General features: G+C 48.8%; 10 protein-coding genes across 16 annotated transcripts; 1 reads left to right on the top strand and 9 right to left on the bottom strand.

The window, feature by feature from the left end:
• Positions 1 to 36,131: 36,131 nt before the first annotated feature.
• Positions 36,132 to 45,029, bottom strand: asb8 (ankyrin repeat and SOCS box containing 8). Of its 3 annotated transcripts, none has more exons than XM_088918035.1 (5): positions 44,668 to 45,029; positions 44,288 to 44,453; positions 40,776 to 41,053; positions 39,588 to 39,692; positions 36,132 to 39,282 (listed from the first exon to the last, which is right to left on the bottom strand). In XM_088918035.1, exons 3-5 carry the CDS (start codon positions 40,902 to 40,904, stop codon positions 38,650 to 38,652), a joined length of 867 nt encoding a protein of 288 aa, XP_088774161.1. In that variant the 5' UTR covers positions 40,905 to 41,053; positions 44,288 to 44,453; positions 44,668 to 45,029; the 3' UTR covers positions 36,132 to 38,649. The 3 variants fall into 3 exon arrangements, with proteins under 3 accessions (XP_088774161.1, XP_088774160.1, XP_088774162.1); XM_088918034.1 differs by having other exon boundaries at positions 44,592 to 45,005; XM_088918036.1 differs by lacking the exon at positions 39,588 to 39,692 and having other exon boundaries at positions 44,668 to 45,005.
• A 12,072-nt stretch (positions 45,030 to 57,101) lies between these two features.
• On the bottom strand, positions 57,102 to 83,329 carry LOC148841397 (la-related protein 4-like). Of its 3 annotated transcripts, none has more exons than XM_088913112.1 (17): positions 82,877 to 83,329; positions 72,348 to 72,498; positions 71,992 to 72,153; positions 71,364 to 71,451; positions 69,972 to 70,108; positions 69,351 to 69,454; positions 68,813 to 68,923; positions 68,080 to 68,133; positions 65,360 to 65,572; positions 64,456 to 64,550; positions 63,454 to 63,495; positions 60,779 to 61,000; positions 59,932 to 59,983; positions 59,431 to 59,586; positions 58,995 to 59,131; positions 58,167 to 58,347; positions 57,102 to 57,596 (listed from the first exon to the last, which is right to left on the bottom strand). In XM_088913112.1, exons 1-17 carry the CDS (start codon positions 82,991 to 82,993, stop codon positions 57,222 to 57,224), a joined length of 2,397 nt encoding a protein of 798 aa, XP_088769238.1. In that variant the 5' UTR covers positions 82,994 to 83,329; the 3' UTR covers positions 57,102 to 57,221. The 3 variants fall into 3 exon arrangements, with proteins under 3 accessions (XP_088769238.1, XP_088769251.1, XP_088769243.1); XM_088913125.1 differs by lacking the exon at positions 82,877 to 83,329 and adding an exon at positions 74,960 to 75,053; XM_088913117.1 differs by lacking the exon at positions 63,454 to 63,495.
• Positions 83,330 to 86,189: 2,860 nt separating this feature from the next.
• Positions 86,190 to 94,897, bottom strand: pfdn5 (prefoldin 5). Its single transcript, XM_088913102.1, has 6 exons — positions 94,786 to 94,897; positions 89,591 to 89,693; positions 89,062 to 89,093; positions 88,343 to 88,417; positions 88,051 to 88,156; positions 86,190 to 86,914 (listed from the first exon to the last, which is right to left on the bottom strand). The coding sequence occupies exons 1-6, from the start codon at positions 94,849 to 94,851 to the stop codon at positions 86,835 to 86,837; spliced, it is 462 nt and encodes a 153-aa protein (XP_088769228.1). The 5' UTR covers positions 94,852 to 94,897; the 3' UTR covers positions 86,190 to 86,834.
• On the bottom strand, positions 90,532 to 92,705 carry LOC148841396 (E3 SUMO-protein ligase ZBED1-like). The gene has a single exon (XM_088913086.1). It carries the CDS (start codon positions 92,642 to 92,644, stop codon positions 90,764 to 90,766), a length of 1,881 nt encoding a protein of 626 aa, XP_088769212.1. The 5' UTR covers positions 92,645 to 92,705; the 3' UTR covers positions 90,532 to 90,763.
• A 957-nt stretch (positions 94,898 to 95,854) lies between the features above and the next one.
• Positions 95,855 to 119,926, bottom strand: espl1 (extra spindle pole bodies like 1, separase). Its single transcript, XM_088910565.1, has 32 exons — positions 119,877 to 119,926; positions 119,204 to 119,305; positions 118,102 to 118,401; positions 116,744 to 117,523; positions 116,137 to 116,244; positions 115,786 to 115,906; positions 115,145 to 115,272; positions 113,606 to 113,799; positions 112,828 to 113,070; positions 112,075 to 112,219; positions 111,276 to 111,432; positions 110,488 to 110,627; positions 110,209 to 110,343; positions 109,708 to 109,827; positions 107,818 to 107,989; positions 107,182 to 107,310; positions 106,736 to 106,892; positions 106,379 to 106,488; positions 105,014 to 106,188; positions 104,117 to 104,573; positions 103,554 to 103,700; positions 102,599 to 102,833; positions 102,276 to 102,472; positions 101,790 to 101,917; positions 101,121 to 101,243; positions 100,825 to 100,977; positions 100,316 to 100,489; positions 99,841 to 99,945; positions 99,076 to 99,191; positions 98,095 to 98,178; positions 97,471 to 97,635; positions 95,855 to 96,722 (listed from the first exon to the last, which is right to left on the bottom strand). The coding sequence occupies exons 2-32, from the start codon at positions 119,282 to 119,284 to the stop codon at positions 96,521 to 96,523; spliced, it is 6,681 nt and encodes a 2,226-aa protein (XP_088766691.1). The 5' UTR covers positions 119,285 to 119,305; positions 119,877 to 119,926; the 3' UTR covers positions 95,855 to 96,520.
• Positions 119,927 to 121,710: 1,784 nt separating this feature from the next.
• itgb7 (integrin, beta 7) lies at positions 121,711 to 151,362 on the bottom strand. Of its 2 annotated transcripts, XM_088913038.1 has the most exons (17): positions 151,278 to 151,362; positions 140,419 to 140,497; positions 139,933 to 140,012; positions 138,338 to 138,539; positions 137,518 to 137,688; positions 133,633 to 133,874; positions 132,547 to 132,705; positions 131,912 to 132,007; positions 130,838 to 130,927; positions 128,697 to 128,837; positions 126,596 to 126,789; positions 125,913 to 126,142; positions 125,586 to 125,805; positions 125,021 to 125,202; positions 124,020 to 124,180; positions 123,501 to 123,590; positions 121,711 to 123,146 (listed from the first exon to the last, which is right to left on the bottom strand). In XM_088913038.1, exons 2-16 carry the CDS (start codon positions 140,492 to 140,494, stop codon positions 123,525 to 123,527), a joined length of 2,310 nt encoding a protein of 769 aa, XP_088769164.1. In that variant the 5' UTR covers positions 140,495 to 140,497; positions 151,278 to 151,362; the 3' UTR covers positions 121,711 to 123,146; positions 123,501 to 123,524. The 2 variants fall into 2 exon arrangements, with proteins under 2 accessions (XP_088769164.1, XP_088769173.1); XM_088913047.1 differs by lacking the exon at positions 130,838 to 130,927 and having other exon boundaries at positions 151,278 to 151,348.
• Positions 151,363 to 156,577: 5,215 nt separating this feature from the next.
• Positions 156,578 to 165,666, bottom strand: gpr84 (G protein-coupled receptor 84). The gene is made up of 2 exons (XM_088915842.1): positions 165,533 to 165,666; positions 156,578 to 159,624 (listed from the first exon to the last, which is right to left on the bottom strand). The coding sequence occupies exon 2, from the start codon at positions 159,621 to 159,623 to the stop codon at positions 158,361 to 158,363; it is 1,263 nt and encodes a 420-aa protein (XP_088771968.1). The 5' UTR covers position 159,624; positions 165,533 to 165,666; the 3' UTR covers positions 156,578 to 158,360.
• A 680-nt stretch (positions 165,667 to 166,346) lies between these two features.
• Positions 166,347 to 253,448, bottom strand: znf385a (zinc finger protein 385A). 2 transcript variants are annotated; one of them, XM_088913022.1, is made up of 8 exons: positions 253,311 to 253,448; positions 205,801 to 205,946; positions 193,687 to 193,797; positions 188,957 to 189,131; positions 178,922 to 179,284; positions 173,586 to 173,770; positions 172,847 to 172,939; positions 166,347 to 171,447 (listed from the first exon to the last, which is right to left on the bottom strand). In XM_088913022.1, the coding sequence occupies exons 1-8, from the start codon at positions 253,321 to 253,323 to the stop codon at positions 171,193 to 171,195; spliced, it is 1,341 nt and encodes a 446-aa protein (XP_088769148.1). In that variant the 5' UTR covers positions 253,324 to 253,448; the 3' UTR covers positions 166,347 to 171,192. The 2 variants fall into 2 exon arrangements, with proteins under 2 accessions (XP_088769148.1, XP_088769154.1); XM_088913028.1 differs by lacking the exons at positions 205,801 to 205,946; positions 253,311 to 253,448 and adding an exon at positions 198,122 to 198,434.
• Positions 253,449 to 256,625: 3,177 nt separating this feature from the next.
• birc5b (baculoviral IAP repeat containing 5b) lies at positions 256,626 to 258,147 on the top strand. The gene is made up of 5 exons (XM_088923068.1): positions 256,626 to 256,675; positions 256,777 to 256,907; positions 257,358 to 257,467; positions 257,628 to 257,745; positions 258,025 to 258,147. Exons 2-5 carry the CDS (start codon positions 256,779 to 256,781, stop codon positions 258,145 to 258,147), a joined length of 480 nt encoding a protein of 159 aa, XP_088779194.1. The 5' UTR covers positions 256,626 to 256,675; positions 256,777 to 256,778.
• An 18,729-nt stretch (positions 258,148 to 276,876) lies between these two features.
• neurod4 (neuronal differentiation 4) lies at positions 276,877 to 278,010 on the bottom strand. Its single transcript, XM_088912959.1, has one exon. It carries the CDS (start codon positions 278,008 to 278,010, stop codon positions 276,877 to 276,879), a length of 1,134 nt encoding a protein of 377 aa, XP_088769085.1.
• Between the last annotated feature and the right edge of the window lie 7,032 nt (positions 278,011 to 285,042).

The following is a 285,042-nucleotide window of genomic DNA, read 5'->3' as shown; positions in this document are numbered from 1 at the left end:
CCACGCGGCACTTGTATTCCAAAATTGAGTCTATCGGATCACACGAGTAACCAAGCATGATTGAAACTCAATCAATTGCAAGTGCATCTATCCGTGGTATTGACAGTTTCCCACTCATTCCTTTTCGTTTGGGGAACATGTCAAAATCCTATGCCCAGAGAACTTCAGACAGAGTTCGCGGAAATACTCAGTGGACACCCCAGCTAGGGTAAGGATCAGCAGTAACAGACTACTTACAGAATTTTTATTTTCAGGGTTGGATTTTTGGACCAAATCAAGTTTAAGAAAAGTGGTTTCGTGATCCTAGCGGAAAATTTTTTTTCTGAAACTCCGGGAGGCCTAGATATCTGGTTGAACTGTGCGGCAGTTGTATTCCAAAACTGAGTCAGTCGGATAACACGAGTAACCAAGCATGATTGAAACTTAATCAATTGCAAGTGCATCTATCCGTGGTATTCATAGTCTCCCTCTCATTCCTTTTGGTTTGGGGAACATGTCAAAATCCTATGCCCAGAGAACTTCAGACAGAGTTCGCGGAAATACCCAGTGGACACCCCAGGTAGGGTAAGGATCAGCAGTTACACACTACTTACAGAATTTTTATTTTCAGGGTTGGATTTTTGGCCCAAAACAAGTTTAAGAAAAGTGGTTTCGTGATCCGAGCTGAAAATTTTTTTTCTGAAACTCCGCGAGGCCTGGATGTCTTGTTGCACCGCGCGGCACTTATATTCCAAAATTGAGTCTGTCGGATCACACGAGTAACCAAGCATGATTGAAACTCAATCAATTGCAAGTGCATCTATCCGTGGTATTGATAGTTTCCCACTCATTCCTTTAGTTTGAGGAACGTGTCAAAATCCTATGCCCAGAGAACTTCAGACAGAGTTCGCAGAAATGCTCAGTGGAGACCCCAGGTAGGGTAAGTATCAGCAGTTACACACTACATACAGAATTTTTATTTTCAGGGTTGGATTTTTGGCCCAAATCAAGTTTAAGAAAAGTGGTTTCGTGATCCTAGCTGAAATTTTTTTTTCTGAAAGTCCGGGAGGCCTCGATGTCTTGTTGCAACACAAGTCAGCTGTATTCAAAAAGTGATTCAGTCGGATCACACGAGTAACTGAGCATGAATGAAACTCAATCAACTGCAAGTTCTTCTGTCAGTGGTCTTGATTGTTTCCCACTCATTCCTTTTGGTTTGGGGCACATGTCAAAATCCTATGCCCAGAGAACTTCAGATAGAGTTCGCGGAAATGTTCAGTGGACACTCCAGGTAGGGTAAGGATCAGCAGTTACACGCTACTTACAGAATTTTTATTTTTTTAGGGATGGATTTTTGACCCAAATCAAGTTTAAGAAAAGTGGTTTCGTGATCGTAGCTGAAAATTTTTTTTCTAAACTCCGTGAGGCCTGGATGTCTTGTTGTACCGCGCGGCAGTTGTATTCCAAAAGTGAGTCAGTCGGATCACACAAGTGACCAAGCACGATTGAAACTCAATCAATTGCAAGTGCATCAATCCGTGGTATTGATAGTTTCCCACTCATTCCTTTTGGTTTGGGGCACATGTCAAAATCCTATGCTCAGAGAACTTCAGACAGAGTTCGCGGAAATGCTCAGTGGACACCCCAGGTAGGCTAAGGATCAGCAGTTACACACTACTTAGAAAATGTTGATTTTCAGGGTTGGATTTTTGGCCCAAATCAAGTTTAAGAAAAGTGGTTTCGTGATCCTAGCTGAAATTTTTTTTTCTGAAACTCTGTGAGGCCTGGATGTCTTTTTGCACTGCGCGGCAGTTGTATTCAAAAAGTGAGTCATTCGGATCACACGAATAACCAAGCATGATTGAAACTCAAACAAATGCAAGTGCTTCAATCCGTGGTCTTGATTGTTTCCCACTCATTCTTTTTGGTTTAGGGAAAATGTCAAAATCCTATGTCCAGAGAACTTCAGATAGAGTTCGTGGAAATGGTCAGTGGACACCTCATATAGGGTAAGGATCAGCAGTTACACAGTACTTATAGAATTTTTATTTTCAGGGTTGGATTTTTAGCCCAAATCAAGTTTAAGAAAAGTGGTTTCGTGATCCTAGCTGAAAATGTTTTTCTAAAACTCCGGGAGGCCTGGATATCTTGTTGCACTACGCGGCAGTTGTATTCCAAAACTAAGTCAGTCGGATCACACGAGTAACCAAGCATGATTAAAACTCAATCAACTGCAAGTTCTTCTATCAGTGGTCTTGATTGTTTCCCACTCATTCCTTTTGGTTTGGGGCACATGTCAAAATCCTATGCCCAGAGAACTTCAGATAGAGTTCGTGGAAATGTTCAGTGGACACCCCAGGTAGGGTAAGGATCAGCAGTTACACACTACTTACAGAATTCTTATTTTCAGGGTTGGATTTTTGGCCCAAATCAAGTTTAAGAAAAGTGGTTTCGTGATCCTAGCTGAAAATTTTTTTTCTGAAACTCCGGGAGGCCTGGATGTCTTCTTGCACCGCGCGGCACTTGTATTCCAAAACTGAGTCAGTCGGATCACACAAGTAACCTAGCATGATTGAAACTCAATCAATTGCAAGTGCATCTATCCATGGTATTGATAGTCTCCCACTCATTCCTTTTGGTTTGGAGAACATGTCAAAATCCTATGCCCAGAGAACTTCAGACAGAGTTCGCGGAAATGCTCAGTGGAGACCCCAGGTAGGGTAAGGATCAGCAGTTACACACTACTTACAGAATTTTTATTTTCAGGGTTGGATTTCTAGCCCAAATCAAGTTTAAGAAAAGTGGTTTCGTGATCCTAGCTGAAATTTTTTTTTCTGAAACTCTGTGAGGCCTGGATGTCTTGTTGCACTGCGCGGCAGTTGTATTCAAAAAGTGAGTCATTCGGATCACACGAATAACCAAGCATGATTGAAACTCAAACAAATGCAAGTGCTTCAATCCGTGGTCTTGATTGTTTCCCACTCATTCTTTTTGGTTTAGGGAAAATGTCAAAATCCTATGTCCAGAGAACTTCAGATAGAGTTCGTGGAAATGGTCAGTGGACACCTCATATAGGGTAAGGATCAGCAGTTACACAGTACTTATAGAATTTTTATTTTCAGGGTTGGATTTTTAGCCCAAATCAAGTTTAAGAAAAGTGGTTTCGTGATCCTAGCTGAAAATGTTTTTCTAAAACTCCGGGAGGCCTGGATATCTTGTTGCACTACGCGGCAGTTGTATTCCAAAACTAAGTCAGTCGGATCACACGAGTAACCAAGCATGATTGAAACTCAATCAACTGCAAGTTCTTCTATCAGTGGTCTTGATTGTTTCCCACTCATTCCTTTTGGTTTGGGGCACATGTCAAAATCCTATGCCCAGAGAACTTCAGATAGAGTTCGTGGAAATGTTCAGTGGACACCCCAGGTAGGGTAAGGATCAGCAGTTACACACTACTTACAGAATTCTTATTTTCAGGGTTGGATTTTTGGCCCAAATCAAGTTTAAGAAAAGTGGTTTCGTGATCCTAGCTGAAAATTTTTTTTCTGAAACTCCGGGAGGCCTGGATGTCTTCTTGCACCGCGCGGCACTTGTATTCCAAAACTGAGTCAGTCGGATCACACAAGTAACCTAGCATGATTGAAACTCAATCAATTGCAAGTGCATCTATCCATGGTATTGATAGTCTCCCACTCATTCCTTTTGGTTTGGAGAACATGTCAAAATCCTATGCCCAGAGAACTTCAGACAGAGTTCGCGGAAATGCTCAGTGGAGACCCCAGGTAGGGTAAGGATCAGCAGTTACACACTACTTACAGAATTTTTATTTTCAGGGTTGGATTTCTAGCCCAAATCAAGTTTAAGAAAAGTGGTTTCGTGATCCTAGCTGAAAATTTTTTTTCTGAAACTCCGGGAGGCCTGGATGTCTTGTTGCACCGCGCGGCACTTGTATTCCAAAATTGAGTCTGTAGGATCACATTAGTAACCAAGCATGATTGAAACTCAATCAATTGCAAGTGCATCTATCCATGGTATTGATAGTTTCCCACTCATTTGTTTTTGTTTGGGGAATATGTCAAAATCCTATGGCCAGAGAACTTCAGACAGAGTTCGCGGAAATGCTCAGTGGACACCCCAGGTAGGGTAAGGATCAGCAGTTACACACTACTTACAGAAATTTTATTTTAAGGGTTGGATTTTTTGCCAAAATCAAGTTTAAGAAAAGTGGTTTCGTGATCTTAGCTGAAAATTCTTTTTCTGAAACTCCGGGAGCCCTGGATGTCTTGTTGCACCGCGCGGCAGTTGTATTCCAAAACTGAGTCAGTCGGATCACACGAGTAACTGAGCATGAATGAAACTCAATCAACTGCAAGTTCTTCTGTCAGTGGTCTTGATTGTTTCCCACTCATTCCTTTTGATTAGGGGCACATGTCAAAATCCTATGCCCAGAGAACTTCAGATAGAGTTCGCGGAAATGTTCAGTGGACACCCCAGTGTAGCGGCGAGGCTTAATAATAAGGCAGAATTAAGTGTTTCTGAGCTTCCCAAATGAGGCCCCATTTCTCTGTTCATCTCTGTGGTGCAGCCACAGAGAGACCATTAGTGCAGGGTGATTTAAGGTTTCCTAGGACAGCTCCCAAAGGGGGATGCACTTAGCTAAGTCTGGCTATCATGATCAATGGTCATCCACTGGCGCCTATCAGTCTAGGGAGTGCCGGATGGACATCTGGACTGCATTACTAAGTGTCAGGACTAAGTGACTCATATCTCACCTTGATCAACCAATCAGGGACTGGTAGGGCTGAGTAACCCACGTGGGACTCTGATGCCCATGGAACTTTCAGCCAATCAACGAGCTGAAGTTCCTCCAGGTAAAAACAGGCAACACAGGCCTGGAGATTCAGATTCGGGAGATTCAGTAAGATTCTGGAGAGGATTCTGTGGACTGTTCTAAAGGGAATTCAAAGGAGAATTCCAGGGCAGGACGGCCCAGGAGCAGAAGGCTCCCAAGGGCAGGACATTCTCGCAGCGTGCCTCCTGACCATCCTGAGACTCAGCCCGGACAACCACGGAACGGCCAGTGTGTCCGAGTGCCAGAACTTTCCTTTGTTCTAAGAGTCTAGAGTGGAGGTTGCCAGAGAGTAACCAGCAGCAGGCCTCGTGAACAGGTCGGAACTGTGGACAGCTGAATCACTATTCAGAACTAGCGCTTCATCAGGAACGAACCGGTCCTCTTCCTGATTTGCTGGGACCCACAGTCATCTTTTCTCCTGTGCACAAACTTTGCTAGTTAAAGCCAACACTAACTAGCCGGTCAGTGAGCATCAGCAGCGCACCGTCGCAAGCCGCACAGCACAACCTGGCACCGAGCCAGAGAGCGCGGATTGAACAGCAACAGCCTGCAACTGATTCTTTGTGCCCGCAGGAGATCTGAATCCCCAGAAATTGGATGAGTATTCAACTTCAATGCATTACAGCTCGAGAATTCAATTGTTATCCAAACCAGTTGATATCAATTTAATTCCTAAGAGTTATGTACTTGTTTTGAGTATCTAATGTAGAAGTTATAACCAAGTTCATTTACGAAACGGTCTAAATGAATGATATACTGAACGTATGTCCTCTTGATATGTGTAACACTTCGTAACTGATTGAATATATATCTTTTGTATTCTGATAACCCTCTCGATAAGATCTGTTAGGTTTAAGGCATACTCTATGTATTAATAAATGTATCCTCGTGTATTAGTACCTGTGTGTGTGCGTTGTTTGAGTTATATCGCATGGTTGGATTCTAAAGCCATCAAAAGAATCAACTTTGTGATTTACTACTACAATTAATAATTGTCTCAGTAAATGCCCAAACCCTACAGAACTGGTGCCTTCAGAGAGCCACTATGATTACATATTTGGCGTCCCTGAACGGCTATGAAACATTACACCAGGTAGGGTAAGGATCAGCAGTTACACACTACTTACAGAATTTTGATTTTCAGGGTTGGATTTTTGGTCCAAATCAAGTTAAAGAAAAGTGGTTTTGTGATCCTATCTGAAAATTTTTTTTCTGAAACACCCGGAGGCCTGGATGTCTTGTTATACCGCGCGGCACTTGTATTCCAAAACTGAGTCAGTCGGATCACACGAGTAACCTAGCATGATTGAAATTCAATCAATTGCAAGTGCATCTATCTGTGGTATTGATAGTCTCCCACTCATTCCTTTTGGTTTGGGGAACATGTCAAAATCCTATGCCCAGAGAACTTCAGACAGTTCGCGGAAATGTTCAGTGGACACTCCAGGTAGGGTAAGGATCACCAGTTACACACTACTTACAGAATTTTTATTTTCAGGGTTGGATTTCTAGCCCAAATCAAGTTTAAGAAAAGTGGTTTCGTGATCCTAGCTGAAAATTTTTTTTCTGAAACTCCGGGAGGCCTGGAATTCTTGTTGCACTGCGCGGCAGTTGTATTCCAAAACTGAGTCAGTCGGATCACACGAGTAACCAAGCATGATAGAAACTCAATCAATTGCAAGTGCATCAATCCGGGGTATTGATAGTTTCCCACTCATTCCTTTTGGTTTGGGGAACATGTCAAACTCCTATGCCCAGAGAACTTCAGACAGAGTTCGCGGAAATGCTCAGTGGAGACCCCAGGTAGGGTAAGGATCAGCAGTTACCCACTACTTACAGAATTTTTATTTTCAGGGTTGGATTTTTGGCCAAAATCAAGTTTAGGAAAAGTGGATTCGTGATCCTAGCTGAAAATTCTTTTTCTGAAACTCCGGGAGGGCTGGATATCTTGTTGCACTGCGCGGAAATTGTATTCCAGAACTGAGTCAGTCGTATCACACGAGTAACCAAGCATGATTGAAACTCAAACGAATGCAAGTTCTTCTATCAGTGGTCTTGATTATTTCCCACTCATTCCTTTTGGTTTGGGGAACATGTCAAACTCCTATGCCCAGAGAACTTCAGACAGAGTTCGCGGAAATGCTCAGTGGACACCCCAGGTAGGGTAAGGATCAGCAGTTACACACTACTTACAGAATTTTTATTTTCAGGGTTGGATTTTTGACCCAAATGAAGTTTAAGAAAACTGGTTTCGTGATCCTAGCTGAAATTTTTTTTGCTACAACTCCGGGAGGCCTGGATGTCTTGTTACACCGCGCGACAATTGTATTCCAAAACTGAGTCAGTCGGATCACACGAGTAACCAAGCATGATTGAAACTCAAACAAATGCAAGTTCTTCTATCAGTGGTCTTGATTGTTTCCCACTCATTCCTTTTGGTTTGGGGAAGATGTCAAAATCCTATGCCCAGGGAACTTCAGAAAGATTTTGCGGAAATGCTCAATGGACACCTCAGGTAGGGTAAGGATCAGCAGTTACACAGTACTTACTGAATTTTTATTTTCAGGGTTGGATTTTTGGCCCAAATCAAGTTTAAGAAAAGTGGTTTTGTGATCTTAGCTGAAAATTTTTTTTCTGAAACTCCGGGAGGCCTGGATGTCTTGTTGCACCGCGCGGCACTTTTATTCCAAAGTTGAGTCTGTAGGATCACATTAGTAACCAAGCATGATTGAAACTCAATCAATTGCAACTGCATCTATCCATAGTATTGACAGTTTCCCACTCATTCGTTTTGGTTTGTGGAACATGTCAAAATCCTATGCCCAGAGAACTTCAGACAGAGTTCGCGGAAATGCTCAGTGGAGACCCCAGATAGGGTAAGGATCAGCAGTTACACACTACTTACAGAATTTTTATTTTCAGGGTTGGATTCTTGGCTCAAATCAAGTTTAAGAAAAGTGGTTTCGTGATCCTAGCTGAAAATTTTTTTCTGAAACTCCGGGAGGCCTGGATATCTTGTTGCACTGCGCGGCAGTTGTATTCCAAAACTAAGTCAGTCGGATCACACGAGTAACCAAGCATGATTGAAACTCAATCAACTGCAAGTTCTTCTATCAGTGGTCTTGATTGTTTCCCACTCATTCCTTTTGGTTTGGGGCACATGTCAAAATCCTATGCCCAGAGAACTTCAGATAGAGTTCGTGGAAATGTTCAGTGGACACCTCAGGTAGGGTAAGGATCAGCAGTTACACACTACTTACAGAATTTTTATTTTCAGGGTTGGATTTCTAGCCCAAATCAAGTTTAAGAAAAGTGGTTTCGTGATCCTAGCTGAAATTTTTTTTTCTGAAACTCCGGGAGGCCTGGATGTCTTGTTGTACCGCGCGGCAGTAGAATTCCAAACCTGAGTCAGTCGGATCACACGAGTAGCCAAGCATGATTGAAACTCAAACAAATGTGAGTTCTTCTATCAGTGGTCTTGAATGTTTCCCACTCATTCCTTTTGGTTTGGGGCACATGTCAAAATCCTATGCCCAGAGAACTTCAGATAGAGTTCGCGGAAATGCTCAGTGGACACCCCAGGTAGGATAAGGATCAGCAGTTAAACACTACTTACAGAATTTTAATTTTCAGGGTTGGATCTTTGGCCCAAATCAAGTTTAAGAAAAGTGGTTTCGTGATCCTAGCTGAAATTTTTTTTTCTGAAACTCCGGGAGGCCTAGATATCTGGTTGAACTGTGCGGCAGTTGTATTCCAAAACTGAGTCAGTCGGATAACACGAGTAACCAAGCATGATTGAAACTTAATCAATTGCAAGTGCATCTATCCGTGGTATTGATAGTCTCCCTCTCATTCCTTTTGGTTTGGGGAACATGTCAAAATCCTATGCCCAGAGAACTTCAGACAGAGTTCGCGGAAATACCCAGTGGACACCCCAGGTAGGGTAAGGATCAGCAGTTACACACTACTTACAGAATTTTTATTTTCAGGGTTGGATTTTTGGCCCAAAACAAGTTTAAGAAAAGTGGTTTCGTGATCCGAGCTGAAAATTTTTTTTCTGAAACTCCGGGAGGCCTGGATGTCTTGTTGCACCACGCGGCACTTATATTCCAAAATTGAGTCTGTCGGATCACACGAGAAACCAAGCATGATTGAAACTCAATCAATTGCAAGTGCATCTATCCGTGGTATTGATAGTTTCCCACTCATTCCTTTAGTTTGAGGAACGTGTCAAAATCCTATGCCCAGAGAACTTCAGACAGAGTTCGCAGAAATACCCAGTGGACACCCCAGGTAGGGTAAGTATCAGCAGTTACACACTACTTACAGAATTTTTATTTTCAGGGTTGGATTTTTGGCCCAAATCAAGTTTAAGAAAAGTGGTTTCGTGATCCTAGCTGAAATTTTTTTTTCTGAAAGTCCGGGAGGCCTGGATGTCTTGTTGCAACACAAGGCAGCTGTATTCAAAAAGTGATTCAGTCGGATCACACGAGTAACTGAGCATGAATGAAACTCAATCAACTGCAAGTTCTTCTATCAGTGGTCTTGATTGTTTCCCATTCGTTCCTTTTGGTTTGGGGCACATGTCAAAATCCTATGCCCAGAGAACTTGAGATAGAGTTCGCGGAAATGCTCAGTGGAGACCCCAGGTAGGGTAAGGATCAGCAGTTACACACTACTTACAGAATTTTTATTTTAAGGGTTGGATTTTTGGCCCAAATCAAGTTTAAGAAAAGTGGTTTCGTGATCTTAGCTGAAAATTCTTTTTCTGAAACTCCGGGAGGCCTGGATGTCTTGTTGCACCGCGCGGCAGTTGTATTCCAAAACTGAGTCATTCGGATCACACGAGTAACTGAGCATGAATGAAACTCAATCAACTGCAAGTTCTTCTGTCAGTGGTCTTGATTGTTTCCCACTCATTCCTTTTGGTTTGGGGCACATGTCAAAATCCTATGCCCAGAGAACTTCAGATAGAGTTCGCGGAAATGTTCAGTGGACACTCCAGGTAGGCAAAGGATCAGCAGTTACACACTACTTAGAAAATTTTTATTTTCAGGGTTGGATTTTTGGCCCAAATCAAGTTTAAGAAAAGTGGTTTCGTGATCCTAGCTGAAATTTTTATTTCTGAAACTCTGTGAGGCCTGGATGTCTTGTTGCACTGCGCGGCAGTTGTATTCCAAAACTGAGTCAGTCGGATCACACGAGTAACCAAGCATGATTGAAACTCAATCAAATGCAAGTTCTTCTATCAGTGTTCTTGATTGTTTCCCTCTCATTCCTTTTGGTTTGGGGCACATGTCAAAATCCTATGCCCAGAAAACTTCAGATAGAGTTCGTGGAAATCGTAAGTGGACACCTCATGTAGGGTAAGGATCAGCAGTTACACACTACTTATAGAATTTTTATTTTCAGGGTTTGATTTCTAGCCCAAATCAAGTTTACGAAAAGTGGTTTCGTGATCCTAGCTGAAAATTTTTTTCTGAAACTCCGGGAGGCCTGGATGTCTTGTTGTACCGCGCGGCAGTTGTATTCCAAAACTTATTCAGTCGGATAATACGAGTAACTAAGCATGATTGAAACTCAAACAAATGCAAGTTCTTCTATCAGTGGTCTTGATTGTTTCCCACTCATTCCTTTCGGTTTGGGGCACATGTCAAAATCCTATGCCCAGAGAACTTCAGATAGAGTTCGTGGAAATGTTCAGTGGACACTCCAGGTAGGGTAAGGATCAGCAGTTACACACTACTTACAGAATTTTAATTTTCAGGGTTGGATTTTTGGCCCAAATCAAGTTTAAGAAAAGTGGTTTCGTGATCCTAGCTGAAAATTTTTTTTCTGAAACTCCGGGAGGCCTGGATGTCTTGTTGCACCGCGCGGCAGCTGTATTCAAAAAGTGAGTCATTCGGATCACACGAATAACCAAGCATGATTGAATCTCAAACAAATGCAAGTGCTTCAATCCGTGGTCTTGATTGTTTCCCACTCAATCTTTTTGGTTTAGGGAAAATGTCAAAATCCTATGTCCAGAGAACTTCAGATAGAGTTCGTGCAAATGGTCAGTGGACACCTCATATAGGGTAAGGATCAGCAGTTACACAGTACTTATAGAATTTTTATTTTCAGGGTTGGATTTCTAGCCCAAATCAAGTTTAAGAAAAGTGGTTTCGTGATCCTAGCTGAAAATTTTTTTCTAAAACTCCGGGAGGCCTGGATATCTTGTTGCACTACGCGGCAGTTGTATTCCAAAACTAAGTCAGTCGGATCACACGAGTAACCAAGCATGATTGAAACTCAATCAACTGCAAGTTCTTCAATCAGTGGTCTTGATTGTTTCCCACTCATTCCTTTTGGTTTGGGGCACATGTCAAAATCCTATGCCCAGAGAACTTCAGATAGAGTTCGTGGAAATGTTCAGTGGACACCCCAGGTAGGGTAAGGATCAGCAGTTACACACTACTTACAGAATTCTTATTTTCAGGGTTGGATTTTTGGCCCAAATCAAGTTTAAGAAAAGTGGTTTCGTGAACCTAGCTGAAAATTTTTTTTCTGAAACTCCGGGAGGCCTGGATGTCTTGTTGCACCTCGAGGCACTTGTATTCCAAAACTGAGTCTGTCGGATCACACGAGTAACCAAGCATGATTGAAACTCAATCAATTGCAAGTGCATCTATCCGTGGTATTGATAGTTTCCCACTCATTCCTTTAGTTTGAGGAACTTGTCAAAATCCTATGCCCAGAGAACTTCAGACAGAGTTCGCAGAAATGCTCAGTGGAGACCCCAGGTAGGGTAAGTATCAGCAGTTACACACTACTTACAGAATTTTTATTTTCAGGGTTGGATTTTTGGCCCAAATCAAGTTTAAGAAAAGTGGTTTCGTGATCCTAGCTGAAATTTTTTTTAATGTAAGTCCGGGAGGCCTGGATGTCTTGTTGCAACACAAGGCAGCTGTATTCAAAAAGTGATTCAGTCGGATCACACGAGTAACCAAGCATGATTGAAACTCAATCAAATGCAAGTGCTTCAATCCGTGGTCTTGATTGTTTCCCACTCATTCTTTTTGATTTAGGGAAAATGTCAAAATCCTATGTCCAGAGAACTTCAGATAGAGTTCGTGGAAATGTTCAGTGGACACCCCAGGTAGGGTAAGGATCAGCAGTTACACACTACTTACAGAATTTTTATTTTCAGGGTTGGATTTTTAGCCCAAATCAAGTTTAAGAAAAGTGGTTTCGTGATCCTAGCTGAAAATTTTTTTTCTGAAACTCCGGGAGGCCTGGATATCTTGTTGCACTGCGCGGCAGTTGTATTACAAAACTGAGTCAGTCGGATCACACGAGTAACCAAGCATGATTGAAACTCAATCAACTGCAAGTTCTTCTGTCAGTGGTCTTGATTGTTTCCCACTCATTCCTTTTGGTTTGGGGCACATGTCAAAATCCTATGCCCAGAGAACTTCAGACAGAGTTCGCGGAAATGCTCAGTGGAGACCCCAGGTAGGGTAAGGATCAGCAGTTACACACTACTTACAGAATTCTTATTTTCAGGGTTGGATTTTTGGCCCAAATCAAGTTATGAAAAAGTGGTTTCGTGATCCTAGCTGAAATTTTTTTTTCTGAAACTCCGGGAGGCCTGGATGTCTTGTTGTACCGCGCGGCAGTTGTATTCCAAAACTGAGTTAGTAGGATCACACGAGTAGCCAAGCATGATTGAAACTAAATCAAATGCAAGTTCTTCTGTCAGTGGTCTTGATTGTTTCCAACTCATTCCTTTTGGTTTGGGGCACATGTCAAAATCCTATGCCCAGAGAACTTCAGATAGAGTTCGCGGAAATGCTCAGTGGACACCCCAGGTAGGGTAAGGATCAGCAGTTACACACTACTTACAGAAATTTTATTTTAAGGGTTGGATTTTTGGCCCAAATCAAGTTTAAGAAAAGTGGTTTCGTGATCTTAGCTGAAAATTCTTTTTCTGAAACTCCGGGAGGCCTGGATGTCTTGTTTGCACCGCGCGGCAGTTGTATTCCAAAACTGAGTCAGTCGGATCACACGAGTAACCTAACATGATTGAAATTCAATCAATTGCAAGTGCATCTATCCGTGGTATTGATAGTCTCCCACTCATTCCTTTTGGTTTGGGGAACATGTCAAAATCCTATGCCCAGAGAACATCAGACAGAGTTCGTGGAAATGCTCAGTGGACACCCCAGGTAGGGTAAGGATCAGCAGTTACACACTACTTACAGAATTTTTATTTTCAGTGTTGGATTTTTGGCCCAAAACAAGTTTAAGAAAAGTGGTTTCGTGATCCGAGCTGAAATTTTTTTTTCTGAAACTCCCAGAGGCCTAGATGTCTTGTTGCACCACGCGGCACTTGTATTCCAAAATTGAGTCTGTCGGATCACACGAGTAACCAAGCATGATTGAAACTCAAACAAATGCAAGTGCTTCAATCCGTGGTATTGATAGTTTCCCACTCATTCCTTTTGGTTTGGTGAACATGTCAAAATCCTATGCCCAGAGAACTTCAGACAGAGTTCGCGGAAATGCTCAGTGGAGACCCCAGGTAGGGTAAGGATCAGCAGTTACACACTACTTACAGAATTCTTATTTTCAGGGTTGGATTTTTGGCCCAAATCAAGTTATGAAAAAGTGGTTTCGTGATCCTAGCTGAAATTTTTTTTTCTGAAACTCAAGGAGGCCTAGATATCTTGTTGCACTGTGCGGCAATTGTATTCCAAAACTGAGTCAGTCGGATGACACGAGTAACCAAGCATGATTGAAACTAAATCAAATGCAATTTCTTCTGTCAGTGGTCTTGATTGTTTCCAACTCATTCCTTTTGGTTTGGGGCACATGTCAAAATCCTATGCCCAGAGAACTTCAGATAGAGTTCGCGGAAATGTTCAGTGGACACCCCAGGTAGGGTAATGATCAGCAGTTACACACTACTTACAGAATTTTTATTTTCAGGGTTGGAGTTTTGACCCAAATCAAGTTTAAGAAAAGTGGTTTCGTGATCCTAGCTGAAAAATTTTTTTCTGAAACTCCGGGATTGCCTGGATGTCTTGTTGCACCGCGCGGCACTTGTATTCCAAAATTGAGTCTGTAGGATCACATTAGTAACGAAGCATGATTGAAACTCAATCAATTGCAAGTGCATCTATCCATGGTATTGATAGTTTCCCACTCATTTGTTTTTGTTTGGGGAATATGTCAAAATCCTATGGCCAGAGAACTTCAGACAGAGTTCACGGAAATGCTCAGTGGAGACCCCAGGTAGGATAAGGATCAGCAGTTACACACTACTTACAGAATTTTTATTTTCAGGGTTGGATTTTTGGCTCAATTCAAGTTTAAGAAAAGTGGTTTCGTGATCCTAGCTGAAAATTTTTTTTCTGAATCTCCGGGAGGTCTGGATGTCTTGTTGCACCGCGCGGCAGTTGTATTCCAAAACTGAGTCAGTCGGATCACACGAGTAACTGAGCATGAATGAAACTCAGTCAACTGCAAGTTCTTCTATCAGTGGTCTTGATTGTTTCCCACTCATTCCATTTGGTTTGGGGCACATGTAAAAATCCTATGCCCAGAGAACTTGAGATAGAGTTCGCGGAAATGCTCAGTGGACACTCCAGGTAGGCAAAGGATCAGCAGTTACACACTACTTAGAAAATTTTTATTTTCAGGGTTGGATTTTTGGCCCAAATCAAGTTTAAGAAAAGTGGTTTCGTGATCCTAGCTGAAATTTTTATTTCTGAAACTCTGTGAGGCCTGGATGTCTTGTTGCACTGCGCGGCAGTTGTATTCCAAAACTGAGTCAGTCGGATCACACGAGTAACCAAGCATGATTGAAACTCAATCAAATGCAAGTTCTTCTATCAGTGTTCTTGATTGTTTCCCTCTCATTCCTTTTGGTTTGGGGCACATGTCAAAATCCTATGCCCAGAAAACTTCAGATAGAGTTCTTGGAAATGGTAAGTGGACACCTCATGTAGGGTAAGGATCAGCAGTTACACACTACTTATAGAATTTTTATTTTCAAGGTTTGATTTCTAGCCCAAATCAAGTTTACGAAAAGTGGTTTCGTGATCCTAGCTGAAAATTTTTTTCTGAAACTCCGGGAGGCCTGGATGTCTTGTTGTACCGCGCGGCAGTTGTATTCCAAAATTTAGTCAGTCGGATAATACGAGTAACCAAGCATGATTGAAACTCAAACAAATGCAAGTTCTTCTATCAGTGGTCTTGCTTGTTTCCCACTCATTCCTTTCGGTTTGGGGCACATGTCAAAATCCTATGCCCAGAGAACTTCAGATAGAGTTCGTGGAAATGTTCAGTGGACACTCCAGGTAGGGTAAGGATCAGCAGTTACACACTACTTACAGAATTTTAATTTTCAGGGTTGGATTTTTGGCCCAAATCAAGTTTAAGAAAAGTGGTTTCGTGATCCTAGCTGAAAATTTTTTTTCTGAAACTCCGGGAGGCCTGGGTGTCTTGTTGCACCGCGCGGCAGCTGTATTCAAAAAGTGAGTCATTCGGATCACACGAATAACCAAGCATGATTGAATCTCAAACAAATGCAAGTGCTTCAATCCGTGGTCTTGATTGTTTCCCACTCAATCTTTTTGGTTTAGGGAAAATGTCAAAATCCTATGTCCAGAGAACTTCAGATAGAGTTCGTGGAAATGGTCAGTGGACACCTCATATAGGGTAAGGATCAGCAGTTACACAGTACTTATAGAATTTTTATTTTCAGGGTTGGATTTTTAGCCCAAATCAAGTTTAAGAAAAGTGGTTTCGTGATCCTAGCTGAAAATTTTTTTCTAAAACTCCGGGAGGCCTGGATATCTTGTTGCACTGCGCGGCAGTTGTATTCCAAAACTAAGTCAGTCGGATCACACGAGTAACCAAGCATGATTGAAACTCAATCAACTGCAAGTTCTTCTATCAGTGGTCTTGATTGTTTCCCACTCATTCCTTTTGGTTTGGGGCACATGTCAAAATCCTATGCCCAGAGAACTTCAGATAGAGTTCGTGGAAATGTTCAGTGGACACCCCAGGTAGGGTAAGGATCAGCAGTTACACACTACTTACAGAATTCTTATTTTCAGGGTTGGATTTTTGGCCCAAATCAAGTTTAAGAAAAGTGGTTTCGTGAACCTAGCTGAAAATTTTTTTTCTGAAACTCCGGGAGGCCTGGATGTCTTCTTGCACCGCGCGGCACTTGTATTCCAAAACTGAGTCTGTCGGATCACACGAGTAACCAAGCATGATTGAAACTCAATCAATTGCAAGTGCATCTATCCGTGGTATTGATAGTTTCCCACTCATTCCTTTAGTTTGAGGAACTTGTCAAAATCCTATGCCCAGAGAACTTCAGACAGAGTTCGCAGAAATGCTCAGTGGAGACCCCAGGTAGGGTAAGTATCAGCAGTTACACACTACTTACAGAATTTTTATTTTCAGGGTTGGATTTTTGGCCCAAATCAAGTTTAAGAAAAGTGGTTTCGTGATCCTAGCTGAAATTTTTTTTAATGTAAGTCCGGGAGGCCTGGATGTCTTGTTGCAACACAAGGCAGCTGTATTCAAAAAGTGATTCAGTCGGATCACACGAGTAACCAAGCATGATTGAAACTCAATCAAATGCAAGTGCTTCAATCCGTGGTCTTGATTGTTTCCCACTCATTCTTTTTGATTTAGGGAAAATGTCAAAATCCTATGTCCAGAGAACTTCAGATAGAGTTCGTGGAAATGTTCAGTGGACACCCCAGGTAGGGTAAGGATCAGCAGTTACACACTACTTACAGAATTTTTATTTTCAGGGTTGGATTTTTAGCCCAAATCAAGTTTAAGAAAAGTGGTTTCGTGATCCTAGCTGAAAATTTTTTTTCTGAAACTCCGGGAGGCCTGGATATCTTGTTGCACTGCGCGGCAGTTGTATTACAAAACTGAGTCAGTCGGATCACACGAGTAACCAAGCATGATTGAAACTCAATCAACTGCAAGTTCTTCTGTCAGTGGTCTTGATTGTTTCCCACTCATTCCTTTTGGTTTGGGGCACATGTCAAAATCCTATGCCCAGAGAACTTCAGACAGAGTTCGCGGAAATGCTCAGTGGAGACCCCAGGTAGGGTAAGGATCAGCAGTTACACACTACTTACAGAATTCTTATTTTCAGGGTTGGATTTTTGGCCCAAATCAAGTTATGAAAAAGTGGTTTCGTGATCCTAGCTGAAATTTTTTTTTCTGAAACTCCGGGAGGCCTGGATGTCTTGTTGTACCGCGCGGCAGTTGTATTCCAAAACTGAGTTAGTAGGATCACACGAGTAGCCAAGCATGATTGAAACTAAATCAAATGCAAGTTCTTCTGTCAGTGGTCTTGATTGTTTCCAACTCATTCCTTTTGGTTTGGGGCACATGTCAAAATCCTATGCCCAGAGAACTTCAGATAGAGTTCGCGGAAATGCTCAGTGGACACCCCAGGTAGGGTAAGGATCAGCAGTTACACACTACTTACAGAAATTTTATTTTAAGGGTTGGATTTTTGGCCCAAATCAAGTTTAAGAAAAGTGGTTTCGTGATCTTAGCTGAAAATTCTTTTTCTGAAACTCCGGGAGGCCTGGATGTCTTGTTTGCACCGCGCGGCAGTTGTATTCCAAAACTGAGTCAGTCGGATCACACGAGTAACCTAACATGATTGAAATTCAATCAATTGCAAGTGCATCTATCCGTGGTATTGATAGTCTCCCACTCATTCCTTTTGGTTTGGGGAACATGTCAAAATCCTATGCCCAGAGAACATCAGACAGAGTTCGTGGAAATGCTCAGTGGAAACCCCAGGTAGGGTAAGGATCAGCAGTTACACACTACTTACAGAATTTTTATTTTCAGTGTTGGATTTTTGGCCCAAAACAAGTTTAAGAAAAGTGGTTTCGTGATCCGAGCTGAAATTTTTTTTTCTGAAACTCCCAGAGGCCTAGATGTCTTGTTGCACCACGCGGCACTTGTATTCCAAAATTGAGTCTGTCGGATCACACGAGTAACCAAGCATGATTGAAACTCAAACAAATGCAAGTGCTTCAATCCGTGGTATTGATAGTTTCCCACTCATTCCTTTTGGTTTGGTGAACATGTCAAAATCCTATGCCCAGAGAACTTCAGACAGAGTTCGCGGAAATGCTCAGTGGAGACCCCAGGTAGGGTAAGGATCAGCAGTTACACACTACTTACAGAATTCTTATTTTCAGGGTTGGATTTTTGGCCCAAATCAAGTTATGAAAAAGTGGTTTCGTGATCCTAGCTGAAATTTTTTTTTCTGAAACTCAAGGAGGCCTAGATATCTTGTTGCACTGTGCGGCAATTGTATTCCAAAACTGAGTCAGTCGGATGACACGAGTAACCAAGCATGATTGAAACTAAATCAAATGCAATTTCTTCTGTCAGTGGTCTTGATTGTTTCCAACTCATTCCTTTTGGTTTGGGGCACATGTCAAAATCCTATGCCCAGAGAACTTCAGATAGAGTTCGCGGAAATGTTCAGTGGACACCCCAGGTAGGGTAATGATCAGCAGTTACACACTACTTACAGAATTTTTATTTTCAGGGTTGGAGTTTTGACCCAAATCAAGTTTAAGAAAAGTGGTTTCGTGATCCTAGCTGAAAAATTTTTTTCTGAAACTCCGGGATTGCCTGGATGTCTTGTTGCACCGCGCGGCACTTGTATTCCAAAATTGAGTCTGTAGGATCACATTAGTAACGAAGCATGATTGAAACTCAATCAATTGCAAGTGCATCTATCCATGGTATTGATAGTTTCCCACTCATTTGTTTTTGTTTGGGGAATATGTCAAAATCCTATGGCCAGAGAACTTCAGACAGAGTTCACGGAAATGCTCAGTGGAGACCCCAGGTAGGATAAGGATCAGCAGTTACACACTACTTACAGAATTTTTATTTTCAGGGTTGGATTTTTGGCTCAATTCAAGTTTAAGAAAAGTGGTTTCGTGATCCTAGCTGAAAATTTTTTTTCTGAATCTCCGGGAGGTCTGGATGTCTTGTTGCACCGCGCGGCAGTTGTATTCCAAAACTGAGTCAGTCGGATCACACGAGTAACTGAGCATGAATGAAACTCAGTCAACTGCAAGTTCTTCTATCAGTGGTCTTGATTGTTTCCCACTCATTCCATTTGGTTTGGGGCACATGTAAAAATCCTATGCCCAGAGAACTTGAGATAGAGTTCGCGGAAATGCTCAGTGGACACTCCAGGTAGGCAAAGGATCAGCAGTTACACACTACTTAGAAAATTTTTATTTTCAGGGTTGGATTTTTGGCCCAAATCAAGTTTAAGAAAAGTGGTTTCGTGATCCTAGCTGAAATTTTTATTTCTGAAACTCTGTGAGGCCTGGATGTCTTGTTGCACTGCGCGGCAGTTGTATTCCAAAACTGAGTCAGTCGGATCACACGAGTAACCAAGCATGATTGAAACTCAATCAAATGCAAGTTCTTCTATCAGTGTTCTTGATTGTTTCCCTCTCATTCCTTTTGGTTTGGGGCACATGTCAAAATCCTATGCCCAGAAAACTTCAGATAGAGTTCTTGGAAATGGTAAGTGGACACCTCATGTAGGGTAAGGATCAGCAGTTACACACTACTTATAGAATTTTTATTTTCAAGGTTTGATTTCTAGCCCAAATCAAGTTTACGAAAAGTGGTTTCGTGATCCTAGCTGAAAATTTTTTTCTGAAACTCCGGGAGGCCTGGATGTCTTGTTGTACCGCGCGGCAGTTGTATTCCAAAATTTAGTCAGTCGGATAATACGAGTAACCAAGCATGATTGAAACTCAAACAAATGCAAGTTCTTCTATCAGTGGTCTTGCTTGTTTCCCACTCATTCCTTTCGGTTTGGGGCACATGTCAAAATCCTATGCCCAGAGAACTTCAGATAGAGTTCGTGGAAATGTTCAGTGGACACTCCAGGTAGGGTAAGGATCAGCAGTTACACACTACTTACAGAATTTTAATTTTCAGGGTTGGATTTTTGGCCCAAATCAAGTTTAAGAAAAGTGGTTTCGTGATCCTAGCTGAAAATTTTTTTTCTGAAACTCCGGGAGGCCTGGGTGTCTTGTTGCACCGCGCGGCAGCTGTATTCAAAAAGTGAGTCATTCGGATCACACGAATAACCAAGCATGATTGAATCTCAAACAAATGCAAGTGCTTCAATCCGTGGTCTTGATTGTTTCCCACTCAATCTTTTTGGTTTAGGGAAAATGTCAAAATCCTATGTCCAGAGAACTTCAGATAGAGTTCGTGGAAATGGTCAGTGGACACCTCATATAGGGTAAGGATCAGCAGTTACACAGTACTTATAGAATTTTTATTTTCAGGGTTGGATTTTTAGCCCAAATCAAGTTTAAGAAAAGTGGTTTCGTGATCCTAGCTGAAAATTTTTTTCTAAAACTCCGGGAGGCCTGGATATCTTGTTGCACTGCGCGGCAGTTGTATTCCAAAACTAAGTCAGTCGGATCACACGAGTAACCAAGCATGATTGAAACTCAATCAACTGCAAGTTCTTCTATCAGTGGTCTTGATTGTTTCCCACTCATTCCTTTTGGTTTGGGGCACATGTCAAAATCCTATGCCCAGAGAACTTCAGATAGAGTTCGTGGAAATGTTCAGTGGACACCCCAGGTAGGGTAAGGATCAGCAGTTACACACTACTTACAGAATTCTTATTTTCAGGGTTGGATTTTTGGCCCAAATCAAGTTTAAGAAAAGTGGTTTCGTGAACCTAGCTGAAAATTTTTTTTCTGAAACTCCGGGAGGCCTGGATGTCTTCTTGCACCGCGCGGCACTTGTATTCCAAAACTGAGTCTGTCGGATCACACGAGTAACCAAGCATGATTGAAACTCAATCAATTGCAAGTGCATCTATCCGTGGTATTGATAGTTTCCCACTCATTCCTTTAGTTTGAGGAACTTGTCAAAATCCTATGCCCAGAGAACTTCAGACAGAGTTCGCAGAAATGCTCAGTGGAGACCCCAGGTAGGGTAAGTATCAGCAGTTACACACTACTTACAGAATTTTTATTTTCAGGGTTGGATTTTTGGCCCAAATCAAGTTTAAGAAAAGTGGTTTCGTGATCCTAGCTGAAATTTTTTTTAATGTAAGTCCGGGAGGCCTGGATGTCTTGTTGCAACACAAGGCAGCTGTATTCAAAAAGTGATTCAGTCGGATCACACGAGTAACCAAGCATGATTGAAACTCAATCAAATGCAAGTGCTTCAATCCGTGGTCTTGATTGTTTCCCACTCATTCTTTTTGATTTAGGGAAAATGTCAAAATCCTATGTCCAGAGAACTTCAGATAGAGTTCGTGGAAATGTTCAGTGGACACCCCAGGTAGGGTAAGGATCAGCAGTTACACACTACTTACAGAATTTTTATTTTCAGGGTTGGATTTTTAGCCCAAATCAAGTTTAAGAAAAGTGGTTTCGTGATCCTAGCTGAAAATTTTTTTTCTGAAACTCCGGGAGGCCTGGATATCTTGTTGCACTGCGCGGCAGTTGTATTACAAAACTGAGTCAGTCGGATCACACGAGTAACCAAGCATGATTGAAACTCAATCAACTGCAAGTTCTTCTGTCAGTGGTCTTGATTGTTTCCCACTCATTCCTTTTGGTTTGGGGCACATGTCAAAATCCTATGCCCAGAGAACTTCAGACAGAGTTCGCGGAAATGCTCAGTGGAGACCCCAGGTAGGGTAAGGATCAGCAGTTACACACTACTTACAGAATTCTTATTTTCAGGGTTGGATTTTTGGCCCAAATCAAGTTATGAAAAAGTGGTTTCGTGATCCTAGCTGAAATTTTTTTTTCTGAAACTCCGGGAGGCCTGGATGTCTTGTTGTACCGCGCGGCAGTTGTATTCCAAAACTGAGTTAGTAGGATCACACGAGTAGCCAAGCATGATTGAAACTAAATCAAATGCAAGTTCTTCTGTCAGTGGTCTTGATTGTTTCCAACTCATTCCTTTTGGTTTGGGGCACATGTCAAAATCCTATGCCCAGAGAACTTCAGATAGAGTTCGCGGAAATGCTCAGTGGACACCCCAGGTAGGGTAAGGATCAGCAGTTACACACTACTTACAGAAATTTTATTTTAAGGGTTGGATTTTTGGCCCAAATCAAGTTTAAGAAAAGTGGTTTCGTGATCTTAGCTGAAAATTCTTTTTCTGAAACTCCGGGAGGCCTGGATGTCTTGTTTGCACCGCGCGGCAGTTGTATTCCAAAACTGAGTCAGTCGGATCACACGAGTAACCTAACATGATTGAAATTCAATCAATTGCAAGTGCATCTATCCGTGGTATTGATAGTCTCCCACTCATTCCTTTTGGTTTGGGGAACATGTCAAAATCCTATGCCCAGAGAACATCAGACAGAGTTCGTGGAAATGCTCAGTGGAAACCCCAGGTAGGGTAAGGATCAGCAGTTACACACTACTTACAGAATTTTTATTTTCAGTGTTGGATTTTTGGCCCAAAACAAGTTTAAGAAAAGTGGTTTCGTGATCCGAGCTGAAATTTTTTTTTCTGAAACTCCCAGAGGCCTAGATGTCTTGTTGCACCACGCGGCACTTGTATTCCAAAATTGAGTCTGTCGGATCACACGAGTAACCAAGCATGATTGAAACTCAAACAAATGCAAGTGCTTCAATCCGTGGTATTGATAGTTTCCCACTCATTCCTTTTGGTTTGGTGAACATGTCAAAATCCTATGCCCAGAGAACTTCAGACAGAGTTCGCGGAAATGCTCAGTGGAGACCCCAGGTAGGGTAAGGATCAGCAGTTACACACTACTTACAGAATTCTTATTTTCAGGGTTGGATTTTTGGCCCAAATCAAGTTATGAAAAAGTGGTTTCGTGATCCTAGCTGAAATTTTTTTTTCTGAAACTCAAGGAGGCCTAGATATCTTGTTGCACTGTGCGGCAATTGTATTCCAAAACTGAGTCAGTCGGATGACACGAGTAACCAAGCATGATTGAAACTATATCAAATGCAATTTCTTCTGTCAGTGGTCTTGATTGTTTCCAACTCATTCCTTTTGGTTTGGGGCACATGTCAAAATCCTATGCCCAGAGAACTTCAGATAGAGTTCGCGGAAATGTTCAGTGGACACCCCAGGTAGGGTAATGATCAGCAGTTACACACTACTTACAGAATTTTTATTTTCAGGGTTGGAGTTTTGACCCAAATCAAGTTTAAGAAAAGTGGTTTCGTGATCCTAGCTGAAAAATTTTTTTCTGAAACTCCGGGATTGCCTGGATGTCTTGTTGCACCGCGCGGCACTTGTATTCCAAAATTGAGTCTGTAGGATCACATTAGTAACGAAGCATGATTGAAACTCAATCAATTGCAAGTGCATCTATCCATGGTATTGATAGTTTCCCACTCATTTGTTTTTGTTTGGGGAATATGTCAAAATCCTATGGCCAGAGAACTTCAGACAGAGTTCACGGAAATGCTCAGTGGAGACCCCAGGTAGGATAAGGATCAGCAGTTACACACTACTTACAGAATTTTTATTTTCAGGGTTGGATTTTTGGCTCAATTCAAGTTTAAGAAAAGTGGTTTCGTGATCCTAGCTGAAAATTTTTTTTCTGAATCTCCGGGAGGTCTGGATGTCTTGTTGCACCGCGCGGCAGTTGTATTCCAAAACTGAGTCAGTCGGATCACACGAGTAACTGAGCATGAATGAAACTCAGTCAACTGCAAGTTCTTCTATCAGTGGTCTTGATTGTTTCCCACTCATTCCATTTGGTTTGGGGCACATGTAAAAATCCTATGCCCAGAGAACTTGAGATAGAGTTCGCGGAAATGCTCAGTGGACACTCCAGGTAGGCAAAGGATCAGCAGTTACACACTACTTAGAAAATTTTTATTTTCAGGGTTGGATTTTTGGCCCAAATCAAGTTTAAGAAAAGTGGTTTCGTGATCCTAGCTGAAATTTTTATTTCTGAAACTCTGTGAGGCCTGGATGTCTTGTTGCACTGCGCGGCAGTTGTATTCCAAAACTGAGTCAGTCGGATCACACGAGTAACCAAGCATGATTGAAACTCAATCAAATGCAAGTTCTTCTATCAGTGTTCTTGATTGTTTCCCTCTCATTCCTTTTGGTTTGGGGCACATGTCAAAATCCTATGCCCAGAAAACTTCAGATAGAGTTCTTGGAAATGGTAAGTGGACACCTCATGTAGGGTAAGGATCAGCAGTTACACACTACTTATAGAATTTTTATTTTCAAGGTTTGATTTCTAGCCCAAATCAAGTTTACGAAAAGTGGTTTCGTGATCCTAGCTGAAAATTTTTTTCTGAAACTCCGGGAGGCCTGGATGTCTTGTTGTACCGCGCGGCAGTTGTATTCCAAAATTTAGTCAGTCGGATAATACGAGTAACCAAGCATGATTGAAACTCAAACAAATGCAAGTTCTTCTATCAGTGGTCTTGCTTGTTTCCCACTCATTCCTTTCGGTTTGGGGCACATGTCAAAATCCTATGCCCAGAGAACTTCAGATAGAGTTCGTGGAAATGTTCAGTGGACACTCCAGGTAGGGTAAGGATCAGCAGTTACACACTACTTACAGAATTTTAATTTTCAGGGTTGGATTTTTGGCCCAAATCAAGTTTAAGAAAAGTGGTTTCGTGATCCTAGCTGAAAATTTTTTTTCTGAAACTCCGGGAGGCCTGGGTGTCTTGTTGCACCGCGCGGCAGCTGTATTCAAAAAGTGAGTCATTCGGATCACACGAATAACCAAGCATGATTGAATCTCAAACAAATGCAAGTGCTTCAATCCGTGGTCTTGATTGTTTCCCACTCAATCTTTTTGGTTTAGGGAAAATGTCAAAATCCTATGTCCAGAGAACTTCAGATAGAGTTCGTGGAAATGGTCAGTGGACACCTCATATAGGGTAAGGATCAGCAGTTACACAGTACTTATAGAATTTTTATTTTCAGGGTTGGATTTTTAGCCCAAATCAAGTTTAAGAAAAGTGGTTTCGTGATCCTAGCTGAAAATTTTTTTCTAAAACTCCGGGAGGCCTGGATATCTTGTTGCACTGCGCGGCAGTTGTATTCCAAAACTAAGTCAGTCGGATCACACGAGTAACCAAGCATGATTGAAACTCAATCAACTGCAAGTTCTTCTATCAGTGGTCTTGATTGTTTCCCACTCATTCCTTTTGGTTTGGGGCACATGTCAAAATCCTATGCCCAGAGAACTTCAGATAGAGTTCGTGGAAATGTTCAGTGGACACCCCAGGTAGGGTAAGGATCAGCAGTTACACACTACTTACAGAATTCTTATTTTCAGGGTTGGATTTTTGGCCCAAATCAAGTTTAAGAAAAGTGGTTTCGTGAACCTAGCTGAAAATTTTTTTTCTGAAACTCCGGGAGGCCTGGATGTCTTCTTGCACCGCGCGGCACTTGTATTCCAAAACTGAGTCTGTCGGATCACACGAGTAACCAAGCATGATTGAAACTCAATCAATTGCAAGTGCATCTATCCGTGGTATTGATAGTTTCCCACTCATTCCTTTAGTTTGAGGAACTTGTCAAAATCCTATGCCCAGAGAACTTCAGACAGAGTTCGCAGAAATGCTCAGTGGAGACCCCAGGTAGGGTAAGTATCAGCAGTTACACACTACTTACAGAATTTTTATTTTCAGGGTTGGATTTTTGGCCCAAATCAAGTTTAAGAAAAGTGGTTTCGTGATCCTAGCTGAAATTTTTTTTAATGTAAGTCCGGGAGGCCTGGATGTCTTGTTGCAACACAAGGCAGCTGTATTCAAAAAGTGATTCAGTCGGATCACACGAGTAACCAAGCATGATTGAAACTCAATCAAATGCAAGTGCTTCAATCCGTGGTCTTGATTGTTTCCCACTCATTCTTTTTGATTTAGGGAAAATGTCAAAATCCTATGTCCAGAGAACTTCAGATAGAGTTCGTGGAAATGTTCAGTGGACACCCCAGGTAGGGTAAGGATCAGCAGTTACACACTACTTACAGAATTTTTATTTTCAGGGTTGGATTTTTAGCCCAAATCAAGTTTAAGAAAAGTGGTTTCGTGATCCTAGCTGAAAATTTTTTTTCTGAAACTCCGGGAGGCCTGGATATCTTGTTGCACTGCGCGGTAGTTGTATTACAAAACTGAGTCAGTCGGATCACACGAGTAACCAAGCATGATTGAAACTCAATCAACTGCAAGTTCTTCTGTCAGTGGTCTTGATTGTTTCCCACTCATTCCTTTTGGTTTGGGGCACATGTCAAAATCCTATGCCCAGAGAACTTCAGACAGAGTTCGCGGAAATGCTCAGTGGAGACCCCAGGTAGGGTAAGGATCAGCAGTTACACACTACTTACAGAATTCTTATTTTCAGGGTTGGATTTTTGGCCCAAATCAAGTTATGAAAAAGTGGTTTCGTGATCCTACCTGAAATTTTTTTTTCTGAAACTCCGGGAGGCCTGGATGTCTTGTTGTACCGCGCGGCAGTTGTATTCCAAAACTGAGTTAGTAGGATCACACGAGTAGCCAAGCATGATTGAAACTAAATCAAATGCAAGTTCTTCTGTCAGTGGTCTTGATTGTTTCCAACTCATTCCTTTTGGTTTGGGGCACATGTCAAAATCCTATGCCCAGAGAACTTCAGATAGAGTTCGCGGAAATGCTCAGTGGACACCCCAGGTAGGGTAAGGATCAGCAGTTACACACTACTTACAGAAATTTTATTTTAAGGGTTGGATTTTTGGCCCAAATCAAGTTTAAGAAAAGTGGTTTCGTGATCTTAGCTGAAAATTCTTTTTCTGAAACTCCGGGAGGCCTGGATGTCTTGTTTGCACCGCGCGGCAGTTGTATTCCAAAAGTGAGTCAGTCGGATCACACAAGTAACCAAGCACGATTGAAACTCAATCAATTGCAAGTGCATCAATCCGTGGTATTGATAGTTTCCCACTCATTCCTTTTGGTTTGGGGCACATGTCAAAATCCTATGCTAAGAGAACTTCAGACAGAGTTCGCGGAAATGCTCAGTGGACACCCCAGGTAGGCTAAGGATCAGCAGTTACACACTACTTAGAAAATTGTTATTTTCAGTGTTGGATTTTTGGCCCTAATCAAGTTTAAGAAAAGTGGTTTCGTGATCCTAGCTGAAATTTTTTTTTCTAAAACTCTGTGAGGCCTGGATGTCTTGTTGCACTGCGCGGCAGTTGTTTTCCAAAACTGAGTCAGTCAGATCACACGAGTAACCAAGCATGATTGAAACTCAATCAAATGCAAGTTCTTCTATCAGTGTTCTTGATTGTCTCCCTCTCATTCCTTTTGGTTTGGGGCACATGTCAAAATCCTATGTCCAGAAAACTTCAGATAGAGTTCGTGGAAATGGTCAGTGGACACCTCATGTAGGGTAAGGATCAGCAGTTACACACTACTTATAGAATTTTTATTTTCAGGGTTGGATTTTTAGCCCAAATCAAGTTTAAGAAAAGTGGTTTCGTGATCCTAGCTGAAAATTTTTTTTCTGAAACACCGGGAGGCCTGGATATCTTGTTGCACTGCGCGGCAGTTGTATTCCAAAACTGAGTCAGTCGGATCACACGAGTAACCAAGCATGATTGAAACTCAATCAACTGCAAGTTCTTCTGTCAGTGGTCTTGATTGTTTCCCACTCATTCCTTTCGGTTTGGGGCACATGTCAAAATCCTATGCCCAGAGAACTTCAGATAGAGTTCGTGGAAATGTTCAGTGGACACTCCAGGTAGGGTAAGGATCAGCAGTTACACACTACTTACAGAATTTTTATTTTCAGGGTTGGATTTTTGGCCCAAATCAAGTTTAAGAAAAGTGGTTTCGTGATCCTAGCTGAAATTTTTTTTTCTGAAACTCCGGGAGGCCTGGATGTCTTGTTGCACCGCGCGGCAGCTGTATTCAAAAAGTGAGTCATTCGGATCACACGAGTAACCAAGCATGATTGAAACTCAAACAAATGCAAGTGCTTCAATCCGTGGTCTTGATTGTTTCCCACTCATTCTTTTTGGTTTATGGAAAATGTCAAAATCCTATGTCCAGAGAACTTCAGATAGAGTTCGTGGAAATGGTCAGTGGACACCTCATATAGGGTAAGGATCAGCAGTTACACACTACTTATAGAATTATTATTTTCAGGGTTGGATTTTTGGCCCAAATCAAGTTTAAGAAAAGTGGTTTCGTGATCCTAGCTGAAAATTTTTTTCTGAAACTCCGGGAGGCCTGGATATCTTGTTACACTGCGCGGCAGTTGTATTCCAAAACTAAGTCAGTCGGATCACACGAGTAACCAATCATGATTGAAACTCAATCAACTGCAAGTTCTTCTGTCAGTGGTCTTGATTGTTTCCCACTCATTCCTTTTGGTTTTGGGCACATGTCAAAATCCTATGCCCAGAGAACTTCAGATAGAGTTCGCGGAAATGTTCAGTGGACACTCCAGGTAAGGTAAGGATCAGCAGTTACACACAACTTACAGAATTTTTATTTTCAGGGTTTGATTTCTAGCCCAAATCAAGTTTAAGAAAAGTGGTTTCGTGATCCTAGCTGAAATTTTTTTTTCTGAAACTCCGGGAGGCCTGGATGTCTTGTTGTACCGCGCGGCAGTTGTATTCCAAAACTGAGTCAGTCGGATCACACAAGTAACCAAGCATGATTTAAACTCAATCAATTGCAAGTGCATCAATCCGGGGTATTGATAGTTTCCCACTCATTCCTTTTGGTTTGGGGAACATGTCAAACTCCTATGCCCAGAGAACTTCAGACAGAGTTCGCGGAAATGCTCAGTGGAGACCCCAGGTAGGGTAAGGATCAGCAGTTACCCACTACTTACAGAATTTTTATTTTCAGGGTTGGATTTTTGGCCAAAATCAAGTTTAGGAAAAGTGGATTCGTGATCCTAGCTGTAAATGTTTTTTTTTTAAACTCCGGGAGGCCTGGATGTCTTTTTACACCGCGCGACAATTGTATTCCAAAACTGAGTCAGTCGGATCACACGAGTAACCAAGCATGATTGAAACTCAAACAAATGCAAGTTCTTCTATCAGTGCTCTTGATTGTTTCCCACTCATTCCTTTTGGTTTGGGGAAGATGTCAAAATCCTATGCCCAGGGAACTTCAGAAAGATTTTGCGGAAATGCTCAATGGACACCTCAGGTAGGGTAAGGATCAGCAGTTACACAGTACTTTCTGAATTTTTATTTTCAGGGTTGGATTTTTGGCCCAAATCAAGTTTAAGAAAAGTGGTTTTGTGATCTTAGCTGAAAATTTTTTTTCTGAAACTCCGGGAGGCCTGGATGTCTTGTTGCACCGCGCGGCACTTGTATTCCAATGTTGAGTCTGTAGGATCACATTAGTAACCAAGCATGTTTGAAACTCAATCAATTGCAAGTGCATCTATCCATAGTATTCATAGTTTCCCACTCATTCGTTTTGGTTTGTGGAACATGTCAAAATCCTATGCCCAGAGAACTTCAGACAGAGTTCGCGGAAATGCTCAGTGGAGACCCCAGATAGGGTAAGGATCAGCAGTTACACACTACTTACAGAATTTTTATTTTCAGTGTTGGATTCTTGGCTCAAATCAAGTTTAAGTAAAGTGGTTTCGTGATCCTAGCTGAAAATTTTTTTTCTGAAACTCCGGGAGGTCTGGATGTCTTGTTGCACCGCGCGGAAGCTGTATTCAAAAAGTGAGTCAGTCGGATCACACGAGTACCAAGCATGATTGAAACTCTAACAAATGCAAGTGCTTCAATCCGTGGTCTTGATTGTTTCCCACTCATTCTTTTTGGTTTAGGGAAAATGTCAAAATCCTATGTCCAGAGAACTTCAGACAGAGTTCGCGGAAATGCTCAGTGGACACCCCAGGTAGGGTAAGGATCAGCAGTTACACACTACTTACAGAATTTTTATTTTCAGGGTTGGATTTTTAGTCCAAATCAAGTTTAAGAAAAGTGGTTTCGTGATCTTAGCTGAAATTTTTTTTTCTGAAACTCCGGGAGGCCTGGATATCTTGTTGCACTGCGCGGCAGATGTATTCCAAAACTGAGTCAGTCGGATCACACGAGTAACTGAGCATGATTGAAACTCAATCAACTGCAAGTTCTTCTGTCAGTGGTCTTGATTGTTTCCCACTCATTCCTTTTGGTTTGGGGCACATGTCAAAATCCTATGCCCAGAGAACATCAGACAGAGTTCGCGGAAATGCTCAGTGGACACCTCAAGTAGGGTAAGGATCAGCAGATACACACTACTTACAGAATTTTTATTTTCAGGGTTGGATTTTTGACCCAAATGAAGTTTAAGAAAACTGGTTTTGTGATCCTAGCTGAAATTTTTTTTGCTGAAACTCCGGGAGGCCTGGATGTCTTGTTACACCGCGCGACAATTGTATTCCAAAACTGAGTCAGTCGGATCACACGAGTAACCAAGCATGATTGAAACTCAATCAAATGCAAGTTCTTCTATCAGTGGTCTTGATTGTTTCCCACTCATTCCTTTTGGTTTGGGGAAGATGTCAAAATCCTATGCCCAGGGAACTTCAGAAAGATTTTGCGGAAATGCTCAATGGACACCTCAGGTAGGGTAAGGATCAGCAGTTACACACTACTTACAGAATTTTTATTTTCAGGGTTGGATTTTTGGCTCAAATCAAGTTTAAGAAAAGTGGTTTCGTGATCCTAGCTGAAAATTTTTTTTCTGAAACTCCGTGAGGTCTGGATGTCTTGTTGCACCGCGCGGCAGCTGTATTCAAAAAGTGAGTCAGTCGGATCACACGAGTAACCAAGCATGATTGAAACTCAAACAAATGCAAGTGCTTCAATCCGTGGTCTTGATTGTTTCCCACTCATTCTTTTTGGTTTAGGGAAAATGTCAAAATCCTATGTCCAGAGAACTTCAGACAGAGTTTGTGGAAATGCTCAGAGGACACCCCAGGTAGGGTAAGGATCAGCAGTTACACACTACTAACAGAATTTTTATTTTCAGGGTTGGATTTCTAGCCCAAATCAATTTTAAGAAAAGTGGTTTTGTGATCCTAGCTGAAATTTTTTTTTCTGAAAGTCCGGGAGGCCTGGATTTCTTGTTGCACTGCGCGGCAGTTGTATTCCAAAACTGAGTCAGTCAGATCACACGAGTAACCAAGCATGATTGAAACTCTAACAAATGCACGTTCTTCCATCAGTGGTCTTGGTTGTTTCCCACTCATTCTTTTTGGTTTAGGGAAAATGTCAAAATCCTATGCCCAGAGAACTTCAGATAGAGTTCGTGGAAATGGTCAGTAGACACCCCAGGTAGGGTAAGGATCAGCAGTTACACACTACTTACAGAATTTTTTATTTTCAGGGTTGGATTTTTGGCCCAAATCAAGTTTAAGAAAAGTGGTTTCGTGATCCAAGCTGAAATTTTTTTTTCTGAAACTCCGGGAGGCCTGGATGTCCTGTTGCACCACGCAGCAGTTGTATTCCAAAACTGAGTCAGTTGGACTTCGGGCAAAATTCTCTGGTTTTTCTAACCCTAGCGAGGCATTAAAAGCATGTTGGGGAGGAACAAGTAATAGGTTTATTCCATGCTGAAAAAAAGAAGAAGACAAGAAGAAAAGGTGACACCTGAAGAAGGCTCCACGACCGAAACGTTGTGTTCGCTTTCTTCTTTTTTTCAGCATGGAATAAACCTATTACTTGTTCCTTTGCAGCCTACGCATGCTGACGCAGCTACCCACCTGAACTGCTACATTAAAAGCATGTTGTTGTGTCTACCATTTGACAGCATTTTTCACCTCAGAGAAAATTTGCCTAAAGAAGACAGATTATTAAAGAAGATACATTTCCAAGAGGTTTTGAAAACTGTTTGGATTGTTTGAGACTCATATTTTTTGGTTTGAGTTTAAAATTCAAATCGGATGATTGGAGGGCTTCTGACACACCCTGCAGGAATGTGCACTTTTAAACCCTAGCTAGGGTTAGGGTTAGCGATCCCACACTACGTAGAAGTTTTTTACTCTCAGTCCTGCATTCCGGGCCCCCAGTTAACTTTACGATGAGTGTTAATTTGCTCCTATCTGCACTTTTATAACGTGTCATACCGCGGTACGTGATTGGCTGGCCAAAATGACCGACATGGGCACTCGAGGTGCGTTGGTCGGTTGTGGAAAGAATTAATAATTTAATGTCCTTACTGTGCACGTTTTAATCCGCTTAGTATTGAATATCTATATGGAATTTTACAGCTAAAGGCTAAATTTTAAAAGCTGAGCATAAAATGAAGAGGAGCATAATGCATCTGAAGGTCATAAACAATATTAATTTAGGAACATAAACATATTATGTAAACTGTATATTGCTGGTATTGGTATTTTAAAGAAAATATACACACTAGTATTCCATTTCTCCCTAAACATTTTTTGCATGAAAGTCTTACATATGGTTATTTCGGAAACGTTTTTACATGCTCCTTTGACCATATTACTGTACGTTTATAAACTTTGTGAAAAGTGATTGTGTTAACCGTCTCTGCGATTATGCTCGTTATTGGAGGAAACAAAGCATACTTTAAGAATTTGATTAATAGGGAATATAATATGGAATCGCATATCTAAAGAAATTAATAACAATATAATTATATAAATGCACTGTAACACAAACAGTAGTATATGTGTACTGTGACTGTGTCAGTGGCATGATGGTTTAAGTGACTGACTTACAGTATAAGCAAGAGGTTGGGTGTGTAAATCCAGCTATCGCCATGAGTTTTCTTTTAACAAACATTTCTTTGAAAAACTTAAATAGCAATAGCAAAATAGCAATATTATGGACACTCTTTTGACTTTTTTTATGTTTCTAAATATCACAACATGTTCGAATCTAAGTCATTTATTAATAACAACAGATAGTTTGAAACTGCTACTGATATCATTATCAATATGTGAAAAAAGTGAATCCTGTTTTTTATGGTCTGTAGCTCAAATCCTGCTTGACTAAAAATTAGACACAAGAAGAGTATTAAATGCTGTGAGGCTAAAGAAATCAATAACAATATTAATTCAAAGATCTAAATATATTTAACGCATACGCCTGACATTAGAGGGTGTCTGCTCTTTGTGTATATTCTAATTGCAGTGGGGGCAGGGTGTGTGGGGACAGGTACCGGGGTAAAGTTAGCTTGAAGTTCAAAAACGATTTTGGCACACCTGTAGCATTTTCATGAAACCTCCTATAGTTGTGAGAACATTTCCTTTGTGTATAAAGTACATTGTGAATGTTTTCACAGCCTTCACTTAGTCGTTTTTATGCCATTTTTTTACCACGCACAAATATTCTTATGTCCATATCTACGCAAGGGAATCAGTGCGAATGTTAATGCTAATTAAATGACCGTGGGCACTTTCCATCCCCTCTACTCTTCTCTAGCAGTAGAACAGGCTAACCTTCGGTGGATGTTTTGGGTTTAACTTGTTCACATATCTCCCCTTTTTATAAAATGACATGGTTGAAAACTGTTCCAGAGCCAATGTTGATTCATCAGTGAAAAGTACATCATGAAATGCCTCTCCCTGTTCAATCCACTGGAAAAAAGAAAAGGAGCATAAAGCGTCTGATGGTCATAAACGATATTAATTTAGGAACAGCATCAGAGATATTTTTTTAACTGCACTGCATCGGAGAGAATACCATTTTTTTTTAACTCCCTAGCGTGTTTTTTTTTACTCCATTTGATTTCTGAAACCCTTTCTTTATGTCCTGTTTTCCATTCAGGTAAGGGTCAACTATATACACGATACTGCTGACAGCAGGAAAATTCCTATTCTTTACTCAACAGCGTCCTAAAACAGCACCCATGGTGTTCAAACCGATTTTTTTTTTACACCAAAGACTGACACAGCGTCGCGTTGTGAATCTGTTTTCTAAGAAAACGTGTCCGTGGGGGAAGGTGGTGTGTGTGTCTTTCATTGGAAGACTTGCCCTGTTCTACTTTGAAAATACCCGTGAAACCGGTTTGTTTACAAGCAATGTAGACAGACTCAGACAGTGGAGTGAAATTCAGCACACCAGGGAGGGAGAGAGAGATGCGAAAACCACGCAGCGCCAGGCGAATTCACAATATTAATGCAGGGCTTTCGGGCTCATGTGGATTTGCGCCCTACACCCTGTGGTACTGCTGTGTACATACAGTATGAACATGTTGTGATATTTAGAAATATAAAAAATGTCAATATAATGACAATAATATTTGCTATTTTAGTTTTTCAAAGAAATGTTTATTTGTTAAAAGAAAACTGGGTTTGAACACCCGACCTCAGGGTTATAAATCAGTCACTTAAGCTGTCACACCACCAAGGCAAGCTATGTGACAACCACACACATAGCAATGGAAAGTCTCATACTACTGTTTGTGCAACAGTACATGGATATAGTTATACCGTTATTAATTTATTTAGATACACGAATCCATATTATATTTCCTACTAATCAAATTCTAAAAGTATGCTTTTGTTTACTCCGATAACGAGCATATTCGCAGAAAAGATTAAAATGATCACTTTTCACAAAGTACATAAAGGTACGATAATATGGTCAGAAGGAGCACGTAAAAACGTTTCCGAAATAACCACATGTAAGACTTTGATGCTTAAAATGTTTAGGGAGAAATGGAATACTGGTGTGTATTTTTTCTTTAAACTACCAAGAGCAGCCATATACAGTACAGTTTACATACAGTAATATGTTTATGTTCCTAAATTAATATCTTTTATGAGCATGTGAAAGGCATACTTTGTATGATTGGAAACGAATGCGTGATCGGATCAACGAACTGCTGTGGTGTTACTTTTTGTCAGTGAAAAAATAAAGTCTTTTCATTTACAAAGACGGTTACAAAGAATGTGGACCAGGGTAGTACTTTGAGTTTACAGCTTATCAAAGGTCATTCATTATTAATACTATTAGTAATATCTTCGGTAAAGACTTTGATGCATAAGATATTTCTGCATAATTAAAATATTTATGATAAAGGTGGTAGGTTGTGTACTTTTGTCCAACCGAGCAATCTTGCTTTCATAAAATATACCAACTTTTTAATGTATAATGATTAACATGCTGTAATACACAATTTAAATTTAAAAGTCTAAAGAGTATACAACTTAAATTCTTAATTGAATAAAGATTGTCCCTCAGCAGTGATCAGGATTCGAAAACCGGATGCTTTCTGGCGACAGCTCAAATGCTGTACATGAAAGGTAAAGCTTTATTAGCTCCACCTGGCGGTAATTCCAGATACTATTATCTTATTGCGGTATTATACGGAATGACGCGATATGACATGCTATAATGCGACAAGCCCACTGCATTTTACCGCAGCGTACCCCACTCGTTTTGAATGGCTGCATCCGTACCTGAGCCTCTCTGGGCATCGGATTTTGACATGTTCCATTAAACTAAAGGTATGAGTTGGACACAATCGAGAACAGTGGTGTTAGCTCTTGCAATTAAATGATATTCTATAATGCGTGTTGACAACTTTTGATCCAACCGACTCAGTTTCGGCATAAAATTACAGCGCTATTCACGGTTTTTAAAACCTCTTGGAAATGTATCTTCTTTAATACTGTCTTATTTAGGCAAATTTTTATTGAGGTGAAAAATGCTGTCAAATGGTAGATACATCGGCATGCTTTTAATGCCTGGCTAGGGTAAGGGTTACAAGAACCATAGAATTTTGCCCGAAGTTACACTTCTAGCTGCACTTTAAATGACAAAATGAAGAGAGTTTACCCATTAGAACAGGTATTCTTCACACTTTTCATCTGGCTCACTTTTGGGATGCTGTTATTTTTGGCCCAAGCCAGGTTTAGAATGGGTGGTTTTGTAGAGTTATCTGAATTTTTTTTTTTCAGAAACTCTCTAGGTCCTGGATGGCGCGGTGTATAGCGCTGTAGTTGTACCCAAAACTGAGTTGGTGGGATCTGGAGTTGTCACCAAGCATTATTGAATCTCATTTAATTGCAAGAGCTTTGATCAACGGTCTTGATTGTTTCCCACTCTTACCTTTAGGTTTAAACAAAGGTATGACATCCTGATCTGTAGGAAGGTATAGAGGACTGTGATAAAACTACAGGAAAGGGATCTTACCATTATTGATTAGATAATCAACTTAAACCAGTGAAGTGCTCAACTGATAAACAGAGGGCAAAAAACCAAAGTGATGAGGATGACGGGTTAAATAACGTGTTTTGATTCTAGTTTTGTGCAGCTTTTATTAATGCGAAAGTGTCACACACCATAGCCCCTATCTTAAAGAAATTAGAGACAAATAAAAAATGTGAAATGAAATTCCTTGGCATCCGTAGTACTTATCTACTATTTATCCATTTATCCGTTTAATCTCATGAGACAATTAAAAAGAACTAGACCATCAACAGGTGTTCCTGTTTTTTTTCTTATAGACAAAAGACAGCAGTTTCTGATTTAAGTACAGTTTCATATTAAAAGCACCAGCAGGCTGGTTTAACAGGAGTTCATGTAAAAAGTGGCTTCAGCTGTGTTATTTCTATGAGCAGCCACACACGTACACACGTTTTAAAACACACAAGCTTGTCTTATGTACATAGCCTGGCATACCCAAATACACAAAAAAATGCCAAGGAAGCCTGCTAGACTAGTTGAAAGTTTCTAAAATAGGTAGTGCCATTTTCCAAGAAATAAAAAACAGCATAAAGTCAGCTACACGTTCCATAATTTATAATCACATGAGATGCCAGTTGATTATCTGACATGCAAGAGCTAAGCCAGTAGGCCTGGGTTTCCCATCACTGCCTTCTGGTCTCCATTCCAACAGATCTTAACTGCTTCATTTTTCATCCACCCATCCACTTTCTTCTGCTTTAACCAATTCAGGGTCTCAGGGGAGCTAGAGCCTATCCCAGCAAGCACTGGGCCAGAAGCAGGGTACACCCTGGACAGGGCAGCAGTCCATCACAGGGCACACAGACACACTTTGGCCTGTGGGAGGAATTCAGAGCAGCCAGAGGAAACCCATATGGACCTGAGGAGACCATTCAGGCGCCACACAGACAGCACCCCCCAGGAACTGAAGCCAGGGCCCAGCACTGCGAGGCAGCAATGCTGACCACTGCACCACTTCGCCACCCCATACTGCTTACATTTCTTCAATTTCACTTTTCAGGTCTTTAAAAATGGGCATTTTCTTCTTCTCTTCTATCTGCAGGCCAAATTAGCCCAACTCTTGCCGTGCTGAAAACGTTGAAAACAAGCCCAGCCCCTGTGGGGCAAACTGCCGTATTAGGGCAGTAAGATTTCAGAAAGCTCCAGTGGAACGAAATGCAGAAGACACAGGAATCCCTTCAGACCAGGACTGGGATATCCTGGCTTCCCTAAAGATGTCTCATCCTGTTCTCCAGGCACAGGGACCTGCTGGAGAGCCAGGAAGGTTTTCTATAGTTCAGTGGGGCTGGGCCATGCCTGACAGGGACAGGGATCACATAATTTATATGGGTATTTTCTAAATTTAAGATAACGTGCAGAAGCAATACAAAATGCTTAGATATCACGTGCAGAATTGAAATGGATACATGGTGTGTTAAAATTGGACAATGCACTAGAAAGACCACACATTGAACACTGTGTAAAATAGGAAAGTCCTACTATGGCAGACTCGCAGAACTGAATTACTTTCATCTCAAACAGAGAAGACTGATACAAGTATTCAAAATCTTCATAAGGACAGCAACCCATTGGAGTTCTTCAGAATCCATGATGAAACCGGAACCCGGAACCACAGGGGGTCACAAGTGAAATATGTGTGCAAGCACGTTTGTGCAGGTACTTCTTTACACAAAGAGGTTGTGGGAGTATGGACCATGCCATCACAGCTATGGTGTTGAAGCCAATTCCCTGAATTCTTTCAAGAAACGCCTGCAAGAGATCCTCAGATCAATTCGCTAAATGGCTCCTCTGTTTGCCCCTCTCTGTAAACCTCCTTACAGCTCCCTACGCTATGAACCAGGAAGGGATATCCCAGGGTGCTCTGGCTTTCATTAGAACACAGGAACACAAGAAAAGGTGACAAACACCAGTGGGCCAACTGGACTTTTTTGGTCTCTCGTAGCCGACTGATCCGAGAATCTCGTCCAGCCATTTCCTGGAAGGATTGTGGGGAATCGGCTCCAACATCGTGACACTTAACGGCTTAACTGCGCAGCAGAACCAAAAGTTCAAGTAGTAAAATAAGCTGTGCCGTCAGGCCATTATCAGTTCTGTAAGAACCTGATCTCCAGGGGAAACACAGGCACATCGAGAAAAAGGAATCAAAGCCAGTTTCTCAGAGGGACTATGCTCTAAGCTTGGGGTCCCCAGCTCTTTTTCAGCATCCCAGCTCTAAGCACTGAAAAGAGTCTACAGGAACTGCATTTACAAATTAAAGTGTTTCACATCAGATACAACGCTCATCATCACTCACTCCAATGCTAACAACGCAGTTTAACTTTCGTGTAATAAAACTGCTTTCCATTTAAATGATCTCCTCGACGACGTGCACTGAGGCTGCTGTCCAATGGCTCAGCTCCCGAGTCGTCATGTTAAGACCTGGCAGACGCGGAACGTTTGCATTTGTTTGCGTTTGCTTGTGTAGCCCCCAGCCCCCGCTGCCCGCCCCGGTCCGGCTTCGCCCGCAGTCCCGCGAGCAGCCCGCAGGCTCCTGCCTCCCGCTGGGCGCGCCCGGGCGCGGCGCCTGCCCCTCTCAGTCTCTCAGCAGCAGGTACTGCTGCACGGACTCGGGCAGGGGCAGCTCCTTGACGGCAGCGGGCAGGTACCTCTCGCCCAGGCTGAGCCGCACGGCGCAGCGGGCCAGGGTGCACAGGCTGGGCGGCTCGGCGCACAGGGCGTTCAGCCGGGCGCAGAGCTGCGGGTCGCGGGCGACCTCCCGGGGGAAGGCCCCGTCCCGGCGCGGCTCGAAGCGCCCTGCCGCCCGCCGCAGCAGCTCCAGGCACGCCTCCTCCTGCTCCGTGCCCAGGCCGCGCGCCAGCAGGGCCAGCAGCCGCGAGATGGGCGTCTGGCCCTTCAGGTTGGTGACGTCAACGCGGGCGCCGTGGTCCAGCAGGGCCCGCACGCTCTCCAGGTTGCCCTTCATGGCGGCCCAGCTCAGGGGCGTGTCCTCGTTGTAGTCGCGCGCGTTGGCGCGGGCCCCGCTCTCCAGCAGCGCGCGCACGCAGTCCGCGTTGTCCTTGAAGGCCGCCCAGTGCAGAGGCGTGTCCTTGTTGCCGTCCAGAGCGTCCGGGTCGGCACCGTACTCCAGCAGCACCTCCACGCAGCCGTCATCCTTCTCCGCGGCGTAGTGCAGCGCCGTGCGGTTGTACCCGTCCAGGGCGTTCACCTGCACCAACGGAGCCGGGGGAGATGGATGAAGAAAGAGGGACAGAAGGTGGAGGACAGGAATAAACAACAGTGGGGACCTGGGGATTTATAGCAAAGAGGAGGTAGTGCAGGCAGACTGAGAACGGTACAATGGGGCTCACTGGGCTACACAGGATGTGTGGGGTACACAGCAGGGCTACACTGGGTACAGGGGTCTGAGTGCAGTACACTGGGCTACACGATGTACAGGGGCCTGAGTGGAGTACAGTAGGCTACACTATGTACAGGGGCCTGAGTGGGGTACAGTGGCATACAGAGGGGTACCTCGGCTCCTTTCTCCAGCAGCAGCTCCACGCAGTCGGCATCGGCCACCATACAGGCACAGTGCAGTGGCTTCAGGGTCCCATGCATCCCGTTAATATCAGCTCCCTGGGAGAGAGGAGCAGGAGAGCGTCTCGTTAATATCTGCTCTCTGGGAGAGAGGAGCAGGAGAGCGTCCCGTTAATATCAGCTCCCTGGGAGAGAGGAGCAGGAGAGCGTCCCGTTAATATCTGCTCTCTGGGAGAGAGGAGCAGGAGAGCGTCCCGTTAATATCAGCTCCCTGGGAGAGAGGAGCAGGAGAGCGTCCCGTTAATATCTGCTCTCTGGGAGAGAGGAGCAGGAGCAGGAGAGCTCATGTTAAGACCTGGCAATATCTGCTCTCTTGGAGAGAGGAGCAGGAGCAGGAGAGCGTCCTGTTAATATCTGCTCCCTTGGAGAGAGGAGCAGGAGAGCGTCCCGTTAATATCAGCTCCCTGGGAGAGAGGAGCAGGAGCAGGAGAGCGTCCCGTTAATATCAGCTCCCTGGGAGAGAGGAGCAGGAGCAGGAGAGCGTCCCGTTAATATCAGCTCTCTGGGAGAGAGGAGCAGGAGCAGGAGAGCGTCCCGTTAATATCAGCTCCCTGGGAGAGAGGAGCAGGAGCAGGAGAGCGTCCCGTTAATATCAGCTCTCGTGGAGAGAGGAGCAGAAGAGCGTCCCGTTAATATCAGCTCCCTGGGAGAGAGGAGCGGGAGAGTGTTTAAACATGCTCACCTAATTAGCATCACTAGTTAATTACATGATCGCTTTACAAAACAATAATCACCGTGATGAAAATAACAGCAACCATGACGTTGACTGGAACCTACAGTACAACCACAATCTCTGGTATTAACACAGTGTGAGCCCAACAGGCATTTTTACACAATTCAGTCTTTAACACAGGGGTCTCAGCCTCAGCTCCTGGAGCTGATCTCATTCATTACAGAACTATACAGCAGTAATAGCTCTAACAACTCACCTGGCTCTCAGAGGTGCTCTTACCATAATGCAGTCTGAGTAATCAGCTGTAAGAAATACCCTAGACGTGTCCAAGACAATAATTTGGTTAATGGTTTAATTGACAGGCCAAGTGAAAGTGAACGGCCAAGGGCTTGGCGATGTGTTCCAGGGTCCCCTGCCGAAGCCAGAGTGGGGGCGGAGATCCTGCTTACCCTGCGGATGAGGTCCTCCACGTTGTCGTGCGGGAAGGACCGGATGGCGGCGATGGTGCGGATCAGCCTCTCCGACAGCGAGTACTTGCTCTGGACGCTCTGCATGATGTACCACATGGTAGAGCTCATGAGGGCCGAGGGACCATGGCCCCCAGTTGGGGGGGGGGGCAGGAGGCAGGCAGGGCACAGGGCTCGATCCGAGGACGATCCCCACCGGGTATCCCTGACCCACGGCACCCAAAACCTCCAGGCTTTCCCAGGATCAAACGGAATGGGTTCTAGTAGAGGGCGGCAGGTTTGAGCAAACATCATCATCAGCTCTTCAGTATGTTGCAGGTCACGTTTTATCTACTGCATTTCATATGTATACTTACTTTTGAGTAGAAAAAAAAGGAAATATTCAAATAATCATCAGAAATAACACTGCATGAAAGACACCAACCCATACGTAGTCATCACACACCACTCCTACAGGAGTCCACACACATTACCTGAATCTGCAAGCTCACTTCCTCACAAGAGAAAGAAGTCAATATCGCGCTAAACTCGCCAGCATTTTTATTTTCGCTTTCGCAAAACATCATTTCTCGTGAGTCTCCCATCTTTGATTCCTGACAGCCTAACCACCGCGTATATTTTTGTCTCCTCCTCAGATCGATGCATTAAAAATGCATCTCATATTTTAAAGCAACCTCAGCCCCTGTAACTGCACAACACTCCTTCATTCCTGAACACAACCACTCACTGCACTAAGGCTGCTTCTGGAAGAGGTGTTAGTGGGACCAGCAGGGGGCGCTCACCCTGCAGTCTGTGTGGGTCCTAATGCCCCAGTATAGTGACAAGGACACTATACTGTAAAATAAAAGACACCGTCCTTCAGATGAGATGTAAAACCGAGGTCCTGACTCTCTGTGGGTCATTAAAAAAATTTTCTTGAAAAGAGTAGGGGTGTAACCCTGGTGTCCTGGCCAAATATCCCATTGGCCCTTACCAATCACGGCCTCCTAATAATCCCCATCTATAAATTGGCTTCATCACTCCGTTCTCCTCCCCACCGATAGCTGGTGTGTGGTGAGTGTTCTGGCGCACTATGGCTGCCGTCGCATCATCCAGGTGGGGCTGCACATTGGTGGTGGTGGAGGGGAGTCCCCATTACCTGTAAAGCGCTTTGAGTGGAGTATCCATAAAAGCGCTATATAAGTGTAAGCAATTATTATTAATTGTAAGCCAATACTCCTTTACTGTGAACTCATCTATTGAATAATCTGACTGAATGGGGAATAAATTAATGACTCAATTTGTTACGTTTGCATTGAGGGGCTCAAACGGCAGCTTAAAGGCATGGGTTGGTATTCTTCACACAGAACACGGAGGGATCAGAGGAGATACCAACAGCTGGACTCCACATACTCTTACTGTAAGCCATTGGAAAGTAGCTGCCCCACTAACCCAGAACACATCCTCGGGGGTCCGGACATCTTAGCTTTCTGTTGCACAGAAAGATGGCTATATCAGGAGGTTATTCCAAAGGGTTCTGCACCACAGAACTGGAAAACATGGACCGAACCTGACCACTGGCACCAAAAACCCAAGAAAGGAAATTCTCTACTAATTCCCTATTACAAATAAAGTCAACGTGTGCACAATTTCTTCCTAGTATTTCAAATCAAACTGTTCTTGTAATACCATGCAACCAAACTACACGCACTGTTCTGCTGAGAGAGCAAGGTGATTTGCGAGCAAAGGGGGGAAAATAAAAAAAAGAATTGAACTTTTAAAAGTGGAAGCTTTCAACAGTGGGTTTGGATATGGAAGCAGCACTACACCACCCAGAGAACTAAAACACAAGATTGAACTTCAGCAGCTGTATCCTGCGGAAAAACCAGCACACTGAAAGTACTGCACTGTGTCCCTGTGACAACTTCAAGTGCTCCGCTTCCCAGTACTTGTTGCATTTTGTAGCTTTATTCTTTCTCCACACTGTTATGCATTGCAGCTTTTGTGTGTTTTGGGCAAAGGAACACTTCCCATTCATCCATCCATCTTCAACAACTGCTTCAATCCTCAGTCTCGGTGAGCCCCAGGAGCACAGAGGCAGGGGTACAGAACTCGCTATCTACTAAAGCACTCGTTGTTTCCACAGCATCACACTGAAGCCTCTGGCCCCTATAAGCAACTGCAAAAAAAAATCCCCTATGTTTCCTTTTTTAAGCTTTCCATCCATTAGCAGTAAGCTGGTTATTAAAAACTGGAGGCTGACCCCAGGAGCCCAGGGTGAGACTACACTCCAGATGGGATGCCAGTCTGTCGCAGGACGCCCTTTCCCCAGGGAAGCAGTGTGGAGTAATGGGACACAGAGTCCAGCCGACCACTCCCATACTGAGCAGTATACAGTTCTCTCCGTAAGGGTCTGGACAGTGAAGTCAAAATAGCTACTCTTGCTGTATATTCAAGCATAGCATAAGCATTTCATTGCACTTCATTGACAAATAAACTGAACTGAAGCAATTCAGAATTGAGGCACACAAGATTAATACAAGGCAACAGTACAGCATGAAACACAAAAAGTGCTATTATTCTAAAATGTTTGGGCCTGTATGTGCAGAAATACCCAGAAATTAAAGGTGGCATGCTGTACTTTTGTCCCATTGTCATCTTTTCATCTCAAATCCAAAATGCTTGAACAAAAACACAGCAAAAATAACAATTTGACCCCACTGCCTCAATCCTTATACGGGGCACTGTATTGCGGTTCTAGGGTTGTTGCTGTGTCAATAATAATAATCACCATCAGCATCATCATAAAAGCTGAGTTAAAAGCCGGCAAACCGTTGTCAGTGTTGAAACTGCTGTGGGTCTACTACACCGGTGGAGTGCAGTGCCCGAAGGCCCGGGAACACTTGGCTCTTGACCGTGAACGCCGTTAGGAAAGACCGGGGATTAGCCTTAGAAGCCACGAGCGGCCTTGCGCTCCACTCAACAACTCATAAACACAAATATTTCCCCCAAAACCAAGCGAGACTTTCTCAAAACCCCGGACCTGTAACAGACATTTAGGTGTGCTGAACAAGTGTTGGGCTCGGATACATTACTGCCAAGCAAACCGAAATTATTTCCTTATTTGTCAGCCACCAACAACCCTCCCAGCCCCGCCGCAAAACAAAAAACGATATTACCCCCTGGGGCAGCGGGGTAATTGCATCCGAGGGGGAAAATACCACTCTGGTTCACGGCGAAACCGTTTTAGCTACAAACGTCAAGTTCAAACCGCAGCCTGTTGCTGAGTTTGTCAACAAAAGAAGTCAATATCGCGCTAAACTCGCCGGCATTTTTATTTTCGCTTTCGCAAAACATCATTTCTCGTGAGTCTCCCATCTTTGATTCCTGACAGCCTAACCACCGCGTATATTTTTGTCTCCTCCTCAGATCGATGCATTAAAAATGCATCTCATATTTTAATGGGGACTGTGCGTATATATGCACATATGTGGTGAATGGGTTTGGTAACCTACCTCCGGATCCTAAGAAAACGACACCGGCGAATAGTTCCTCGATACGAGGAATCGTCACAGCCTGTAAGATCACAGTCCGTCACCGCAACACCTCCCGGGAACACAGCAGCAAGTCCTGCTCCTAAGAAATAACCCAGCTTTCGCTTCAGCTGGGTGTCCGAAACCGCTTGAGGAAAGGAGACAGGAAGCGGAGATTAAAGAGAAGCGAACAAGTGAACTTGTGAGGGAGGAAGGGGGCGGATTATTATTTTTTTAAGAAAAAAGGTTGTTAAATGGTTGTTTTACAATTCGCCATGGTGCTTACCGACAGAGAGGGAGATCAAAAGACGACTGTGTCCGGGTGCAGAGAAAGGAAATACGCGTTTAGATGTTCTTCTTACCTTCGCGCAAGGGACAAGACGTGAGACGAGTTGGAAGACTTTCAGCGAAAACGAAAACAGCGGGTGAAGAATGCAATCCCCCTTTCGGTGGTTTTGGATCGAGATGATCAAATCAAATTAGATGGTTTACAGGTAGCAAAGAATTGGTGTAGCAGTTCCGGTGCTGCCCTCCTTCTCCTTGCAGGACGATGTACTACAGCGCCCGCCGGAGCGGTGGGTGTGCGGCTCTGTGCCCCGCTCCGGGCGCATACCGGAGAGCCGTCTTTACCCAAATATAGTCCTGTTCCTTGGCGCTCCTGCGCCGCAGCGCTGCCGGGACACACAGAGGGGCTGGAGGGGCCGGGGATAGACCTCGCCTGGGTGACGGTTGTTTCTGTCAGTCCAGAAACATGACACCGTCACGGAGGAACCCGAAGGCGCCGGATTTGAAAACTTTTCATACTGTATTTAGGATGGGATGGGGGGGGGGGGGTCGACGACGACAAAACATTCACTATGGCAGCGATAAAGAATGTCCTTCCGGTTTGTCAGGTTTGTTTTTCCCCTTAAAATGTTAACCATATAAACAGTTCGAAAGCAATACATGTATAATATATATACACCAGGTGTACAATTTGTATACACCAGATACAGTCTCTACAGTATATATATGCCAGGTGTACAATGTGAACGGTATATACGCACCAGATGTAGTGTACAATATACATACACCAGCTATACAGTATATATACACACCAGTTGTACACTCTACATAAAAATATACACCCAGAGGAAACCTACATAAACCCTGTCTGTACAAACCCCACACAGACAGCACCTCAGAACTGACCCCACGGCCCCAGGGCTACAAGGCAGCAATGCTAACCACTGTGCCACAGTGCTGCCCCCCTTGAACTCTTGCCATTTATAATCATAGGCACCCAAGCATTTTTACACAAGACCCTAATCATGGGGTTACCTAACCGGAGCCACACCTGTAGAAGCAGCTGTTTCCACTGTGCACTACCCATACATCAGGCATGCAGTGTGTAGTGTACTACAGGGGCACAGAGCATACAGTTCATATACACCAGGTGTGGAGAATTGTGTACAGTGTATATATACACACATTTCCTACAATAACAGAGGCACAGAGACTAGAAACTACATGGCAAAAAAAAAACAGTACATTTGCAGTTTTGTTTTATTATTTTTTTATTTTTTTTTAATTGTTCTTGAATATCCCATAGCACCTTGGCAATGACATTGACAGAATCAATAGGACAGATCCAACATCTCCTCCCATTCTGCATCGAAAGCAAAGCCTTGGTCAATCACCCAACCCCCCCACTCTGGACATCAGGGTACGAAGGCAGGGTGTAGCCAAGTGGGACAGACAGGTGGACTGGTCCCAACCAGAGAATTGTCTCATCTCACTCCGTCACGGGGCTGCTGTCCCAGTGGAGAGAACAGTACACCCCTCGAGCGAGCCAGGCAACGATTGCAAACAGTGAGAGGACATTTTTGGGAAAAAAAAAATCCAAACAAGTTTTTACAGTGGTTTTCCAACTAACAGTCCAACCCAAAAAAGGAATTTTCCAAAATTAAAAAGTTTTACTTTTTAGAATGCTTTCTTTCCCCCCCAGTTTCACATACCCGATATCTCCCCCCACCCCTCGCCACCACTCTGATCACTTAACTTTGGTTTTGAGAGATTTACACACAAGCGGGATTCCCGAATAGAACTCCGGAAATCCAGATCCGAACATCCCAGACACGGAGGACACCTGGAAAGGCAGCACACAGAAGCAGGCTGAGGTACTAGCAAGGTCCCCGAGACGCAGGAATTGGGGTACCCCGCAGCCTTAAGGGGTTCGTTCGCCAGAAAGCTTGCTGCAATGGACTGCTGTGTTTGAGGAATCGCTGACAAGATAGCACAGGTCAATAAAGCATATTTATCACTAGCGATCTGCAATGCGTCTGGATGCGGATCCACTGTGACAACACTGAGGCCCAGCAACAGCTAATAAGTATCCCAGTGGTTGTGAATGAGACCCCTCCAATCCCAGACTGCAAGAATTCCCAATTTTCCAACCCGATTTCATCTCCAGCAGCATGCATCCACATCATAATCAGACGCGCATCTCAAGCCTTTAAATGGCCGAGAAGCTCAGTCCCGGGGCCGGTGGCGTTGGAGGGGAGTGATGATTAACAGCTGCTGCTGCAGTCGGTGCCGACAGGACAGCTGACCGACGTCTCCTCGGAGGGACGGAGCCACAGAAGAGGGCTCGGCAGCCCCCTAGCAATTGGCGGCAAAGCCAAGAGCTCGAACCCGGAGCCTCCCGAACCCGATTCTGGAGACCTGGGAGCCGAAGAACTGAGAGACACCTTCAGGAAGCATGAAGCCAAACGAGCCAACAGGGATGTTGAAGCTGGCTCCCTTCTTGTGCTCTGTATTTTGCGGCAGTTGCTCGTCGTCATCAAATCAAGTTCAGATGTTTCAACACAGCGTGCGCACGTAACATCAACAAAGAGAGCTGTCAATCTGGTACAGAAATTCTGAAATTCAACCTATAGGCGTTTTTTTTTTTTAACAGAGAAACAGTTTTGAGATCCATTTCAGTTTTTACTAATTTCACATGATCGTGCCCAAATTTACACAACAGCAAAACGGACATGGCTACAGCCAGTCAACACACAGGATCAAACCTCCCCCGGGCTCTCTGTGCCAAAACACTGATATGACGACAGTTAAAAAAAAAAAAAAACAGCCCCAATCAAAACACAGCTTTCTATGTACACACACAACTGACCCACAAAATAAGAAATTGTTTGGAAATGCAAAAGCACAGATATTTTACTCCATTTTGCAACAGAAAGCCCTTTGATAATGGATTAAAAAAAAGAGACAAGACAAGACCACAACGCACATCCGCCTGGATTGACAGACCGGCGTCAGTGCCCTCCTCATCCTCTCCCGCCTGTGTGCATCGTCCCCAGTTAAGGAGGTGCGGTGACTCAGCCTGCTGGGGTTCTAATGGCGTTTTGTCACTCAAATGAAAAGGTGGTGAACAAGGGTTTCAACCACAACCAGCCAACAAGCCCTAACTTGAGCTAGTTTCCCCAAATCAGCGCGCGGCTCTAGAGCCACACTGGCAAGGAAGGAGAGGAAACCGCCTCCAGCCGAGCTCGCACTTTCACCACAGGGATACGAGAAGCCCTCGTAGCGAGGAGCGAAGAGGACCGTCGTTGGGAACTCTCTCCAGCCGAGAGAGCTTACTCCCTGAGCAGAGACGTTCACTGCGGGGGCTGGTTTAGAATATACACATGCAGAAATGTACGAGGATGACTATCCCCCGACTTTACCTCTGATGGGCGTGGAGCCAATACAGGAGGGTGTCTTTTGATTTGTAAAGTGATCTCTATTCCTATTCACAGTAATGAAACCACCACCAGACTCGGAGCACAGAGGAAACGCGAGAGTCTGGTTAACAACAATAATGTGAGGTTAAGTACACTGCCAGATGTTTGTCTGACACCTTGCTTAAAACAACAACAACCATGTTCACAGCCTCAGTCTGCTCAAAATCCTTTTTTTTGCAATCTCTGCAAATTTACTATTTAACATATGTACAGTAGATAAATTTAAGAACTCTTAACCCCCCCCCCCCCCACCCAAAAAAAAAAAGTCTAGGAGCACAGCTTTTGCAATCAACAGAAATATTATACACTTGCCTTTTTTTTTTACAATCTTTAAAAATAAAGATTTTGAAGTTTATCATTAGGATGAATCAAGTACTATGTACTGAGCTTTTTTAATTTTCACACACTGTGTAACATTAACACAAAATTATTAACCATAAAAAAAGTCAAAAACCACACAATCCCCACGTTCTGCACAGAGGGCTGTGCTCGAGCTGGCCGACTGTGCTGTCCTCGGTCTGCTACACACACACCCACCACTAGAGGGCAAAACTCACCGCTCAGAGGCAATTACGGTCATTCTGAATGCCATGCTGCTAAATTTATAAATTGACAAGAAACAATCACCCAGCCAGCACAGTTTACAGGCCAACCTCACACGCAGTCCGTTCTGACTTTCTTCCAACAGGCACATAAAGGTGCCGTTATTGATCCTGGTGATTAAATAATTACGAAGTAGATGGTGGCAACATCCTGCAGCAGAGAAGGGCCGGGTCATGAGAACCCATGCTCTGCCTTTCATTCCAGCACTGTCAAAACCACTGTCCAGATTCAACCTCGACAAGGGGATTGCATACACAAAAAAAACAGACAAACTTCTATTTTATATATAAAAAAATCTTTAAAGGGCAATCGTTTCGCTCCTGTGAAACAACAGGGCGTGGCAGTAAATAATCGCGCGTGGTAAAGACTTCCAGCTCTCCCTCCTGTCCCTGGAGGCCCAGGGAAGAGTTAGGAATGGGGCTCTGTTGACTGACAGACAAGCTTCTTCACTAGAGACCTAATGGAGACACACTGGCCTCATTAATTGCCCCGGCTGCCGTGCTTGGGTGGAGAGAGATGAGATGGTGGAGTCTTTGGGTTTTTTTTTACTTCCAAAACCCCCGACACAATGCCGACCCCCTGTGATGGAAAGGGAGGGAACTCTCTCCTCTTAAGTAACAACTTGAACCACATCGCTCATAGCAATATTAAAAATCATAAAAACGCTAAATGAAATATAACTAAAACCCCACTTCGAAGCTCTTGGCACACGCCCCTGATCCAAGTACTAAAAAATGAGCTTGTTTGCATTACTACTAATCATGAGGGACAGACAGCCCCGGTCCTGTAGGGCCCGGTTCTAGCCGAGTTTGAATTAGCACCTGATCTCAACCTGGCTAAACAGCAAGTTTCTCTGATATGCCTAATTGATTCAATTAAGTCATTAAGGTTGGGAAACGGAACGAAAACCAGAAACGGGCATGATAATCCAGGATCTGAATTGCCTGTCCCTGCCAGCAGACACTGATAACAGCCTCTCCACTGCATGGCGAGTCAAATCCAGTTCAGGTTTTACAAACTGAAGGCTCCTGTGCATGTCTCTGTGCCACTGGAGTAGTATGTGCGTGTCAGCCAGGGGTCCCCGATTCTGGTGTTTTTCCACAACAGCTCGACTCTCAATGAACTAATCCAGTCATGATCTGATTTAACTGGGACCAATTAAACGTCTCTCCACTGTTCAGATACTTGACCTGGGATCCCTGCAGAAACACCTGCCCTGTGGGACCAAGACTGGTGACCCCCCCCCCCCCCCACTATTTTTTTTTGGACAGCACACATCTATGAAAATGCTGAAAAAAAGTGAGCATGTACTATGCATCTTGATGGCTTGCACAAGAACCTGCACCTGCAGATATTGGGCTGAAACAGCTATTCCATAGCAGTCTAACTCCACCTGCAGGAGAGAAGCATGGTGAAATTCTTTGCAGCGTCTCGCGGGCCAAGCACCAGGGCATTTCACCAGGCCATGAAACTCAGAAGCCCGGGGGGCTCATGAAACTCATCAGGCGGTCTCAGCAGGAACATGCTGAAGTCTCCCTGGCTTCTGAGGAGGAGTGAGAGGTATAAGGGGAGCAGTAAAGAGAACAAGGCAATGTTGTTCTACAGATTCAGGCACAGAGGTTCCCCATTTTCTATTTAGCACTGAGCTACTATACACCGCTGTACCGTCACACTAAGCTGGTGCACAAACAGCATTCAATTAGATACTAACAGCAGATGCACTAACACCTGCGGTACTGAACAGAGCCAGGATCAAGTAAAACACAGGTCAAATAAAACAAGCACATGGGGAAAACTGCTTTCATTAAAGCATCTGGTTTATTAAGATTTCTAGAAGACAGCGGCTCCAACTCCCGCGGCCCACTGTAAACGTACCCCCCTCCCCCCACCCTCAAATCCCTGTACAGACAATTCCTCAAATTAAAAAAAAATCCTACCACTGTGAATTCAGCAAGCCTGTCATCTTATAACACTTGCAGGACTAAAAATTACATTGATTCTATTTTTTAACAAGTTAGTGCATTTCAAATCGATTACCCAAGGTCACTAGCTACTTATAAAAAAAAATAAAACAGCCCCAGTGTTTTCTTTTTTTGTATATGGACCTATGCACTGCAACACCCACACAATCCACTGACTGAATACTAGCTACTGCACAGCCCTGGTCTTGGACCATGTGTTTTCAGACTGAAACAGACCCCACTCAACAGCTGTTTGATTTGATTCACATTTGATTGGCTCCAGGATACCTGCAGCAGACTCCACCAAACAGGATATCAAGCCAGGAGACTTGAAAAGGCTCCTTCCCAGGTCTAGGTCAACTTTCTCAAAACAAGGCATCCAGATCCGAAAGAATCCAGCACCTTTCCTTACACCCAAGTGTCCGGCAGCAGGTAAAGGCCGGCCGGATCCAGGAACTGTTCAGTGGGAGTCTAGTCCACAACACCCAGGGATGTTCGCAGAAGTCATCGCCAATTACATATCCGCAGGGATCTGGGGAAAATCGCCAGCACAAACCAGGCCGACGGCGTTCCAGAAAACCTGCACTGAACGTCCTTGATTAAAATAAATAAATTAACAAAAACAACATGAATAATATGCAATACAAGGAATCAAACTGCAGTAAGCCTTGCAAAAGCCTGACCTCTTCAGTCTCGTTATCTCCTTCAAAGCAGATGGGGGGTGGGACTGGGAGAGAGGGGTAAAACCCTCACCCACACCTTATATCACCACATTTGGTAGCACAGGGCAGAGCACCACCTAGTAAAGTACAGAATGGCACCCCTTCTCTCATTTCATTGTGTGGCTAGTCATCGGAAATGCTGGGGTTCCAACCCCACTGCTCTAACTTCCCACTGCTGAACCAGCTGCTGCCAGAACACAAATGAACGAGGAAGTTTCCGATTTCACAGCCTCACGCGAGTTTCTCAGTTCTGCCCTCAGTCGCCTCTCGGGGGCAGACACACCAGCTCACACCTGTGATCCGCTGGAGGGAGCTCCAGTTCGGTCACGCTGGATCACGCGGACAGGCAGCACCGGCTGGGGAGTCAAAACCTCCCAGCTCTCTTGTCATTTCACCATAAATCTTCCAAAAAGCTTTACTAATTACTTGGCTCAGTCTCCTCCCCACTCAACCACCAAGTCGTTTACAAATGCACTTGATTCAAGTATAGTACCTACCAAAACTACTTGGAACACGAACTACAAAAGAAACTGCTGGTCCTCCTGAAAACGGATCTTAATCCACTGGGATCAGACAGGCCAGATCTTTGCCATGTGTGTGCATTGAAGCCTGGAAGATGCTTCAAAATGCTTCCACCCTAGCTATCTCCTCTTCATCCCAGAGAGGAGTATTCCTACAGTGACTGCCGCCACTCTGACGTAAAGGTGGTGTTTACACTAACTTTAAGGTGCCAAGTGTCCAATAGTGGGAAAACTGGAAGATGGTGGACTCACGCCTATGAATGTCAACATCAGGGCAGAGTGACATGCTGGGAGGGGATGACAAACACCACCCAGGCGCACAGAAATCTCTGTAGCAGCAGGAGTTCCCCTGATCACCTACATCATTGCTTTTCAGTATAAAAATAAAGCAGCACTCTGGACTGGCCCGGTCTTGAATGCAAGTTCAATCCTATACAAGCTCTGAGACTGAAGACATGCCACTAGCTGACTGACTGGGATTCTCTAAGTGCTGTCAGGAATAGGGATGAGATCAGTCAGCCAGCCCTGATCAAAGACCATCTTTTGGTGAAAGAGGCAATGACAACCAAACCAAGCTCTTGCCCCCCAGGCAGAGTGGAGGCTGCAGTGTGTCCAGATGTGTCAGAGGAGCACGCCTGCTTGCTCTCAGTCCCCCCGAAAGCAATGTCCTGATGTCACAAGAGCACCAAAAAGAACCTTGCATGCTTGAAATGACCAGTCTTCCCCCCTCACCACATTCCCCACAATGCCTGCTGCTACAAATTTGCACCAGCACGTTTCTGGTGCCTTTCTGGAAATTCTCCTGCCAATTCGCCAGAGCAAAATGAATTTGAAAATCTTTGCTAAAAGTGATTTGCAATCTCCCGTCCTGACAGCTGGGGAGGCTCGTGCCCACGGTTATGGTTATCGGTATCGTGACAACTCTTATCCTCACAGGAACAGGGGACCGGTGGCTGTCTAGTGAGAGGTTCTGCTACAGCAGAGTTGTCAGTGGTCTCCGCTGGACAGAAGGTCAGCACTGACCGACCACTGTTGCTGCCCAACTGTAGGGACTACGAGATGCGATCCCAGCCAGCTGCACTGAGTTCATTAACAACATGCTGAAACAGCTCGACATCATACAGATCAGGCACTACATAATCTCACTATACCCCACCCCAGAAAAACAACCCTCCCTCCCTGGTGTTCAACCATACGCTCAACTGTAAATGCAACTGCATAAAACACTTAAAGTCCTCTACAGGCCTATCAACAAGGATTCTGCTTGATGCAGCCCCGCTGGTCTTTAAGATGCCACTCCCACACGATGAGTTCCCTCCTGCTCAGTTACTCAACAACCAGTTTGGATTTTATCTGTGCCAAGATTCCCAGGAAACCATACAAGGAAAAGAGGCAACCGGGCCTTTGTACAGGAATGTCTTGCTTGGGCAGAAGACAGCAGGAGTGACCGATTTTCTACCCTTCGGCACCAACCCCACCCCCCCCCGAAGTCAATCAACACCCCTAAATGCAAAGGCTGCTGTTATACAGGACCAAAATTTAAATCGAAATGACCTCAGCAAGGTCACCATTCTGAGGTCAAACAAGCAAGTGCAGCAAAAGATTCTTTCCGATAAATAAATAATCCATGACAACGCCCTCAGGCGAGGATCAAGGGTTTTGTTAAGTCTCAAACCTCAAGTGCTATTTCTCCACCTATTTCAGACCATGTGTAAAGACTGCCCAAGGCCCTTCTCTCTCCGCACATTCCGAGATCCTCGGTCTGCAGTGAGTAGGAATCACCCTCACCCCCAACCCATTAAGCCAATGAACTGTAAGCAGGCTTGGAAACGTGCAGAGTGCAGCCCCTTTCCAGCGCCAGGGCTGCACAGCCCTGGGGCGGACAGATGCGCTGTCAAAAGGTCGGCTCTGCTCAGCACTAGCGCAGGGAGAGAAAGGAGTTACCCCTGCTTGAGGAAGCCACGAGGATGGATCTAGAAACCAATGTGGAAGACCTTTCCCAAGGAAGTCTTCAAGGTCTTTAAGAAGTGAGTAAGAAAGAAGAAACGCAAAAGATGGAAAAGAGGGCGTCTTGTTCTTGCACGAATACTCCCTGGAGCTCGTTCGGTGCAAGCCCCAGCGAGGGTGACCCCTGCGCCCCATGTGATCCTTCGAGACCTGCCAGGACCCCCCAAGCCAGCCCCGTGCGGCCGTCCATGCCTGCCTCCGCAGAGCAGTCAGGGGCAATCGCGGGCAGAGGACAGCGCCTCGGGCATGGAGGCTTGCAGGAACAGGGCCCTGCTGGAGGGGCCACCCAGCGTGGAGCTTGCACTGGCAAAGAATCCCATGATTATCCGGAAAAAAAAAACAAGTTTTGCCGCAGCAAAAGGGCTGCAGGATGAAGGACCCTGTAGCTGACAGCACAGCCGGCGCTCGGTGTCGGTGCCGGTCGAGGGGCTTGAATGTCACCAGCAGTGCCGGAAATCGGACCGCAGGGAGCTGCACAGAAGACTGAAAGAACAGGAGGGAAGAAAAAGGATAGTTTCTTTAGAAAAGACATTCCTCCCTGAACCTGGGTGACATTGAGGGGCAGATTCCTCCATGTTTCAGGATTAGTGTCTCACAGAGAAAGAGTCTTACTTATGCGGAGCTCTGCCATGGAACAAGCCACAGAAATAAAAAGACAAGATACAAACTACAGAACAGATCAGGAGTCCCAATACTCAGCAATCATATGTATTTCTCGAGAATGCTACCAAAGCCCAAAGCTCTACACTGCTCAACCCAACTAAATCCAGGGAGCTCTAACCCTTATGGCTAAAAACAAAACCTGTCTAGCTCAATCAACTAACAGAGAGCTGAGTGCATGAAATCAGAAGACCCTGCAGCTCTGCAGCACTGGGGCTGGACACTGGCCAACCCATCCTAATGCACTCTGTTCTGGGAGCTTGAACCCAATTTTGGATTTTCCTATGGCATAGATACATTCAAAACTATGGGGCAGAAACAGACCAGCTGCAATGACAACAACCCCACCCCAACATCCTGGGCCTATTTGTTTTGGGGTATCCGGACCTGAAGAATAAACACACGCATTGCTATGCTCGTACCAAACGCACTGCACTAGATCACCCTCTCTCTCTCACACACACACACACGCAAAAACAAAATGAAACTAAATTCACATTTCGGCTTTGGCCATCCTCACTTCTGGCCCGGGAGAGGCACAGGGGTCGAGCAGTTTAATTAGTGGAGGTGGTTTGAGACTTTGTGGGTTTAAATTACCACTGTTCCCAGGATACTCAACCAATGGCGATGTGAAGTCGTCGCCTCTTCAGGACCAGGAGAGAGGGGTATGGTAAACAGAATTCCACCTGTTGGGAGTCAACGCAGTGCCTGCCAGACTGTGCCAAAATGTCTGCGATTCCACATCAGACCAAGTCAGGTGCCCGGAGGAGGGACACAGACTCTTCTGAACATTGGGATTCATGAAGAAATGATGGCATCTGGCTGCCTCTTAAACCAAGAGGAAAAAGACCTTTGAAGGCATAACTGGGCAAAACTCAGGCCCTGCCAGTTCTGCAACTTCAATAAGGACACTGCAAACTGTCTCAGACTCCCGCAGCACATAGAGGCAATCCATCCGAGATGCAGACAACTGCAGAGTACAGATAAAAACTGCCCTCAGTGAGTAGAGAGGTCACTGAGGGGGCTCATCAAGGCAAATTTAACCAAAGGAAAGGGACCAGAATGCATCACACTCACCTGGTGTTAGCCTCACTTAACAGAGCTCTCAAAGCCTGGGATGGATCAGAAAGCTAAGCAACTTTTTTTTTAGCCGGGGGAGCTGGGAGCATTTATTAAACAAGAAAATTAATTCTTAAATGGATTGATTCTCACAATCTGTCCCTCAGGGCCATCTAAGTGGGGTGAGAGGAGTAAGTGAACAAGTAGGGGAGGGGGCGCTCAAAGAAACTATTCCAAGACCCACTCCCAAATTTTCTCAGTCAAAAGGGGCGAGTGGGAGATGGGGCAGCACAGGAATGTTTATAACTACTTGGAGAAAGTGAATTAGTCTCAATGAATCTCACTCAAGCCAAAACATTGTAAACCAACCCCACACTGATGCAACACAGACTGCACTACATTCTTAAACAAGCTTGGTCAGTGCATCCAGAGGAGCAAGGGAGGAGGAAGGATTCTGGGTCAGGCTGTGGACCTCGGGTCTAGTTCCGTCCCAACCCACATCTAAGCTTCAGAACTTCCCCTCTTCCACAAGTAGTGCATTGCAAAACTGCTCTGCTCAGGAGCTGTCATAAGTGGGTTACAGTTGTTCGGTAACACCATCCTTTTTAAGTTTTCCTAAGGTCCACCCCTTGTCAACCAAAAGTACTTTTGAATTAATTTGAATCCATCGATTTTGGAACCAGTCACTTAAATGAGGACTGGACTGGCAATTCAAAAGTCTGGAAGAGCTGCCAGAACAAGCTGATCAGTCGGTTTTCCTGAAATGAAAGAACAGACGAGCATGCAGACGAATATGATGGCAGGCTGGATGTTGAGAGCATCTCAAAACAGGGTCTCCTGAGCGGCAAAGCTAAAATAGGGATGCCCGCACCCCTACTCCTCTCTTCCTCTCTCCCCGACTCACCCTTCCCCAGAAATTACTTTCAGCAGCTTTCCCTGTTCCAGAAAGACACTATTTCCCAGTAATCATGGTGTCCACCCCCCACCCTGCCAGTTAACACAAGGGGCTCCCGAATGAACACTACACAAAACCAACGCTACAGAAAACTCTTCCAAAGCAAAAGCTTCTTCCACGTTTCTAACTCTTCCCGTTTTAAAACACCCAGATTGCAACAGCATTGAACTTAAATAATGCAGCATCTGCCCCACCCCCCTTCCCGAATTGAAAATACTTCAACCATAAAGGCGATATAAATGCATCTGAATTAATACGCACTTTGCTAGTGCATATGATCTCTTAATAGACCCCATCCCCAAAAACACATCCTTTCCTCTCCATTCTACCAGGATATATAGCGCAACACCCTCTGCAAAACAAAACAAAAAAATCAACTCAAGAATCATCGCATGAGCCAGCGAGGAAAAAGAAAAAAAAAACACAAAATCAGCTGAGATTCTGATGAGATTCATCATCAAGTAAATTTCTAATCAATTTCCTGTCTTTCGTTTCCGCTTGCAGTTACTTCGACAGTGAAGTCCGGCAGAGCTTGTGTCTAGCGCCGCTCCTTGCCGCTTCAAGTTTGCAGTTTTTAAATTCATTAATATATATTTATCTATATATATATTTATAGGTTTGGATTTTTTTTAAAAGTTTTTCTTTCCGTTTCCCTCCGTTGTCTTTACTTTGGCGAGCGCGGAGGGATGTTCTGCTCCTTGCCGATGCGCCGGGGGGCGCCCTGGGGCGAGTGCCGGCGGGCCAGAGGCGGGCGGCGCTGCTGTTCGCGCAGTTTGTGGCCTGCGGTGCCACCCGCCCGGGGAGGTCCATTGTTACGGTAGGGGCCCAGGGAATCTCGGTGCGGGCGCCCTTCCGTGGTTTTGCCCTCCGCGGGCTTTTCCGAGGCGGAGGCCTGCCTGTCAGCGTTGGCATTGGTGGTAGCAGTGGGATCGTCGGCCTTGTTGACTCGCAGCTCTCTCAGGGGCTGTGCTGGCACAGGGGGAGGGGGGTCCTTGGGGGGTCTTTGACACACTTCAGCATAGCTCAGCTTTCGGGGCTCCTGGGAAAACATGTCAAAAGATTTCTGGTCAGACCTTTCTTATCTCTCTGCATCGGATACTTAGGACAATAAAGTAGAGCTGTTAACAGATGAACCTCACGGACTCTTCATAGCTTGGCTCCTGATAAAACTCAATCCACCCCCTATATCCATACTCTATGTTGTACTGAGAAGTACAAGCTAGACGATCACTCCCCAGATCAGATGGAAGTCAATCCGCAATTTCAAACACTACGTTAAAAACATTAAGTTGTAGCTTTTAATCCTGTTCAAAGTACAGTATAGTGCCCATCTCTTTACTTTATATGACAAAATCCACTTTTTTAAAACATTCATTCAAGAACTTTAGAATTGGGTTTAGTGGGTGAGCAATCTGAGATACTGAATTGGCTTTAACGAGTTTGACCAGGGACACTGAGCAAGACAAGGAACTGCTGCATTGGGATTCCATGCTTCGGACATTTCACTCCTGCTGAAGGGGAGTTCTCCGTGTTTTAATTTGGGCCGGCGTATCAGAAGGATTAGCCAAGAACTCTAATGAGAGCCAGGTGTATTTAGCCGGGTCCTCACCGATACCGATGCAGTGGCAGTGGCTGGGGCGGGACTGGTGGCGAGGGGTCCGGCTGCGGCTCGTGGGGGCTTCGTGGTTGGGATGGACTGCGGCACCGGAGAGGGTAGTGGGGCAGGCGCGGGGGTCTCTTTCAGGGCCGGAGTTTCGGTCTTTTCCAGCTTCACCTCTTGCTGAACGGCACTGCAGAGAACATGAAAATGCCAAAGGAGTCAGACAGGAGGAGCCGCGGATGGGCCTTACCTTGGTTTGGCAGCTAAATAACCCCTGAGTTTCATCCATGCACATCTGGAGAGCCAGCTCCAAGCTGGGAAAGATGTCCCACAGCTCTGCACGAGACAAATTTCCTCCTCCTTCCAGTCTAAAATGTTAAACTTTCTATTCCTTCACTTGCGATACTGTGATTGCTTCGCTGTTGATCTCGAAGCAAAGACCTGCACCTTGGATTGCGGCGAAGCACAAAGCTTCCAAGATTCAGTACCATCCACTCCTCTCTCAGAACTGAGTTAAACCCAGGTCACACAAGTAGACAGATCTCAATATCTTTCACAGCTCTGAACAGGTGGGCCTCTCTGCCCTCAAATCTTCTCAAATGATCAAGACCATCACCCCTACTGTGAGTGAGTCATATGACCAAGGAATGTCACATGATTATCAATTTAACCCCTTGTAATGGCTGTGTGGACCAATGCACAGATCTGAAGTTTTGTGGAAGGAACACAGAATATCCACATCATTGGTGTTTTGTGAAAGCAAGCAAAGCACAGATTTTCTTTCCAGATTTTTTAGAGAATCCAAAAGGGAAGCCAGATGATTAGACCAGGGCTTACCTCGGGGTTTGGGGCTCACTGGAAGGCAGGGTGCAGCTGGCAGGTTTGCACGCAGGCTGAGTGGCACTGGTTACCAATGCTGCCTCCTCCTGGACAGACACAGAACTGGCAGGGGAATCTTTGCTGACATCCTGTTGCTAAGGGAGTGGAAACACAACAACAAAATAAAATCAGCATACTCCCAAGAGCCCAACAAGATAGGCAAATGAAAACCAAAGCTCACGATTTAGAGGGAAAGCCCGGATTTCCATAGTCTCTCCAAGGATATGAGAAACACACATGAAAAACAAGTCTTTGCAGATAAGGGTTATCTAAATAAATGCACTACAAACTAACACAGAATTGAACCTGAGCAACAAGAGCAATTAGACAATATAAATGGACCTGCTGCACATTCAGCTACATAACACATGGCTAACCCCAGCGTATCGCTCACCTTGTCCCTGTTGAGCCCTCGGACCACGTCGGACATCCTGTTCTCCAGCAGTGGCTCACCCTGCGTACTCACCACGCAGCCTGGCAGCGGGGGGAAGTTGTTTGCAGCCAGGTCAAATTTAGGGGTGGGGACCTTCTCAATGGAGGTGGGCGGCCTCTGAGAACACAAGGAGGTGAAGAAGCCACGGTGAACACTCCCCCGTAGCAATGCAGGGAAGGTCCTCTGGGGGGGGGGACTGTAACGGGCGGTTCTAGACAAGTGCCCATCATTGGGAATGGCACCGATGCAATGCAAGAACTCCCTGGGACGCGTCCACCTGTCACAGTGGGCCCGCTAAAACCCGTGACTCCGCAAGAGCCCAACCCCAGGCCCAGCCAGAAACTCCCCTGACCAGCCATTCGGTAAGACCCTTTTTTAGACTTTGCAGAACAAACGTGCTCCTCAAATATTTTTGTTTTTGAAGCCAGTCTCTCTTTGCCTGCTTTCTGCTAGGAAACTCACCATGGTCCGGTCGTCCTCTCTCCTCCGCCTTGTCCCTCTGTAAGTGCTTCTCCTGCAATGCAGCAGTCAGGGGTGCATTAGGAGGGTCTTTTCAAAATCACAAAACAGATAAAATATAAAAATGCCCCTTATACCAGTGTCTCCTGATTAATACAGATAGGGGCCAGACTAAACACTAGGCTTGCTTTTGATTTATCAAAGGCTATTCTGATCTTAAAAGCTGAAAAACCAGGAGTAAAAGCATCGGAAAACTGCAGCACTGAAGGTGCCACCAAACTGAAATTAAAATAAGAGACACGTTTCAGACCCTCAGATCTCATAATCTTGGTGCTCATTGGGCCAGGCCACGCAATGGGGCTCACAGCTCTGAGGAGGAGAAGAAGGGGGAGAAAAGAGACATGAGGTAACAAAAGAGGAAAAAGAGAAGGAACGAGGGAAACAAAAGACAAGGTGAAGACACCCCAAAGCTGTTCACCCCAAAGCCCTGCATCCCTCTATGCGCAATAGTGTCTCATCATCGGGTCTGACCTTCCTGTGACCCCCACAGCATGCAGGGCACAGTAGAACGAACACTACAGAGGTGGACTCAGCGAGGCACAAACACACCAAGGACGCAGAAGCTCCCCAGGCTCTTCCTCCTCAAATTCAGGAGCAACTCGGAAGTTGCTTCTGGTTTAGCGATGCGTTCATCTGGTCCAGCTCCCCTTTGGGAAGTTTGCTACCCAAAAAGAAGCACTCCCCCTTACTGCCCCCCAGCCCTCACCGGGTCTCGGTCCCAAATGCATGCCCTCTTGAATTCTGTGTGCAGCCGAGAGTGCCTGCTGCTGGGCCTCTCCCTGCTCCCCACCTGCCACGGCCCGCCATGCTGGCATCCCCGTTCTGCTCCGTGGACATCAAGTGGGCGTCTTTCAGGGAGAAGGAAGGGCTCAGCTCAGGAGGGGCCAGCACGGGGGCCCCAGTCCGGGGGGGCTGGGGGCTGCGGGGCCCAGAGAGCCCATCTACCAGGGGCACGGGCCCCACTATGGGGGGAGATCCATCCGAGGCCCTTGGATGCGGCTTCACAGGGTTCCTGTGGGAGGGAGGGGAGCAGGAGGGGAGATGAAACAAGTTAAATATGCAAACAGGCTAATCGATGTCTCCTACTGGATGAGCAGCCCACACAAGAGAAGAAAACCTTACGCCTAAGCCAGCTCTTTGATTAAAGATACAGCTTCAGATCTCAACCTGCTAAGACTGGGAGGCTGCTGTTTCGAGTTAAGAGGGTTCTGCCCGCAGTGAACCACACCAAGACATGGGGAGGGAAGAGTAAAAACAATGTAGAATAAAAAGAATCTTACAAATTCAATTACATCTTGTACTTTTTAAAGCATTATTTGCAATTGAACGTTTTAGCCATTTGATTTTTCAATTTCGGACTTCACGTGGTGAAATCAGGGTCGCTGGCCCCCAGGCCCAAGGGACATGGTACACTCCAGATCTTCCTAGCCACGAGTCATGTTCCGCAAGTCTTCGGTCAGTCAGTCCCACAGGGAAGTACTGAGGACGTGTGCACAGCCTCTGCAGCACAGAGCCCTCATGTCTTCTCACCTGCCACCATACAAGTTCAGTCTTGACGGCAGCGTTCCCACTTTGCATCTTGATCGTCAGATCTCGTACGCCAAGTGAGACTGGGTCTGGTCAGCACTAGGATCGGAGCCTTCACAAGCGTGCTGATGTAAGAGTTGTCAGTAGACCAGCAGGGGGCACCTTTCCATCAGGACTATAACTTCCTAAACATTACTCCCTGTATGGTGACCAGGGACAACGTATTGTAGGAAGTATGAGACGTTAAAGCCAAGGTCTTGACTACTTGGCTATAAAATTATATCAAATAAGCTTTGCGATGTACGGGGGCTGCAGAACGGCTGCACTGGGATCACCAGGAACGAAAGGCAGAACACTAGTGAAACCCACATTATTCTACCAGTTCAGTTCGGAAACTCCCCCAGGTCTGCACACAGCACATTCACACCCTGCTTCAAGACTCCCTTTCCAGAGAGTCTCTACCTATCCAGGCAGTGCAGAAACAAACCGGATCAGCTTGTAAGATGAAACTCCAAGCACTTTTCTGACCATGAGGACGGATCTCTGCATGTAAGATTTTTGCACTAATTTTTTTTTGCTTGTAAATTCTAAAAACAACAAAGGTGGAGCAAGGGTTTCCCTCTCAAGCACAAAACTTTAACACCCCACCCCTTCGCCAAACACAAACCAGGACTGCGCATGCTGGCAGACCGCTTACTAAGCCCAACCATGCTGGGGAGTGAGGGAGCAGAGATGAAAGTGGGGGAAACACTGCAGTTTATAGGGTTGCAAGCAACGCTTCATAAATGTGTAGCCTAACGCCAAATGACACAGGAGAAGAGCACTTAAATAGAGGAAAGTGGCCTACCTTTGGGTAACTTTCAATTACTCATGAATGAATAGAACGCTCTTATTAATCTTACATACTGGTGTTAAAAGAAGATACCAAAAACTGAACTGCAACCTGTGTCTGCAGTGTTGCCCAGCTGAGGAATAGTTTGAAGACAAATGGCACGGATGGAATCAAGATCTTCTCTTCTGCAGGCTCTATCTTTAATAAACTGTCTTGTTTAATCAAATGTAAAAGGCCTTAAGATATATGCATCCTATAGACACATAAAAAAAAAATAATTCGGCTCTGGAAGTCATAATTGTACGCAGAATTTAGTGCTGGGCTTTGTTTGTGTGGCCACCACAAAGAATGAGACTCGAAGTTCGAGGTTCTGCGGAATGTCATAGAGACACGGAAGGGCAGGCCTAGTGGTCTCTTCTTTACTCTTCTGGGGAAGGAGGAAGAGATCCTTCTCAGTAAGAGAATAAGACCAGTGAGAGAGAGAAAGTCTCTCACGGTAAGAGAATGCTGTGCTCTCGACCTAGCAAGGCTGTCAAGACTCAGGATAGGGTGGATCGCCAACGAGAGCAACTACTTTAAATCAGGCTGCAACACAACCCCCTGGCCGAATGAGTTTCTGGCATCTTGAAAGACTGGCGGCAGCGCTGATCGCCTAGACTGGTGACTGGCTGACCAGGACACTTGGCACCAGGCGGAATGAATGGATCAAACAGACTGACCATGGGAAAGACAGGCATGACTAAATGACCAACGGACTGGGCAGCTACAGATGGGGAACAACAGGGAAGCGAGCTCACCCGACAGCAAGATTAAACTGTTGGACACCGCCAATCAACACACCCACAAGCGGGATGGATGGGGGGGGGTCTGCCCCCCCCCCTTCCTTTTTGTTACCGTGTTCTGACATTCTGAACGTGTAAGGACCAATTGATTAAACAGACAAAGCACAGAAGAAATCATGCAAAGCCGCAGAATATTAGCAACTTAAAAGAAAAAGGGAAGGATGTAAGAAACGAAAAGGATGAGAATAGCCGATGTCAGCCCAAGAGTGAAGTTGGAGACAAAGCAGAAAAGTAGTCAGTGAGGCCACAAGTATGGTCATGTACCTGAAAGCATTTATTACATTCTTTCTTGAGTAGAGTGGGACACTGTTGGGACAGTAACAGAGAGAGAAAGAGAAGAGCTACTGTTACAGGAGAGCAAGGAGGCACCTATCATCACCTTTCAGAACACGTCACAATACCTGGACCTTCTTCCCAGGCCACTCCAGCTGTTCCAGCTGCAGAGTTTTACAGTCTTTACAGCGATTGGCTCCAGGAGGAGTAATCAGTCCAGGCTGGAACATATTTCTGGCAAAGCCCCAGCTGCAAAGAGTCACCGCACTCTCGGTTCTGGAAAGCCACAGGGCTTGATGGGAGGGGCGGGGTCGTGCCCTCTAGTCCTGGGAGGGCTGGCGTCCTCTGGTTTTCATTCAAACCCCGTTCTCAGTAGCAGAGTTGGACCAATTATTTAATTAATTGCTTAATTAAATTAACCCACACCTGAAGAAGGCCCCACGGCCGAAACTTCGTGTTTTCTTTCTTCTCTTTTCAGCATGGAATAAACCTATTATTTGTCCCTTTGCAGCCTATGCATGCCGACGCAGCTACCCACCTGAACTACTCCAATTACATAATTAGCTGCACACCTATAAAACTTCTATCCTGGCTCCGAGTCATTTATAGGTAACTGGAGCTTTAATGAAGCATCTCGGTAAAAAGAAATTCAAGTAGGTGGCTGCATCAGCATGAGTAGGCTGCAAAGGAACAAGTGAAGGTTTATTCCACACTGAAACACGACATTTCTGTCCTTCTCTTTTCAGCATGGAATAAATCTTGACTTGTTCCTTTGCATCTCAGTAAAATACCGTAAGAAAAATCCTATTGACGCCTTATTCCCGAAATAATTATAATGTTTAACTGACTGCACAAGCTGAAACTAAATCCAGAAAGCCCAAGGCTAGAGGCCCCTGGTTTGGAGACAGGCTGTCCTACCTCCCGAATGTTAAATGACCAACCGGTTTCTGGACTTCACATAGTTGAACAGTAAAGGAAAAAGAGTCTGCTTACCGGTTTCTGTGGAAGGGGCGACCGATACTGGAGCTGGTCTTGTACGTTCCTGGGGAGTTGAACCCGTTCACAAACCCGCTGTTGGGGAACGGAGCCTGAAAGGGGTTAAAAAAACAGATCTGAGTCTTCAACCCTCTCTTCCATCTCAACAGCACTTGGCTGCTTCAAGCCTGCTGCAAGGAGGACAACACAGACTACACTGACTCCAGCTGCACAGCAGTCTGATCCACTCCAGGTTTAGCCAGTTACAGGGCTCCTGTTACTCAAGCCAAAACCAGGTGCTGGAGATTTCACACCTGCCACCTTAGTAAAGGCTTTGTATACACACACAAAACTCTGGAGATAATAAAAAACCTGAAAAAGACCAAAATGCTATGCAGCAGGAGCCTTTATTGGCTTCCTGGAGTTTTCCTGGTTTTATTTTCACTTCAAGCTTTTCGCTACACGATTCAAACTAAAAAAAGCAAAAAACCCTTTTCTCCAAGGTTACAGCAAATAATGATTTAAGGAGTCCTATAAAACCCTGCTTATTTTTCTTCAACAACCCTTGTATGGTGGGAGAGGCATACACTTCTAATCTGCATGCAGGTAAGAGTTAAAGCAACTTCAGTCCTCGAGGGGCAGACTCCAGCAGACTATTCAGGTCCATTTTTAATCAACAACAGATTAACAAGAAAAACACTTCAGAAATTGCATTACACAGTGGAATGAAAAGAGCCCAGTGTAGCCCTCAAGGAGTAGACAGAGGGTCTTCGCCACTTTCAGTCAGCTGGGAGCCCCAGATAAAAGTGACTGTTGCTGGACACCAGGAGGGCTGAACTGCCTCTGTATGCGTTAATCCTGACTCTGCAGTGCCGCAGGAGTCCAGCCTACTTCCCTCAGGGCAGGTGAAAGGGGGCCTCACCAGGGGGGTTTCGAAGTACGGTGTGGGAGAGGGGGACCAGGTGGGGGGCACCAGGCCGTACACAGGGTACTGCTGCTGGGGGCTGTAGACGTGCTGCATGAAGAGAGGCGAGCTGAACTGGGACTGGCTCTGGGTCTGCTGGGAGTACATGTTGGAGTCCAGGCTGCGGTAACCATTCTTTGCAAAAAACGTGTTGATGGCCTTTATCCGCGCCTGCAGGAGGTGCAACAGGGCCAAGAGAGGGAGGGAGGGAGAGAGAGAGAAGAGAAAAGTGTTAGATAAATAAAACTGCCCTAACCACAAAAATGTACCTTGCACCTCATAATCGAGAGCATCAAACCCAGCTGCTGCCTCCTGCACTCCACATCAATGGGCGATAAACACAAGAAAAGTGCCTTCTGAAGGAATGACACCTTCGTCAATCCCAGGCAAGCTGGTAGCAACTGCTGCATGATATTTTCAAACTCCCCCAGAACTGGAAGAACTGAGTTCTCATCACCCTGCAACCTGGAGGACGTGACATGAAACAGGCCACCGCAATTCATTTCATCCCTTAACAGAATCAGCTGGGAACTCAACATAGCCGTGTGGAAGAAAACACAAAAAACACTCCTCCTGTACAAATCAACACTTCTGCTCTTTCACACTAGGGACATACTGCTATTAATGGATTATCAAACAAAATTAAAAAGACATGCGCTTACTTGACTGAACATTTGCACTAGACTAGCTCAACTTAAACAGAAAAGGCCTTGTTTAGAAAATGCAGGTTTAACAAATGTTGCTTTTGTCTGAAACTTCCCAGCACCACAAGATCTGGCTGCAGGTTTGTGATCATTTCAGTTAGTGGAAGATCCCAGTTCACCTGCTTTAGAGCAGGTGCTTGCATTGTTTTAGCAGCAGCAGTAGTAAGCATGCTGCCAGCCAACCCAGAAACCTCACTGGCCAGAGCACATTATAACATTATATCCTTCCATTTTCTAAATGCTTCTTCCAGTACAAGGTCGTTGGGGAGGAGGGGGCGCAAGGCGGGGTACACAATGGACGGGCAGCCCATTCTACACAGAGCACCAGAAACTGGAGCACAGCAGGAAATCCACACAAACGCAAGGAGAAAATACAAACTCCATGCAGACAGCACCCCAGGCATCTTTTGATGTCTGTCAAACCTCAAAAATCGAACCCTTTCATCCAAAACGTCAGCCTAACACTGAGCTTCCAACACTAAAGCCTAACACTTTTGTCCAACAGCACTCTGCTTACTGCACGAAGCTATATTAACAGTATTTCATTTCCTTTTTTCTCATATGTGACTTGCAGCACACAAGTTAAGAAACACTGGAGAGCAGTGGTTCTGAACCTGGGGGGGGGGGGGATTATGGAGAAAGAGAAGTTTCTCCATTGGAAGGTAAAATAAATTCCTTCTACGGTTTGTGATCAGGGGTGAAGGCAGCAGTAATGGTTAAGAACCACACTGCTTCTGTAGAGTCTCTCATGACCACTAGAGGGAGACAGGCATAGGCTACATACAGGGCTAACAAAGCTGAATTAAATTAAGTTCAAGGGGTCTTGTTACCTGCAAAGGACTATTAAAACTTAACTGAGCTTCAGGTCACAGGACCATAAAGTACCAGGATCTTGTCTTTGCATTCCAGATCAAGACCTTTCCTCCCTGTTTCACTACAGCAAACCAACTGCTAGACGCTACCATTGACATCCGATTCCAAATCGGATCACAACATAACGCCAAGCTGCTTTTGGAAAAACGAAAGTGCGGGTGCACTTTCAGTATCTGAGACACCAATGGAAAGCATGACAAACAGCAAGACAATTATTATTGTACTTCACAGGAACAAGTCCATCTGCATGTTTTTCCACATTTGTTCACGCTTGAGAAAATCTGTATTTTGTTGATCCTCCTTTGGCTTTGGCGAAAGAGATGCTATTTTCCTCAACACATACATACTCTGTGAACAGGTTTAGTTGTATGGTAAGCTTCTTTTTCAGTTACGCTCAAGACATTCAGTAATTTTCATTCACCAAAGTTGTAAATACTGAGATTCACTCTATTTTTTCTAAATTAGTGCTGAGAGATAGTTTAGCGAATACATTGGGAGGCATCTTTCCCACACCACCCCCTCCCCCAAGATATTAGCTACCCCCCCCAGAGAAGAGGAACTGCTTTACACAAAGGATTGTGGGAGTCTGGAACAAGCAACCCACACGTTAAGCTGATACCCCTCAGATCTCATAATCTTGGCATTCATCAGGGCAGGATACACTGGGCTGCGAGGCAGGAAAATGGAGGGAGGGAGGGAGGGAGAGAAGAGTGGGTGAGAGAGGGAGCAAGAGAGAGAGGAGAGGCCAGAGAAAGCACAAAGGTGCACAGACAGAGGGAGGAACAGAGAGCACTCACAGCTGCAGTCACCCGTCTCCTTCGAAGCGCGATACTGATCATCATTGGGGGAGGGAGGGGCCACAACATCGGTTACAGCGCTGCCTCCCAGGGGAGTCCAAATTCCCGCTCCCAATTCCCGTGCTGTCCCTCCCATCTCAAAGGACACCACAGTTTGCTTTTACCCTGATCCTCCCAACTCTCCACACCCCCCACCAATTCACTCAGCACAAGCACGCGCCACCATGCTTCTCCCAAACAAACACACGAGTCCAGGACTCTCCGCAGAAAGAAGTCATTGCACCTCCGACTGCCATCTACTCACCATGATGGGCTTTCCCTGAAAGGTCTTCACTTCTTCCCTTAGATACCTGTAGGCCTGAACAAGAGGAGGATTACATTAGAAGGTTATTCAAATTATTATATCAGCTAATGCTGCTTTTGCCACATGGCATCTGTTTTAAATTGTTTATCATCATCGCGTCCTGAAGAACAGCAAATGGGTTCTTGTGGTTACAGTTATCAGATTGGCAATGCACTTATTAACAGCTCACAGTATACAACAAGTCAGAAAGGCAGTAAGTTCTAAATAAACGAAAGTACAACAGTAAACTTCCTAATTACTTTGTGAAGATGTTTCTAGGAACTTTAGTGTGCAAACTCCCAGTCTCTATCCTTCCTTGTGGCTATTTCTGAGACTTGGTAAGAAATAGTTATTCTTTTGGAGAAGCTCATGTAAGAACACAATTCTAAGTTTTTTTTTATTTTAAATCCTCGTTGTCTCCCCTGGTTCTCATTCCAATATCCAGGTACAGGATACTCAATCCTTTCTATGCTATGTTTATATTTCTATAGGGGTGTTCCTGGATTTAGCACAAAAGTTGAACTGTGTTCTAGTTCTAAGTTTAAAAGTTGAACTAGAGGAGCAAATAACAGTTTATACCTAAGCCATCCAGCCTATAAACCCTGAAACAGATACCAAATGAAGCACAGCTCCAGACTTGAAAAAGGCTGATCAAGCCAGCTGGTGCTGGAGTTGAGTATAATCCAAAACCTACCTGCTGCGCGTCTGTGTCTGACTGGAACGTGATGTACCAGTTGTTATTGTGGGCAAACTCCACGCTGATCACCTTTGGACAGTTGTCGTTCTTGAACAGGGCCTCCACCTCCTGGCAGGTGAGAGAGAGAGGAGGGAGGTGTGGGGGGACCGAGGGCAATGGAAATAAAGAAAGGGTGAGATCAAGGACATGCAATTGCTGAAAATGGTCCCAAATTAAGATGTCGTCAAAACAAATAACATGCCAAGTCAAACTAAAATCTGAAACTGGAGATCTTGAGAGAGAAAAAAAATACATTTACATCACAAAAGATCACACAGCTATCTGTTATGCCCTGGCCTCACACTATCACACAGAGTCAATGATAGTCATGAAAAACAAAGATCGATATTTATACCACCCAAAGGACTGTGGGAAATCTGGACTCTTCCATCATAGGGTTTGTTGCAGGGGCCAGTGTACACAAGAGGGAGCAGCTCAGTTTAACACATGGAGTCAGCAGTAAGCACAGTTCACTGCTGTCCTCATCCTGCCTTACCTCCACTGGCGTGGTCTCTGGCACCTCCCTCAGGATGATGATGCAGCGCTTGTGGTTCGGCCTCACCTTCTCCCCCTTCTCGTCCACCTGGACCATCGGGGAGGCTGTACAGGCGGCACAGGACGACGCACACAGTCAGCAATACACAGCGACGGGGACTGGGCTACCCCTGCCTAAGCACACAAGCCACCCTACACTGGCAACAGGCAGCACGAAACCACACACTAACGAGCACTCTCCCTATACCCCTGCTATTCAACCAACCGAGTGAATGAAATGACAATTGGTCAATTCAAAATGCAAGTTAAAAGGTTCCTATATTGGTCCAAAGCGTGGCATTATCCGTGAGCAGTGAAAAGTGGACTCTGTGCTGGCACACTTTCCATAAAACTTCAGAACCACTGGGAATTACAATGTGTATTTACACTATAGAGCACTGCTGCTACCAAGTTCAGAAAACATTGGGAATGTCCCAGACTAAAACTATTTCACAGAACTGTTCTGATAAGAGAAAAAGGTTCAACACTCATCAGTCACTAGACAAGATGTAAATATTCCTTTGGGAATGTTCTTTCTTGGGCAGGATGGACACGGGTAGACAAAATACAGCACAACACTCACATCTCAGCACGTCCAGAATGAGATCCATGTCTGTGGTCAGGATTTTGATCCCCTCCATGCTGGCGATTGTCCAGATGGGAACAAACTGGTCGCTGTCCATCTGGGACATCAGATACAGGTCTTTGGAGAGGTTCTCCCTGGGTACGACAGAGTAGGGGGAATACATTTGTCTGATGATTATGTACATTAAACCTTTAGGGTCTGAATTTACTGAAAGAAAGTTTGAATTAAGAAAATACTTCTATTGTTCTTGTCCCTCTTCCAATGGAATGTGCTATTCTCCCTCTCTACAATCACAAAAGATTATATCTTCCCTTGTTTTTGAGCGCAACCTCAAAAAACCTGAAACCTGCAAACATTTGTAAAACATACAGAGACAACAGACAGGAAATAGACCATAGTCTATGTATAATAATTATGTGCAACACCCTACTCTGCAAATGTGGTCTATGTGGGTTAAAAGCACAGCAGGCCCTGCAGCCAATCAACAGATGCCTCTGTGACCATCAAGTCCCCCACCAAACAATACTGAACCTGCAGGCCAGCAGCTCAGTTTCTGCCACCGGACTAGAAAAGACAACCAGGAAAAACAGTTTTGAAAAAACACTTCAAAACTGGACAAAGTAAAGTGCTCTTAGTAAAAGTTATAAAAAATATTTCTCCTCAGAAATATGATCAGAGAGGACTCAGACACTCCAGGGATCATAGGAATATCTTGCACTGACACAGGCTGATGGAAAACAACCTCTTGTCTTGAACAGAGAGGACTACAAGGAAACCTGATCCCAAAATCACCCAAGGCACCTACAATGTCTGCCCAAAAATATTTTTCAGAACGAACAGTGAGAAACAAATCAGAGGACACAAGTGAACACTAAGACAAAAGGGCATTTTAAACTCAGAAGAGGAGAAACTGCTTTACACAAAGGATTGTAGGAGTCAGGAACAACCAACCCACACATGTTAAGCTGATACTCTGTATTCTTTCATGAAATGGCTGGAAGAAATCCTTGGATCAATTAACTACTTATTACCTAACAACCCAGATAGGCCAAACAGTCTCCTCTCATTTAAAAATTCCATGCTCTTATGCTTTATAGAGTTCACAGTGTACGGGGTCTCGATTTAAAACTGAACAGAAACTATGGGAAGAAACCAGACTGGCTGTTTCTCCTCTTGCACGAAAGGAATAATTCATAAAGACAAAAGGTCCACTTCCTGGACTTAGATGCTATTTAAGACACATGATTGTACAGGTTTAAACAACATAAATAATGCATAAACAACACAAAAATGCCCTACAATTAAGAACTAGTGAACCAAACGAACACGTTGCACTAAGGTAACCTTGGTGTCACATGTGTGCAGTATGGGGACCATCTCCCTTCTCACCTGGAAAAGCAAAACTCCAACTGTTTCTTCAGGGATTCCCGTAGGTTCTCTGCAGAGATTGGCTGCTCCTCGGGTAGTTCGCCCTCACCTATAAGGAAAAAAAACAAGCTTTAAAGACCTGAACTCCTGTCTGGCTGTTCCCAACCAGGACCTGTTACCTGCACAACACTGGGATGCTAAACCTATACTTTCCTGTCTGGCTTTTATATAATAAAATGGGCTGTACAGAGTGACAGACTGACAGTCGTGGTAGAAAGGTATAGCAAAAGAACAGAGTAGTAGCTAAAGTATTGTCAAAATGCCAAAACAGGGAAAAAAAACAATCCTGAACCAAATAAGACAGACTAGCGTTTCAATGCAATAAGCTCACGTGCCACATAAAAACTAATTAGTTTATCGATACATGCTCATTTGCTAGGATAGGTCAGGCCAGCCAATCGGCTTTGACCACATTTGCTGCAACAGGTCTAATCAGCCAATCACAAATAATCTCTTGTGGTACAATGAGTCTAATCAAGCCGGTGAGTAGCAAGGTCATCAGCTGCAACCAGTCAGAACAATCTCAGGCTATGGGCAGTGGCAAGGCACGATCCCTGGTTCCAGGGGTCAGAGTGGGTGCTGCACTGACCGATGCTTCCCGTGGGTGCCTCGTAGAGGGGGAAACCAAGATCGGGGGGGTCCATGCCGTTGACACTCTGCTCCAGGGTGGCACCGGGGCTGCTGCTGCTTGGCGGGCTGGGGAACATCACGCTGTACGGTTTACAGCCATCGGGGGGCACAACGGAGTACCCTGCGGAGGAGAGCACACCAGCCATGAGCAGGCAGTCAAGGGACTGACTGGAGGACGAGGAAGGCAGGGGGGCAAGGGAGCCAGGAAAGGAATGACAAAACATAGGAAAGACTAAAGAAGCGTGAGACAAGAGCGAGAGTGTGCCTGCACCAAGCCAGCAAGAGTGTGGGAGGAAGGGGGACGAGCGGGCTCACCCTCAGTGATGTCGGCGGGCGAAGGCGTGCCCTGCGGCCACGGTGACCCCTCGCTGCCGTTGGGGGCGGCCAGAGACCCCTCGCTGCCTCCAGCTGGGATCTCCTGCCACACCTTGGCGTTGGGGTTCAGGCCTGCACCTTTCGAGGTGACCTGGGCAGGGGAACACACCAGCAATCATCTCACCGGGAGCAGTTCAGAACTACAGCAAAATCATAAAACCCTGAAATCTCCAGTCAGTAGGTCCGACTCCTCTTAATGCTCTTCCTTATTTTATTCACAAGATCACAGAATCCTGGGATGGAAATGAGACTCAGACTCTGCCAGGTCCTGGCTGTTACACCCACTTACCATCATCAACTACTTTATCCAATTCAGCGCTGTGGAGGAGCCAGAGCCTATCCCAGCAAGCAATGGGCACAAGGCAGGGTCCACCCTGGACAGGACTCCACTCTGTCTCAGGGCTCACACACAGACACACACACTCACACAGCAGGCCCAATTTTCCCCAAATTCAGTGAACATACCAGCATGTCCCTGGACTGCCTGAGGAAACTGGAGCACCCAGAGGAAACCCCCATGAAGAAGGAGAAACAGACTCCATACAGATAGCCCCCAGGAATTGAACCCAGGGCCCCAGAGCTGTGAGACAGCAATGCTAACCAATGCGCCATCTTACAACCCTGAAAATGTTACATGTCCTCATTCTGAATCCATCCATAAAGAGAGAAGTTTAAATTTAAATTAACATAGCAAATTTCCTGCTTTGGCTGGGTAATCTGAATACACACCTGCAGGTGACAAAACATGAACCAGGTCAAGCTGCAAAACAATCCAGGACTCTGCAGGAATCCGTATTCATTTTTTTCCTATTTATCCCAGTGTTGAATTAAGGTAAGTAAAGAGAATGTTCCCTTTAAAACCTCAATGATCTCTCTCAAACACTGACAACAAACAGGGCTTGTCACAGCCTTAAAATACCCAGCTAGCCTGCCTCCCTGTCCGTACGCAGACAAATGGGACTGCAGGTTTAAAATAGGCCTGGTTTGCGCCAGGGCTAATCTGATTACACACACACGGTGTCTCTCTCTCTCACGTACCAACGCACACAAACACAGGAGTGTTTATCAATACACAGCTCAGCCCAAGCGCCTTCATGTGGGGTTCCGCCCCGCCCCCCCCCCATTGACAAAGAAAAACAACAGGCTTAGCAACGGACGCAGAAGAACAGAGTCCTGGCTCTTCGGAAGAGATAAGAGCCCCGTGACAAAATGACTTTCACAACTGCTCTCGGACTGCGTGCAAGCACAGCTCGACATTCTGCTGAGGGAAGCGCATTTCAGCCGAGGACAGGAGGTGCTGCTGTGCGCAAAGGGAAGTGGGAGTGTGGAACAAGCCTCTAGCTCCTGGCTTCTTTTAGAATCTGGATAAAATCCTCAAAACGCGCACATATAAACAACTATACGAAGCTAAATGGGCAGAAAATTACAAAACTTACAAACTAGAGGAAACATCTTTACTCTAATTCCGTGCTGACTCAAATAAGTTACCAGTTAACTGGTGCCTTAGAGAGCAGACTATCTTATTTTACCTTACGCAACACAAATGCAAATAACACTCAGGAAACAGTGACAAAACCTGTTATCCACCTACAAGCACGCCAGTCACTGAAATAGCTCATTCTGCCTGTTCTCAAACATATCACAACGCCATACATCACATGAAGGGGCATTCGGAATCGGGCACACCACTGCCCACAGCGCAGTTCAGTCAGGAAAACTGCACGCTGGCATCCCACGGAACCGCAGCGGCGACGTCATCGCCACAGAGCGGGGCTTCCCGGGGGGGGAGGGGGGTTGGGGCAGCAATTAGTCAAGACCAGGCGACCCGGCCGTGAGTTTAAAGAGTCATTTGTCCCCATTAAAGCAAAGACCTCTCACTGCACTGTGCATTAGGCTACAGAAACTGCAGAGACGAGAACCGCTAAGATCCGGTCTGATCAAAGGGTTAATTGACAATATGAACTGCATATGTGTATGTCTGCAACCAGGCACACCTCGATTACGGTACTGTGTTACCGATATCCTAAAAAGGATCCGGCTAGATAAGAGAAATTGCGACATGCTTTGGTTGCACCACGCGTAACGCTAACATTCGCCCCGTATCAAGGACCAAAAGGAACGAGAAGGCGGACTGGAGGCGATGCGCTCTGCCGGGACAGGACACTTCTCCTGAAAGGAGAGCCGGGGAGAGGGCGGACTGGGGGCCACAGTGCCCGCACCGCATGACGTCACTCCGGCGACACACGAAACTTCCCCGCTGGAGAGACCCGGCCGGCGCGGCGCGGCGCGGCAGCGTGCTGGCGGGGCTCGGCGACGCGACGAGCGAGCGGGATCGGATTGTTTCAGTTTTAATCAACAGAAATGTTTTTTTTTTTTAAACAAAACACACAGGCGTCTGAAATTTTTCTTTCAGCAGGTATCAAGGGAGACAAGACCGCGGCCTGTGCAGAGGTATCAATATTGGTCACACGGCGCTCTGAACTGCCTGTCCCCTCCATTCAGCCGGAGTCCTTTCCCCGCACTTCAAACTCCCACGTGAAACAGAGCCTTACCTCCACGAACAACAGCATTCTCGTCGGCGCCACGAAGTCGTCTTTCAGAATACCAACCCGCCTTTCGCGATTCAAAATGTAATCTTCTGATCAATTAAAACGATATTCCCCCCCAGCCCGCAACACGAGGCGCGCCACTTAAGAGCAAGCTGGAAAAATAATGGTTCCACCAGCCTTCACAAACTCCCCCTTCCCTCCCTCTCTCTACCACACTTGATATCCATCGCTCACTCTCACACAACCCCCGTAAAGTCCAAAATCACATCTCGGCCTCGCCATTGGCGGAAAGAGCTGTCAGTCAAAGGTCCACTGCCGGTCAATGGCCAACCCCTTCCGCTCGAGATGCCGCCGTTTCTTATTCCGGTTTCCTCCCCCACCCCCTTCCGCAAGAGCAGCATGGCTGACAGCGGCACGAGCACATGGGCTGGTTCGCACACAGCTGCCGCACGGCGTGCACACGCATTACCTTCTCCGAAAATACGGGTTCCGCTTCAAACGTGGAAACTCAGGACGAGAGGTCTCTTGCCCCGCGATCCCTAGTGATCACGTAAAAACGTGTTTTAATCCGATACAAACGACCTGAATTGAGGTACGCAGCAGATTTTCAGATTCCCGGACGAAGGTCAAATCGTGTTAGCAGTAACTCACTCAGGCTATTTTAGATTAGGTGTAGACTTCAAGTTTAAGTTACGAAAAGGGGGGAAACATAACATTAGGAATGGATCAAAGTACTCGGCGGAAGCGTTTTATGTCCGAGTCAACACTGATAAATTTCACTACGTAAGCAGTATGGAAGTACTGTAAAAACACCGTCTTCCACCGTGTCGATCCCCATGACGTCAGGGCACACCGCATCCACATGTACGCTGGCCAACAGAGATGAAACTTTCGTGCTACAGACTCGTGCAATTTATAATCAATCAGAAGCCGTCTGCTTTTCACAGATCTTTCGCCCACAGCACACACAATAACACAGTCGGAGCCCTCGCTCAACGAGTAACGTCGGATTACGCCGTACAAAAGAAGGCATTGTCCCCTGCTCAGCAATGGCTTCTACATTAAGTGCTCTTCAGAAAACAGGTTCATTGTGGTCGGATTGTGTCAGTTTTATCGACGGCGGATCAAAAGAAGAGGTATTTAAGGGAGCCATAGCTTACTTTAGGACCTTCATTTGCTTTGCAGACATGTAGAAGAGGTATTTGCAAGAACTAGCTGAAGGGCACTACAGCTGTGAACTGCAGTCTTATCAGAGGGAGAGCCAGTCACCCCTCTCTGATGCTAAGAGTGTTGCTTGTAAGGTGAAAGGGTGTTTCTCTATTCAGGTTTGTTGAAACATTTTCTTCTTCAGAAGAGCAGGATTAGAAAGTGAAAGTGTGCATATTAACACATACAGTGCCACTAAATTATTTCCACAATGTCATAACTAGAGTTCACAAGAAAGCCAGGATTCAATTACATTCTACTTTAAAGCTTAGAAAAAAAACATGAGAAATATCACTGTAGTCACCCATACTGGCAGGTCTTTTCTCCCATACTCTAAGAGGAACACCCTAATTACATGTAAAATTAACTGAACCCCCCCATCACAATATGACTGTTCTACCGGACTGTGACTGTAGCCCCTTAGCATAACAGTTCATATACTACACAACTAATCAGACCGCAACATGACCTCTGGACCCTATCATAAGATTGTACCGGAACTCCATTCTACAGATCTGTTTTCTTGCTGCTGGTTTTGCCAGAATGGATCAAACCGCTGTTCCAACAGGAACACGAATACCCCCAGCATTCCCCGTCTGCAGGAACCCGAATACCCCCGGCATTCCCAGTCTGCAGCTGTGCAGTGTAATGGAATACCGAGTGCACAGAGCTCCGCCACTAATCCAGTCTGACCAGTACCCTACCTGATTAGGACAAGAAGCAGTCAATAGAAATATTAAGACTGCAGAGCCACTGCAAATGATACTGCAGCAGCAGAAAAGCTGACCTTTAAATAGAAACCAGAGTCTCTTGAGTGGCTCATCCGAACACAGGTCAAGAGCTGTGATTGCGGGTTTGAATCTGGGTCATGTCACTAGACCACCGCAACTTAGATTCTCCAAGAGGCAACACATTTGGCTAAGTGCAGCCAAGTGCAGGGTATGCAGACGGCCAGTGCTCTTGGTTCTTAGTGCCCGTTGGGTGCTTGTGGGCACACTGTTCTGAAGGCCACACCTTCCCTTCAATCTGAAATGAACCCCCGGTAGGGGACTGTGCAGTCTGTGAGGGACACACCTCCCCTTCAATCTGAACTGAACCCCCGGTAGGGGACTGTGCAGTCTGTGAGGGACACACCTCCCCTTCAATCTGAAATGAACCCCCGGTAGGGGACTGTGCAGTATGTGAAGAACAAGCCTCCTCTCCGATCAGGACTGAACCCCCTGTAGGGGGCAGTGCTATATTGGAGGACAAGTGACTCGAAGGTCTGAGAGTCTGACAAGACTCCCTGGTGTTCCCACTGGGATGTCACACCATGTGCATGCCTGTACTGCTCGTTCAGCACCGGAGTGGGCATGCCACAATCTTGGAGAGAACATAAGCTGTTCTGCAACTTGCCCATTCACCTCGTGAGCTTATTTGGTAGCTTACAGACAGCGGGGGTCCTATCTATCCCTTGACACAAGGGGTTGCAGCTGGGTGGATTCAAGGAGATTCTCCTAAATCCCTTGAGAAAAGGCTTCATGTGATTTCAGAATTTACCAGCACCAGGAGAAAATCAAATGACGGGGAAGTGATGAAATGCCACCCCACATGCAGAGACTTTTCTAAACGGTTCTTATTGCAGAGGTCTTATCCAATTACCCATAGAAGGGTGGTTCAACTCTAGTCTTGGAGAGCCAGTGTATCTGCAGGCTGTTATTCCAACTCAGTCCTTAACGACCTCCATCACCATGTTAATTGGACTGATTTGCCAGCTCCTCCCAGTTCTCCAGGTGCTGGAGCTCTATATGTCAGAGGTTCCCAGTCCTGGTCCTGGAGCCCCACACACCTGTCAGCTTCCATTCTGTCAGAACTTAATTAACAAATCAAAGCCTACACTGAAGAAACAAGTAGCCTGACGAACCTTTGCAAGCATTTTTTTTTTCCCCACTGAAAAGTCTGGGAATTGCAGTAAGCAAATGCAAGAGCTGGATACTAACATCCAGCATGTTTTTAAGAGCTGAAGACAAAGTTCAAATTTACCCCCCAATATTAACTGAGTTACGGGTTCCACTGTGTAAGTGCGTTTGGCTGGAGCTGAAACCTGCAGGTGTGTGGGCCTCCTGGAGAGGATTGGGAACCCCTGACCTAGACCAGTCCTGGAACAGAGCTGGACTGTCCCGAAGGAACACAATGAAAATGTCAACTCACATGAGAGTAAAAGCCTAGGCATAGGCAAGTCAAACCAGGAAATATCCTGTTAGCATGACTGTGCGCTAGGGTGTGAGCAAGTAACTCTTGGAAGAGGTGTTAGTGGGGCCAGCAGGGGGCGCTCACCCTGCGGTCCATGTGGGTCCTAATGCCTCAGTATAGTGACAGGGACGCTATACTGTAAGCAGGCGCCGTCCTTCAGATGAGACGTAAAATCAAGGTCCTGACTCTCTGTGGTCATTAAAAATCCCATTGCGTTTCTCGAAAAGAGTAGGGGTGTAACCCCAGAGTCCTGGCCAAATCTCCCATTGGCCCTTACCAATCATGGCCTCCTAATAATCCCCATCTATGAGCTGGCTTCATTACTCTGCTCTCCTCCCCACTGAGAGCTGGTGTGTGGTGAGTTTACTGGTGCACTATGGCTGCCGTCGCATCATCCAGGTGGGGCTGCACATTAGTGGTGGTGGAGGGAAGTCCCCATTACCTGTAAAGCGCTTTGAGTGGAGTGTATAGAAAAGGGCTATATAAGTGTCAGCAATTATTATTATAATTAACTCTTCCATTTTCTCACTCCAAGGCGCCGAGTGGTGCAAATTCCCACAACAGGTCTGAACTGCTACGTCATCACAAACGGCTACATGCTGGGGCTTTCCAGAAAACATTCCTCGCTCTTCTAATCTGCCTGTGTAGAAAAATAATACTGGCAGTGTTTTCAAAAAGAGAGAGGGCCTTTATCAGTTTTCACGGCAGACAGGACTGACCATCATGGTTCAGCGATCAGGACTGTAGTAGAAGTGTAAATCAGGCCTTGCTTCCTCGTACCCAGTTCTTTTCCATAAAATGCAGCATCCTTAACGGGCATCAGAAGTAGGAAATGCTGCAATCCCCAGCCACCTGCTACAAGGCGATGCCTCACTGCCTATCTCTTCCCCCATTTCCCACTGCACCTGTTCCATTTCCTGTTATGTGCCTTAATTCTACAATAGCTTCCGTGTTGACATAACTCACAGAATAAGAAGGCATCTGAAAGGAAGGGGATGAGATGTGCAGGGAAGTGCATTGAACTTACATAGGTGTCAGTTTTGCTGGCTGTGGGCTTTAGAGCACAGTGCAGCAACACTCTCTCTGCCCCCCCCCCCATAATTTTCTTTGACCTTCATCAGAGAATCAAACAGGTCAAAGCAAATTGAAGCTTGTTTACATTTTTTACAGGGATGGGAACAGGGCTGTAGGCCAGATGTGTTGGTGAAGTATCACACTGAAATTTTGGGCTCCGTCATTCATTCAGTGGTGTGTATCATTACAGCAACAGGAAAACCTGAATGAGGCCAGTAAGTCATTAGGATTAGTTCATGCCACTTTAAAAGCTCAAGCATTTGCAGAAAATGGTAACAGCATAGTTGTGAGGCCACGCTGCCACAGGTATTAATAATAATAATAATAATTGCTTACACTTATATAGCGCTTTTCTGGACACTCCACTCAAAGCGCTTTACAGGTAATGGGGACTCCCCTCCACCACCACCAACGTGCAGCCCCACCTGGATGATGCAACGGCAGCCATAGTGCGCCAGAACACTCCCCACACATCAGCTATCAGTGGGGAGGAGAACAGAGTAATGAAGCCAATTCATATTATTAGGATTATTAGGGAATATTAGGAGGCCATGACTGGTAAGGGCCAATGGGAAATTTGACAAGGACGCCGGGGTTACACCCCTGCTCTATGTGAGAAACGCCCTGGGATTTTAAAGGACCACAGATAATCAGGACCTCCTGGTACGTCTCATCGGAAGGACGGCGCCTTTATACAGTTTAGTGTCCCCGTCACTAAACTAGGACATTAGGACCCACATAGACCACAGGGTGAGCGCCCCCTGCTGGCCCCATTAAGACCTCTTCCTGCAGCAACCTTAGTTTTTCCCAGGAGGTCTTTAATGACCAGGCTCACACCTCCCGAGCTTCAGTGGGCTGCCAGTTGTGAGCTGCTGGGTGTTATGGCTGCTAGCAGGTAAAGGCAGCCAGCACTCTCTGGTTCAATCCTGATACAGCAGATCAAAGCTGAATGTAAAGATGGGCCTGTCTTTCTCTTAAGTTTCATGAAAGCCCAGTCAGAAGGCCTGTTTTATTTACAGAGCACAGATATAAATGGAGAGAGATGTGTGAGAAGCAGAGACCCCAGAATTGCCAGGAATAGGGGAGCAGGGTAAGAACACTGCCTGGAAAGGACAGGCGTGCCTTCAGTCTGCATTAGAACACGGAGTCGGGAATCTTCAAAGTGGGAGAGCAGAAAGGCTTAATCAAGGCCATTTACATGATTCTAACTGTGTTCTGCACTCTTATGTTTGCGTCAGAAGTCTTCTTCCTTGTGCACATTACTTCAAACACGTGTACCAGATACAATCCCTGTTTCAATCTGGTTTTAAATAGTCACTCTCCGAGTTTCCTACAACTTCTAACTGGTAAGAACTGGCTGACGTACAGCCAGGGGTCCCCACCACTTCTCTTGGACATGCCGCAGTCCAGTTAGTCTTACAGGTCACCCAAAATCGCCTGTGTTTTTTAAAAATAAGTGCTTGGAAGTTACTTAGCAATGACGCCAAGCAATTTATTCAAGAGAGCTCATCATCCAAGATTGAGGCGTATTCAGATTTGTATTTCAAGTTATCTTCAATACTTAGTTGAACAAATCGCCCATTGAACAGATAACAATACAAACTGTTCCTTGTCTTTACAGACTGATCAATTAACAATGAGCTATATAACCTGCTGCACTGGCAATGTACAGCAGCAGACGGGAATAATACTGCATCAAACACAATATACCTGACCAGACTCGATGGTTTAGTCAAACTGCACCTGGTCATTTTAAACAACTACAGATGAGAGGAGGGACAGTAGACAGAAGACGAGCGAGAGTAATCGAATGTAAGAGCCCTTAAGAAAACTTCTATCTCATTTAGAAAATAATTATTTAATTGCTGAATTGACTAGTCAGGTTGGAACAAAACCCAGGAGACGAAGCACAGCAGGAACGGAGTCTGAGACCCTTGTGCTAGTGACAGTCTGCCTGCTGTAGGAGCCTTTTACCATCAATCGCCCCAGTGATCACCACTCACACCTAAACCTGCTCTACGGGCCCATCCTTCCACGGGTTCCCTAGCACTGAGTCACTTCACAGCTGGCAAACAGGACTGTTCAGTCAGCACGTTATTTCTTTAAATGGAGGATTCCACCTAAGCAACTGCTGTCAGTATTCAGTAATAATTCAAATACCTCATCCATGTATGTAAATTGCGGTACATTACAGTCGTTTAAGAAAAGAGAACTTCCCGTTTTAAAAGCACAGCCCGATTATTTTGACCTACAGATAGAGGCCTAGGCAAGGGGCAGGCCTGACGCAGGTCAGTTTAGTCCTCAGACGTGTTTGACCCTAATGAATGGGGAGGTGGCTTAACTAAGGCCAGAACTGTCCCTCTCACGAGCTGTGCCACAGCTGCCCTGTCGCTTTTATCGGCACACTCCTGAGCGACTCAGACAGCCCGGCAACGCTGCTAGAGGAACTAATTTTATCACCCCCCCCACTCCTCCCCCTGCCCCGGTCTGCAATCACGCCGTCCCCGCACACATACGGCTCCTTCGCTCCTGCCCGAAACGAGTTAACAGAAGCAAAATTCGACAAAACGACCGTTTGAGTCCCCTCAGGTCTCCACATGCAGGCATTTTGGCCTCCGTTTCACGCGTGCGGGCAGCACGGGAGGGTGTTTTCCTGTTTCGTCTTATTGGGAGCGATGCGGACGAATGCGGCGTGTGCGAGGGCTAAGATGGGCCGAGGCTTCCTCCGAGCCAGCTAGGCCCCGCCTGCGGCGCCATATGGACACCGCCGGGACGGACGAGAACCTTTATTTTTAAAACCTAAGAATTGAAAACAACACTAAAAGGATAGTATGCTAACTGTAAACCACGAGGAAAATAACGAGAGTTTGTCAGAGCAGCAATATCCTTAAAGTAAATACCTAAAATAGTTGCGAAGCTAGTCGCTAGCAAGCATGCTGTCACTCGACACTGCCGGTGTCATCCATTCACATGCGCAGGGGGTTAAATATTGCAGAAGCCCCTTCGACTGGGGCTTTTTTTTATATAAATATACGCAACACATATATAAATTCTCCTGTCTGATCGACGATTGTAAATAAACGACACCATCATGCCCTATCGCGGATCAGATCTACACGCAACTGCAGCACATCATTCAAAAGACCGGAATTCATTGCCGAGCATAAGTCAAAGACATCAAGAACAAGGACAATAGAAATAAAGCCTTGCTCTGCCGGATAAGGGAAAAACCGAACAAGAAAAACAGTATTTGCTACTAACACGGTTAATTGGCTTCTATCTTTAGAAACTGCGGTTCTGAAAAATCGCGGATCACACCGGGTTTTACGGCGCTGTGGCATGGAGGAGGAGTGGGGGGGGGGCGGTGGAGGTTGTGCTAAGTCAGCCAGCCACAGGCCCCAAACTCACCATGCCGCCTCCGTCTCCGCCGGCCTCGGGTCTGCTCTCTCTCTCCCCTCGGCGGGTCTCCGGTCCCGGCTCGGCCTCCTGCTGCTTCTGCGGGTCTCCGCCCTGCTCCGAACTCATGGGCCGCTCCTGGCGCTCCGCTAACCCCGCCGCTCGCTCTCCTTCTCCCCCCTCTCTCCTCCTCCTCCTCCTCACCTCTCACCGGGTGATGAAAAAGCAACAAGCGCTTTCTCTTTCTAGATCAGCGATGCGTTTTGTACAACCCCTTTCGCTTTACGATTAAAAAATAAGATAAAATAGATACCGCAACCAGCTACGATGCTTTTACGATTATCTGTAGCTTTGCGATGAGTATCTTTTTTATTTACTAGCGATCAGCGAGCCGGAGAGCGCATTCCTAGCCGGACAACCGAAGCGGGCACTGGGGACACGCACCTCTCCGGAGCGCCACTGTCTGACAGCACACCGCCAACGTCCCGGCAAGCAGCGCGACCTCTCACCCTCTCTTCCCTCCCTTTCCCTTCCCCATCGCAGCTCCTAGCAACGACGCAACATTCATTGCGCCGCATAGCAACCATCTCAACTCCTTTCCGCATAGCAACAGCGCATGGCAACAGAGGAGCGCTGACATAAGCCAAACATAAGACCACTGATTTTCGCTTATTCTTCTGCAGGTCCGCCATTTCTCCCGGTTTTTTTTCTTCCCTGACTCTTAATGACTGGATTTTAATAATTTGTTCCCTTTACTAATCTGTATCAAGCCTGTTTCCAGGTTTTTACTCATTGAGTAAGCTATGCGTTTCTCATTAAACCTCATGGACTACAGCCCTCTAGAACCAGGACTGAACATCACTGTTACGCTCACATCAAATTTAATTCCAAAACTGACCACTTTTTCCTGGCCTTCACAATAAAATAGGAAAGTGTAAGTTGCAGTAAAAATTAATTATAAAATACTTTAAACAAAACTACTGTTACATAATCCTTAAACCAGGAAAGCATAGCTCCAGTCCCAGAGGACTTTGGTTGTCCTGCCACCCGAGTCCTTAATTATTAAATTTAACTTATTAAGTGATTAATTGGACAAGTTGAAGAATGTTCTTGTTATTGAGAAGGTGGGGATTTAAAGAGACCTCCAGGTGCTCTGGTTTCCTCCCACAGTCCAAAGACATGCTAGTAGGCTAATTGGCTTCTGGGAAAACTGGCCCTGGTGTGAGTGTATGTGTCTGTGTGGCATCCTGTCCAGGGTGTACCCTGCCTTGCGCCCATTGCTTGCTGGTATAGGCTCCAGCTCCCCCCTGACCCTAAACTGGATGACGTGGCTCGAAAATGAGGGCTGGATTACTTTCCCCAGCACTTTCCCAAACACTGCTCAAGCCAGGGAGTCACTAGGCTTTATCTGAGTATCATACAAATAGGCCAGGTTTTTGAGTTGTGATCCTGGGCTGAAGTTCCCACAACCCCCCTGTCCTCAGGGATAAAAGTATGAGGGGAGCCCCTACCCCCAAGACACGAGGGAAGAAAGGTGTTGTAAATTATTTTTGTCTGGGCATTCACTGTGGGGAAACATGACAAGCTTAAGAGACATGCTGTTATTTTCATGAACTCTAGAGACATTCAACTGTTCATGTAAGTCATGACTGACTACCAGCCATTTCCACCATCCAGAGGAAACCCACAAGAAACCAGGGAGAACATACAAACTGAGAACTGAACCCAGGGCCCCAGCTGTGTGAGGCAACAATGCTAACCACTGCTCCACCTTCCCACGGAAAAGTAATACAACTACAAGATACAACTTCCCACTTCCTCCTCTCTCCTGGCCTTTGTTCTCCCATGCTATATTATCTTTGCTGACTGGCCTATCTTTCTTACACCCGAAGAAGGCTCCTGCAGCTCACACACCCTCAGCCAGCAGAGGTCCAGATGGTTCCAGTCCAGCCACCTGAAGATGCACAGGACCAATACCACTTACAGATACCACTTCAAATTATTAAGAGTTGAAAGCAAATTTTAAATAGAAAACTGAAATTAAGCACTCGGCCAGAGCAAAACCCAGAGGAGACTGTGATCTCCCAGGATCGGGGCTTGATGAAGGGTAAAATAGTGGTATCCAGAGGGAGGACTCAAACCCATAACCTCACAGTTTATCCAGAGCCCCAGCCACAAATCTAAACTGTTCCAGGTGTTGCGCTAAGAATTGGAAATCAAACATCTTAGAAAATGCCTAAACACTGAACCAGTGATTCCACTTATTTACTCAAACATGAAGGGATTTCAGGAAATCATTAGATGGACATTAAGAACAGGACTCCATAATCCACGTCCTGCTGACCCCACCTTCTGCTTGTTTTAAGGTCTTCATTTATCACAGGACTGGATTTACTAGACATGTTCTCAACTCAGTAACTGCCAGAGCTTTTAATTTTACCTAGAGTTGGAAATAACTTAAAAAAGTTCTTTTCAGAAGCAGAAGTCAATCTCAGTATTCTCTCAGTGAAAGAAGTATTAAACAACTGAGAGCCTGACTGGAATGAAACCCAGCAGAGAGTGGGGTACCAGGCCAGGGACTGGGGAGCCCCAGGATAAATACATCATGCTGACACGGTCTTACTGTAACATGTACATGCACAAGGTTAGCTGGCCCGTTCAAACACCTGTGTCGACCCACTGGAGAGGATGTGGAATAAAATCTAGCACAAGTGCAGTTATGGAATCATGGAAGAAAACATTCCCATAGACACAAAGCTCATTGAGGCTTTATTTCAGCATTAGCTGCAAGATAGAAAAGTAATAATTTAATAAAAGGATTATTCTTTATCCTCAGAAAACAGACACACAAGGGAATGAAGACCTGCATGCTCGTGTCACTCTGTGTTCTTAATTGCCTAATTAAGATCCCATTACAGCATCTTTCCAGGCTGTGGCTGTTGAGATGGATTTAAGTTGGATAGACAATAAGAGAAGAATGAGATAGAACAAGGGCAGCATGATGATGCAGTGGTTAGCATTACTGCCTTGCAGCACTAGGCTTTGTGTTCAATTCTGGACCTGGAGTGCTATCTGTGAGGAGTTTACATGTTTTCCCAATGTTTGCATGGGTTTCTTCCCACAGTCCAGACATACTGTTAGGCTTGTGGGAAACTGGCCCTGGTGTGCGTGTCTGTGTGTGCCCTCAGATGGACTGGTGTCTCATCCAGAGCGTGTCCTGCCTTGCACCAGTTGCTTGCCAAGATAGGCCCCTGCTCCCCAATGACCCTGAACCGGAAGTTGTTAGAAAATGGATGGATGAGATAAAACAATATTGCAAAGGTATCATCAGAGCCTTCTTTATTGTTTCAAGGGGCAGCAGCATAGAAGACAATAAAAAAAAAAAACTTGCTTTATATAAATCCACAGACAAGAAAGCAATTAATTTAAAGTTAGCTTGACTTCACAAAGGCAAACAGTATAAAACTGTGCCTCTCTGTTAGGGACCTGTAAGAAAATATACCCAAACTAAAACAACAACATCTGAAACCAGGAGAACCTCATAACAATTGTTGACAGATGTAAAAAATTCACTCATCAAGGAACGCAAGAGTGAATGGTCTGACAGCTGGTTATCTTTCTGAAGCAGAAATTCCACCACTTGTCGCTCTTGATGGCCACCGTGCAATAGAGCGTCCAGATGCCCAGCCCACATCCTGCATCGCGGCTTGAGGTTCGAGATCTCCAGGGACCAATGCTGCGTTGGCATCTTCCAGTGTTATCACAGGCGTTGGGCCTGGCCCTCCCTCTCTCCCATCCCCGCCGTGTGCTGGGACAAAGGTGGGGTACCCAAATCAAGCTTCCCCCCTTCCCTCGCTGGATATCATTCTTACCCCTCAAAGCTCAGGCTCCGCTTTGCCCTCATGACTTCCTCATTCCCCCCCCCTCCTCCTCGCCCCGCCCCTGCACCCTCACACCACCCCCAGTCTGCTCAGGCCTTGGTGGTGCCGGACTGCGAGGCCTGGAGGCTCTGGAGCTGCTGGATCTTCACGCTCATCACCTCGATCACAGCTGGAGGAGGAAGGAGAGAGAAGGAGGATGTGACAACACCGCTCTGTTTATTCAAAACGTTATTACTAAATACATTTTATCTTGTCTGTCCCAGAACAAAAATGACGGTACAGGGAATGCAACGCTTTCATTCATGTTGAACAGGACTGATTCAAAGTGGACCATGTAAACGAAACAAGGTAAACCTCAAAGCTTTGTACTATACTGTCTTTCTGTGTACAAAATACACCATAGGTAAACAGATATTCATCTGCCAAAATGGGGTGAAGAAATATTAGCTTTAATCTACCCTTTGTTTGTTTTTACATAAAATATTATGAGTTTTAAAACAGTAAAAAAGTTACATTTTACCAACACTTGAATATTTTATTCTCCATGAGAACTTCACTCCACTTTAATAGGTTAGAACATGAAACATCACCACTCCGTGAGGAACTGGGGGTAATTCCATTCAGCGAACTCTGCTCCGATGCAAACTTCAAAGAAGGGTGCACTGTGGGGTGCTCGTGAGAAATGAGACACCCTAAAATTAGAAACCTCAGATCCCTGCAGGCCTGAGGGGAAACACACCTGAAGGGCAGAAGACCACAAGTGTGCATACTGGGACACGGCCTTTGTGGATCTTAATTTCTGTGTTCCGATAGGAGCTAGACTTATTTTCTAGGGATAATAAGCCTAGGATAAGCTTCTCAGATTATTTGCCAACAGGAGTTTCTTTCTGGGAGAGCTGTAGAGCTGTGCTCAGATGTGAGAGCTCCAGACTGGCTGGCTGAGTGGGTTCTATCCTGGCAGCTTTACGGTAGATAGACAGAAGTCCAGCTTGCCGAAGATGGACCCCTTCTGTAAGGACTGAGAGGAGCAGTCCAGCTCCCTCAGCCACTGTCCGCAGGTGCTTTGTGCAGAACTCCATGTTCAGGAAGGCTTTGGACTCTTGTCCCACCTATCGTTAATCATGATTCAGGGGACACCATACTACACTCCCAGAGAGATGGGCTCTAAAGGAAGAGTTAAAAACCTGCAACCTGGGGGGGCGACACAGGAGAGAGTTAACAGCAAGGGCAGAGAGAGGGGCGCAGGGGGCTCTGGGTTTTGAGAGGGTGATGTGTGTCTACCGGTTTGAGGGTTTGGGCTCCTACCCTGTTTCATGGCGTGTTTCTCCTGCAGCGCTGGCTGGATCTTCTCGATCTGCTTGGTGAGGAAATCAATCTTCCTCTTGAAGAACTCCTTGGTGTTGCCCACATTCTGAAATGACCGACAGACAGACACTGGGTTTCAGTCAGCAGAAACCCATCCTGTGTTCAAACCAGGCACATATGACATCAGCCTGTCCCCGTGCTGTGCGGTTCTGCAATTCACAGGACACACTGAAGCTGCGGGGGGTGGGGAGGACGGCATGTGCATGTGTGCGGTTTCTGGGGCTGCTCTCACCTTCTCAACGTAATATCCTGTCCCCACATCCAGGAGAACATGTTCCACATCATGCAGCGTGCCAGGAACGTACATCTGAGCGGGCACAAGTTAAGAAAAGCTAAAGACAAGCTTCTGGAAACCAGCAGCCATGATTCAGCTGGAAATGTCTGCAGAGCCCCTGACTGGCCAAGCTAGGCACTGTTAGGAGCGTTGTAATTGACTGGTTTGTTGGGCCCACCCACGGGAACTGGTGTTGCCACAGCAACACAGTTTAATTTACTTACTACTTGACTAGAAGGGACATTACACGTATTGGATTGTAGCAGCCAAATGAATGTCGTATTATTACACTTCACTGTCAGAAAATTGGCAAAACCCTGATTGGCAGTCAGTCAGGGGGCAGTCTACATCCTGCAAAAAACTAAATCCTCCAGGGGTCAACACGTAGTTTTTACTCTGTCCAGTAAGAACACATGTGCAGTCGGGGGTCTCTAGTATTAGTGCCTCGAACTCCAGGTGAGTAGATTCTTCACCAGTTTTTTCACGGCAGATTGATCGATGGAGCTAAACTGATGCCGTGGCAGTGATTTTCCACACTGCAGTAGAGGCAGCAGCCCCAGGACTGGCAGGCTCTGCTGCAGCCACGGCAGTGTTTCATTTCCTCCCTACACTCTCATACAACCGCTGCAACTCCAGCCGCAGTCAGCAGAGGGCACCACAGAGCCACAAAAGGATACAGAACTAGTCAGTGGGACGAGCAGCTCCTTTCCTGGGGAGAGGAAAAGAAAACAAATTAACAGGAGGCCCTCTTTTGAAGGGGCAATAGCTGAATCCATTCATTTTCTAACTGTTCCATCTAATTCGGGGTATTGGGGGAGCTGGAGCCTATCCCAGTAAGCAACAGGCGCAAGGCAGTGTACACCCTGAATGGGACACCTGTGCATCACAGGGCAGACACACACTAGGGTCAATTTTCCCAGACGCCAGTTAATCTACCAGTATGTATTTGGACTGTGGGAAGGAACACATGTGAACATGGGGAGAACATACAAACTCCACACAGATAGCCAACTAGGAATGGAATCTGGGGCCCCAGTGCTGCGAGGAAGCAATACAAAGCAGACACTAACTACAAGGTGGTCTAAACACTAATTGAAATATGTAAAACAACGTCCTATTAAAACATGGCTCTGAGCAAAATGCCATGGAATTTCTTGGCCACATTTTTGCTTGTATCTGTCTGCCTCTTGTTCGACAGGTGCTTACCTTCATTGGCCTTATTAAGCACATTTAGACAGTCCTTCGCCTCCACATACTTCGTCTGGACCACCTTCAACTGCCCAATGGAAGAGGTCAGGAACTCGACCTCCTGAGTCACAATACAAAGGAAGATGGTTGTTTAATCAGGTCATGCCATGGCTGTCCAGTTCTGGTCCTGGGGGGTCAGTGTGTCTGCAGGGTGTCCAGTCCCGGTCCTGGGGGGGTCAGTGTGTCTGTAGGGTGTCCAGTCATGGTCCTCGCGGAGATCAATGTGTCTGCAGGGTGTCCAGTCCTGGTCCTGGGGACGTCAGGGTGTCTGCAGGATTCCTCAGGACCAGGATAGGTACCCCTTGGTTAAACCCATCAGTTTTACTGTGGCTCCTACGTGATCACAGACTCACCTACATGAGCTTGTTATGTCATAAGTGAACTGATAACTAAATTAGTCCAGTCTAATCACTTCCCATGTCTTCACCTTTCACTCAGTGATAAAGACCCTATTGAAATGCAACACAGAAGCTTTACCCCTGTCAAACACTTCAGGCACAAAACATGTTTCCCACCGCTGCTCCTAGTTAGCGCTTTTAAAACTGTTTTAAAATGCTTCGCACAGGTTCTGAAAAGGGAAAGATTAACATGAATATGATTAGAACCGGGCAGTGCGATTCCTCTTAAGCAGATCGATTCATTGGATTCAGTTCAGTGAACCTCTTCAAAAGATTCGCTCCTCCGATTCATTGAAAAGAACAGTGCCACTGAATACCAGTCAGAAAAATAACTACTTTATAAGGCTCACTCATTTACTAGGCTAAAGGGAACACAGGAAGAGAAACAAGATCAGACGTTTGTGAAAATCCAAGAGAAAATATCCCTCATAGTTTGACAAGTGCTTTGACTTCGTCGCCCCACATACAATTGTGTACTGCAAGGTAAAAAGCATCAAAACATAAGTAAAAATAAAATTTTATTATACCTCCCATGGAAGTAGACTGGGTAATATAACAACAGCATGACAGAAAATGTTGATTTTTATTTATGAGCATCTCAAAGGCAAGGCAAGACAAGAACAGGGGAGCGATGGTGGAAAACCAACGAAACAGCAACATCCCACTTGAGTTACCTCCTCCACCGGCCTATCTGTCTTTACAGTTGCAGAGTCACACGTCACGGGCAGGACCCTCAGTCCAGGTTGGCATTCAAGAACACGATTTCACGCACTTTGGAAGGGCTAAAGTGATTCCTCCTCTCTGCGGCCACCTGCCCGCTCTTGGACCAGCCGCGCCTGCAGGGCGCGCACGCGGTCACGACGCACAGCCTCGCGGCTGTGACCCGGCAGAGCCTCTGATACACCGGCTGGCGGCTGGCCCACCACTGCAAAGGCTCTGCCGTCCGGGCAAGCAGAGGCTCCTCCAGAAAGCTCTTGACCTCCAGCGCGGCCTCCGAAGACGGGGTCTGCGCCGAAAGGAGGTGCGACACGCAGTCGTCGAAATCGCGCCAGAACAGCGCCGAACGCGTGGCGGCCGGCGCCTCGCGGTCGCTCTCTCCTGCTGCCTCCACAGCGGCGAGGGCAGCGGGGGCGGCGGCGGCCGCAACGTGCACCTTCCCCGCGGCCGCCACGACGCTGCTCACGGCCTCCTCCGCCGCTCGCTCGTCCGTGAACGCCCGCCTTTTAAACCGGGGGTCCAGCAGGGACGCCTCGGCCAGCTGCGGCTGCCGCTCGATGTCGTCGAACCTGCGGGACATCGCCGCCTGGAGGGCGCTGAGCATCCGCGCCACCGGGCCGGGAAGACCCGCGTTCCTCGGCCGAGTGGCGGCAATCCTCTGCAGGCCCCTGGCCAAGATGATGACTTTCGAAGCTGACACCGTCTTTTCCGAAGTGATTTCAGCCACCGCTTCGTCGAAAGGTTTCAGAATCACGCACGACTCGGCCACGGTGTCCCATTCTTCCGGAGTCAGAGTGGGCAGCGCGGCGTCGACCAGTGCCAGCGTCGAAACAACGGCATCTCTGGCCCTGTGAAACCTAGTCAGCATGCGGTAAGTGGAATTCCATCGTCTGGCAACCTCCTGCTTCAGTTTCAGCTCCTCCATGCCCATCTGCTTCTGTAGAGACCTCAGTTTTTCAGCTGCTGCAGGACTTCTGCGTACATATTCCACTATTTCTTTAACCTTATCTACAGTGGGTCTGATTTCTTGCAGTGCTTCTCTCACCACAAGATCTATGGTGTGGGCAAAGCAAGGCAAGTGATTCCACCCAGTGAGCCTTATCACTTCGGTCATATTAGCAGCATCATCATCACTGACAACTGCCACAACCTTATCTTGTATATTCCAGTCCGCAGCAATCCGAAGGAGCTCATCTTTCAGGTTGGCAGCTGTGTGTCCGTCGGTGAATCCAAAGCAGTCAAGAAGGCATGAAGACATCTGGAAGTCGGGGTTTATGAAATGGCTGGTGACTGAAAGGTAGCTGTGCCCACTGTGTGTAACCGATGTCCAGCAGTCTGTGGTTAAACACACAGCTGATGCTCCCTTTACCTTCTCCTGCACTTCAGAAAGGGTTTTTTCATACAGCTGGGGAATGATCGTCCTGGTCAGAGCTTTTCTGTTTGGCAGCACGTAAGAGGGATTGAGCTGATTAATAAAAGCTCTGAAGCCCTTGTCTTGGACAACTGAAAATGGTTGATAATCCATCACTATCATTTTCGCAAGGGCTTCGTTAAGACGGTCCTGCCTCGCGGGCGACGCAGCAGAGCTGCTGGCGCTGCTTTGCTCCAAGCTTGCACTGCTCCTGGCGGGGACCAAAGACCGATGCTCGTCTTCCCTGCTCCGGGTGCTGCTCCCTGCAAGCGCCGAAGCTCCAGCTTCCTCCCTCAGCTGGGATCTGTTTGCGCCCGGCTGCACCAGGGGGTGCTTTGTTTTGAGGTGGCGGAGCAGGTTTGTTGTTGACCCTCCCTTGTAAGACAGCTCACTGTGACATATGTCGCACTTGGCCGTGCTGCACGTGACCGAAGTGAAATGGCTCCAAATGGAGCTTCGCTTGCGGGTCGCGGCCGTCGTGCTCATCGTCCGAAACGGCCACAAAACCGTTACCCAGCACGGCAGGTTTCAGAACGATCCAGCGAGCTCTGCGGCATGAAACAGCAAGACAACATGAGTCGCAAACATCGCCAAGAGCCAGTCGTCAGTGCAGTTCAAATGAAAAAAAAGAGGCTCAAGAGATCGCATCCGTGTGCTGTAGAACCGTCTTGTAAAAAAAAAATACAAAGACAAAAATTCCCCAAAAACGGATGCTACACAAAAGTGGAACCTTTCACCTCAGACCGAAAAGCCCATCAAAGAACAAGAGAGAAATTATGTCTGGTAGACACCTCAAAATGGTAGTATTCAGATAAGATAAGTTCACTTTATGAGCCCTATACAATTTCTTGTAGCAGGAATTTGTCTTTTCACAGACCCCAGCTTGCTCTCCATGAGACACACAGACAGAGAGAGAGAAGCTTGGGGTCAGAGCGCAGGGTCAACCATTTGACCAACCATTTACAGCGCCCCTGGAGCAGCTGGGGTTAAGGGCCTTGCTCAGGGGCCCAATGGAGTAGGATTCCCCTGCCGGCCTCGGGATTTGAACCGGCAACCTTCCAGCCACAGGCGCAGATCCTGAGCCACAGTGTCACCGCTCCGCCCCATTCACACAAGTATAAGACAAACAGTACCCTTCTGAAAGTCAGACATCAGACTCATCAGTGCTCACATCACCTGCTAGACCTCTGAGAGCCCTGCCTCTGTAAAGGCAGACCTCCAATCACTGTGCACTTACTCTGAGTGGACACTACCAGAGAGGGCTCAGCAAGGAAGAACGTGTGGTCCTGGGAGGTTTACTTTAGATTGTTTTGAAGGGCTGCCTTTTCACTTTACAATTCTCAGAAAAGACCGAATTACCAACAAATATGATTTAATCATTTAGATATTTTAAAACTTCCTATCAACCATCTGCAGCTGCCTCCATTGATAAGCTTATAATCACTTAATGCTTACCGTTTTGCACCCAGCAAGCAATTTCAAGTTTTTTTGTTCTCGAGCTCTATGCCTGGACCTGAACTGTTCCGCAAAAGGATGGCTTACCCACCTGCCAAATATGGCTAAGTATTTGAGATATTTCTTAAAACTCCCAATTTTCAGGAATGTTTCAAAAATGTTTTTCTAAAACAGTCAATATTGGCTGCTTCAAGAGCCTTGAGTGGGAAGAAGGATGTTGAAAAGACAAATGGAAAAGTTATGTTACACTGTCTCCAGCAATTCAAATAGTGTGCTTTGTCTTGCATTAAAGAAAAGACATACTGGTAGGGGCAATTAATCTAATAATCACATTTTTAAGCCAAAATTGAATTGAAAGTCTTATTTGAGTCACTGTTGATTTCGGATTACTTTAAAATATACTAAATATACATTAACAAAAAAAATAAAACTGGTATAATTATGTATCTCCTAGTATGTATATCTAATGTTATTATTATAGGCTGATTTTTTTAAATCGAATTAATGTAACCATTTGAAATATCCAGCAAAGTATATTCTTCGCGCACTATCCTAAACCTCATACACTTCATTAATAAAAGGGTAATTTTATGTTTCACAATGTGCTATTGCTTATGTTCACTGTATTCTACCCGAGTTTCGATGTTCCTCCCTGACTCACTAAAATCCGAGTCCTGAATCATTTCCTTAGTTGGCTCGATGCTCGATTTGTCTCTCTAAATTGAATGACTTAGTGAATCAAATAAACGAATCGGAACGAATCGTCCGCGAACTGCACACCTCTTAATACGATTTAAAAGAAAAGACTGGAAACAGCCACGCCACTCTACCGGTTTTCAATGTGAGGGTATTTATAGATCACGATCCCTTATTTAATTACGTTATTCCGGATACGTTATAAAAGAAAATACTTTTAAAGTCTGCTGCTGTTTGTAAAGCGAAAACTTCACGGTGGTAGTACTCATTTATTTTCAATTAAACACACGCTCATTACATTCTCTCTTCGCTCAACACACCCAGCTAAGAGAGCACGCCAGCCCCGTGCTGTCTATGACCCAGATTAGCTCACGGGCTGGCTAGGCCTTTATTTCGTCTTGCGCATTTTGGAGGGTACCGTTCAAACGTGAGATGTGTCTTCATCTCCCACCCCATTAGCCTAAATCGTTCCTCACCTGCTCCAACTGGCCCTTCAGACCCTCCAGCTGAGGTAATGTCAGCTCTGCAAGATTCACCGCCATATTAGAAGCAAGAGCAATCCCAGCGGCCGCGCCGACTTCCGGCAGAGACAGGAACTTGATGTTGCTTAGTAACAGGCGGTGCGCTTTGTCTGTCTCGTCTCGGTAATAAATGTGAAACGTCAGGAAGGCTACAAACTAGAGGCCAGTTCATTCTGCGGAGCCGGTTTGCTTGCTAGCAATCGATCGATTTGCGCATCTCATCCAGTTGTTTCTTGAAAAAAAAAGCCAAGGTTCCAGTTTCAACGACATGAATGCGTAGCTTGTCCCACGTTTCCATAGCCCTTTGTGTAAAGAAGGAGCTTGTCAGTTTGGTCTCGGAACAATGTGGACAAACCTGACTACAATTTTCTATTTTTCTGCAAGTGCTGCCAGCATGTGAAGTTAGCTCATTGCAACTATCCTGTATAAGGCACTGAGATAATTGCTTCCACAAACATCAGTGTTGATTTAGGTCACAAATAAAGCTGGCCATAGTAAAACCATCAATTTTCTAATCACTTCATCCAATTCAGTCACAGGGGAGCCAGAGCCTATCCTTGCAAGGCACAGGTGCAAGGTGGGACACACCCTGGTTGGGACTCCAGTATACATTCACACCAGTATCAGTTTTCCCAGAAGCCAATTCACCTGCCAGCATGTCTGTGGACTGTGGAAGGAAACCCTGTGAACCTGGGGAGACCATGCAAACTCCACACAGACTGCTCCCCAGGAATTGAACTCGGGGCCCAGGTGCTGTGAGGCAACACTGCTAAAAACCCCACCACCACACTGCCCTAACAGAGATCAGTTAAAAGAAAATCCACAGACTGCAACTCTAAAAATAAAATACACATGCTCCTGCATTGATTTAAGAGTGACCTGTTAGACCTCCAGGATAACAGCACTATAGGACAGGGGTGGGGCCAACCAAGGCATAAAGATGGAGACCAGTTTAAACTTCTGTATGGCGGTTTAGTAAAACTATACACTTAACAGAACTTTTTCAAAAGGAGACCAAACCATTGCAAATATTTTCTTTATTACATACTTTAAAAAGGAATGCAGACATTTCCGATACATTGTTCACAACCTTAAAATACATATACACAAAATGGTAGTTAAAAAATAAAAGCAAAAACTTTTGAGATCAACCATAAACATATACTGGCCTAAATGTCAGAGGATATCCGAGCACACACTTGTAAATATAAATAAAAGCACTGGATTTGGCTCTTTTTGGCTTGCTTGAATAAAGGCCAATGGGTTTGCATGAACAGTCTCAGGATAGTGAGAGATCCGTAACTTTGTCTTGTTGACTGAACACTTTCCTTCACTTGGAGACCGTTGTAAAACCCTGGGAGTTTATCCCAGCTCCTGCATAGTCTGGCATTTCAAACTACAGAGAAACAAATATAAATCCCACTGCACAGCCAATTTGTTCTGCTGCAAGTTTAACAAGCTATATTATCTCATAAAAGCAAATGAATAATTAATGGCGGTTTCCAACCCATTTTCAGAACATGCTTAGACAGACGTGGAGCTAATAAATTTCAAAATGTAGCTGCGGTTATTGCACTCAAGAACCCCACCCCCTCCCCCAGCTCCAGATAAAACCTGGAGAGATCAAGCGGATGTGCAGGTGGAGTCCAGACTCCCAGTGCTGGAACATGGGGAGTTACAAGAAAGGCAGTCAACGCAGAGACACGGGGAGACCGTACACCACCGGGGCAGCGCCGATGAGGTGTTTCAGCCGCGGCGCCTGGCGGGACGCAGTCATGTGATCCAGGAGGGGCGCCCCGCGACCGGCCCCCAGCCACAGCTGCAGGAGGGTCTTCATGAAGCGGTCGATGTCCCGGTCCGTCACATCCCACAGGTTGCCAAGGACCAGCGGGCTAGGAGAGATGGCAAGAATTGCTCATAACTAACATTTAAATGATGGGGATGGAGATGTACAGATACTGGTGGATGCAAGTTACCAGGGAAGATTCCACTGGACTGTGACAGACTAGAAGAGCAATGCCGAGAGCAAGGTGCTGTTAAATGACAGGTGGCGGTACCTTTCCATATCAACATGCTGCAATAGCAGGTGTACAAACTTATAAGCTATAACAGCATCACAAACATACAAGGTAACCATGGGCCAATGTGGCATCTTGCTGAAAAATGCCAGGGGCTGCCACCTGTTAACCAGCATCGCTCCTAAACATACTATTCATCCATTTTCTAACAGCCTAATCCAATCCAAGCAACAGGTGCACAGCAGGATAAACCCTGGATGGGACACTAGTCCATCACAAGATACGCACACACACCAGGGACACATTTCCCAGGAGCCAGTTAACCTACCAGCATATCTTTGAATGTGGGAGTAGATCAGAGCACCTGGAGGAAACCCATGCAAACACAGGTAGCACAGCAACTCCACACAGATAGTAGCCCAGGTCCATAATTGAACACAAGGCCCGAGCTCAGTGACCCAGAGATACTGACCACTGCGTTGCCATGCCGCCCTTAAGTTGCCCCACTCTTGACATGACATGAGTAGAAATCAAGTCCCACGTGCCCTTGTGTTCACAACAATAGCAGCCAACTGCTGGTATTCAAGTACAGCAGCAGCATGGAAGCGCGGTGCTCTCTCACCAGCCGGCCATGAGGTAGTTGAGAACGATGCCTGTGCCTTCCAGTTCGCCTCGGACCGCCAGCGCGGCGCTGCTGCAGCCGAAGAGGAGGGACACAGCGTGGAAATCCTGCCGCAGGACCGCCGAGCCGTCCAGGAACCGCGCCCCGGCCCCATGTCCCGCGTAACTGCGGAGGAGACGTGGGTGGTTAGAAGGAGCCCACAGAAGCACACCCAGGGGAGCAGGAACTGCTGCCTCCACTAAGCTATCAGAGATCATTTGGATGGTTCGAACAACCTGTATCTTAAAATCTTACTCAGCTGCTAACTGAGAAGTAGGACTAAACCCTACAGAGCTCCAGGCCATTGAGATCAGCAGGTACACTGCCCTGACACTCACACCGGGGCCAGTTTTCTCAGATGCCACCGAACCCACCAGCATGTCTTTGGACTGAGAAAGGAAACTGGAGCACATCGAGGAAACTCATAAAAAACATGAGCAGGACATGCAAACTCCATGAAGATACCAAAGCACCAAACGGAGAAAGAGAGAGAATGGGGAGGCAGAGACAGACAGACTCGGGAACTGGCTGCTAGCACACACAGAAATGCAGAAGGGTGCAGACTGCAACACTAGTGATACTCACACGTAGAGGTCCTGGGTGGAGAGGGCCTCTTGCACCTGCTCGGGGGTCGGGGCTCTGCCACACACACCCTGCCAGCCCTCCTCACTGCAGAGAGGAAGGTCCAGGCCACCAGTCAGGAGGAGGGACGGGGCAAGAGGCACACCGGTGGAGAGAAGAGAAAAGCAAGGTCAGAAAAAATGAGAGCTAATTAAACAATTCTGTGCACCATCTCCCTTTTCTCGTCTTTGCACAAGCTGTTTTTGTTTTTACACTTGCCGTCACAGATCGGATCCGGCCCAGTGGTCAGGGCTCTAATCTTAGCTGGAAGATGGCGGGTTCGAATGTTGATGTCGTGCAGTCATACTTTTAAGGGAGCTGAATCACGTTGCTCCAGTAAGATGCCCTGAGGAGTCCAACGCCAAGTCCATCCATCCATTTTCTAACCACTGCCTTCAACTGAGGATCGCAGGGAAGCCAGAGCACATTCCACAAAGCAGTGGGTGCAAGGCAGGGTACACCCTGAACAGGACTCCAGTCCATCACAGGGCACACAGACACACTCGCACCCGGGCCAACTTTCCCAGAAGCCAATTAACCTCCCAGGATGTCTTTGGACTGAGAGGAAACTGGAGCACCTGGAGCAAGCCCACACAGACAGGGGGAGGGACATGCAAACTCCATGAAGACAGCACAAGGAGTCCGGAATGTAATGGAGCAGCAATCCTAACCACAGCTACACTGTGCCACCCTCCCAGCTCCAAGTCATTTTAGAAAAATGTCAGCCACAATAAATGCTAGAAAACTGCACACATTAAGCCCCAATGGGCCTTCCACAGTATAATATGGGCCTGCTCCATTGAGCAGGCCAATAATATTGCTCAAGTGGGACCTGTGCATTGATAACAGGGCACCGCCCAGCTGCTCGCACTCCAACAGGGTCACATGGGCAGAGCCTGCTGGCGCTGGAGCCCGCGGGTGTGTGCGCCTGCAGCAGGCTCTCACCTGGTGAACCAGTCCCGGAAGCGCTCCTCGGTGCCCAGCAGGTTGGCCTGTGGGTTCAACACGTAGAACGTGCGCCGTGGGTCCACACCCTGGTTCAGAACCGAGCGTGGGTCCAGCTGGGCAGGGAGAGAGAAGCAGTGAGTGTGGGCCACTACAGCAGGCCGCTAAAAAAAGCCTAGCGCTGCCACCTGCGAAGTTTCCCTATTGACTCTGCGAGCTAGCGAGTACAGAAAAAACACTCCAAGACGCATCACCCAGAAGTTCTCATATCAGTCTCTGCAAATCCAAAACTGATTAATTGTACTGCACAAGACGTTTGGATAATGCAAAGCCAACATTCCTAGTGTAGAAAGACAATCATTCTTTCATCAGCAGTTTATATTCTACAGGCAGTTACTTTTATCTGCGAGAGAGACAAAAGTATTTTAAAGACTAAACTACAGCAAAATACACAATTTGACGAACTGCTTTAGTCTGTAATGAAAAAGATCTTAACCTGCAAGAGTCTCATGGGCTTCTTGTTCATAGCCCCTATATTATCCTTCCTACTTAACAGAGTACAGGGATTTTCTCTGACAGAGCAGTGGCAACATGCTTGCTTTATTATGACCATATTTCATAAAAAAGAAATTATGTAAGTCATTCTGGCCCTGTGGAAGTTTTTCCTTCTGAATGATTTTGCCAGAGAGCCCCTCACCTCTCCTAGGGTGTGTGCGTGCGTGTGGATCGCTCACCTCTCTCAAGGCGTGTGTGTGGAACGCTCACCTCTCTCAGGGCGCAGTGTGCCAGCAGGAAGTGCAGAGAGGGCAGCCGGGTCACAGCGCGGGCTCTCAGACAGGGCACACTCTCCCAGGGGAGCTTCTGCAGGTGCTGCACATACCAGCACACAGCAAAGGTGAGGGCACACATTGTCTTCCCACAGACTCGCATTTTATTGTGATCAGCGTTTCCAAACGGGAAGTCTACATTGCAATGGCATGTCCATATCATCCTTAGATTCTGTCCCCACATTTATAGCAAAACATGTCCAAAATGCCACAGTAGAACTCCATACAATGCACTCTCAAGGAGTGATCAGCAGCTTGAGCCCCCAACACTGGGGTTTATACAACAAGAACAGAAGTCAAAACAAGGTCAGAAAGAGAAACAGGTGTGTGGTCACACGTCTGCAGACAAAAGGCTTTCAGTACAGGATCCAGAACTCTTCCAATCTATGGTAGTATTCCCAGGATGCCAGTACCTTGTCCAGGATAAGGACGACATGTCCCTTTGGTTGGCTCTCCAGTTGGTCTTTCAGAACAGTGACGGCAGACTGCAGGAGGCGCTGTGCTTCATCGGGCTGCGTCGGACACAAACCCCAAGCCAGCAAGCGCAGGTCCGAGGGGGAGAGGAGAGGAGCGGCGGTCAGCACAGCCTGTAGCACAAGGGGAAAGCAGGGAGTAACCAGAACTCTCAGCATTCAATTCAGAGATCCAGCAAAGCTGGTGATGGACTTGGACCAGGGGTATCAGACAGAGCTGAGCTCTCCAGAACAAAAATCAAACCCTGAAAGTTTCTCCATGCAAACATTTTTCTTATTTCTAATCTTCAATAATTCTCTAAAATGCATATAAAAGTTGGCAAGGATTAGATCATAAAAGCACAAGGGCTCAATTAAGTAACAGTAGTGCTGTAATGGAACCAGAAGACACCAAGCTCTTTGGAATATGGACTAGACTGTGGAAAAAGTGGATGCTTGTTGACCCTGACCTTCAGCAAGTCTTCGCTGCTCTGGGCTCCACACTTGGAGAGTGCTTGATGCAGACAGGCAGCCTGCTTGGCCACCTCAGGGTCCTGAGAGTGGGGCAGCAGCAGGCCCCTCCAGCAGCTCAGCACCTGCTCCTCCATACTTTCCAACAGCACCTGGAGTTAGAAATGAGAGACAGGGAAGGGGGGCAGGGGGACAGCAATCAAAACCAAACCATCAAAAGAAAACCACAAAAAAAAGAAATCTGGGGGACCAGATCAATGGGAAGATATGAAGGCTGATCCGTTCCCCCTCTCACCTTCATCCTGCCATCCAGCAGGCGGCGCCCCTCCCACCACTCCGCCTTGTCCGTGACGTTGCTGAGCGCCTTCTGCTCCTGCTGCGTGGCCTCGAACTCCCGCAGCAGCGTGCCGATGGGTCTCTGGGAAAGGGCACACGCAGGGTCAGCACCCGCGGGAAAACACCCCACACACACACAGACACACACATGCACGCACACGGCTAATGAGGTAGGTCTGCGCTTCACTCATGTATGAAAATGCCAGACACAAGTCCCCTGGGGAACAATTTTTAAGGACACGGAGCTTCTGTACATCTGAATACATCACATCTATTGCACAAGCAGAACACAACAGACACAGTATGTCACACATACACAGTTCTCACAGCATAATCGGTTTACAATGACATTTGAATTAACTGCTTTAATAGATGAGAGAACAAATTAATATTTGTATCGATTTGATCTGCATTTGAGAGCCTTAAAACGTTTGCCAGGGGGAAGAGGCTGATGCATCATGGTTGGTTCAAGAACTGTCTGCAAGAAGGAGTGTTGCTTTACTCCCTTGAGTTTCACTGCTGTTTGGACAAGACAGGTGATTTTTTATCTTAACTGGACCACTAATTACCAGACCACATCACTATACTCGCGGGCAGTGTAAAGACGGTTATATGTGTGGGCACTGACCCGACGCTGCGAGGTGGGGATGCGCACGGTCAGTGGGGGGGCATCTCTCTCCAGACGGGACAGCAACACGGTGTCGCCCCGCTCGCTGGGGAGCACGCTGGCCAGCGACAGCAGGCACACCGTCACTCCTGCGCAGAGAGGAGCAGAGGGTAAAAGGCTTGCGTTGCTGTAGGGAAGCTGGATTTACATGCCACTGAAGAAACCCCAATTCTTTATTTTTAGGCAGGAAGCCATCCTCAACGCAGGCCTAACTAAGATCATAAAGAGGGAGAGAAATGGCCGAGATGGAGAGGAGGGGAGAAAGGTTAAAAAAAAAGGAAGGACATGAGGAACCTATGACCGTAAGGAGTTAACCTGTTAACATTGTCTGTCCTCCTTTCTTTACTGCAACAAAAATCTCCAGCTTGATTCACCAGAGGCGTGTGGTTTACTGAGGAGAGTGTCTAACAGACGGGAGGCTGGGGAAAGGGAAGGGGCTTGTTTTACCAGGAGGGATGCGCTGCAGCTGCTCCTGAAACTTCTGGCAGTGGCCCTGGGGGAAGGCTCCGGGCTCGAGACAGGGGAACTGGAAGATGTGCTCCAGGTGGGCGAGGCGCTCCAGGGAGGGGTCTCCTGACTGCTCCCCCAGGCAGAGCTCCTGCAGCCGCTCAGCCAGGTCAGGCCCCGACGCCTTCTTCAACTTCCTGTGGCCACGGAGCCCAGAGAGACGGCGGCAAAGAGGCAGAGATCAGGAGCACAGCGGCAGTGGGAGAACAACACAAAAAAGAGCTGGGATAGCAGAGGAAGAGAGGAGGAGGAGAGGGTTGTACCGCTGGCGGCTGTACAGATGCCGGCCCATGCTGTGCCTCGCGGTGATGGCCAGAGACTCGGCGTGCAGGAATGCGGTGGCCAGAGGCAGGGCGTCGCCGTGGCACAGGGCCAGCAGGTGGCACACCCGGGCGTAGAGGGCAGCCGGGGGGCAGTGCTGCACGGACAGGAGCGTGGCGCGCAGGAGAGCCTGCACCGCAGCCATGGAGAGACCCTCTGCAGGGACAGACAGAGAGACTGCGGTCGCTAGAAGATGCCAGCTTCGGATCTGCCAGCTTGACTGCGGGCACTGCATTGCATTCAAGTACACAGTATTACAAAATGTTTACAACTGGGGAGGAATTTTCAACTTTGTCTACAGTGATAGGCAAGAGCAGCCCGTCAAATCTCAGTAATATAGAAGGCTCTTTCACTGACAGCTTTTATTCTAGGAACCACTGTACTGCCATCTGGGTCCTGGGTTTAATGCACGGGTCTCCATCCCTGGTTCTGGAGAGGCCCAGTCCAGCAGGTTTAAGACATAACCATTAAAAAACTTTCAGATTGCAGGAAAAAGTGCTTCTATTCAGTTCAAACATTGATCAGTTAAGCAGAATATTTTGATTACTAGAACTGGATTCAAGAATTCAACGGTTTATTGCCATGTCAATAAAGTGGACTGGAATCTTCCCCAGTGCTGCCCCAATAAATACAACAGAAACAACAATTTTACACTTACACCCTTCTAAGTCCTTAAGTACTATGGTTTCTGTAATTGTGCAAGGTGCCTGCTTAATTGATCAACAAATGACAAGGTTTCCCCATCTTGAAATGAATTACCATGTATCAGGTCTCACACAGTCCAGCACTACCTGTCAGCTTGCTGGGGTACGCAGACATGTACTGCGGCAGGTCTGGAACAGAGTGAACTAGACAGCATCGCCAAGTTAGGCGCCACCAACACCCCCACCACCTTACCTGGGTTAATGCTGGGGAATGAGGTACTGTGGGTCACCCCTCTGGTGGCCTCGCCCAGCCCATCCCTGTCCCTCTCGGCTCCCAGATCCCGTCTCAGGACCTCACGATCTCCGTCTGGGAGGCCTGGATGCCAACCTTGCCGCCTGCCTGTCGAGAAAACATCTGTACGGCACAGTGGTGCAGTGGTTAGCAACGCTGCCTCGCAGTGCTGTAGCTCAGTTCCTGGGGTGCTGTTTGGGTGGAGTTTGCATGTTCTCCCCATGTTCATATGTGTTTCCTCTAACAGTCCAGGGTTACTTGGTTCTGGGACAACTGGCCCTGACGTGAGCGTGTGCGTTTTGTGTTTGTGTCTACGGTGTGGTTAGAAAATGGATGGATAGATAAGACAAAAGTATACCATCATCAATATACATCTTAAGCTTTTGAATGCTGAAGTTCATTAAAAAACACTTGCAGGTTTATTGGAGTAATATGATATGTAGTAACTTTGCAGAAACCTTATTGTTTATTTTTTATACACCCAATTGACCCCTCTGTTTTCCATCTCTTTCTCACTTCCTCACCAGATGTTTCCTGCTCCTCTGTGTCGGATGCTCTGAGCTGCTCCAGACTCATCTCTAAGTCCAGCAGCTCCTCCTCTCCTTCTTCCTCAATGGTCCTCATCTGTTCTGGCTCAGGAATCCCTGTCGAGTCCACCATCCTTCTGGCCAGCAGGGCGGCGCCAGAACGAGTGCTCTTTCTTGCTCTCGTCTCCCTCCTGGTGGCAGGTACAGCCTTGACCGAGTCCTCAGAGGAGGGGGAGGATGGAGGCAGGGCGGTAGAAGGCGTTTTTGAGGCCGGTACCCGGCCCGGTCTCTTCTTGCCCGGTTTGTCAGTGTGAGAGAGCGGTTTTGCTTTCCCATCTTGGTGGGGCTCTTTGGCACCCCGTTTCTCTCTTGGCTTCTTGCTGGCGAGAACATCCTGCTTCTCTTCCTGCACCTCTTCGGCTGCTTCTGTATCACTTTCATCACTGAAAACCACCTGGAAATCAGAGGGAGGAAAAAAAAATTTAGAAAATTAAATTTTTGATGACATGACCAACATTGTGCTGTGCACATCTGCAAAAAGTCTGATCGCCAAGTCCATGTCAAATCCTGTCTTAAAGCAATGGCACAGGCAATTCCCCAGTTGCCACGACTCCCTGAGCTGTTCTCAGCCAGGCTCCGTGGCGACATTCAGGAGATGCAGCTCCAGCTGGAGAAGGTGCCTGCAAATGGCTGGGAAGCTGCAGAGACTGTGGGTTTGCCAGGAGCAGCACCACTTCGACCACAGGGACACGATGCAGGATTGCCACTTCGAAGACGGGTCCGCCTCTGTCCTTTTCAACTCCATTCAACGCCAACAGAAAACTGGCAGAAACCTCAGCAGCAAAATCTGCGGACAGATCCCACAATGCTTCCTGCTCTCCTAACCCTCCTCACCTTAAAGCGTGACTTTTTGTTGCGTCTGGGAGCGGCGGGCACTGGCGTCGCCTCGTCCTGCACAGGTGAAGACTCCACGAACACCTTGAACTGCTGCTGGGTCTTGAGTCCAGGCCGGGCAGAACCACGAGAGGCTCCTGCCCTGGGACGGTGCGTTTGAACTGGGGTGCCCGGAGCTGGGGGCGAGGCGGGCTTGATGGAGATGTGTGGAAGCTCGCCGTCTATCTCATCGAAGGAGTACGGCTCTCCAGGCGTAGAGGTCTTGAAGCTTGGGACCACAGGTTTTTTAGAGGCAGGTGTCTTTTTTGCAGAATGCAAGGTCTTTCTGGTTTTGGGTGGAGCCAAAGCAACGTTGCTCCTCCCTTTAGCCTTCTCGACAGGCAGGGGCTGGCTTTGGACTTCCCCCTCAGCTGGTGGGGTCCAGGCCCAGGCCGGGGTGAAGAGTTCCTCTGGGCGGCAGTCCCTCTGGGCAGCCAGGGCACAAATTGAGGCCAACGCTTTGGTGGCAAGCAGGCCGGCACGGAGGGGCTCCAGCTCAGGTGAGCTGGCAGAGGCCAGGAACTTCAGGCCAGCCTCCAGGAGTTCCCAAGTGGCTGTGGGCTTCTCAGCCCGCGATTCCAGACTGGAGCAGGCCAGGCGCAGGTAAATCCTGCCCACTAAGTCGTGAAGATAAGTTGGAGTACAAGTGGGCTTCTTCTGGGTGCCCCTACAACACAGCCGAGCCAGCGCAGCCCCCAGCTTGACGGTCAGGTTGCTGCAGCGAGACAAGCCAGCCAGCAGCAGCTTGCGGCCGTCACCTTCCCCCTCCTCCTCCGCAGAGCGGGAGTACAGCTCAGCCCGGGCGGCAGCCCAGCGCGCGACCACGCGGGCCAGCCCGGGGTCGGAGCAGCAGGGGCAGTCGCAGTCGGAGCCATGGGCCAGTGAGGACAGCAAGCCCTGGGCACGTGGTCTGAGGGGCGGCGACGAGGACAGGCTCCACTCTCGCACGGCATCGATGGCCTCACGGGGGAAGGGGCACCGGCTCAGGAACCGCACTTCATCCTCCTGCTCCTCCCCAGTCTGCCGCTGTAGCGGGTCCTGGCCAGAAGGGGGCACTGCAGGGTCCTGCTTCTTCACCTTCCGACCTTTCCTCGGTTTGATCTTCACCTCTTTCTTTTCCGTCTTCCTGCTGAAATCTGGAGGAGAGCAAACGTAAAGTTATGCAACACAATGAGAAAGTCAGACCTTCATTTTACCTTAACAATAATCTATCACCCCCCCATCTTAATCTGTCCTTTTTAAAAGCTTAACTCATGAAATAACACACTATGCTCTGCGAGCACCCAACAGACAAAGTGCCAGAGAACATCCCCCGCCCAGGCTGACCAGCGCAGTGCTCCAGCAGCTCACGGACTTGCTGCAGGTCCATCCCACTGGGCTCGGCCTCCCCCCTCTGCAGCTCCAGCTCCGCCTTCATCACCAGGAACTCGGCACACCTGCGCACACACACGCGGGGAGACGGGGATGCAGTCAGGGAACAGCAGGCCGCATAGAAACACGTGGGAAGAGATCAGTTTGTAAAATGCAGCACCTTTCTTTTTTTAAAACAAACTGATCTCCAGTTTCCAGAAAGAAAGCCCTCAAAACGTTTAACTGCTGAGCTACTCATCTCACCATTGCAGTCATGCCCACAACCTCCTCCCTCTTCCACCCCTTCTCTCTCCCTCCCCCGTGGAGACTCACTGGCGGAGGGTCTGCAGCTTGGTGGTCAGGCGAAGAGCCTCCAAACACAGGGCCTTGGCCTCACAGGTGGCTCCAGCCTGGCTGCTCAGAGAGACCAGCCGCTGGGAGCAGCTCAGCACCTCGGACAGCACCTGCCACTTCTGCAGGAGGTTCTCCCCTGGGGTTGGGGGCAAGACGAGGAGAGGCACAGAGTCTCTGTCAGCATGACAGTCACCCGTCTCGGGCCAAAGTCTCACTCTTAATGGAATCTATGAGCTTGTAATACAGGATCAATTGTCCATCAACACATTGAATTTCAGAACACACTGGTTAACGTGCCCTGCCTCTCTGGGCAAACAGCAGGGAATTCTCCCTCTTCTGCCCCTCAGAGAGGGGACAGGAGCCAGCACAGCTCAGCTAAAGAGGGCAGGCCTGTTCTGACAGAGTCCCATCTGGGAAGGTTGTACCTTGGTCCACGAAGCGCGTCTTCGTCTGGAGCTTGTCGGTCCCGAGCACCCCGTTCCCCAGCAGGGTGACCACAACACTGCACAGCAGCTTCCTGCTCTCGCTGAGGGCCACGCCCGGGGACTTCCACCCTGGAGAGCACAGCGACACACACATGGAGGGCTAAGGGCCAGAGCTCCAGGCCGGGGTTTGCTTGTCTGCACCCCTTGCACACTGACAAGTCTTCCCAACATAATATTTTGATCATCACGGGAGCAGAAAACAACGGACGAGAAAATATGCAACAAATGACATGGTAAAGCAAGAGTGGCACGGTGGTGTAGCACGACAGCCCTGGGCTCAATTCCAGATCTGGGGTGCTATGCGTGGAGTTCACACATTCTCCCCGTGCTCGTGTGGGGTTCCCCCAGGTGCTCTGATCTGCTCCCACAGTCTGAAGTAGGTTAATCGGCCTCTGGGAAAATTTGCCCTCGTGTGAGTGTGCGTGTCTATGATTGTCCTGTAGCAGACTGGCCTCCCGTCCAGGTGGTACCCTGCCTAGCGCCTGTTGCTTGCCAGGCCGCCGCAGCGCCGGCTCCCCTGCGGCGGTTAGATAATGGGCGGACTGCTCTGGTCCCAGTAGGCCCTGTGGTACATACCGTACGCGGTCACTCTTTGGCGCAGGCGGGGTGGCAGCGTGGAGGTGGGCAAGCTCAGGAAAGTGCCCACAGTCTGCAGGGCGCTGGCTCTCAAGAGGCACCAGCTCTTGGTCTGTTTCTGTTCTGCCAGCTCCTGCAACACCTGCGTCAGGTGAGACACGCCTTCCTCCACCTGCAGGGACACAATCGAGTTCCACTCAGAGCCTGCTCTTACAGCTGGCCTGTCCTAGGGGCCTGAAACTGGCTCAGGATGGAATACATCAAGCACACTATTCTAAATAAGACCAGAATTATCTGGATGTTTACAGTTTTTTCTTTTGTGCAAAATGATACAGGTTCAAATGCAAATGTTAAAAAGTCAAATTCATTAAGTTTAAAGGGGAACTGCAGTTCCAATTTCTCACACTGGGTATGAAATCCTGGTAATAAAAATTCATTGTTTCATTTACAAAGGAGCAAGAGTACCAAAAAAATTGTAACAAAGCGGTCCTTCCTGCTCACTAGTCCCCATAAGCAAAAATGGAAACGGTCCTAATCCTTTTTTTACTTTAACTCATGTATACACAGTGCCACACTGTCAATCATTTGGCAGTGCAGAACATGGTGGTTGTACATAAAACAGGATCAGACCAGCAGAAAGTCAAACTGTTTCCTTTTCCATGGGATATTCACCTAGCCAAGAGATGGGTAATAAACATGAGCACTGAAATAGGTCCAAACATTAAGTTTCTCAGTGAAACTCAGTGAGATTCAGTGTGATGGACAAACAATCAGTACTGGTAGCGCAGCAGACGTCACACCCCAGAAATGTTCAATCGTGATCTGCTTGTAGAGTTCACAAGTAATATTTGTTGGCAAAACCATCTCAAAGTCAACATTTTGAATTCAATTCAATTGCACTCATTCAAATCGGCAGTCTAGATAAAGTATCTAAAAACATGTCACCTTGTATAAGTCTGTTTCATAACATTATAGATAAATTAATATAATAGCAGAATTCACTTGGTCTTAAGCATGTACTTTATTGCAACAGAAATAGATTGGTTTTTAAATATCGTCAATTTGAGATAGATGTATATTGAAATTCTCCCTGCTTTGGAGTTTATAGAATTATGAAGCCTAACAGTTTGCGATATGAAAAATATTTTCATTTCAGATACTGAATCAAAACGTGTGCTCAAACAGGGTTCCATTCGTACAATTTTCACCCATAAAAAGCAACAGATAAAAAGAGAATACAGTGAGAAGGCGATATTAGCTCTTGATAAAAACAGATTTTTTTCTATTTTCATGATTGAAGTGATTCTTTTCATGCTTAAGACGTGTTAAGATGTGCATTAAATATGGTCTTATGAGCAATATTTCTATTGGAATAAAAGGGGCGTATTCACAAACAGGCTTGTTTACAATGCAATAGAACCATTTCACATCACTGGAGGTTTTGTTGCCTCGTTCTGACCCACAGACCATGACAGCAATATGGCGCTGTGTATACCTGTGATGTAAACTGGAGATTCGACACATTACTGCGTACTTTGTACTTTGATTGTGGTTTGAAATGCACTCAATGATTCTTTATAACTGTGAAATGTAAGAAAAGAGTACTGCAGCTCCCCTTTAAGTTTGCTTAAACCCTGGAACCTCTTTCATCTCAAATTTAGCACTGCCCCCAAGCAGGTGTAAACACACGAATTGAAATTGATTTAAGGTAATGAAAGCATTGATTAAGTCAAAGTCATTTTCAGATCTTCTTGCTGAAATATGAGCTTTAAAATTCCTGGCGTTTCCAGCAGATGTAGGATCTCCGCCTCAACCGGAGCCCCTGACGCACGTACACAGCCCCTGTTTTTTAGAAAGTTAACCCCCAGCCCCTCCACAACACTGTCTCACCTGACCGGTGGCGCAGCACAGCTGGCTTCTCAGCAGCTGGCGCAGCAGGTCGAGCAGAGAGAGGCCCTCGGTGCTGGCATCCGCTGCCGACAGACACACCTCCGCCTCCTCCAGGTGGGGCTGCAGCCAGACACACACACACACACAGGACCCGCTAAATCTGTCGGCCGCCACTCAAGTTTCAACTACAAAAACACGTCAAGGTGCTCTGCAGGCCCACGGTGCAGGTTAAGAAAACAACTCAAGCTTAAATCATTGGGTGAAAAGCATATCCCGTACACCAAGTGCTACAACAGGATACAAAGAAATAAGAGACTTCAGTATCTGATGGGCCGCAGAGTAAAAACTGAGAAGTTGGCAATTTCACAGATTTGCATTGGGACAACGTTAATGTTCTATGACAAATCTGTGAAATTGCCAAACCAAACCTCTGTTTTCACTCAACAGTTTTAAGTTTAAGTACATGAAGTTTTCCAGGATTCTGCGGCGAGGGGGAGTTACCTGTGCCAGGTTGGGGGCACCGATCTCCAGCAACAGCTTAGCCGTGTTGCACAGGGCACTGGCAGAGCCGCGGGCATCACCCAGTCCTCGCGAGAGCTGGGCAGCCAGGAGGTAGCTCTCTAGAGCTGGCAGCACCTATGAGAAAACACAAGACGGACCGCCATCAATATCAGACTGACAATTCAACCCACGTTCGGGTCTATCGCTACACGCAGCTTCGGGGAGAGTGCGAAAGTCTCGCAGGGTGGGAAACAGCCTGCGGAGAGAGGGGGCACGTACCTTGCCCATCAGCCTGTACAGGGCTGCCATGTGGTGCAGGGCAGAGGCTGTCTGCTTGGTGCTGCGCACTGCCGGAACAGCCCCTCCGGCCAGCAGGGAGCACCACAGCTCCAGGGCCCGGTCCAGAGGCTGTGACTGCTCTGAGAAAACAGAACCCCACAATGTCAGGCCAAGGCTTCTGCCAGCACCCGCCCTCAGTCTCACCTCAGCTGGAAATAAAGGGATTCTGCCAGTCTTCCGTACTGCCCTCCCCACGCACTCGGGACAAGTTACGTCTTGGCTGATTGCAACAAGCCCCGGTTTCTGGACAGGGCTCCCTGGGGCCATTCCTCACCCGAGAGGACGTCAGCTTCACTGCTCCTCGTGGGCAGTGCTGGCAAGAGAAATCCATCTCTCCGACATCCCTGCACTGAGCCCGACAGTTGCACTGCCAAGACCCAGTGACCCCTGTTGGACTAATCCCAATCCCGCCCCTTGGAAACCCACAGTCATTGTCAGAGCTGGCTCTTTCCAGTGCAAGACGACAGCTTGTCAAAGGACCCCTCAAAGGGTGGGCCGCATTACCTCCAGCACAGGGCTGCGCATGCTGAGCTCCCATTAACAAACTTTAACTGCACCACTGGTTGAATTAAGCAGATCACTTTCTGCCTAGGTGTTAACCTACAAAAACTTCATTTTTTTAGAATTTGACAGTGCTTTAAAGAGTAAGTTTCCCCAGCTCTTGGAGACTTCAGTTGCTCTAAAAGGGATGCTGTGGGGGGCTGGCCAGCAGGCGTCCCCCAGCTCACCGCTCTCGGCCACCAGGTTGAAGCGCAGGCCCTCGTAGATGAGCTGGCTGTCCTGCTGCTGGTCCTCGTAGTCCAGGTCATTGTGGCTCGGGGTCCCGGCGCAATTCTCTCCCGCCTGCTCCTGTGCCGCACGTAACCTCTGGTCCGTCTCCAGCGCCTGGGGAGGGATTTAATAAGTCGGGAGGGACAGGAGGACCACAGTGAAGCACCAAGGATATAGAAGTACACACATAGACACCGATGGAAAACACCCATCAGCATACTCACAGCTGCACAGATGTTTATATACGGCTGCGCGCAAAGGTTTTAATTGTGCAATATAATTTGCAGAAAGGCGCCCTGTTGAAGTTTGTATCGTGTAGTCGAGGGTGTGTCAAACCTCTTTTCACTTAGAGACTCACTGAAACACACCACATAAAACTTCTGCACACAGCTGTAGCACAGATCACAGGTCCCAGGGCCGACAGAGAGCACTTGAAAACAAAGAGGCTACCAGGTCCTCAGCAGAGGCGTGGACATATAAGGAATGAAGCAAAGAGCTCCAGGTTGTCAGAAGGCAACAGGAAGCATTGCCATGCCAAGCGCAATTCTGTCAGTAAAGCCTTAAGGAATGGTTCTTACAGAGTGAGGTGGGGGAGTGTTTACAGGCTGTCTTTTGCCATCAGAAAGGGCGGACAGGGGGACGGGGGACGGGTGTCTTTTGCCATCAGAAAGGGTGGACAGGGGGACGGGGGGCGTGTCTTTTGCCATCAGAAAGGGCAGACAGACGGGGAGGCCGTGGCAGAGCTGCAGAGCCCACCTCTTGCAGGTTCTTCTCCAGAGTGCAGATGTACAGCCAGAGGGAGGCCTGCGCCCGGTCGTCCCGCAGCCGGTCCCTGTTCTCCGGGGTCTCAGGCTGCTGCTCCAGCAGCCTCAGGGACTCCTGGATGGCATCCATCGCCGAGCTGCAGAACGACCCATACAAAGCCATCAAACAAAACGGAAATTAAACTTTCAGACACTCTTGTCCACTGACCATCACTCCTGGCCCTGCAGGGCCACCGTATCTCCCGGTTTTTACTCCATCCTGGAGTCTGAACTTGATTTGAACCCATTGTTCACTTAACTGGTCTGCCAAGTACCTGTACCTGCCTCCAGGTCTTTACTCAGTGGGGATTATAAATTCCCTTGAAAACCTGAGAAAAAGCGCTGCCATTCGAAATGAGGGCTAAAAATTGCATACATGGTCTTGGACAGTCAAGTGCCGACAAGCTGTCCAAGGGATAGGATTCTGGACCTTGAAACAAAACCGATTCAGTAAACAGAGGATGTAGGGCATGTGGGAGAACCTGTCAAATTCAAGCAGAGTGCCAAAACACACTTGTGCAAGTGTGCAGCAGAATGGGACTTTTTTCCTATTGCAACATCCCAGTTTAAAAACCACCATTCATACATGTGTAGAAATGCAACAGTTGGCCTTCCTTTGACAAGAGAAGTAAGGATGATCTGAGGAGTTGGCCCCCCTGGGATCCGACTCCTGACCCCGAGTCAATCGCCAAAGCCCCCCGCTCACCAGTCCGTCTGGTCGGCCAGGTCGTGGTAGCAGAGGACCTGCGCGAGCTCGCAGAGGTAGGCGGCGCGGTCGTGCGCCCGCGGGCTGCCCTCGTGGCAGATCTCGAGCAGGTCGCACAGGGTGTTGTAGCGCTCCTGCGCCGTGTCGCCCGCCACGCCCCGGTACGCCCGCAGCTCCTCCTCCAGCAGGGCGAGGAGCACGGCCTCCGCGGGCGCGGGCGTCCCGAGCCCGTCCTTCAGCGTCCTGCCAAGGGGGACAGATCGTTCAACACGAAGGCGGACTGCAGTAAGGTAACCAAATTATACTTTAGGCAAAAATAGAGAAGAAAAAAAAGGACATCATCCATTTTCTGATTCTTCCAACTCAGGGTTGCAGGAGAGTGGGAGTCTATCGAGGGAAGCAACAGGCACAAGGAGGGATACACCCTGAATGGGACACCAGTCCATCACAGGACACACACAGACACATTCACACCTCACACCAGGGCCCGTCCAGACACACTCACACCAGGGCCCGTCCACCGCGGGCCACACACAGACACATTCATAGCAGGGTCAGTCTATCACAGGACACACACACAGACACACTCACACCAGAAGCTATTTAATCCATCAGCATGTCTTTGGACTGTGGGAGAAAAGCAAAGCACCTGGAGAAAATCCAGGCAAATACAGGAGAACATACAAAGTCCACACAGACAGCACCCCAGCAACTAAGCCCAGGACCCCAGCGCTGTGAGGCAGCAATGCCAACGACTGCGCCAGCGTTGTCTCCTCACCTGAGCCGTATCTCCTCCATGCCACTGCGGGCGGCATCGGCCTTGGTTCTGACCCACAGGGAGATGGGCTCCGCCATGTGCTCGGTCACCTGGTCGCCCAGCGCCCGCAGCCAGGACACCACCCAGTCGAGCGCCTGCTCCAGCTGCCCGCTCTTCCGCGAGCTCTGCACGGCCACCAGGAACGCGCGGTGCAGCTGGGGAGAGCACGGCACGGGGAAACCACATCAGCCCCACGCATTCCCATTGGGGAACAACGCCATCGGAGAGGCACGAGCCGCCGTGGGATTTCAGAATGCACGGCTTTGTTTACAATCGGAAGCTTCTTTTTAGAGAACAGCCCTCAACATCCTGCACACAATTTAAAGAGGGGGCTTATATAAATACAAATAATGTTAGGCAAAATAAAATCTTGTCCCAAAATAAGGGAACTGCACTAGCATTTCTCTCCATTTCCTCCTGACCTTTACAAGTCATGGCCTCCTAATAATCCCCATCTATCAACTGGCTTCATCACTCTGTTCTCCTCCCCACTGAGAGCTGGTGTGTGGTGAGCAGACTGGCACATCATCCAGGTGGGGCTGCACATGGGTGGTGGTGGAGGGGAGTCCTCATTACCTGTAAAGCTCTTTGAGCCAGAAAAGCGCTGCCATATAAACGTAAGGAATTATAAGCCATCCTGTCCGAGTTGAGAAATGCTCACTACCCAGCTAGCTTATCTTATCCCTGCCTCAGCCAGTCGCTCCGTACGGATGATTACTAAAACAGGCTAGGATGTTCCAGCGTGTAGGCATAAAACGTCTGCTGGGAAGACAGCAGGGTGGCAAAACAGAACAATGCAATACTAAGGATAGTAAGGATTGCAGGAGAACATCTTGACGCTTAGCAACAGTCAAGAGAAAACATGAGATGCCTCCGGTTGTGCAAGCAGAACGGCTCTCACAGAAAAGTGATTGTTTCTCCATGGCCACAGATGACAAACACCCACTTTAACTCTTCACATTCATTCCTAATACAGGACAATTCGCCATTCTACAATACAGGCACACACAGGATAGTAATAACCACTGGATGGCAGATTTTGAACAAGTTGTGCACCAGTGCACCTGACTGCAGTATTTATTCTATGAATTTTAGTACAATTGTAAAATCCTACAGTTACAGGCCACAAGAAGTGAACCATTTAAATTCTGAACAGAGAAGACTACGAGGGAACCCGGTTCAAGCAGTCAAAATCCTCAAAGACACTGACAACAGTGAAACATGTACCAGAAGACATAAGTAGCTCTATCCTGAAAAAACTGGACGATTCTTTTCACAAAGAGTTGTGGAAGTCCAAGATAGGCTTTATCCAAGAAAAAGACCAACACCAAAATAACCACAAGGGCTCTACACGGGCTGAATGGCCATATCAAACTGGCAGATTCTTATCTAACAGACTTTTCGGTCCATCCCAACACAGCAGAGGGATACACAAGGGCAGGAATCATGCCAGGAACTGGAATGTCCTCGGCTACTGGTATCCTAGGGGGCAGCCCTCACCTTGTCCTGAGGCAGAGAGAGGCCGGATGGTCTGGCCAGCTCCTTGCACAAGATCTCCACCAGAGAGAGGGCCTCGGAGTACAGCTGCTGGTTGTACAGTCCACAGGCCAGGGTATTGATGCAGCTGACTGGAGAGGACAGAGAAAAGGACATTCAGGGGACAGCAGCACACAAGCTAGCACAGAGGTTTAAGAGTGGTGCACAGCAGCAGTGGGCCCTGTCCAGAGGAGACCTGTGGGGGCAGCAGTGCTCAGCAGTGTTTTGTGCTTCAGGCTCCTGTGCAGAGGGGTTGAGGGTTCACATCCCAGCAGGGGGATAGTGCTATACCTCACCCAGATTTCTCCTGCAAAACCCAGCTATAGAACATCTTATCAAATCTGTGTGCAAAAGGGCAGGCGAAGGCTAAACCAACAGGAACTTCAGCCAAATTACTGAAAAAAATGGGGAAGTTGAATGTGGGAAGATAAACATCCTTCAAGCATGTTTACTGTACCAAGGCTACATATTTGTAATAGGCTTATACATTTGTACACTAAATGTGATAATCAAGAGTTTTTTTCCCGCAACCACCAACTGGAGACATCGGCACAGAGATGAGAGGTAAAACGGGGCATGATTGAGAGAACGAGGGAGCAAGTTACCAGCTTTAACGAAGTACTCCCCTCTGTCCGATGGAGAGAAGCCCTGTTGCTCCCCCAGGAGCCGGCCGGCTGCTGCCCGACAGGAGAGCACCACCCTCCTCAGGTCCTCCCTGTCCTGCAGCTGCACACAAACACACAGGGAGACCGAGCCGTCACTCCAGCCTGACACACAGCTGTGCTCTTCATTACTGCCATCGGCACAAGGGCAAAATGAAAGTGGAACAGCTCATGCTGTTGTGCAATGGGAGCCAAACTGGATTGCCCAGCGGCCTCCCAGTGCTAGCTCCCCTGCAGGCACTGCCCCACCCCCGCCATTTCCAAACCCAGCAATCCCCCCGACCCCCCCCATACCTGTGAGGCCAGCAGGCTGTCGTAGGCCAGGAAGAATCCCTGCTGGAGACTCTGGAACAGGACCTGCTGGAGAAACTGATGCTCTGGCTGCCGAACTGCCACCTGCGCCTACAGGTCACAGACACAGAAAGCACATGTGAGGACAAGTCAGTAAGGCACTGTGGCTAAGGATCTGTGCCTGTGGCTGGAAGGTTGCCAGTTCAAATCCCATGGCCAGCAGGGGAATCCTACTCCGTTGGGACCCTGAGCAAGGCCCTTAACCCCAGCTGCTCCAGGGGTGCTGTACAATGGCTGACCCTGCGCTCTGACTCCAAGCTTCTCTCCCTGTCTGTGTGTCTCAGGGAAAGCAAGCTGGGGTATGTGAAAAGACAAATTCCTAATGCAAGAAATTTATATATTTTATATAGCCAATAAAGTGATCTTATCTTATAACCAGCCTCACCCCACATAGAAAACACAAGGACCTTCCAGCATTTTGCAGTGTATAATTGGTGCCTGCTCTTTTTCCTGCGTTATAGGGTCGGAAGAGTGTGCCATGTGGACTAAGAAAATAATATTCCAAATTAGGAGGGTTGCACAAAGACAGGACGTGGAGATGCACACTCACGCTGTCTAGGCGCTTCTGCAGCAGCTCCTGGTAGTGCCCAGCGAAGGAGAGCCAGCCCAGCAGCGCCGCACCGCCCATCGCCTGCCCCCGCTTCAGCCCGGTCTCCAGCGCCCACGCCACCAGCTGGCACCCCTCCAGGGCCATGCGGCACTCCTGGTCGTTGGCGGCGGAGGGGAAGCCTCTCAGGGCGCGGGCGCACTCCGCCAGGTGCTGGCTACACTCCTGCCCGGAGGAGAGGGCCTGGTGCACGCCCAGACCTCGGCCGGCCAGCTCCAGCGTCAGGCCGAGGTGGGCAGCGTCCCCGTGCCCTTGCAGCTGGCCCCTGGCTTGCTCCAGGAGCGCTGCAGCTCGCTTCCAACAGCCGGCCTTACAGAGATGCTTGCAGACGTTAAGCACAATCTCACACAGCGTGGCCCCTGCCCAGAGGCAGCTGGGGTCGCCCTGGTCCTGCCTCGGCCCACGCAGCTTGTGCAGCAGGGGGCGGAGCAGGAAGCGCTCGCTCTCCTTCACCAAGATGGCGGCCGCCTTCTCCTCCAGCGGGCTGCAGAGGGCCTCGTACTCCACCATGGCGGCCTCGCAGTGGCGCGACACCAGGCCGGGGGGGCTGCTCTCTGGAAGAGGCTGGGAGGGCGGAGATCCGCTACCGAGGAGAAGCAGGAAGCCGACGGCCTGCATGCGGCCGCTCAGCCTGGCGCTGGGGTCCTTCTCCGTGCCTTCACCCCCTGCGGCCTTCCAGAGCACCGCAAAACAGTTGCGCACCAGCACCTGGAGATCTTCAGACTGGGGAGGGAGGGGAAAGAGAAATATTTTCAGAAACACACCCCATAGCTGCACAATGTGTAAGATGTCTGTTAGTCCATCCATTCATTTTCTAACCGCTTCTTGACAGGACTCCAGTCCATCACTGCACACACTCACTCCAGGGCCAATTGACCCAGCAGTGCGTCTTTGGACTGTGGGAGCAAAATGGAGCCCCTGGAGGAAACCCACACAAACGCAAGGAGAACATACAAACTTCACACAGATAGTAGCCCAGGAATTGCACCTAGGGCCCCAGAAACTGGGAGGCAGCAACGTTAACTACTGCGCCACCGTGCTTCCCAAAAATGTTAGTCTAGGGGAGCAAATCACAGGCAGACAACCACAGCCCCCAAGATACAGGGCCTTTTTTTATCTACGCCCTTGCTACACAATCCAACTGCATGGGCATTAAAATGGACAAAAGAAAACATCAGTTACAGCCATCTGGTGCCTTGACAGTCAAACACCCCAAAAACATCCATTTTCTCCAAGAGCAGACGAGCCCGTCCACCTGCGGACAGAGACGTGCTGCGGCACAGGACAGGCCTCGTCCTCACCTCTGCAGCGGCGGCCAGCCGTCGGGACAGCTGCTCCCCGAGCCGGCTGCAGGCCTCCCGGGCGCCCTGGGCCGCCAGGTTCTTCAGCAGGTGGAAGAGGATCTTCTCCACGTAGAGCAGGGTCTGCTGGGGGCCCGCGGCCTCGTACCCGCGCAGGGCCAGCTCGGCCAGCGCCGCCAGCCGGCCCAGCCGCTCGGGGTCCAGGGGCCCCGCCCCCAGCTGGTGGTTGCAGGCCCTGAGCACGCGGTCGCACACGATCCGGAGGCGGTCCCCGCCGAGGCCCGGCCCGTTTATACAGCCCTGCGCGAGACCGAGAGACAAGACCGGAACCAACCTCAGCATAGCTGGTGCAGGGATATCAGAAGAACCGCCACCAGCCTTCCTCCCTTAAAGGGAAGGGCCTGTATATTAGAGCCTGAAATCAGCAAAGCTAACACAAAGAGAGGCAGGACGAGCTACAGCCGAGGACAGAGGGAAGATCCGGCCTGGTGAGGCCGGTGTAATGAAGGACACAGACACAGAGAGACATAGCGGATGTAAACCATTATTATGCTACAGTTTTAGTTAATCAAACATCCATCCATTTTCTATCCACTTCTTCCAACACAGGGTTTAAGGGAGCCAGAGTCTATCCCAGCAAGCAAAGGGCACAAGGCAGGGTACTCCCTGGAGAGGACGCCCAGACACACACCCACACCGGGGCCAGTTTTGGCCTAGAAGCCAATTAACCCACCAGCATGTCTTTGAACCGTGGGATGAAACGAGAACACAATTTTGTGAAGGACTGGGAACTAGAGGGGTCATTCTGGCCATGACTCTCAAATAAAAAACACAATACTGTGTTTTTGTACTAGTTCTGCTAGCTGGTTTTTTTTGTCGTCTATTAAGGCTGCACTAAAAGCCCCAAACCTCCATCACATCAGCCCACACTTCCACATGTTCAGACTTCCAGTCCTGGGGTCAAGCATCCTTAAACCAGACCCCATCGCCACTCAGTAAACTGCACCTCCCCTGTCAACACAACCCTGTAGCACCAGAAAGAGCGGGTCTTTCTCGCAAGTGCTGTTCCACGCTGCCTCGGACAACGTCTTTCAGATCTCACCTCCACCTGGGCGTGCAGGATCTGGATGTCCCTCAGACTCCCCGTCTGCTTGATTAACTCGTCCACCTTCATGCACTTCATGGCCGCGAAATGTCCTCACAGCTTTCCGTACAGACAGCAGGAAGTCGAGCGTAGGGAAAGTAAAAAAGTTTTATTTTTTTAACGAAAAAAGCTCCTCAGGCGAACATAATGCCACAATATGAAATGAGTGTAGGACAGCAGGAACCCTGTGTTATTGCTGGCTTTAGACTTGCATTGATCGGCCATTGAATCGATGTGTGTTTGAACATAATGTGTTGTGAAGTTCGGCACCCAGTAACCGAAAGTTTGAGAAAGAGTTTCAAATTAAACATAGACGCGTTGACAAATAACTAATCTCAGTCACGGAGAACTTACAATGCCTTACTTCAGCCGATCAAATTTTATTCATGACGAGCCAACACAAATATCTGTACCGGAACGAAGATACCATGTTATCACGTCTCACAGGCAGTTTTCGCGCACGTCTTCGTACAATACCACTTCAAACTTCACAGAACAATATCAGTCTTGTCACCCTTAGTATAAGTAAAAAAGCCTGCAGCCGTATTTCTTTAAGACAAGATTCATATCTTGCTACAATTTTATAAAATACTGAAGACTGTAGAAAGCAATTTTGTCGAGTAGCACTTACCATGCTCCAGAGAAAAAATACTAAATTTCACGTTTCGCTCGATAAGGATGTTTGTTAAAACTGTTAATATCCCGCAGTCCTTTCTCAATAAAACCAAACAAAAATCCACGTCTCAAATTTAAATAACAGCAAACCGCCATGAAACTCAGGCCCCGCTCCTTCACTGTTCAAAAATACGTTCCATCCAATCATACAACGCGTCTCGTCTACGTTGCTGACGCAATTACGTAGGAACGTCTTAAGGGGTTCTGGGAAATGTAGTTCTTTTTTTCAAAGCATGCTAAGTTTTATTACGTGCTAACAAGGAATCGAGGACGCGAGGAACCTGTTCGAACCCCCTAGTTAGTTCGTTTTTGCAGTAGCTAATTGTTCCTAGGATCTCATCCTTCCGTTCCTTTCAAGACAGCCGGGTATCAGCTTCAACAACATGGCTGGGCAGTTTGTTCCAGATTGCAGAGAAGTGCCTGTTGTTCTCAGTTTTAAATGCACCTCCCTGTAGATTCCGCTTTTGTCCTCTGGTTCATATTTCACTCCTGATTCTGAAGCAGTCCTCCAGGTTGACCTTGTCAGTTCATTTTGGGGATTCTGGTGATGATTTAGAATAATCGATCCTTGTCTCCAATGTCTGAGTCAAAGTGTACTGGAGAATTGAATGGCTGTCTGCGACATTAAAAGAATTTCCATGTCCACTCTGCACCCATAATAAAGCAAGTAAAGTATGTGTATATAAAAGAACATGTAAAGGTTTATTCCAGGCTGAAAAGAAACACAACGTTTCGGCTGTGGAGCTTTCTTCGGGCAGGTCTCATGAGGTTAGTTATAAAGGGAAGATGATGTGGGGCTGTTAGGCGTAAAAATTCCTTGGCTTCTTCTATGATGTTGTCAGAAAGAGCAATCTTCTGTGTATATAAGTACATTTACAAGCCTCTGAAGATCAGGGTTCCTCTTTAGTGGCCAGCAGGTGGCGACAGCAGTGCAGTTTCCTGGTCTGAGCACCTGTACGCTTCCAGCAGCGCACCAGCGCCAGCTCAGCTGCACAGCAGGCCTGCACACCCTGCCCCAGGCTGCGGCATCCGATCGCTGCAGTCCCCTCTTCAAAACTGGCAATTTGTCCATTACTCCTTTTCGCCTTTCCACACCGAAACACGTTGGAGTTACAAGGGGCCCGTGAGATGCTAAAACTTTTGACCAGAAAAACCTGTTAAAACAGCCAAATTCAAGCAAGTCATTGGTCCGATTAAATCAGTTAAGCTCACGTCATGAGCAGCAGCACATCCTCAGCCACAGAGTTAACAAGCAACTGCAAAGCCACAAGAGACCTTAATGCTTACAAGTATCTTCCATCCATCCAGATCTTTATTCCGGGAAAGGGTCGCAGCAACCTAAAAGCTGTCCTGGAATATCCTGGAAGGATGGGATAAGGCAGGACTACCGCCTGGATGGGACGCCAGCCTGTATCTCAAGTATCTCTTCATGGGTAAACAGTTTTGAAGATGTGTGTATGACTGGAAACACACGTCGTCTATTGTATTTTGGGAATACCCTGGGGGTCATGATCCCTTTCTCCAGGGGGTCGACCCCTGGCTCCCGGGCCACAGGCTGCCCACTGCTAAGTCAAAGAGATGGAAAGGGATCAGGGAGACTGGACCACTGGGAGCAGGAACCTCTTACTCCAGGTCTCCGGACTGCAGAAAGGGGCTGATCGGATGTGCGGAAGGGGGCCGACCCAGTCACTTTGGACAGGGAACCACGGGCACCAGGGCTTCCCCACACCTCCTGACTGGCTTCGGCAAACATACAAGTCCAGAGGACTGACATGACACAGAAGAGACCATTTACCAACAAAATACATTTATTGAGACTTTCAAAACATTTAAATTACAGAGTGCAATCGTCCGGAGTAATTATGTAAAAAAAAATACAAATTGCAATGACATAAAAATACTGAAATAACAATGATCAAAAAGGGAACGGGACACAATGAAGAGGATCAGTTCAAAAGTGAAGTCAATTATTTTCCTCTGCTGAGCTGGCGTCAGAGTAAAACAATGGACAGACTTGAGAAAAGGGATACCTGTGCTTTCTCCTCTGTTATTTTCTCTGCGATTTTTATCTTTACCCGTCAAAAGAACTGACCAGAATCCACCCTTTTGCAAAGGCTGAACAATTTCTTAAAGCTGCTGGTCCTCTGTGTCCTGGTGGGCCAGAGGCTGCAGCAATCACGTGGCTGAAGGGACTGTGTCGGGGCTTTGGTCCTCAGTCACTTGTCACAGCATTGCCATCCAACGTAAGTTTCGTGGCTTGATATTGTGGGCTCTCAGTCTCCAACAAATACAGCTGATCTTGACAAAAAGGCCACTTCGGACAATTTCTACCTGCCAACCAATATTACATGACTAGGAGACAAATCCCGACAATCTTCACTTGTACTTGTACCGACAGATGGACTCAATTGTGTGAAGAACCAAAAACGTAAAGGATTTTATTTGAAATGTTGTGGCACGGGCAGCACGGTGACGCAGTGGTTAGCATTGCTGCCTCATAGCCTTGTGGTCCTTGGTTCAATTCTGGACCTGGGGTGCTATCTGTGTGGAGTTTGCGTGTTCTCCCCTAGTTTTCATGGGTTTCCTCTAGGTTCTCCTATTTCTTCCCACAGTCCAAAGACATGCTGGTGGGTTAAATGGCTTCTGGGAAAACTGGCGCTGGTGTGAGTGTGTGTCTGTGTGCCCTGTGATGGACTGGTGTCCTGCCCCGGGTGTTCCCTGCCTTTACCTCTTCCTTGCCAGGGGGAGCTCTGGCTCTCCCCGAGTTAGAGGAGTTAGACGAAGCAGTTAGAAAATGGATGGAGGGACAGTTTGTGGCATTGAGGGGATGCTATTCGTCTGTCCTGTGCATTATTCCCTGGGTCTGCCTAGGAAACTGGGACGTTCATTATAGGGCTTTCTTCAGGACGTGAAGGAGAGCACTACGCATTTGCTGCGAATCAGAACCTCAGGCTCCCAAGCGTCTCCACCAGGTTGAGAAATGCAGGTTGAGCTCCACTGTGTTGAACCTGTCGATTCGATCCTGGGTCACACCAACAGCCAATTGCAACTGGGATTCACAGCTGGCAGAAGAGCGCGGTCAGAGTAGGGATGGGCTGTCTTGGCGTTAGGCGAGCTAGGGGCCAGTTGTGCTGCCGTGCACCGTGTGTCTGCCGGTCCTCATTCCCCCCATGTGTTGCAGGAGCTGCATCGCTGAATCAAGTCTGCAAGAACTGGGGATTCCACACTGAAAGTCAACACAGAACAAAAGGAGGTTCCGTTTTTTAAATAAGAAAGAGGTTCTTCCTTTGGTCACCCTAGCCGTCCTAAAGTTTGGGCAGGCCTGGTTTGATCTAGAAAACGCAGCTGGGTTGAATAGGGACGGTACTGTGTGGGAGAGACAGAAAGGAACGTGGCTGTGACATCCAATGGTGATGTGGGGTCTGGTGTCATCCTAGGGAATCTAAACTGCTACAAAGCCCAAACCATCTGGCGTCAGGGAGGGGGGGGTGAGTAGGAACTTGATTGGTCGTCATCTCTCTACTTTCTGTTGTAGCCTTTCCTCTCCAGACCGTGACCTCTGAACTCCCAAGATCCTCACCTGTCAAACTGGTGGGGGTAGGAGCTATTTGTCTTGGAACATTGGATTGACCACGGTGGTTGTGGCATCCTTGAACAGCGGGTTGTGAGTCTGCAACACAAACGGTGGAAGAAAGGAGCAATTTAAGAGTCCACGCAGTTGAAAGAGCAGTTGTAGCATGTACAGCATATACTGTAGTGGAATATTGTATGTTGCATACATTGCATACATATACATGCTGAACAAGTACGAACAAAATACAAAGAGTTAAAAATAATATATTAGAGTTGTTTTGTGCTTTCCGTTGACTGGAGCTCCAAAACGGTCATGAGTTCATTTTCGAAATGAAGCATCTGTACACACAAGGATGTGATAGACACATTCCCAGAAACATTCCTGCAGAGAAGACCTATACTGGCAGGCACTCTTACGGGCAAACCGACACACCTGACAGCTCTTCATTGTAATGTAGGGTGGAAAAGATGTTGGATGTTACATCACATACTCTTCAAATGGATTCCAGAGACTCCAGAACCTCACCTCTTTCCACCTGACGTTCTGCTGCTCCTTCAGGAAGTTCTGGTACTCCCGGCGGTCGTACACCTCCACACTGATGCGGTATAGGATGATGACGGCCAGGCCAATCAGGATAATCCCAGAGACTGCACTGCCCACGATCACATAGGTCTTATCAATGGTCGCTGGGGGGTATACAGGCAAGCAGTGAAGATCGTGTGCGTTCAAGTAGATCTTGGACTTAAAGTCACACGAGCGAGTGTCTTGTCTATCCTGTCTGTAACCCATCTTATGTTCTACTGAATTTATGGAGAACATAACTGTAAACCAGAAGCCTTCTCACTACAATCCATCTTTGCAGGGACTCCGATGTGTTCTGTCTTTCATATCACCTGAGCTCTCGTGGGCGTAATGAGTTTAACTGTATTACTTCTCTCCGAGCCCAGAAATACTCACAGCTGTTGTTCCCACGAACTGCACATCTTAAAGCTAGCAACTGTAAGGGGTGGGCTGGGAATCAAAACACAGGTATGCTTATTTTTTTCAGTTAAACACAAGCCAAGCTCGTGTTTGTCACGGATGTCGGAAAGGACAAACCGTGGAGAGGCAGGAGAGTGGAAAAAGACCCATATGCGTAGCGGCGGGACGGGGGATTAGCCCGGGCTCAGCAGTTCAGGAGTCGTATAGAAACCTATGCCCTCAGGCAGCGGACGTGGGGCGACCTGGTGCTAGGCGGGTCTCAGGACATCCGAACGTCAATGCTGAGCGCAGGAGAATAAGTCACCCGGAAATATATAGCCCCAGAGAGGGAGACACCAGAAGGACAGCAAAGTACAGGAAACAAGGGACAGGACAGGGTAGGAGCGCCCTCTGGCTGCAGAGGGCGTGACAATGTTCAGAGAAACAGAGGCCCTCCAGGAGAGTTTTAGTCCCTTGTTTACAAATTCAGGGGTGGGTTGGACTGAAATGCAGACATGGATCAGTCAGCTCTGGGAGGGCAGGAGTGATAAAATGGCATAACGTACTTGGAGCATTGGAAAAGTAGATGACCGCTGGCAGGCCTGTGCTGGAGTCCCGCTCGATCCTGAAGACAAAGGAGGCGACGCGACAGGAGAACTCTTCGACTTCCTCCACCCTTTTGACCTGGACCCCCATGCAGTCGGAGTTGCAGTTCTTGGTCCTTTCCGCTTCGCACTTCACACACTCACTGGCAAAACCACAAAAAACTGAGCTGAAGGAAAAGCACCCCTGTCCCTTAAAGAAGCGCTTCTCCAGTGGACGATACACAGATCAAACCCTTGACTCAAATTCATTGGTGTCGAGGAAGGACATGTTGCTCAACCTGTTTGGGGACCGTGTGGATACGCAATTGGTATTTCTAAACATGAAGGAACCTGCCATTGTCTCTCGTTTTACTTAAATGAATTCTCTACTCTGCCAAAACGAAAGCCCTTGCAGACTCTTAGGGTTATGTTATTAAAAAGAGCAGGACTACTCAGGGACTGGTTCAGGAATTGCATGCTCTCTCCAATGCGGTCCTCAGAGACACAGCAGTGCCTGTGCACACAAGCAGAGGGCACGGGCACTCACTTGAACTTTTCGCAGTCGTCCTTGCAGTTATGGCAGCCGGTGCAGAGCTGGCCGTAGTAGCCCTCCTTGCACCTGCAGCGGTTGCACTCACACACCCCGTTCCCGCTACAGAGCTCGCCGCTACCCCCCCCGCAGGCGTCCGTGGCCGTGGAGCACTCGCAGGCCGTGCCATTGAAGCCGAGCTTACACCTGCACTTCCCACACTCACATTGCCCGTTGCCTGCAAGGAGAGAGAGAGAGAGAAGTTAGGGACACCAGTGGGCGCATGTTAAAGGCTGAGACGAGCCCGTCCTGGCTGGAAATGAGAAACGGACCCCGGGCACTCACCCCCGCAGATCTTGTTGTTGTGCCGGTCGCAGCTGGCGTCGTCACACTGGCAGTACTGGCCATGCAGGCTGTTGCCGTGGCACATGCACTGGCCGCACATGCAGTCCCCCCTGCCGCTGCATGGCGCGGAGGTGTTGGTGGCGCGGCAGGACACGTCCAGGCCCTCTGTGCTGTCCCCCGGCTGCTTGCTCTCGCACTCACACTGCCGGCCCACGCGCCCCCTGGAGCAGCTGCAGAGGAAGGAAGCAGCAGAAAGGTCACATCCCCCCATAAAGCTCCTGCCCTGGGCCAGGTAACTCTCAGCAGCACCCGGAAATCAACCTCTAAAGAACGTCACAGTACTACCTAGAGTATCCACGGAAACACAATCATCCAGACTCCTCTGCACGCACACACAGAAACCCCTGACTGTCACTGCAATCCCAGTCCCAAACATTCGAGCAGCTATACCTCCTTGCAGCCCGATCATGTCTAGATCTCAGAAACTAACCAGGGTTAGGCCTGTCGTGACCTTTGGACCTGTGCTGCTGCCCTTGCTGGGAGTTTTTCAGACCGTCTAGGTTTCCAATACTGTAAAAGGCTTAAATGAGCTTTAACTGCTTCAATGAGATGCTTCAACGATTTAAAATCAAAAGGGGAGCAGGTACATGTGCCTGCCAGCAGAGGGCGAGGGCGAGACGTGCCTGCAGGCTCCACACTCCAGCGTGCCGTTGCCCATGCTGCAGTAGGCGGCGGCTGGCTGGTGGTCCTTGCAGTCGCAGTGGCACAGCGTCTCCACGGTGACGTACAGCTCCTCGTTGATGCCCTGCGGCTTGATGACAAACGTCTGCGGCTGGTCCAGGCAGGCGGTGCTGTTGACGGTCACCGTGAAACTGATCTGGGAGAGAGGGAGGGAAACTGCACTTCACCGCCCCATCCGTTTAAAAAGCCGGCAGAAGCAGACCCTCCGTGTGTTCCCCTCTTCGAGGACTGATTAAGGCAGGAGGGCAAGCTGTGAACTAAACAGACTGACATTAGGGAGATCGGTGACTCCAGGGCTAGGACTAGGCAGGACTTCAGTCAGGAAGTACGTCTTCACACACAGGATATTAGGGGTCTCAAACAAACTGCCCAGCCATGTCATACAAACCGCTGAGGACCCCTCAGATTGAACGAACACTCCATCCCAGCTTTTCCCGTTCGAGCTCCTTCCCTCAGGCGGGAGGTTAAAATGTATCAAATCCTGAACAGAGCAGCTCCTGAAGAGCACCTTGACTGAGGCTATTCTGTGTTTTAACTCAACACTAATATAAAAGTATGTATCGGTCATTTTGCACACGGACTTCATGATATTGCAGGCAGGTAGGGTAGTACTCTGCACTAGAATGAGTGGATTTCTATCTTCACTGGAATGTAGCACTGGAATTGTATTTTGTCCATGATATGTGTATGTTACTCATGCTTTTTTTATCTCTGTTATTTAGTGCACGCCACGAAAAACTCCTGACAACTCAAAAGGGTTGGTCTGGCAATAAAGTTGACTTTGACTTTTTTAATGAGCTGATCGTGAATATTAGTATGACTGGCTAAGCCTGTAGGCTTGTATGAATAAAAGCATTAACATGGGAGTTTGTGATTTCATACTGAAACAGGATTGTACACACACTTGTACTCCTGTCTTTGCAGGGACTTCCCATCGACCCCCATTTTGATTTACTGTTCCCAACTCCACCAATGGTGAAAACCGACCTAAAGCATAGAGACTGGGCACTTTCAGATAAAAAGACTAATTGGTTTACAGAGACATCCCCACGGTGTCAAAAAGGAGTTATCTTGAGGGGGGCATGTTCTCAAAGTTTGCATATTTGTATCATTTTGTTACACTTTGTCCGTGATTCCACTCTTTTCAAGCTTCTGTTGAATTACAATCCTTCTGCTGAATTACAAACTGAGCTGACATTCAAACTAAATTACAGACTAAATATAATCATATTTGTTAATAACAAATTCAGTTTTGTAATTCAACTCTAACTCAGTTGGTAATTTTTAAAAACATTACAAGGTGGGGACAACGTGATGATGCTAATAAGGATCCTTCCTAATTTACTTCCCTGACTAACCCATTCTGCCCCTCCTTCCCTGTCCCCACCCCTCCATCTCAGCTCTGCTCCTCCCTTTCCTTGTCCCCGCCCCCTATTCCAGCTCTGCCCCGCCCCTTCCCTGTCTCCACCCCCTGTCCCAACTCTGCCTCTCCTTCCCTGTCCCCTCCCCCATCCCAGCTCTGCTCCTCCCTTTCCCTGTCCCTGCCCCCACATCCAGCTCTGCTCCGCCCTTTCCCTGTCCCTGCCCCCACATCCAGCTCTGCTCCGCCCTTTCCCTGTCTCTACCCCCTGTCCCAGCTCTGCCTCTCCTTCCCTGTCCCCTCCCCCATCCCAGCTCTGCTCCTCCCTTTCCCTGTCCCTGCCCCCACATCCAGCTCTGCTCCGCCCTTTCCCTGTCCCTGCCCCCACATCCAGCTCTGCTCCGCCCTTTCCCTGTCTCCACCCCCCGTCCCAGCTCTGCCCCTCCTTCCCTGTCCCCAACCCCCATCCCAGTTCTGCTCCTCCCTGCCCTGTCCCCAATATTCCCTTTCCCAGCTTTGCCCTTCCCTTCCCTGTCCCAGGTCTGCTCTACGCAACCATCCTGCACCCCACTGAACCCAACCTTGCGGTTCTGCCCTGCCCATCCCCATATTCCTTATCCTCCTCTTCCCAGCTCTACACTCCCTGTTGCACTGTGTGCCTCCCCGCCCGCAGCGCCCCCTACCGCCTGATTGATCTTGACGTTGGTGCACTCAGCCCTCCTCTGCCCACGGGCGGTGGAGCCGTCCCCGCAGTGCGAGTCGTAGGTGATGTCCAGGCCCTGGGGCAGCTGCTGGTGTTCCAGGTAGATGGTGGAGGAGAGGTTCTGTGGGGGGACAGGGGTACCGCTCTTGTGAAACAAGGCCCGAGCTCAAGAGTGGAGAGTAAGAGTGAGGGCATTTAGGACTGAGCTCAGGAAGCACTTCTTCCAGCACAAAAGGGAACAAGCCGCCCAGTCATGCTCTTAAATCAGATTCCCAGAAAACTTTAAGAAATGGGTGGATGAGATCTTCAGATCTCAGAATCTGTCTGAGACGTGTGCAGAATTCTACCACCTTCTCAGAAGATCTTACTATTAAAGATTCAGTGGACTTTCTTACAGGAAAGCTCCCTAACAGGGAGTTATGGAGCACAGTATGAAGAGGCTTAGGGCTTCCCCAAAAAAAATACTAAGCCCTTAGTTACCTCATGCTGTGCATCTAGAGGTTTTAGATTATCTAAAGGCTCTCTATTACTCTAAAGGCTCATTAGCTCTAATAACTGCATTAATCTCTTTAGCTCAACCAGCTGCGTAAAGACTGGTCTTCACACAACTAATTTTGAAGAAAACAAAATGGTCAGTTTGAAATTCCTTAAGGTTGCTCCTTTACTTTAATATGGTGGGACAACACTTAATGCACATCCAGCTGTTCTGTGCAATCTCATATCCAGAGCCAGCCATGAGGGAGAGAGAGACACAAGACTTCATGTGCTCATGGGCCAGTAACAAGGTAGGATCCTAGCTGTCTCCCTCATGGGAATCAACCCCAGGCAGACAAATTATAGTTACCAATCCCACCTCGTGTGTCTTTACATTGCGAGAACATGTAGACTTTGACAGAAGCCGGAGGCCAGGCTCGAATCCAAGCAGGCTGAGCCATACATAACAGCAATCAGTGTTATTAGCCCCCCATGAGCTCTTCTGCGTGTTAAATCCCAGTTACTGCAGAAGCCGCGAATGTAACGAACAGTTCTTTCCGGACCCTATGCGGACGACACAGTCCGACGGAGTGGGGGAACACTAGGGAAACGTCATGCAGGAATACGGGGCTGAAGACAGGGGGGCGTGTCCAAGGTGCGCTGGTGCACGGGGGAAGGTGTGGCCGAGGCGAACAATCCGAGAGAGTAGTCCTTAGGGATAATCCAAAACGCAAGGGTAAGTCCAAAACCAGAAGATCCATCAGAAGAAAGATTAAAAACCACGAAGGCCGGGTCGGAACCGGCGGACGGGGAACAGGAACGGGAACAGAGGTTAAAACCTTAACGGGACCAGGCGCTTCCAGGTCCCGGACTCGCACGATATGGAAATCAGATGCAGAGCCCGGATGAGCGTCAGCGCCTGGCTTTTAAGGTGGGCTGGGAATGGGGAACAGGTGCAGAGAATAAAGTCTTAGTGAAAGGGCTGGAGCACCCTTAAGGAGGGGGGACTATAGTCGTGACAGTACGCCCCTCCTTTTCAGGGCGGCTCCGAAGCCCTAAGAAAAAAAAAGGGGAGAAAAAAAAAAACTGATGGAATCCAGGCTGCCAGGGTGCCGTCCGCGGGGTCCAGGTGTTGGCTCTGCATTCTGTAACGAACAGTTCTTTCCGGACCCTATGCGGACGACACAGTCCGACGGAGTGGGGGAACACTAGGGAAACGTCATGCAGGAATACGGGGCTGAAGACAGGGGGGCGTGTCCAAGGTGCGCTGGTGCACGGGGGAAGGTGTGGCCGAGGCGAACAATCCGAGAGAGTAGTCCTTAGGGATAATCCAAAACGCAAGGGTAAGTCCAAAACCAGAAGATCCATCAGAAGAAAGATTAAAAACCACGAAGGCCGGGTCGGAACCGGCGGACGGGGAACAGGAACGGGAACAGAGGTTAAAACCTTAACGGGACCAGGCGCTTCCAGGTCCCGGACTCGCACGATATGGAAATCAGATGCAGAGCCCGGATGAGCGTCAGCGCCTGGCTTTTAAGGTGGGCTGGGAATGGGGAACAGGTGCAGAGAATAAAGTCTTAGTGAAAGGGCTGGAGCACCCTTAAGGAGGGGGGACTATAGTCGTGACAGCGAAGGGAGCCCACTCACATTATAGGCATCGGATATCAGCTGCACAACGTTGCTGGAGTCATCTTTCAACTCTCCCACCACAGACTGAGGAATCAGCTTATGGAGGGCCTGGAAAACAACACACTCCAGTGTTACCCCCATCCATCCCTTCCACCTTGACTACCCCCCTTCGATCGTTACCCCTCGTCTCTTCCCCTTCCCTAGGTCTGCTCTCTACTCAGATTGCACCTGAGTGGCTGTATGCTTTCATAAAGGTCTACTGTGTACAGGTGGCTCTTAACCTTTTTGCCAGTGTGACTTTCTTTGGATGAGTGCATTACCCCCCATTCAAGAAAAACATATTGCCATGTCAATTAAATCTAAAATCATAGTGGGAAAAAAACTAGTCACTCAATGAGATGGTGGTGCTTGCAGAGAGGCAGAGAGGACTAAAAGGTGGGATTTGTTGGGCTGAAGTAAAGATGCAAATCATCTCTGACCCTGAGATGGGCTCTGTATGATAGCTCTGAAAAGCCCGACTCACAAAGATATGGGAGACTTTTTTCAAGGCCCTGTTACTCAGGCCTTGGTATTTGCCTTGCACTGAGATCCAGAAGTCAGCCAGTGGGCTCTCTGTGAACACCTGCTTCAGAGCCAAGTCTGTCATGAGATCAATCAATGATTTTCCATATTCACTTATCTTGTGTCAGCTGTCTCTGAATATGGATTTCTGATCCATGTGTAGTTTTACTCTGTTTAATGACCGATTTATTTACACTATTCACATGACCCCTCTAAGACCATGATGCGACTCCCAGGTTAAGAACAGCTGATTTATACATTATACTTCTTTCACACAGCCCTTTATTTCAAATCATTTTGTGTTCACTATCTATTCTACTCTTTATGTTCCTCCGTAATCACATCACATCATTTTCAATGATCATATACTCTTATTGCAGCCCTTTGTTACCTCTCATTTATTGCTCTGTTACAACTCCACCCCTTATTACTACAGCTCCTTTGTAATGATGTTACAAAGTGCAATTATACATAACTCCAATTACAAGTCCTTTACCCAGTCTGATCGTTTCCACAGACCCAGTCACCCACCTTGTAGATAGGAACGCTCTTGTCATTGACGGCGAAGATGAGCTGGATGTTGTTGGCTGCAAGGACCTGAGAGAGGTGACCCACAGAGGGGTAGTCCTGACAGACAGATAGACAGCGGTGAGAAGGACAGAGAGACAGACAGCAGAGAGAAGGAGAGAGACAGACAGTGATGTGAAGGAGAGAGACAGACAGACAGCAGTGTGAAGCAGAGAGAGACAGACAGACAGCAGAGAGAAGGAGAGAGAGAGACAGACAGTGATGTGAAGGAGAGAGACAGACAGACAGCAGTGTGAAGCAGAGAGACAGACAGCAGTGTGAAGGAGAGAGAGACAGACAGCAGTGTGAAGCAGAGAGAGACAGACAGACAGCAGTGTGAAGGACAGAGACAGACAGACAGCAGTGAGAAGGAGAGAGACAGATGGTGATGTGAAGGAGAGAGACAGACAGACAGCAGTGTGAAGCAGAGAGAGAGACAGACAGCAGTGTGAAGGACAGAGACAGACAGACAGCAGTGAGAAGGAGAGAGACAGATGTTGATGTGAAGGAGAGAGAGCGACAGCAGTGTGAAGCAGAGAGAGAGACAGACAGCAGTGTGAAGTTGAGAGAGAGACAGACAGACAACCCGGCACGCTCACATATTCTGTGCTCTTCTCGTACAACCCCTCGCTGTTCAGGTGGCAGAGGCCATCGTTAGGGAAATAGATCCCAGCCAGCTTCCCGTCTCCTGCTGTGTGGAAGGTGTCGTCGGAAGTGTAGACCAGGATTCGGGTAACATTCTTCCAGCCAATTTGTTCCTATAAAAAATAACAGTTATGACTTTATGTTGCAGAATTACAGCCCCTTGGGAAGTTCCTGCGTTTTGACCCGGCAGCACATCAAAACCACCATGTAAACCTGGTGGCTGTTTCCCATGTGTGAAATAGTGCTGTACAAGTGAGACAGCTCTGTGTGAATAGTCACAGCTCTTTACCAGATCACACTAATGGGGACAACTCAAACAGGCACATTATACCCATTTCCTATATTGTTTACATACCGAACATAAAATACACTACATATAGTGTAACTCTGTGCGTTCCACGTCACTTCAATTACAAGCAGGCCATGACGGGAGACAGTACTGTAAGTGATGAGCACGGAGCTGCGTCAGTATGAGTAGGCTGCAAAGAAACAGGTAAAGGTTTATTCCATGCAGGTGCCCGAAGAAGGCTCCACGGCCAAACGTCGAAATTTCTTTTCCATTCAGCATGGAATAAACCTTTTATCTGTTCCTTTGCCGTACTGCAAGTGACAGAGATACGGGGGATAACTTTATTATAGAGACAATTCCACAGGAAAGAGCCAGTAGAGATTATGGTATGCAGCAAAGTGCCTTCCCAGATTTTGGTAGATAGTGCTGTAAGAGACAGCTATATCAGGGACTGTGCCATAAGAAAATGTTACAGTATATTAGGACCCTGCTATAAGAGAATATGCTATAGTACTACAACACACATACACCAAGGGCAAGAGCTCTGTAAGAAATAGTGCTTAGAGATATCTCATGCCATAGGGCACAGTGCAAACAGGCACAGCTCCACAGGGACTACTGCTAAAGAGCAATGCAGAAAAGGGGATAGCTCTATAGTGGACACTGCTACAGCCGAGATGGCGCTGTAACAGAAGGTGCGCTGTAGAGGACAGGAGTCCGGTGCCGCAGGAGAGCTGGCGCCTGCCCCCACCTGACACACAGCGGCTTGCATCAGAGCGTCCAGGCCAGCCTCGGGGGGGTCCAGGTTGCCCGAGATGTTCTGGGTGCTGACTTTCTTCTCGAACTCCTTGGCGTTGTCCGTGAGCGGCAGCACGTTGCGGAAGCTGAAGGCCGGCTGGCAGGTGTCCATGCGGGTCGGGCACGGGTTGCGCAGCTTGGACTTCACCGTGCTCACATAGGGCATCGCCACCTTGTCCACGAAACAGCCGAACCCTGGAAAGACACCGGCGGGGAAGTAAGCCCCCGCAGCGGGAAGGGGGGGCGAGAGGTGGGGTGTGAAGGCACAGGAGCCCTTCTCGGTGTGATCGCGCTGACGGGTGAAGACATCGGTGTGCTTTTTACAGAATGGACAAGCGCTGCTGGGGGGGTTTCACCGTGCAGTCAGAAGGTATACGAAGACGCTCGAGTAGGTAGGTGCGTCAGCATGCACAGGCTGCAAAGAACAGGTGTGTGCATCTGAAGAAGGCTCCACACACCTGAAGAAGGCTTTTTTTTACCTTTCAGCATGGAATGAACCTTCACCTGTTCCTTAACAAGGCTAGAAGGCATTCACCATCCGATCCTACCTCACAGATCTTTTGCACCTTACATCGGAACATTTCCTACATCGGGAACGTGAAAACAGACAGAAAAGAGATTGTGTGGCCATGTGGTCCGTTATGATCACTTGGTCCAGTTTAAGATGGATGAATGGGATTGGCCGGGCTGTCAAACCAAACCTGCATGTCCGCGGGAGACAGGAGGAAAGTGGAGGACTCGGCAAAAGCCCAACGGACAAGCACCCCAGAGCTGAAAACCCAGGACAATGGGGCTCTTAGGTGAAAATGCACTATGGTCAATGGGGTGATTTTGCAAAAACAAATCAAAACCTGCTAAGATTGAGGATTAACCTCAAAGACCCTTCTTCTGAGAGAATTTTTATCCAAGGTACTAAGTAGACCAGTAGGTGGCGCTATTACCGCTGGAGGAAAACGTCCAAACCATTGTGTTGCAAGAACTGCCATCCTTGGATGAGACAGTAAACTGAGATCCCGACTGCTTGGTCATGGCATCTGGTTATTGTTCATAAGTAGTAGTAATCCCAGCATCTTGTCCGAATTCCACTTTGGGCTACAATCTGTCATCACTGGGGTCCCCCCTTCAATTCTCCAAGTGCAAGTTCTCACTCATCCCTCTCTCTATCCACCACCCCTGATCCCCCCGCTGTGCAGTGGGGCTGCAGGTGCAGAACAGCTGCGGTGTGTCACCCAGGTGGGTCCATCCATTTCCTTCTTCTAATTCAGGGCCGCGGGGGAGCTGGAGCCTATCCCAGCAAGCAACAGGCCCAAGACAGGGTACACCCTGGACAGGACACCAGTCCATCACAGGGCACACACAGACATAGACACAGACACACACACTCATACCAGGCCCAACTTTCCCTGAAGCCAAACCACACAGATAGCACCCCGGGTCCAGAACTCAAGCCAGGGTCCTAGTGCAGCTAGACAGCAAAGCTGTGAGAGTAAAAGCAATTATAGGTTCATCACTGCTGTATAGAGGGATGAAAAGGGGCGGGGCAAGGCAGAGCAGTGGCACTGTGGTTAAGGATCTGTGCCTGTGGCTGGAAGGTTGCCGGTTCATATCTCGCAGTCGGCAGAGGAATCCTACTCTGTTTGGCCCCTGAGCAAGGCCCTTAACCCCAACTGCTCCAGGGGCGCGGTTTAAATGGCTGACCCTGCACTCTGACCCCAAGCTTCTCTCTCTCTGTCTGTGTGTCTCATGGAGAGCAAGCTGGGGTATGTGAAAAGACAAATTCCTAATACAAGAAATTGTATATGGCCAATAAAGTGATCTTATCTTATCTAAGCACATGACTTCTCACATCTTCCCATGTTTGGGAAAGTCTGCCAAGACTGTAATGAAAGAAGGACTTTTAAGATGCTTTATCTACAGCTGCAGATCAACTCCTCGTGACATTAAGCCCAGCGGAACTTCCCCTCTCAGCTCAAATTACTGTAGCTGAAACAAGGCATTGCATGCAAGACGGAGAAATACCACAGCCAGACCGTCCCTCATGGCCACAATCTGACAGTCACTGGAGGCTTTTTATGTACCAAAGACACATTGGACTCCTCCCTTTAGCAAAAGCAGAGCAGTAACTGAAAACAAGCTAGTTCCGACCACAAAAGAGCAGAAGAGATACAGAGATATTAAAATAGCACATGTGTGTGTTAGTAGATATAGGCATATCAGTCAATTAATTTATACAGCACTCTAGATTTCCAACAAAGACTATAGTCTTTAATGAACCTGGAGTTTGTAATGGGTGCACTGTATCATGTCATGTACTGTAGCTAGAAGCACTATGCACAGAGGGTAACTATATATAGTGCACTACAGTGCCTGGGGGTGGGAGGGGGTGTATTCTGGGTAGAGAATATGCAGTAGTGGAGAATACTGTGCTATATCACTGAAAGAACTGCTGTATGTCCCTTCTCTGAACGTGCACCTCTGTTACTAAGGTAAAAACAGATCAAGACTTACTGTTACAGTCACTAAAGGAAACCTTAATGAAAATAAGTAAACTATGTGCTTATAAACAGAACCTGGTGTAACCTCCTTTTGTAACTTCTCACGCAGGTGGGTTTGTTTTATTGGGAAGCGAGTTACTTTCAAAATAAAGCTGTTGTCACGGATGTCGGAAGGGACGAACCGTGGAATGGCAGGAGAGCGATAAAGACCCTATGCGTAGCGGCGAGACGGGGGTTTGCCCGGGCTCAGCTGTTCAGGAAATGCCCTCAGGCCATGGACAGGAGCGACCTGGTGCTAGGCGGGTCTCAGGACATCCGAACCTCAATGCTGAGCGAGGAGCAGAGCAGAAACAGGAAGTAAATAGCCTACACAACAAGACACACCAGAAATACATGAATAATCACAGGGAACTAGGAACAGGACAGAAGTAGAGCACCCTCTAGGTGTACTGGGCGTGACAGCTGTAATGATCTGAGGTAAGCTTCATGGGAAAACTGACTGAACTTATTAATGCTGTGTCATCACATTGAAAATTAAATAGACAGGAATTAGCTGTGTGTAGGCAGTCTTACTCTGACCACAATCACTGAGAGTTTAACATCTTTAAAAGTGGAGCCCCCTGAACTACAGGACATTGTCCTCCATTTGAATGTGAATTTCCTCAAAAACAAAACACAGTGCAGGATTTGAACAGGCCCGGTACTAGGGTGATGTTGGGGGGGGGGCTCTACTCTACAGGTTGACACTGGAGAGGGGGGGGCCATCTGCCCTCAGGGCAGAAGTGGGGAATCTACCCTTTGGGGGGTCACTGGGGGAGTCATTGAGGGGGTCCCATCTACCCTACAGGGTGACACTAGAGGACGGTGCATCTACCCTACATGGCATGGTAACAGTATGGGGGCTCATCTACATTTCAGGGTGACACTGAGGTGGGCATCTACTCTTTGGTTACACTGGGAGGGGCATGTACCTTACAGGGTGACACTGGGGGGGAGGCATCTGACCTGCAGGGGGACTCTTTGACACTGGGAGGGCCCATCTACCCTATAGGGTGACACTCCTTAGCATTTCCACCCCACAACACAGCAAACTACATGTGGAAAGGGGTGAGCCTCCTCAAAGATCAGCACTGCGGTAAAAGCAAAGCAAAGCAAAGTGCCAGAAAAAAAGCAGACCAAAAATACGACCAAGAGAAACCTGGCGAAGCACAATAACTGTACCGTATCGCCATGACTGAAAAACATATGGCCTGAAAAAGTCATGCCCTCTAGAGCAAGCAGGGCAAGCTCTCCGACATGGTGGTACTGTGTCCCACGGCAAACGGAAGAGGCAGGGCGCTCACCGATCCTCACGGAGTTGGTGACCTTCTGGAGCGTGCTGAGGATCTCCTGGCCCAGCTTCTTGATGTTCTCCAAGTCGTCCTTCATGGAGTAGGACAGGTCCATGAGGTAGTAGAGGTCAATGGGGTAGCCCTCCGCGCGCTTGAAGTTCACCGTGAAGCTGTGGGGCTCCCCTGCAGGGAGGAGGGATGATCTGGTGAGCACTCACAGCCCAGGGCAGCAGCGCTATTCAGGCTCGGGCTCTACTGCCGTTTTGCGAAAATACATGGCGTAAAGCTGTACTAAAGCCCATTCGTCCAGGTGAAACCTGTCAAATTCAACCCCCAGCAGCTACTTTCAGCTCAATGAACAGGGGTTAGAACAACCTTAGAGAGTCTTGAACACAGCCACAGCCACATAGTCCCCAATGGACGTGAGCGATGAGTTCCCAGGTCTTGCACACGAGAAGACTCAGTCGCCCAGTGTGCAGAGGAACCGAACCTCTTGTAGTCTTCTACAGAAAAACAATCAAGTAGGAAACTGGATACAAGTGTACAAAGTCTTAAATGATTCAACAGTTTCCTTCAAGTAAAGCTTGTCCAAAATCCTTCTGGAATTGATAAGCTGCTAAGCAACCACCTGAGCAGGATGAGCTGAACGGAATTCCTCCTGCAGGTGAATCCCTGTTGCTCAGCAATCGTCACGTTCAAGAGGGCTCTAGAGACTCCAGACGTTCTAGGTTTATGGTGATAAACCCGGACCTTTGGCGTGTTTTATAGGAGTGGGTGGTCAATCTGCCGTGGCAGGGCTGCATGCTGGGAGCAGGGGCCCCCCGGTGCTCACCTAGGCGCAGTTTGAGGTGCAGGCTCTGGGGGCGCAGCTGCACCACGGACTGCCCCCCACTCCCGCTGTGGAGCTCCTTGTCCTTGAACTTCTCCTGGCTGCTCCTGGGGTCGATGAGGTGGTCGGCGTCGCAGCCCCTCTGTGCCAGCACAGCTCTCGTGTCACAGCGGTGCAGGTTCGACTCGCCCCACTTCAGGAAGTCCTGAGGGGGGGAGGCAGAGGGTGGAGGGAGGTTAAGGTGTGGGGGATGGAGAGATCGAGAGAGGAAGGCTGGAGAAAGAAAGTGAGGGAGATTGAGAGAGGAGGTGACTTGTGAACAATAGCAGAAACAGGAGACAGACTGTGTGAGGGTGCAGTGTGGCCACAGCCTACACTGGTCCAAAAAGTCCTCACAACGTTCTCGAGATGACACAGACTTGCTTGATGATGCACTCGATCCAAACCACATAGTGATGGCACATCCAAGCCCACTAATAGGGGAAAGTAGTGGCACAGCTATAGATATTGCAATCATACACGGGCCCTGCATCTCAGTACAGTATGGGCCCACTTCCATGACACCACACATACTGGATCAAACATTGCATGTGTTAGAAAGATGGAGTAATAATGGTGTTGTGCTGATTGTGAGTCACTCATTTTTACAACACTAATATTGAAAGTCTGTGTCACTCCTTGGAGTTTCTAAATTTCTTGTCATTTGCTCGACGATTACATTTTTTGTGAAACAGAAACTGGTGAGCGCCTGGGAGAGATCTCATGGGGCTGTGTGTATGGATCTAAAATTAAATGTTTTCTAGCCTAGTTCATCGACGAGATTTACAGGAGCCAATCTGCAAAGGCCTTTGGGAAATGTGTTGATTGAGGCGTTTAAATAGGAAAAAATCAGGTTTACGGGGAAAAACACGGGAAGAACAAGAACGACGGAAAGTGTAAGCCGCGGTTCCTCGGCACAATACGTCAAGTCAAACTGTGTGACCTAACTAACCCGCAGCAGCAGAAGAACTACGCTCTCCAAACAACAAACCCAAAGACAGCAGTTTGAGGGGGGACCCAAACGGACTAAAACAGACACATTGTTCCAGGTCACAACAGACAAAGAGCTTGAGCATGAAGTCCCAGTTAAATCAGGCTCACTGCTTGCTAGTGACACACAGGAGCCGCGTTACTGCGAACACTGGCGAGGAACCATAATGTGGAGTGATGAGGTGGAGGAGTTCACCACACCAGCGATCTCCAGACGCTCCATGAGCAGTGACCTGGAGCTGTGTATGTGACCAACAGAAGACATATGACTGACAATACAACAGATGGACAAGACACGTAGTATACTATAGCTTATCATATGAGTGAATCGCCAGCTATTCTATGAGGATTCCACAGGTGTAGAATGAGTAACGTCAGAGGAAGGGAGGGAGCAAATCCAGATACATTTGCACCAAGAGTCGCAACAGTCCAGTTCTGCCACTGGTAGAAACTGACTGACACCAGACCTTTTCAGCTGCTGCACTTGAGATTCTTAGAGATCACTAGGAGCCAATTAACATGCACGAAATGCACGGTGAGGGCCGACACCACAGTAGTTCTTCACTCACCAGCTGCTTGCACCACGCACATCCCGGGCTCCTGATGCAATCATTACAGGAGGGCTGGGGCCGACACGCTTCTGGCTTGCCTGCGACAACAGAAAGGCAGCAAGGGCTCAGTGCTCACAGACACACGGCAAGCTTTCACTCCCTCCCTTCAGTTTATAGTAAGAGCCCTTGCATCCAACAGACACTCACAAAATACTCTCTGGCAAAAGTATGTATGTTAGAAAACACCAAGCACAAAATAGAGCAGGCACAAACACACAAGACAGCCTGGCATCATTATTCAGATGCTCAGGCAGGAGGCAGATGCGTTAATATATTATTAACACGTATTAACATTTTGTATGAGCATTTTAAATATACAATGTGTTTCCATTACTGAAGACAATTATCATTAATTAACTGAGGAACGACTGGAGCTTTTCACCATGTGTAGGGGGAGTGGTGCAATTCACAGCAAAATGCAAGAGACATCCATGCACAACCTACCCAGGGCTGCACTTCGCTTGAGCCCAGCGCTGTGCAGCAGACCCACCAGCGCCACAGTCAGCCAGCCTCCTCTCATGGCCTGCAGAGAGAGGACGCACACTGTGAGGACAGCGAGCAGCGACGCATGCGGTCCTACAGCCGCAGCACCAGCATAAGAAAGACCCCGGCCGCAGAACAAGCTACATGCTACAGCCCCCTTCCAAAAATAGAAACCTGAACTTGGCCCTTTCTACTCCGCTAGCTTCTAGGCTGAATGAGTCCATGAGGAGGAAGGGGGAGCTCGGGTTTTATTAAAAGGCTGGAGGGGGGGAGATGGTTTGGGGGCAGAGCTCGTGGTACGTGCAAGAAAGCCTGCAGGTCTTTATGAGCTGGTGCTTTCCTGCACTCTCCACTGTCTGCTTCTGTTCCCACGGTCTGCAGAATCATTCTTACTCAACAGCAATAGAGCTAGTCGATCAGCTTCTGCCTTCCCCTCTCCTGAATGCCCACGCAGAACAGATGCACAGCTTGGTGCACGCACACACACTCTCGCGCGCGCATGGACAGATTTTTAATCTCAGCTGCAGTTCTGCTGTGATTTCAAATTCCAAGCTGCCCTCAAACAAAAGTCTGTAAGGGGCAAGAACTGACCCCAATACAAACGTTTTGCAACTTTTAGATTTGTAGGAAGGCAACACTTATATAATATAGAACTATAAATAAACCTATAAAAAAGGAGTTGCCATTGTGGATATGTCAGTGTCAGTTTGTCAGGAGAAACTATTTGTGGGGGCATCCTCAGTTGATGGAGATGTTTGCCACCCCCTTGCCCAACACACACACACACAATTCCAGCTAGAGTCTCTCACTCTCACTCTCCACACGCACAGAGTCACAGAGAGATGCAATGCAGTCAGATTCACGTGGAGGTAAACACTCGCTCACAGACTGACAGAGTCTGGATAGGAAGTTGCCATCTCATCGTGTGGCATCCCCTGTAGACATCGAAAAAAAGGTGCCAAACCGCAGATGGGTAGATAGGGAGCACTAATTTAATAATACAAGTTTCCCCCGTGCAGACATACGAGACTGTGGCCAGGCGCACTTGCAACCTAGCTGCCAAGCTCATTGTGAAACAGGATGTGTCACAGGAGGCCGTCTGGGCACTGTGAGACTAGAGCACACCACGCCAGTCTCAGTCTCTCTAGAGCTAGAGTGCAGGCGTGACTGGGGCATCACAAGCTACCGACTCATTAATGAATGGCAAAGATTTACTGAACCATGTTAAGGAGTTGGAGATGTGATCTTTCAAAACGCTATGGCCTCTGAACGCTATGACAGATAACCACGCTGCATAGAGGTGAGAGGGGAGCTCTGATTGGCTTGCGGACTTCGTAAACGTTTTCTTACCGTCTATAAGATTCTTTATCTGCACCAGCTCTTTCACAATCAAGTTCTTTAGTGTTGTCAATAATGCATTAATTGCTCTAAAAAAATTAAAAGGGATCAAGTCAGTGAAGTTTTTAAAAATATTTTTTTTGGTAACATTTTATTTGAATGCTGCTGAATAAAGCCTTCATAATGCCTTGAACCACGGCACAAGACCTTATTATCATGAGCATAATGCTTTACAGGGACAAGGGCAAATGACATAACTTGTGCATAAGAGGTCATGATAATTGTCTTTGCATCATTTACTGTGCTTCTTACAAAGCCATGTGAAAACAACATCACGACTTCTCAATCACATATAATGTGTTTTTCCTGTCCGTGCAGGACAGGGTACATCCTGGGTGGGACGCCAGAGATATAGGGATACACACTCACACCAGGGCCATGTCATTGGACACACAAACTCCACACAGACAACACCCCAGGCCCGGAATTGAACCCAGGGCCCCTTCACTGTGACGCAGCAGTGCTAACCACTGCCCCCCCGCGCCGCCGACCAAACACACCCTTCACATGAGAAACCGGTGACAGGTGGGGGAAAGCGTTCGAGTCGGACAGGTCAGGAGTACCCTGCCTGGGCACAGTGCAAACCCAGCTGGATCGTGGGAACACCAGTGGTAATCTTCTTTAGAAAGCATTTAAGAAGACGCGTCTAGCAGTCACAAATTCAGAAAAGGAAAATCTGTCCTACATACGGCAATGTCACAACTACCCAATGAAGAGCATAATCTAGCAACGAGAAGGGGCTCAGACTGAAATGTCCCAAGAAGTACAAATCACTTCCAGTGTCACAGGGGCCCCACTACAGCATCTCAGCCAATCTGCAATACGCAGCAAGGTCGAGATGCCCAGCCTCAGGTGATGATAACATTGTCTGCATTTTTCACCCAAAGCACTTTCCACAGCTATAGGAAGGAGGGGACCCACTTCATCCTCCACTGAAGTGCAGCTGCACCTGGGCGACACACGACACCCGCTGTGCACTGGGGCTGCTATCACATCACGCAGCCACAACTCCTCAGAGAGCAGAGGCCCTGCAGCCCACAAGACCAGCAGAACAAGAGCCTGACCTGCACTTACACCTCCGAGACGCACGAAGACTTGTATGACTGCACTGGAATGACTCACCCGAGCACAATTTAGTTGTTTTGTTCCTGGTACAGATTAACCATCTTGTAACTCCAAAATAGCAATTTCTTTGCCAAAGACAGTGTGAGCTCTGGGTTAGTATAGGCTTGTTTTTGCACACATACACACTCCTGTCTTTGCAGGGACTTCCCCACTGACTCATGCTCTGTTTTGATTTGATGCTCTGCTCCACCGAAACATATATGCACAAGGTAAAAACAAAACCTAAAAAGTGTTGGACTCTTTTATGTTTTAAAAGAAGTTGCCATTTACCTGTCTGTAATAGTCTGTGTAGGGAAATTAGGTATTGACAGTAATACTACATCAAGCATATATATATAGTTGTCCCTTTACATACCGCTCTTGTAAAAAGCTACATAAACTTAGAATTTCAACACCTGTACAATACATTGTGCTAAATACAATCCATCCATCTTTATCCAAAGGATGTGCTGGAACCTATCCCAGCAAGCAACAGGCACAAGGCAGGGTACACCCTGGACAGGATGCCTGTCCGTCACAGGGCCGACAGACACACAAGGTGGCAGTTAACCTACTAGCGTGTCTTCGGATTGTGGAAGAAAACAGGAGCACCCGGAGGAAATCCACGCAAACAGAGGGAGGACATACGAACCCCACGCAGACTTTACCTCAGAAATGGAATGCAAACCCCCCAGCGCTGCGAGGCAGCAATGCCAACCACTGCACCACCCTCTACATATAGTACGTTCGTTACATTATCTTAGCATTTTCAGGGAATATTCTCACTGGGTGCTTAAAGAGAAAGAGTCTGCCTGCGTGCAGCAGGACACAGTGGAGTGGAGGTGGAGCCTGCCAGACCTCCAGCTGATGTGGGCAGCTGGGTTTGAGGAAGTGGTATTGCGGTGGGAGCGTCTCCCCCTGAGAGCTCACACTGGGAGAAGTGAGGCTCGTGCTTCTCCCAGGCCGTTCAGCATGCTGTGAGCCAGCACTGTCTCCTCTGGCGCCTCCTAATTTCATGACATGTTATAAAGAAAACATTATCAGTAATGGACATATCTCAATCAATATATTAGTCGTGATAAAAAATGTGGCGGGTTGGTATGGCTGCCTCACAGTGCTGGGGCTCTGGGTTCAATTCCAAACTTGGAGTACTGTCTGTGTGGAGTTTGCATGTTCTCCCCGTGTTCATGTGGGTTTCCTCTGGGTGCTCCAGTTTCCTCCCAGAGACATACTGGTAAGTTAACTGGCTGCCGGGATCATTGGCCCTGATGTGAGTGTCTGCGTGTGTCTGCGTGTGTCTGCATGTGTCTGCATGTGTCCCGTGACGGACAGGCGTCCTGTCCAGAGTGTACCCTGCCTTGAGCCCGTTGCTTCCTGGGATAGGCTCCAGCTCCCCCGCCACACTGAATTGGAAGAAGTGGTTAGAAAAACGATGGTTGTCTCATTAAAAAAAGGTGACCATCTCAAAACAGAACAGACACAGTTAGGCTACAGTTCAGGAGAAGATATATTGCCAAGCTGTACCTAAATTTCAACACCACAGAACACAAGCAAGTGTACATAAAACAGCAGTAAACCACAGCTGTCATTAATCTCCAGTTGAAATGTAGTGTCTCTCTGAGCTTGCTGGCACTAGAGCGAGGGGTGTGGAGGGAGCTGACGCCTGCACATGGGACTCCTTTCCACATCAACAGCAAGTACCTCTCTGGCCAGCTCCTCAAGTCAGCTGACATTGCTAACAGCTCCTCTGACAGAGTCCTCACTCATCTCTCATCTTTAGAGCATAAAACGATTTTGGGAGAACGGGTGATCAAAAAACGACAGAGATGCAGATGCATAGATTGCTAGGACATCTTTTATCTTAATTACCCAACTGATTGCCAGTGGATTGAAGCCTTAATTAATGGCTAGCTGAACAGGTTCTGTGAAAGCTGTGGGATTGTGGGATAGCTCATGGTCCACAGGGGGGGGGGAAGCGATACCGTCCCTCTCGATCTCGGTTCGCGTTTCCAGAGGGCCCGAGAGGAAGAGGGAAGGGATGTGAGATGGACAGTCCTGGACGCGGTTTCCACTTCCACAATTCCGGACGCGGACAACAGCCACCCAGCCTGGAGAACACCCCAGGACCGACCTGCGAGTCCGAGTTAAATCCAGAGGGCGCCAAGAAGAACTCCACTACTACTCAATACCTCGCCTTGCAGTTTATGCCATTGCACAACAGATGGATAACTGCAACAAAAGTTGCACTGTGAAACATAAATTGGGACAAACTGCAACCAACTGCAGGATGAGACTCACAGAGGAGGTATGTGCCTGTATAAACTGGGCTACTTTCAGCTTGTCCGGAGACGGGGCTAGACCTAGCGAGGGAGCGCTCTCATTCCCGAGCTCCCGCTGGATCGTGTCGGATGCAGTTACAGTACGGCACGAGGGAGCGCTCTCATTCCCGAGCTCCCGCTGGATCGTGTCGGATGCAGTTACAGTACGGCACGAGGGAGCGCTCTCATTCCCGAGCTCCCGCTGGATCGTGCCGGATGCAGTTACAGTACGGCACGAGGGAGCGCTCTCATTCCCGAGTTCCCGCTGGATCGTGCCGGATGCAGTTACAGTACGGCACGAGGGAGCGCTCTCATTCCCGAGCTCCCGCTGGATCGTGCCGGATGCAGTTACAGTACAGCACGAGGGAGCGCTCTCATTCCCGAGTTCCCGCTGGATCGTGCCGGATGCAGTTACAATACGGCACGAGGGAGTGCTCTCATTCCCGAGCTCCTGCTGGATCGTGCCAGATGCAGTTACAGTACGGCACGAGGGAGCGCTCAGACCTGCACCTCTTTCACAGGCTCACTCCCAAAGGCCGACCCAGGTGCTCTGCTCTGCAGGGCTCTTTGTGGGGTGTAGCTTCCTGTCAGTTGCCCTAGATTCCCCTGGAGATACAGAGATGAGAGTTTATCTCAATCTCAGACACACAAAAAAAAATGATATAGAAACTGCACCCCAAGTTTCTGCAGCGGCAACAGTTCATCTCCTCTACACCGATTCATGCCAGAAAATAACGTGAGAGGTGCAGATACATACTGTACTGTATATGGAGACGTACACAAGCCTCTATTTCTATTGCAGTTAGCGGTGCTCTATATTCTCTCTAGTTTTCATTTAAAGGAGAATTACCACACATCCTGCTTATGGTCTCCACATCACGCCAGCGGAAGCCGTTGCCGTAACGACTGGGAGCTCTCACACGCATGCTCTCAAGATCAGGTAACCCCCCCAGGCAGCAATACTGCAATAGCCTGGAAGCACTTTACATTCACTAAGGCAATCGCTGTTTTAACGAGACCTATATAGAGTTATTTTCCAGTGGCTCCATTCAGGTCCATAACACAGGCCTGGATTTTTGAACTCCAGAGATTCTCCAGAATTCTAGGGAAACCATGGTCCCTAAAAAATTTAAGTAGCTCATTGTCTTCTTAGTGTCTAACCTTTTTTTTTTTACTTTCGGGAGCAGGACACTTTTCTAAAGTAAAACGTGCAGCTGTTCTTTAGGAGCTGTTATTTTTAAACTTGAAAAACTGTCAGCCTGGCACTTGATTCCAATCACTAGTCTTCAGGACAAATAAAGTTCCCCTTCTTGGTCAAAAACAAGCAGCTGCTTGTCTTAATCAGAAGCAGGCTCCTTTATAGTCTAGTGCTGGTGTACCAAGAAGCCAATTAGCTTACCAGCATGTCTTTGGACCGTGGAAGGAAACTGGAGCACCTTGAGGAACTCCACACAAACACCTGCATGACATACAAACTCCACACAGACAGCACCCCAGGTCCAAAACTGAACCCAGGGCCCCACTGCTTTGAGGCAGCAACACTGTCAACTGCGCCACCCTGCTGTTCCACCGCCCTACCCCCAGGCTTAAATAAAATTGCTTGCAGCCAATGTGAAGCACACTAATGAGACAAGCAACTGATCATGCTTTCTGACCAGAGAAACCTGAGAGCTTCACTGCCTGTGCTCTGTACTTAGACCTGTGCTGCAAGACCCAGCACTGGCACAGCCGAGAACTGCCGTCCTGCACCAGCAAGGTCAGGCCAAGCACAGAAAGAACATCCGCAGGCGACATTCAAGAAAGAGAACAATACCGACAGCTGTAGCACGCAGCCTGGTTTGAGGAACATCAGGCACACACTGCTTCAGCAGACCACACTGCTTCAGAGCTGTTTCTGCTTTTCAGACCTGACCTACACGGCTCTGAGGTTAAGATGACAGCAATGCGTCGGAGTTGGAATCTATTTGTGCGCTTCTTCCTTTGCATTCTCCTTAAGGGGGAGTGATTAATCAAGGTTTCACTTTGAAAACATGACCGTAGGAAAGCCTTTTGGGTCAAAATGTCCTCCTCTTCCACTCATAATAGTAGGGAAGCTTATTAGCACCACGGAGGACAGAAAACTTAACGCGTTCATGTTATTGTTGGTTGCTTTTTACGTCTTTAAGCACAAAAAGCTCAAAAGCTTTTAGACTACAGTATGCTTACATCAAATACATTTAAATTTGTAATCACACAGCAAAATGCAGGAAACGTGTCATTTAAAGGGAGAAAAAAAACGTATTTCTGTGTCCATTTGCAGAGACGTGAATGTAAAGAGATAGGATAATGCCAAACAGAAAGAAAAATAATTCTAGGAAGGCACACCACCCGTTTGTTGTGTTGTTGTTGATTGTTGGTTTGCTGTTTACTGTGACCAACAAGAGCAGTAACAGTAAGACAACAGTAGCTATAAGTCTTACTGTTAAATCTTAGTAAATGTATATTTTTCAATGTAGGCAAAAGCCTATGAACTGTACATGTTTCTCCAGGTTCACATCAAGAAAATCAGGTTTGGAAAGCCATTTCACAGAAACGGTGAAAATGACATGCATTTGACCCAGGAGTGCTCACTGACAGGGTGTTGTACGTCATGTATACAAAAGACAGTATATGTGATCTTTTAGATTAATTTTTTGCAAAAGGAGGATCATGGCGATATTCTTCTGTTGTTAAAGTCAATGCTACTTTGCATGGAACAATATATATATATAATGCAAGATATTAATATTGTAGGCAACACTGTTGTATACACTATCTTGTATAATGCAATTTTTTTTTCTCCGTAGCACTAATAAGCTTCCGTATAATGGATTTATTGTGGACTAAATTTAATTTTCACTATAGTATAGCATTAGAAACCGATTCCAATGTTACTATACTGTCCTGTATTGCAATGCATTGTACTTTTTCCATCGAGCCACCCTGAACAAATGACTCACTTAAGCAAAATGAAGCACATTTTTCCTGCAACATAATGGGTGCCTGATTGCATCCAGTAGGTCTTATAGATCTGCTCATACCTCCAACATCTAAAGGACTGGGACAGATGATAAAACTGGACTTCTTTAGTCTCGAACAAGCCTCCCAGCCATGGTGTCAAAGCCAGGACCCTGGAATCTCTCAAGACAGGTCTCAATTAACCACCAAGTGGCCTCAGATTCATAAACTTTGTAACAGCATGAAATGTTTAAAAGTTTTTAAAGTGGATTTCAATGCCAGTTACACGATCAAGGTATACAACGACATTCTTCATTGCTTGTAATGACCACACAGTTCAATTCAAATCAATTTATTTTTAGATAGCGCCTTTCGCAACAAGGTTGCCCCAAGGCCCTTAACAAAGCAAGTGACCATACATGTTGTGAATACGGAACAGAAAAGACCAGAAGACAACGGAGGAGAGGAGCCAAAAACTCCTCAGTAAGGAGAAGAAAAACCTCTAGGGGTCCAAGGTCAGCTGGCTGCCCAACCCCTTTGGGCATGCTAACATTATACAATTAAAAAATGGAATAAAGTTCATAGTTCATTCCCTGAGCTCATCAGGGGAAAGAAGGGCACAGTCTTAGACTGGCCAAGTCAAGCTCCTGCTTTCAATCCAGTCAAGAATACATTTCACCTGCTGAAGAGATGAGTGAGGTCAGATACCCCCCAAACCAAACAGCTTCTGAAAATGGCTCCAGCAAAGGCTTGGCAAAGCATCTCAACAGAACAACCCAAGAACCTGGCGATGTCGCCTGGGTCACACGCTTGATGCAGTTAGTGTCCAAAAGATCAGCAACCAAACAATCACGTTTTATACTACTTTACGTTAATTTCTCCCCATACCTATGTTCACTTAAAATGGGGGGATAGAACACAAAAAGTGGTGTTCTTCTGAACCTGCACGCCATATAAGCACAGAAATATCCAGAAATGAAAGGCGACATTCTGTACTTTTGCATCACATTCATCTTTTCATCTCAAATTAAAGTTTCTTGAATATATAGCAAAAATAGAAATGCTTAGGTCATCCATCCATTTTCCAACTGAATCTAATTCAGGGTCACAGGGGAGCCAGAATCTATCCCAGCAAGCAATGGGCACAAGGCAGGGTGCCCCCTGGATGGGACACCAGTCCATCACAGCATAGACACAGACACACACACACTCACACCAGGGCCAGTTTTCCCAGAAGCCAATTAAGCTGCCTGCATGTCTTTGGACTGTGGGAGGAAACTGGAGCACCTGGAGGAAACCCATATAAACCCAGGGAGAACATGCGAACTCCACCCAGACAGCACCCCAGGACTGGAATTGTAACCCAGGGCCCCAGCGCTGTGAGGCAGCAATGCTGACCCCTGTGCCACCCTGCAGCGGTGCGAAAGAAGCTGAAAACATCTGCTGAAGGATGAGGCTGGAAGCAAGAGAAGAGCCTCCTTCACCTGGTACATTGGCGCCTCAGAAACGTCAGCGAAGCTGCGGCACAAACCGACAGCATCCATCGAAACCCAGAAAGAACACGCACTGCACCGAACACGTCCGCAGCCGCCCCATTGCAACTCCAGAGAGCACGCAGCGAGATTCATGATCAGAACCTCAACGCAGTGTGGTAAAAATACAAAGTCTGCCGTATCTGGGTTGATACGCCCCTCGGATCCACAGCGCGACCCAGCTCCGCTTTGAATTAGCACCTCGCATCTCACGTTTGGAGCATCTGTTAAGCTACGGTTTTTCGCAACCGTTGTTTTTTCATTATTATTATTTATATCCTGTCCCTCTCGCCTTTGAAGTCCACACCCTTGCAGGGCTAGACCCCCGCTTCTCCTGTCTGTCGAACCGCAGAGGCGCGTCTGAATGCTCGGCGAGAACCAGCGGCCACCCACCTCCAGCTCCGCCATCAAAACACGAACAACAACACGTGTAAACCGCAACACCTGAAGCCTCCACACACCTCCCTTCCTTTCCCACTTTCCTGCAGCCCGTGTCACTACCTGCGCAGCAACACGGTGCTTCGCGGGCGCCATTTACAGCTCTTAACACAGAAATCACGACAGATCTTGGCGGGCATTCAGTTAATTCCGTTGAACTGAGATGCCAGATTTGCGCTCAGCCCCTTGTGGCCCTTTCAACCGGAGCCGTGCAGAACAGACTGCCGACGCAAAGAGAATTTCACAGGACGAAACGTTTAAAATCACACCAATTAAAAACGGAGATTTTTTTTTTTTACCAGGCCACAACAGTTGTGTTCCAACAGTTCGTCCTAGTTTTGCATTTCTGTGGTACTTACAGCGCGGGACTGAGACATTATTCACGGTTCCAGACCTCTCGGCGTCACCCACAGTACAGCCTGACCCGCACCGGGCTGGCGAGCTGTCGGGCTCAGCAGGGAGCTCCAGTATATTCTGAAACAGCTTTCTGTCCTGTCGGGCGAATCGCGGTTACGTTTCGTGGAGCAAAAATAGACGTATAGATGTTCGAATCAGGTCTTCGAACAGCCCCGCGAAAGTGTGGTCCTGGAAATCTGGATCTTCGGGGCCGGGGGTGGTTCGTGATAAGAACTGCGTAAGGATACAACATAATGAACCTTTACATTCTGAAAACTGAACCGATACCGAGGGGTGATGTAGCACCAGGGAACACATGGGGATAAAAACCCGGAGCAGAAAGTTTCCGTCTTGTGTGTCGCATGGAGCTACAGAAAGAAATGGATTTTGTTTTTTGTGTGTGTATCGGAAAATACGTGAATCAAACAAAACCAATCATCGTCACACCATCACATCTAAGACACAGAAATGCTCCAACTGCCTCGGCTCCCTCAGGCTTTTCCAATAGAAAACTCAGAAACTTCTCAACTGGGCAGGAGCTGTAACAGATAAGCACCACACCGTAAATCCTGACGAATACCTGCTCTGAACACCCGGCTACGACACCAACGCGATGCGAAAGCAAGTTTCGTAGATGTTTTTCGTCATCTTTACTCACGATAACCGTCGTGTTTTGCCCGTCACCCTCCGTCCGCCGGTCCGCCCCAGTCCGCGCGAGGCGAGATCTGCAGGTCTGTCGCGGGCTGGGCAGGCGCAGCTTCACGCGCCTGCAGAAGACGCTCGAGCGGTTTCTGACACGTGTCCCAACAGACAGGCGCTCGAGCTCACTGCTCTGGTTAGGGGCTGCCGCTGAAGTAAGCTTTTCAGTTATGAAACATGAATATATTTCTATTATCCTGAAAAATCTGGAGCTTAAAACCTAGACCTGTGGGGCTAATAACGGTAATATAGAATATAACCCAATACACTGTACTGTATATTTGAAATGAAATAGAGATTTTACCACAAAAACCTTTCGGTTCTCGTATTCTAAAACGTCACAAAAATTCTCATTCTGTACCACAATTGCTACACTTTGCTTAGATGCACCTGGTAGTGCCGTTTCGGTGATATTCAAGTTCATTTTTGTCCTCGTTCGGCCATGACTCGATGAAGGAAGTTATTCTTGAGAGTTGAGGATCTGAGGGGAAGCCTCTGAGGAGGGTTAATCTCGTGAAACAGACACCCGGTTATAAATATTAGTTATATATGTATAAGATAAGATTTAATTGTCCCCTGAGGGAATTTTTTTATGGACACACAGCACTCCTGTACATGTAAATAGAATGCAAACAAAAAAAAGAAGAAAGGAAAAACATTGCACATTATTCTATTACAAAAAAATAAGCAAAACATTGCACATCACTCTATTGCACACGTCTAACACGTAACACCATGTAACATTTATAACACATCACAAAACATATTGCGCTCACGTGGGTTGTAAGAGTCAAAATTGTGTTTATCCTTGACATTAGCGTTGACAGCTTTAACGGAGAGTGGAACAAAGGAATGTTTGTATCTGTTTGACTTACATTTGGGAACCCTAAAACGTTTGCCAGCAGGAAGAAGTTGATATTCAGAGTTGAGGATCTGGGAAGGATCTGATATAATTTTTCCTGCCTGTTTGATTATGGATCTTTCAACGATTGTCTACAGGGAGGGGTGCTGTTTCACCCCCAAGACCTTCAAAGCCGTGTGGATGAGGCGGGTAATTTGCGACGTTTAAATGAACTGATAGATTACCAAACCACACTGTAATACCATATCTGATACAGCATGGTAAAAGAGTAGCATTACTTCCTGTCAAACCCCAAACGCTCTCCGGAAATTTAAGCGCTGCTGAATTGATGAGCAAACACTCTCAACATGAGTAGTCCAGCACAGGTTACGGTCTATGTGTACACCTAAGTACTTACATGAATCAACCTGAGTGATAAATTCGTTGTGGATTACTACATGGGAGTGGTCATCGACTGCTCTGGGATCGAAAACAGTTTACAGTCGCAGTCCACTGCCCAGTTCCTCCAGGAGTGTGACTTGACCGTGACGCTGAGCTCCGAGGTGCCGGGAGTCGAGCTGGATTGTTATTTCTTTAGCAGGCGCCTCTATTCCTCTGCATTACACTTAAACATCCACAGTACGTGAGGACAGGGTTGAACTCAGCCGTACGCCTACGGTAAGACTAGAGTGAATAAAGACGATCAATTTCGATCGGCAGAATGAAGTGTGTTGTGGAATGATTCGGAGTCATCACTGTTAAAAACAGACTACAATCCAAATAAAGACTAATTCTTCCGCCATCAATTCAGATCTGATTACAGAGGGTGTACAAAGCTCTCATTTTCTAAATCGGTCCAGACGACCTCCCAGTCTGTCTCCGTCACCTGCGGACTCAAATCAAGGCGTTGCCTCCATCTAGCGACAGGACATTGTCACTGCACGACTTGCGGAACCGCCCCGGCTTCTCGTACCGGAGAACGGCCGCCTACGGAGAGAACCTCCAGCTCCGTTATTCCTGATTGAAGTTTCTTTTTTGGGGGCGAGTGCGTTGTTGTTTTAACTTGATTTCATTAGCGGCGTTTTACGGAGCGTTATACTTGGCAGTACCCGTGCACAGGCAATAGCTGTGTAGTTCAAACTCGAAGCAAGAAATGCTCAAAACAGGAACTCGTGCTCGTCAGCTGAGAAAGACGCGCGAGTTCCTGCTACGGGGAGCCTGGCGGAGGAGCGCGTGGCCACAGGCTGTCACGGGCTGAGGTCAGGCGGGGCGGAAGGACTGAGGCAATAATAAAAACAGATTAAAGACAATTCGTGACCTCAAGCCCCCGTTTTACAACACCCGATACTTCGCTGAAGTTGTGCAATTAACCGCAGACGCGCAAGAGCCTTTTTGAAATTCATTTAATTATTAAATAAATTATTAAAGTTAATTCAAAAGCACGGGTAAAGGCTTGGTCTGAGTCACATCGAATGCACCATTGTTGAAAGGTACTGACCGATACCTGGCTGATAGCTGGAATGGAAACAGAACAGTGGACAGGGCTCTTGAGTCGAGAATGGTTCCGTGTCCAGATCCCGGGAGGGCCCAGGAGCCAGTAAAATACCCAGCTGTAGAGACGGTTGTCCAGATCAGCACTGTACACGCAAGTCTGTTCTTGATCGACATATCGGCTTCAATAATGTAACAGATAAAAGAGACAAGTGAAATAGAATGAAAGAACCCCATCGATGTGATTCATAGGGCAATTCTAGAACTCTTTTAATTCTGGAGTTCGAACATTGGAACCACCCCAACAACACCTTCTCGACGGCACTCTCAATTAGTTATATATGACTACACCCATCCTAATGAGACCAATACAGACAGTATTGACAGACTACAAGCATACCGGACTAGAAATTCCTTTGCTACTCAGCTGTTGAGACAGATCAATGTGATACGAATTGGACACAGGTTGTGATGCAGCCAATTTGAAATGGAGTGCTATTAGCTGGATGTTTCCTATCGGCTGACGTGTTGGATCCATCTCATTATACTGTGCGTGTTAATTGGCTGAGGAAACAGAACTGATGTAAAAGGAAAGCAGTTGGAGATCAGGCCACCATGTGGTGCTGGAACCGACTGTGAGCTTCCTGAGAATTACCCTTCACTCCGGAGTGCATCCGAGCACATCTGAGTTGATGCGAACTTCCACAGGCCAGCTGAAATATAGCGAATGCGAACCGCAGTTCTGTCGTCTCTGGGCATCCCCCCTTCACAAGCCTGCGCCCTGCGGGAGTCTCCCGGCAGTGGGGGCGTCCCAGGCAGGAGCGAGTGGTCAGCCCCTGCCTCGTGTGCAGCCCTTTCCCACTGCGCATTGCCAGAGCCACTCGGCGTCGCCCGGGTCTCTCTCGAGCGACGCCTGCCGTGGGGTTTGGGCAGCAGGGGAAACCCTCAGAAGCCCAGCCTTCCTGACCGAAGACAGGAGGTGCAGGTGGAGAAGGGAAACTGGTGCAGTTAAGGTTCAGCTCCGCTCCAGGGGGAGGGTCCCCTCATCTTCTGGGTTTTGTCCCCCCTAGTTACAGAACCGGTCTAATCATACAATTGTAACACTTCACATGTAAGAAGTGTTACAATTTTTTTTTTTAATTTCCTAAACCAAACCAACCTAGTTTTGGAGCTGGGTTAGCTGTACTCGTAATTCTAACGAATACGGCCTTGCGTATAACAGGGATCTCAGCCGCCCAGGCTGAGGGAGGTCTCCTTTAGCTCAGCCGGCAAGTTCCCCATATGCGTGACGCCGGAGACCCGGGTTCGTGCCCTGGCAGTGAGGGATGAACGGGCAGGGCAGGAGCAGCGAGGGCGGAAACCCCGAGAACGTCACATAATGAAGTGAAGGTTTAGGGTTACCAAATGTAAAGGGCCCTAGGAAACCTCCTATATGCGTCAGAGTGAGAAGATCTTCAGGTTCGTCGTTTAATAGCTCAAGAAAGAACTCAAAGAAAGACACTGGGCGTTCCTCAGAGAGCTCAACTGGCCCAGCAGCTGGCAGTTTAAGGGCGTTAACACTGGTGCTCAACCTGGGCCCTGGAGGAGCCCTGTGCGTCTCCTGGTCTTCAGTCCAGGGGTCTCGAAGAAATGTAGCAACTAGAGCTCCACCCTTCCTTGGTTATTAAGCGTGTGCCATCTGATTTCCATCTAAACAACTTCTAAGAGGTGCCGAAGTGTCGGTGGGAGTCATGGTATCAGACACTTGCATAGCACAACACTTTGATCTGTAGAGCTCCACTTACCTCCAGTGCACACACCTGGATGAGAATAGGTGTGGAACAGAGAAATTATTAAGGATTGATGAGTTACAGATCTCGTTCAATATCTTAAGAACTGGATGAAAGGTCTTGGCTCACTAGAGAGCATTTAGATTAAGCACTGCTCAAATTAAAAAACGGAAGAAATGAGAATATCACACGGCCAGGACGGAGAAGGTTCTGGAGCTGACTCCTTGAGGCTCTCTCCTGTACGAAGATCTGGTCCTGGGCCAGTCCTGCGTCTTTGTCAGGAATAACCCGCTAGCAAACGGGAGGATGGACCCTATGCGGTACCTTAGGAGTTAAACGAGAGGCGAAGTCCGATAAGGGATCCGAGGGCCGGGAGGCAAAAGGCACGAGCAAAGGTCTCCTAACCAGAGAAGGGCGAGGCAGAGGTCGAAGTCGAGAAGGCTGATCCAAAGGTCCGAAGGAGGAGAGCAACAAGAGAGTTTCCAAATCCGAGGGGCGAGACGGTAGGCGAAGTCGTAGGTAAAGTTCTGTGGTTGGCAGTCAAGAGTCAAGAGTCAAGAGTCAAGAGTCAAGAGTCAAGAGTCAAGAGTCAAGAGTCAAGGAGATACAAAGGCGAGGCAGGTGTGCTAAAGAGCAACCAATACCAGGCGAAGAGCAGAGGATACAGAGGGGTGTAAGTACTGTGTGAAGAAGAAGGTGCGTTGATTGAGGAAGTGTCGTGGTTGGCTGATTTGCAGGGGCGGTGTCGTTTGGCAGAAGTGCTCGGGGCTGGGGTGTAATTAGTGCGGGTGCGTTTCCGTGTGAGAATGCGGTGAGTAGAGAGCGTGACAGTCTTCTTGGATCTTACTCGGATTGTTCTAACTGAACTGTGTTTGGACCAAGAAGCCATTAAATTGCTTGTAGTAAAGAGTAGTTGGTACTGCCTCACAGTCCTGGGGCCCTGGGTTCAATTCCTAGGGTGCTGTCTGCATGGAGTCACCATGAGCTCAGCTGGATGAAAACATGACTGTGGTGCTTTAGGACTAGGTCTATGAGTCACAACTGTACAGTTACCGTAGAGCATTGGAACAAACAATTTAAAATGATCCCTCGCTTGATGCTAAATAGAAATAAAGAAACAGGATGGGTCAGTATTGCAAGTATTTATAAGTTCTGTATTTAACAAAGGCAAATTTTATAGATACATGGAACATTTGTATTTAAAGAGAAGTCAGACATTCCCCTGAAGAAACAAACATTCACAGACTGTTTTAAATTGAAGTTCATAAGAAAGTGGTCTTTGGTTACTCATTGTTGAAATGTCCATTGAAATCCACAGTAGAAACCATGATGAAAAGTAATCCTAGGTGGGAAAGTAATTGTCTAACCATCAAAACTTGTTTCATCCTGAAGTCCTATGGAACATCATTCATCCAAAGCCTCTTCAGTCATTCTTCAAGGCACTTATCCCTCATAGCACACAGGCCGTTTTTATTACATAAAGGCAAATACCCTAACACAATCTGCAGTGCAACAATAAACAACCAAACCAAATGAGCCATATACAGTAACATATTTCTAATCTACTTCCTCAAAGATTTTAATCTGATTTTAATGCCACTGTCTACTCAGAGACATGACTGTACTGCTCTTTCCCCAGCTGATTTCCCAGCTAGTCATCCAGCACATCCCTAATAAAGATGTTAACTAATTACTCTCTTAATGAGTCACCTGTTCCAGATAATACCCATCATCTGCTTTGCACACCGACATGCTATAGAACACTTAGCCAACTGAGTAAACCATTATCCAGGCTTTCAGCTGAGACAATCCTATTCGCCTTAATGTACACACTGTACTGTATGTGGCACTTGCTACAGTATGGCCAGTGTACACTTGGGTTCACCAACCTGGACTTTCGTGTCCGTAGTCCAGCAGGTGTTTTAACATTTTAACAGATCCAATTAAAGGTTTGATGGTTTGCCTGTTTATCCCATTTCCACAGCCATACACTTTTCACAAGTTAAATTTACAGGTGATTTTCAGGAAAAGAACGATTGCAATGTAAAAAAAAAACCCTAATGGATTAGCTTCTTATTCGAATATTTATTTCAAATAAGTAATTAAGATCAGAGGTGGAGTGAAAATCACTGGACCTCATGACCCTTGAGGAGTAGAGCTGCCTGTTCATAATGTATATACGTGCTTATATATAATGTATATATATACTGCCACATGGAGAGTACGCCTGTCAAAGGCACACACTAAAGGACACAGTTTATGAATATTTATGGGGTTATGACTACAGAGCTTTCATGGTTTCATTTCAGCAGAGTGCTTGGATAATTAATTGAACCAATTAATTGCTGAAGGGAGCAGATGAAGCACTGTCTCCAGGCCTGAATCTCATAGAGATTTAAAGTGACCCTGCACGACCCTCAAGACTGCAGCCCAACACGAGCAGCTCAGCCCAGCGTCGCTCAAGATCTGCTTTGCTCCAGCTTTTCTAAGGCATAACAGGCTTCAGGACAACATCACCCCCTGTCCTGGAGAGGGGAAGGAGAACCACACAGTAAACATTCTGCTAAAAACACAGGCCCATAGAGAAACGAGAGCGAGAATCACATTTCCACAGTACAAACGTTTCCCGAGCTTACAGAGAGTAACGCATACAGTACATACAAGCAGCAAAACAGTTATGCTTTTTGTGTAGTTCCAGTTGATTTGTTTAAAAATTAATCTTATCTATAACAAACAGTCAGGCAGTGCCTGCTTAGCTCGGAAACTCCCTGGATACGGCGGTGTCGTCACATTTTAGTGGAAAGAAAAGGTCCAGTGCCCAGTGCACACCCGAGAACTGGCAACACAGCGGATCTGCCGGACAGATCGGTGCGTGACTAGAGGTCACAGTGTAAATCGTGGGAAAGCTTCACCATGTTCCAACTTCATTGGGCAGGAGCCCTCAGTGTCTGGGCCTCCAGAGGCAGGCGAGTGGCCGGAGCGCGGCCCCCAGCAGGGCTCGGTAGGCCTGGTTGAACTGCCGGTTCATGGCGGCGTACAGCACGGGGTTGATGCAGCTGTTGAGCCAGGTCAGGTTGGCGCAGAACATGTGCAGTGCCTGCGGGGCGCGGCTGCGGGCGTCCAGGATGTTGAGCAGCAGGAAGGGGGCGAAGCTGAACACGAAGCACAGGAAGACCGTGAAGCACATCCGGGTCACGCGCTTGAACTCCCCGTCCTCCCCGGGGGAGGAGGCGGCCGGGTTGGGGGCCGAGGCTGGAGCTGGGGCTGGGGTAGGGGTGGACGCTACGTAAGTGGGGACTCCTGACTTCCTGCTGGGGGCTGCCTGTGATTGGTGGGCGGTGGGGGTGGAGTTGGCGGTGCCTGGCAGCTGGCTCCCGGGCTTGTCAGGACAATGGCGCGGGGTCCCGCTGGCGTCCGCGCTCTGCGTCTCCTCCTTGCCCGGGCCGTGGCCGCTTATTTCCGTGCTGTGAGTGGCGCTCCCGCTCTCCACGCCGCTGTCCGCCTCCGGCCGGGCACGCTTCCGGCTGGAGCGCCGGCTGAGCCGGTACTTGTCCAGGGCGTGCGCGGCGACCCGCACCTTGCGGTAGATGAAGAAGTAGAAGAGCCCCACGCAGCCCAGGCTGAAGAAGAAGTAGAAGAAGAGCAGGATGGTGGTGTAAGGGCGCCCCCTGGTGCGGTGGAAGCTGCAGGTGCAGACCTGGGGGGCGAAGACGTAGACGGGCCACAGGGGCCCGAAGCTGGCCAGCGCCAGGCCCCAGGTGGCAGGCAGGAGCAGCGCCAGGCCCCGCCGCGAGAAGACGCGCTCGAACACGGGCCGCCGGGCTATCAGCAGGTAGCGCCCGGCGGCGATGAGGCACAGCGTGAGGATGGAGACGGCGTTGGAGAGGAAGAGGAGCAGGCCGAAGATGCGGCACCAGCTGGCGCCCCCCCGCCAGCGCAGGTGCAGGTAGGAGTCCACGCTGGTGGGCTGCAGCACCGCGCAGTACAGGGTGTCGGCCACCGCCAGGTTGACGATCAGCACGTTGAAGCGCGTCTGCAGGCGCCGGTCCGTCGCGAAGGCCAGCACCGTCATCACGTTGCCAATCGTGCCCACCACCACCACCAAGGAGCCCCACAGCACCCCGAAGTAGCGGTACCCCACCACGCTGGGGTTGTAGCAGGAGAAGGAGTCATTACCCAGATCGCTGGTCCCATTCACAGACATCCTGCCAGCAGAGAGGAGCATTAATTCACAGCAGACAATATTCTACCTGCAGCAACACATGGCATGCTTTCACAAGGAAAATGGCCTAATGTTAAATTACAGAGGAAGGGAAAAGACCGTGCTACATTTAACTGCAGGATTGTGATCCCACTAATTGGTTAATCACATAACCTGTGAGCCTTAATTGGTTAATTGATAATTACTTATTACTTGACTGTTAACTGCAATCCAGTATCAAGGTCATCTACATCAGTGGCTCCCAAGCCTGGTCCCGCAGGAACACTGTCTGCTGGATTTCATTCCTGCTGAGATCGAAATCTCCAGTGCTTATTGGCTTTGTTGAGGCGGTTGCTTGTTTAGACTTTTATCTTAATTTGTTTCTTTGGTGAGTCCCGAGTGTGTCAGAAATACCCCCACTTCAAGGGTACTGTTTCCACAGCTTCAGCACACAGATCTTAATGGGTCTTTTCTGAATAAACAGCTCTTAGTAGTTGATGAATTGCTGATGAACATTTATACAAGAACGTATAAATGTTGCTGCTGTTCCTGTTCACCACTAGATGGCGGCCCAGCTACTCTCATTTACAATACTGAGCACAGGTTTATACCCATTCTGAAATATACTGCTGCTCTGGAATTGGTCCAAAGAACAGGAACCAAATAATTCTGAACATTGAACCAAAATAATAAACTCACAGACTGAAGGACCTGAATCTTTTCAGTTTTTTACCACAGAAGACTACAAGTGGACCTGATCCAAGTATTCAAAACACTCAAAAGTATAAAGTCAACCCAGCTGACTTTTTCAGTGAAACACGATCAGAGGACGGAGGTGGAAACTACTGTTCATGGAAGTGCATATAAGACTGAGACCAGGAGACTGTTCTCTACAGTAAGGGTGGTGGGACAGTGGAACAAGCTTCCCAGCCATGTAGCTGTAGACAATTCCCAGGCGTTATTTAAAAAACACCTGGATGAGATCCTGAGATCCGTTAACAATTAACTACCAAATGGTCCAGCGGGGCTCATGTGTCAGCTGAATGTTAATTTGTTGTTTTACTATTTATCTAATTTATCTATTAAGCTAATTAGAGTGATTGTCTATGTATACTGATAAAAAAAGAAACGCAACATTTTCTGGAATGAGTATACTATAGTTATATCTTATGTGATTTCACAAAACATTGTGAATTTGTCTTAAGCCCTCTGACCAGCAATACAGCTTGTGCAGTGAGGCATTGCAACTTGCCAATCGCACGAAAGCTCGTTAGGTGCACTTTTACCCAACGAAGTCCAGGTGGAGCAATGCCTGATCAGGTCACCTTAAAAAAGGCCTTAATTCAAAGGTTAGGTCACTACAAGAAAATGGCCATACTCAGTCAGTTTTCTGTGCATTCCATAATGCCTCGATTGTCACCAGAAGCCAGGGAGAGGGGCATTGGCATGCTGCAGGCAGGCATGTCGTGTGCCAGCATTGCCAGACACTATGGAGTAAACTTCTCCACTGTGTCCCAGCTGCAGAGAAGGTTTCAGCAGACCGGCAGGACAGATGACCATCCAAGATCCGGTCACCCTCGAGTGACCACACCAGAGCAGGACCGACACATCAGACTGGTCCATCTGAGAGATCGTTTCAGATCTGCCACCCGTACTGCTGCTGAATCTGCCGGCAGACACAATGCCCGCATCGGTGACAGGACAGAGAGGCTCCATGCTGCTGGCCTTAGAGCAAGGCTACCTGTCAGGGGCCCTCTGCTCACACCTCCTAGACATCACCCCCGACTGGCTTGGGCCAGGCAGAGGCTGCGATGGACTCGTCAGCAGTGGCATCAGGTCCTCTTCACGGATGAGCCACTCTTCAGCCTGCTCCACGCAGACAGGAGGGCCAGAGTGTGGAGGAGGAGGTGTTGCGTTTCTTTTTTCCATCAGTGTATATATATCTAAATCACATCATTTTCAGCAAAAAGGTAATCTGAGATCTTTATGTTCTGATAAAGGCGTCTTGCAGAACAATCAGCTTTTGATCAGATTTTAATGATAGAATCTATGCTGTAGGCTTGATCAGCGTGGAACCTGATGTAAAGGGGTTACTCCACTTCATCAAACCCCAGTTAACTAATTTAACCTCAGTCAAGTCTGATCTTGAGCAATTTCCAGTGACTCAGGACCAGTAGCATAACCAGACAAGTTTGTCCACACAGCTTTTTGCAAGTATGATGCAATACGTCTCTGTGTGTATTCTCAGTCACTCTTGTGTCAGAGAAGGCAGGATGTCTTGTAAAAGCCCACAGTGACAACAGTCCCCTCAGCCCTCTTCCTCCTCACTGTTGAATAAGGAGAAAGACCGTGACCGGATGTGCTCTGGTGAGCCCAGAGGCCGGAAGATGTGCTGCGCTCTGGATACCAAGCACCTTCAGTGCCCTGACAAGTGTGTCACTGCGCACGTATGGTCATCCTGCCTGCATTCACAACAGAAATTCTGGCAGAAACGATGTTTTGATTCACTACCGTCTGGGGAGAGATGGCAATTCTTTCTGTGACATTCTGAAGTCGCCCGAGAGGTTCATATTTACAGTATGGGCCTTGAAAGACAAATGTGCAATTAAAGTACCAGCTGAACAACTGGAAGCCCAGCTGGATCAAAGACCAGGACACAGAAGCCCTGGATAAAATATTCACATGCTTGCCACCACACTATCCTTCAGAATATCGGGCGTGGAGTTTGTGGATAGCAGCTTTTTTTTTTTCTTTGTCTACCAGAAGCTACTTTTAAAGGTGCTATATAAAATAAAGTTGTTTATTATTATTATTATTATTTTTTTGTGTTCCTATTCTATCTTAACAGAGGAACACCTCAAGAAACTGAACGGGATCCTCAGATCTATTAGCCATAAGCAATCAAACAGACTAGACAGGCGAAATGGGCTCTCCTGGTTTGTGACGTTCTTGTGTTCTCTGTGTGCACCAAGAGCCCATGATGCAACACCTGCCCCTGAACGCTGGGTTTTCCCCACCACTCACACGCTTTCTCAATGTCTTCAGTTTCTGTTAAACTTCCTGCGGCCCCTCACGTGGTCTTGCTTAATCAGGATCCACAGGGGCCAGGGACAGCCCCAGACACGAGCAAACCAGCAGACACCAGTGCTGGACTCCTGATTCATACTTTCCTGGCCATTCCGGTGGCTGAAAACTGTTTGTCTGACAGTAGTTTGCCACAGATGCCTTAATACCTGAACTCTCTGGATGCTTTGCACACTTTCTGTACTATAGGCTCAGTAAACTGTCCATGATAACATACTGTACTTCACTTAATGTTCTTTTGTGAACAGTGCTATATAACTGTAAGGAAAAGTGCTATATAAGTGTATGGAATCATTATTATTCCTCTCAATTGCTCACTTTCTTCACATGATATGAAGAAGAAAAGTGTCCCTTCTAAACACCCTTCTTCAGGCTTCAGTATGATGCCTTAACAGTGCCAAGAATGCACTTTCCCCTGCTGTGGCAGCGTGACTTGGAGGAGCTTCACAAAGTGACAGACAAAGGCTCAAGAACTGTTCAGACAGCGTCTAGGCTCATAGGCTGTGACCTGCCATCTCTGGCCACGCTGTGCAGCAGAGTGACCTCCAGGGAGGCCCAGTGTGCTGCAGGACACTGACCTGCCCAGGTCACCCCCAGGCTGCCAGCTCTCCCCCTCTGGGGGGCACTGACCTGACCTGCTCAAGCAGCTGCTTCTCCCTCCAGCCACAAGCGCTGGTCATGCCAGGGCTGATGCAGCTGAGAGCACCAGCCCACCAGCACAGGCAACATGTCTGTATGTCCAGTGCAATGTTGTACTCATGGGAATAGACTAATAGTGAATGGAATGGCTGTCAGCAAATTCCTTATGCACTGTCCATTGCAACTGTATTTGTAAAGACCATGTTTCTTGGAGCTGGCCCCTGTTGTGAGGTATGCTTTTGCTGGCTTCCAAGTCCTGCTCTGCATTTTGTTGTATCAGGACTCAGGAAGTCTCTAAACAGGCTTTGCAAAAATGAGGCAGCACAGCAGGCCAGCAGAGGTGCTCTGTTTTGCACAGGCTACACCAGTTCTGACTATGTACCGAACTGTTTTTAGCTTGACTGTATTATGAGCTCCTGTGTAGGAGAAGCATGACAATAAACCACATCTATTAATTTAGAAACGCCTGTGGTTTTCCACCCCCCCGAGCCCCTTTCTGGTAAAACAAAAGGAGCTAGACTGCATCTTTTTTAATTAAATGACGTGTTCTGTGCACGGTGGCATGTTGGTGCAGTGTTTAGCATTGTTGTCTGGGGCCCTATGATCAAATCCTGGGCTGCTATCTGTGTGGAGTTTGCATGTTCTCCCCATGTTCATGTGTGGTTATTCCTGGTGCTCTGGCTTCCTCCCACAGTCCGAAGACACGCTGGCAGGTTAATTGGCTTCTGGAAAAATTGGCCCTGGTGTTCTGTGTCTGTCTGCCCTGCCATGGACTGGTGTCCTGTCCAGGGTGTCTGGGGTCCTGCCTTGCACCCATTGCCTGCTGGGATAGACTCTGGCTCCCCTGTGACTCTGAATTGGAAGAAGTGCTTTGAAAATAAATGGTGTGTGCAATGTGTTAGAATATTGCAGATCCTCCTGTTCATTTTCTAATGGACACTGCCAAGCTATTTCTTCACCTCTTGTACTGTTACTGGCGGTCACATATTGAAGCTGTCCTCCCATAAGCACAGCTGTGCTTCCTGTAAGGAAGACCACAGGCTATCAGGTCACAAGTCATTTTCACCGAGCCCCTCGCTAACACGCTCACCCTTCGGCACCTTTCCACTCTCACAAAGGCGACCCTGCCAGGGTTGAGTTCGGGTTGGTGAGGCGTAGAAATTGGGTTAGTCTTACGGTTGAATGTGGAACGTAGGGTAAGGCTGAACATCTGGTTCAAATGCTGTGGTGCGAGCTGGATCAGGCCAGGGGTGAGTAAGAAAAACGTTTGAGGAGGGGCGCGGTTAGGGGGTTGAGTTACAGTGCATGATGGACCCCCGTTTCTACAGTACTTGCGCTTTGAGATGGTGCTTCCCATGCTGCAGTACCCCTATAACAACACAGTCTAGATAAATCAAGAAATAGGTTGATGGAGACAGATGGATAGATCCAGATTAACAGACAGGGGGATACAGATCAAAAAGATCAAGCTATAGACTGATATAAACAAAGATCCATGTTTATATCAGGCCGGAGGGAATGGTGGACAGAACAGAGTTAAGTCTCTCCCCATGGGAGTGAAGTCAGTGGGCTTCTTCTGTTTAGGAACAAGTAATAGGTTTATTCCATGCTGAAAGGAGAAGAAAGAAAACACGTTTCGGCCGTGGAGCCTTCTTCGGGTGGCCGAAACGTTGTGTTCTCTTTCTTCTTTTTCTCAGCCTGGAATAAACCTATGACTTGTTCCTTTGCAGCCTACGCATGCTGACGCAGCTCCCCGCCTGAACTACTTCTCCTGTTCAGGACACTTTCAGAAGCCTAGTGGGTAAATGCACAGTGAAGGTGATGGTGGTGTTCGCCGGGGTCCTGTGCTCCCACTGTAGCCTCTCCCTCGCATTGCCATGGCCTCGAGCTTCCCTGCGTTTCGCACTGCCTCTTTGTGCCCGATTCTCTCCATGAAAAACACAGGCCACTGGACAGAAATGGGCTGTACTGCACTGCCCCCATTGTCCCCCACATCTTCGATAGCAGCAGCCAGCGCACAGCTCCCAAGTCAAAGCCTGCACCTCTCAATCTGCTGTGAAGTGGTGAGGATACCCACCCGTGGGCACACAGTTGGCCAGTGGAAAACAGCTGTGCGCCCCAGGCTTGTCATCCTCCATTCAAAACTATCAAAAACTTCAGCATTGAGAAGGAAAGAAAAAAGTTCATACCTTGATGCAGTCAGATCTCGCCTTCCAGACTCGGTTACCAGTCTCTCTCTGGGTCAGTGACGCTGGCTGTGTGTCTTTTCCTGTCTTCTGGTGTTCCCTCCGTCTCTCTCCCCTCTCTAACCCTCCCTGCGCAAAGCTCACGAGACGCACTCGTGTCTCCTCCTCGTCCCGTCATGTTTTAAGCTCTTACCTGTTGCTCAATTTCAGCAAAGCTCACCCCCCCCCACTCACACTCCCCACACATACCTCCCTCTCTCTCTCCCCTTCTTCCCCCCCTCCCCCTCCCTGGGGCTTCCCAGCTGAAGTCAACTTCTCCTTCCCCCTCGGGGCTGGGCAGAGGGCGACAGGCCGCCCGGAAACAGACTCGGAATCCCAGAGGAATCGGATTCAAAGCCCAGTAATCCGACAGCCGCTCGTCAGGCACAGCACTGTCATGCTGGCCGCAACCAGCGTATTTTTAACCTGGGTTAAAAAAAAAAACAGAAGGATATGGTTATTTAAAAAGAAACTAAAAAATTAAGAATAGTAAAGCTTAGTTATTTGGTTTCGGTGGTACAATATTTCAGTAGTGTAGAGGTGTTATTTGGATCCTCAGTATTGAACTAGATGGAAATATCATGAAAAGGAAACTGCACCTCTTTCTGTCTGGTTTAATTATAGTGAAATGTGCTTTTGACACATTTATTGATATTTGTGAAACGTAGCGGAAAAATAACATGTACTGAAATATATTAAATTCCCCCAAATCCCAGCAGTGCTGGTTTCTCACCCCTCTGCCACACTGAGAACAACGATCACAAAACACTCCAGATGCTTTTTAAAAGTCTTTATTTTTTTCACTTTTTAAACTGTCAAGAAGGAAGCTCTAGAGGTTTAATCTTTTATTTTTAATTTCATTAGATATATATATAGGGAACATTTTTTTTCTTGACAAGTTGTTCTTGTTACTGATAGTCTTTTTTCTTTGCTGCATTTATATTATATTTTATTGATTGACAGACTGTTTTATTGCAATAAACGAGAGTAGCCTGCAGGAGTTAAGTATTGCTACAGTTGGGCAAACCCTTCGGTCCTGTCGTCTCTTTCCCTTGGTGTCTGTTTCCCTGTGCCAGTGTGATGAGGGGCAGGGGGAGGGAGAGGAGAAGGGGGGACAGTGGCGCATTCCTGCCACTGCCAGCAAGCTGGCCGTTTGCTGAACAAGCCTCTCGTCTTTAGAGCTTGTAAATAGACAGACCAAAACTAGAAGAAAATAGGGGGGGACAGGGGGGAGCAAAGAGAGTTGGATAAGGAACATGAGTTTTTATTTTTTGGCTTATCCCTTAAATATATTAACCACGTTATTAACGAAATATATTAAGAAGGTTATCTTTTCTGCAGTTTTCTTTGTAAACAGCACTATTTTGCTGTGACAGTAAGGTGTTCACACAGGGCCTCCCCCCACCACACTTCAGGGAATGGAACAGTCTGTTTCCCCTTGAACTAGAGCCTCTGTTGTGGATGAGACACAGCTAACCTGCCCTGGGAGGGCAGGACACGCGCTCTGACCATGAAGCCAACAAGATTCTTGGATATCAGAGACAAGCTGCTGGAAATATCCAGAATATATAAAGCGCCTTTTCTCCCACAAGGCTTGTCCATTAACAAATGCATAGACTGGGCTTCTTGAAAACTCCTTCTTCAGTCCTTTCTTGGTCACTCTTTTGCCTCCGTGTCTCAGCCCGGCAGCCAATGGCTTAAAGCAGTAAGCCCCGCCTCTCCAGCAAACGAGAGTGAGCGACAGCTGGCAGGTGATTGTCCAGATCCTCCGATACCCGGACGCTCCTCCTTCATATCGAGGAGTAAGACAGCCAGACCAACTGACAGCCTTCAGCCTGGCCATTCACACGCCCGGGCCAAACAGAGGGCCGTATTCATAAAGCATTTACCGAATCGCTAAGTGTACTGCACTTTAAAAAAAAAAAACGTACTACATAAAAAAAGTTAAATAAAAATTACTCTTATCCATAGAATGGACTGTGACCAATACAGCTGCACTTGCAAACTGACACACAGCATGGTGAATCTGAATGAATGCCAATTACATGCATCTCCAAATAAGATTTTGTTTAAAAGCACTAAGTGAAAACTACTAATTTTAGGGAACAGACAGGCAATTCCACACGCGATGCTCTTGGTGGAAAACAAGTTTGAGCACAGTCTCCTGAAACGCAGATGTGATGCAGTCACAGCTGGACTGTAACATCTTCATGCTAGGGCCTGACAGAAGTGCATTCTTCTTTCAATACTTTTGTATTACATGAAAGATGCGTTCCAGGCTGTATAAGAATTAAAAAGGTTTCTCTCCTTCTCCCTTTTTGGTTTCTGTGCAGTTATGTCTGATCATGGCCTATTAGTACATTTCTTCACGAGCCTGTAGCTTGTTTTACCTTCAGTGTGCACCACGATGGCCAGCCTTAGTGCCTTTTGACTTGTAGGGATGGATGTGGGTACACTTCTGTTCAGGAACTGGAGATCCAAGCATCGCTGTGGTTTTAATATCAACACTAAACAATATACTTAGCTAAACCATCACAGATGAGAATTTAACACATTCCTACTGTAAGCATGAAGAGGCTTCAGGAAACGTTAAGATGCTTTCACGCTCCATGACGTGAAGAGTACAAAGAGGTTGTGAAGCAGGTCGACTTGGACAAAGCAGCACAGCACATATTTAAAAAACAGATGGTGAAACGAAGGAACATTTAGACACGCCAAAGAGGAGCTCCACTTGTCCCATCGCGCGCCTTCAGATGAACAGCTTGTCTTGCTTTGGTCAACACAAGGACAAGCCGTGCTCTTCCAAACACAATGGTGATGTGATCGTGATGAAGGCACTGAGAGACAGTCATCATCCGTGAGACACGCGTACCTGTGCTCAGCTGAGAGACACTGAGGACTAAGGAGCACAGCCTGAGAAAGGGGCATGACTTTACTTAGGCTTAGACTAATAACCATGTTAAGCAAGCAGAGCTGACAAGAAGAAGGCCTGTGAAATAGGTCCTCCGCCATGCTGCCAGTGTATCCCAATGAAATAGATCTTCTCAGAGCCTAGTATCATGCATTGTTCTTCATACTGCTCTATTCTGCAGTCTTGTCCGGCTGTTCTTTGAAGCATACAGGAGAGCCCTCAGCCCTTGGGTGATCTCTTTTTGTGTAATGGGTTTCACCATTACCCTTCTTTCCACATGTTCAGGACTGTTGGAATCCTCTGATCCAACAACTAAACGAGCCACACAGCCCAAATGGTCTCCTATTGTTTGGGACAGTTCTGATGTCTCTGAACTCCTCGGCCCACAGCGGGGGGTGCTAGGAGGGGCAGTGAATTGATATACTAAAGGCCCGGCCCAGCCCGCGTTCCCTGTAGCATATCAGAGCAGGAGAGACTGTGTATGTGGAAGAGGAAGTCTCATTTCTCCTCCTGTCAGCACGTTGCACACTGGGCCTGAGCACACTTCTGTCTCTGCCTGCCTCCCAGTCCCCCAGGCCCCCTGGCCCCCAGTAAACTCCTCCCCCCGCCTGCCCCTCAGCCCCACACTCCCTGCCTGCTGGAGTGCGTGACCTGCAGCCTCTCGCATCCACATACAAAAATACTCATTTCTCGTTTTGTAATTTTCACATCGCTAGTTTCTCATCAGTATGTTCTACAAGAATAAAACAAAACTATAATCATTAATAATAACAAATAATTCATCATCATCATCATCATAAAACAATAAAAACAGATGCATTGCATGGCTTTAGATTCAGGAAAGAAAGTCACAATGGAAAGACAGAGGAAGAAGGTCACTTCCTGTGACCTTGGAGTTTTGCGCTGGTTGCTGCCCTGGTGTCTTTTCTCTCTCCTGAGCCCCACACCTCTCTGTCCCTGTGGGGTGCTGAAGTCCGAGGAGTGCCAGGCCAGTCACACGTTTCTCCTCTGGGTGTTTCACTCATCTGTTTCTTCACTCCTTTCTTCGGCACTCTGCCAATCCTGATCCAGACACTCTGCCCCTTTCCTTCGCTCTTTTTTAGTTCCTGTCCTCTTGGATTTCCCTGTCCCGGATACAGTCTGTAGATCTCTAACACCCACCTCCTACAATCTTCCAACCGTCTGCTTTGTGTCTCTCCCTTTGAGTTCCGTAGATTAAGCGTTCCCTCCCCGGAACGCACACTCGCCCTCTTGCAGATTCCTCCTGCTATCCCTCCCTCCCCACTCTCTTCTGCACAAAGCAAACCCCCAGCCCTCTCTCTGTCTGTGTAAACTCTGAGAGCCTACAACCCAGACGCAGGTGGGTTTCACCCACAGCACTGAGTGAAACAGCCCCTACACTTCAATCAGCGAGCTGGCCTGTCTATCCCTGCCCAGCACAGGAAGAGCAAGGTGCTATACTGGCTTTACTGCTGGGCTAAAGCTCTACTTGGGGTAGAGGGATTAGGATGGGGCCCTACAGAGGTGTGCTAGGTGCAAATCACAACAACAAGCATCTAAGAGCATCATGGTACACGAGGCTGGCCCGTGTGTCAGAGTCAACACAGCCAGGATAACCACTAAACCTTCATGTGATCCGCACAGGGTGATGAAGAGGATTGCACAATGCAGTATTACTGGCAGCAGTGTTGCCAACTTGCAGCCTGATGTGGTCAGATCTCAGAAGCTCAGGCTGGCCCTGATCAGTATCGGGACAGGGGACCTGTAAGGAAGACCAGGTCGCCGCTGTAAGTGGTGCTGGTGGACCAGCAGGTGACACTCTTCCTTCTGGACCAGAACATACAAACCAATACTCCTGTACAGTGACCAGGGACCCTGTTCTGTCAGAGATGCTAAAATTCAACCAAGGACCCACCTACTTTGTCACTAATGATCCCAGGGCACTATTCGTAAGAGGGGTGCTCACCCCAGTGTCCCAGCTAAATTCCTCTCTGGGGTGTACAGTCTGTCCTCCCTACAGCTCCCCCTTAATCCACTGGGAGCAGCAGTGTCTGTCTCTTCCCCTGAGCTGCTGTGCAGTGGAGCTGCTGGGTGTCTCCCAGGTGGGGCTGCACTTCAGTGGTGGATGAAGTGGGTCCCTTTATTTGAGTAAAGTGCTTTGGAGTCCTTTGGGATGAAAGGCGCAGTATAAATGTAAAGAATTAACTTGTAGTGTAGTGTGGTGTGGTGTATTACGGCGTATTAGGGTGCAGTTCTGCTGGGATTTGTACTGTTATTAAAAGGAGGATGCTGTTGATGGCTTGGCCATGTCATCTTGAGGAATTCTGCACTACTGCCTCATGTCAGTTTCCAGGATTTTGGAGAGGGAGGATGATGTCAGCTTACAGGGGTGTTCAGAGGAGTGGGGGTGTAAGCAGAGGTAGGTGGAAGTGCACTGAACATCTCCCTGCCCTCCCCACTTTCCTGTACACCGGCAGCAGTCAGGAGCACTGCATGAGCAAGCCTCTGGACAGAGAGGGGCCCAGTGCAGGGAAGATGCCACTTGTCTGTTTTGCTTGTAATGTTTCTCTGTCCTTCATTCTATTTTTCAGCCTTTTCTTTCTTTCTTTTGGATGTTTTTCTTAATCTGTTTATGTAACTTATTGACTTATTTGTTTTTCACAGTGTGCTTTCGGAAGTGCTTGCTGATTGGCCGTGGGGGGGGGGAGGCGTGTCAGTATGGGGAGAAGAGGATTGGCCCATGAGAAGTGCGGATGGGCCCGGGGGCGGGTCTCAAGAGGGCGTGGCCGAGGGGCGGCCCCTGCAGCAGGTGGTGGTGCGGGTGGTGGTGGGCGGGGCCTGCAGCTGCCCGGAGAGCCAATGGGTTTGAGGAGGCGGCGGCTGCCATCGCTGCGGCAACAGCCAAGGGGCTGGGCAAGAGGCCAGCTCCCAGAGCTTTCGGGAGGTCCTTGTGGAAGGGCAGAGTGGACTGCAAGAGAGAAAGGTGGAGAGGGCAAGGTAGACAGGCGGAGAAAGGGCAGGGCAGGGAGAGAAAGGGAGACGAGAAACTGATTAACCACAAATCTCATACTCCTTCACAATCAAATCATGAGCAAGACTGCTTCTTTTTGGAGTCTAGCTTAAAGATCGAAATGGGGGAGACGAATGTACTGCTTCCCTAACTAAAACCAATCTTTCAACTAATCCCAAAAGAAAGAAAGCAATTTTATACAGCAACCCTTGTGTTGATCATTTGTACTCCAAAAAATGCATACGGGAGAGAGGAGGGAGACAGGACAGGGTCAGAGAACCAGGAGAGAAGAGGGAGACAGAACACGATGAGGACAGGGAGAGAGGAGGGAGACAGGACAGGGACAATGGACCAGGAGAGAAGAGGGAGAGAGGACATGATGAGGACAGGAAGAGAGGTGGGAGACAGGACAGGGACAATGGACCAGGAGAGAAGAGGGAGAGAGGACATGATGAGGTCAGGGAGAGAGGTGGGAGACAGGACAGGGACAGAGGACCAGGATAGAAGAGGGAGAGAGGACATGATGAGGTCAGGGAGAGAGGTGGGAGACAGGACAGGGACAGAGGACCAGGATAGAAGAGGGAGAGAGGACATGATGAGGACAGGGAGAGAGGAGGGAAACAGGACATGACGAGAGGACCAGGAGAGAAGAGGGAGAGAGGACATGATGAGGACAGGGAGAGAGGTGAGAGACAGGACAGGGACAGAGGACCAGGATAGAAGAGGGAGAGAGGACATGATGAGGACAGGGAGAGAGGAGGGACACAGGATATGACGAGAGGACCAGGAGAGAAGAGGGAGAGAGGACATGATGAGGACAGGGAGAGAGGAGGGAAACAGGACATGACGAGAGGACCAGGAGAGAAGAGGGAGAGAGGACATGATGTGGACAGGGAGAGAGGAGGGAAACAGGACATGACAAGAGGACCAGGAGAGAAGAGGGAGAGAGGACATGATGAGGACAGGGAGAGAGGAGGGACACAAGATATGATGAGAGGACCAGGAGAGAAGAGGGAGAGAGGACATAATGTGGACAGGGAGAGAGGAGGGAAACAGGACATGACGAGAGGACCAGGAGAGAAGAGGGAGAGAGGACATGATGAGGACAGGGAGAGAGGAGGGACACAGGACATGACGAGAGGACCAGGAGAGAAGAGGGAGAGAGGACATGATGAGGACAGGGAGAGAGGAGGGACACAGGACATGACGAGAGGACCAGGAGAGAAGAGGGAGAGAGGAAGACTCACATGGAGAGTGACGAGAGAAACAGAACAGGGAAAGAGGGCAGAAAGAGAAAAGAGAGAGGACAAGGAGCATTAAAGAGGGGAGAGTGGGGTCGCTGGCAGGCAATGTTTACCGCAAGGTCACCGGTTCGGTGTTTCTTGTGTCGGCCCAGGAGGGGGTTGGGTTTCCCAGCGACTCCATCCCGGTGTCGCCGGCTCGATATGTGCTGGACAGTGAGAACACAGAGGATGGTTAGACACCAGCCCACGGCTACGGAGCAGGGAAGACAAGTGTCATTTATAAACAGCAGTGAAGAACAGGGAGGAGAAATTGATCTGTAATGGTTTATGAACATTACCTAATTTCTAATGTTCCTTTTTTCTAAACAACAATTCTGTGTTTAGAAGGTTTTAGCAAGCAGTGAAGTAATGACTGGAAAGTGTTGCCAAAACCACCTTGGGCCACCCGCAACTTCCTGTTGCCCCATTTCAAAGCTTCTGCTGCCTGTGGTTCTGTAATGATGCTTGTGCTTAGTCTGCACATTCGTGTCCTCCGCGAGCGAACAGACGAGTTCAGCAAAAAGACAAAGGTCAGGCAGAACTGAATGACTGGGCCAGAGAGGAGGCCTGGTGAGACGGGGGTGAGAATTAAAGAGCCTCTCTTTACACAAAGGGAGGTGGGAGTTTGAAACAACCATGTTTCAGATACAGATTCCCTGCAGTGGATCATTTAGACCCTTGGATCAATTAGCACCTTGCAGCCAAGACAGAGCACAACAGGCCGAAAGAGTGGTCTCCTCTGCTCCAAAGCCTTTCTGATGCGCGCTGTGTGCCCTGACTTCCCGCGCGGCGATGTGGCAATGTGGCGCCCACCTGTTTGAGCTGCAGCTCCGAGTTGACCCGCACGTTGCAGATCTCACAGTGGAAGGTCCGTTCCTGAGTGTTGGGGTCCTGGGGGGCCCCTCCCTGCTCCACACTGGGCTTGGGCCCCAGACGTGGGTACGCCTTGATGGGCCCCAGCCCGCTCCGCGCTTCCAGGATGGTTTTGTGTTTGGTACCTGGAGGAGAGACAGAGATGAAAGACATTGAGAATGATGTTTGTAAAGGGCCTGGTCATCATGAGGACCAGTCCTCTGGCTCTGCTGGGATTCATTCCCAGTCTCTCGGGGCTCAGAGCTCAGCTCCAGTCCCTAACTCTGCTGCACAACAAGACCAGTCCTCTGGCTCTGCTGGGATTTATTCCCAGTCTCTCGGGGCTCAGAGCTCAGCTCCGGTCCTTAACTCTGCTGCACAACAAGACCAGTCCTCTGGCGCAGCAGAGCTGTACACTGTCTGGATTTTGGAGGGTCATTTCTGTAACTCAGTCATCACTGTTACACCTGCACACCTACCGGAGAGACTCTCTTCCCTTAATGTCAGCAGGACTGAGAAAACCAGAGAAAAGTTACACAAAAAGAGTCCCCTAAGGTCCTGAACACAGTACAGCTAAAATAAATTGGGTTCTGTGGGATTATTATTTTAAATCACAATTTTTTTTAAATGACCTGGTCCTTCATTGTTTGGTCAATACTACTACATAGTACATATTGGCTGAGACATCAGGCAGGATCGTTGACTCACTCGCCATCTCCTGAAAGGAACTGAAAATTCATGTCTGCAAAATATACTCGACCTCAGAGGCCCGGGAGTGACCCCTACTTACTGACTGTGCTCACTACTTCCTCTCTGCCATGCCTTAACACTGTGCAACATCCTGGCACCTGACTCTGCACTGACTGCGGTGGGCTTGAGGCTGGTATCTGCACCCTTCACGCCTTGACAACATGCCAGTGTTAGTCACTGCGGATAAAGGCATCTCTCAAATGAAAACGCGTCTATGAAAGTCCTGTTGAAAAATCCAAGTGCCTGTATTCAGCAGAGGGTGAAGAGCTAACATGCGACATGACCTCCTTCTCTTTATTTTGTTGTTCGCTAGGAATAACAACATCCAAGAATTAAGTGTCCTGAAAGGATTACACAGTGTTGAGAGAAAATTTGTCTGAACCCACTTGGCCAAGGGTTAACCTCCTGGCCAGAGCACGAGTGACCAAGGGGCAGCTGCAAAGCTGGAGATGGGGTGGAGGAGGGATGCAAAAAGATATATGCGCGGGAGAGAAGTACACTATTTATAGTGTTTTAGGAGAGGAAATGACATCAGGAGTGAAAGCTAATTACTGACGGCAGAGTCTGACTGAACTTGGGTGTTGTCATCCCTCCTGAACTTTTGTTACAAACTCCATTAAAAAAGAACTTCTGTTTTTTACAGCTTAATGTAAAGACATTTTCCCTTGTCACTGAAGAGCACTGAAATAATACAGGCCCACTTAAAAGTCTGCATGAAATGAAATACTATGCCATTAAAAAATATACAACTAACAACAGTTAGCCAGTCAACAGTGACCAGTATTTAGAAATACGGAAGATAACACGCTGTGGACAGTGGTACCTGCTCTCCAAGCTGTGGTGATCATACAGTGATATTGGGCTCATCAGTATTATTACCACCCATGAATTGCTGATGTAGGAATTACAAAGAACCTCTTTTAAAACTAGAACAGCAGGCACCTCTTTGCACAAAATGAACTCTTTTATTTTAAGAAACAAGTTTTTGAGATCCTTAGATCCATCAGCTACACGGGCTGGGGTGTGGCACATGGCTTCCTCTCATTTCTAACCTTCTCCTGTTCTTAAAACTCAACAGGAGCTTAGCTGGGCCTGCGTCTGTCTGGAGATGCCGGTTTCAATACCATAGTGCTGCTAGTCCTTCCTTAGCCTGAACCTGGCCCGGGATAACACTTCTGTAACGCCTCTGCTCCACTTGTAAACCACACAACACTGACATGCGCTCTCTCCCTCCCTCTCCAGTTCCTCTTCCTCCATAGCCTCTCCCTTGTCCTTCTCGTCTCTGTCCCGGAACAAGAATAAAGCATGGTGAATAAACACATGGGCTTGTGCCCCCTCTGCACTGTGCTTCGTGTTATGCCTCACATCATTGCTGTGCTCATTTTTACACAGCAGGAGTGTCTTATAGTCTCACAAGCACTTGGCTTACACACTCTGTTTTGCTGTAGCTGTTCCTTGAGGGATCATTTAACACACCACTAGAATGTGTCTGTGGAAATCCGAGCAGTTTGAAACATGCCAGCCCTAATCCAGCCCCCAGCCCTGACCTGAAGCAGAAGCACAGCGTTCGTCCTCCAAGCACAGCGGCAGAGACTGCATGCCCTGGGCAGAGTGTGAGTGCGCCGTCTCAGCAAGAGCACAGAGGGACCCCCAGCTATTCCTGGGGTCAGATGGCCTGTCTTAGGGGTGCCCACTCAGGGGCCTGAGGAAAGAAACACTTTCCTCTCCAGTTTGTGCAACCTCTCACGTGTTCTTGTGGAGAGGGTCTGCAGGAGAGGGCCTGTCCTCCACCCTCCTGATGTAAGGAAGCGCCGGGTCACACACACCATCGGGCACTAGGAGGCGCTCATGCTCCGCGGTGGATTTCATGGTTATAAAAAGGCTAAAAACCACAAGAAATCTGCAAAAAAACCATCTGTGAAATCGCACTGCGGTGAACTTTCACAAGACAGCTGGGTGTGTCGGGGGAGGAATTGGGGATTAACATCTGGTGGTTTGCATGTAAAGAAAAGACTAAAAATAAATCTGGGCGCCCAGATAGGTTTCTTTCCTTCCTTAAGACGATCGTTTCCTTCCTTGAGAGGCTTTTTCCCCCGAGTACGAACTGCTCGCCGGTCGGACTGACGGCTCTCGGGACTCTTCTTGCCGGTTCTGTGACTCCGGGAGGGGGAGCTCTGTGGTGCGGTGTGACACAGGGCCGGGTCAGGGCCGCAGCCGGGTGAGAGACGCACCCGTGGCCTTCTCTCCTTCCTTGTGCAGCTGTTCTGTTTCGGAGGAGTGCGACAGTGTGGGCTGCTGTCTGTGTGTTTCTGTGAAGTCAGAGCTGCCCGCCGTCGCAGCGCCGAGCTGACTCGGCACTCAATAACAGCCCCGGGGCTCAGCCGCTAATAACACACGCTGCATGAGAGATTATCTCTCTGCGTGTCTGTCTCTACCTGCCCCGCGCTTGCACAAATGTCACTCTGACAGAGCCCACTGCCCCAGGCTTTTAAACATTTTATTTTGGAATTTGGCTTCATTTTTTCCAAATATGAAACAGTCAGTCTTTCCACTTAGGTCAATATTGACCCGTATTCAAAGGGAAGTGGTTTTTTTTAACTTTTGGATCCCTAGCGGTGATTGGCTGATTTAGTCAATCCATCTCCTAACTGTCCTAACAACAGCCTGCTAGCAGCCAAGGTGAACACTTCTCAGCTGACTCTGGAAGGAGGAGGGGAATTGTGAAAGTGGGATGTTGCTTTTAGGGGTGAATTAGGGTGACACAGGGTGGTTGAAGTGAACAATTTGGGGAGGGAGAGTTTGGGACAGGGTGGCATAAACGTAGCTTCTCTAGGAAGTGTGGCTCCGGTCAGAGCACAATTACCACTCCGGTTTGAAAAAATTGCTTCCAGACTCTTCTTGTTTTTGCAAAGTTTTCTCCTGGTTTCCAATCCAATTAGTCATGCATGCTGCACTCACACGCCTGATTGTAACAGGCAGGCGAGAAGATTGGGCACGCCAGTGCAGCCAGCTTCCTTGTGTGAACATGTGTGTGTGTGCGGATGTGTGTGAGTGTGCGAATGTGTGTGTGCATGTTTGAGTGTGTGTGTGGACGTGTCTCTTCATGTTTGACAGTGTGTGTATGTGTCTGTTCATGTTTGAATGTGTGTGTTGATGTGTGTGCTCATGTTTGAGTGTGTGTGTGTGGATGTGTGTGTTTGGGTGTGTGTGGACATTGTGCAAGTTTGGAGTGTGTGTGTGGATGAGAGTATTCTTGTTTGTGTGTGTTGACATGTATGTGTACGTTTGAGCATGTGTGTTTACGTCTGTGTTCATGTTTGAGTGTTGTGTACATGTGCAAGTATATGTGTAGTTTTGCATGGATGCGTGTGCATGGACATTTATATTTGTATCAGTGTGCAAGTTTGAGCATGTGTGAATATTTGTGTGTCAGTGGCTGTGTGCACTGAAGCTCGTGTGTGTGCGTGTTCATGTATCAGTGGCTGTGTGTTCTCTAAAGTGTGTGTGTGCATGTTCGCGTGTCAGTGGCTGTGTGTGCATGATCATGTGTGAACAGCTGTGTGTGCATATTTGTGTGTCAGTGGCTGTGTGTGCACTGAAGTTTGTGTGTGTGCATGTTCGTGTATCAGTGGCTGTGTGTGTACTGAAGTTTGTGTGTGTGCATGTTCGTGTGCCAGTGGCTGTGTTTGCACTGAAGTTTGTGTGTGCATATTTGTGTGTCAGTGACTGTGTGTGCACTGAAGTTTGTTTGTCTCAGTCAATGTGTTTGAATTCCAAGCCCCTCTCCCCAGTGCATGCTGTTGTCATTATCTGCCGTTGTCATTCGGGTGACAAACAAATTCTTCCATCTCATCAGTCAGCAATGCAGACGTCAGGGGGAGGAGAGGTTGGTGCTGAGTGCGCAGGACAGGCAAAGCCCTCAGCTCTAGCTTACCACCGACAAGGACAGAATCTTTCACACCTGCAAAAACTGTACTTACTCCCTAGACACAATCAGCACCCCGTGGGGCAAGTACACTGGAGGGGTCTCTGCCAGCACCACCGCGATGAAACATTCCAAAACTAACCCGAAACCTAATCCTACAGCCAACCCAGCAATAACCCCTTGTTTGAGCCCAGACCCTAATCGTCGCATATATCATCCCAGTTATCAGAGCTGCCCGGAGACCTTGAATACAACAGGGCTTTGCATATGATGTACAGCATATGTGTGTCAAGGCCCTGCTGAGCAATGAGTGTCTTCACTGAGCCAGCTACAATATTTGCTTAATCATTTCAATACACATTTCCAGTACCTAGCTGTTCTCTAGGTCTCACTGACATGTAAAAGCTTCTTATAAACCTGCAGGACTCTGGGCTCATGGATCATTTCTGGTTGCATTTAACATACTGTACCATTAGTATTATGTTTCTCCATTATTGAACACAAACCTTTCTCCTGAGCTGGTACACAGGAATCAATGCGTTCAGCTACACGACTACCAGCAACAACAGGCAACTAAGGAGAAGCGTAGCAGCTGTACACCAGCGGCGGGGCTGGCTCTGACCTTTGTTGTGCGCCTCCAGCTGTGACAGCGAGTTGACGGCCACCTTGCACAGTGAGCAGTACAGGAGCTTCTTGGCCTTGTCCTCCTCCGACTCGGTCGGACTGGCGCTGGGGGCGGTGGGCGCAGGCTGTGGAGGCACCCCGTTGGAGAGGCCTGGGGTGTCGGGGGGCCGGGGGGTTCGCCGGCCAGGGGGGCAGGCTCCCGAGGCGGGAGGAGGGGCTAGTGATGAGGTGCCCCCTCCTGTGGGCGCAGGGAGGAGGGAGCACATGGGCGGTGCTAGAGGCTCCTGGAGGGGTGTGGTCACTGGGAGGATGGGCGGGGGTGGGGAGGGGCCATTCAGCTGTGGGAGGGGTTGTGCGTCACCTGGGGAGAGAAGACAGAAAGGTGTTGACAGTCCTGGCACAAGATCCAGCAACAGTTTTCCTAGAAACCTTAAACCACATTACTAAAACATCAGCAAATTCAAGACTTTCTTGTGAAAATTTCACACACTGAATCTTGACATCAGCTCATTCAGATCAGGGATAGACAACTCCAGTCCACAGGTTTTAAAGGTAATCAACATCTGACAACTGATAAACAACTAAACAGGTAAGTTATCAGACTGGAGTCCTGATTTAGAAAGATGAAAACATGCAGGTGGACTGGGTGTGACACTTTGACTGAGAGGCTGAGGGTCCTAATGTTGTGGCCAGTGAGGGCACAATGGAACACGTAATCTGTATGCAAATAGTGACAATGGTTCTCCAGAGAGCAGCACACACGCAGGCACCTCTCCTTGAGCAATCAATGGCAAGCAGCATCGAAAACGGCCTAATTTGTACTTCCAACCAGAATCCAAAAACAGAAAAGCAATTGCAGAGCAGATCGGAGTTATTTGTTTATCTTCCTGTTCTGTGGGCAACCACTTGGCCAGCACAGAGGCTGCTTGTCATTCTTGGCTTTTCTTGTCCAAACGCGAGGACAGAAAAACGCGTGTCCCTCACTCAGATGCCAGCTGTGTGCGCCCTTGGCGTCAGCTCGCAGGGCCTGCGCACAGGTGGCAGTGGTCTGTCTGGGGGGGCGTGACTGTGTGCCACCAGGCGAAGGCCCTTATGGGCCCACAACTTTCTTAGTCACATTGTTTCCCGCAAAACGTCTGTTTTTCATGTGGTTTCCAAGATTGAAGGATTTGGTAAATGTTTTCTGTTTTTTAACGGGAAATGGGAAACAGATTCTTCCCTCCCTCCTCCGAAAGCCAAATCTGGGAACATATACACGCCGAGCCAGGGGTCAGGTTTGTTTTTCCTGCCCTGTTTATTTTTGGAGTGGGAGAGAAAGACAGAAACAAGATGCAGAGAAAGCACTCTTTCCACTGGCACATCCCTCTCCCTTTCGCCCAGCTGCTGCACATCATCCTGAGCTGCTCAGCCTGCAGCTCTGCAGCTCTCCAGCATCTACATCAGGCCCTGCACACTACTGATGGGCTAGTTCCTTCTCACCTGTACTGAACCCTAACTGAAATCCTCACCCTACACTTCATGCTTCCCAAGACCCTGTCTCACAAAGTTTCACCACAGGAAATTCTGATATTTCATATTCAATGATTCGTCTTCCTTATTCATATGTACTACAGTAAATGTCCACTGCATAGTATTTTTTTTCCTGCTTCACACCAATTTACCCCCACTTTGCTCCAGTTTTAAAGTTGTTTTCTATGACATGCCCTCCGCGGTAAAGGCACAGCCTGAGCAGAGCCCGGAACAGGGTGAAAACATGAGCACCCCAGACAGCACGAAGCTGTGAAGTTTGAAAGATGGAGGGTCAGATGGCAAGCTGTGTTCTTACAGGGGGGCAGGCTGGTCAGAAGTTACGCTCTGCAACAGAAGAGTTAGTGCTCTTCCCCGACAGCCCCTCAGTTATGTTACGCCACTGCCAGGGCCTCTCACACTCCTCAGGCACAAAGCTTGACATGGTGCCTTCTGGTGCTGTCCTCTGCAGAAGGACGCCTGTGTGTATGAGGGGCACAGGATGGGAGAGCCGGGGGTGTGTGGGGGGGAAACTCCTACACCGCTGTTCCCATGAACCCCTCTCCCCCCAACCCCCTGCCCCCGTCCCTGCTCGATCCAGGTGATGTCAGCGCCTGGCTCAGGGCCCGCGGAGCCGGGCTGCGAGGCTGTCTGTGTGGACCAGCGGTATTAATCACAGGAAGAGCCATGTGGTTCGTGTTAGGCTCGGGCGGGAGTGGGGGGAGTGTGGGAAGAGAGTGACAGGGGTGGGCGGGTGGGATAGCAGTTGCTGGAATGTCAGGGCAGTGCATTAACACGGCAGGACCAATTCATTAGTGCGTCTGCCGTTCCTGCTCTTTCTCCAGAGCCAGAGGGGTGGGGGCATGGCGGCAGGGTCCTCTGCAGGACCCGCACAACACAAAGCCAGTGCTTGGATTGCAATGTCTCCCAGCGCGGCAGAAAAAACAGACAAGAGTCCCAGCACAGGGAAAACGAGGGGCAGCACAGGGAAAACAATGGGCAGCAAAGGACAGGGAGAACGAGGTATTGCACAGGGAGAATGAGGTGTTGCACAGGGAGAATGAGGGGCAGCACAGGGAGAACAAGAGGCAGCACAGGGAAAACGTGGTGTTGCACAGGGAGGCCGAGGTGTTGTACAGGGAGAACGTGGTGTTACACAGGGAGAACGAGGTGTTACACAGGGAGAACGAGGTATTGTACAGGGAGACCGAGGTGTTGTACAGGGAGACCGAGGTGTTGCACAGGGAGAATGAGGTGTTGCACAAGGAGAACGAGGGGCAGCACAGGGAGAACAAGAGGCAGCACAGGGTGAACGAGGTGTTGCACAGGGAGAACGAGGGGCAGCACAGGGAGAACGAGGGGCAGCACAGGGAGGCAGAGGCGTTGCACACGGAGAACAAGAGGCAGCACAGGGAGAACGAGGTGTTGCACAGGGAGGCTGAGGTGTTGCACAGGGAGAACGAGGTGTCGCACAGGGAGAATGAGGTGTCGCACAGGGAGAACGAGGTGTTGCACAGGGAGAACGAGGGGTTGCACAGGGAGAACGAGGTTTTGCAAAGGGAGAACGAGGGGTTGCACAGGGAGAACAGGAGGCAGAACAGGGAGAACTTGTGATCAAACTCAGAAAGCTTTATATAATTTTGAGGCAGGACTGACACTGTACTGGTGAACAAGGGGTTAATTAACTTTGTCAGCCTAGTCTGCTTCCTGACCTGAGCAGCAAGCCGGTGACGAAACCAGAAGCCCTGTCCCCACCAACAACCCCAGCCCCCTCCGCTCCTCTTCGTCAATGATTAAAGAGCAGGTGAAACGCTACGCCACCCTCCTGCAGCATTAATGAAGAGCTGATGAATTATAGAATGGACTGGGCTCTCGGGCCCCGTGTCCGGATGTACACTCACACAAAGATTCACAGATTGACACACCGACAAAATGCGCACACACCGAGCGACTAACACACAAATTTATAAGGATTTGCCAGAATGCCCTGCCAAGTGGCACAGGAGGGTAAATTCAGATTAAAATGTAGTAAAGCAGGGAATTCTGGGTGAATTCTAATTGAAATGCAGTAAAGCAGCGAAATCAGGATAAAGTTAAAATGAAATGTAATATAGCAAGCCAGGGTAAAATCAAATTAAGATGCAGTAAAGGAGGAAAACCAGGGAGCAGTCAGATTAAGATGTTGTACAAGAAAGTCAGATTAGCGCAAAAGCATTAGAGAGGGCACATAGCAGTATGCAAGAGTACAGCACGACCACAGCTGTGGGGAAAGTATGGCTGAACACAGCAGAAAACTGCGCAGTTCATCTCCAGAGGATCAGAGCACAGATACTGTTCAACACACAGTCCCACACACAAAGAGCTGTGGTGAAAATCCTCAGGCTTGCAGGCTCAGAGACAGACATATTCTGGCACCCATTCTCTGGCCAAACTACCTCCAGAGAATAAAATAACAGTCCTCCGTGAGTAGCACTGTGAGAGCATTCCACAAGCATCTGAAATAGCCACAGCCCAATCCCAGTCCCCAGGCAGGATTTCATGGAGATCCCAGTATTGATCTTAGTTTTTGAGATCTGATGAGATTGGGTTACAAGGTGGGAACACTGCTTTCGTAAAGACTGGGATCTGGGAATTTATTGTGACCAAGGAAAGTGATGAAAATTGGGCTCCTGCATCTGGAGACCCAACATGCATGTCCCAGCATCCGCGAGAGTGAGTTCGTGTGATCTGGTGTGCCTGAGTATGAATTCAGTAGTGCGTCCTCATGTCTCAGACTCTCCTGTCAGGAGGCTTAAAACAGGTGGAGCAGGACACGCACAAACACACACACTCACACCAGGGTTGATTGTCCCAGGAGCCAATTAATCTACCAGCATGTATTTGGATGGTGGGAGGAAACTCACGTGAACAAGGAGAGAACATACAAACTCCACACAGACAGCACCCCAGGTCCAGAAATGAACCCAGGGCACCAGCACTGCGAGGCAGCAATGTTAACCACTGCATCACCCTGACGCCCCACATTAAAACAGTTCTCCTTAACTATTTATCAAGTGACTTGGCTGGTTGTAGATAGCAACTCTGACTCTCACATTGGTTTACTCAATTCACACCACTGTGTGAGATTAAAAAGGAAACCCGCTGGTTTTTACTACAGTCAGAGTGCACAAAATATATTGGGCTTGTGGCTGCAGCCCTCTGTGTCACTGTGTCCTGCCTCCTGTTCCTGGAGGGGCTAGAGGGCTTTTAGCTTTTGTTCCCTCTGAGTTCTCAATTACTTAATTGGATCAACTTGATTGATTAATGAGATAACAGTAATGCTTCAGTCCAGGTCAGAACAGGTTTATTAAGATCCTGCTCCCCCGCCACCCTGCCCCGCCGAATGAACTGCATGCGCTCTTGGGGAAACATATAAATGACGTACGTGAATAATGTTCATCTGAGAAAACAAGTCAATCGATTAGGATAATTAAGAACAGAGGGCTGCCAGCACTAAGGCTTTCTGGGAACCAAGTCTGTGAAACCCTGAAAGTCCCCATAAAGTCACTGTCAACACGCCAGCATCCACTCTCTGCCAGATCCGGAGGGAATGCAGGGACAGATTCTTTGTGGTTGCTGGAATTTTCCACGATGCACCACACCCTTTTCCTGCTGCACCCCTCTCTCCCCCAGGGGGTCGGGTTGGGGAGGGGGGGTAGGTTTAAACCCCACACACACACAGCCCCTCTGACCCCTTGCTGTCCCCAGCCTCGCCCCTGTCTGGCTGACTCCGCGTCTCTCCCGCCGCCCGCGTCCTGACCCACACCCTTCCGCGGAGCCGGCCCACATGTCCGCATGTCCGCTGGCCAGGAGACCCTGGGGGTCATGCCTTAGGAGCTGTTTTGAAGGAGAGCAACTGGGATGAAAAGAAACGCAGAAATCCCTCACATAAAACCACAGGGGGGGGCGGAGGCAATCCCAGAGATCTGATGAACCAAAACAGCCATCCCCAAATCCGCCTTGTTTCTGTAAATAAGGAAGAAGTGCTCTCGGCAAAAGGTCTCTCCCTCTGTTTTTAAAGTTTGTTTTCTTTTCTCCTTCCGAAATTGCAGAAATGTGTCGGAGCGGCCAAAATGGTTTTGCAATGGCTCAGAGTCCCTCTGCTCCCCTAGCCTCTCCCTGCCCCCGGCACTTCTGCAGCAGGGAGAGCGCTGCTGTTGGCTCCAATCAGAATACTATTGGAGTAGAACAGAATAGAGTGATGGCAATGTTTTTCTTATGTTTTGTAACAGAATAATGTGCAATGTTTTTCTTTTCCTCTTCTTTTTTTTCGGTTTGCATTCTATTTAAATGTACAGGAGTGCTGTGTGTCCATAAAAAATAATTTCCCTCAGGGGACAATTAAATCTTATCTTATCTTAATACTGCACGCGTGTCCCCTCTGCCTCAGGCCTGGAGAGACGTGAGAGTCAGAACCGAGTTGATAAAGACAGGCGACAGCAACTGCTTTCTTCTCTTTAATCACACAGCATCAGCTCGTCACAGGGGAACCGGGGAACACACGCGCTCAGTCATTTCGGAACAGCAGCACTTGCTCTCTAAGACGAGGCGATTCCGTTAAGATGTCGCTCGTAGTCTGTTGTTGTTACAAGCACGTTTTGAGCTGATTTCTCAGCCACTTCACGGCCCACGTCCACCACTGCTGGGATCCGGGACGGGAGAAGCCCACAGGAGAGGCGTGGTTACTAGAGATCCCGAAACGCAGCTCGCGGGGGAAGCCAGGTGATGTTAGGAGAGAGTGCTGCAGCTCGTTCAACAACCTGCCTCCTTCAGAAAGCATTCGCGTTTTGGGGAAAGAGCTCGCAGTTCCATGCCGACCAATAATAGTTTAGCCCAGTCGTGCAGATCTCTGGTCCAGGAGTGCCACAGTGAACGGCAGATTTTTATGCCACTGTTTTGCTCTCTATTCGTAATGACTTACTTGTGCTAACCACACGTACATGAAAGACACTTAACAGTTCTTGAAGATCTTCAGCTCCCCCATGAGTCCTGTGTGCACTGGTGTAGGGACCGTGACAGAGACATGGGGAGGACTCTCCTGTGTGCACTGGTGTAGGGACTGTGACAGAGACATGGGGAGGACTCTCCTCTGGTCCTGTGTGCACTGGTGTAGGGACTGTGACAGAGACATGGGGAGGACTCTCCTCTGGTCCTGTGTGCACTGGTGTAGGGACCGTGACAGAGACATGGGGAGGACTCTCCTGTGTGAACTGGTGTAAGGACCGTGACAGAGACATGGGGAGGACTCTCCTCTGGTCCTGTGTGCACTGGTGTAGGGACCGTGACAGAGACATGGGGAGGACTCTCCTGTGTGCACTGGTGTAGGGACTGTGACAGAGACATGGGGAGGACTCTCCTCTGGTCCTGTGTGCACTGGTGTAGGGACTGTGACAGAGACATGGGGAGGACTCTCCTCTGGTCCTGTGTACACTGGTGTAGGGACCGTGACAGAGACATGGGGAGGACTCTCCTGTGTGCACTGGTGTAGGGACCGTGACAGAGACATGGGGAGGACTCTCCTGTGTGCACTGGTGTAGGGACCGTGACAGAGACATGGGGAGGACTCTCCTCTGGTCCTGTATACACTGGTGTAGGGACCGTGACAGAGACATGGGGAGGACTCTCCTCTGGTCCTGTGTGCACTGGTGTAGGGACCGTGACAGAGACATGGGGATAACTCTCCTGTGTGCACTGGTGTAGGGACCGTGACAGAGACATGGGGAGGACTCTCCTGTGTGCACTGGTGTAGGGACCGTGACAGAGACATGGGGAGGACTCTCCTCTGGTCCTGTATACACTGGTGTAGGGACCATGACAGAGACATGGGGAGGACTCTCCTCTGGTCCTGTGTGCACTGGTGTAGGGACCGTGACAGAGACATGGGGAGGACTCTCCAGTGTGCACTGGTGTAGGGACCGTGACAGAGACATGGGGAGGACTCTCCTGTGTGCACTGGTGTAGGGACTGTGACAGAGACTGTGACGGAGTCGTCTTATCTGGAACAGCTGTGGGACGTCATGCTGCAAGATCTTGCACTACCAGCTAGGCCTGCTGTTCTTTATGATAACACTGGGATCATCATGGCATTCCCATGTTTCGGAGAATTCAAGACAAAGATTGCAGATGGAGACAAACATGCTCAACACAGCCCAAAGCACTGTAGCACTGCACTATTTTTTATCAACAACTGACAGCAGGCGGCCAGCTTTTATCAGAGGCAGGGAGAGTGAGTCTATCGGCAGCTCAGCTGTTCTGGTCATTCCCACGCCTCTGCTGTGGTCTCACTGCTGTTTCCACATCTGTATCAGGGTTCACTGTACCACAGCCTCACTGGGCTTTACTGGGCTCTTACCACAGCCTCCCTGGGCTTTACTGGGCTCTTACCACAGCCTCCCTGGGCTTTACTGTGCTCTTATCACAGCCCCACTGTGCTCTTACCACAGCCTCACTGGGCTTTACTGGGCTCTTACCACAGCCTCCCTGGGCTGTACTGCGCTCTTACCACAGCCCCACTGGGCTTTACTGGGCTCTTACCACAGCCTCACTGTGCTCTTACCACAGCCTCCCTGGGCTTTACTGGGCTCATACCACAGCCCAGTACTGTGCTTATAACATAAATGTGCCGTCCTTAATTCATTTCAAAGTGGCTGTAAAACACTTCACTGTGCTTCTAGCCTTGTGTGTGGCACTAAGCTCTTAAGAGGAGGAAGACAGACTGATGTTTCTCAGTTGAAGAATGAGATCACTTCTAATGGCTGTTTTTCACTTGTGTCGTTAGTCATTACCATCCTTCTCTCTCTCTGAACGCTCAGTACAGTCATAAGGAAAAATTTAAAGCCTGCCTAATTAATTAATTCTTGGGAAAGCCAAACTGGCTATTTAGAAAGAATAAATAAAAGCAGAGAAATAAGTTACAAGGCTTACGACTGTGATGCTGTGATGGGTATTGAGACTTTTTATTTATTGCCAAGGATTAGAATTGATTTTACTCTATATTCTTTTACACAGGACTTGTGTGCTGTTGTGTGGGGGTCTGTGTATTGGTGGGTGTGTGTACCATGGTGCTGTGTGCTGGTGTGTGTGTGTTGGTGGGTGTGTTGTGGGATATGGGTTATGTGTGTGGGGGGGCTGTGTGCTGGGTGTGTGGGGGGCTGTTTGCTCTGTGTGAGGGGGTGGGGTGTTGTGTGCTGGGTGTGTGTTTACTGTATGCTGGTGCTGTGTTGTGGAATATGTGTGTGTGAAGGGGCTGTGTGCTGGGTGTTTGTGTGGGTGGGTCTGGGTGGTATGTATGTAGGGGGGCTGTGTGGGGGTTCATGAGTTTTTTTACTTGCAGATTCCATCTGTTTTCCACAAAGGATTTTTCAGAATCACAGCCTCTGGGAGCTGGTAGTCTTCCGCGTCCCAGGATATTCTTTTTCCTAATTTGACCCGAGACTAAAAAACCTCGACTCAAGACCTCGACCACAGAGGCTGTGGGTCCGACACTGCAAAGCCTTCTGCTCCTATGAAAGCTTCATGTGCTATAAGTTTGAGGTGTGATATTCCCATGTCATTGACTATGCTGTGCCATTGTTTCACAGCAATGTGCCATTCCTTACCATTACTAAAGCTTAAAGCTTACCTCCACTTTACACTTTACTGTGCTTTTACTCTCCTATAAACTCTATACTCTATAACTCTGTATCAGTATCACTCAGCCTGTAGTTCCCCACTCCAAATGTTCTTATGACACATTAGTTGGCTGCATGTGAAATATGACGTATAGGAGGCATGTAGCCAGCACAGCACATTGTTTTAATGTTTAGTTGCTTACTGGCGTAGTCTGTATAGCGTATGAAGCTGAGCCAACCATGGTCCAGCATTGTGAGTTTGCTTTGGGGCTGGTTATAAATCTGGAACTGGCAATTATGTTAGCATTATACACCCAACCCCTTGGGAAACACCACTGGTTTTAAGGCTCGGCTCTCTGGTAGTGAATGCAACGTGTGGACAAGCTCATTCATGTTTTTGCGTGCTGTGAGCTCAGCAGCGCCTGACAGGAGAGTAGGCATTGATTGGAGGAGCAGGGAGTCCCTCTCTGACATCACAGCAAGCCTGCAGGTGCCCGACTAGTGAAACGACCCCAGCACAGACCTGTGACACCCGAATCATAGATCTCAAGCTGCCCCAGCCTGAGGCCAACTCAGCCCCAGGTCTGTTGCACAGCCAGCAACATCACACACTGATCCTTCTTAGCACACTGACCCTCTTAAGTGATTAAGAGGGCAGCTGCAGCACAGTCCCCAAGTGGAATGGAAGAGAGGTGACGTAGCGATGCTAAAGAGTTGCCCACACCAGTGCTGCAGTGTGAAAGAGACGACTGCTTGTTTGCACAGTGAGCATGTGCCTCTGCTGGAGAATCAACAGGATTCTGTGTGTGTTTTCACCTACACCTTTGTGTTTTGGCATGATGGCCGAGGCAGTGGCAGTGATGGCAGTCATTGCTCACCCGCTCTGCTGGTGTCGTTCTCTGCGGGGGAAGCCGGAGGGGGTCCGGGGGGTGAGGGTGAGGTGGTGGGTGGTGGAGTGGGCTTGTCGGGCTCTTGCGGGCGGCTCTTGGATGTTTCAATGCCTTTCACACGTCGGGCATGCCGGTTCCCTTTGTAGTGAGCCTCTGCCTGGCTCTGAAAAACAACAAGGGCAAAGAGAGATGCCAGTCAGGGTGCAGTACAAATAAGGCACAGTTACAGGAAGACACACTGACACACACAGGACACACTGAGACACACAGGACACACAGACACACACAGGACAAACACACCAATGCACACAGGACACACTGAGACACACCGACACACTGAGAAAAACAAGACACACTGACACACACAGGACACACAGACACACACAGGACACACAGACACACACATGACACACAGGACACACACAGGACACACTGAGACACACAGGACAGACACATCAACACACACAGGACAAACACACCATCGCACACAGGACACACCGACACACACAGGACAGACACACTGCCACACACAGGACAGAGACATCGACACACAGGACACACAGACACACATAGGACACACTGATAGCACAGAGATAGCACACAGACACACATGCAGGACAGACACACTTGAAACAAACAGGGCAGACATATTAACACACACAGGACAGACACATTGACACATATGAAGATACACTGACACACACACACAGGGCAGACAGACTGACACATAAGACAGAAACAGACACACAGGACAGACGGACTGACACACAGGGCCGATACACTGACACAAACAGGACAGACAGACTGACACAAACAGGACAGACAGTCTGGCACACAGGGCAGACAGACTGGCACAAACAGGATAAAAAGATTGACACACAGGGCAGACACACTGACACACAGGGCAGACAGACTGGCACAAACAGGGCAGACACACTGACACACAGGGCAGACACACTGACACACAGGGCAGACAGACTGACACAAACAGGACAAAAAGATTGTCACACAGGGCAGATACACTGACACAAACAGGACAGACAGATTGACACACAGGGCAGACACGACACACACACAGCAGACACACTGTCACACAGAGGACAGGCATTCTAGCACACACACGACATACACAAAAAGGACAGAAACCAACATCCTATCCAGACACATTGACACAAGACTCATTTTCTGCCCTTTGAAAAGTTTTGATACGCTAAACTGTACCTCCCAGAGCTTGCTCCATGATTTCATTGTGCCTTCTTGCGCTCTGCTTCTCCCGGGGTAAGCCCAGTTAAATAAGGGGGTCCCACTGCACTAGAACAGCTATTGCTCTAGAAGACTGAGCCCTGCTCAGAAGGGCGGCCACCTCACGTGTCTGTGCCCACCCTCGACACACAGAGCTTCTGAAGAGCACAACAGAATGTCATTTACAACCCCCAGTTGTGGGGACCCGTGCATTTTTAATGGCAGGCAGGTGTAACGTTATCCCAGCCAACTGTAACAGTAGGGTTGCCTTACAGTCTGTTGTGCAGAGCTGATAGAAGCTGCCAGGGGACATGCAGGGTTCACTCAAAACAGATACCAGCTCTGAGCACGTGTTTTGAGATAATCTATTACATGTACTTTCTTTTTGGCCTGACACTTCTATTTTGTTTTTGTTTATAAACAGGCATTTTTCTGTAACTGCAACCTTTTATTTTATCTGAGTGAATTACCTTACTTAAGAGTAAAACACTCCTCACTGCCGCCTCACCACCCCTCCACACTGCCGCCTCACAACCCATCCTCACTGCCTCCTCACCACCCCTCCTCACTGCCGCCTCACCATCCCTCCTCACTGCCGCCTCACCACCCCTCCACACTGCCGCCTCACCACCCCTCCACACTGCCTCACCATCCCTCCTCACTGCCTCCTCACCACCCCTCCTCACTTCCGCCTCACCATCCCTCCTCACTGCCGCCTCACCACCCCTCCTCACTGCCGCCTCACCACCCCCCCACAGTGCCTCACCATCCCTCCTCACTGCCGCCTCGCCACCCCTCCTCACTGCCGCCTCACCACCCCTCCTCACTGCCTCACCACCCCTCCACACTGTTGCCTCACCACCCCTCCACACTACCGCCTCACCACCCCTCCACACTGCTGCCTGATAATAATGCAGCTCTTAGCTCTTACATTAAAGTAGAACAAAAAGTCGTAAGACACTGATGAAAAGCAGAAAAGCCAAGACTTTTATGGCGCACCTGGATTACCCCATCACACTTGTGCTCGCTGAGTGCCGACAGCTGGGGCGAAAGCGATATATAAATAAATAAAACCAGGCTTCTCATGGACTGGAAACTCTATAGCCCTGTTCGTCAGTGAACTGCCTTGCTGCAGTGTGCGCCAAGGCGTTTGTTTAAGCCCTGGTGTAATTACCGCACACCAGAATGTACACACAGCCCCCAACTCCGTGACTCCAGACTTGAGGGGTCTTAAGAACCTGGCAAAGGATAAAACCCAGCAATGAAGTCCAAAAATATTTTAAAAAGGTTAAAGGTTAAAATTCAGCAGGAGTTGAAATGCGGGGGGGAGGGGGGAGTAATGTTTAACTGATCCCTCTCTATCACCATGTAGAAAATTCAATTAAACAAACAGGCCTCTGAATGTGTTGTCATAACCTTTACTTGTGAGCTCTGGGAAACAGCTGCCGGGGAAGGTGCTGCTATTAGTGCTGGGGCTGGGCACCGGGCAGAGACAGCGACAGAGCAGGGTGCACATGGCCGGAGACCGGGGGGGTCACGTGAAGGAAGAGTGGGGAGAGGGAGTGAGGCGTACCGAGGCTCGTGTCCAGTTTAAGGGAACTGAACCTCAAATGGGATTAAAATTATCCCAAGAGCGTGCTGAGCGGGGGATTAGAGGAATGAGGGAGGGGGAAGAGGTGGGGGTGGGGAAGGAGACAGAGAGAGGATGTAGAGGACAGAGATCTTCCCGGGTGTGGAAACTCAATAGAGCTGCAGCCCAGTATGTGATCTCCTGTCACAGCCTGAGCAACAGACAGTGAGCCTCTCAAATAACAAAGTTATCATTGTAAATGTCTGTAAATATCTTGCTAATTGTTATTACTTTGGCAACACAGTAATTTATTGGTCACGCCAGTAAAGCTCATTGTACTTGATGACAGAGAGAGAGGAGAGAGAGAGCATCACACAGAACAGAGGGAGAGGAGAGAGGAGAGAGAAAGGTGAGAGAGGGGATAGAGGAGAGCTAGAGGACAACACCGTAATTCATCAGTCATGCCAATAAAGCTCTTTCCATTTGACAGGTGAGGTGAGAGTAAGTGCTGTGTTGCCTCCGAGGTCTAGAAGAAGGAATCCTACAGTTTGGTAAAGAGGGATAAAAACAACGAGGTGCCACACCACATCCCAAAGAGCACTTTAAATCTGACATTGTTAAACTTACAATCACTAATTATGTTACGTGCCCAATTAACAATTGCCAGGGGACTCTTGGTCCCAAGGATGTGTAGACAAGAGCACTCTGACTCGCACGCCTATCATCTAATGACACAATGATTCATCACAGGCACTGCAGTGACCGACAGGAGGGTCTCCTCCTATTGGAGGGAAGGTGTGTCCCTCACTGATGTCATCACTAGCCTGCAAGTGCTGAAAGACCCTCACCAACGCCAATCCTATCCTCTGCTCGGATGAGCTGGCACTCGACACCCCTTAGAGTTTACAAGTCATGGTGGGCTAGAGCCGTGTCCCAGGCTTGAACCCTCAATGTGTGGACATTCACAGTGAGTGTCTTTACTAGGTGAGAGGCTCTGCAGCCCCCTATAGCCAGCAACTTTAAAATCAGGAGATCTTGCAGCATCAGGGTAACCTGGGCTATGAGGGGTTGGGCTGGATGCCAATCAGAACATGATTAAGACAGCAGGGAGAGGTGGGGAAAAATATATTTTTATTAAATATATAAATATGTAAATATATTTCCATAAGGACACTGTCTGACCATGTGTGTTGTCTGATATTCAGAAAAATTCTAATCACTGTCAACTTACAGGTAATAATAAGCACTCTAGTTCTCACCCACACTGTCTATCAGTCAGTCTCTCTGAGATGAGGAACAGCTTAGGAAACACCGTCCTGCACGAGCAAGCAAAAGCGAGTCGGCAAACAGAGCAACACTAAATTTACAAATTTGCACAAGCAGCTCCGAAGCACTTAAGTGCCATTTACAGAGCTACTGAATCATCTCCTGCTCTGTCTTGCCTTTTAGCGTCTGTGTGTTTTAGAACCCCTGGAGAGCTCTGAGCGCTGCTGGGAAGAAAGCTTCAGTCAGGGAGAGCCGCTAGCGGACACAGAGAGAGGGTCAGTTCCATCATAGTCCCATCAGGTGGACGCAAAAGAACTCAACAGGAGGGAGGTGTGTGTGTGAGAACTTTGTCCATAATTATAGAGGAAGATTACATTAAGAAATTCTGCAAAACTGGGCTCGGGCTGAACTACCCTCCTCCCTGCATGTTCTGTCCTCCAAATCCACCCTTCCTCATCCTCTGACCGCCAAACTCTTATCCTCTTGCTCCCAAAAATTCCACCCCCACCTCATCACAACCCCACACTTCCAGCACTCCCTAATTTTCTCCCGTTCCTCCCCTCACCCCTAAATGATCATATTGCCCTGTCATTCCCTACTTCCTTTGTCACCCCAAGATAACCTTACCCCCCTTTCTTACCTCAGAGTTGAAGCGAATCTGGCAGACGTTGCAGGAGATGACAGGGCGCTTGGTCTTCACCAGGGGGACCCCGAATGTGTGGTTAATCACGGCCTTCTGTACGGGATCCATCTGCGGGGATCAAGGGGTGGGGACAGCCATTAACGCCACGCTCACACCACTCAACCAGTTCACCAGGCAATCCAAGGGCATGCAGCCCTTGACCCTGGAGACATTGACTCAAAGGTGGAACCCCAGCCAGATTGTGCTGCCAGTCAGTCTGGAGCCAAGTGGGTCCATGTGCCTGTCCTGTTCAGACCTCACCGCCGCCCTGAGCCAGATGCTCTGCTCTTACATCAACCTGACATAGTAGCCACACACTGTGACATGGGTGACTCCTCCACATTCTGCCGTAATTTGTTTTCCTAAAGCGTAGGTCTCCAATCCTGGGCCACAGGAGTGTCAGTTCTCCAAGCTGTATAAGAATCTCCAATCAGCACCTGAAGAATGTTCTAATCTTAGCTAATATATAATAAGAGAGCTCATAATTTGCCCCTGGCAGTCCTTGTCCAATCCCTCAACACTGCAGAGGGTTTGTTTCGTGTACTCATACAGTACAAGCAGGCTTGTTCACCTGCTTGTGTATCAAAATGTGCACTTTTGAAGTGGCTTGTCCCTTGTGCACCTGTGCAGCATGGTTGTCCCCATTGCACTTGTACTGCCTGCTTGTCTTTCATGCACCTGCGCAGCTGGCCTGTTCCTCATGCACCAGCGCAGCTAACCTGTCCCTTGTGCACCAGTGCAGCAAACCTGTCCCTCGTGCACCTGCGCAGCTAACCTGTCCCTCATGCACCAGTGCCGCTAACCCGTCCCCTGTGCACCAGTGCAGCTAACCTGTCCCTTGTGCACCTGCGCAGCTAACCCATCCCTCGTGCACCATTGCAGCTAACCCGTCCCTCGTGCACCAGCACAGCTAACCCGTCCCTCGTGCACCAGCACAGCTAACCTGTCCCTCGTGCACCTGCGCAGCTGGCCTGTTCTTCTTGCACCCGCGCAACTGTCCTATTCCTCATGCACCTGCACAGCTGGCCTGTCCCTCGTGCTTCTGCACAGTGGTGGTTTGTTTTGCACAGCTTCCTGCCTGCTGTTGGCAAAACAGTAACCAGTGCAGCATGTATTCACCCCTCCTGCTGTTACTGCGGCAGAGAAATCAGATTGGATGCACAGCTCCACAGCTCTCCTCCAAGACAGATGGACCACAGACTTGATCAAGCGGATGCAGAGGCAGGTGACTTGAAGACATGCTCTTAAGACAAGTCTCAGTTTTTAAAGACAAAACACTGCTGGGCTTGGACTTTCACTGCTGTCTATCCATGACAAAATATGTTTGCTTAATAGCAGGCAAGCCCCTTAAGTTCTCTCACAAGCTGCGAGTGCAAAATGAAAACAAACGGCAATGTGAACTTGCAGGAGAAGAAAAAGACAGGAAAGCAGAGGAAAGGATTTTAACAGAATCTTTTTTTCTAAAGTTGGCAAGCGGAGAAAGAAGCTTAGCTGTGAAAATGCATGTTTAAAAGTTGGCAAGGAGGACTGAAGGAGTGAACGTTTTCCAAAAGTTCCAGAAAAAAAACAAACAACAATTAGACATCCGAGTGCAGCCCTGGATGTTTCCAAGCAACCCGCAGAAAAAAACAATCAAGAAAAACAGGCACCCCAGACACCACACTTACGCTGTGGCGGCCGATGGAGACAGAACATCTGCAGTTTGGAGCTCAGTTCAGAACTGAGAGGGGTCCCGTTGGGCTTCTTTATCTAATCTGGCAAGTTTCCCTACTCCCCCCCCAAACTCTCTTCTCATCTTACAGGGAACACGCAGCCCCCCTGCTGCCAAAACTGCATTCTGACAGCAGAGCCTCAGCAGCACGAACACGACGAACACGGGCAGCCTCTCTGCTGCAGCGGCTGGTGCACACACTCCAGCGCTCAGCCCCTGGGGGGGGAGTCTGTGCATGGTCCTTTTCAACTCATTCCTGCACCTTTTTTTCACAATTTTGGGGTGCAGGTCAAAACAACATTTCAGACTTGAGCACCATGGCCATGGTCCCGGGAGGCGCGATGGGGGGGTGGGATGCTGAGACAGAACTGTACGTTCCACTTCAATTTGGCATTCGATGGGCCAGACCCGTCTCCCGAGGCACGCTCTCCCACCCCCCGAGCGCGAGCACAGCGCCTCCTATGGGCCGCTCTGAATGTGTTGCAAGGCCAGCCTCCGTTCCCCATTGGGAGAGATGTCAATGCCCCTGAATGCGGGTCACAGTCACGGTCGCGCACACTGAAAGAGTCCCGTTAGATTTGCACAATGGCAACTCTGTACAAGGGCTATGAGATGTTACACTCCAGACATTAACAAACATAACAGCAGTATAACACAGCTTTTAAAAGATGCTTCTAATGAAAGGGGCTCACACAGAGCAGATCAGACATGACGAACTGCAGAACTCATCAGGGAGCCAATGGCAGAGCAGCCTCCTGGTAACCACTGCTTCTAACGCTGGACAGTTTGTTGAACCCCTTCCGTATCAGTACCACAGTAACACAATGAAACACAATGCGAAAACAGGGCACAGCATGATAAAGGCATAGTACAAGCATTGAGAACAAGGACCTGGAAACCACTTTGCACAGAACCTAAAACCTGACTGTAAGCCCTAGCTCTACCCTTACACCCCCTGCCTGATACCCCGAATCCCCCCAAGAATGCAAGAGCTTTCCTCCGGCACAATCTGCTTCACCACACTGAGAGCACGGGCTCCAAGCAGCAGCCGGGCCAGGCTGGACTCCACACCCCCCACTCACTCACTCGCTCTCACGCCCCGCTGAGAGAGAGACTCTTAATTATCCCCAAGGAGCAATTCGTTTTACAGCAACAGACAAAACCCACAAACAATACACATGTACACGCACAACAGAACAGTTTATTGAGCAAGGTTACAGCCACAGGAATAAATGTTTATCTTTAGGTTGGGAAATCTGTATCTGTGTTCCGATGGGAGGGACTGGAATTCATTAAACAAATGGTATGAAGCGTCCTCAAGATCAGCTCTAATGGCCTTCTGACATAATATGCCACAGTGTGCCACAGTATGCCACAGTATGCCATAGTGCAGTGTGCCACAGTATGCCATTGTATGCCACAGTATGCCATAGTATCCCACTTTGTGCCTTCTCCTCAGATTTAGATTCCCACACCAGAAAATAAGGGCAAAAGTTAAAGCAGACTCAATATGAGAGTGATAAAACATGACCAACAATGAAGCTTCCTTAAGAACAGAGTACCTGTGGGCCTTTTCTGCAGTCTCTCTGTCCTGTCAGGGAACACACTGCACACACACACTGCAGGACTCCAGTCCCCTGAGCCCCAGGGGTCTCTGTCTCTGTCCTGTCAGGGAACACACTGCACACACACACTGCAGGACTCCAGCCTCCTGAGCCAGGGGTCTCTCTGTCCTGTCAGGGAACACACTGCACACACACTGCAGGACTCCAGCCCCCTGAGCCAGGGGTCTCTCTGTCTCTGTCCTGTCAGGGAACACACTGCACACACACACTGCAGGACTCCAGCCTCCTGAGCCAGGGGTCTCTCTGTCTCTGTCCTGTCAGGGAACACACTGCACACACACACTGCAGGACTCCAGCCTCCTGAGCCCCAGCGGTCTCTCTGTCTCTGTCCTGTCAGGGAACACACTGCACACACACACTGCAGGACTCCAGTCCCCTGAGCCCCAGCGGTCTCTCTGTCTCTGTCCTGTCAGGGAACACACTGCACACACACACTGCAGGACTCCAGCCCCCTGAGCCCCAGGGGTCTCTGTCTCTGTCTTGTCAGGGAACACACTGCACACACACACTGCAGGACTCCAGCCTCCTGAGCCCCAGGGGTCTCTCTGTCCTGTCAGGGAACACACTGCACACACACACTGCAGGACTCCAGCCCCCTGAGAGCCAGGGGTCTCTCTGTCTCTGTCCTGTCAGGGAACACACTGCACACACATACTGCAGGACTCCAGCCTCCTGAGCCCCAGCGGTCTCTCTGTCTCTGTCCTGTCAGGAAACACACTGCACACACACTGCAGGACTCCAGCCCCCTGAGCCAGGGGTCTCTCTGTCTCTGTCCTGTCAGGGAACACACTGCACACACACACTGCAGGACTCCAGCCTCCTGAGAGCCAGGGGTCTCTGTCTCTGTCCTGTCAGGGAACACACTGCACACACACACTGCAGGACTCCAGACTGTACCCACATGTCACTGTACCTACACGCTCTTTCACTACAGCACCCTGTTCTCCTCTGTCATGCGTTCTCAGCTCTCTCTGACTTTGCCCCTCTTCTCTCCTGCAAGACAAGTGCGCCGGTTGGATTTCTTCCCGTCTCTCTCCTCCCCAGCCCTCTCACTCACCTCTCTGGCAGGGCGTTTCTTTACCAGCACGTGTGCGTGTGTGAGAACCCGGCAGCGCGTCGCTGACACTCCCGCTGTCCCACGCTACCCCTCTCCACGGACACATCTGGAGCTCTGGCCGGCCAGGCTGCTCCTCTCTCCTCTCTCTAGTGTCTCCTTCTGTGAGTCTCCCTGTCTCTCAGGCGTCTCTGTTGCTTAGCCTCTCTGTCACACAAGAGCCAGGCCCTCGCCACTCTCTCTGCTCTCCTCTCCCCTCCCTCCCTCCCAGAAGCTCTGTCCGCCTGGCTGCTCTCTCTCTCTTTCTCTTTTCCCTCTCTTTCGTTTGTATTCCTTGCCGCACTCGTTCCTCCTCCTGTACTTTTCCGCTGCCCGCGCTGCTCTCCCTCCCTCTGTCCAGCTGCAGCAAGCACGCTGTGTGAATGCATTCTCTCCCCCCGGAGCCGCCAGTCCGCCCCTTCTTTCCCTCTCCCTCGTCCTCCCTGGCTCTCGTCGACCAGCACTTTCTCCTGTCAATGCTACCCTCTGTCCATTTTCTCTCCTCCTCACCCTGTCAGTCACCCCTGTCTCACCCCACCCCACCTCCCTCCCTCTCCTGCCTCACCTCACTTCTTTTTCCACTCTCCGCCTAACTCCGTCTGCCTGGCTTTCCGTCTTTCTCTCTCTCAGCTGATCCGACTGGACACAACACTTTCCCTCATTTTTTCCTACATTCGCTCCTTACCTGTCTCTCATGGCAACAGCGCCCCCCACAGCACGCACACACTGTGCCCTCTCTAGCCCCCTACAACCCACACTCACACACACACTCACACTCTTCCCACGCTGCCCCCCCCCACACAGCCCTGTACACTGCAGTGACTGGCAGTATAGCCCACTCCCACAGCCCTCCCCCCATTCCCGGCTGAGCCAGGCCATTGTGTTCACAGAAAGGAAAAATAAATGAAGACACAAATAATAAAGAACCACAAGAAGGGAAAACATACTGCAAAACAAACAGCTGGGATTGGGCTTTGCCTGTGTGCGCCTGCCTGGGTGTTTCTGCAGAGTCAGCTAATTCAGCACATGCCATCTCCCACAGCTGTGTATCTCGGTGTCTGCCTGCCTGCCCAGTGCTCTGTACATGAGTCTGCCTGCCCAGTGCTCTGTACATGACTCTGCCTGCCCAGTGCTCTGTACATGAGTCTGCCTGCCCAGTGCTCTGTACATGAGTCTGTCAGCCCAGTGCTCTGTACATGAGTCTGCCTGCCCAGTGCTCTGTACATGAGTCTGTCAGCCCAGTGTTCTGTACATGAGTCTGCCTGCCTGCCCAGTGCTCTGTACATGAGTCTGTCAGCCCAGTGCTCTGTACATGAGTCTGCCTGCCCAGTGCTCTGTACATGAGTCTGCCTGCCTGCCCAGTGCTCTGTCTGTGAGTCTGCCTACCCAGTGCTCTGCACATGAGTCTGCCTGCCCAGTGCTCTGTCTGTGAGTCTGTCTGCCCAGTGCTCTGTCTGTGAGTCTGTCTGCCCAGACAGAGTGAGTCTGTCTGCCCAGACAGACTGTCTCTGTACATGAGTCTGCCTGTCTGTGAGTCAGACAGGGGTCTGTCTGTGGGTCTGTCTGCCCATTTGTTTCTGTCTGTGGGTCGGTTTGCCCAGGGGTCTATCTGCCCAGATGTGTCTCTCTGTGGGTCTGTCTGCTTGCCCAGCGCTCTGTCTAACAGGAGAAAGAGAAGAATTTTTCTGCAAGACCACATCTGAGGGCTTGAGGACAACAGTCAGAAACACATTTTTCTGAAGTTAAAAAAAAACGGAGCCTGAGTGCAAGTGGTGTCATTATCACCAGTGTGAGAAGTGTGAGAAGTGTGCCTCGGAGCCCCTGACGACCTCTGAGCGCCTCATGCACGTGCACACTCTCCTGCCGCACCGACATCACGATCAACCACCGCAGCCAACTGGCCCTGCTTGACTCCACTCCCCCAGCTGACCTGCAGTCAACAACCTCTTGTCTGCATCTCACCCTCACCTGCTAGGCGAAACTTGTAGCTCTGAATCAGCTTGGCTGCCTTGTTGTATTCACAGGGGGGCTGAATAACCTCAGATCAGATCACTTTATTAGCATTAGGAATTAGGAATTCGTCTTTTCGCATACCCCAGCTTGCTCTCCATGAGACACACAGACAGGGAGAGAAGCCTGGGGTCAGAGCACAGGGTCTGTAGGGCCATTGTACAGCACCCCTGGAGCAGCTGGGGTTAAGAGGATTTGAACCGGCAACCTTCCAGCCACAGGCGCAGATCCTTAGCTGCAGAGCCACCACTCCGCCCATAACGCCACATCTCTTCTGTTTGGTCATTAGTAGTTAATTGATCCAAAGATCCCATCCAGCAATTTCTGGAAGGAAGCCAGGGTATCAGATTCAACAAGATACCCGGGCACGGGACCTGAAGGAGAGGCTCCGCAAACTGCACACCGAGAAAGCCAAGGCTTTCCTGGTCAAGGCACAAAGGGAGCATTATGAGAATAATGAAACCTGTTCCTCCTATTTCTTCAATCAGGTCCGAGGAGCCCAGAAAAAGAGGGTGATCCACAGCCTGAGACGGGGAGATGGAGAGGAAGTGCTGGACGAGAGCGACAAAGTAGAAGCGGCCTCCGCTTTCTACACGGAGCTCTTTTCAGAAAAGCAGACGGAGGTGGAGGCAGGCGATGCTTTTCTGGAGGGGCTGAAGGCACGAGTACCGGAGGAGGTGAGGGAGGACTTGGAGGGTCCGATCACGGCCGAGGAGCTGAAGGCGGCGCTCTTGTCCATGGAAAATGGCAAGGTGCCGGGGCCGGACGGACTCCCCAAGGAATTCTACACCTGCTTCTGGGACACCCTGGCGGCAGACCTGGTGGAAGTGGCGCAGGAGATCTTCCGCCGGGGGAAACTCGGAGACACCATGAGGGAGGGCGTCATCTCCCTGCTCTTCAAGGGAGGAGACGCCGCCGACCTCAAAAACTGGAGGCCGATCACGATGCTCTGCGTGGACGTAAAGATCCTGTCCAAGCTCCTGACCGGCAGACTGAGAACCGCCCTCCCCCACATCATCCACAGCGACCAGACGTGCGGGGCGGAGGGGCGATCCGTCAGCTGGAACCTCCAGCTGACCAGAGACGCCATCGCCTGGGCCGAGGACCGGAACATGCCCATGATGGTGGTCAGCCTGGACCAGGAGAAAGCCTTCGACAGAGTGAACCACAGCTATCTGTTCAGGGTGCTGGAACGCTTCGGTTTCGGAGAGAGTTTCAGCCGCTGGATTCAGATTCTGTACTCTGACGTGGGCAGCAGAGTGAACGTGAACGGAAACCTGGGGGATTTCATTCCCCAGGAATCCGGAGTACGACAGGGCTGCCCCCTTTCACCCCTTCTCTATGTTCTCTTCACAGAGCCCTTAGCAGAGGCGGTGAGACGGGACCCCGTCATCGACGGCCTGGAGATACCGGGAGGCGCGGGGGAAACCCTGAAGATCTCCCAGTACGCCGACGACACGACGCTGTTCCTGAGGTCGGACAGGGGGTTGAGGAGGGCCCTGCAGGTCATGGAGCAATACTCCAGAGCCTCGGGGTCGAAGCTCAACCGCCGAAAGAGCAAACTGAAGTTCTTCGGGCCCTGGAAGCACAGGAAGACGGCGCCGGAGGGTCTCGAGCTCTGCACGGAGCCCCTCAGAATACTGGGGGTTTCCTTCCAGAGCCAGGACAACGAGACCAACAACTGGACCGAGAGGATCGCCAAGGTGAACGCGAAGCTGGGTCTGTGGAAAACGCGGTCGCTGTCCTACACGGGGAAAGTGATGGTGTTGAAAGCAGACGTCCTGCCGGCTTTGGTTTACCTGGCGGTGGTGTACCCGCTGCCGGCCAGACTCAGACGAGCGCTGCAAGGGATGATCTTCGGCTTCGTCTGGGGCGGCAAGTACGAGTACATCACGAGAAAATGGATGTGTCAGCCGGTCGAGGAAGGGGGTCGAGATGTCCCACATTTCCCCCTGAAACTCGACTGCATCTTTTTCTGCAACCTCTGTCGGGCGCTGCGGGAGCCCATCGGCCACAAGTACCAGTACTTTGTCAGGCTGTGGCTCTCCGTCCCAATGAGGCACTTGGTCCAGTGGTCAAACACTGGGCCCAAGGCAGAGAGGCGACCGGAGTTCTACACCCACGCTGTCAAGTGGAGCAGGAGGTACGAGGCCACGAGACAGCCAGAGCTCTGCACCAACCACAGAGCTCTGTACAAAGAGGTGAGGGGGCATCTGGTTGCCGACGAAAGGCTGCAAGTTCCCAGACAAGTCTGGGAAAGGACGCAGCCTAAAGAACTGGACAATCAACTGAAGGACCTCAACTGGATGGCCGTACACAAGAGACTGGCCACCAGAGAGGTCCTCTACAGACACTCGCTCACCAGGAACCCGCATTGCCCCCGGGACACGTGTTTCGTCGAGGAGACTCAAGAGCACGTGTTCTGGAGCTGCCCCTTCGCCAAGGCGGTGTGGGGCAGAATGGACAACACCATGCAACTCCTGGGGACGGGTGCGGTGCTCAGTTACCAGTACATTCTGCTGGGGCTGGCACCTACCGGATTAGACAAGGGGACGCAGTTCCTGATGTGGCTGCTGCTGTCCCTCACAAAGAAAGGCCTGTGGGACGCGAGGAACAATCTCATCCGGCACAACATCGAGTGGGGAGCGAGGGAGCTGGAGGAGAGGATCCTGGCGGACCTCAGGAGGAGGATGAAGCGCGACGTTGCCAAATGGGGTTTCCCCACGGCAAGGGAGCGCTGGAAAGGACTATGGACCCTGTACAGGGATTAATGATGAACAGCAAGTGGTAGGGTTTGGAGGGACACTCATAATAGCGCAAATCCGCCCACCCTTGCAACGATTGATAACGGACAATCACTGCCGTTCCGCCGTCGTTTTTTGGAGAGTTAATGTGTGAGATGTTTTACTTCTGCGATGTTTTTTTCTGATTAAAGTATATTTTATAAGAAAAAAAAATCAGATTCAACAAGAAGGCTTGGCAGCTTGTTCCCTACACCCACAACTCTTTCTGTAAAGGAGTGCCTCACTTTTAAATGCACTTTCACAAAATGTTAACTTGTATCCGCTGGCTTGTTTTTCACTGCTTATTCTGTTTATTCAAGTCCACAGGTTAATCTGCCAGAGCCTTTGAGGATTTGGAATACTTGGATCAGAGCCCCTCCTCGTCTCCTCTGTTAAACGGTAAAAGAGTTTAGTTCTTTCATGTACTGTAGGACATTGCCTTAATCTCGGGAATGTACTTGCTCTGACTCCAGAGCGGCTAACATATTTGTCGAAGAAGAGCACAGCGCAGACATTCCTCTGAAACAAGCCCTTGTCATGTCATCCGCATACTTCCACACCGCTAGCCACAAGCAGACCCCGCCGCTCAGCCAGCCACCACTGCACAGCCCAGCGCCCTCAGGCCTCGCTCGATCCCGGTGAACACTCACACAGTCCCACCTGGAGCCCGGTGGCGCTGGACGAGCCCAGCCCACCAGCGCAGCCGGCAATGGGGAACCGAATACCACGCGAGAGGACTCAGCCCCGTTGTGATGGCTGAAGCCTGTTTGCTTGGCTCCGTTCCCCACTGACATGGATCTGCGCCAGTCAGGCGTAACAGACCATCAACAGCCCCGTCGACCCACTAACCCCCCTGCCCGGCTCCAGCCCACACAGAGAGAGCTGCTGGAGCCAAGGCAGCAGGCTCTCCCCCTCCGGCTGCGGGGCTGAGGGGTGTCTGGGGTCCTTCCCCCAGCAGTCCCTGGGGCCGCCCTGCGACAGCCCTTCCGCTGATATCCCTGGGACTCTCCTCCGCCTGAAGTGACGTCAGTGCTACCGGCTGTATGGGCATGAAGGGCACAGACAGGGTACGTCAAGCACAGGCGGGCACTCCAAGTGTCCCGCAGTGAAGGTACCAGCCAGGTATTTAAATCCGGAGCCTCTTGTAGAGCCCAGAGACAAACAATGTAGAGGCACACCCTGGGTTATGGCAATAGGACAAGCACTGGACACCCTGACCCCAGACACACTGACCACCCCAGGACCAGGACTGGACACCCTGCAGACACACTGACCCCCCAGGACCAGGACTGGACACCCTGCAGACACACTGATCCCCCCAGGACCAGGACTGGACACCCTGACCCCAGACACACTGACCACCCCAGGACCAGGACTGGACACCCTGCAAACACACTGACCCCCCAGGACCAGGACTGGACACCCTGCAGACACACTGATCCCCCCAGGACCAGGACTGGACACCCTGCAGACACACCGACCCCCCAGGACCAGGACTGGACACCCCGCAGACACACTGACCCCCCAGGACCAGGACTGGACACCCTGCAGACACACTGACCCCCCCCCCCAGGACCAGGACTGTACACCATGTAGACACACTGACCCCCCCAGAACTGGGCTTCATTACTCTAAACAGTCTAGATAAGTAGTGGTAAAGTCTCTGGACTCACTATCTGTGGGTTGTAGGTTCTCACTGCAGGGTAGTTTACCCTGATAGCTCCAGTCCACCCATCTCAATGAATGGGGACAAGCATTCTCTGTTGCTTAACACCATGGAAACCAGGATATTCTCTTCTTGGTGATCCACTGTGGCTCATACACTGAAAGTACCAAGCTGTCTATTCACCTCTCTGATGCGGGGGGGAGGCTGCCCAGGTGGTTTGGACATAACACAGATCTGTCTGGGTCCAGGGTTCGACCCCCACTCATCGCAGTGATGACAGGAGCTGTGCACCCTGCAATCCCCTTTAATGATCCAGTTCTGCACACCCATTCACTGCCCCCCCGAGTCCTAGTTAAACCAGTGACTGCTACCCTGCTCTCTCTGCTGTGTGCAGTGACAGAGATAACACCAGTAATACACCCACAGAGAACAGCCCCCCGGGGCCACAGACAATCTGAAGGGCTCAAAGGCTCTGGCAGATCAGGGACCTCCTGCATGTAAACTGACATGCGCTGTATACCCTCAAACAGCACAGACTCCCAAGGCAGAGAGCTGGCACACTCAAGTCAGTTGCATGACATTTTCCTTGAGCAATGCAGAAAACTAAATTAAGAAGCTTATTTTTCCGATATTTTTCCAAAATATTAAGTAATATTTTGAGAAAGCATAGGGATAAATGGGTGATGCAATGGATTATAGTACTCTAATAATATAGATGACGTTACATTCATTTTTCAGTGCATAATTATATTATTATAGCAATTACTGCCAGAACCAAATCTCTGTTACAGATGCCAGAAGTACTCAAATTATTCTTACTACTACAGCAGTGTCGATGTGCTGCACGGCAGAGAACAGATCTGATGAGATTATCATCAAAGCCGAATTCACAGCCTCTCATATAGCGCCCTCTCCTGGCCATCCTGAAAACTGCGCCGTGTAACTCCTGGCCAGGCACATTTTAACAGCAGCTCGTCTCCACCTCCTCGCACATCTCCTGCTATCCCAAAAACCCCACTCTTCAGAGTTACTCCCCCACATTGAGCTTATGATTCCTGCATGTATCTTGACTTGACAATCCTACACCTGCCAGCCCTCCTGAGTTTCAGCTCTGGAGGGCCTGTAATCTAGGAGGACAAGGTGTGGACCCCGACTGTGTAGACCTAGTCCATGCAGGCACTTACCGCACTGAAGTTGTGGAAGAGCCCCACACTGTGGGGTGGTGGGGTCTCCAGGGGGAACTGCAGGAAGGGCTTCATGTCCAGGGAGTGGGGGATCACTGCAGGGGTCCGCAGAAACGCGGGGACTGCCCCCGGCCGGTTAATACTGCCTGCACAGAGAAAAAGAGCGAGGATGTGCTTTAACAGCTGGCTCATACCCTCTTGTTATACCAGTACTCACCCTAGGTCTCAAAGTCTACTTCAGATTTCTGCTGGTTACTCAGATTGTGTCTTTTTGTGGACTTTCTCTGGAAGTACTTGTCAGAAAGTCTCGCCAACAGAAACCCTGAGACCGAGGTCATGCATCATTGCAAAAATAAAGTTGCAGATAAAGAGGATCACATTCATTTCTGAGGGAACCTGATCCCAGTATTCAAAGCCCTTAATCCTCAAGGGCTGACTGACGGAGCCTACCCAGCAGACTTATTCAGAATCCAGAGAGAAACAGGAACCAGAGGACAAGAGGAAACAGTGAAGAAGTACATTTAAAACTGAGAACAGGAGGCATTTCTCTACACAGAGGGTTGTAGGGGTTTGGAACAGGCCACCCAAACAAGCTGATGAAGCTGACAGCTTGGCTCTTTTTAAGAAATGACCGAGATGCCTGGATCATATCACACTCACGGGAAGTTAGATAGGCCTAAAGGCCTCTTCTCATGCGTTGCCTTTTTAATTTCCACTGAATCAGAAGGTGATGGAGAGCAAGACAATCGAATACCTCTCTAGGAATGCCACACAATCAAGGCATCACCCCACCCTCAGAATCCCATCATGCTGCCTCTGTAAAGATCATGAGCTGTACAACTCACCTCAGTACAAATCCCACCACAAGCAATCCATCTTTCCCCACTCCAATCCTATACCCCTCTCATCTCCTCCTACCTCTCTTCCTACCCTCTTCTCCATCATTTCATTCCACCCTATCCTCTTTATCCCCTCTGCCTCTCTGTCTACCCCTCTCTCTCCTCTGACACGTTTTTCCTCTCTGCTATCCCTCTCTTCTCCTGTCCATCCCTCTCTCCCCTCTGCCCTCTATCTCTCTTCTCTACCTCCTTCTCACTCCTCTCTATCCCTCTCTCTCCTCTGTCCTCTCTGCTCTCTATCCCTCTCTCCCCTCTACCCTCTATCGCTCTTCTCTACCTCCTTCTCACTCCTCTCTATCCCTCTCTCCCCTCTGCCCTCTATCTCTTCTCTACCTCCTTCTCACTCCTCTCTATCCCTCTCTCTCCTCTGTCTCCTCTCTGCTCTCTCTCCCTCTCTCTCCCCTGTCCTCTCTGCTCTCCTCCTCTCCTGTCATTGTTGTCAGCACTAAGCTCCTTGGCGCTAAACCCACAGGAAGGTTTTCAGTATTTGAGGACTCAGCCCTGCCTGCCAGTGCCACTAAGCTTATTAAGTTTCTCAGATGGATTTTCACAGATTCCAGTCCTTGACAGTCAAAACGAACCCCAGGCTCCACACACCCACTCTCCATCTCTGCCCCCCACTCCCTATCTGCTCTACAGCTCCCTCTCTCTCCCTCCGGAGAGTAACAGGACTAGCTTTCTGGTTTTTCATTGTCTGGGTGTGTAGTTGTGTCTTGCTTTCTGAGGGGGTCCCTGAGAATCACATAAACGGAGTGAGGTGACAGCTTTGTCTGCCTCCTAACCCCCTCCACACACCAGGTTTGGTCGCCTCCTCTGCCATCATTTCCCTCTCTTATCCCAGTAGCTCTCCCAGTACCTCATCTTTCCCAGCACTGTGTGCGTGTTTGTGTGAGGATGCTGTCTCCGCTCTGGGTCTCACGGCATGGCTGTCTGTCTTGCATTGTTAATTCATTGCTAATATAGAATGCACAGCTCCCCCGTGTTACACTGGTACAGTGAGCTGGGTGGAGGGACACTGAGACACTGGGCAGAGACACACTGCACTGCTGGAGGACACATCCTGAAAGGCACTGGCAAAGTCAACACAGCAGACTTCTTCAGAAGCGGCTGTGAAACATGAAACAGAGACACAAACGGGAAGTAAGTAGATGAGCATTTAAAGCTGAGAACAGGCAACATGTCTGTACACAAAGGGCGGTAGGAGTGTGGAACAAGCTACCCAGCCACACTGCTGAAGCTGATTCCCCAGCTTCTTCCAGGAACTGGTTGGATAGTATCTTTGCATCAATTAGCCACTAAAATCTAAACAAGCAAAAAAGGCAGAATGAGCCTGAAGAAGGCTTCACAGCCGAAACGTTGTTTTCTCTCTTCTCTTTTCAGCCTGGAATAAACCTATGACTTGTTCCTTTGCAGACTACGCATGCTGACGCAGCTACCCACCTGAACAACTAAAAAGGTAGAAGGCACTCGTTTCATTTTTCTTGTTGTTGGATAGGTCAGTTTTACTTTAAGATGGTGTATATCATTTGTTTTTTTTTAAATGGAAGTCTGTTGTGATAAGGGGTCTCATTCCAAAGTCGTGTTAAGTGCAAGGGAGATGCCCATCACTTACAAGGATTCTGGCTTGTTCTCATGGTTTTGTGCTGATGCTCAAACTCATTTCCACACCCTGTAGCTGTTGTGCAAGAGATGGCGACCATGTATATACAGTACATAAGGTATATACAGTATATAAAGATACAGGCCTCTCTCTCCCTCTTTCTGCCTGTGATATAAGGTTACTGACAGGGCTCTAACCACAGTAATGACCCGGAGGTCTCGCTCAGCCTCTTGGCCGTTTAACAGCAGCGATCCTGTCCTTCACTCCGAGCGGGAGAATTCCGATCGAGTCGGCAGTTTTAACGGGATTGAAACGCTATCCGGCCCTTGCAGCCTGAGGTGTCCATCAACCTGCTCAGCCAACACGATCAGAATGCCTCCAGCTGGCGCAGCAGTGCGGACTGAGGCTGGGTCTTAAAGCCACACTCCGTCAGAGACTCCGACACTCCAGGGATTCCAACTGGGAATTTTACTGCGCGGGATTTACCCAGAGGTCTAGTGGTTTAAAATGAACAACGCCTGCCCCAGCCACAACCATAAACATTGTAACTGTGAGATTTTGGCCACAATTAACTGTGTACCTCTGGTATAAAGATCCGCCTTCTGCGTTAGTCTCTGTGTCAGGCCTTGCATGATGCACAAGGTTTAAGCTATACCAAGCACCGCTGTGTTCGAGGCTGCTCCCTTCTTGTTTGACATGGGGACCATACACATATTAGGCATGTGTCAAGCCTGTTCCTGTTAATTGCTCTGTTGATGTATGTACTTTACATACATACAGTATATATACACTGTTTATAACACACAGTGCTGTCCATTTATACTGCTTCGCCAAAGACTGCCCTTCTTGCCACTATGCCACAAGGTGCCGATAGTGAGGTCTACGGGCAGCAGCAGATAAAGGGTTAAAATCACCTCATCACCCTTCCAGGACACCTCTGTAAAGCCTGACACCTGGTAGGATGGTGCTGTGAGCTCGCAGCGAGAACAAAGCGTGCAGACAGGAGAGCCACGCAGGGGGCTGATTTATAGCATCTGCAGCCCCGACGGTGCCATTTAATTTAATGAGGTAATGACACACCGAGCAGGAGGAGGAGGCTCCCAGGTCCCCTGCCCTGATTTACTGACACTGCACTGTTAATTACCCCCAGCACAACACAACGCAATCACTGGGGAGGACAGAGAGAGATGGACGGCAGAACAGGACGATGGAGAGAGAGAGCGAGAGAGAGAACTGAGCTGGCAGCCCAGTACATGATCTCCTGTCACAGCCAGAGCAACAATGAACCTGTCTCTCAATAATGTCCCATGTGTTGTAGGTTGTATGTTAATGTCCTATGATGTGTTTGTATTGTAAATGTCTGTAGATGTTCTGTCAATTGTATCTGCTTTGGCAACACTTTACTTCATCAGTCATGCCAATAAAGCTGGTTGAATTGAAATGAGTGGGAGAAAGACAGGGAAGGGAACTCAAGTGAGCTGGCAGCCCAGTACGTGATCTCCTGTCACAGCCTGAGCAACAGTGAACCTGTCTCTCAATAATGTTCCATGTGTTGTAGGCTGTATAGACATGTCCTGTGGTGTCTTTTGTGTTAGAAATGTCTGCAGATGTCGTGCTGATTGCATACGCTCTGTATTTTACTAGTCATACCAATACCATACCATACCAGGCAGAGAGGTGGAGATAGAGAAGTGTAGACAGAGAGGGAGAAACAGGCAGAGAGGTGGAGATAGAGAAGTGGAGACAGAGAGGGAGAGACAGGCAGAGAGGTGGAGAGAGAGAAGTGGAGACAGAGAGGGAGAGAGGCAGAGAGATGGAGACAGAAGTGGAGACAGAGAGGGAGAGAGACAGGCAGAGAGGTGGAGACAGAGAAGTGGAGACAGAGAGGGAGAGAGACAGGCAGAGAGGTGGAGGCAGAGAGGGAGAGAGACAAGCAGAGAGGGAGAGACAGACAGAATGAGAGATGGAGAAGAGGAGAAAGACAGAGAGGTATAGAGAGACAGAAAAGATTGAGAGAGAGCGGGCATGTTAGAGAGAGCGATGGATACATAGAACAGGAGATGGAGAGAAGAGAGAGGCTAAAGTACAGAAAAAGAGAATGAGGGTGAGGCAGGGAGCAAAACAGAAAAAGAGAAAGAAGGAATTAAACTTCCCTGTGTGAAACTAGCCAAACAAGATGTAATTAGCAAGCCTAACATCTTGTGCTTCGTGTGCCCCAGGATAAAAGTTTGTATGCATGACAAAATGAATAAAGAGGGCATTTGAAATACTGAATACTAAACATGCAATACTAAGCAAAAGACAGAACAGCAGGAATACACTCAGACTCCAGCCTGACAGGCACTACAGGGGCAAGACAGAAGTCAAGGCATGTACATGTTCTACTGGCTTACCAAGGCAGGATATAAACACTAGTCAAACCACAGCTGAGCCTGTCTTCACATGACCATGGAGTGTCTATATATATATGTGTACATGTGCTATATGATCAAGAGGCATGGCTGAAAGTACAGGGGTTCATGTTTCTTCATATGGCTCCAATATCTCAGAGGGTGCAGAAACAGCACTGGCAAGCGATCACCTCTCAGACCTGTAACTGACACTGGACACTGCATCGTCTGCTGTATTAGTACTGTCCAACGCTGTACTGTGCAGGTCTATATTGTCCTGTCCTATACTTTACTGTCCAGTTCTACATATTCTCCTGTACTATGCTTTCTCTTGTCCATTTGTACACAGTACTCTCCCATAGAGTTCAGCTCAAAACTGTAATGTCCTTTGCTACATTGTGTTAACTGTTCTGTAATAAACATCCTGTACTGTCCTGTGCTCTACAGCAATGTCCATTGCGCTATCCTCCACGCTCCTGTGCTCTACTGTGCTGATCTGCTCTCTCCTATACTGTTCTACATGGTAGACAGGAGCCTAAGGCCTTTGGCTGCTTTGCTAAGACAGAGGAGTGGGAGTTGTGCCTCTGCGGTACTGGAGTCGAGGCAGGATGTCTGAGCCGCTGTTACCCGCCAGCTCCGACCCGCACACTCCTGACACACACGCTCACACTCCGAAACCAAGCCTCCCTGACAAGCCGCGCGCGGGAGACCTGTTCTCCTAGAACCGGCCTCTCAGAAACGGGCACTCCTGCATGTATCCCGACTTCGAGAGGCCGTAAAGCAACAGTCAGAGGGGCCTGAGCTCATCATGAGGGTTACAAACGAGAATCATCTCACCCTGCTGTCTCTTGACAGATGCCCGGGATTCTGGAAATGTTGGCTGTGGCTCATGAGCAGCTCTCTGTTAGAGCCTGTCAGTGGAACTAGCAGCTAAATGTGAAGAATCAGCCTCAGAGAGCTGGTTCCATATCTCTCTCCCTGCATTCGTGCTCCATATGTAGGTCAGTCCACCAGGCTGCCTGACGTTTGTTACGTAAGGGTTGTTACAATTATCCTGAGATGCAGGATAATCGGATGGGGATTTGCGGAGGGAGCAGCCGGACAGAACGGTTCTGCGGGGGCTGCGCTCCCGGTTTCTGCCCGTCGGCAGCGGGAGCAGCAGTGCGCTTGTCAGGGGTCTCTGTTCTCGCAGCTGGCCGGCACCGATCAGCTCCGAGCTGTCACTCCACCTGCTGCTCTGGCAGAGAGCTCTTGTCAACATCAGGATGTGGTGAAGGAGGTGGGAGGGGGGGCTCACATCCGAGTTCACATCCCCTCCTGATCCAGGCGGCGCTTCACCCTCCCACCAGTGCTCTTTACGGAGAGCTGTTAAACAGTGGGTCTGCTCACAAACTGTCAGAAGTGACAGCCGCAGAGCCCCTCGAAACAACACACCTTGGCCCGGCTCATGTCTGATTTGGGGGGGTCCTTACTGAGGCATTTTTTTGGAAAGGGGGACTCCCAGACAAACGCAGGCTGACAAACTGCCCAGTACTCTAAGAATAAACAAGGCTTTCAAGTTTAATGAGTGGTATTTATCAGTAACCTCGGCCTTCAGTCCAGGGGCCGGTACCATCAAGCTTTGCTGCAGTCCTACTGTTCCTGTGCTGCGGCCCAGCAAAGCTCATGCTGTAGGGGCTTATGCCCCTTCCCTTCCCACGCAAAGGGGTAACTGGCGGGGCAGCCGTGGCGCTGTGTGCACGGAGCAGGCTCATCTCCTGGCTCCCAGTGATCAGCAAAAGGAGAGCGAGCCAGGGTACTTTGTCATCAGTCCTACACACACATCTCCACTTGCAAAGCCAGCTGTCTGCCTCACAGCTGCGGACAAGACTGCGTTCTTTTTCTTTCCTTTTTTAATGCAAATGTTTGGGAACGAGCCGATCGATGGTGACTTAATAGCTTATCGGATTCCAGCACGATCATTGTGAGAACACTGGGCTGTATTGACCCACGGATGCCACCCCCTCCCTTCACACACATACACTCCCAGCTCCTCCACCTTCTCCCCTGAGCCCACAGCCTCTGCAGCTTTAACCTTTCAAAGGGGAATTTCACAGGTGGCTGAGCGCAGGAGTTATTCCCGCACGCTGTACAGCTCCATTCATCTCACCGGAGGCAGGGCTGAGCCACGTGGCCTCAGACTTGCTATTGATCATATCGGCCGCGGTGAAGAACACAGTCCATCAAGGCAGAGGAGCACGGCGAACTGGTCACTGCGTGCTCATGCTCACGCACACACACACACACACGTACAGGGTTCTTACAAACTCTGCTGCTGTAGAGGACCGCTGTGGGATGATGGAATCTGGTGTGCATGCACGAGAGCCGGAGGCGACCCTCTGGTCTGCAGCAGCACAGGGAGCTGTGACCCTGAGCTGTGGACTATCGCTGTCCCAGCACTCGCTTGTCCCAACTGTGCTCTGCTGCTCCACCGTGCGCAGTTTCTCCAAACCCGCTGTTTTAATAGGCCTTATATGCACTCTGCACACAGAGCTCGACTATACAAGCAGCCCCCTGACATGCACAACGGAACATTCGCACAGTGCTGTGGCACTCTTCACCATGGTGTTAGCATGCTGAGATCAAGTTCTTTTTCATTGCTAAGGATTTCCTATGGGACTGCATCTATTTTATGCTTCAACCACAGTTCACTCTGCTTTTGAGACGCTATAATAATAATGTGGTTTTGAAGGGAGACCTGCGAAACTACGAACGCACACACAAGAAAGTCTGCATCGCGCACGTTAGCCTAGAGCACAAGTACAGTAGAGTGCAGCAGACAAGATGTCTGAAGAGGGAGGGGCCCGGGACTCCCCGGATTTCCTCAGACATTTGGGACACCCCGTGTTGCTGGCTGGGGTGGCTGTGAGCAGTATGACCAGCTGCGGACCCCCCCCTCAGGCAGGACAGCGGTGCCCCAGACGTCAGGGTGCAGTGGTGGCTGGGGTGCTCGACTCCGGTGAATGTTGACGGAGTTTTCAGGTTCTGTCTTATTCAGCGTGATAATATGACGATAAACCATCCCCAAAAAAACAACCAAATTCGGGGAACCACTACACTTCCACCTTACAGCAATTTGATCCGTTTCAATCAGTTTCACCCGCTGCAGAGCTCTTGTATAAAAGACTGGCACACAGCCGATAATTTCGCATTTGTTGCATTTCACGATTAAACAAATCTGCAGACAGATTTACATATATTAGCCTGCAAAGACCTACACAGTCCCTCTATTATGAGCAGCTAGTTTGCCAAACCCATCACAGGCAAGGACGCAGCAAGTATCTGTCCATGTTAAGCTCAGACCAAACAACAAACGAGCAAATGTTAATTGCCTATCTGCTTTATCTATGGCATTACAAATCACATTTACATTTTACAGAAGGCGCCCCACTACTGAAGCCAAATGGCAGTCTCCACCTGGGTGACGCATGGCCGCCATTGTGTGCCAGCAGCCCTGCAGACCAACACAAAACGCTCACAACAGCAGCAGCGAAAATCAATTTTCTTCAGGGTATTGGATCGCAGAATCACATTACGCAGTGTTGCATTTTTTTTTTGCTCCCCAACCCCCCCCCCCCCAATTTTTGCTTACAAGTTATTTCCGCTGATCCGCTTATCAGCTGTACTCCCACACCGCCATCACGGACAGCCCCTGCGGGAGCTCGGGCGCCGGCCCAGCGGAACCACGAGCCCACGAGTGCAGGTGGTGGTGTGGAGCCCAGGTTCAGCTTTCGCCGCTTGTCACCAGACGGCGAACTAGACTGAGACTCCCCCAAGCGGGAGGCGCCCGGCGCCAGTGTGCTGTGGCGGTTTATCCAGACTGGGTTCTCTTGGCAGTGGGGAAAAAGACGCCGCCTGCGGCTTGAAACACGCGCCACCCCTCCGGCCCATGCGATCTCTCCCCTGGCGCCCTGCAGGGGGCGTCTCCAGTAGCCTGTGCCCATGCGGTATGGCGGGTACACGCTGGCTGCCTGGGACAGGCCCCATGACCAGGGAGTAAGGTGAGAGGCACTGAGGCCTTTTTGCTTGTGGTCGAGCAATAAAGTAATAAAGGAGGCAGAACTGTCTCCTTCCATAAGGGATCAAAGCTGCGGAGGCTGGGAAGGAGCCCATAGTCCTGCCGATTTAACCGCTGTCCCGCCAAGATGCCCATGAGACCAGTTTCCTAGACACACTGTTTTCTTCTCTAGGTGTTTCCAAGATCTTAGTTTCAAACCTGTAATGAAGACAGGAGGCTTTGGTTGAGTGCGGACCGCCTGTCTGAGTGTGAATGAAACGCACCTCGAATTATCCAGTTTTGGCTTTATAAGAGTCCGGTGTGTCATTGTGGAAGGTGATCAGTGCTGATTAAAGTGAAGCTGGAAGTCTGGGTGTCAAGGGCCAGGCAGACTTATGCGCACCAGGGTGTCTGTATAAGAGGGACAGGTCTGTGGTTCACGCTATTCTCCCTTTCTGGCCTTCCCGAGGCAGACTGGAAATGGGAGAGTGGATCTGAGGAGAAGATGAGCAGTTCAAGTGACTGCTCTACTGAACAGCTCTGTGGGATGAAGAACTAACAGGGGCTTCTCTGAGAGGGAGCCAGGAGGGCTTCCATCCACAAGACACAAGGAAAGGCCACTCAGACGCCCAAACTTGACACGCTGACCACAGGCTGTGTTCCTTGGTTCTGGCGTCAGCGTTTGCCACAAAAAGATGCCTTTGACACTACATGCAGTGTCTTTTTACAGGCACAGATAGAAGTGTGTGATTTCCCCAGCTCAGAGAACGAAGAGCACAGCGCAGTCACTGAGGTGCTGGGTGTGCACCTGGAGCCAGAAGGCCGTGGGGCTGTTCCCAGGAAGACAACTGTGCCGTGTGGGACGTCGCCTCGGGCTGCTTGGAAAAGCAGGGAGGGGACACGCCTCCTCCCACGGGTCCCCTCACTACACAGACACCACAGCCACAGGGCTGACCGGCTTCAGAAAGAGGACATAAAGGCCAACAAAAGCAAAAGGCTGAATAAGGGGTGTCACCCTGTCTGGGAAGGGCACCTCAGGGTGGGGGTGTGTTTGTACAGTGCCCTGACAAAGGAGATCAGGTGAGAATGGGAAAGGACACAAGGAGAAAGAAAGCAAAGATAAAAAATAGACACTTGCCAGTTTTATACATTAAATACGGAGCAGCACAGATGCATGAGTGGACGGACAAATGAACAGACAGAAAGAGAGATGCACCACTCCTCTTGGAAACAGCTTCCCAAGTTACTGACATTGATGTGCCAAATATATACCTGAGACACAATAACATTCCCAACAATTATTCAAACAAATATTTTACTGTCGGCTACAATGATCTGAAAAGCCTTTAATGAGGGGGTTCTTGATCACCTCTGTAGCAGCACCGCCTGCTGCGTGACCCCGGGGGATGAGGATGAGCACCCCCATTCCCTTGACCTACAACTCCTCCATACTGTCTCTCCATCTCCTTTGGAGTCTTCGGAAAGGAGTGTCTTGGACCACAGGCCACCGGAAATGAACCGGGCCAGAGAAAATCACACGGAGAAGACAAAGCAGGGCGAGGCGCTGGAGATCGAATGACAGAGACTGCTCTGATCCCACTGAGCCACCCTGCCCCAGCGGCACTATTGTACAGACAGACTGCTCAATTTCATTACAAACGTGATTACAGATGTGTGTGTGCGTCACTGTGTGTGGGGTGAGACTGTGTGTGTCAGTGAGTGGGGGGGGAGACTGTGTGTGTGTCAGGGTGTGTGGGAGGAGACTGTGTGTGTGTCAGGGTGTGTGGGGGGAGACTGTGTGTGTGTCAGTGTGTGTTGAGTGAGACTGTGCGTGTGTCAGTGTGGGGGGGGAGTGAGTGTGTGTCAGTACTGTATGTGTGTGGGGTGAGAGTGTGTGTGTCAGTGTGTGTGGGGGGAGACAGGGTGTGTTGGGTGAGATTTTGTGTGTGTCAGTGTGTTTGGGGTGAGATTGTGTGTCAGTATGTGTGTGGGGTAAGTGTGTGTGTCAGTATACGTGTGGGGTGAGATTGCATGTGTGTCAGTGTGTTTGGGGTGAGATTGTGTGTCAGTATGTGTGTGGGGTAAGTGTGTGTGTCAGTATACGTGTGGGGTGAGATTGCATGTGTGTCAGTGTGTTTGGGGTGAGATTGTGTGTCAGTATGTGTGTGGGGTGAGTGTGTGTCTCAGTATACGTGTGGGGTGAGATTGTGTGTGTGTCAGTGTGAGTGTGGGCTCAGACTGTGTGTGTCCGTGTGTGTGGGTTGATTTTGTGTGAGTGGTGAGATTGTGTGTGTGACAGTCTGTGAGTGAGTGACAGACAGAGTAGTAGATGGTGCTGTGATGCAGAAGGGAGCAGCATGTCCCAGGTGCTGCTAGATCCCAGCTTCATGAAATTTCAGGACTCTTTTACATACAGCTGAGCCCAAGGACTGCAGAAATTACCAATTAATTTGTCCAATTTAACGTAATTACCTTGACGTCAATTCAGAGCACAAGGGCAGGAGTGTGTTCAGATTACGGGGGGCATAGGATCTCACAGGATTTGAAGATTTCTACCACCAGGGGGCGCTGTTGAAGACCAGTTTCTGAGTTTGAAGCTGCGGTTGATCAGGATATTCGAAACGAGGCATAACCTCTAGATCGTGCACAGAGTATACCACAAAATACATTACACAACATGAAACCAGCAGTCATTGTGACAACACATTCACACATACACACACTCTGATAATTATAGCAAGGAAACAGATCCAGCACAACCTCACCCATTACAAGGATCATGTTCTGGAAAATGACTGCTATCAGCAAAACCGCAACGCACAGCAAGAAGAAGTTTTCAGGGGAAAACAGGTTTAAGGGTAGTCTAACTGTTGGCCTACAATCCCTGTAATTAACCAAGATAACGTAAGGGAATAATGTGGTACATAAAATAAAATGTGAAATGATAGTCTATATGTAATAAATAATTGATATGACAAAAGCTGTAGAATATTAATAGAAGACTGCTGTGCATTTTTCCGCCTATCCAGCCACTCCACTTGGACACTGACAGACATCACTCTGATCTGCTTCTCATGCTAGGGCCTTGGCCAATTTCACTTTTCACCACATCTAAGGGCCCAGAAAAGCACAAAAACTGGTATTTATCCACAGCGAAGCCCTAAGGCGATGCTCTAAGACAGACCACAGTTGTGCACAGTACCCCAAAACAGCAGAAGAGGGCCCCACAATCTGTGAACTAGTCCTCAATAACCAGTGTCATAGACCAGAATACACAGTCCATAAAATAGCGATTGGCAAGGCTGGACTGTAATATAAACTACAGTTTCCACTTCTGTCTTGCGCAGTGGACTCACGGCCGACTGCCTGGATTCAGGTTACCAAGCTAGCACCCTGACATCACGGTTTGAGTCAGGCCTAGGGTCGGGGTTAGGGTCAGGTCATGCTCAAGAGGACGCTCGGTGAGCAGGAGGTTACTGTAAAACAGTCACTTTTCACTTAGCACACCCAAGAAAACAAACAGTCCCTCTTAGAGACAGCCGGGTGTGCCAGTACACATTGCATGAGGCCCCCGCTAGGACAGATTGGTATCAGTGTGCAAGACGATTAATTGCCCCCTGTCGTACAATGGAACAGACTGAACTCACAGAAAACTACCGATAAATTTCCATTGTTTAGTTTTTACTAGGCAGAGAGTAATAACAAATTGTAGAATACAGTATACACTTAATTTACTTATCTACACTGTGCATAAATCAGTAAACTTCTCTGACAGGTCTCTGACAGACCTACAGCACTGAGTTACACAGAGCAGTACTCAGTACAGTGCTCTAACACACTGCAGGATACACTACAGACCTACAGCACTGAGTTACACAGAGCAGTACTCAGTACAGTGCTCTAACACACTGCAGGATACACTACAGACCTACAGCACTGAGTTACACAGAGCAGTACTCAGTACAGTGCTCTAACACACTGCAGGTTACACTACAGACCTACAGCACTGAGTTACACAGAGCAGTACTCAGTACAGTGCTCTAACACACTGCAGGATACACTACAGACCTACAGCACTGAGTTACACAGAGCAGTACTCAGTAGATCACTATACCCCACGAAGCAAAAATTAAATGGAAGAAATCTCCAAAATAGTGCAAGTTTTTCACAATACCAGTAAAGAGCAACTTGCTTCTTTAAAAAACATTTTTTCAACAGTTTCATGATTAGTCAGGACTTGTCTGTATCCACGCCCTCGCCAGCCACTTCTGCTCGATCTTTTGTGCTCTCAAGGTGCGGCGCTTGTTATTGTTGTCAGTAATTATGTTAAAAGCATCAGGACTGTTCATGCTTTAAGGGCACGCCTTTCTCCGAGTGAAGCGGAGGTGTGGAACAGGCGCTGCTGGAGGGTGTGTGCAGACGCGTACCTGACACTGACTGATGGACTCCAAGCCAACCAGCCACCACTTGTCTAAGGCAGGTGTGCTTAAGGCCCACCTACATGTAATGTGGGGCTCCACCCACAATCTGTGAGGCCTGGCAGCAGACCGTGGAGGTGATCAGGTTCTCCAAAGCAATTTTTAATAAAACACACATTTGTAGACAAGTGGTGCAGTAATGACTAACTCCCAAAACCGGTTTCAGTTCAAGAGTGTGTGATTGTTTGTAAAGGCGGTGCAGAATTGAACAGATTTTAAAATTCTGCACATGATTACTTCAGTTTGCAATCTGAAGTTGCCCCGAATGAGATCAGAGTCCAGATGGGAATCTAAGGTGAAAACATGACAGAAAACAAGCAACCTATAAATACATGCATGCAAACGTAAGGCTGTGGTATAGACATACAGACATGAGCGAGACACTCTGGTGAAACCCACACCTGTGTGTTTTCCCTGTAATGACAGTGTCTGGCTCTGTAATCACACCCCTGCAGCAGATTACCCAGTCTGAGAGACTCCTTAATCCAGCAGGCAGGTGAACAGCGCAGAGAGGCCTGGGGTGGGGAAAGTAGGGGAAGGAGTTGGATTACAGTCCTGTGTCTCTAACCAATGTTGATTGTAAGAATGTTTACATAGATTACAGGCTAAGCCATCAGGCAGGGGATCACAGGCAGAGTCGGGGTGAGCCGGCGCTGATGTCAGGCACACCCCTGAGTGCAGGTTCAATGCACCGCCACAGTGAACAGACACCAAAGGACTTTACTTCATACCGAAAAGGGAAGGAACTGGGACAGCCTAATCGTGGATTAAATAACAAACCACCACTGGCACCTGCATCTGACTGCAAAACTCCACAAGTAGCTATTAGAATTTGTTTTAGCTTCTGAAAATGTTGCAGGTTTCAGATTGTTCAGAAACATACGGAATTAATTTTGAAATCCATATGCAAAGAGAACAGACCCTGGCATTAAAAGAAGTTTAATTTAGCAAATAATTAATTCAATAATTCAAACAATTACTTCATTTGAAAATTCACTTAAACAATTAAGTGGTAATCTGCAGCAAAAACACCAGAGTTAGGACTGTTAGAAGCTGTGACAGTGACTGAGTTAATAAAACTTTTACATATAGCATTATATTTTTATTACATATATTAGATTTTTTTATATAGTGCATTGTTACTGAACAATGGAGGATACCTCATCCTTTTTTAAGACAAGGGGCAAAGAAATAGCAAGCATGCATATCCAAGATATACCCATATAAACGTTTATTGCTCAATATCTGGTTTTGAGGGGTTAGAGCTTTTATCTCAGGTACCTTTTCAAGGAAAAGGACATGCTGACAGTTCTTTTGGGCTTTCTGTGAGAGGGGCCTCCCAGCACCAGGACAGGAATCTATGTCGGTCGAGCCGGTGATGACAGGATCTGCACCAGGAGAGCCAGGTAATTATAGCGGATTAGACGCCCTGGAGGTGGGGCTCTCCCACAAAGAGGAGGGAAACAAGACCAATCATCAGATGTTCCTACGGAAGTGCTGGGCGCACAAACATACACACACAGAGCACCAATGAGAGGGAACACAACTGTCGAAAACAATCCGTTGATCTTGAGGTGAATAAAACAGTAATTGTGAATAACTCCTGTATAAATGACCAGGTGCCTCCAGACACTACTTTCCAAATTAACAGTGGAATCCCAAGCTGGTAAAGGAGAACTCTTTCATTTTCTCCCTTTCTTCCTCATACTGTATTCATCTGTATTTCCAACCAAAGATTCTTCTGTTTCTCTCCTCTTCCTTCACTCTCTCCAGCTCTGAAAAGCCAATAAGCCCCCAGGGCCCCTTCCTCTCTCTCTCTCCCTGCCCTCCTCTTCCTCTCCCCCTCCTCTCCCTTCTATGCTCTACTGCCCCTAGGCACTCTCTCCCGATCTCCCAGACAACCGGGAGAATGTCACCGAATACCTCCGCACCCAGTGCAGGTGGCCAGGGCCTGGGGCACCATCCTCTCAGTCCTCCTATCCTCCACGAAAAGAGAAAAAGCACATTCCAGCTTTGAGAGCTTTTCCGGAAAACCTATCCCTATCTCTGCTGCAAGGCCATGCCCCGCCTGTGCCCTGCTGCCTTTCATAGAAGTCAGAAAAATATCCTGTCCTCCGCAGGAGCCCCTCCATTCTACAAGGGGAGACCCTGGCTATGTACCCCCAAATGGGGGCTGAAACCCTCTCTGGTCCACAGCCAGCTGTGGAGGGGAGGGCTAACCCAGTTCTCTCTCCTTCCTTTTGCGTCGCAGCTTAGGGGTTCTCCAGTTTCTTCTGGGAGTTTAAAAGAAGAGAAACACATGACCAGATGCATTCACAGATGCAACGCCGTGGTGTCAATACAGGGCTGTTTAACCTACTGTCACCCCTGAACAATTCTAAATGGATATGATCTACTGTGGCAAAGCCAAAGATGTTAAGCCCAATTGTCAGGGCTGCGTTTTTAGGTCACATAAAATATGCTACATTTGCTGAATGTAAGTAAAAATACTAAAGAATAAATGCTTTTTAGCTTCATAGAAGACTACTGTATCTTAGGCATACATTCGGAATGGACAGTGACTTTATCATTAAAAGCTCAGTTTACACTCACTCTTCCCTGTCCGGTCACAGTGCATCGCAGTGTTTCAGGATTGCAGGAACATTCCCTGCCTTGCCTCCCACTGCCCTGCTCCTGCACAACTGACACTCAGGAAGCACTGGACTACAAGCTAAATCCACCCATTGTGGAGGGGATTTGTCTCAGAATGCCTGCTGGACAGCCAGAAACAGTCAGTCCACTCTAGTCCTGTACAGTCTGTCCTCCCCACAGCTCCCCCTTCACCCCCCTGGAGCAGCAGTGACTCTCTCTTATCCACGAGTTGCTGCACAGTGGGGCTGCTCTTCAGTTGTGAGTAAAGTGGGTCCCCTCATACGTGCAAAGAACTTTAGAGTCTTTTGTGGTGCAAAGACAAGTGTAAGGAAACCTTCTTATAATTATTTCCCTTCACAGAAAATAATAATAGAAGCAGTAAAGACATTTTCATCACAGTCATGCCAGCCAAGGCACACTACATCAAGACAGAGAGTTTTTGTAGTTCAGTACCAGAGATAAAATAATAACATCAACAACAAAGAACTCCCTCAGACTCAATGAACACAGAGCAGCCCGACTGGTACTCCAGGATATGTCATGCTGTGTGCAGGGGGAATTTGGGAATTGCTGTCGGATAACATGGGGCTTTATACAGCTGTGCAATACAGGAGACATCAGACTGGCTCTGCTGCATACAGCATTCACTTTGGTTATGCTTTCATGCCTCTTTAGGTACTGTCTACAGTAGAGCTTTGCGGTTCTGATTGCAGTTGAGGCCAGGCTAAAGCTAATCCTGCTCTGGGGATCTGGAGTGGCACGAGCTGGGAATGTGCTCTCTCAGAGCGCAGGCCGAGCTCTGCAGCCACGGCTCCAGTTGCCCCAGACCCTGCAAGGGCAGACACTGGAACTGGTTGCCCCGGGCTCTCCTGGCTTTACAGAGAATGGGGCCTCGCTCTGCCATGACACCGCAGGACGATGTGCCGCTCCTCCCACATCCAGGAGCGGCTGAGCTCACGCGGACCCGGGGCTGGCTGGCTCTGCGGGGGGCGGGGGTGTCGCAGGCACAAGGTCTTGTTCACTCCAGAGCTGCTACTTAGAACCGAGCACTAAACACAGCTGGGGATTCCACATTGGGGCTGACTGATACAATTCCAGATTTATGGGTAAAAAAAACAGCAACATTTGCCCTGTGAGCAGCATCTTCAGATAGAGACTACCCTCGACAGGAAAGGGAATTGCCCCTTTTGCCTCGATGGTCAAGAACTACGGAGAGAACGGGGAAGTGAACTAGAGCTGCACTTAGGGATCCACCGATTCCAGAAGAGCACCAGGACACCTGGGCCCAATCTGAACCAAAAAACCCCAAATTCAGAAGCCTTTAGGGAGGGTTTCAAGTGAGTGATGTGAAAAACACTGGATGTTTCACTCAGAGGAGAGAAACGTTTTCTTTTTAATGGAACTTCTATTCCTTTAATGGGACTATTTTCTTCACAAGACACCCTGCTGTAGGTGCATATCAGAGTCAAGATGCTGGCAGCACTGTCCTCCCCTCTTTCAATAAAATGATTGAAGGACACAGGCAGGACTTTCGCTGCATCAGGCACTCTGAGCAATAAGCCATCGCAGGTTTGCACGAGGGCCTGACCGCCCTGGTCCTGGACAAACTGCTTGGCTGAAACATACAGTATGTGTAATACAGTGCTTGAAGGGAGAAGGTGTAGCAACATGAAGAACAGCTGAAAGAGAAGAGCTCAGTGCAATGATCTGCTCATTTCATGGGAGGGTAGAGGCAAGGTCAGGGCTACAGCAGGGGGGTGGGGGGGAGAGGAAGGGGTTAAAGCTCCAGTCTCCGGTTTGACACCGGGAGCTTCTGAGAGTCTGAGCGTTCACCTCCTCCACTAAGACAAACACACGAAGCCCCCAGCACTCACTCGTACACAACCCTTGCCACCGACCTTCTGCTTTTATGAAATGAAAAACGTGGGGAAAAAAAGAACACCGCTCTCTCAGTGACGCGCAGCGAGTGTGTGTGCTGACTCAGCACATTTCCGCTGCTCCATAGGCGCCATGTCACTACAGTCAAGGACAGGCTCCCCCCCCCCAGCATCCCACCACACCGCTCCCTGACTTCTACAGAGACAGAGGATTGGTGGGGTCAGACCTGTTTTGGCATGAATGCACTGTGTGCTCAGCTCAGCACACCCCCCCCCCAACCCCATTTCTTTTACACACAAAGGCCTGATTGAGCCTGGCGTTGCCATCAGCATGTAAACGAGCCGCTGAGTGACGGCCGATACAATCTGCGTAATTGCACCGCATCGCCGTAAGATGGGCCAGCCTCCTGTGGCCGCGCGGGCTGGGGATTAGCGTCAGGACTGGGGAGTGGGGAGCTGGGAAGGGAAGACTGTGTTGCGTGTGTGTGTGGGGGGGTTAATAATCCTCTGGTACAGCAGGCCTCCTAATCAGCACAGAGCATTAACCAGCAGAACAGCCCACTGCCCCTGCCTCTCTCGGCGTGCAGGCCCCCAGACGAGCTTCACTAGCTTCAGATACTCCTCCTAATCCAGAAAGGACTCTCACATCTCCCTTCCGTCTTAATGTTTCACTGGTTGCAAAAACATTTCCATCCATATTTGCTGTGTACGGGCTGATGATCCCCTGGAGCGAGCCATTCGAATGACTGCAACGTGGAGTGATAGAGCAATGCAGAGCTGCACGGACGCACAGGAGGAGGAGAGATAGCTGTCTGGGACGGGTCTGGAAGCAGCAGCACAGCTGTCTGTGACTGTGATGGCTTGCATGTGCCATAGGGACGAAGACAAAGCTTGCCCATGGTCCCATGTGGAAGTTGGGAATTCAGGTTTTCCTTGCAACTGCAGCTGCACTGCCAGCAGAGGAGAAGTCACGGCAGAAGAGAGGAGGGGAGAAGTCAGCTGCGCCGCCAGGAAACGGAGCCACATCCAAACAAGAAAGAGGACACTGCGGCGTGCAGTCAGTGAACCAACCTTTCATCAGAAAGGAGGAAGAGGAGGAAAGCCTGTCAAGGGCATCTCGGAAGGACATGAGCAAGTTTAATAACCCCTTGCACTGCCGGAGTGAAAGGGAAGACAGCCCAGCTTGTCCCAGGCAGCCTGGGAAGTTCTCTGTAGGGGAACAGTTGTGTCTGTTTCTGCTGCCTATACTTTTCCTGTCTCTTTTGCCCTTGAAGCCAATTCCCTCCAAGAAGCTTCGGGATGAGGTTCTGGGATCAGCTGGCTACTGAGACACCAAACTGAGCAAAAGGGGCCAGAGCTCCAGTCCTTTGACCCTCAAACAGTCCCCGGTCTCTCTCTCTCTCCGTTCCTCTCAAACTGTCCCCTCGTCTCTCTCTCCGTTCCTCTCAAACTGTCCCCTCGTCTCTCTTTCTAGTCTCCCTCGTCTCCCTCGCACCCTGTGCCCATGTTCCTCTCCCTCAGACAGCTCTCTTTCTCTCTATTCCTCACGGGCTGTGCCCTCGCCTCTCCCTCCCTCTCTGCAGCAGGAGATGATTGAACAAACAGCGTGTCGGCGCGCACCGCAGAAAGATGGTTATCGCTGGGCCGGCGTGCCGCGCATGTGAATCAGCTCTCTCTCCCCGCCATGCAGCTGCAGCCCGCGCAGCCCCTCCCTCTCTCCCTTTCCCTCCTCATACCCACTGGTCTTCTTTCAGTGTCTTCATCTCCCCCGCTCTCTCCCTCTTACCCCTCTCTCCAGTCCTCCCTTCCTCTCCCTGAGACGCCTGGAGCACACTCTGCCCTCCTGAGACACTTGCACTGTGTAAGGGTCATGATTTTCAATATCTGTATTTTTGAACTGGTATGTAAATTATGCACAAGGAATAACACAAACACTCTCACTTACATGTAAATGTATTTATAAAGGGAAGCTGCATTTATGATGATGCTTTTATTCAAAGGGATTTTAACATTTGCACCCATTTGTACAGCTCGGTATTTCACTGGAGCAACCTGAGGGAAGTACCCTGCTCAAGGGATGACATGGGATTGGAACTCACTACCTTTTAGCTACAAGTCCAGAGCCCCGACTACCCCTCCACACTGCCTCATCACCCCTCCACACTGCTGCCTCACCACCCCTCCTCACTGCTGCCTCACTACCCCTCCACACTGCTGCCTCACCACCCCACACTGCTGCCTCACCACCCCTCCACACTGCTCCCTCACCACCCCTCCACACTGCCTCATCACCCCTCCTCACTGCCGCCTCACCACCCCTCCACACTGCCTCACCACCCCTCCACACTGCTGCCTCACCATCCCTCCATACTGACTCACCACCCCTCCACACTGCCGCCTCACCACCCCTCCACACTGCCTCACCACCCCTCCACACTGCTCCCTCACCACCCCTCCACACTGCTGCCTCACCATCCCTCCATACTGCCTCACCACCCCTCCACACTGCTGCCTCACCACCCCTCCTTCATCACTGTTCCACCTGTCTACCCATCCGAATACTCACATCTGTCTCTATGCGTCTATGTCTATCCAATCATCGATGTCCTTCCAGAATGGATGGTGTAAAGTGAGAAAGGCAGTGTAGAATGACACCAACACCATGCCATTTTTAATAACTAACAATCAAAGTGGTTTTGTACTAGCGTCACAGGTTTAGCCCTTTTAATGAGGAGCAACTTCGACAGAATGGACGTTCACACCTTTAATGTGCTAAGGGGGCTATAACTTAAAACATTAAATGAATGTTTGACAATGAGTGCAAACACATAACTGCACATAAAGGCATCATGAACAGTGGTAGTAATGAAATAACCTATCTCAATGACCAAACAGAGCAATTTATCACATATATTGAATACATCAATTTATCAGAAAGACATCCATTTCTAGGTTCTATTTTGAACATTTACTCCACAAAACACAGGAATCAAAATCTAAAGATAGAATCTGTCTCTTAACAATTGGTCTAAGCATTGATTGCTTCTGATCAATAATCTGCCTTTTCCTTTAAATACCTCTTTGCATATTCTATGCATTGAATGCCACTGTAAGTCTTTCTAAAGGTGCTAGAAATTTCTCGAAAAATGCAGACCTGGCCAAGCTGTGGCTTCAGCTGCCATCACTCTTTGGCAATCGAGTTCATCCCATAACAGTTCGACAGGTGAGAGATGCACTTGGATCACTATTCTGCTGTGCGTATGTGCACTTTCACCTGTAATGCTCACAGCACTGCTTTTGAACGTTTGGCAGTTAGTCTTCTGTAACCTGCCTCTTTGAATTTCTCTGTATGGCAGCTTATTAGACCAGTACAAGCCAATCACCATGGAACCTTTTTTTCCTAGAGATCGTAAAGAACATAATCAGTGCTTAATAAGACAATGAAAAATCTACAGAGATGGGTTGCAGAATGTATCTAAAAGTCCACTGTCCCCGCTTGATGGTTTATTTAGAAGTGCGCGGTCGGAGCTTGCTCCAGCTATAGGAAGTCTTTTTAGAGGACGTGATTAGCAAATTAATTGAAATTTCCATTCTAACCTCTGCTGCAGAGGAGCACCAAGACTGCCTGCGTCAGAAAAGCGGTCACTTTTTTAGAAAATGCAATCGTTAAGGTCAGCCCCCCCCCCCCAGCAGACTGGGAGCAAAAAGAGCCGTACCAGGTTCGAGTGAAGACTAGTTACATTCTCAAACCGCGCTTAGCTGGGACAACAGATCCTTTTCCTTTCTTTTTACATTCCTCTGTTCCCCTTGAAAGGGACTTGGAGGGAATGCTGGAGCGGATATCATCACAAGCCCCGTCTCCGGAGTGGAGTGGGGAGCGGATCGTGATTGCGGCGCCGACAGCTGGCGCCCCGCTCTGCCCCACTACCCTTCGCCCCCACGCTGCGTTCTGGGAGTGCTCGCTTCACTAATTAGACATTAAAAGTGTTAATTGCAGAGCCCTCTTTTTCTCCATGTGGTATTGCTGCACTCCGAGCACAGCGTTCTCTCTCCCCGATTCTCTCATCCCATTTCTCTTTTGTTCAAGTTTCTCACTTACACTTCCCCCTCTCATGCTCCCCTTCTCTCTCTTCCTCTCTCATCTCTCCACTCTTTCTCCTTCCCCAGCCCCTCTAACAGTATTCTCAGTCAGACCCAGGGTAAAGCAGAGCACTCTGAAGAACATCCATTCATTCTCGAAGTGCTTCACCCAGTACAGTTTCAGCTGAGCCGGAGCCTATCCCTACTGCCACCCTGGATGGGACACCAGTCCATTGCAGGGCACACACAGACATAAACACATTCACAACAGCACCAGTTTCCCCAGAAGCCACATAACCTACCAGGATGTTGTGGGTGGAAATCATAGCACCCGGAGGAAACTCTCTTAGACAAGGGAAGAACATGCAGACTCCACCCAGATAGCACCCTATGTCTGGAATTGAACCCCAGCACTGTGAGGCAGCAATGCTACCCACTGTGCCACCATGCTGCTCCTCCTCCTTATCTCCAACTTGAAGAGTAGTGCTCCAATTTTAAAACCCTGTGGAAACCAATTCAAAACTGAAACTGCTACAATCCTATCCTACGCAAGGAATGGACCAGAGCAGGTGTTTTCCAAGCAGGTGTCTGCGGATGCTCTGTGGGCTCTCGGGGGGTGGGGAGGTTGTTCCCCAAAACGATGGAAATTTTCCACTGCCAATCTGGCTGCATCCAGAATGAACACTCTCATGCTGACTGTGTATGTGAACCAGGAGGGGGTCTCCTTGACAGTGATTTCTTGAGAAGGGGACCCCAACCCAAGAAAAGCTTGCAATGCTCAGGATTTTGGAGCCGTTACTGTTCCTGGTCTTTTATAACCAGTGCAATCGTTATGCAAACACGCGCACACACGACCCATTCTTTCCAAATTTAGAAAAGAGAAGGGGGGAGCGAGCAAGAGAGACAGACCGAGCGAGAGCAGTGGAGCAGCTCTCCGAAGGAATGCACACCTTTGTAGTTCCACGACGAGCTCAGCCCACCCTGGCTCTGCCTCCGTCTCAGCACAGTCTCTGCGGTGACAGGCTGTTTGACAAGCAGGCAGCGAGCGGCTCCGTACGCCACCCAGCCCCCAAACACTCATTAACCACCAGGAGAGGAAGAGAAAGACATGGGCTGCACTTGCTTTGGGAAGGAAAGGAGCAAATCAGGGATCTGAGAAAATTCTCGTTGAAGACTGGCGGCCTGAGGCCAGCGTGTGTGTGTGGCTGTCTGGGGGTGATCTGCAGAGAACTCAGTGTGCTGGTGTGTGTGTGTGTGCCCACGTGTGTTAAGAAACTGGAGATTAAAAACCCTCTCTCTTCTCCCTGAAGATGCCTCAGATGTTATTTTAAGATTCTCTGTTTAGTAATAAATGAAATGCGTATATCAATATGTATTATTTAGAGCTCTCTTTGGCAGCTCTCTTCTCCCACACACAGGCAGATGTGCTGGGCTACATCAGATGTTCTGTGCTGAGGGGTGCTCAGCGTTAAGAGTGTTAGGTTGCAGAGTGTTCAGTAGTTCAATTTCAGAGCTCTGGGCTGCAGTGTGTTCAGTAGCTCAGTGGATTGAGTGCTGGGCTGCAGTGTGTTCAGTATTCTAGTGTTAGTGTGCTGGGCTGCAGTGTGTTTAGTAGCTCAGTGGTTAGCTGTAGTGTGTTCTGTAGGTCAGTGGATGGAGTGTAGGGATTTAGTGTGTTCAGTAGCTCAGTGGATGGAGTGCTAGGCTGCAGTGTTTTCAGTAGCTCAGTGGATGGAGTGCTGGGATGCAGGGTGTTCAGTAGCTCAGTGGATGGAGTGCTGGGCTGCAGTGTGTTCAGTAGCTCAGTGGATGGAGTGCAGGGCTGCAGGGTGTTCAGTAGCTCAGTGGATGGAGTGCAGGGCTGCAGGGTGTTCAGTAGCTCAGTGGATGGAGTGCAGGGATGCAGGGTGTTCATTGTCAGAACATGTAAGAAAAACCCTGGAGTTTGTTTCCTCAGCTCTTTGGTTACAAGGCAATACAAAATAAGAAAAAGCATTTTTGTGAGACAGGGGATCTGCTTCACATCAGAAGAGGTTTCCTAAAGCATCCCCCCTCCCTCTCCTCTCCTCCATCTCCCTTCTCAGATCCCTCGTTCTTTCATAAACATCCTTCCTCCCTCTCAACCCCCCTCCCCTCTACACCTCTCCCCACGTCTCTCCGACTGCGGCAGAACTGTTCACTCAAACGGAAAATCCAGTGATTGTTTCTGACAAAAATAGAGAGGGGAAGAGAGAGGGAGGGACATTAGGGAGAGTGGGGAGAGGGAGGACAGGGAAAAAGAGGGAAGAAGGAAACAGAGGGAAGAGTGGAGAGCTGTGAGAGAGAGAAAGAGAGAGGAAGTGAGAGAGGATGCTTTGCTAGAGGTCACTCGCCTTGGTTTTCAAGGTGGGTGAAGCTGGTGAGAAAAGTGCTGGCCTGGGCTGTTTGCTGTGTCAGACACAACCATCATTGTTCCCTGTGTAACGCAAGCTGGCCCCTGCAGACAGCAGCACGACTGCCGCTCGATGAGGAATGTGCTGCAAAGGGATCAACACAAACCTTGACACTACACTGCCTCAGGCCCAGGACACCCTCTGCCCCAGTCTCTTATACACCCTGCTCCAGTCTCTTATACCCTCTGCTCCAGTCTCTTATACCCCCTGCTCCAGTCTCTTATACCCTCTGCTCCAGTCTCTTATACACCCTGCTCCAGTCTCTTATACCCTCTGCTCCAGTCTCTTATACACCCTGCTCCAGTCTCTTATACCCTCTGCTCCAGTCTCTTATACCCCCTGCTCCAGTCTCTTATACCCTCTGCCCCAGTCTCTTATACCCTCTGCTCCAGTCTCTTATACCCCCTGCTCCAGTCTCTTATACCCTCTGCCCCAGTCTCTTATACCCTCTGCTCCAGTCTCTTATACCCCCTGCCCCAGACCCCTACAACTAGTACCCCAGTCTCCTACACCATTTGCCCCGGACCCCTACAACTAGTACCCCAGTCTCCTACACCATTTGCCCCAGACCCCTACAACTAGTACTCCAGTCTCCTACACCATCTGCCCCAGACCCCTACAACTAGCACCCCAGTCTCCTACACCATCTGCCCCAGACCCCTACAACTAGTACCCCAGTCTCCTACACCATCTGCCCCAGACCCCTACAACTAGCACCCCAGTCAGATGTTGCACCCCACAGTCCAATTCCATTCTTACACACTAGCCCCCCCACATCCTATACTAAGCTGTGCCCTGGGGGGTAATAGGACAGGCGGTTTGTTCCTGGGGACACACTGCATCCTGATTCCGGGAAGAACCTCTTGTCAGGAGAGCCGGGGGAGCGCAGGGGCGAGGAGACGAGCTCTGAAGTGACAGCCAGGAGTGAGGGAGAGAGGCGGAGAGGGAAATCCACAGCAGCTCGCAGGCTGAGCAGCCCAGAGAGGACAGGGGGAAGGCGAGAGCACAGCCGCACACCGAAACTCAACAGACCAAAAGTAATCCCCATTAGAAACTGGTGCTGCTGCTCGGGGGGCCCAGAAAGAAGGAGAGAAGCACTCGTGTCAGGACAGGCCTCTCGGAGACCGGCAGATGTGGCTCAGGCTGCGTGCAATGGAGGGAGGGCGGGAGAGTGAGAGAGAGAAAAGGACAGGAAACAAAACTGGTACAAAAAGTTTAAAAAAAACGCTTGACGCGCTGGGGCTGGACAAGGCAGCGGCGGTGACCTCAAGTCAGCAGCTGGTGAGGGAGATAGGTCATTTCTGCGTTTGTACAAGGCTGGACTGCTGATCTGATCAAAATCACACAGGGGCCATGCTACTCCTATTTTACTCTAATTCCAGGTCCACCACAATGCCCGACACTACTTAATAACAATAATGAATAATTTCTTACACTCATATAGCGGCACTTTTCTGGACACTCCACTCAAAGCGCTGTACAGATGATGATTCCCCTCCACTACCAGCAGTGTAGCACCCACCTGTGCTCACTACACACCAGCTATCGGTGGGGAGGAGAACAGAGTGATGAAGCCAGTTCAGAGATGAGGATTATTAGGAGGCCATGATTGGCAAAGGCCAGGAGGAAATTTGGCCAGGACACCTGGGTAACACCTACTCTTTTCAAGAAATGCCCTAGGATATTTAATGACCACAGGGAGTCAGCAACTTGGTTTTACTTCTTATCCAAATGACGGCGCCTTTTTACAGTGTAGTGTCCCCGTCACTATACTGAGGCATTAGGACCCACACAGACCACAGGGTGAGCGCCCCCTACTGGTCCCACAAACACCTCTTCCAGCAGCAACCTTAGCTTCCCCTGGAGATCTCCCATTAAGGTACTGGCCAGGCTCACACTTGTTTAGCATCAGTGGGCTGCCTCTTGTGGGGTGCAGGGTGCTAGCTACAGTACCACTTGTTGTGTTGGCCAAGGAGTCCTGAAACAGTTACAATCAGGACAACATGAGGTAGCACGTATGAGCACAAAACCGCTAAGTTCACATACCGTAAGTGTAACAGGTTGGACTGTTTGAAAGTCACTTTGTAGTGCAGTGCACTGTTAGAACTCTGATAGCTTTTACAGAGCATGAATCTGTGCTGTTTGAAGTTCCTGAAAGTAAACCAGGACGCCTTTGGCTCCTTAAGAACCCATGATCACACCCCCCCAAGGGCAGATTACAGAGAATGGCAACATGTTACAGCCCCACCCTACTCATCCTGTCCCCCGCTGCGCCCCCGCCACGTCTCCAGGGAGCAGTCTGCGAGTCAGGACGGCCCCACGTCTGCTGGAGCAGTGCTGCCTCCATCTCCTGCACCCTCTCACACACACACACCGGATCCTGGAACTTACACTCAAGCCTGAAAGCAGCACTCAGGTGAAAGGAAATTCTATCCATATTTAATATGACATTGTTAAATACCCGAGAGAGAAAAGGGCAGAACACAAAGTGCGGGGAGCAATATTACAGTCAGACAGTTGGTAACGCTAGCACACTGCGCACATCATTCGGTCGCCACATTAGAAACCAGGAACGCCAGAGCCCTGGAAGGAGCTAATGATAAGAGCAAACCTGAATCAGAAGGAGAAGAAAGAAAACACAACGTTTCAGCCTTGAAGGAGCCTTCTTCAGGTGTCAGAAGAAGACCTAAAGGAGGCTCCACGGCCGAAACGTTGTGTTTTCTTTCTTCTCTTTTCTGCGTGGAATAAACCTATTACTTGTTCCTTTGCAGACTACGCATGCTGACGCAGCTACCCACCTGAACTGAATCAGTATGTGTCAACACAAGGCAGGACAGATCAAGGGGCAGGCCAAAGGGACTGAATTCCTTTAGTGTTGAACAGATGTGTTGAAGGGTGGTGGGCAGGAGCAGATTTAAGCACTGTGAAGGTCCTGTACTGCAGCGGTTTGTATCCCCGGGACAGAGGCTGTGTCTCGGCATGTGTGCGTATGAGAGGGAGACAGGTGTGAGCCGTCCTGTGCTCATGGGAGCTGTTTCTCGATCCCTCCCCCAGGGGCAGCTATCGCATTGCACCTCCCCACCCCCACCTCCGCTCTGTCTCAAGGAGAATTGATTTTGGCTGGAATGCCGGTGAAACCCTAGCCCGGCGACAACGAGACCCTGAGGAATTTTTTTCCTTGTGCGGAATTCTACGGAACTTCCTTTTCATTAAACGCAGCATCTTGGATCCAAGCCTCCCTCAATCTTGGTACATGCGGGGTAAAAACCACGGGTTGTTCACGTACTGGAAGATGTTTGCTCCTAGCACAATGCGTATGCAATGAGAGAGTGTGTGCAAGCTATGGCTCATCAGCACCTGCTGCTGCAAACTGCAGGACCTCAGGCTGGCACAGCGCCTACAGGACACGTTCAGAGACCAGCCAGGTGAGCTGGTGGACACTCTGAAATCAACCACTCCTCCACGCAGACAGGTTCCTTCATACAGCTCAAGTCAAGATTAAAAAAAAAAAACCAACCTTGTTGTTGAAGCCAGTAACCTGGTTTCTTTTAAGTAACAGCGGGATGAGATCCTCTGATCCTCAATTCGCTACTACCTAAGGGACTGGAATCGTTCTTATATTCTTATATTTTGCATAAGCTTGTACAGGGCTGAGGATCTAAGACTCTAAGAGAGGACCCGCTTCCTCCCCCAGTGAAGAGCAGCCCCACCTGCGTGACACACAGCTGTCCCACTGCACAGCAGCTCAGGGGAGGAAGATACTGCTGCTCCAGGTGGATTAAGGGGGAGGTGTAGGGAGGCCAGACTGTGCCACCCAGAGTGTAATTTAGCCAGAACACCGGGGTGAACACCCCTCCTCTTCCAAACAGTGTCGTGGGAACTTTAATGACCAAGTAGTCACGACCTTCCGTAACACCTATTACCAAGCTAGACAAGTCAATTACATCCCTGAACTGTGTCAAAGCCTTGCCCTGGTTTGAGGTGAAAAGCCCAGGTGTTTGATCATCCCTGTTCTTGTGAGATAACACTGGAGATGTAAGCGTTTACAGTTTCATTGGGCTGATGTAATTCTGCTCTATTCTGCTGCTGGCCCTGCCCTGTTGTCTCATGTAACATGCCGGTACCAAGCCAATTCAGAATTTCCTATTCATATGCTTGGCTCCACTTGCTTCCTTTACTAATGTCTTCTTCCTTTAAGTCACCCTGTAAAATCTCTTGTTCCTCAGGGCACTCAAACAGAACAACAATACAAAGAGACTAACCTAAATGTTTTCGTTTGGAAAACAGGGCATTCACCAGGGCAAAACACAATATAGGAAACTCTCCCTGGCTCCACTGCAGCTCGCAGCTCCCAGCGTCCAGCCACACTCGCTGACCATTGCCGGCCCCAAACTTGCTGGCTGTCTGCGATGGCCCACATGGACCCGCAGCTGAATACACAACCACAGGAACTGACCCAGGTACAATCAGCAGTGATCCTTACACAGTCACAAGAGCCCAGCAGAACCCCACCTCCCCCGCTTGAATGTGAGCAATTTTAAATGTGCCCATTTTGTACCCACCAGTGGCTTGCAATTGACCATTCACCATGCCATATGCTCACAGGAACACCACGTCAACCCTTGTGAGCTTTTCTTAAACTCACAGATAGTGGTAAAGCCAGGGCTACTGGAAAGTGACACACTAATTGCTAAATAAGAACAATGTGCGCTTGCTGTATTTTAGTCCACGATGTCAGGCTTGCCCTAGCTGCTGCTCCGCAGGTAAAGCTAGCGCTTGGCTCCATGGACAGCAGTGGACAGGAGACCCGAATCACCTGGAGGCAGTTACGATCTCGCCTGTCTGGGTGATTCAAGGGGGTACTTAAGGTCCACTCAGACTCTCCTCTGGGCTCCGTTGCAGAGTTCTCTCTCTGAGTCTCTCAAGCTCTCTACTTACTCGCTAGTCCCTAGGTTTGTTTTGTCTCCGGTGCCCCGCTTTGGTTCCTGACCTCGCCACCCCACCTGCGGCCTTGGACCTCTGTCTGTATGCTTCACCGCCCCGCACCTCTGCTGCCTCTCGCCCAGCAGGTGGGTTCTCCCGTACAGCCGCGAGTCCCACGGGCAGTGAGATGGAGACACACGGAAGGGGCGCTCGGTGGGTGCCCGACGAGTCGGCGCATTTGTGCTCATCCCCGCGCTGACGGCCTGGATGTGCTTATCGAGCTGTGTTTGCTAGCGCTGCGTGAGCCGTGTGTTTGCATTAGAAACATAACAGAGATTAATTCCAAGCTGTGGAGGCTTGAGCTCAGAAGGTGAGTGCCATCCCGAATCAAGTGTCGGTTACCAGAAGAGGCAGACAGCAGCGTTTCTCATAATTGGAAAAACTCCCCTTTCTTCCAAATGAGCTGCATGATCCAGATCACCGCCTGTATCAACACAAACTGCGGTCTTTATAAGCATTTAGCCTGCGTCAATATTTAAACATTTTGCCCAGTACATGCTTCTACATGTCAGATTTTCAGCAAATGCATTGCATGGCATCAGTAATTAGCTTATTACTGAAAGCAGCACGTGTGGTGAGAGGGAGGGGGGAACAGCGCATTGGGTCTCGCACCATGGACGGTCACTGCTGACTACTGAGCCATCGGATTCAGAACCGCTGATCAAAGGGGGGTGTGGTCGCTCCTGGAAGCCTGCGGGTGCCAAGCACATGGCAATGCCAAGAGAGAGATTCGGCCAGCCGTCCTGTGCCAACAGCGCCCTGCCTACCCGAGCTGCCGCGACCACAGCAGGCCAGTAACACAACCCTGGGTCGAACCCTGGGTTTGGGCCCTCAAGCTCCCGCTGCTCCCTGAGTGAGAGGCTTGACTGCCTGAGGCTCCCAGAAGCCCCTGCGCTTTCCTTCACCGCAGTGTGGCCCCGGTGTGCGTCATGCCATTCCCTCCCTCCCGCCGCCTCCAGCATGATCGCACCCTGCCCAAACACGTTTCTCTCCATGGTGCAGTACAGTAAACTGCGATCTGGGAAACAGCGATCCAGACGCCCCTGTAAAATTAATTCTTTCTGCAGTCTGTGACTTCTGTGAGCTGTCAGGCCTCTGAGAGCTTAGCTTAATACCCATTTCCTCATGCTACTACTGTTCACACTCTTCCTCAAATCAAGCCTGCTTTTGTTGTTTTGTATTTTGCCACGTAGAGCAAAGTACAGTAAGTCCATTTTAGTAATTGCTAGATTCCTTGCTCTGATTAAAAATGATCTGGAATTAATTGGAATGGCGTGCCAGTGCAGGAACGACGCTGGCTTGTGAAATGTGTGATTGCGCGCTCGCGGTTTCTCATGGGCTGCTGTCGCCGCTGCACAGCAAGGAAGTAAACAGGTAAATAAATCACCAGGACGAGCCTTGCAAACCTCCAACTCTGCCCGCTACAGAGAGCGTGAGCCTACAACTCCAGCGAGCAAGCGTCATCTGGGGCCTGGCCACCTCCGAGAGGTACAGACGCCGCACTGGGCACAAAACCGAGGAGGCACAAACATTGCCATCACCTGGAGCGGCTCTGTCCTTGTGTGTTGCACAGGGCCTGACATAGATGCTCGCTGGAAGAGGAGAAAAGAGGGTGGGCCATTAATCCAGTACTCCGCAGATGGAACCTGTCAACTGTTTTAATGATAAGGGACATCAAACCACTTTTCTCTCTTATAGAGGCACAGTGAGGCAAGCCTACAGTACAGGAGAAGTCCCTCTGACAATCTGGGAAGACAAAGTAAAAGAACATGAAATTATTATCTCCTCTAATGATTTTATTCATTTAGGGCAGTTGTTCTCCACAACTGACAATATAGAGGCCATGAAAGAGAAGGGGACTCCCAGTTTAGTCCTGCTCTACCTGCACACAGAATGAAAAGAAAGGGGAGAGAGAGGTTTGTTTTCTTCACAGCGCAACAGGAGATAGCTGTGTAAATAGGAGGCTAATTGTTGGTGAGATACACAGCCACCATCCTTATTAACATGCAGCCCTGGCTCTGACTCGTTTAATAAGTGATGCTGTTTGCTCTTTGTCAGCCACCTGTTAATCTGTGTTCACCCTGCATGAGCAGCAAGTCCTGTGTGCGTGACAATACACCTGATCAGAGGGGGGTTTCAATAGCTCTGATCAGGTGCATTTGTGTGTGTTTTGTGTGACAATGGCTAAGATTAGCCGCATGTGCATTGTGTATGACAGCGGCTCTGAACAGTTTGTGTATGTACGTGTGACCATGGCCCTGATCAGGTGCCTATGTGTGTCAACAGCTCTGATCAGAGGGGTGAGTGTGTATGCAATAGCTCTGATCAGGTGCATGTGTGTGTAATAATGGCCCTGATAGGTGTGTGTTTGTATGATAATGACTCTAATCAGATTTGTGTGTATTTGACAATCTGACAATGGCTACAAGCAGGTGTGTGAGAGCATTTTATCTGCCATATGTACATGTACACTGGGATTCAAATTCATGCTGTTCTCTCTGGACGTGCATGGTATATGTATTGTGTGTGACAATGGCTTTGATCAGGTGCATGTGTGTCAATAGCACTGATCAGCGGGGTGAGTGTTTTGTGTAACAATGGCCCTGATCACATGTGTGTTTGTGTGACAATGGCTCTGGTCAGGTGTGTGTGTTATTGTCTGACAAAGGTTGTAATCAGGTGTGTGTCTAGGGTTGGGAGGGAGTGATGCAAGGAACACTGAAGTCAACAACACTCACAGTAACCCCAACATACACAGCTCCACACTTTGCTGCACTCAGATACACGCACACTGCTCAGCCTCTGAAATGCGATCCCTGCCTCCCTCATTTCCACCTGGTTCTATAATAAGGAAAGGGACAAACTCTGGTGATTATAACAGGTGCGTCATACTCAGGACAGGTGGGGTCTGTTCTCTCACCTGCAGAGTGAGACTGACTACGTAACATCTGCAATAAACTGACATTCATCGTTTCTTATACTACAAACACAGATGTGCAGAGTTTATTTAGACTAAGACTACCCAAACCTCATTCATCTCTCCCACACAGAAATACAACGATTCCTGATATCAAGACAAACCAAAGACAATCCCGTAGGGTGGCCAGCTCCAAAGGCCAGCACAAGAATCCCAAAGGTCAGCTGCTCTGCTGGATTGTCACACAGGATTCCCAAAGGAGTAGAGATACGTAAAAGACTTCTGTCAGGTTTCTAATAATTTCATTCGCACCGGGTTCGTCAGATTTCTTTTACTCAGGTGAGAGCTCTCTCTCATGGCTTCCTTGATAGGTATATTTCCATAACAGGTGGCTCCCCATTCCCTGAAGGTCTCCGTTCTCTGGGTGACACAGGCGGACAGAAACTGGACACAGACAGACCTGGCTGTCCAGAGAGGACAGGCTAAGCGACCACAGCCTGGACAGAAACGGGACATAGACAGGCCTGGCCGTCCAGAGAGGACAGACTACTAATCTAGAATTCCCACACCTTTCGGATTGGAATCACAGCCTTTTTCCCTAAGCCCCTGTGACTGATGGCGCAGCCCATCTCGCTAAGCACCACTGCTAGACCAGGGCTCTGACTGTCTCTGCCTAAAGTAGGGAGGCCTGTGACTGTCTCCTCACCCCCAAATAATTCAGACAACCACCACCTCCTGCAGTGTTACAGACCAACTCATTCATGGTGCCACCGGGCGCAAAACACGGTAATAAAACACCAGACCCCTCAGTCTAAAGCATACGTGTTTGTATGCCTGTTTTGAGCTGTTTAACTATTTAAAATGCATACACTTAGTGAGCTGATATATGCTGGTTGCCTTTAAAACTATAGGTGCAGCTGCTAAAGCATTCAGACCTGCAAATTAAGTATTTTTCAGACAATCGATTGTTCAACAACAATCAAAGATTAATAAATATACCTTTAACAGCCAAAGCCCTTTAAAAAGCTCTCCATTGGTCCACTTAAGTGGATCAAGATCAGCTCAATTAGTTCAATAAAGGCAGAGCAGAACAACACCCAGAGACACAACAACAGCCCTCAAGGAATGGAGACATGCACCACTGAGTTGAACACAGCAATGATGGTTTTGCAACAGTATTTTAAGGTAGTAAAGACATAAATATTGGAAAGCCTATTTAGAAAGAATCCATTCCCCCCCAAAAAAAATATTATTTTCTTCCCACAGCACTGCCACAGAGGTCACGCCTCAGCCTGTTCCAAAAGCATCTCCATCAAGCCCTGCAGGATGTGTGAGCCCAAGCCATCACTGCACTGCTGTGTTTGTGTCTGCTCCGTTTTGTGTCTGGTGTGGTACGACCTCTGTGTTCAGAATGCATCAGGTTTAAACTGTGTTGATTAGTCAGTCCCGTAACAAAAGAAATCATCTCTGTCGTTAACGACCCAAAGCAAAACCGGCGAAGGAGAGGGCGGGAGTGTGGGGGGCGAACAACAGAGTTCTGGAACAGCTGCGTCATTCTGGACAGAGGAGACAGAGGGAGATAAGAGAGACGACAGAGAAGAGGGGGGAGAGGAAAAAAACTAAGAAGAAAAGAAAAGTTGAGCAGCCATCAACAAAAGAGGCTTTTGTTTCTGCTCCACCTGATCCTCGGAGATTAGGAGCACGTGGATGGGCGCCTCTTGCTGCTCCTCTGTGTCCCAACAGACAGGACGACACAAGCGAAGCAGAGAGACAGGGCCAGTCCAACAGGCAGAGAGAGACAGACAGGGCCAGTCCAACAGGCAGAGAGACAGACAGGGCCAGTCAAACAGGCAGAGAGGCAGACAGGGCCAGTCCAACAGGCAGAGAGACAGACAGGGCCAGTCCAACAGGCAGAGAGAGACAGGGCCAGTCAAACAGGCAGAGAGGCAGACAGGGCCAGTCCAACAGGCAGAGAGACAGACAGGGCCATTCCAACAGGCAGAGAGAGACAGACAGGGCCAGCCCAACAGGCAGAGAGACAGACAGGGCCAGTCCAACAGGCAGAGAGACAGACAGGGCCAGTCCAACAGGCAGAGAGAGACAAGGACAGTTAAACATGCAAAGAAACATATGAGAACTTTTTCTACATGAGCAACAGGGGTAGTCAAACAAGCAGAGAGCCAAACAGAAGGAGAGCCAGTCAAACAAGGAGAAAGGACAAATCAAACAGGCGGAGAGAGACAGGGAGAATGCTCTGTGAACACATCATGGCAATTGGTGCTGTTTCTACATGTAATCGTTGCCACCTTTAAAGATAAGACACAAATTGCAAGGCCCTCTTAATGAAAACAAACATTTTACATTAAACCAACAGGCTTGGCATAAACTCAACAACAACTCCGCATTTGGTCAGTGTTGTCCTGGGACAGCAACACAGAGCAACAGTCAGCTCACATGGCTTATTACTGCCATCAGTGTTTATTCCTTGCTGATACCATGGTGTAGACGCCTGTTTGCCCACAGCTCGATGGCTCTGGCAAACATACAGCAGGAACATGCTGCAGAAGATGTGATTAGGCTGATTTGGAAAAAAAATACATTTGTACCCATGATGCTTACAAAACAAAGCGCTCTCAAATTCTGGCATTTAACACTGCAGTTCGCCCCCAAGCTACACAATTTTGCTCAAGGTCAAAAGACAAAGAGTGGGGGAGAGAAAGGCAGAGGGAGGAAGTAGGAGAGAATGAGGAAGACATGGAGGGGAGAAAGAAAGGAATGGAGAAATTCAGGGAAAGAAGGAGAGAGAGGGAAAGAGGGAAGCTGAAATGCAGAGAGATAAGGAGCGCAAAAGATATTCTTGGAGGGATTTGTTCTTCAAGAACAAATGAAGTTAAGCCACTTTCCTAATTCTCCGGGACACTGGCCAAAGAAATATCAATAATAAAAACAATAAAAATTATCATCACCTTTGGCAGAGACAAATCTCCATCCCTCGTTTTAATCAGTCTCACTTGGAGTGTGTGCTGCAGCACTTGCCGTCCTGTGCCTTGCGGGATATTGATACTAGCACTGTATAACTGTCTCCCAGCCCCCAGAGCAACGCTTCAATACCACAGATTCCAACACTGAAACTGCGGGAATTTCCACTTTTCACATCACTGATTCCATGAGACTACAACAGCTCCGACAGAAAAGACCCACTCCGAGCGACTGGGACAGCTCCGACAGAGAAGACCCACTCCGAGCGACTGGGACGGCCCCGAAAGAGAAGACCCACTCCGAGCGACTGGGACGGCTCCGACAGAGAAGACCCACTCCGAGCGACTGGGACGGCCCCGAAAGAGAAGACCCACTCCGAGCGACTGGGACGGCTCCGACAGAGAAGACCCACTCCGAGCGACTGGGACGGCTCCGACAGAGAAGACCCACTCCGAGCGACTTGGACGGCTCCGACAGAGAAGACCCACTCCGAGCGACTGGGACGGCCCCGACAGAGAAGACCCGCTCCGAGCGTCTGGGACGGCCCCGACAGAGAAGACCCACTCCGCAAGACTGGGACGGCTCCGACAGAGAAGACCCACTCCGAGCGACTGGGACGGCTCCGACAGAGAAGACCCACTCCGAGCGACTGGGACGGCTCCGAAAGAGAAGACCCACTCCGCAAGACTGGGACGGCTCCGACAGAGAAGACCCACTCCGAACGACTGGGACAGCTCCGAAAGAGAAGACCCACTCCGCAAGACTGGGACGGCTCCGACAGAGAAGACCCACTCCGCAAGACTGGGACGGCTCCGACAGAGAAGACCCACTCCGAGCGACTGGGACGGCTCCGAAAGAGAAGACCCACTCCGCAAGACTGGGACGGCTCCGACAGAGAAGACCCACTCCGCAAGACTGGGACGGCTCCGACAGAGAAGACCCACTCCGAGCGACTGGGACGGCTCCGACAGAGAAGACCCACTCCGAGCGACTGGGACGGCTCCGAAAGAGAAGACCCACTCCGCAAGACTGGGACGGCTCCGACAGAGAAGACCCACTCCGAGCGACTGGGACGGCTCCGAAAGAGAAGACCCACTCCGAGCGACTGGGACAGCTCCCAAAGAGAAGACCCACTCCGCAAGACTGGGACGGCTCCGACAGAGAAGACCCACTCCGAGCAACTAGGACAGCTCTGACAAAGAAGACCCACTCCACGTGACTGGGACAGCTCCGACAGAGAAGACCCACTCCGAGCGAATGGGACAGCTCCGAAAGAGAAGACCCACTCCGCAAGACTGGGACGGCTCCGACAGAGAAGACCCACTCCGAGCGAATGGGACAGCTCCGAAAGAGAAGACCCGCTCCGAGCGACTGGGACAGCTCCCAAAGAGAAGACCCACTCCGAGCAACTAGGACAGCTCCGACAAAGAAGACCCACTCCACGTGACTGGGACGGCTCCGACAGAGAAGACCCACTCCGAGCGACTGGGACAGCTATCACCCTTGACCTGTGGGAGCCATCTCCCCAACACTGTGCCTAAAGAGGGGGTTTCCCCTGGTGGCCAGCTTGCCTACCAATGACTAGAAAATAACATTCAGGGGAAAAAAACCCCCAACTAAAATCAGATAAAAAAATAAAATTCAGAAAGGCTACTACAGAGTTTGTAATAACATATTCATCTATACAAAGGTCCCTCTGCCTTTGGTTTAAATATATATAATGTTTGTATTTACGTAGACAGTTGCACAACACCTGTAGGGCCTCCTGTATCTAAGACACGATTACCAATTAATGTTGTCTGTGAACCTGCGGGTATGTATGTCACTGACTCCTGCTCTCCATTTATTGAAGACACACTCATTCCTGCTAGACATTAGCAATATGTATATGTGAATTCAGTTACAATCCTAAGTGCCAACACTATGTAACTGTACACACACATGCACAGGAGACACCTATGTGTCACCGAAACTCAGCAAAGCCATATTGACCAATGGCTGGATCTCTGCCCATCTTGCCTGTGTTTCCTTTTGTTGTTGTCCTTTTTTTGCTGTTGATCCTCTACCCTCCCACCCCCAACCCCCCAATTGTCTGGGAAGTTCATCAATTCAAAGTCCATTAAAAACCCAGGAGTCACTGATCCTCAGTGAAGGCAGTGCTCCCGGCAAGGAAGAAGGCTCGGAACGCCAGTGCAATCCCACTGCAGAGCTCAGCCTGCAGTCCACACCAACACTGCCTAGAAACCTGTCTGTCTGCTTGTGCTTCCAGCCAGATATCTACCCACCTCCTTACAGGGCACCACCCGCCATTGCTCTTACCTAGGCTCAGGTACACAGCGCTGCAGCAGCACCATGGCAGCTGTGTGTGCGTGTCTATAGCGAGACGGGAACGCAGTACGCCTCTCAGAGGAGCCACAGCTACCCTCAGTGATCAGAGCTCCAGGTGAGAGAGCAAACCCTGCCCCCCACTCTCTCCACACACGCACCTTCCCAAAATAACTGTCTCGCCCTTGGGTGATATCAGGAGGAGGTGGGGGGGTCCTTGGATTAACCAAAGAATGCGCTTAACAACTGACAAAAAAATAACAAACAGCGAGTCGAACGACAGTGGTGAAGGTGGGTTTGTGCTGCTGCAGGTCAGATTTGGAACTTGTCAGAGTGTAAAGGAAGACAGTCCCCTCTTGCGCTCCTCAGCGCTGTGCCATGTCATGCCCCGCTGGCTTCCACAGGAGCACCAGGAGCAGACAGCTGATCCTTACACACCAGCTCCGGAATCCGGTCCTTTCCAACAGACGCTTTGTCTGCATCCCCGAAAAATCAACGCAGTTTGGGGCCCGGAAGATGGCGGGGGGGGGGGGGGTCTAGGAATAGCCAGTTGAAATGGAATTCCTCCTTCTCCCCACTCTCCGTCTCTTGCCAACAGGTTAGACAAGATCAATGGATTTGCTCGGGGGGAAAAAAGAACACAGAATTCCACAAAGAGTTTGGGACCGAGCAGGACAATGAGAGGAGTCTTTAATTCTTCAATGCTACAGACCGGAGTCGGCAGTACTGCTCCACTGAGCTGACAGCCCCCCTTATCCTCCGAAGCACCAACTCTCTCTGGAACATTACCCACTCTCCTGCCCCCCCGATAAAACAACCAACAAGATTAGCAGAAAGAAAAAGACCACCCCCAGCCACAAAAAGACATCCATCATTCCTGCAAGAGGTCTGACCCCTAAAGGTCGAAAGACGTACCTAGAATCATCCTGCCACTCTCTCTGCTGGCCCCTCAAATACGCGTGGGTCCGAGAACGGAGGAAGCCGTCTTGCTCTCTCCCTCGCTCCCCTTCCACCTGCCTCTCCCTGCTGGCGCGGCTCTTGTCCCGGTCACAGGAAAACCCCAAACAAACGAGGGGTTCAACGCCCGGTGTCTTCGGCAGCCCCCTCTCCGTCGTTCCCGCCGCCGTCCGCTCCAGGAGACGGGTGCACAGCTGTGCTCACCCCTCGTTTTGGTCACAATTGAAGGTGTTGCTCCGGAGCCCTGTCTAGTTTGTAGTTGTGTCAACAGGAAAGTGTTGCGAGTGTTTTGGGCTTGGCGGACGGGTGTTATTTTTGCGGGGATGGGGGGCAGGCGGAGGGGGCGCGGGGGGGGGCAGAAAGCGCGCCGTCAATGGAGCAGATTGTCCGTGCCGATAACCCCCCCACAGAAAAAAAGACTCAAGCGTGCGCGCACACACACAGAAAAAAACTGGAAGAAACCAGGAAAAAAAACCTGCACGCGAGGACAAACGCGCTCCGGAGAGATCTCAGCAGGATGGCTTGCTCCAGCTCAGTCACACTCTCGGACTGGAGCCTGCTCACTGAACGCTAGCTAGCTTGCCTGGCTCCCTCGCTCTCCCTCGCTCGCTCTCTCTCTCTCTGCTTCTTGTTTTTTTGGGTTGGGTATAACCTAAAGGCACCTTACATGCCTCAGCCCTGATTGGTGAAAGCCTCAGCCAGGGCCAGCCAATCAGGAGGCAGAGTGCCCCCTGTCATCCCTGCAGAGTTTTAATGTCATCGAGCAGACAGCATTGCTCCACTGCCACTCTTCCACCACTCTGTCCCCCTCTCCTCCTCTCTCCCCCTCCTTGTCTTCTTCCTCCTTTCCTGCGTCAAGCCCCAAGCCTGTCTGTCCACCTGTTTGTTCATTCCCACCTTTCAGTCTTCCCCTCTCCCGCCCTCTTCCATCCCACCGGTTCTCCTCGATTTTATCCACAAGGAAAGTGCTTTTTCCAGCTTCGACCTCTTTCTCCTTCTGACTCTTTTGCACAGGCGGGGCAGGGGGCCGAGGTCTTTCTGGGGCACCCTGTGCCTTTTTTGTTTTCAGAGAAAGCTGATTTTTAGGAGAAAAGAGAAGATGTGGACTGGAAACTGGACGGAGGGAGAACGGGGAGGAACAGACGAGCAGGAGTTGGGGGCGGAGGGTTAGATGAGGAGGGGGGTGAGAGCTGACCAGTGAAGAGAGATGGAATAATCGTGGGGGGGGGGGAGGGGGAGATGGAAAGGCTGGTGAGAGCGAGAGAGAACGAAAAAGAGGGAGAGGGAAGCTGGGTTCTTTGGTGCTGAAATCCTCCAGATGTCCAGACAAAAACAAAACAAAATGCAACATCTGTATATCTTTTATAGTAACAATTGTGAACTGTGAAGGGCCCCTCTGTTTGCGCCCTGTAAAAAGACAAATGCCAATGATCGCTCCGAGCCGGGGGCTGTGGGGTACGCGTGGAATAGTCTGTGCTCAGAGAAGGATGGACTGCTGGGGGCTTGGGGCGGGATGGGGCTATTATTTTTGGGCCCATTCATTGAGGCGGCTGTCTTGTGAGGTCTGCAGGACCCTTTCAGGGCCGAGGCTGAGGGCCGAAGGAATTGAAGAGAAAGGAAAAGCTTAACAAAGCTGTCAGAAGATTAATCCTCTGTGCAGGAGAGAGATTGTACAAACGGGCATGCACACACACACACACCAGCCTGGGGGTGTGAAAAAATGCCCAAGTTCTGTTTCTCTCTCTCCTTTGCTTACCTCTCTAATCCCCCCCTCCCTCCCTCCCCCCGCCCCTGGCCCGCGCAGTGTGAGTCAGTGGGTAGTGGAGAGAATACTAAGAAGGCTGTTGGCTGACACTGAGAATCGCTCACTGCGCGGCAACAACAGCACGCCCGGCACACACACAATTCCACACACACGCTGATCAGAACCGACACACACGCAAGCACACAGTGACGTTCACATGGACTGGCACACTGGATCACACTCACATGCCCTACATGCATACACACCGCCACGCACGCTCACACAGTGGCACACAGACGCGCGCTCCAATCTGTATTCCTGTCTTTCAGGGGACTTCCTACAGACACGCGTTCTGTTTTTCGATTCTGAACTCCACCAAAACGAAAATAAAACACAATCGGGGGGGGGAGGGGGTTGAAAGCAGACCTAAACAATCTTGGCACTTTCACATTTAAAAGAAGATAGGTTTTGAAAAAAAACAGATCTGTCAATAGTTCCTCCATCTATGGAGATAGTCTCTTGTCCCCACACTGATAGCCTTCTGACCCACAATCTTACACCCTGACAAACACAGGGTGGCAGGCGCTGTGAAATCCTGCATGGCGCCAACGCAGACACACTGAGCTCTGAGGGGGGTACACACGGGGCAGCACCTTGTCCTGTCACTTTTCAGGTTGTTCCTTCGACAACTGGATCGATACGCAGTCTCAATTGCTTCAGAGATGCAGCATGAGGATTCATCTTTCAGCTTAATGCGTGAAGGATGGGGACTCAGTCCAGGTCTTTAGCCGCTGTCCTACTGACATGCTGTCCCCACACCACTTCCCCTCCTGCAGTCCAGGCTCATCGGGTCAGAGCGGGAGGGAGGAAGTGGTGGTGTGGGGAGGACATTACTGTGACACTAGCTTGGCACCTGAACTGACGTGAAGAACTCTCTCTCCCTTCCTTCCTCCACACCTCGCTTTCTTCCCCTTCCTGTCTCCATCATTCTTCTGCATCTGTCTTCTCATTCTCTCTCGACAGCCCCCCTCACTCCGCCTTCACTTTTTTGGAATGTGACCCTTTGCAGTATGCGCTGCAGGACCGCGGAAGATCGGCTTTCCTCATTAGCAGTGGGGCTCGTTAATAATTCAGCGCAGGGCCGTGTCGCGCTCAATGGCCCGGCTGCTAATGTGCTGTTCTTGGCCTCAGGAGCCGCCAGTGATCAGGACTCTAATGGATGTCATGATGAGAGCGTGAAATAGGAGGAGAGGGATCCACTGTCACCACAGCCTTCCCCCAAATACAGAACAGAGGGAGGAGAGAGAGATGGGGGGCAGAGAGAGAGGGGAAAGATAGTGATGGGGTGATAGAGAGATGGGGGACAGAGAGAGAGGGGAGAGAAAGTGATGGGGTGATAGAGAGATGGGGGATAGAGAGTATCAGTGGGGAGGAGAAGAGAGTGATGAAGCCAATTCATAGATGGGGATTATTAGGAGGCCATGATTGGTGAAGGCCAGGAGGAAATTTTGTCAGGACGCCGGGGTTACACCCCTACTCTTTTCAAGAAATGCTCTGGGATTTTTAATGACCACAGAGAGTCAGGACCTGGGTTTTATGTCTCACCTGACGTACGCTGCCTTTTTTACAATAGTTTCCCTGTCATACTGGGGACCCACGCAAGCCACAATGCAAGCACACCCTGGTCTTCCTCAACTTTCCCAGGAGATCTCTCATCCAGGTACTGGCCAGGCTCACACCTGCTGTGCTTCAGTGGGCTGCCAGTTGTGAGCTGTAGGGTGATATAGCTACTGGCATGAATCCATGACAAATCCATCCTCTCTCACTACTCCCTGGTAGGTGAGGTCTCAATTAAACCCAGGTCAACCAGCTCTGCCAGAGCTAGCAGCCATTATGATTAGGCCCTGGTTGCCTGTCGTCACAGTCATAACCCATCATATCAGGGGTGCATGAGGGATAAGCGCAGGAGCCCCTGGAGCTGCAGGACAGAGCTCAACTCTGCCATGGAGAGAGCACTAAGTCGCCCAGGGGGCTGCTTGCCCTTGTAGGTATTTACTGTGGTCTGCCAGGTTCAAGAGTGGAGTAACTGGGAGGGGAGAGGTAGGAAAAGACAGCCAGAGCTGGACTGCCAAAGAGAGGTCTGGAAAGATTAGGGGGTGGGAGAGAAAGAGACAGATAAAGAGGAGAAAAATAAGAAAATATTGTTTGGCATTTTTTCATACCCGGGCTGGTGCATCTGTGTCTGAGAGAGTGCCTCCTACTGGTCCACCACCACACTGCACCACCATGGTCCTCAGAGGTCTCCCACCCCACCCAGCACTAACCGGGCTCAGCCCTGGTGAGCTCTGAACCGACTCGACTTAAGGGATGTGTCGTTGTAATAACCTTATTATCTCTGGTGTAGGACCCCTTTTTTTCTGTTCTGCATATCACACCTCAGTGTACGGAGTGCAAACAGCCAAGAGCTTAAGACACGTATAGTACAGCCTCTCTCGCAGGAGTTAACGAGCCAGCGATTGATTAGAGGGCAACGATTAGGAGAGAAGAGCGAAATTAATTAAGCCAGATCTCCCCTCTCTCATCCTGGGAAAGAGAAACAGCCAGACTGGGAAAGGAGAGAGAAATCAAAGAAGGACGTACAGTATAAACACAATATGACATGAACCAGGCAGCGCGGTACTGCAGTATTCTGCACCGCACAGTTTGTAGTCTTCACATCTGTCCCACACCATTCCTTACCGTTTTATTCCAACCCTTTTGTAATTTAACTATCACATACTGCGCTGTCCTATCCTATCTTATACTCTACACTCCCCCACTGCACTGCTGTATGTTGACCCACACTATCTCACTCTGTATTATTCTGTGCTGCAGTGTCAGTATACTAATGCTACTCTTCCACCCTACTCTGCCCTGTGCGATACGGCGCTCTCTCTGCCTCAGCTTCGCTGCCCTGCTCTGCACTGTGGCATGCGAGAGACCAGGAACCGGGGGCAGGCTGACGGGGAGGGCTCGTGAAAGCGGTCCTGGGCCAGGGTAACAGAGCCCCTCCACTGCCGCCACCCCCCCTTCGCCTGCCCGCCTCCCAGGCACATGAGCCCTTTCACCCACACACCTCCTTTCTCTCTACCCAAATTCTTTCCACATCAGTGACTGGTCCAATCCCTGCCCGGCACCAGCCCGGAGGATTTGCAGCCGCCTGTCACTTCTCATCATGGAAACGAGCTTTTTCGCTCTCTCTCCCCGTCTCCCACACTCAGTCTCCTCTTCGGTCTTTCCCCCATGCTCTCCCTCTCTCTCCTCCTCTCCTCTTGCATTCCCCGCACCCACACTCAGTGCGTCAGGCTGGCGGGTCTGTGTGCGTCAGAGCCTTGCTTCCGTCTGTCCGTCTGTGCCTTGCACATCACGAGGACCTCTCCTCCCCTCCCCCGCCCTGTCAGGTCCAGTCCAGTTCAGAGCAGGGTTCTCATCGCGAGAAATTGGTCAGGACGGCGAAGACACTGCAGGGACTGTGAGTCAACAGGGACACTGAGAACATGGCACATGCACAGAGCCACACTCTCTCTCCTCACACATCTCTCGTCCTCCCGTGTCCCCCTCGTCCCCCCCGGTTGTGTTCTCCCCGTCTGCACCCCCCCTTCCGTGTCAGCAGGGTTGATTCTACCCCTCAGGCCTCTCCCGAGTCTCTGTGCTGCCTGCTCCCCTTCGCCTTGTTCCCCTTCCGGTCTCTCCTTTCTCCCTCTCTCGTGCTCCCAGTTGCAGGTCAGCCATGCCAGGGTCATCGCCGGCCAAATCCGCTTATCGCTCTCAGGAATCGATCAATTGATCCATAAAAACCGCTTCAGAGAGCGAGAAAGCCTCTCTCCCGCCTGCCACGAGACGCCTGTGTGGCTGGCGCAGGGGGCGAGCTCCCAGTCCTGTTAGTGTCGTCCGTACTGGTTGGGGGGGGGGGGGCTCTCAAGGACATGGCTCAGCTCAGGGGGGGGCACCACTCTAGAAAACCTCCATCTAAACCTTTACAGCTCAGGAGCCTGTACCCCTGTGCCTGGGAAGCACCTGGAAAGCCATAGTCCCACAGCTTCTAGAGGAGCTCCAAACACTCGGTGACCTGGACATCACCTGCTCTTGTTCAAATCATTGGAAAAGAACTAGTTATCCACAGCACTCCCGGACCTGGGATATAGCCACCAGCCACCAGCACAAGCCAGCGCCCTGCGCCATGTTGAAGGGTCAAGCTATGGCAGAGACTGCCTTGTTTGAGACTTCTCCTGTTTGCACTTGGTACCGCCTGTTTGCACCAGAGATGTGTTATTTCTGCGTATCAGCATCTACTTTTATAATTGATGCACAGAACCTTGCTAGAGTGTCCTTCCAGAACAGAGGTTCAAGTGAGGAGCTCCGTCAGCATGCGTTGGCGTGTGTGCATATGTGGGCAAAGGTGCAGGCAGGGGTTCTACAATGAAAGGTAGAAAGAAAACACAATGTTTGAAGTATTCTCCACGTATGAGAGTCACCTTACCTGCCTAACAGCCAAAACACTGCATTTCCTTTTTCTTTCTGCTTTTCAGAGTGGAATTAACCTTCACTTGCACCCAAACCAAATGTAACAGAGCAACAGTGTGCAGCACAGTGGTGCCAAAGACTCTGTTGAGTCTGCTGCCCTCTTGTGGTGGAGCTGTGCAATGTCACAACACCAAAACCCTGAACTCCTGAACTTTCCTGCAGGAGAATTTTTCTAAACTTTGCTCCCTTCTGATAAATATTTATACAAAAACTGTCAAAAATTAAAGCTATTATTTCCAGTGCTCTGCTCCACTCTCTCTGTGTCACTGTCCTTCCCTTTACAAATCTTCTCTCTCGCGTTCCTCTTCCTGTCTCACTGTTCTGTTCCCTCTCACATCCCAGTGATGAATTTAGAGGCAGCCGAGAGAGAGGGGTCAGAGATCAGGGGGCCTGAAAGGTATCTTTCTAGGTCTGAGTCCTGGATACAGACTGTGATGTCTGGAACAGGGGCTCCAATATTATCACAGCAGTGCTGGAAAAATCATCTGTCCAAACCATATGGACCCATTCTGTGTCAATTCAGCCAGGCCAAGATTCCCACTCTGCTTGCACTGTGGGTGCCACAACTCCCACAGGTCAAACCAAAACTTTCAGCTGAATGATGGAGATTTACCAAGATGTACCCCTCTAGGGGAGTGAAAGGTGTCTCAGAATACTTTGAATGTCAGTATCCCTTTGGATTCTTCTGTACAGAAAGCCAGGTAGATCTGCTGCAGGATTTGTTCGGTTTAGGTTTAGTCTTGGTCTGAGCTCAAAGTGTTTGTGAATACTGTAACAATTTATCCCCGAAACAACATGTCAAGCATGTGCTTTATATTAATTAAACAGAAAAAGAAGAGAAAGAGAGAGAAGAAGAAGAGAAAGACACAGCTATCCAAGCCAGCTGCTTTACCCCAAGCCCCACAAGCCCCACAAGGGGACTGAGCCATTCGAAGATGGGGGTCAATGGAGGTCATCTTCCATAAACTCACGCTGGAGCCTTGTCATGGGTTCATAAAGTCAGTACAATAACCAGACAGGTGCAAAGCTGTGCCTAGGAGAGTCAGGTCAATTATGAGTGCATCCCCAGGAAAATGAAAGTAATATCTCTTCTGCTTTAGATGGAATGAGCAGTAGTGAACTAGTGGACAATTTTTCAATGTTAATGCCCCTAGCTGCACAGACATATTATATCGATGGCCTTCATATTGCATGACTTCTACAGAAGACCAATCCATACCAGCAGGAGAGAATGAAGATGCGTTCACCAGGCCACTGAGACGCACTCCCGGTACTCCAGCAGGAGAATTTACAATATACCAGGGAGATCTTATGTGAACTGTCAAACTCAAGGCAACAACGTCATCTCGGAATCGCACTTAAAGGTTATGATCACTTAATACAGATCACACTTCAATCCAAACACTTTATTCAGAAAATAAAAACAAGAAATAATAATACACCTCCCTCTGCCCTTCTGAGCCGTGAGCAGCGATCACCATAAAGAGCAAAGTGAGGTGTTTGTGTTCACGTCCTGAGCCGAGCCAGACACCACCCTGGCTGGGCTGGGACAGGACCAACACTTTCTTCAGTACAAGAAACCCATACTCATGCAAAAACAGTTACAAAACTAAAATGACGAGGTTCTGCATCACGCTCTGGAAGAAACAAACAAAAGCAACACAAAAATCGTGGCGGAATTTGGGAGCAAGGACCAGAAAATGGGAAAGCTATGGCTGGCAAATGAAAACATGAGCAGGACTGAGTTTTGGGGCACCCAGAAGTCGTGCTGATGTGTCGGTTTGCTAACTGCTGGTCTCAGTGCTTAGGCCTCTGGAGAAAGGGTGTCCCTTACGAGCATGTGCAAGAGAGGGCCGTATTGAACGACTCCGTTCCTCTGCAGTTGTGTAAGATCGGGGGTGCGTGTGGCAGAGAGAGAGAGGTCTGGGGTAATGGAGTTCACAGGTGCGTGCGACTGTGTTCTGCAAAGAGAGTGTATGTGTGCTGGACTCCGGGACTCAGCCTCTGTGAGCGGATGAAAGAGAGAGTATGAGGTAAGGGAGAGAGTGGGTGTGTGTAGAATGTCTCTGTTGACTGTCACTCTCTCACACCTCCCTGCCATCTTCACACTCCCGGTTCAGAACACACAGGGCCGCCCCACCCTCTCTTCTGTCCCCCTTTGAGGCAGGCAGGTAACCAATAACACCCCATAACGGAGGAGGATATTTACATCATTATTACTCAAATAAATAAATCAATAAACTCACATAGGCAATGAAAATCCTATACTTTATAAAAAACAGTGTTTAAACCAGCTTTTAGAAGGACTATGGCATTAACAACTGCTGCTGCAGAGTCTCTGACAGCAGGACCTCCACTTACAGGGAGGGTCAGTAATTCACTCAGGGAGCCAGTGGCCTTGAACCAGGAACCTCTTGGTGACATATCCTGCACCTTCACCGCTCACGTTCTCAGCCTCTGTCTGCTGGACATTTCAAAACAAGTGCTCTTGAAGAATCAATGACAAACTAGCCCACTGGCAGCCTAGGAAGAGATGGGCTAGTTGATATCCTCTCCTAGCTGAGACTCCATCTCTCCCACAGATGACGCACAGACATGGAAGGAGAGGGACTATCTTACCTGTGTTCCACATCCAGGTCTCCCTCTCTCTTCCTGGTCAGTGTGTCTGTTCCGCGTCACTCAGTTTTCTTATCCAAGCGCGTCCCAACTCTGTATTCCAGAATTATTTCCCAGCTTTCACCCTCCCCACACCAGAACGGAAAGTAAACCAGAAGAAAAAACGCCCAGTTTCTTAAAAAAAAGGTGGAAAAAAAACTTTTCAAGCTTTTCAAGTTCAAATCCCCACCAGTACCAAAAGGCGAATCCCGTCCGCCCGGTAATTTTAATACATATTTATTTGTGAAACCGTAGCCGTTCCCTAGAGAGATCCAAAGCCACGCACGTGGAACGCAGAGAGAAGCTCAACTTCTTCATTCCGTTTTATTTCTCATTTTCCCCCCTGCGAGGAGCCGAACAAGTGCAGAGATTCCGAAAGCTAATTCTACTTCCCCAGGGCAGGGAACTTAATAACCAAGAACAACTGTCGCAAGGGAGAGAGGGGAGGGGAGGAGGGAGAAGGGGGAGGGAGATGAGAGAGGGAGAGGGTTAAGCGTTAATGAGAAGGGTCGAGAGCAAGTGAGAGAGAGAGGGGGGAATATTCATTTCTGCACATGTACATGAAGCCCACGTAGTCGTACAAATGCACCTTCACAGTCCAGGTCTCAGAAATGAGCTGATTTGGTAGAATGTTTGGGCTACCGCTTACTGGGGTAAACAAGCGCTCGCCACACTCAGAGACCTAACATTACGCAATCAGGAGTTCAACACTACGACTGTACGGAGTGAATCAGTCAGTGAAGCTGGAGAATATGCAACTATCTGCACGTGTTAGTAGAAATATGTAGAAATATGGCTGCTATTTTCCTGCCTGACGTCTCTCTTTCTGATTTCAATTCCTGGCAGGACTGTAAGATTTTGCGTTTGCGGCAGTCGCGCCCCGCAGAGGTGAAGGGCGAATTGCAGACTTAAGCTAGCGGCACATGTGCAAGACAGCAGCGTGCCACGCAGAGTCCACGGGCAGGACGGTAGGGCACAGGCCCGGCTGACGGGTACCCCACGCAGTTCCTCGGCCAGGCTAAAGGCAGGGAGGCCGGAATCAGGACCTGTCCTGTCCTGTCCAAGGGAGGCAGGGAGTCCAAGAAGGGATGACTAGACCAGGAAACTTGGAGGAGTGGGGGGGACAGAGACAGGGAGTGAATGAGAGAGAGAGAGGGTGTGTGGCTGGGCAGGAGGGAGGGGGGGGAGGAGTGCAGTTTTGGAGCAGTAAGCACTTTTCCCCCGTCCCGGGACAGCAGGGTAGGGTTACAGGACAGCTCTGCTGGCACTGGGATTCTCTCACATAAACAAGTGCTGTAAAGTTCGCACTGCCAGCCTATAAAGACATCACTATTGCTGGGGCGCTCTCACCACCCCTTCCCCTCCCTCAAAGCCTTCTCTCTCCCTCCTTCCCTCTTTCACTTCTTTTCTGCTTCTCTCTTTTTCTCTCTTTTCTGGCTGCGTCACTCCCTCTTTCCACCTCTCTCTCGCCACCAGGAACCGAAGATCCTCAGGGAAACCAGCCGTGAAACACGGACAGAGGACACAAGTGGACACGACAGGAAAGTGTCTCTGGACTTGACAAGATGAGGCACATTTTTACCCAAAGGGTGGTAGGAGCCTGGAACAGGCCATGCAGCCACGTTGTTGAAGCCACTACTCTGGTATCATTCTAGACGGGGCTGGCTGAGATTCCCAGATCATTCCACTCCTCATTACCGAGCAGGCTAGCTGGGCCAAACGGACCTCCTCAAGGTTTCTGACCAGACTGTCTAGAAAGGTGCGATTATCTGCTAGTCCTAGACAGCCACCTGAAACTCTGTTTCCACCGGAAATCCTGCCGGCGCTCACAGTGGATTCAGCCATCGTCTGGGGATCCTCACAGACTCTTGGGACTCCCCAGAAACAGCCTGTCCCGAATCCCCACTCTTGCACCATCACTTGCAAGATGGTGCGAGAGTGTAGATGCTGATTTGGTAACATGCATGGTGATACTAGCTTTTAATATTTTAGAATTTGTACCAGAATAATATTCCTTAAGATTGTGATTACACTGGGAGCCCTAAGTGAACAGGAATCTGCCAGCAGGCAGCGCTTGTTAGTGTGCAATGGTTAATGTTGCCGACTCACAGCTCTTGGGTCCTGGTCCTGATTCAGGCCTGTGATGCCTTCTGCGTGGAGTTGGCATGTTTTCCCTGTGAACATACTGGATTTCTCCAGGTGCTCCAGTTTCCTCCTGCAGTCCAAAAACATGGGGTCAAGATTAACCTCTAAAATATTCCCAAAACCCTGAATGTGTATCTCTCAGACAGGCAACCCATCCAGCATGTATTGCAGACTTTATAATATCGGTATTACTTGCAGCTATTTCCCCCACTAAAGACTCAGTTACGAAACGTGCAGGTTGTGGCTCTTCAGGTTATAGGGGGGAGCTATGCTCCGGGGTGAACACGAGCACGGAGTGTCCCAGGGCACGGTAACACGGAAGAGCCAAGCCTGGTCTGCGGCGCCCTCTCGCGGTAGCAAAGCAGAAGCGCAACACCATGTTCACGAGAAAGCGGAACATTTTTCCCGAGACCAGGGAGTATTTCTGTCTTTTAGTTTGTTTTTACTCATTTCATAAAAAGAGTAATGAGACATAATTGACACAAATACTTCATGATAATACAGCAGCAAGAGCTTGCGCTGTCTGATGTCTAATATTTAAAACGATTTTTTTCCATCTTAAAAAACTTTTTAAAATTTTAGAAAAACGCGCTGCAAACGGCGTTATGACGGCGTGAGCGATAGCAGCGTGTGAATCCGTCTAGTAATAAGGCGAGGCGGTGACATTAGCGCTTAATAACGAGCTCTCCCGAACACGCGCGGTCGCTCTTCCAATGGGTTGGTCGGTTCAGGGTCAGTTCAGCCAGGTGCTGAAGCTCCTGGAGTAAAGACCTGTAATGGCTGGGCAGACTACCCGTGCGCTAGAGCCCAGTAGGCGCTATCCGAGGACACGGCCGGTACCGTCCGTTTTCACACAACAGTAAATCAGCCGCCCAGCCCTGGCGCCAGAGGTGTGGGTCGGAGCTCATTTCACGGTTTTAAAAACCGAATACGACGGACTCAGCCGGTTAAGCGCGGGTGAATGAATACTCCCAGGGCGCTGACGAATATCACAAAAGCAAAACAAAAAAAACTGGAGATACTGGAAAAAGTAGAAGAGATCAATTAGAAACATCTCCGGTCTCACTTCTCGGAGATTCACAAATGCGACCAGGTGCTGCTGATCATCACACCATAATGATCAGCCGGAGAGGTCGGAGAATTAATCACTCGTGGGGCTGCGATCTTTAAATAGACTTGCCCAGGTGACCTTTCACTGCACACACAGAGAGCTGGTACGGGTGACTTTTATTTACCTCTTTGTCAAGTTAATTCTTGTGAACGAGGATTTTTTTTTTATCGGCAGGGATGTCTGAGGTGCCTTCTCGGTCCTCCGACAAACTGCTCGCCTACGGCCGGATGTACCGCCTGGAGCGCAGGCTCGAGACCTTCAAGGACTGGCCCTTCCGGGAGGACTGCAAGTGCACGCCGGAGCGGGTGAGCGGTCCGTCCCGTCAGCTGCTCTCGCTACGTCGGTGGTCATTTCGATGACCAGAAATCAGTGGTGTAACCCAGCTGATTGCAGTCCTGCTTCTGGAGGGCTGGTGTGTCTGGGTCCCAGACTACTGGTTCTCATTCCAGCTGAGCTGTAACGCTCCAGTGCGAACTGGCGACTTAGTCATTGCTCTTCTTGCTGGTTTAGTGTCTTAGGGCTGTTTCAACTCGTTTCTTCAATAAGTGTCAGAAATACCCCACTTCAAGAGTACTGCTTCTACAACATCTGGCCTCCACCCTGCTGGCTTGTATTTCTGCTCCAACAGCTCTTATTAGTTGGAGTGGCACTATCGGAACATGTCTTGTGTGATCTATTAGTTGAGCATGTCACCTGCCTAAGTACCCCCTCCTCTTCCTCCTCCGGTCCCTGACAAGCCTCTCTCTCCCTCTCAGATGGCGCTGGCTGGGTTTGTCCACTGCCCCAGTGAGAGCGAGCCAGACGTGGCCTGTTGCTTCTTCTGCCTGAAGGAGCTGGAGGGCTGGGAGCCTGATGATGACCCCTGGTACAGCCCCTGACCCCCCTGTGCCACACTCTCACCTCCCCTCCCCCCCCCCCCGTCCTGTCTGCTCCCAGCACAGCACAATCAAACTGCCCCCCGACCTGACACCAGAGTCGGTCGCATTACTATGCGGGCGACCTGAGTGTCCCCCCTCTCTCCCCAGGTACGAGCACGCTAAACGCTCTCCTCACTGTGGCTTCCTGAACATGAAGAAGGACTTTGACTCCCTGCTGGCCACCGAGTTCTTCAAACTGGAGCAGCAGCGCCTGTGCATCTACATTGTGAGCCCTGCCCCTCTCTCCTCCCTGATTTAAAACTAACGGATTACTACAGTGTTGTACCAGCAACCAGAGCTAAAATAGCAATTGGATTCTGCCCCTGCAGGACACGGCATCCTGTGATACCTGCTGACCGCACTGCAGGGGAAGAGGGGTGATCTACACAGGGGGAGGGGGTGTAGAGACGGTGTCTAAGAAATTAATTTATGAAGTCTTGGACAGCTCGACTGCAGAGAAGTTTGATGCCTTTGTTTTCCCCTCCTCCTCCCCTGTATCCTCCAGAGAAAAATAGGTGGACAAAAGATTGCCCAGTTCCGGGAGGAGGTGGAGCAGACCCGCAGGAACCTGCAGACCCTGTTCAGTATTGCCCAGTACAAGGACCACAGCCAGCCTTCTCCCCCCTAGAGCCAGAACTGAGCATGGCATCTTCCATCTAGAATCTACGGAAGACAAAATATTTTATGCCTCTTTATGCAACAGTTGTTACTTTTAGCACCCCAATAAATGTTATGAACTGCACTCGTGTGACTTTGGATGTGTCACTGCTGGTAAACCAGCATGGTCCTAGGAGTGGGATTGGTGATCCTGCTTGTACCTGAGTGCCTGTATCAGTACTGGCTGCTATTCTGTACACAGTTTATTGTGCCGATGCATTTCTCACAGCACAACTCGTTAAAAATCCCTTTTCTTACACCCAAATCTCAGTACCCATGTCTACAGCTGTGTGTGCTGGGATGATCTGGGTGAGGCCTCTCCTGTGAGGGGACAGCTGTGGTGTCCTCCATTCCCCTTGTCCACTCCTTGCAACTTCTTTGCTCCATGTGCAACAGAGCATCCCAAGTCCCATAGAGATGTTAAAAATTGTGCTCAAACGGAAAACCATTAATGCAGAAATTGTATGCCATTATGCTTTCCCCAGACCTGAACAGGGCTTTACACCAGAGTGGAGTAAAACTTCACCCAAGTGAACTGATCTGCTCCCTAGTGATAATTTGTTGTAAACAGTAGCGGTGAGTTAGGTTATATTCTTTTTGGATCTTTAATTGCTTTAATAAGCTAATGTAGTTGTGGGTGTGTCATAGTCATTAGCACTGCTGCCCCACAACTCTCCTTCTGTGTGGAGTCTGCATGGTGTCATGAGGTTGGTGTGGGCTTTCTCCCACATTCTAATAATATGCTGGGTAGTGTAAAAGCAGTCTCTGAATTCTCACACACTGCTGCTTACTGTGAGCCTCCCAGGCATACAAGTTTTTCTGGTTCAGCCAACTATCCTGTTTATACTTCTTCATGTCACAGTGTCTTGGTATCATGTGGTCTCTCTGCTCCTAGATTACCCAATCCAGCACGAGGCACTGGCTGCTGGTTTTCATTATAACTGAACTCTTGTTTATTTGTCTCCCCAGATTAAACCATTACTCAAATGAACTTTTTGTATTCAGCTCTGCAACTGTAAAGGCTTAGAAATCAAGCTGGAAATGTTGCAGATTTTACATGACCTACAAATGTGTTTGAAACAGTTAAAAAGACCTGACCTGTTGCCCTGTGAGTCCATATGAGCAGGCGAGAGTGCAGCAGGAGTGGAAAGGAGCAGGTCCTGGGGAAGTCCTGCCTTCCCCTCTGCTTATGTCCACCGCTCCAGCAATGCTCCTGCCTTGCTCCCCCTCGAGCTGAGCCAGCCTCCTCAACACCAGCAGGGCAGCTCAGTCTCTGCACCTCCTCACCCCCCACCCTCCCCGGGCCGTGCCATAGACCTCTCTGTGCCCTCTCCCGTGCTCCTCCCTCACACCCACTTGTCACTCGTGTGGCACCTGACAGGGTCTTCGCCTGATTGGAGAGTCGGGGTCTCTCTCGCTGGTGTCACTGCTGGCGCCATTTACCAGATAGCTGAGAGAGCCCTGGGCAACCAACCCCAGGTGCACCCCGCTGGATCCCTTCCAGCTACACACCACCACTGCCCTCCCAATCGGAGTCAGCTAGGGACACAGATTCCAGGCTCGCGCTGGGGAATGGAGTCAAGAATGGATTCTAGCTGGGAAGTTCCAAGAGCTATCCCCATGAAGCTACATCAATCTTTTACAGCTCGCAAAAGCAAGTCTCTTTGGATGAAGGCATCGGAAAGACAGTAGCAAAAGCTAGGAGCGATCTGTGGGATTTTCACTTGAGCCATTCTTGAGTCACTTACCAGAACGGACCACAAGGTGCCGCTGTAGGGTCACTTTCACTCCCCGTTGCTACAGAAAGAGACAAATTCCTGTCAATTTCAGAGGTTTAAAATCCATCTTGAGTTGACTGTAATTCAACTAAAATCCTAGCCTTTTAAAGTTCCAACTAAATTACAAAAAATACATTACTCGTGGCGCAAATAATACATTTCCACGCCACCCATAACATTTTGCATTTTTTGTTGTTTTTTCAGTTTAAGTAACAACAAGTAGGGTTTGATTTATAATGAGAGATACTGGAGCAGGGGAACTGAAATTGAGTTATTTTTCCTGGAACAAGAATTCCAAAGAGAGTAACTGTGGCTACAGAAACGTAATGTGAATTTTTACTACATTAATGTCTTATTTAAAAAATGCCAGTCCACCCTGCCAGCCCCCTGCTCCCTCCCCAAATAAACCCGTTTCCCCCTGAAACAGAAGTTGACATTGGACACCCGACACACACACTCCTTGTCACCTCTGACCCTGAACAGATGGCAGGGAAGCCACACCCCTTTTCCACCACCAACTGTTGCCGTAGTAACATCTGTCGTGCATGTGTGCACTTAACGGGGCTCGCTGAGAGAGAGGGAGGGAGGGCGAGGGGGAAAAGGAGAGACAGGCAGAGACAAGGGGATGGAAAGGTAAGAAAAAAAGAGTAAATGAAGGAGAGACTGAAAAGGAAAATGAAAGATGTGTAAAAAGTCAAAGACGGTGGTATAGAAGGACGATGTGCAAGATGGGGGAAAAACATGGAAGAGGGAGAGAGAGTTGTCTGAACTTGTGAGTCAGAACAGGCAGCTCTGGATTCTTGAGTGCGGGGGGTACAGGAATCTGATGGACAGGGTGCAGGGCCACAGGTCTTGGTGCAAGGTCTCAGGAGCCTGTGTGACAAGCTTTACTCCTCATACGAACGGGGTTCACGATTTAAAACAACGGCTACCAAAATCACAATGAATTTTCACTCAATAGTGAGGGAATGACACACAGGAGAGCAAGCCCCAGTTCTGCTGTTTGTGAGCTGAGGTTTACTAATAGGGATAGGGTTCTGGGGGAGTATCTGACTGAAGGCCAAGGTCAGGTTTGCACAATACTGTAGGAGCACAGTTGAAGCACGTAAGTGTTTCAGGGGTCCATCATGCAGTACCATTACTGCGTCAGAATCCAGCAGCAGTCAGTAGACCTTCTTCCCACGGACTGAGGCCTGTTACAGTCAGAACTGAGCTCTGAAAGGAATCCCACACGTGTGGGATAAAGGCCACGCGGACGGACAGGCAGATGGACAGAGGGATAGCAGTGGAATCTCTGTCACAGTTGGCCAAAGAAATATCGTCTATCCGAACCGCCAGATCTTGAGAGCCTGTGTGTGAGTGTTTTAATGATCGTTGTCTTGGTGAAAGAGTCTGATTGGGTTGGGGGGAGGAGAAGGAGAGGTGGTGGTTGGGATTAGTAAACTGGCTTGTAGCCAAACCTCCCCCCCCCCCATGCCCCACAGCACCACCGGCTCTGGCTCGGAGGGATTAGTGTCTAATGCAAGGCTTTGGACACTGAGCTCCGATCAAACCGTTAATTCTTCTTGATCCCTGCAGGACCACAGCAAATAAAAATAAAAAAAACAGGGAGTGATGCAAAGCCTCTTTAAAGATGGCCGACGGGTGGGTGGGTTGTAGAGAGCGTCGCTCGGGCTGACGGTGCAGGGGTGACCTGAAGCTTGCCAACCGTGGCTGGAGGTCACTCCGCAGGCCTGCGCATCCCTGTGCCGTGTCAGTTTATTCCGAGTCTCTCCTAGGGAAGCTCACTCCAGCATGCCACGACTGGAAAAGAGCCTTGTGTGCTCACGGGGCCACGGGGTGCAAACCGCAACATCTAGAGGTCTCCCAAATCTCCAGCATGGAGAGCGCCACTCCAGAAGCTCACCCGCAGCAGAGGGAATCCCTTCCTCGCAGATCTGGGCCAGGCAGCCACAGGGCCTCCGTCGGTCCTGAAGCACGGAGAGATGAAGGATGTGGTCTGTGTCCCCAGAACCACACAGGCCCCAGCTCAGAATTCTGAGCTGCGTTGTTTCCCAGTGCAGAAGAGACGTCCACTCTTGGACAGGGCCAGTAGCCAGTACTCTCTAAATCAGCAGAGTGCGTATGGAGGTGCATGCGTCTTTCGCAGTTCGGTGGCGTGGAAGATGACAAGAACGCTCGCCCTCTCTCCTGTAGCGCAAGAGCGACCTTTTAAAAAATTCCTCACCCGCCCTTATCCGTGTTAAACGGGAGCGACTCACCGGCCCACGGGCTTGCAGCAGAGACATGCTGTTGGAGGGGGGGGGGGGAGGAGGGAGGCTCCTTCACCGCTTTGGAAAAAACAGAGACCTGCTGAAGAGACAGATGGACAAACAGCCAGGCAGATGTTACCAGGCAGAGCTCAAACGGTGAGAACGATCAGACAGAGAGGGGACTCCCCATCTGTTCTCTTGCAGATAGCAATCCTTTCTCTGTCTCCCCCCCTTTCGTCTTTCCCCTATTCTTGACACTCCGATCTGTAGACCTGACAGTTCATATTTCTGGGAAGGGGCCACACACGACTCAGCCCCAGTCTGCTGCAGAGTCAAGAATGTTATTAATTATTCGACTGGATCTTGGATCCAAAGAGATATACAGGGGTTATGACATTTTCAATGTACAAAAATATTGCAATGGAGGCTAAAACAAAGAGTAAATGCTTTCTTACAGTAGAGGAGCAACAAAGGATGAAATAAAGTGTTTGCAAATTAGACAAGTTCTCAGATGATACAAAACTAGAAGGATTAGAAAACACTAGGAAGCTGCGAAACAAATTTTAATTTCAAAGAAACAAATTTCAGACAACTGCAAATAGCTTGGGTATATAAGAATTCACAAACCCACAGGAATGGGGTACAGTATGACACCTGCCAGGGGAACTGTAGTGGCAAGGGACAGCATGCTAAACGAGCATCACTCCGGCCCATCTCAACATCAGCTGCCCGTGACCTCTTGGCCCTCCGACCTCTATGACCTGACTCTTGGTGCTCAGGGAACAGAGTCTGGGAGGAGTGGCTGAGAGATGCTAGATGGGCATCAGCAGGCCAGAATGTCATATCAACGGAGCTAACTTTTCCCCACAGCTATTCTGGCACCTTCTCCAGTTTGGAACCAGTTAGATCTCACACAGGAGATTTCTCTAACACACACCAACTAAAATATCTGCTGAGATAGAGGACGCTTGATACACAAAATCCAGAAGACATCCTCTTCCCTTCTATTCCTTAACTTCACACTTCTGCCATGCTCTTCTTTCTTTTCCTCTCTCCCTTTCCTGCGCCGCAGCAGCAATCCCAGTGTCCTCGGGCACAGCAGCGCTGCAGTGTCAGGGCCGGACAGGCTGCTAACTCGCCCAGTGAAAGGCCATCCCCGCCCCTCGGCCTCCCCGCTTTGTATCCGAGGTTCCAAAGCCCCATCTGTCCAGCCTCTCACCCATTGTGGCGGCTCAAAGCCGGCCTGCTCCACACAAAGGCGGAGGCGGGGCCCGGAGCAAACAGGACAGCATGGAGCTCTGATTAAAAAGTCTTTAACACTGACACCCTCTCCAGTAGACACACACACTTGCATTCAGGAAGGACAGGGACCCACCAGCCCAGCGCCCACCACTTCTGTCTCTCTCTCACTTTCTCTCTTCAAGGCCCACCTGATCGCTCCTTCAACCTTCCTCTCCTCTCCCTCCCTCCACTGCACCCATCTGTCACTTATCTTGTTCTCTCCATCACTGGGAGACTCGCGCCCTTTGAAAAGGGCCACCTCCCACCCCAAAACAGCCCCAGTTACAGAGCAGCCAGAGGAACAGCAGTTTGTAAGGGAATTCCCAGAAAAAATACTTTTTTGTTTCAATTCAGAGCAGAATGCAGGTGAGAAAATGTTTCAGTGTTTACCAGTAGTATTTCTTTTTTTTTTGTTCATACCCTTTTGCTTCTGCCTGCTCTCTTTGTCCCTTTGTCTTTCAGAAGGGGCTCCCAGCCTGTGCCCAGAGTCTCCTGTCCTGTGGTTTATGAGTCCAGTGTCAGTGTGTGTGCCCTGACCTCCTACAACCCGTCACACACAGAGTGACAGCCACAGACAGACAGAAGGAGGCAGGTTCAGCACACAGGGATATACAGTATATCCCTACAGTCTGCAGAGCTTGAATGGTCAGCTCTGGTGCTGAGAGGCTGTGATCCTCCAGGTTTTAATCAGTATACAAGTACTTCAAAAAAATGATAAATGAAAAGAGGCCACTTGGCCCATCAAGCTCATTTGGTTTTTCAGTGGCCAAGTGATTCGAGGTTCGACCAATTGTTTCTTCAAAGACATTACAGAGTCAGTTTCAACAACTGGCTGGGTAGCTCGTCCAAAGTACTCTCAAGCTTCTGTGTAAAGAAGAGCCCCCTAATATCCGTTCTAAAAGCACTTCCACCTTCCACATTCTCTGTACATATAACCTCTGGTTCATGTTTTACTGCTAATTCTGAAAAGGCCAGTAGGCTGGCTTTGTCTAAGCTTTTGAGGATTTACAGTCAGGTCCTCTCAAATGTCTTTGTAGCTTATTGAGCTGATCTAGCTTTTTTTAAAGGATCCCAATGGCCTGGCATTTGGCAGTTTGTTGCAGACACCCAGCACTCTTTGTAAAAAGAAGTGCCTTCTGAGTTCAGTTCCCAGTGTGCTCTGTCACGTTTGGGCAGGCATCAGCTCGCAGTCCTTGGCTGAGTAATCATATTCATCCCAGGGCCAATACAATTCTCTCAGGCCATTTCTCAGAGCACTCCAAACCATCATCCAATTTGGTTGCCCCTATTTAAAATCTGTTACGCCACTGGTAAGGTGTCCTGACATTGGGACTTGTAGGAAATGCTGCACTTCACTCTGTTCTGAGAGATGCGTCAGCCTGAAAACCTGAATGCCCCAAAAGTTCTGAGACCCGAAACCTTCCTGCAACGTTGGCCAGCAGCACCAATCCAGTGGTTTCTTCCTGCAATCTAACCACCTGCCAGTCTGTAGTTTCCACAGTTGTTTCACCCCACCAGAAATCAACTCCATCCCAGTTTATCCTCAGCTGTCTCCAGCAAGTCCCAAGTGCCTTCAACCTCTGCTTTCTCCGCTGGCCATCAAAGATCGCCAACTCCTTACAACAGGCTTACTGACAGTCAGTACCCATAGCTGTCAGCTTCAACTAGCCGCAGTGTAACACGCTCCCTCTTACCTTCCACCTGTGTCTACATGTCCAAGTTTCATCTTCAACCCTGAAGATATTCCTCCAGGGTGGACGTCGTCTTACCAAGACATTGATTCAACTGTTCTATCTCTCTTTGTAAATTAAACCCAGTATGAAATAACTGCACCATCCTGGGTGTCACTGCCCATCAGCAAGAAACTACAATTATACTGTTCGTGATGTTTCCCAATTTCAGCCTCGAATGGGTTCACTGTTACTTCATGCTTGTTTCACTGTTGGCACTGCAGTAGTTCTTCAGACAGTCTCAACACTTCAGAGCTTTACGTAATTGTATCGAGTCCCCTGACATTTCCATCTACACACAAGTAAAGAGATCCAGTTCCTCTGTTAGGTCTGTGTGAGACATTCCTTTAGGGCCACAAATGAACCCCACTGCCCTTCCTTGAACTGATTAGAAAGCAGTGACAACCTTCTTGTAATGTGGTGACCAAAACTAAACACAGTACGCTAAATAAAGTTTTACCTCTGTATTGTATAATTGAATATAATGTCCCTTGAATTCTATTGTTTTCATTATGTGTTTTTATCTCTTTCCACTTGTTGTCTGAATAAGGACATTAAAGTACTCACAAAATAACACCTAAATCCTTTCCTCAAGCTCAGTGGAACCCACCTGGTACTGATAATCTTTATTCTACAAAGGTTTTTTTTTTCATGACGCATCATCTCAACACTGTTGCACAAAAAAGTAATTAAACAAAAGTGAAAAGTATACACAAATAAATGCAGTACATAAACAGAATTAGAAGCTAGTGTATAAAAGTGAGCTCTAAGACTGGCTTGCAGGATTTGATATGGATTGGAAGATCATGTCCCCAGGACAAACAGCACAGGCCCCCAGCGTCTGGACACCTGTACTGGGAACTGAAAGAAGCCCACAGTACAAGGAGCATGAGCAACATGAAGCTGTATTAGGGGATAAAGAGTTCATTGATGTAGTCAGGAGCCAGACTGCTCAAGCCTTGACGATGAGCAGTAGTATTTTAAGTGTCATTTTAAAACCCACAGGGAGTGAATGCAAGCACAATAAAAATACATGACAGTATATCACTCAGTTCTTATGACCAACATGTGATTCTCTGTACTCCCCTGCACTCAAATTTAATTGGATGTAGGTAATTTTCAATTAGCAACCGATTAAGACCTATAAAGGGCAATATGATATACAAATAAATCAATTAAGTAATTATGATCGCAATCAGACACCCAGAGTACTCTGCTGCCCTTGGGAACTCCAGGAATGCACTCTCAATATGCACAGATGGATGGATAGTTGGAAGGATGTACAGATGGGTGGACAGATGAAGCTCGCAGGGTCGTCTCTTCCATACCTTACACTAGCACTCGACTTTACTCTCCTTCCCCTCCCTCTATCTCCAAGGTCTCCGAGAGAAACCGGGAGATTACAAAGAATCCCGCCCTAATGCAACAGATAAGCCCGGCCTGATTAAACGGCTCCAGGAGCCGGAGAGAATCTCTGCGGATTAACAAGAAAACTTCCCAAGCGCCCCTTCTGCAGCCAGGAGGGGCGTGTCCAGGATAGCGAGGACACGGCAGGGGCGCTGAACATTCTGGGTCAGCCCAGAAAAGAAACCACTAGTGGACACTGCTGCCATTATTACTGTGAGACATGAGCAATGTACAGTATTTGTTCTAAGTCGATTCATTCTAACACAGAACCCACTGGAGTGTTACTCTTGCCTGTTACTGGTTGTTACTCCAGTTAAGTCTTGCATTCATAATTACAGCAGTGTATCGGAGTGCTCTTCCAGCCACTGCAGTTAGGAAAAGGAGGGGCTGGCTTCTGCAGTCTATCCACAGTCGAGGAGCTCACACAGCAGAAGGGACAAAACAGTAAGCCAGCAAGACACTCGCTCAGCACAGCCCACTGACAGCGAGGGCCTCAGCAGCAGGGTAGGCTCACTGTTGTACACCAACAGGACAGTAAGACTGTGATAAAAGCACAGGGAGAAGCAGTAAAATTCTGCAAAATTGCGGTAAAAACACAGTATAGCATAGTAACTCCCAGTGAGACTGTGGTAAAGGTATAGTACAGTGCTGTAGAAGTCAGTGAGATCATTGTAAAAACACAGTGCCGTGAATTAAAGCCCAATGAGATCAGAGTAAAAGAACTGTACAGCAGTGTAAAGCCTAGTGAGATCAGGGTAAAAGCACAGTACACTGCAGTAAATCCCAATGAGATCAGCGTAAAAAGACAGTACAGTACTGTAAAGCCTAATGAGATCAGGGTAAAAGAACTGTACAGTACTGTAAAGCCTAGTGAGATCTTGGTAAAGGCACAGTACCATAAAACCCAGTGATATCAGGGTAAAGTCACAGTACACTGCAGTACAGACCAATGAATTTAGATTTACAGCCGGTTATACTGTACAGCTGTATACCCAATGGCATTGCAAAGCAACTGGAAATATTAGCTATTACATCTAATCCATTTATGAAATCTGTGTAAAATGAACTGTCAGAGCTACAACAAAGAGCTGCCGAGGATATCTGGACTAATTTACAGCACTTAGGGAGGTCAGCGGCTTTGCCATTTGCGTTAGAAAAGAAATTAAGTCTGAATAGATATTGTTCGCATTGTCACGAAGGCCTCTAAGATCAATGGCACTGCTCTGTCCTCAGCTGAATGCTTGTACACCCAACGTACCACCATACGCGCTAACAAGATTATTGCGGATCCATCGTAACCCGCGCACGACTTACTTCAGCTGCTCCCCTCAGGTACACGTTTCAGATCACTGACATCCCAAACTTCCCGTTTCAAGAACAGCTTCTTCCCGACTGCTGTTAGGCTGCTCAACAAGTAATGTCCCCCCAGCCATCAAAAACTTAGTATTGTGCTTTATGACCTCTATCACGTTTAAATTGCACTGATTTGTCTCTGTTTACATTGCAGGGCATCAACTCGGCATTTTTTTTGCATATTCGATTATAGAGTGAATTTTTATGTTCTGTATTGTGTACTGTCTCTCGTCGTCCTTGTATTTTAATACTTTGTATTGTATACTGTGCATTCTGGTCCAGTATTTATATTCTTTATGTTATTATCCCATGTCAAATGTCTAGCAAAGCTGGACCAACAACAATTTCCGCCGGCCTCGGCCTTGTGGCAATAAGATTGTTTTTTTTTTTTGTGGCAATAAGACTGTATTCTTTACCGCAATAGTGAAACTCCGCTCACCGTCCGTCTCACTCGCGAACTTTCTGAACACAAATTGCGCAATTTTGTGAGCGACAAGCACAGCTAAACTCGAGGATAAGAAAGGCATTACTTTAAATCCCCGTTAAAAACATCGTAAAGGGGCCGAATTACTGCCGTAAACATACAAAGATCTCCACAGCAGCCCAGAACTGACGCCTGCGCGACGGTAGATTGATTCGCTACCAGCATATAAACCAGTTTACGTTTTGGGGGTGGGCAAATTCAAATGATCTGAAACAATACACGACTTACCCATTAGGATAGAAAACTGTGTATTATATATAAAAGAACCGTGTGGGCCACTTCTGCTGGGGAAAGTGCGCGGTCCGAGCGAGACTCTGAAGAATGAGAGGCGGTTTTCCCTCTTAGGGGCTCGAGACGTTTTCCCGCCACCACACCGACGTCTGATTGGCTGATCTGTCACCGCTGTTCGTGAACCTCTGCTTGCGAAGGAAGTGAACTTGAAGATCACCAACAAGTAAGACACTCAGGGTGTCAGTCAGAAAGACGGATGTCCCGCGTCATTACCGCACCTGCGATGAGATACGCCGGTTTAGTTCCTCAGTGTGTTACTATGCGTCACCCCTGTGATATTGTACGTACTGTATATCACGTACATAGCACTTAAATCACTGCTTATATCACGAGTCATATAAACAGACTCGTCAGTTAACATTAAGCGTTTTCATTAGAGGTGGCATGGCAGCGCAGTGGTTAGCACTGCTGCCTTGCAGTACCGGGTTGTATGTTTCCCCTGCGTTCCTGTGGGATTCCTCCGGGTGCTCCAGTTCCCTTAGCCTAAAATTCACCCAACAGCAGCACCCTGACCTCGGCCACCTTGCTGTTGGTTTGCATCTGTCTTCCTGTCTCGAATACGTTTTCGCACTGGACCCTCACAGAACGAGAGACAGAGAGAGACATGTGGGTCTGATGAGCGTGGGTCCTGTCGTGGGCACTGCGAGACCCCCCAAAGTAAAAATCAGCAGACAGACTGGGGGGGGCGGTCATCCCGGTGGACACAAGCTCATGACCAGTCCAGAAGGAGGCCAGTTCAAGCCCTCCTGGTGCCCCAGTTCACTGCCACAGCCAGCCAGTCGCTAGGAAATGGGGTGTCTGCTGGGGGCTCAACAGCCAGACATGATTAACACTAAGTGATGTGGCAGCCAGCACTGCAGCCCCATGCCTCTTGGGCCCTGGGTACGAGCCCGGACTGCGTTTCCTTCTATGTTATACAGCAGTGTGGAGCAGTGCTTAGGTTCTGGACCTGTCACAGGAAGGTTGTGGGTTTGAATCCCAGGTTATAGCCCTGAGCTGCTCTGGTTAATTACCCGCTGCCTTGGAGCTCCTCCTTGTCCGGGGTGTTGCATCTGGTTTGGCACGATCTGCGCCAGCAAGCAGCCTCTGCTCTTTAGCCAACACGGGGTACGGGGGCCCCCCACATGTCTCTGTATAAACCTCCCTAGCCTAAGTTAAGCGTGCCAGTGGCTGAAAGGATCACAGGTCTGAACTGTCATACGCCCCCTGTTTAATCGGATCTATTTGAGCCCCATCTTCTTGTACTCACCAGGCCGCAGGTGTCTCTCGAGCCCCAGCGCTCCTGTCCTGTGGCCACTCCCTGCTGCTAGATTCCGGGTTTGTGCTCTTATTTCCTGGGGGCCCGGGTGAGTGATCACGGAGATGGGGAGGCAGGGGTCAGGGCCTGGATTGTGTGGTGTTAGCCTCAGCTTAAAAGCAGGGATTATTGCAGCTCAGACACTGATTAAAGCCTTCCAGCCCCTCTCCAGCACGATTAATACAATCTTAATCACAATACTTGATCCCCCCCACCCCACCGACCCAGGGACTTCGCCGTCATGATCTGCAGCGTGTTTGGTTAGCGGATTATCAGGGCACCCCTCCGGGGTCAAGGCTTGAGGAAATATTAATAGCACAGTATGTTATTTTTCCTTGTTTTTGTTTCACTTTTTAAAATTGGGGAAATGAAAGAAGTACTATATTTCGGGGATGAAGCGTTAACACGCAGTGACAGAGCCAGCTCTCGGTCTCTCCTGAGCTCCCCTTGTGTGGCTCCACGCCAGCTGCGTCACCTACAGTAGCTCTTCCTTTGTTTCCTTCCCCTCTCTGGCACAAGACTGTTCTAACTCGTCCTCTCAAACTCCTGGCCTTTGCACAAGGGGTCTCCAGCCCTGGTCCTGGGGAGCCCCAGTGCAGTCCGTCCAGGGATCTCCAGCCCTGGTCCTGGGGAGCCCAAATGCAGTCAGTCCAGGGGTCTCCAGCCCTGGTAGTAGTAGTAATAATAATAATAATAATAATTATAATAATTATAATAATAAAATTCCTTACAATTACATAGTGCTTTTTTAGGCTTCTTTATAGACTGAAAGTCTGATGGATACAGACAGACACAGACAGACACAGGCAGACAGTGAATGAGAGAGAAAGAAGGGAACCAAACCAGACGATTCCTAAGCACTCCACCTGTCTCCTGGGGCCCCGCAGACCCCCATGTGAGAGTGCGCCTCATTCCGATGCCCTCCTGTCTGTGACGGGTGGGGGAGGAAGTGTTTGCGTTTGTGGAGTGGAGGGGAGGGGGCTGGGGGTCTCTCTGCCCCCCTCCTCTCAAGTTTGGCCCAGCTGTCACTCAGACCCCTGCCGGTTACCCAGCTGCCTGCGCTCTCCAATGAGCCGCCCCAAACAATGCAGGTCAGAGGTCAAGAGAAAGAGCAGGCTGCGCAGACAATGGGCCGGTGGCGAGGGGGACAATTGGACTGTTCTTCTGCGCCATGGCTGGAAAAGACGGTCGTCTTGCCTGTCAGTGGGGGGGCATGAGACAAGAGTCCCCCACAACAAGAGCTACCCCCCCCCCAAATTTCTCCCCCTCTCAAGATCTGCTCATCACATCCCAGTAGTGGAGAACATAGCATCCGCTTTGATCAAATGAACAGCCCTAATTAGTGGTTAATTTCTGTTTAGTGCTGTCCCTCTTTGCCTGGCCTATATACAGACAGAGTCTGGACTATCACAAGGTATATCCCCCTTCGCGGACTTTAAGATTTCGAACTGCTAGCAAAACATCGCATCTAGGTGCAACTTTGGGGTGTTGGAGGTCCACCATGTAGATGGAACAGCACCCCCCCCCCCCCGGCAGTGTTTAACTCTTCTGTCGAGAGGGACCTTTCTCCCTCTTTTCCTTCAGGACAGCTGCAGAGAGAAAGTCGCACTCTCTGCTCCACGGACACCCCGAACTTTTTTCCTGCGGGGAAAAAAAACACCCTAGGGATCTGAGTGGCGAACAGATGCATTGTGGAGCGGCGGCGCCAGCAGGATGTGCAAGAGCACACGAGAGTGCGCAAAGGTGTGTGAGAGTGCATGCGAGAGTTCGTGCGAGTGTGCGAGAGTGCGTTAGAGTGCACGAGAGGGCGTGAGCGGGCGGGCTTCGATTCCCAGAGGTCACCTGTTTCCTCGGCGCTCTTTTCCCATAGTCCACTGTGTCACCGCGTTTCTGAGGATAACAGAGCAATAGGGACACATGGCACCTCAGTTCAGTCCTGGGGATCCCCCGGTCCAGCTTGGGCTGTTTCGAACCTGTAGGACCTTAAGAGCTGGAGAATGCAATCACTATCCAATTTAGGGTCACAGGGGAGCTGGAGCCTGTCCTGGCAAGCAACAGTCACAAAGCAGGATACACCCTGGACAGGACAGCAGTCCATCACAGTGCACACAGACACACACCTGGGCCACTCTTCCCGGAAGGCAATTAACCCACCTCACACTGCTGCACTGGAGTAGGTCCATAAGGTCTGGTACCCTAGCAGTGGGAGCCCCAGTCCAGTCAGTCCAGTGGTCTTCAGCCCTGGTCCTGGAGAGACCCAATCCAGTCAGTCTTGTACTGTAAGTCACCTGTTTCTAAAGCCTAGAAAGCCTGTATAATTAAGAGATCTCTGGTCCTTGTCCAGGACCAGTGAAAACATGTATCACTCAGAATGTGGCCTCAAATGATCTCCAATAACTTAATTATCTCTGAATTGCTTAATTTAGCATGTCATCTGTTTGATTGATCATAATAAAATTGTTCCAAATCTTTAGAGCAGTGGATCCCAGCCCTGGTCCTGGAGGAACAGTCTTCTGGTTTTTGCTCCAGCTGAGATCTCAATTACAGGCTCACTGATTTCAGTTTTCTGTGTGGGCCAGATTTGCAAATTTGCTTTCAGCTCTTAAAAGGTCAGATGGGATTTATAATTGGGACCAATGTAGTATTAATTCAGGTTTGCTGCCTGAAATCTAGCTAACCAGATGTCTGCAGAAGGAAAAACAGATTCTTTATGATCGTGTATGCCTAATACAATATCACTCCCACTGTGGGCGTGCCTGATACAGTATCACTCCTGTTGTAGACGTGTCTGATACAGTGTCACTCCTGCTGTGGACGTGTCCGATACAGTGTCACTCGAGCTGTGGGCATGTCTGATACAGTGTCACTCGTATTGTGGGTGTGTCTGACAGTGAGTCACTCCCCAGCCATGTGTGCTCCTCACCAACTGATCACCTCGTCAGAGCTGCTGAATCAGAAGGAACAGCCAGCAGGTTGAGGAGAGGCTGTGTGAGGCTCTGAGAGCTGAAGCTGTAGAAACAGTGCCCTTCAGATGGGGTATTTCTGACACACGGGACTGACTGAAGAAACGAGTTCAGCACAAGTCTCAGCCAGCAAGCAGGCCAGTGACTGTAAGTCACCAGTTGGCACTGGAGCTGGAATGAGAACCAGCAGACACTGTGTTCCTGCAGGGAACCAGTGCTTTAGAGATGAAGATCTCTTGGTGACATTGCAAAAAACCTTCTGGATTGCAAGTCTCAAGGACCAGGGTTGGAGATCCCCGGCTTATAGGAATTGGACTGGAAGAGAGAGGGTTCAGGATGGGAATTAGAGGGAGGGACAGAGGAATAGAGGAAAGCAAGAAAGAAACAGAGTAAATGAGAAATAAATGTGGATGCAAAACAAAATTGGAATTCAGTGAAAATACACAACAGGCAAAACAAAATCTTCTGGAGCTTTTTAAAAATCTTTATTTTGGTCAAAAAACATATTATTTTGTCTCATTCTATTTTCTCTTTAAAAAAGCAGATAGAACATCATTTGTACAAAAAAAGGAAATCTGAGGTCTGTACATCTCTCATGAGCATTATTGCTATTCGTTTACAGTCACAGGTCAGCTTGGGGCTTAATGTGGACCAAATCTGTCCCCTTTTCATACAAAATTAAACTTTATATTCAGGGAGGGGGTGACAAAATAGAAGGGGAGGACACCCCAAAAGCGAGGTTTCTTTCTTGTTAAATGTCTTACTGAAAATAGATCTGCGTTCGTATTTTCATACAAAATGAGGAATTTGCATAGTCAAATGGATTATTGCTGCTTTTAAACTGTTAGCGTTTCACCTGCTCTCAGTAGAGTGCTAGCTGCTGTGCTAGCAAGGCAGGACAGGGTGGAATGGAATGACAAAGCTCCCTTTCTTGCCACATGTTTCTGACATTCATCACTGGGCTTGTGCAGTTTGTTTCCTAACCCTCCTCGATCTAGAGGTGCCAGTCCTCAGGTGGCTGGGGACAGTCCTGTCTGCGGCGCGGGAGGAAGTCAGGCCCATTCACGTCCCCCCTGCTTGTGGGCCTTCTGCGGTTTCACTCCGTCAGCCCTGTTGCCCCTACAGCCAGCAGCTCAGACAGCTGTGGCATCTGATGGAGGGCAGATACAGCCCCCACTGGCTACTCCTCCGGTTCCGTTCACAAGTACTTAGCAAGCCAATGCAGCTACAGCCCACACTGAACCAAACCTGAACGAAGTCAGTGCCACACGTGTTGAATGACTCCGTGTGAACCAAATCAGTTTCTGTGCATAAGCACTCGATAGCCAAGTCAAGTCAAGCCAGTCTGCTTTGCGCTGAAGCAAGAAACCACTGAGAATCAGAAATCTGCTGGATGATGAGTCCTGGCCTCTAACCCCACTGGTGAGTTTTCAGTTTCCTCTGAGCCTTTAGGACTGTGGTTCTCCAGGACCAGGAGAGAGGAGCTTCAGTCGAAAGGCTTGTACAGGGTTTCTTGGAGCTAGTGCAGTATAGAATATAGAATATATAATATATACGAATAATGTTTATTTTCTTAAGTGCGCTAGGGGAAATATTTACAAAACCAAAACTGAAAGATAACAAAAAACAATACAAAAAAGACAAATAAATAATTTTATATACTTTAACGTAAAACACTGGCAAATGACTATATAGGCAGCCCAGGCTGCCTGGACAGAGACTGGACAGCAGAGAGATCTGGGCCAGAAGACACCCCTTGTCACTCACTCTCCCCTTCTTGGGGTGACAGAGTTGCCCCAGAGCACGTCTTCCAGCCATCTACCTAAAATCGGGGGGCTCCTAGCGGATCCATAAACTTCTTATTTGAACCCCAACCCTACACTCCACTCTAGCCTGAGCCCCGAACTTAACTCTAGCACTAACCATAGCTCGGCCTCAGCTCTAAGCCCTAGACCCGAGCACAGACCCAGTCATAACACAAACCAGACCAGGACTTCCAAACCCTGACCCCAGTACCTGCTGGGATTCGATTCAGCTGCTTCCTTAATTAGACCCTTCTCTAAATGTATGGTTTGTTTGTTGACCTGATGTTGTAGCTGTCAGTTCCTGAAAAGTCTCCGATCTTTAGTTAAATCCAACAAGGTAAAGATATCTTGAAATCCCTATGAGTTTGAGGGATAAAAACCTTGGCAGTTCTTAATTGATAAAAGTACCAGCTTGATAACCAGCTTGTACCAGCCTTAATGCAGTAATAAAGCCCTTTCCCTATCCCTATGCCAGACTCACCACATCCACTCTCTCTAGAGCAACAGTCCAACTTTTGATAGGTCAATCATCAACAACAGAGGAACCAGGAAGAGAGTTACTAGAACTCAATTAAGGCTTAATTGGACCGATTTATCCCTCTTCTCCAGGTCTGGAGCTGGAAGAGGGACTTACAACACCTGCAGGACTGTAGCCTCCCAGAGAGTAAACATGGGGAGCCGTTGATTAGGCCTGACCGTACCCACAGGCCTCACTGTGCCCTTACCCATCGTCCCCTATCTCTACTCTAACGCTGACCCAGCCCTGGACTGCAGCTGGTCCACTGCATCTGCTGGAGCTGCGGTTGTTCAGATACTTCTGTATCTGGTTTTAACCAGATTGCTTCAGATCTCCTGCGTCCTGTACTGGACTGCATCAGCGCCCCCGAATCCTGTACTGGACTGCGTCAGCGCCCCTGAATCCTGTACCAGACAATCTCGGTGCCCCTGTAAATTCTGCCAGTGTGCAAACAACACATATAACCACAAAAAAAACAATACAAATAACAATGCAAATAAATATTAAATAAAGGTTTAAATAGACAAATTTGTACATTTATAGTAAATAGCAGTTATGACACCACAGAATCTTTTCCAGGGTGGGGAGCAATGAGGTCTGGCTCACATGTAAGTATTGCTCCCTGGACGCGAACAGCTCCCAGAGTCCGACGCCTCATTCCGAGGTTGCCTAGCTCCGGAGTGGGAGCGTTTTGGAAACAACTTCCGGACTCCAATTATTGGCCCAAAATCTGGCACTTTACAGATACGTGTTTTAACTATTTCATTTTTTTAAGAAAATAAAGGGGCATCTTGATTTCCCATCAAGGAGAGAGAAGTCATGGGAACGCCCTGGCTGGAAGAGGGCTTCTCCGATGGCGGTGTGCCACGCAGCTGGCTCTGACACCCCCCCTCTGTCCGCGGGACGGCCTGCGTCCCGCTGGCCCGAAGTGCTGGTGGGTCTGAAAGCCACGATCTCCGCTCTGTCTCCGTCTAAAAGAGAAGATTTTCCTCAAGCGTGGACGGACACAGGACCTCTCGATGCCGTCTGTATCCCAGAACTAGGGAACGGAATGAAGCTGTCTGTTTTTCCCAACACACTTGCGGCTCACAGTGCCCTCCTGCCAGCTGCTGGGAGAGACAGAGGCGGGGAAGGGCGGCGGGGGTACAGATGCGGTCACACCCCGCCCTGCGAGAAGGGAATCTCGGATAGTTCCAAGGTAGTTCTCGGGTAGTCCCAAGATACTTCAAAAGGGAATCTCGGATAGCCCCAGAATACATCCAAAGGGAATCTCGGATAGCCCCAGGACACTTCTGAAGGGGATCTTGAATAGCCCCAGAATACTTCCAAAGGGAATCTTGGATAGCCCCAGGATACTTCCAAAGGGAATCTCGGATAGTTGCAGGATGGGTTTAAATGTTAAAGTACTTGTGAAGGCAAAGCGGACTTCTGGCTTCAACACATTGCCCTCCCGCAGTGAGGAGCAGGAGGGACAGGGAGGAGGGTGTCTCGGAGAGGGGTGGGCAGTGAGAACGAGCTGGAAGGCCCTATCTGCCCCCGGGTCTACTCGTTGAAAATGGACCCCATCTGAGTGCCCACCATGTGGGGGGCAGGCGCAGCGTACGGCTCGAAGGCCACGTCCAGGGGCAGGTCGTACCGCGTCACCGCTGTGGGGAAGAGGGAGGCATGGCCCTGGGGCCCCGAGAGCCCCGCCACCGAGGAAGGGGGGTAGTGGGGGTGGCCGAGGAAGCCCCCAGCGTGGGCGTGGGCGTGGGCGTGGGCGTGAGCGGCGTAGCCCTTCTCCACCTCGTGCGGGGACGGCTCCTGCTTGAGGGCGAAGTTCCCAGTGATGCTCAGGGGGGGCGTGAGCGGCCCGTCGTAAGGGGGAGTCCCGCTGCTGCAGTCGTGGCCTGGGGAGGGGTTCTCGTAGGGGCCACCCTTGAAGCCTGGCAGGGGCTTGAGGTGCAGGAGGTGCGAGGCCTCCAGGTTGCCATAGGGAGGGCTGGGTAGCCCCGGGGAGGGGTAGCTGAAAGGGTGCCCGGGGGCCATGGAGGCTCCCAGCCCCACCCCACAGGGCACGTGCTGCTGCTTCTCCTCCAGCTTGTCCAGCAGCACAGGCGGCGCCCCCAGCTGGAGGCAGCCGGCCACCAGGTTGCTGGTCGGCTGGGAGAGCCCCTTGCACAGCATCTCGATGAAGCCCCGGCTCTCGGGGGACTGGCCGCTCTCCAGCACCTCAGACAGCGCCCAGATGTAGTTGCGCGCCAGCCGCAGCGTCTCGATCTTGGACAGCTTCTGCGTCTTGGAGTAGCAGGGCATGACGCGGCGCAGGTTGTCCAGGGCGTCGTTCAGGCCGTGCATGCGCGAGCGCTCCCGGGCGTTGGCCTTCACCCGCCGGGCGCGGAACCGCTCTAGCCGCGCCTTCGTCATCTTCTTCTTCTTGGGGCCCCGGCGCTTGGGGCCCTTCTCCCCACACTCGCCTCCCTCTTCCTCCTCCTCTTCCTCCTCCTCCTCCATGTCCTCCAGGTCCTCCATGTCCTCGCTGCCCTGCTCGCCCGCCCCGCAGCCCCCGCCCGGGGCGTAGCATGCCAGCTCTGCCGCGCCCTCCCCATCCTGCGAGCTGACGTCTTCCTCCATCCAGCCCAGGGAGCTCACCAGCTCCGCCACGTCGCTGGCTTTCCCGTAGGGCTTAGTCATCATGGCGCCCTGCAGAGTGTGAGAGGGTCACAGTCAGTCCCGCTGCCCCACGCCCTGCGCCACCCAGTGCCCTCTGCGGCCCGACCACAGCCAGCGCACCCCGTGTGAATCCGCCACCGCATTATGTAACAGCCCGAAGGACACTCTACACCGGAAATGTTCCTTTTCTTCTTTTTTTATTTTGGATCACTGAATTAAACTTTACTTGTTCGCCTGCAGCCCGCACAAGCTGACACGGCTCCCTAAATAATAAAAATCACAAAGCCTATTGCTTCCTGGGATGCAGACCCACGATTCCAAGATGCCAGCGGTAGACTGTGGTTGCGGTTGGCATTCAGGATTCCTGAAGACCCTGTGTGTGTGAGAAGGGTTCAGCCAAGACTTACTAACGGCCAGGGACACAAGCCCGGTCCAGTGATAGTCTACCCAACATGCTCTAACTCCTTCCATTGTGCTGTAGCCCTTCGTTCAGGCTGACCCTGCTCTATCTGAAGGGCTTGCAGCAACGGACCTCGATTAAAGCAATTAAGTGATTAAGGATCATTCTGGTAATGAAGTCTGTGGTTGGATCCGTGCCCCGCAGTGGAAGAGCAGGGGAGGCCCCTCAGCTGGCAGGCTAGCTAGGCGCTCTTATGAAGTCAGCCACTGAACCTGACCAGGGCCCAGACCCCTGGATTGGGTGTCTGGAGAGGGAGGAGGGGGCAGAGGGCTGAGGAGATATTTAATCAGTGCTCACGTCTGCAGGCCAAGCTCAGAGAGAACCCGACCCCAATACCCTCTCTGCATTCTCACAGTTATCTTCAGAGCCCTTAAATCTATCACCCCCACATTTGCTGGCAGCTTCATCCAATTCAGGGCCAACGGGGGAGCCGGAGCCTATCCCAGAAAGCAGCGGGGGCGAGGCAGGGTACACCCTGGACATGACGCCAGCCCATCTCACACACACACACACACGCACGCACACACGCACACACGCACCAGGGCCAGTTTTCCCAGAAGCTGTTTAATCCACCAGCTTGTCTCTGGACTGTGGGAGGAAACCCGCATGAATATACGCAGCCCAGGCTCAGAACTGAGCCCAGGCTCTCAGCGCTCTGCCCACTGTGCCTCCGTGCCGCCTCCTGAATGTATTCATCTCCAGTGAACTGGCCTTCCATGATTAAATCACCACTCTGCCTTCTGCAAAGCAGGCTACCTTTCACTGACGGGTTCAGATCCGACATGCATTATGGATGGAGACAGGCTGTTCCCGCGCACGCAGCCCTGCTCCTCGCCCGGCGCCAGCAGCCCTGTGCCCACATGCGTATTCATGCAGGACCCGCGCCCTGCCCTCCGCGAGCAACCCGACACCCCGCTGGCCGGCTGCATGCATAATGCAGCGTCAGCTCCTGTTTGCGCGGGCGGCACGCGCGGCCCCCGCCCACACACCTGCTGGCCCCCCCGGGCTCCCAGCAACACAGCTCGGCTGGAACCAGGGCCTCAAGAAGGACGCTTTCCTTTAAACCGCTTGATCTGTCGACGTCAATTCGGGCTGTGCAGGGGCCCCTGGGGGCCCGCTGTTGCAGCGGAGCGTCTGCTGGAGGAATCTGAGCAAGGAGCCGGGTGTGAGGGTATAGTGGCAGCGTCCCATCCGGGATACGAAACCCGGAGTCTCTGAGGACGTCCAGAGCTTCCTCCACAGATCTGCTCTGCTGACAAAACTAACGCCCCTCCCCCTGCACACACACACACAGTATTAACTGGCAATCAGGAGCCAGTAAAAGTCAATATTCATTTCCTTTTGGCATTTTGACACAAAACACGTGGAACAGCCTCACATCAAACTCATCTCACTGTCCAGCTACGCCTCATGTACAGGAAGTAGTATTGACCTCGTATTGGCCATTGACTATTAATTGTGTGTTAACTGCAAATATCAAACTGGATTGAGTATGTGTCAGCCTTGTTTTCACAACAGCCCTGGATATTATTATTAAGGCGGTGCAGAGGAGGTTTGAGATTCCCGCTCTTAAACTGAATTGGTATGACATGTTCTGCCACTGGGGAGCCTGAAAGGAGCAGTGGGACAGTATGAATGGAGTCGGATCTTTCACCCACGTCCCCAGTCTGACACTGGGACACACACTAAGGCTATGACGGTCTTGCTGTGAACTGAGAGTTTATCCCACAGCACTCAGTTGGGCATTTATGTGCCTGACTGGGAAGCCTGCTTCAGACACTCGCAACTCTCTGTGTAAACACAGTTTCCAGGTCTCATTCCTAAATGAAGACCCTTTAATTTCCTGCTGTGACCCTCTGTCCCTGTTTCCGTGCTAAGTGTCTAGACAACTAAGGAATTTATATCTTTAGAGATTTAGCTCCTTTCTGTTCACGGTGTGTTTCAAACCAACGATACACGGAATCGTTCTTGTGTTTATTTGTGGAATTACACGCTAAAGTACACGTGTATGTAGGAAAGAGCGGGGAAGCCGTCATTCTAGGATTCAGCTAAGTCGATTCACCCCTTTCACGACCTCGCGGCCCGAGATTCACCGTTGCCGAAAAGCTGCCTGCGTGTTTTTCTTTTCCTCGTGGAACAAACCCCTACGTGCTCCTTATTCACGCAGAGCTGACCGCCTCCTCTCTCCTCTCCTGCTCGGCTTCGCCTAATTGCCTCGCGCGCCCGGAAATAGGTCAGTGAAGCCCGGTAGGTCCGACAGACTTCGACGAGGGACTCGCGCGCTCCTGCCAGCCTGCATCTGAGCCGTCCGGCCGCGCGGCGCGGCCCTCGCGGTGCGCGCGGCTGCAGCTCGCCGGCGAGCAGAGCTCTGCGGAGAGAAGCTGTTTGAAATGGTGTCCAGTCAAGCGAGCCCGGAGAAGCCGCGATGTGCGAGTGAGCGAGTTAGAGCGAGAGAGAGAGAGATTTCTAATTTCAGCACTGGCGAGCCGGACAGCTCCCTCAGGAAAAGGCGATCTGGATTTATCTCGAAAACTCAAATGCCCGCATTACGTTCATTACGCATTACGGCCTCTCTGTAAAAGCCATTTTAATCGTTTTTTTATCCCCTTCTACCCTGAACATCACCCGATCGCTAGCTCTATAACTAGACACTGTTATGCGTTCAACATGTGATAATCGGAGCTACGGGGCTGATTTAATCCGACAAAAATATTCATAGTTACTTATTACATCTTTTCTCAAAGGCGTGTACTGAATTTAAAAGTGGTTGAAATCTCCCTTTCTCTGCATCCAGCTACCTGGTTTTGGAGTTTAATGCTTCTTCTACGAAGTTGCCCGAACCTACAAGAGATGCTTTGAGAAAAGTTGCTGTCTGTCTATCTCACTCTCTGATTTCGTATGACTTACTCCCCCCGAGCTGCTGGGAATCGTGATCGCCAGAAAACTGTCTGCATGTCTTTCCTCCCCAGTTGTTTAAAACCCGCGAACTCGCAGGTGGACGGGCTGACGGAGACGCGGCGCTCTGTCCTCGGAAGTATTCACGCACGCAGCTGTGCGCGCTTCGACCAGTTTGCCGTCCCTTAAACGCCTCTTGAGAAGTTCTTCCAAGAAGCACGGTAGGGTGGACAGTGTGCAGGCTTGTTTTCTGAGAGATCTCGCCGTAGACCACCATTGTCCGAGAAATACACGCAGGAGGACGCGCCGTATCGGGGAGAGGGGCCGCTGTCTATCTGGGACGCGGGGGGATTTAGCCTGACAGCTCAAGGCTGAGGCCCTCGGCTTTAATTCTAGTTTAGCCCAGATAACAGCGTCAGCGGACACCGAGCCCAAGACACAAACAGCGAAGGCGGGAGTCAATCCCGGAGACAGACACGGATTATTACCTCTGGAAAGCGTGCGTGTGCGTGTGTCTCTGTATCTCTGTGTGTCTCTCTGTGCCTCTGTGCGTGTGTCTCTCTGTGCCTCTGTGTGTCTCTCTGTGCGTGTGTCTCTCTGTGCCTCTGTGTGTCTCTCTCTATCTCTGTGCGTGTGTCTCTCTGTGCCTCTGTGCGTGTGTCTCTCTGTGCCTCTGTGTGTCTCTCTCTATCTCTGTGCGTGTGTCTCTCTGTGCCTCTGTGCGTGTGTCTCTCTGTGCGTGTGTCTCTCTGTGCCTCTGTGTGTCTCTCTGTATCTCTGTGCCTCTGTGTGTCTCTCTGTGCCTCTGTGCGTGTGTCTCTCTGTGCCTCTGTGTGTCTCTCTCTATCTCTGTGCGTGTGTCTCTCTGTGCCTCTGTGCGTGTGTGTCTCTCTGTGCCTCTGTGTGTCTCTCTGTGCCTCTGTGCGTGTGTCTCTCTGTGCCTCTGTGTGTCTCTCTGTGCCTCTGTGCGTGTGTCTCTCTGTGCCTCTGTGTGTCTCTCTGTATCTCTGTGCCTCTGTGTGTCTCTCTGTGCCTCTGTGCGTGTGTCTGTTTGTGCACGCGCCTGTGGGTCCCTGTCTTCAGATGGGCTGCTGGAATGAAACCAAGGAGTAGTTTTATGAGCAGGGCTTGCAATAGAGGTAACATCCATTACATAGCAGCAGTGATCCTAATGCAATTGTGGAATACTCTAGCGCGAGGTCAGACGCTTTTCTCCGCTTTTGAACGCGTGAGAGCTGCCGCTGTGCGTGTTAGTGGTACCGCTAGTGGTTTTGTTCTGGCTTCAAAATGTAGCTAAATGTATAAAACAGTCTGGAAGCTAGAGCAGCGGTTTCGTGAAGAAGGACCGGGACCGGGAGCGTGGCGCTGACGGTGTCTGGCGCGAGGTCAGACACGCGTTTTTCAACCACCCCCTGCGCGTGCCACGCGTTCCGAGGCGCGGGGTTCAGATCCGCTCGAATCCCGACGTTTACAACTTGAGTGACTTCAAGACCCATTCAAACAAGTTAAATAAGGATACTTTCGATGCACCAAACTAAAAAAAAAACAGAATGGTTTTAAAGAATTAAAAATTGATATAATTTACAACAGAGTGCGACAGCAGTTCAGTGCAGTTCTTGTAGCTCAGTGTAGGAAGTTGGGTTATTATGGATTATTATGGCCAAAAACACCTGGGGTACGAAAATGCAACAAAATTGAGGACGGTTTAAGTGACAGCAAACTCACATAACCTTAAAAGCAGCACAATCCTGAGCTCAGACTGGGAAGATAATACAGACCTACAGAAGCAGAACGCGTATCAGACACAGTGCTGTGGCGTTTCAAAGCTGTCTTGTGTCAACAGGCTACACAAAATCACACACATCCACGTTTGTTCGCTGTCGATTTCACGTCCATTACTGGAAAAATAATTCTTTACGGCTACATGCTGACATTCTGCCATAAATTCCTAAAGTTTTTGGGAGCTCTTTCTGTTTCTTAAACGTGCTGTTTGTCGGCGTGAAGCTGCGGCTGAGCGCCTTACCTGTGTCCCCGGTGCTCCTGCCGCTGTCTGTCGGCGCCTCTCCGTGCTCCGCCGGCCGCCGTGACGCTCCGCCAGAGGCCGGGATCAAGTGCGCTCTGGGGGCGCTGGGGGGTTTGGAAGCTGCGTCTGTGTTTTCCTCGGGCTCTCGCGCTCGGACCCCTGCCTCTCTCTCTCTCTCTCTCTCTCTGTCTCCTTCGGCTCGCGCTGCCTCTGGTCCCGTGCTCTCTATCACTCCATCCGGGCGCCTGGAACTTTCACTGATGAATGTCAGGCTCGAGCTCTGATTTTTGCTTTTCTAGCAAACGGGACGTGGAGTGGCCCCTCCCATTACAACCCCCCCCCCCACCACCACCACACACACACACACACTCTCACCATCCCGCCCTCCACTCTCTCTCTCCCTCAAGCGCTGCCCGGTTCATCTAATGTTACTAACACGCGCGTGGCCGGGCTCGTGGCCAAAGAATGACACTGACCGCACCGTCCCTCCCCTCCAACCGCGAGGTCTAGGCGCGAGAACAGCGTCGCGCCCGTGTCCGGGAGGGAGACCGGGGTCGGGAGTCACACCTGCCTGTCGAGTGCCTGTCGGGACACTGGCAGCGGGGAGGACAGTCCTGACAAGATCAGAGGACAAGAGGAGAAACTTCTATTCCGCCTGACTTCCGAGTCGGTCCGGTGTAAACCGACCGGAGGAGATTACTGTCAGGGGTCGGTCTGCCCACTGTGCTCCAACTGCAGTAGGTGTTGAAAAGAGTGTACTGGAAAAGATTATTCAACTTTTTTTTTAAAAAAAGTGAAATCTTTAGAGAACGGGGGGGTCAGCCGACAGTACCCCACAGTCCCCATTCCGTCGCGTGAGCCGCACGAGAGTACACAGGCTCGGCCGCGTGTAACAGGATTGTCCCTGTCACGCTGCGAGTCATGAATTATTCATGCCTTTTATTTTTCACGCGAGAGGCGGTCCACAGAACAAGATGGGGATTGCATTGTTTGTGGACTTTCCGGGCCGCTCGGAAAACTGACAATAACATTCCACTACGAAGTTAATTTCAGTTTTTTTTTTAATGCAATGCTCTCAAAAAAGAGCTTTTTTTCTTTCCCCGTGGCCAGTGTAGCAGACACACCGGCGGCTCGCTGGCTTGTCAACAGAGCAGCACGCGGGGGTTCAGGAACCTGCGGACCGCGAGAGAACTGGGCTGCGGGTCCAGATGACGTACTGAGATTACGTCAGCAGTCCCGTCCGCTCAGCTGCAACAGAGTCACAGTGAGCAGCGGTCTAACCTGGCAGACAGTGGGCACGGGGCAGGCAATAAGACACCACCAGCAACAACAGCGACGACGATGAGAATAATCAATAACAGTTACTAACCTCATGTGGACCGATCTCAGAGGCTCAGGCTGGGATGAAAAGCAGGTTATTGCGGTACATGGTCCTGGGGGACCAGTAGGGGGCGAACGTTTGATCCCACTGGATCAGGATTTCCAAATCACTGACCAAAGATGGTGACCAGCAGAGACACTGTGCTGTAGGAGCTGCTGTCTGTCTGAATGAAACATTATCCTCCGGCCCTGAGGGCTTGGTGATTAAAGATCCCCGGACTCTGCTGTGGGGGTGTCACCCCGGTGTCCTGGATAAACCCCACTCTGCTCCTGTACAGTCTGTCCTCCCTTCACCCCC

Source organism: Atractosteus spatula, chromosome 1, assembly GCF_055471065.1.
Source record: "Atractosteus spatula isolate fAtrSpa1 chromosome 1, fAtrSpa1.hap1, whole genome shotgun sequence".
Lineage (NCBI taxonomy): Eukaryota > Metazoa > Chordata > Actinopteri > Semionotiformes > Lepisosteidae > Atractosteus > Atractosteus spatula.
This window is presented reverse-complemented; position numbering and strand designations above follow the sequence as displayed.

What these genes read in the sequence shown, in the direction of transcription:
- asb8 (XM_088918035.1), bottom strand. Translation starts at nt 40,904, where the DNA reads ATGAGCTCTACCATGTGGTACATCATGCAGAGCGTCCAGAGCAAGTAC. An exon ending in TGGAGGACCTCATCCGCAGG is followed by an intron (nt 39,693 to 40,775) that starts GTAAGCAGGATC and finishes CCTCTCTCCCAG; the next exon opens with GGAGCTGATATTAACGGGAT. An exon ending in TGCTGGAGAAAGGAGCCGAG is followed by an intron (nt 39,283 to 39,587) that starts GTACCCCTCTGT and finishes CCGTTGGTGCAG; the next exon opens with GTGAACGCCCTGGACGGGTA.
- LOC148841397 (XM_088913112.1), bottom strand. Translation starts at nt 82,993, where the DNA reads ATGAGTTCGGAGCAGGGCGGAGACCCGCAGAAGCAGCAGGAGGCCGAG. An exon ending in GCGGAGACGGAGGCGGCATG is followed by an intron (nt 72,499 to 82,876) that starts GTGAGTTTGGGG and finishes TCCCCTGCCCAG; the next exon opens with GTCACCTCGAAAGGTGCAGG. An exon ending in TTGGAGTTTTGCTTTTCCAG is followed by an intron (nt 70,109 to 71,363) that starts GTGAGAAGGGAG and finishes TGTCGTACCCAG; the next exon opens with GGAGAACCTCTCCAAAGACC.
- LOC148841396 (XM_088913086.1), bottom strand. Translation starts at nt 92,644, where the DNA reads ATGAGCACGACGGCCGCGACCCGCAAGCGAAGCTCCATTTGGAGCCAT.
- pfdn5 (XM_088913102.1), bottom strand. Translation starts at nt 94,851, where the DNA reads ATGGCGGTGAATCTTGCAGAGCTGACATTACCTCAGCTGGAGGGTCTG. An exon ending in TCGTCCCACTGACTAGTTCT is followed by an intron (nt 88,418 to 89,061) that starts GTATCCTTTTGT and finishes GTGCCCGCTCAG; the next exon opens with ATGTACGTTCCTGGCACGCT. An exon ending in CAGGATATTACGTTGAGAAG is followed by an intron (nt 88,157 to 88,342) that starts GTGAGAGCAGCC and finishes CGGTCATTTCAG; the next exon opens with AATGTGGGCAACACCAAGGA.
- espl1 (XM_088910565.1), bottom strand. Translation starts at nt 119,284, where the DNA reads ATGAAGTGCATGAAGGTGGACGAGTTAATCAAGCAGACGGGGAGTCTG. An exon ending in GTGCCCCCAACCTGGCACAG is followed by an intron (nt 109,828 to 110,208) that starts GTAACTCCCCCT and finishes GTCTGGCTGCAG; the next exon opens with CCCCACCTGGAGGAGGCGGA. An exon ending in AACTACCTCATGGCCGGCTG is followed by an intron (nt 96,723 to 97,470) that starts GTGAGAGAGCAC and finishes CATCTCTCCTAG; the next exon opens with CCCGCTGGTCCTTGGCAACC.
- itgb7 (XM_088913038.1), bottom strand. Translation starts at nt 140,494, where the DNA reads ATGAGAGGAGGCTGGCTGACTGTGGCGCTGGTGGGTCTGCTGCACAGC. An exon ending in CAAGCGAAGTGCAGCCCTGG is followed by an intron (nt 140,013 to 140,418) that starts GTAGGTTGTGCA and finishes CTGTTGTCGCAG; the next exon opens with GCAAGCCAGAAGCGTGTCGG. An exon ending in CACCAACTCCGTGAGGATCG is followed by an intron (nt 133,875 to 137,517) that starts GTGAGCGCCCTG and finishes GTGTCTTTCCAG; the next exon opens with GGTTCGGCTGTTTCGTGGAC.
- gpr84 (XM_088915842.1), bottom strand. Translation starts at nt 159,623, where the DNA reads ATGTCTGTGAATGGGACCAGCGATCTGGGTAATGACTCCTTCTCCTGC.
- znf385a (XM_088913022.1), bottom strand. An exon ending in TCTTCCACAACTTCAGTGCG is followed by an intron (nt 193,798 to 205,800) that starts GTAAGTGCCTGC and finishes TGATCCCCGCAG; the next exon opens with ATGGATCCCGTACAGAAGGC. An exon ending in GAACGACACCAGCAGAGCGG is followed by an intron (nt 179,285 to 188,956) that starts GTGAGCAATGAC and finishes TTCTCTCCCCAG; the next exon opens with GTGACGCACAACCCCTCCCA.
- birc5b (XM_088923068.1), top strand. Translation starts at nt 256,779, where the DNA reads ATGTCTGAGGTGCCTTCTCGGTCCTCCGACAAACTGCTCGCCTACGGC. An exon ending in GCAAGTGCACGCCGGAGCGG is followed by an intron (nt 256,908 to 257,357) that starts GTGAGCGGTCCG and finishes TCTCCCTCTCAG; the next exon opens with ATGGCGCTGGCTGGGTTTGT. An exon ending in AGCGCCTGTGCATCTACATT is followed by an intron (nt 257,746 to 258,024) that starts GTGAGCCCTGCC and finishes TGTATCCTCCAG; the next exon opens with AGAAAAATAGGTGGACAAAA.
- neurod4 (XM_088912959.1), bottom strand. Translation starts at nt 278,010, where the DNA reads ATGATGACTAAGCCCTACGGGAAAGCCAGCGACGTGGCGGAGCTGGTG.